We start from the raw sequence: 288358 nt of genomic DNA, 5'->3' as shown, positions 1-288358 counted from the left end.
ATAGCTTATGACTTCAAGGCATCTTTGATTTTTAGTTGAGATGCTGCAACCAGGAAAAGAATTTGTCCCTTTTCTTAAAAAAATGCTGTGATGATAGTAACAAAGACAAATGTTTTATTATTTACTTTATAATTTCCACAGAAGTAATTACATTAAAATAACACAATGCCTAATCACTCGGCTAAATCTGTTTATCTGTACAGCTACATGCAGTATGCACAGAGCTCTTGCATCAGTGCGAGGATTCAGTGGCATATCCATCATATAATAATCTGCATTTAAATTCATATTCACAGTCTACTACTGATCAGCATGAATGTCAAGTAGCACTGTATAATACATGTCTGTATAAAATTCAAAGCCATAGCTGTACCTCGTGTTCAAGAAAAAATATCTGATCAGAACCTCTTGTAAGCATGAGAATTAGAAGTCACAGGTCAGCTGTCAGTAATGGAAAACTTGATCAACCAGTAGCCAAACATTTCAAATCCCTCTTTAAATCTTCCCCCAAATCCCTTCTCAAGACTCATTTCTGCTACAGAGTCTGTAGGAAATTAGCTGGTTGATGAGCAGGTTAAAGGATAAATCAGGATGTCTGATCTTTGCTTTAACAGTGTATAACACAAATACATGTATAAACTGCACTCCATGTTTCTGTCCCTCCTCTATCATGCTTTCAGCAGTTGCTTTCTTAGCACACATATCCTAGAAGTCCAAAAGTCTTTCTGCAAGTACTTTATAATGCCTAATGAAATAGGGCTGCGATTCTCATTTTGCAAATCATTCTGATACACCAAACAAATACCAAGTAATACCTCTGACATAGAGTGTTGTGACCTGAAGGTCTTTTTTATATTTATATGAGTTTGTTTTATCTTCTGAATGCTCCTGGGTGCATTTACAGCCTCTTTAATGACTTAAATTTGAGGATTACATGTCTCAGTGTTACTCACCATTGCAGTAATTGGAATTCTGTAGCTGTCCCATGGAACACACACTGAACTGCTTAGCTGCGAGTTTTGGGAAAGTTTCAGCTCCAGCAGAGCAGTAGCCAAAAAGCCACATCCTTTAGTGCCTGAAGAAGACAGAACGGAAACACACTGGAGGTTTATACTAGGTTTGCAACTTATGTTTTACCAGGCACTATATCTTCAGAACACATAAACTAACATTAATGTGTCATAAAGACTTACATAGCAAGTCATCAAAAGTAAAGATGTTAGAGAAGTTAAGGGATAAAATCCTGACCCCATGTCAATCGGTTGCAAAACTCCAACTGACTTTATGAGGGCTAAGATCTCACTCACAAGTTTCCCCTTAATACAACTTTGGTTTTGCTCTGTATCTTACCCGGAGTACTGCGTTCAGCTCTGGGGCCCCCAACATAAGAAGGACATGGACATGTCGGAGCAGGTCCAGAGGAGGGCCATGAAGATGATCAGAGGGCTGGAGCACCTCTCCTGTGAAGACAGTCTGAGAGAATTGGGGTTGTTCAGCCTGGAGAAGAGAAGGATCCAGGGAGACCTTATAGCAGCCTTCCAGTACCCAAACGGGGCCTACAAGAAAGCCAGAGAGGGACTTTTTACAAGGGCATGTAGTGATAGGACACGGGGTAATGGCTTTAAACTGAAAGAGTGTAGATTTAGATTAGATGTAAGGAAGAAGTTCTTCACTACGAGGGTGGTGAGGCACTGGAAGAGGTTGCCCAGAGAGGCTGTGGATGCCCCATCCCTGGCAGTGTTCCAGGCCAGGTTGGATGGGGCTTTGAGCAACCTGGGCTGGTGGAAGGTGTCCCTGCCCATGGCAGGGAGTTGGAACTAGATGATCTTTAAGGTCCCTTCCAACCCAAACCGTTCTATGATTCTATGATATTTCCCAGCGCTCACCAACGAAGCACAATCAAGCCTTTCTAAAGATCACAGCTAACCAGAAGGACAAAAACAAATTTGGGATGCAGTGCTTAGCTGGGGTAAGAGAGTTAACTCTCAAAGAAATTAATCTTAGTCTTCCAGCTGGAGATGAGGCCCAAAATAGGAAAACTTCACATGGAAATTTAATTTTGAACAGCTATTTCAGGGCCATATTTTCCAGGTGGGGCATATGTTATGGATTTAACTATCAGCTGAGTATCTTAAGGCTTGTTGTAACCACCTGAGCACTATTTTAAGAATATAAATGATATCCAATGACTTAATGATATAGTTAGGCATCTAACAAATGTACTTGAAAATATGGTCTGTTTTTATTTATTAAAGCTTTGGTGCAATAAGCTCTTTGCAAGATGCAGAAGACATATTCCCTAGCATAAAGGGTTTTAAGATTTTTTTCTGTTTTTTTTAAATTCCATTATCCTTAAGGGAAGTATCCGACTCATTTGAAACAATCCATCCATATTAGAATAATATGCATCTATAAGGAGTATATCGGAAATATAGTGAAAGCATGTACTTATCAATTTCGGGTGTGATTTCAGAAGCTTTCTCTATCAGAGTAATTTTCTTTCTACTGACGTAAGTCATAAAACTCCCATTGACTTTGAAGAGCTCACAGTTAGGTCAACACTAAGTGCCTTTGAAAATTCCAAGCTTAAGTTAACTTTTAACTCTAAATTTATGTTGACTCAGTCACAATTTTCATTGTTCTCACTGGAATCATTACAGGAATATGTAAGTCTGTTAATAAATATCTCATTCCTTTAAGAATAGCATACCCCAGACTAGCTTTAAATAACTCATCCCTCTAAGAATGACATATCCCATCCATCTCTATATATTTCCCTAGACTCAACAGTTTCGACAACTGCTTGGAAAGAATTTATTTCCTTAGAAATCTGTAGTCCCATTGTGTGTTGTATTAGCCGGAAATGGGACACGGAGCTGGACCTGCTGCAGGAAAGCATCTCCTAACGGATATGATTTTGCTGAATGTCATATAAAGCCCCAAAAGATTCTTGGTCTAAGGGTTCTTTTCTGACAGGTAATATTCCAGCAAAGCACGATCTTCTCTCCAAAGGCCATAAATGATCTCCAAGTGAACACTGCTGGGTTTTTTGTGTCCAAGATTAATCCAAGTTTTTCAGAAAAGTAATTGCCATTTATCAAGGTAGCATCCACACCCTCAGGTCAGAACTGGGGCCCCAGTCTGATAGGTATGTCCATACACATAATGAAAACACATTTCCTGTTTCAAAGATTTCATCGTTTGCACACAGTCAAGTGTTACGAAAAATAGGAATTAGAGCATTTTTCATGGATTCAGGACACTTCTGTCATACCAGGGATTCCACTTAGCAGCAGTTCCCATCCCCACCCCCGCCTGGAAACTCCAGCAGTCTCCTTTGTACAGTCTTTACTGGCCACACTTTGTTTCACCCGAGCATTAACTCTCCATATAAAGAGAAGAAAACTTTATGAAGGGGAAAAGAAGCAGACCTTTACTTTCCAAGCAAGTTACTGCCCTTCACCACAGCAATTAATGCAATAAACCTTTGCTTCAGTTTCCTGAAGTAGTGCAATATCCTACAAACAAGCGCTTCTTTGAGATCTCTTTCATCGCTTGTTGTTTAGCATCAGGGGTTAGTGAAGCATCAAGGTGTGAAAGCACCTTCAAGTGTGAAGCACTCTTCAGCTGCCAAGAGCTTCTGAGAGGAGATACTTCACCACAGTTAACTATGATACCCCCTTATCTAATCATGTCATATCACCCCATCTGCTGTCTCTACATCCCCAGACCTATACCCATGCCAGCAGTCAGGGACGCAGTTCTCACCAGTCTGGGGCTTCTTGCCTTTATGCCAATGTGGGGTGTCCAGCCTCCCCCCCAAGAAAGGCTTTACTGCCCCAATGGTACCAATTTTAGACACATCACAGCCACACACCCTGTTGGCCATCCTGCTCCCTCCACTGGTTAGTCTCCAGATGTTGAGAAGCAGCACTGTCGCTGGGCTGCAGAAGTGATGCAGTAACGTGGAGGACCACTGAGATGAGCCCCTGCCATCATTAATATCTCACCCATAGGAAAGGGATCCCTTTTCCCTTCGCTTTCAGCAGTAGGTGCCAGCTGCACCGCCTCTCTGTTCAAGGCTGGCATTTTGAATAGTGTGTGCCTTCACTAACCAAGTTGCACTTGGCAAACTGCAGTTCTTCAGGCACACAGCAAAGAAAACAATGTTTTATTGTATTCCCACCCTCAGCTAATGACATCAACGGGTCAGGCAAACAAAATCTGCTCCTTGCCCTCATGTTCCTCTCCTTCCAGTTCCAGTAAATGGCAGCAGAGGTGTCTTTTTTTTTTTTCCCCCTCCCTGTGTGATGCTCAGCCTATGTGGCTTCATACAGAGAAGGTGTTCCAGAGGCCTCTAATCAATCCACAACTCTACCAGAAGCATCCCTGCAAAGTTATTTAGTCCTGTGTGTCCATTCCTCTTCCACAAAAAATGGGAATACTCTGCAACTTCCTTCCTCTCACTCCTCACCCCCCGCCTAGTCAGTATCTGTAAAATCTTTGGTCATACATTGACCAGCAAACAAGAGCATGATGTGATCGGAGCCTCATTTATCATTTATATCACTGTAAGTATCCATAGGTGGATAAAACAGATGGGAAAGAACTGTGAGAAGACTGTGATTAGCATAATTGCTAGTGATCACATCAGACAATCTGCGTAACCACAGTCAAGCATTTTTATAAGTATTGCTAGGGAGATTAATAAGAAAATCAGTGTTGGGAGAGCCACTAAAGTAGAAGCTATATTTTTCTGGGGGTTATTTTAGGGCTCCATAAAGGACTGAAATGTACAAAAATTCTCAAGGGTATTTGTATGACAGATCTTTGCATAAGAAGAGAAGCAAGTAAAAAGCCCCTTCATTGCTCTTCCCTTCAATGCCCTCACATTTTACTGTGGTCTGTGACCTGTTTACAGGTGGTGCTCCCAGCACTTTACTGTATAAGTATCTGATCCAGACCTGAAGATATCTAGGGAGGAAAATCGGAGGAAACAGAGATGGAGAAGGAGAAATTCTACAAAGGCCAGCACAATATTCATTAGGAACTTTCCTTTGAGAAAAAGAAAAAAAAAAAATCCTGAAGAAAATAGAGATAAACTATATCAGTCTTAAGGCCTAAGAAAGGATTTTGTGCAAGTCAGCCGGAATGGGTCAAAGCAGTCTGCGAAAGGCTGTGGGGAAGGAGGAAGCTGTGTGTGACAGACTGTGTGGTGGCCCATGCCAAGTGGAGGAAGGCTGAGCTTGTCATGGCTTGCCTCTCTCTCACTGTACGTAGAGGTACACAACAGGGCACGTGTGGCAGAGTGGGGGAAATATGCACGTTAAGGTCCACACACGAGCTTAAACACAAAAACCCAAGAGATACAAATTGAAAATACCTAGTTATCAGGTGTGCTTTAAGTCCTTGGCACTCCCACTGGCTTGCTCTTTGAACTAGACCACCTCAGCAGCACTCTTGCTTATCCCATGCTGTCTGCAATGCATCAGGAGAAGATTTTATTTCTCACCCTGCATGACAAGTGCTGAGAACAACAGGGTCCCAATATGAGTTGGGCCGCTGGGTGTTAGTGCAGTACAAGTAGTTATCATGTCGGCTTCAACAGTGGAGTTCAGTGAGATTTCCAGTATACAAGACTGAGTCTTTTTTTTTTTTGTGAGAAGCTGTCACGTTTGCACTTAATACACAACCTCTGAAATTCAGCTGGAACAAAGCCCCAGCCTTGCACATATGTCTTTTCACTTGGTCCATGAAATTCCTTCATGGTTTAGATAAGATATAATTTGTGGGATTTGTGCTATCCAGCTCTACCCCAAACTTTTCCAGCTTACACTCCCAAGGAATATTTGGCAGAAAAATGACATGCTAAAATAATAAAATACACAAATAATAGTTAGGTATGAGTTTTCTGTGGCAAAGTCTGTGCAAAGCAGAAGCAGACACTACAGTGAATGCAGCTGGATTGGGTCAGGTTCCCCCTCTGACATTTTGCTCCTTGAAGCTCACTTCTCAGGCCCTATAACCAGGGCAGAAGCTCCCTAGGCAGGACACACGCATGGCTGCTCCCTAAATCTGCAGACAGCACTCCTGAATTGCCCCCCGTGGATGGGGGAGAAGGAGTTTTTCCTTCCAAGAACCAGCCTGCTCCATTCTGCACCCACACGGCTACAGTAGCCACTAGTCAAGCGCTTGAAGCCAAGAAGCATTTATGCTGCATGCAAGCGCTGAGGGCTTCGGGTTCAGGTGTTGCCAGTTATCCACAACACGAGAATTATGACAGTAATTCCCAGCAGCATCTGTATGATCCTTTTCATTTCCTCTATACCTTGTTATTTCTTAATCTCAGGCAGAAACACAAATCACTGCCCTCTGTATACAGATTACTTAATATCCACCTCAGCCCATGGCAACATCTCAATTTCTGCTTTGATTCACCAACATCCACCAAGAATTTTGTTATAGTCTTTTCTTAGTCACTTGCTGGACTGTGTCAGCTTTCTCTTTGCCTTTCCCCACGAGCTCCCTTTTCTTTGGAGAGTACCAAGCATGCAACGTCTCAACACTCCCCTTTGCTTTTTTAACCTTTTCACACCAGAACTGCTCTCTCGCAATCACTGCACTACAGTTGGCCCATGATGGCTGACCTGAGCACCCTCCTGCTGTTAGATTTACAAACGTGTACCCTCATGACCTCCCTATGCTGCCTATCATCTTGCCTTTAAAATTCTTAACATTTAGATAATACCCACAAAAAATAAAACAACAAAACCAATACAAATCTAACTAACTACCAGTGAAGCTGGTATGTATATTTACCCCACACATCTGCCTTTAGCCATACATCTGAAGTACTTGAGGGAAGAGATTTTCTTTCCCTGTCTTTGTACAGGACCTAGTTCTTTGCCACTGTGGAGCAAAGCTGAAGAAAGAAGTCAGAAAATGAAATATTTACAGCTCTGCGGCTAGAACTGACCCTACTTGTGCACCTACCTTTTGATGGCCTTAATTACATGTTCACATACTTTTTTTTTCCCCCTCCCTTCAGAGAGATGTTTCTTTATGGAGTGCACAGCACAAAGAGAAAGACACGGCAGCTTAGAAAATTTCACTTGTACAAGTGCCCTGACTTCTCAGTTTGGCAAAGTTATTAGCAGCTCAAAGTGTGCCTTTTCTAGTGGGAACATCAGGCAGCTAATCCAACAGCGTCTATGTACCTTCTAATTAGTAAAATCACATCCTACAAGACCTTCTTTAAGCTTTCCTTCCGTTATCCTTCGGATGCCCCTGAGGGACAACACACAGACCTCTGAAGTCCCACGGAGGTGGGAATTCCGCCGCTGACTTTCCCACGGTGCTCTCCCACACCGGGGCCTGACCCTCTCGCCCCTCTGCCGCGCCGGCGCTGGTCCGACAGCCGCCTGCCTCTGAGGGGTGGGAATCGCAGAGCAGAAGAGAGGCAGCTCCGATGAGATTCCCAAACTCAAAAAAGCCCTGCTAAGCGGCACACTCCCACTCTCCCTATGTGCATCTTAGCACTGCAACCTCTTCACATCTCACGAGCTAGCGTGGAACAGATGCGTCCCCCCGTCAGGAGGCAGCGACACCCCTCCCTCCTCACATGACTCGGATGATGTCAGAGTTGTCCTTGTCACCGACCCCAATTCGGGCTCACACGTCAAGGACACGCTTGCTCGGTGGATCCTCTCGGCGCAACGGATCATCTCATTTGGGAGATGGGAACCTCTCATTTGGGTTCCCCACATCCTAGCTCAGCACAGAAAAGGGAGGACTTTTCGCTAGTTGAGGAAACTCAGCTCCTCCGGTGGTTCCAGCGGCACAGCCCCACCGAGAAACACTGGCAGAGGCTGCGAGGTTTTGAACCTTTGACAGCTAGGTCAGCATCTCCCTGTACAAAACCAATGCCCCCCTCCCCCCAATATCCAATACAGAGATGCAAATGATTTTTATAGAACAGTCATGTACTTTCATGTGATCTAATATTAGCTGTGCTGTATATAATTATTTTATGTAGTACTCTGCGTTCTGGTTGCACTCCCATCGATATGTCTAGTAGATATTTGTAGTTCCCTAGTAATTTAATAGCTAGTTTGTGCCCTAAAGCATAAAAACATTTCTACCCTATCTAAAGTAACCGTGGGTGGTGTTATCCATATAAAATCTTTGAGTCCTAATGAGCTTTTGTTCTCAAGTTATAACCCAAAAATACATCACCCGGCTGTTCCGTTCTCTGCTAAAGATCCTCACTACGATGTGAAAGGAAAAGAAATTAAAACCTTAGATAAATGTGTTTGATCTGCCACAAAGAGGGAAAAGACACTCCCCTCTATTGTATCTTGTTGCGGTTTTTTCACAGACCCATTTTCTGTTCATCGCTAAGTGTTTAAAGGCTGAAGATGAGCTGCATATTTGCAGACCCTGAGCTGGAGACAGCTGTGGCCCGAGCTGCCCGGGCAGGAGCAGCACGTTGGCCCCGCTGCCCTGGAGCGAGGCTGCAATAGCTGCTAGAGCCTGGACACGATGCTGCAAAGCAGTACAGCATTTGGGGTTCCTAAGGGGGGAAAAAAGGCAGCAGGCTCCCATCTCCTCGCAGAGATGTGTTAGGAGACCTCCCACCTTTCCACCTGGGGAAGAGGAGGCTCCAGGACCTGCAGGGAGACGCTGGGGAGAGCAGGTCTCCCAGGCTTTCCACGCCGTGGCAAGAAAAGCCCGTCCCTTGCCCGCAGCGAGGCTTTGTTTCACCCTCACAACAATCTCGTTACTGTGAGTAACGGGGAGTACGGCGATGCCAGCATATTCCCTTTGCCTCTTCCTTAACTCGTCTTTATTCGCGGCCGTGGAGGCAGGCCAGAGCCAGGCACTCACCGGGAGCCAGGCTCAAGCCTTCCTTGGCGTGCCCACCTCTGCTCTTTAGGAGAGGGTACAGGCTGTACAATACATCATCTGTTATGCAATGATACCCGGCGCCCGGTTCCGCTTTGCTTCCCGGTGGCAGGAATATATCCCCCCCCCTCCCTTTCCCCTCCCATCCCCTCGCCCCATTCATCCCTGCCACTCGCTGTTTACTACCAAAGCCCTCTACGGTCAGGAGCACCCCGGTACGCAGCAAACCAGCCGTACGAATTACAATATTTTGGCCAGGAGAGGAGGCGTGCCGGGGAGCCAACTCGTACGAGAGATTTTTTTGGGCCCGTTTCAGTTCTGCCACCGCTCTCCTGGAAAAAATTGTGCTCGACCACTTACATCAGGTCTGAATGTGCCTAGCCCTTCTCTCTATTGCATTTGGTTATTTCCTATTTAAAATAAAATAAAAAGTCTGAGAAATACCACAGAGAGAGTTTATAACCCCAAAAGAAAAAAAAAAAAAAGCTGTACCAGCTAGGTAACAAAAAAGTCCAAGATAAAATCCCTGGATGAATATCTCCTGAAACACCAAAGAAACTAGTACCCAGTTTTGACATTAGAGGTAACACCCATCTCCAAACACAGAAGGGAAAGTGCCTCAGAGGGTAAAACCTGGCTGCTTTATTAGGAGTGAACAGCAAGTCAAGGATATTCAGCTAGGAAGCAAATAATTCCCTATCCCATCAAAGCAACAGGTAGAAATGCCAGCAAATCCTGTCTGCTCCGTTCAGAAGAGATTTCCTAGTATCTATGCTTGGAAACAATGAAACCTAGGTAGACTATTAGCTGTCATTAGAAAATAAATGAAGGCAGTGGGAATTAATTCTTCCACGCACAGTTCAGAAAGATTTTGGCATTCAGCATTATCAGTAAATCCCAGAAGTAGCAATCAGCAGGTAATCTGTTCAGTGTAACTAGATAGTCCCATCACATATAAGGATTTAACAAGTGCATCACCCCAGAGAGATACCAATTACAAGATAATCAACTTCCTCCTTCCTTGACTCTGGGGAAAAACTTTAATAAAATTGCAATCCAATCCTTGCCATACCACACCTTACAGAGCGCCTTTCCTTGTTACTTGAACTAAACAGAAAGCCGTGAATTAGGCGTTGGTGAGAAAACAACTGTTTTGCAAAATAAACACACCAAAAAAGCACAAATATTTGGCTACGGAAAATCTGGTCATTTAACTATTTTTGTAGGAAGAAAACCCTAGATACTGTGATATACCAAGATAACAGCCAAGTGATTATCACACTCCTTTGATTAGCTCAAGGAATAAGGCTTAAGATTCTGTGAGTTTACAGGAATAGTGACTTAAACCAGCATCTCCAGCATCTCAGGTGAAAGATGTTGGCAACCCAAGAAGAAATACCTTCATTGTCTCAGAAGAAACCATCCTGAACCACAGAAACCTCCGGGAAAAAAAATCATCAAAATTGTCAAGATTATAGAAAGAAATTTCTGTCTCAAACAAACCATGTTTTTCTATGATAAGAATATTTTTTGTACACACTCCCTACAAGCGTAAGTTCTTCCAGCACATACTTCACTGTACGTGCAGGAGGACAGAGTCTGATGAGCTGTTTGGGCAAGTACTTTGAGGAAATGGCTCAGCTGCAGACATCTGCACCAGGGCAGAGGCCCTGCCCTCTTATGCTGCCCTTCAGGATGTTTAACAATAATCTGTGCTATCAGAAAAAAAAAATCTGAGACACCCAGGAGCCAGAAGAAAAGTTTAATAATCATCCTGAATGTAAAAAAAAAAACCAAACCAAACTAAAACCAAAAAAAACCAAACACCAACACCCCCCCCCCCCCCCCCCCCGCAAAAAACTAGGAGTGACTCTACTACAGCTGCATATGACTGACTGTAGCACATCCGTGCCTGCAGCACCCATCTCTAAGGGTGCTGGGACTCAGGGTGAAAAGCTCCTGTGGCCCCTCTCTTCCCTCCCAGCCACTCACCTCCTTCCGATGAGCTGCCAGGTACTTGCCGGGGCCCCTGTGAGCCCCAGGATCTGTACCTCCAGCATCCCCTCCAGCACCCAGGTATGCACACCCAGGTCCATTAACAAGGAGAAGGACCAAAAAATATGTTTCCCTCATCTCCCACCTCTTCTCCCCTTCTCAGTTCTCTCCCTTGCTATATTTTAACAAGGAAGTTAAAGAAGGCATAGCAGCTGAGACTCTGAATGACAGCTATACAGGCACGGTCCTAGAACAGTAAAGGGGGTGAATAAACTAGTTGTATTCATCCCTTGCATCCTGCAACTTCCCTGTCTGCTGCTCTTGGTCCTTTATAATTTCTTGCTGTCTCACTCACTACCCCTTCTTCTCTTCCTCCTTCTTTCTGTCTTCCTTTGACTTTGCAGCTTTAGTCTCCTTCCTATTTGGGGGAGTGTATTCTTTCTTCTTCCCCAAATGCACTCCTTTCTCAAATCTCTTCCAAACACCCATCCTCTAGAGATACTAGCATCACCTCTCCTCATTCTTGTTACACTGAGCCGCTCTGCTTTGCTGTGCCTCACTCGTGCTGCATCTCTCTATTTTATAGAGCATTTATGACACCGCGTACATAATACATAACCGAGCATTTAAGCATGGAAGCAATTGCCTCTTACACTGAAGTAAATCTGGAATTGACAGTTCTAAAATGCTTATAACTGCAGGACTGTCTTTCATAGACTCACAGATTTTAAGGCCAGATGGGACCATTAGATCATCTAGTCTGAGCTCATCTGAAAACCTGCTCTGGTTCTTCCCTAATAATGGGTGTCCATGCGATGCCATCAGGACCTACCAGCACAGCATCCCAGGATCCGTATTTCAGTTGTCACTATGCACAGTGCAGCCAGCGTATCAGCTGCATGAAGCATCCTTCCAACCTCCGAACCGCCAAGGCGCACAGCAACTATTACCTTCCCCTGACAAGCCTACTTGCACAAAGGAGGCAGGTAGGTAAGAAGGGAGATAAAAGGGAAATTGGCCTTTTTGGGAAAAAACCTCCAAAGCAGTGCTCAGAAAAATCACACACACCATTTTTGTCACTCCGACTGCAACACAGCCTAAATTTAAGGTACAAACGTAAATCAAAACCACAAACTGTTCCTGCACAAAGAAGCTAATTGAAATACAACAAAATAAAAGTGTACGTGCATTACGACCTATGTTCACGCTCCATAATCCCCACTGATTTCTTGCCATATTTTATATTTCCTTAAAATCCATATCCTATTTTTATTTTTCAGCTTTTAATACTTATTAGTGTTATGTTTTTGCATTATCATATAACTTTGAAAACATAAATAATTTATTTACACGAAGCTCTCCAGTTATATTTAAAAAGCTGGCAGAAACTCTTGCATTTGGATAACTCGGGGAAAAAATAATAGGGTTTTGTCTTCAATAAATCCTTGCACTTTGCGCATACAAAATAAAACACACAGAAAAAGTCAAAGATCAGCCAAAGCCCCAGAATTTACACTGAATTAGAGAATGTAGTAAATTATCTAATTCAGGCTGCACAAAAAGGGAACTTACTAGTAATTTATCTATACGTCCCCATAATTTCAATATCTCCCAAGAAGATACAGCAATTTTCTTGTTTGCTTCCAATCCACAGGTTTTTGTGTGTAGGTGTGTTTTAATGCCTTTTCCCCATTTCTGGTGTGCATATCTGCATGAGAATATGCACAATTATCATCTTTAAAAGGCTAACTTAAGCACCCAAGTTTTAAATGCAGTTCTCAAAGGGATAGCTAATTTATACTTCATTCCTTGACTATTAACTGGATTGGGAAAGTAGAAGTAAAACCAAATTATTTTTGCCAACCGATTGCTTTCAGAAAATTTTACACTAGCCAATATGCAAATTTCTTAATGAAAACTATCCTGGGAATTTATTAAACTGTTCATACTGAAGAAAATTACTTTCATTTACATTGAAAAGTGAAATACTCTATCCTGACCTATATATGTGCTTGCCAAGATTCTATCTCCACTATACTCAGGGTCTTTACCATGCTATCACCATGAAGAAGAGCAATTTCTTCTCTCTCTCTTTTTTTTTTTTTTTTAATAAAAAGGCAAATAATAGGCACTGCCAATAGCCATTGTTGACCCAAGTCAAAAGTGTTGGAAATTAATTTATCCGCTTTGGATGGTGTATAAATTTCTCATTACGAGTGTCAGTGATGGACAAGAAACCATTCCAAAAAATGTATTGGGTATCATGCCAAACTCTGTAATCAAGGTCTCTTGCAGAGACTCTGGAGTATACAAAGGGTTTCACACAGTCAGGAGCGTTAGCTATGCATGCTTTCCCGTTGCCCGGGCTCAGCCAAATACTCTGTGAGAACAACACGTATATACACTTTGTTTTATTATGCCTCGCAGATGCTTTTTTGTTTTATATTTCAAGCTTTGTCAGGTCTAATGTTTGTTCCTTCTTCATCCTTCAGCCCTCACTCTTCCCCCTGCATCCCCCCCCCGATTTCGGAACAGCTTCCTAGACAGACCTGGTATCGATTACATAAACTGACTTTCTTGGAAAGTAAAGGGGGGACGTGGGGGGATGGAATTGGGATTTCTTCTACTTGCAACCGAAAATGGCAGCCGTTGAACAGATCTGGTCAATGACAGTAAGAGAATAAGCCCAGCAGAAAGTGGTAATATATTGTGTTACACTTATGCCAACTTGCCAAGTCAAGTTCTTTTTCTCAAGCGCATGTACAGTTTGTTCTTGCTATCCTCAGTTAACTCTGCCTTCTGAATAGAGGAGATGGGAACCGCTCAAAGGCCACAATAGCATGTTCTACTTAAGGTTTCCTCTCCACACTAACCATTGTGGATAGCACTCTTTACAGTCAAGCGCTCTTGAATAAGAATGCTCTCATTAAGGATATGAAGCTACGTTTTCTTTACCTTGCGAGAATTCTGTAAAATGAGATTTTCCTCATTACAGGCGAAGTACCTGCTGCTAAAAAGCAGCACACAGTTGGCTCGATTTCCTCAAATGAGTTTGACGCTGCCTTCAAAACTAGCAGCAAAAGAGCATCAAAATGACAATATTGTACAAGAAATGCATCAGGAATGACTGATTAATCTAAGTTTCTATGGGAACGTGAGAAATGACATATTGGATCAGATGAGTGGCCTGTTTAGTCCAAGATATTCTGTCAGCTAATACCGTATACTGCGGCAAGCAAAGGCTTAGTGCCACATAACAAACAACTATCACCAAAAACCTAGAAAACACTGGTAGGGCAGCTTCGCTTGAGAGCAAAGATCAGCTGATGCTCTGAAGCAGGTGGGCTGAGATGCGTTTTGTATCTGGAGTATGAGGAAAAAAAATTACAGGCAACGTTGCTAAAGCAAATACCATTTTATTATTATTTTTTCCATCACTCAACCTTGGTAGCACTCCCTTTCTCAAGCTGAGTTTTTCAGGCAGGGGAGTCTGCCAAAGGGTGGGTGGCTTAATCTCAAAATCTGATCCAAATTTTTATAGGGTTTTGGGGTTGGTATTTTTTTTTTTTTAATAAGGAATATAAAAACCACACACATTCTTCAATATTATGCATTAGAACCATCATGATGAAGCCTGATGTAGGCAGGCATGATTTTTTTTCTTTACAAAATACTGCTTAAAAAACAGACATATGTAAAAATTATTACCAGCCCAAGGAAGGACAAGGATGGGATCTTTGATTCAACCAGCTATTCAAAAAGGACAGCAGCAAATTCTGTCAGTGCAGTGTATTTATTGCATGGCAATTTTCAAATCTAAAACCAGCAACAAAATACAGGTAACAAAATATTATGGGACGCAGTAAAGTAAAATAATAGTAAGGTAAAGTAATAGTATTAACAATGTTGTCCATGGATAAAAGGTGGCTAAGTCACTTCTAATGTCATCCATTGTAATTGCATAAGAAAAAACAATGATAATTTGCACATTTTCCTACCAAATTTTAGTTTTTTCTTCAATTGATTCTTCTCCCCAAAGGAATTTATTCCCCAAATTGCCCACTGCAAGAGTCCATTCCCATGTGTTTCTGTGCCAGGAAGTAGGGAAATTATTTGTTGTCATTTTAATCACCAGGTTTGAGTGTTTACCCTTGAGTTCAGTCTTTCAAGGAAATTTTTTTTGTTTCTAAAATTACAGAAATTAAAAATAGTATCTCAAAATGCATGAAAAACACTGAACAAGGAAAATCTCTTCTTTTAGAAAAATACAGAATATTTTTACTACAGAATGTCTGTGGTCAATCCTTACTGCTACATACGTCTCCGTCAGTCCTTATGCTTTTGTTCTTTTTCATCTACAGAAGTGAAAAACAAGCTAGGAAATTCTATTAAAAATGCTTTTAAAGGATGTATTGAAACCTCATAGATAAAGACATGTAAAACTGAGACTGGAAGTTATTTTCAGCAGCAACCTTAACCTCTGCAGAGACAATCTTTTAATTACACTGCCATATACCATAAGAACATATTAAACAGCACTAAGCATTAGGAATAACATAGAATAATGATAATGAAGTGGCTGGCACAGTTTGCCCATCCACATTTGCAATTAAATTAACTTTCTAGTTAAGCTAATTGTTTCTGGCATGACAATATGGAGCAGTCAGTTAAGACACAATTTCTTTAATCACGCTCTGTTTTCCTGTGTCAAACAAGAAATTGATAGAATTAAAGGCTGTATTCTGCGCAATGTGGCATTTTGTGTTGGCATGAGCACGGCAGTGCTTGCTACGGTTCTCCACTGAGTCCAAAAACTCTGACTACCCTGGTTTGAGCCCCTCTGCTCTCCATCCAGAAACACAGGAAAACAGGATGATTTCCTGGGGTGCCCTAGGAGAGTAAGGTTCGCTTTTGGCAAGCAGGAAAGCTGGGGAAGGCAGCGGGGAGATGGACAAGACGCAGGAAGCCAAGAATTTATAACCCAACTCTTCTACCTGTCAGACTTGCACTCTCAGGCCTCTGGCTGCTGGCAGCTGGTCATGGCCACTTCCATTCTCTGCTGCATTCCTGGAGTTTGTGAAAAAGCTCAAAACAGCATCTTTGCCTCATTCCACATGCCTGGTCATCCCGGCGTACTTAGCATCCGTGCCAGTTACATATCTCACTTTTACTATTATTATTATAGCATGAACGCAGTAACTCTGTGGATGAGTCATTTCTAATCGCAGGACTCTGGGTCCACAAGGTGAGTTTGATCAGGTATTAAAACACAGGTTAAAGACTAGATTTACTCAGCTAAATATTATGATGAGAACACTAAACCTTTCCCTTTAATCAAGAAGGAACTGGCATCTGTGCAAAACTGTAGCGATCGCCCACCACGCGGCACCTCCAAATCTATACTGGAGATTGTGAGACCCTGTTACCTGCGTCAGGGGCTGGTGCAGTTACACAATGGCCACATCCCACAGGGAAACAGCAGCACAGAACTATGCCGTGCCTCATGTCTCATTCAACTTTTTCGGTAAGCATCTCTGAGAGTTCAGATTTTAGCAATTTTGCTAGGAGTAAGATACTTACGCGTATTTGCTGAGAAGGAATTTGGAGTTTGACTTTAGAGTTTCCTAAGACATGGAAACAATGGTCTGAGGCAACGTCTTCAATTAGAAGTTAACATTTTCTCCAAAAATCTTTTTGTGTAAATTATTAAGTCCACTTTATTCCTCTTTTCCACACCTATTCAGTGTCAAAGAAAAGGGAAGAAGGAATCTTGAAGTTTTCCTAAACCAAAGCCTTTTAATAAAAACATCAAAAACCTAAAAGTCTTTTCTTTCCTGCAGTCCATGAATGATTTGCAGGGAAAAAAGAACCTCTAAATTTTTCACTTAAGAAACATAATGTTCTCCAAGCAAATCTCATTATTAGTCCTTTTGGACACAGATGGAGGGACAACCAGCAACTAGAAGGCCACTTCAGGAGTTCAGACATGCTGACCCAAGAACTCATCCTAAACGCTGCACGGCCACCCACCTCTCCCTGCAGTGTGTGTAAGCACCTCAGTAGCCTTCATCCATAGAGCAGTAAGGAAGCATCACAGCGGGATTGACCAAAACTTGCTGAAACCATTGAGTGGAAGAACTGTTTTTCATTTGTACTAAATACAAATAAACATTAAGCTCATCTATGGAGCAGAATAACCAAAACAATGGGGGAACCACCAAAGCATAAACATATGGGAAGTCTGGAATGAAAATAAGCCCTGGAGCCTAGATGGTTAGGACCTTGATTGGTAGCAGAATGCTTGCTTTGGATGTTTGTGGGAGAATCTCCAATCAAAAGCCAAAAGGAAGCATCAAAAAGAGCCACAAAAGCATCAACAACATGACTTTGAGATAAACCTTAAGACAGCTATTGAGGCAAGTGCTGACTGAAAGAGATAGGGAATTGCAAGCAAGGGAATTATCTCTTGTTTGATTCTACCTGCAGATACAGAAATCAGGACTTTGTAAATAAACAGGATTGCATCAAAGATAAGTGACTCAATCATCAATTGCTCTTCTTAACATTCAAACTCTGAGCTTCCTATAACAGGGTTAAAGAGAGAAGAACCCCATGTTCTGGTTTCCAAGCACAAAACCCATGAGCTGGTATCTCTCCTGTATCAGGGCAGAACAGAATGCAGTACACAGTTCAAACATGTAAAGCACAGGAGGAGTTAAAACAGCACCTGAAAACTTACTGGTAAAGATGAACCCTTATTAGAAAGCCAATGGCAAAGTGCCCAAAGAGACTAGGAGGTGCAGCTGCAACAGTTGTGGTTTGAAATAACATTGGAAAGGGCTACAAAAGCTTTGACCAACCTGGAAGTTGCTATCTGATAAACTGCAGAAAGGGCTCAGGGAGTTGAAAAGTGTCCTAGAGAATGAAAATGAACCAGTGTCAACAACTGTGACACTCTGAAAGGAAGGGAGAGAAAATAAACCTCCATTTGAATTAGGTGGGAACAAACCCTTTCCCTGATATACTCAAATATCAGTGAGGACCTCAAGGGCAAATTGGCTATGAACCAGTTTGCAGACACTCAGGTAAGAGTTGGAAATAAAGATCAGCAAAAGACAAAAAGATATTGTACTGACTGGAGAATTTACTACAGATCCTGAACTTTTTTCACAGCTGCATACCACGAAAGGAAACAGCTGCTGCAAACAGAAGAAGATGCCAGCAATTTGCCCAGATCTCTAAAGTGCAGTCCTCTATCTCAAATTCAGCTCAGCAATTCTAATATGGTTCATGCCATCATTATGCTTTGTGGAAGGAGGGCAGACCAATCTAAGTTTATAAAGCAAGGGAAATTGGCAACAATGGCAAAAATGAAGGAATGCAGTTGAGGTCATTATTGATCCTGGAGGAAAAAATGCTTTTAAAGGAGAATGGTTATAAATACAGGGCTAGTGAGAAAAGAGCGTTGTGTGTTCCAAACCGGACCCCCGACACCAAGATGCAGCGCAGACAGGAGGGGAGCACCAAGCTGACCAAACCAGGAGGCCCACACGCCAGTTTGTAGTTTCTGTAGAGAGTTTAACAGTTAATTTAAAAAAAAAAAAAAAAAAAAAAAAAAAAAAAAAAAAAAAAAACAACAAGAAAAAAAGAGAAGGCTATTCAGTGCTTAATAAGAAATTATGTGAAATGTACAAGAATCATGAACTCTGAGTCAGACTTTAGTTACAACACCAGAAATAGAAGAAAGGCAGGGGAATAGGTGATTGAACATACAGATCTCTTTTGCAGTGCCCAAGTCCCACCTTTAGGGGCAGAAACACCACTAGAAATTACAGGCAGTGGCAGCTTTCCAGCAAATGAAAGATGAGGAGTGTTCGAAACTTGCTTTGAGACCTCCATCTCTGGGGACCTTTAGCTGCTGAAGTTGTTCTGGATCTGAAACAAGAGTAAAACTCTATCCATTTGCTGAATGCTTCTGACAATAGTCAGAAGGAGATGGGGAAAGGGGGACTGTGGTGGCAAAATGTGGATCTGGTAAATTAATATAAACTATAGGAAGACTGGGAGGGAGCCTGTGAACGCTCAGAAAATGTATTGGCTTTTAATCTGGCACCCTACCAAACATTCAAAGAGAAGCAAGAAAATGGTTTGAAACTGTTTGGCTAGAAATTATTCTCTCTGACAAACACGTAAGTTGTACTTTACTGCTTCAACACAAGAGTGATTCTGGGGAAACTGGCTACCTAAACAGCATCCTTCTTTTCAGCAGGGAAGCAGTAAAGAAGCCATATAAGCCATGGAAGAAACCTGTCAGGAAGATAGAACAGACCCTTCAGCCAGACCTTAGACTGAGTCCAGTTAAGGTAAAAAGGTGACAACATGGAATTACAAAAAACAAAGTCATTTAGCATGTGCTTCTCTATTACCGTAAATAGTATCCTAGATGCTGCTGAAAGCTCGGTCTGGTTTACTACCCTGAATCTTAAAAGTGGCTATTGGCAAGTGGAAGTGGATCCAGAGGGACAGGGAAAAAAACGCTTTCACAGTAGGACAAGGACTGTGGCAATTTAAAATGATGGCTTTTGGCTAGTGCAATACATCAGCTACATTTAAAAGTCTAACGAAGAGGGTATTACATGGCATGCTTCTCTCAGCCTGTTTGTTATACCTAGATGATATCCTGGTGCATGCTAAAATGTTGGAACAAGAACTAATACATTTACAAATGGCCTGTAATTAGCGTAAGGCTGCTAGTCTGAAACTGTCTCAAAAGAAATACTAGGAGTTCGTTTCAAAAAGAGGTAATTTACCTTGGGCAAAACCAGCGAGGAAGGGAGCAAGATTTCTTTGGACAATGAGAAGCTGCCCAGAGCTTGCCAGCTGCTCCCACACAGGGATATACACCAGCTGTGGGAGGACCCTGCTTCTTTTTTTCAGGTCTATCAGCATATTTTTCACCATTACAAAACCACTGAGTGGATTAAGGAAACCATCCCAGCAGTCAATCAGTATAAAGTTAACATTTCCCGCCCTGAAGTGGGCTTTTGCAATTGCTCCTGTCTTAGCTACCTGCCCCCTGAGGCTTCTTCGTACTGTCCACTCATTATTAGTGCTTGGGGGCAGGTACAACTGCACACAAAACTTGGAAAGAAAGTGGTTTACTGAAAAAAAGCCCAAATTTCCTGAAGGCGCTTATTGCCTCCACAAGATCTCCCAACAAAACATTTTCCCCACTCTGGCTCTGCAAGGAAGTTTACGGTCAGTGCAGAAGCTTTCACAAAATGGCTCATGTTGTAGGAATCCTAAGATGACTGGAAAACCAGCAATGTATGGTTTCATAACCACACTGGTTATGAAAACTGGTCTTCTGGTGCCTAGTCCAGTGCATCACTAAGGTTAATAATCACTGGGGAAACATTGTCATCTCCTTTTTTCCCATGATTTGCAGAAGCATAAATGCTCCTGCTTCATCCACTGAAAGAGGATTTGTCAGCTTCTGAAGAAGAGGATCTCAGTACTTATGGCGTAACAAATGACATAAAACTAATTTGGTAAAAGTAGCCCTTGGGAGAGAAATCCCTCGAAATACCCATCTGAGTGAGAAGATGTACTACAGTGAAGGCAATGGAAAAACAAGTAGATGAGAACGGCCAGGACAGTCTGCAGTGGTGACCATAATAAGATGCTGGTGATGAGAAAGAACAGAAAAATCCTATTCATGCTATTTCCCACTCATACCCTCTCAGCTTCCAACTATTTTCAGCTCTGAGTCTTCCTGACCCATATATAGTTTACATGCGGTTAGTAACTCTCAAAGATTTTGTTTTTCATGAACTTAAACGTGTAAACATGTCACATCCACAATGTCATTTGGCAGTGAGCTCCGCTGGCCTACCACCCACTTTGTGAAGCCATTCAACGCTTTGGAACATCCTTGTCCTCCTTTGAAGGTTTTTTTTCCTGTCCTACAAAAGCACTCAGAAGTGAAAGGTCCAAAATGTGTGTGCATTCAAAGTGAACCCTGATATTCTTTGTATTGTCCTCAATGCTTGGGGGGGGGTTGTTTTGTGGGGGGGTTATGCAAGATTTTTACATAACCTGCATTGGTGTCAAAGGTGATGAATACCATGCAGATGTATGACAATGTGCTAACAGAGAGCACTGATCTCGTATCCTTCAGCAAAGACAGTGCTGCTAACCAACATTTGCAGCTGATTATCAGCCTCAGTTTTCTTCTTAAATTTTTTTTTTTCCTTCATCAAATCGATCTCAGTGTACCCACCTCTCTCCCAGCTATTTCTTCATTTTGGAGTTCTCCCTATATCAATTGTTTCTTATCGGCTGCCTTCCAGCTGCCCAGTTCAATCTCCAGTCCAAGTTTTTCCGTAATCATACTCCATTTCTAGTGTCCTCATGCCCTTTCACTCTGATTTTCTCCAAGCTTCTGTCTGCCATGCATATGCATTGGGTGGTTTCTCTTTCAGCAGCACACTGAAGGAAAAGCCAAAACTCCCTCTCTGCTCTAGCATTTGGTACCAACCTGCCTCAGACCAGCCGTGATCAGTGTGGGTCGGTATGACTTTGCTTTCGCGACTTTGCCCTTGAGAGTCTCACACTGAGACCATGGGAGACAACTACTCAAGAGCTTACAAGGAAGGACAGATGTTCATCGGGACAAAAATAAGGCCTGAAACAAGGGAGCTCCTTTCTACCGCTCTTTGGGGAAAAAACAATTACTGGCCTAAACTCAACCCCAAGCTAAACATGCATAGGTAACACAGACCTATTCAGGGAAAGTTGTGTTTTTCTATGCAAAAATATGTTTGCTTTTCTCAAGCTTAAAACAACCTCTCTTTCTGTGTTGCACTACTTGGGGCATATTTGGCAACTTCAGTGCTCTTTAGATTGGCAGTTATTTATGGAGGAAAAAAGCCCAACAACTATATATTACAGATCGCAAAACTGAGCCAGAGCTTGCAAGAGAGTCTTGACCAGAGCCACAGCAGATGTTGACAACAGAGATGAGAACAGAATATGTATTTTCCAAGCTTCAATCAAAAGGCACCGTATATCCCAGAAGAGTGTCATTGCCTACACACATGCAACACTGAACAATGAGTGATGCTGAATACTCAGTGCACCTGCCAGTGTATGCAAGTCTTGAAACACAGAATGAGAAAATCGATATACTGAGACTTTAAAATGTAATGAGAGAATCGTATGGATCGAGGGAAGTGAATTCTAGTTAACCCACCTGATAAACTGGAATGCAGTAATGTAGTATGCATGTGAGAACTCTTTCGCAAGGTCTGCTGAAAAAGCATATAGAGTAATAAATTCATGCTTGGCTTTCTCACAACAGGAAAAAATGTTGGGGAAAAAAAAGCATTCTCCTGAAATCCAGCTACTTAGGGTTTCTCCCTCAAGTATGATCACACTCCTTTTGATAAACTCTGACCATAAGTAGCACTACACGCAGCAAACAAGAAAGCTTTTCAAAATCCAGACCCTGCCTGAATGTTGTGCTTCAGTCAGAGGTGTAAAAACACCCAAGGACATAATTTAACTAATGTAAGCACTTCAGGACTCCTAGTGAAACTGCTTGGAGTGGTGTATTCAGTTGTTTAAGGCTTTTTTTTTTTTTTTTTTTTTGTCACAGGCAAGATATATGTTTACATGGCAGACTTAATTGCTGTTTTCAGAGGACTAATGCTGTGTAAAATCATAGTCATCAATACAGCCATTTATTTTGACTATAATTAACAAATCAAGTCACAGCACGTTTTACTTATTTGCCAATCTGTTGAATATTCACACTGGCCCCAAGTCGCCTATTCATTTAGCAGTAAACATGTAGCCTAGCAACTGACTGTCAATATCAACAGTAGTTGATGAAGTTGTTAATCTCTGGAAGACTGACAGGTTAAGCCAAATTCTCCTATGCAAAACTCTTATTGTCCAAGCCTTACATTAGCCCACAAGGATATCTATGTTCAAAAGATACCACATCTCCTTCTACTATTAAAATTAAATGAAGTGTGCTAGAGGCAGGAAAAGGCTATGAGCTCTGCCTGCCATGCATGTTTTGCATGCACCACAGCATCCAGCATTGTGTTTGCAGGATGTATTGACCATTGCTAATTTCCAGAGACAATTGAAGACACTTTTGCATCTGTTCATCATCCCGGAATAAACTATCATATAAGTGCACGCTGTGCACCAGAATATTGATGAGGTCAGGAGAAACACAAATACCTCCTTTGCTATGCAAATCTGCACTGGAACTGCAAAAGAGAAAGCACGTAGGTATGGATAAAGAGCTTTAATCTGGGGTATTGAGAATCAAAATCAGAGTGAAGGAATTTAAAAGAAGTACGAGCGGTTTGATTGGGATAACAAGAAAAGAATATGATTTAGCCTGCAGTAAAACTCAATACACCAGGATTGAACTAAACAATTTTCTAATCATTTAGTTGTACAGCTCCGAAGTTCCACCAACACAGTACATGAAAGACACAGACAGGCAGACTAATTATCTGCAAATATACAGCGAGGAATTTCAGAACAGCAGGAAAAACCTATTGCTTTGTGCTGTCTGTTACAGGCCTGAGCTGGATCAAACTGCCTGCCGAAACTACTTTCTATCTCACTTTGATATTGACAGCCATACCAGTTGTAGTAGAAATTCTTGAGTGTAAAGTTGTAGAATAACAGCAATGCCACAATGATTTCATCACTTCCCAATGATTAACAGAATAGGGATGGTTTTCATTAGCAAAGAAACTGAGGAACTGTAGAAAGTAGGACTGGGGAGACTGCCTGCAGGACTCCTTGCTCCAAGACAGAATGAGCTATATGTTGTGTCATTCCTGTTCTTAAAGGCCTCCAGCCACAGAGGTGACAGTCTGTTCCAGGACTTCACTGCAAGAATTATCAGAAAAATGCTTTTTTTTTTTTTTTTTCCTCTTAATGTCCAATTCTTCCTAACAACCATTTCCTCTAGTACAAAATAAAACTTATTTCTTCCTCCCTGCACCATCCTTTTGCATATTTGAAGACTACTGGTAGAACCCCAAAACAACCTTCCCTGAGCTAGACTAAACACCATCCACGTAATCTCTCTGACAGCCATAACATCTTGACTGGACATGGTGACTGTGTCCATCAGTCTTGTCTGGATCGTCTCCAAGTGGCCAACATCTTTCTAGAAGGACAAGGGTACCCGTAAAGTGGACATTGTTCTGGGAAGACGTTGCCCGTGCTAGGCATAGCAGAGGAGTCACTTCACATGCCTTTCAGATTATATTGCCATTTATGCATACCAAGATGATGTTTGCCCTTTTTGCAACACCATGACATTGCCTCATGCTCAGTTTGTAATCCACTATAATCCCCAGAGATTTTTCTGAAGAACTGCTGCCTAAACAGTTGTTCCCCATCTTGTATTCCTGCAGTTTATTATTTCTGCTGATCTACCATCCCTCTGTATTTATTTTACAGAGTTTCAGCCTATTCTTCCAGACCCTTTTCCCCATTTCTCAAGGCTATTCTGAACTCAGAAAGCTTTGCACTCTCTTCCACTTTTAGTCTTCTGTAAATTTAACGTGTATAATGTGTATTGCATCACTCAGGTCATGGTCTGATGAGAGCTGGGTGCAACTCTGCAGAACACTACTCAATACATCCTTCTGTTTTGATACTCCTTCATCCTCCTGAAAATTATCCTCCAAACCTGTTTCTTCCAGCTAGTTTTGTCTCTACATAACAGCATTTTCATCTATCCCAGGTTTCCCTTGATTCAAAGAATGTCATGTAAGTCAACTTTAAAGACCTCAATATATTCAAGAGACATGATGTCAACTGTTTCTTCCCTTTCCATGAAGTCTGTTACCCTGCTGCACAAGGAAATTCAAGCGGTTTGACAATTCGTTCTTGACAAATCCATGCTGGCAGCTATTCATTTTCTTGTTATCCTTCAGCTGCTTTCAAATGTTTGGTTTGATTTTTTTTTTGTTCCAGAATTTTTCTGTGGACTGAAGTTAACACTGATTGGTCTGTAATTCACTGGGTCCTCTTCCCCCTCACCCCCCTTTTTTTCAAAATGAAAGACACTATGTTTGCTCTTTTTCCAGCCTCTGGTACCTCATCTATCTCACATGAGCTCTCAAAGATAACACTAATGGCTCTGAGACTGCTTTAGGCAAACCCTTAAATATCCTATAATGAAGTCCATCACAACCAGTCAATTTGAAAACATCCAATTCATCTGTAACTCCCTAACTCGGTCTTTTCTATTTTGGGCTAAGATTTTCTCCCTTTTCTGTTGGTTTTAGTAGTACTACTAATATGAAAGCAGTCAACTTCTTTAATGAAGGCTCAATTAAAAAGAAAAATAGGAAAGGAAAAAAAAAAGGACTCTTCAGAGTCTTCCATTAGCAGCTTGCTTTCTCCTGTAAGCAAGGCAGCAATCCCTGTCTAGATTGTCCTCTTATTTATGTACATTGAGGATGATTTTTCCTCACGTTGGCATCTCTAACTAGCTGCATCTCATCTAGTGCCTGGACCTTCCTGTTTTCATCCCTACATGCTTGTGCCATTTTTGGGTACTCATTCTTCTGATGTGTTTCCACTTTGATGCGTTTCCTTCTTGCTACCTGTGCAGAGCCTGCTCTTTAGCCAAGTTAATCTTTATATTGGGTTTGTCTGTGCTTGTACCATAATACCATGTCTTTGAGGACCTGGCAGCTAATTCACCTTTACTTTCAACTATTAAATTTGCCTCTGGAGAGATCTTAGCTATCATTCTCTCAAGTCCATTTTCGTTACATTGTTGTTTCTCCTCCATCTCTTTGAAAGAATTGTGAAATCTCATTTCATGCTCAATTTCACCTAACTTGCCTATTGCCTTTGTGCTCTCAGCTACCTCCCCTTCATTGTCTAGAATCTAAACTGTAAAAAAGCCTTTCCTCTGCATGCATTTCTCCATTCTGTAAAACAAACAAATCAAAACTAAAACCCAATACCTTCCTAGAACTTGTTGAATCATCCTTTTCCCACTATGGTTTTTCCACCCAAGAAATGTCTGCAAGCAGTTAAAATTTCAGATGAACATGAAATTCTCATTAATTTCAGAAAAATCCTAACCCATCTGATCTTCCTGGCTTGGTGGTTTGCAATAGATCATAGCTCCTTTAATCCCTGTACATTTTCATCAGATCTCTTTCTCACCCCCCACAGTCTGGGCCTCAGGACATGTCCTCACCTTTCCTTTATATTTTCTATTCAATGATCTTTGTCGATCCCCCTTTCTCCTTCATACCCCCTTGTTAGGCTACAGTAGCAAATTCAAGACACTTAGTCAAAAGTTTGAGCGCTTTAAACTTTCATTCATTCTTGCACAGCAGGCGCTTCCCCACCTGCCCTACCTGGCCCCAGTGACTGCAAGGGTTACAAAGCAGGTCACACTACATACTACTGCCCGCAAAACTGCCCCAGTTGGGAATCCAGCGAGTCTCCAGCTTGCACACAGGGGACAAGCTGTGGTTCTTGTCAGGGCAGACTCAAGCACTCCTCGTCACCTTGGCCTGACCCTAAAACACAATTCATTTAGCTGGGTCGAGCTCCTCCAGCATTTTCAGATTTATGCTCCAAACATCCTCTGAGACATAACTGGAGCGTCTGAACTAGGTGGTGGAGGAAATGTAAAGGTTGGTTTCATTTTTGCACCTAGCGCAGCCCACGCTGTGTTCCTCAGTAATCCACTGCCAACGTAATGTGTGTCAGTGGAGCAGCCTGAAGCCTCGCAGTACCCCACACAAGTGAACCTCTGGGAAGGAAAGCAGTTGCCTAACATGACCCTGGATATTTCCTCAAAGAGATCTAGACTGAAACCACTGAAGTACATTCCGTTCCCGCTGCCAGACAAGAGGCAGTCCACCCCATGGCTCCTCCCCGGCACTGCTACCTGCTCCACCTGGGGTTCAATATACATCTGTTTACATCTTGCTTTTATTGCATCCCATCTCAGGTGAACTGGTTAGCTGCAAAAAAGTCTGAGCTTCGTAAACATGCGCAAGTTTTTACTTTCCTTTTTATTTCAAATTAAATTTCTGCATATTCTCCTTGTTTTAAAAGTTTTCCAGCCAGTAGCCAACGAAACACAGTTCTATCAGATTTTTATTCATACAAGGAGTTAGCACTTTTATTAGGTATTCATTTACTCATTTAAAAGCTGTTCCATTTAAAAATTATATCCTACCAATATCGTCGCTGCCTGCGTTTATTCCCTTTATATAGGTTATTCTTCTATGAAATATTCATTCAAGTGGGCGCTGCTATATTTAGAATGCAGAGAAGTGTTTTATGCACGTAGTTGCTTTTGTATTCTAGCTATGCAGGCAATATAAAAAAATTCCAGCAAACTGCACTCCCATTGTGCTTCAATTCTAAGCCACATATTTTGTAAGGTTCAGGCAAGATTGGATGTTTTGCTTCTGGCTAAATGCCTTCTACAGAAGTCGCTTTTAAAGTTTAGATGCCCAACTATCAATAGGTTCTGGATTGCATGAACATGTGTTTTTCAATTCCTTTTCTGATTTTAAATTTGGTGTTTAAATTGTTTTAACTACTAAGGCGAGAAAAAAGGGCCTACAATTTTTTCCCTATAAATGTCTTCAGCTGAGTCTTTGGTAACCTTACACAATTTTACTCTTCCCATAGTTCTTTTTATGGTGCACAAATCACACCAGTTTCAACTACCTGGTATCTTTCTAAAAGAGTAACTTTAAGCTGCTAATAAATTCTTAACATAACTTTTTAGCCATGTGAAGCTTTAACAGCTGAATTACTACTTGATTCACTTGGTAGGTGATTAAAAAAAACTTCATAGGAGAAGTATGGACAGTAAAAAGCTTAAGTAAATGTGTGATGAATATTTTACTTAATAAACAAATTATTTGAGGATGACTGAATGTCCCAAGATTTGTAAAGTTTTTCTCTACCTGTGTACACTTTGGACAATGTCAAATATAAACTTTCTCAGGTATTATTACTTTGTATTGTATTACTCTTTTGAGCAATAGCTAAGAAAAAGCTACCTTTAAAAAAAAGCAGCATACCACGTTCCCACACATGAAACCAGAGGGAGAATAAAATTTAGGAGCAACAGCCATTTTCATAAAATGGTAATATTTTTCTTCACAAACTACCAAGTCCGCCCCCCCCCAAGACCATGAAGCTGAAGATGGGAATTATGAAGCAGCAACTGAGAACTGGAAACCACAATAGCTACCTGAAGACAACACAAGAACTAGAGATGAAAGACACCTTGTTCACCACCTCCATCTTAAGGTAGCTCAGGATTTATCTTCCAAACTCTTATTCTGCATTTTCATCAAAAAGCTCAGTGCCTCGGAACAGCCCTTGGAGTTTTCCATTTCCAAAAGATGCAACTATTTGGAAAATAGACTAATTGTATTTGACTTTAGTATTTCACTGAGGAAATCCACTTAAGGCATAAATTTGTGTCATAACAAAGCATACAATAGCCTAATTTTTATCCTCAAATTACAAAAATTCCAAAATTGGGATTGCTAGAAAGAAAAGGAACAACAAGAAAAAGAAACATTTATGAACTTCTATACTCACGATACTTCCTATCCTTCCAGGGCTCAGACAGTGAAGCTGAAAGCGCAAGACAATGAAAAGTCCCTTGCATTCTTGATGGCCTTTCCTTCTAGATTTGATTGTAAATATATGTGCAATAAAAATCTCTCAAGAGCTGAAAATAAGAATGCCGTTTGACGCAGCCAATGCGTTCCCCTGCTTTACTGAGAAAGACACGAGATGCCCCCAGCACAGAAAGCTTTAAAGGTGCTGAACTTTGTGCTAACTGTCTAAACACTTCCATTTATAAAGCCAATTTTATCAGAGTATTATGCACGTCTTACAACAGAGCAAGAATTAAACTGATGTCGGTAATATCGGGGCTTCTCCATTGACTTATGAAAACAAATACAAGTCTTGCATGGAAAGCCAGTTAAAAAAGGAGAAATTGGATTATATGGTATGAACTGTAAACACGGGCATGGATCTGTCTGTAATATCTGCTATTCAGCACTCACAGGCTGAGTGCCCAAGTCCAGCTCATGAAAGCTAATACCTGCTCTCCCAGTCTCCCACCATGTGTCTTGGGGAGAATCATTCAAAGTTTTTAGATCCCCACTCCTCCACCACTACAGGACTGTCATTTTCACTTAACAACTTCCTAGTTCATCTGGGGATTGACTTGATAATCCCCAGACTTTGAAAAAGCAGCTGCATTGGATTAGAAAACCTGATATGGAGTCCAATGAAGTCAGATGAGCCTTCCTGCAGATGATGAGAAATCATAGTTATGGTAAACAACAGTAACCTTACCATGTATGTGGTAGCCTTGTAATCTAATGTGCATACGAGTATCACAGATTACCTAGGATTTTTTTTTTTAAATATGTAGACATACGTAGTATGCATTTGGTTAATGTTACCCATAACTGCTGAAAATAAGGGCCAGATATTGTGTCATCTCTACAATTTTGTGCTATGTGATAATAGCAAGTTTTACAAGGGATCTTAAAAGAGGTTAATAAAAAGTCAGCTCGAAATGGAATCGTGTCTCATTCAGCAAAACCAAAGCAATTCAAGATTAATTGCATTAGAACACAAACTCAGACAAAGCTTTCCAAGGAGATTAAACCACACCAACTAATGCAACAGGATTTAACAAACAGGCGAAGAGCATCAAAGAGCTTGGAGAGAAGAAATCTCCTGTGCTGGAAAGGAAATTAAATACTTCTAGTACATTTTCAAGTGTATATCCCATCTGTTTTAACATTAGAAGTGACAGGACTCTACAACATCTGTTATAAGACAAATTGCAGCCTAATGGCCTCGCTGCCATAACAGTTTGGTCTTCTGGAATTCATATTCAAGTTCACCTTTTTTTAAAAAGGAAAAGCTATTATCATAAAGAGCATCTCTTTCCAAAGGCAAGAGAACCTCTGTTGATTTAAAATTTTTGAACAATGAATAAATGTCGAGCCAAGACAATCTTGTGCATTTGTTTCATGGGCTGTCTCTCTTTGCAAAACATTGAATCAGACCATGAATATGTGAGATTTCCCCCAAAGTTTGGACAGTGTTTGGATATAAGCCCTCTAAGAAAAAAAAAAAAAAAAGCATCAGATTGTTGTAGAGGTAATTCAGTCAGAGTGAATTTTTCTTCCTGAGTGAACATTGAGCCATTACCCAGGAAGGTGTCAGGATGAACATTATCTCATTATGCGCTGTCTTTCAGGCAATGGTCATTTAAGGTAAGCAATATCACAAGAAAAATCTATAACGGTAATATAAACTGCATAAGGTGCTCCCAGTGTGAACCAAGAGGCTTGGCCAAATTCTGCTTCCGGCAATTACTCTGTGTCAGCCTAAACTCCTCTGCTCCTCCTGCCCAGCCCCCGCAGCTTCAAAGAAACACAATTTTCCTCTTTGTGTCAGCTGGCATCGAACTGATCCTTACTACAGGTTTGCTACCTGAAACTGCAAAGGGATCCTGCAGCAAAAAGGGCAGTAGCAAGCCTCAGCTGCCGCCCTGGTGCGGGGGCACCTGCAGGGCTATGGCCCCTCCAAGTGACACGCAGAGCTCCGCTCACCACACCAGCCTGCTAACAAGGGACGAAACACCCCCCTTTAGCACCCAAATGAACCCATACCTGGATACTGAGTGAGTAGGGAGTTGCGACATAAATCAGAGTATCCAATAGAGTCTGTGTTCTGCAATACTTTCCAAGAAATAATTTGCATTACCAGCTTGCACGAATGATTTTTTTTTTTTCTTTAATGGTGCAAATACAGCTGTAGTCATCAGACAAGGTAAGGCACATGCTTCATGTCTAAAGTGCAAAAGAGGTCAAAGCGTTGCTCACCACCCCATGAATAAGAACACAAAAGGGCATTGTAAATTCCAAGGCAGAGAACAAAACAAGGAAGGGAGTCAGGTGAAACCGTAGAAATATTACATGTATTAAGTTTAATACCCAGATGAGATTTAGGTTACTACGCTGTCTTTCACAAACTGCTACTTTTTTACGTTGCAAATACTTCTCCATGATAGATGCAAATAAATTAATGCTGTCATTAATCTTTCCATTTATATCTTTCTCACTCCTTATGTCTGCTTTCATCGTTGCACTTACCATACTTAAGTATATGTTAAAGAGACTGTCATTTTCCCTTCTGTATCTACTATTTCTTCAAACAAGCACTACTGGATTCTAAAGCAGAAAACGTTGATTTCTGAAGATTATCTTTTGTTCCTCATATAAGTTGGAGAATATTCTGGGTGAAGGTACCCCATTGAAATCCTTAGATAAGTTAGGAATATTGAATACATACGTAATTGTGTCCTCTTTAAAAATGCTTTTTCTTTTAGATTATTAAGCAAGAGGATACAAGTAGTCTATGTAAAAAAACCATCCTGATAGAAATTTTTTTCATTAAAACTTTACCATTGAAATCTTACAACTCCAATTAGTCACACTGGCAAATTTTAGAGTATTTACGTGACAAAGGACAACTCAGATGTTGTCTGCAAAGGTTACAGGGCTGGGGTCTTACTCTATTGAGGAAGGCTGCACTGAAGAGATAAACAGTCTTATTTCAAGGAATAACTCACTCACCCAAAATCTTAAAGACACAAAAGCACAAGGTAGGAGATATCCCAGATGCCCTGCAGCCCTCAGCACAGTAAGGACTGCCCAAGAAAAGGAATTCCCACTCCACCTTCCACGCTTTCCTGTGCGCAATCCCGGTGCACGCACACCACAGCTCTGTACTGCCAGCAAGTCAGTAGCACACAAACAGGCTACAGCTGAGCATGGCATCAAAAAACCCACCCCAAAACCACAAGAAAAGAAAAAAAATAATATTAAAAAACAGGGTTGCATCCCAAATGCAGAGCTTTTCTTCAAGTTTGGAATGGTTCAGTTTCCTATACCACATTTCTGATATAAGTAACGTATGTTGCACAAACAGTCTAAGCAGCTCAATGAGCGGAATTAGGATTGTTTCTAGATTTGTCATTTAGACACTGTTCAACCTTAGTCTAACCACTTTAGCTAAAGCTTTCCAAAAGCGACTCTGCTACTGGAGGGGAAGGCGTGCTTCCAACACAAGCCTGTGACATTACTGATTGTCATCATCCAAAACTCCCACAGTCTTGTCAGATGCCAAAAGGAAGTTAAATACCCCCCGACTCTCACAGTATCAGCACCTCCTTTCGTTTCCTTTCAAAGTCCCCAGCCTCTAGCAAAATGACGAGTGCCCAACATTTCTCACAGCAGGAGAGAAATATAACCACGATGGTGGGTGGTGCAGGGGTCTTCACTTCTTTGGGCCCTTCACACTCCCAGTGCCTACAGCTCCTGTGCAGAGCTTTAGCACTGAAAATGAAAAGCAGCACAAACATCATCGCTTATCTAGAACGATTTGTGATTTATGACCGCATTTCCCAGGGTAAAATCTATGCTGTTACCTGAACCTCACCCCCAAACAAATAGCCTATGCCACATGAAAAGTTAGAGAATCAATTTACATAAAATAATATCTCTCAGAAGAACCTCATATGCAAAGCGCTTGGGATCCTCTTGCTACACTCTATGCTCTTCCCAGGATTATGCTCCCTTTTGGGTTACCCATTTAAAGAGCATATTTCAGAAACCCTTGAGTGAGTTTCAGTATCCACAAATTAATGTACTGTACAGTACATTTGTACCCAACAGATTACAATGGTTCTTGACTTTTAACAAGTTTATAACTACTTAAAGTTTAGAAATGACTGCAAGCTTCTTCAATAAACTTTTTACCAGAGCCTGCCTTAACTGGGTTCTCATGTAATCCCCTTTCAGACATTAAGGAAAGACGCATAATAGTGAATGGGAGATACAGAAGGCAAGTGCCCACCACAATCCTCTGCATATAGCATCACAAAGAGGTTCCTATAAGACCCTTCCGATTAAGAGCAGTGAGGAACTTACAGCACCGCTGCCACTTCATGCTCCTGGTAGTGCACTAAGTAGAATTACTCATGCTGCATACATCAGATATCTAAATTGTTCTGCAAGACTGATTTACTGTTTCCTTCTCTGAATGGTATTTATTTACACTCAAATTTGGCCCTGCTTACAGAGGCAGAAAGGTATTTTTCTTTCCAGCCTCCAGTGCACTGATTTCTTGCCATGCCACCCCCCCAGAACAAAATACATTTCAGCTCTTCTCAAAACAAGCTTTCGGTAGACAAAGTAAACCGAGGTGGCACAAACATAGGAAGGAAGGATTAGTTGCATAAAAAGCAAGACAAAAAGTTAGTTGCCCTTTCATGTCAATACCCATATTGGCAAAACAAAGTCTCATTTTTTATTTGAATGCCATGTGCAAGCAAGTCTTCAGAAACGTACACTAGCGAGCTCCCTAAAGCAAAGGATAAAGATAAGGCTTATGCAGGCAAGTTTGCCAGCTCCGGGGAAAGGAACTAAAACTTTCAGTGTACGGTCATTAAAATTTTTGAAATCTAGGTCCATATTTTCAGCTGCAGCCTGTGGTTGTATGCTGACAGAGGGAAAAAACAACACATTCATATGCACAAATGCAAATTCGGCACGAACACAGCTGGGCCCATGAATAAAATTTGCATGCACAAATTTAGAAGCAAGTTTGAGTCCAGATGAATGATTTGATCGTAAGAGCTTTAAATAAGCGTTTATGTAAGCAAAGATTGGAGCCGGCAACTATTAGAGAAGTGTATTAGCTGAAATAAATTACCAGAGAAAACAGAGCTCTCTTGGATAGCGCAGGCAGCCCTTCTCCCCTTCTCCTTTCCCTGCCAGTTTTTGCGAACACGTTTGAAGTGTTGATGGGGGGTTGCAAGGATCTCTCGCACAAAGCCGGAGCCCAAGCGCTGCAGTGGTCCTGGGGGAGGGAGGGAGGGAGCGAGCAGCGTCTCGGAGCACCAGCATCGCTCGGGGTTCGGAAACTTTCCGACATCTCAGTCCGGACAGAGCGACGGGTGCTCGCTCCTGCTCTACGCTTTGCCAAAGCAAACAGATCAACTCTGTGCGCTGACATTTTTTCACAACAACAAATTTGCATCACAGCAGCGTGCGGTGGGGTGAGAAGCGGGCTTGCTCTGCACCCATAGGTACGTGCCTCGCGACATGAAGTCGCGGCAAAGTGCCTCACTGGCATCGCACAGGCACCATAAGGGCGCGCAGCATTTGCATTCAAGCGTATTTCAGCCATCAACCTGGAAGGATGGGGCCAACTGAAACCTGTAGGAGCAATGAATACAAGGCTGACTCCCTCGCCTGCTGCTTAGAAGGCATATTAGGCATTTGTAGGGATAAGTTAAATGCCCAGTTTTTTTAAAAGCGCATCACGAGGAAAGCACGGAGTTTGTGAACTTTGTGGAGGGACGCTGACTTTGTTCAGCTGCATCTCAAGTGACAGGATAAAATGAGATTTTCTGCAACTGTGTTTTCTTTTTTGAGTAATAAAGAGATACATCACTAAATTCCCCTGCACACCACAAAACCAATCTAGGAGATAGCCGGCTACAACAGCAGTATCGAGCGTTGCAGCGGGGTCGCTACCGCCGAGCAAGGAGGCTGCCAAATCCCTAGAAACCCTGGAGAAAGGTCCTGCTAGAAGGAGCGATCTGGAGCATCCTAGATAAGAGAGGCTTTCCTGCACCAACCCTGCTCAGCCCCGCAGCCCGGGGCAGGTCAGACCTACTACCCGCGGCAGGTTGCTGTGCTTTAAGGCAGCTTCCTACAGCGCCTTTCCCCATGTGCAGCCTGGCCAGGGCAAGAGTAACCGAGAATCCCAGCGGGCACGCTCTGCTCAAGCAGTAATAGTGGTGGCTGCGGCCACTGTAACTGCAAAGGTTGGCCATACGGTCTTTGCCAGAGCTGTACATCAGCTATAAAAGTATTAATAGCCCCGACAAGAAACGCACCGTGCCACCTGGTAGCCACAGCGAGACTGCGCATCCCACTCGGTGGGTTGGATGCCCGCGCGCTCCTCGCCAGTCGCTGCCTCTCCTCCCCGCGCCTCCGCTCGGAGTTACACCCAGACACACGTCCCGCTCCAGCGCGAATATTTCTCTTCTCCCCTAGGAGCAAAGCTCCTTCAACATGTGCCGTCTGCTGTGCCAGCGAGACCTGGCATAGCAGCAGGGTACAAAAGAACATCCCTGACACTCTATGAATATTCATGATTTATGAATATTCATTAAATTAGCATCTTTATGACTGGGCCACCAGATTCACAACTGGCGTCTCTGGAAAGGGGTTATTGTATTTTAATTAAATACCAGACAATTACTAAACAGTTATATTCGCTGGGATTTAACTGTTATGAAAGGGATAGGTATAGAGCTACAAACATTAAGAGTGACTCTCTCTCCACACACATTTAATGCTAATGAAAGTCATGTGTAAGCATTGAAAAGGGAAAAAAAAAAAATCCTCTATATGAGAAACCAAAATAGCTTCAGATTATCTTTTTAATAGATTCATACTGTGTGGGAACCTTCAGCATTTCCCTGGTGCCTAAGCAGACCAGAATAGCAAAGTAGTTATTATATCTGTCTTCAGTGAAGAGACCCCATGTTCACAGATATTTGTACAGCACCTAGCGCAACAGGGCTCTGATCCGTGCATCTGGCATTGCTGTAGTATTTAAATAGCAATAATAACAGTATAAAGCAATCTTTGAGATATCATGAGAGAACAATCTAATCTAGTTATCAGATTATAGCTCATTAAATGCCACACAGAAAAGGCTATCAACACTTCTACACATTTACTGGCCTAAAAAGAATTTTAAGCCATTAATTGCTTCCATAACGTGGGGTGAATTTTCAGCATGGTGCCTGGAAAATTAGGCACGCAGGCTGTGTAATTGTTAATGGGAATTGTGACCCAATTTTCACGCCTGGCACTGAAAGTTTGCCCCTTGCAAAATATTTACATAATTTGCTAGTAGATTTGCCATATCTTTTGCATGTTAATTTTACTTCAGTGACAATTCCTTGAAAAAGTACCGCCACCAGTGTATTAAGAGTAACTTTGACATTTATATAGTACTTCCTCTGAGTTATCTCAGGCTACAACTTGCAAATCATTACATACTGAATCTTCAAGGATATGCCATTAACTAGTATATTCATTACAGGGCACAGCCCTTGCCTGTCAGGGAAGGGAATTGATGACCGCTCGGTCGGGCTCTTTTCCATTTGGGCTCTAATTCTGCAGCGCAGTAGGATGCTTTGTAGCACTCACACCTGACCCCAGTGCTTTTAACATTAACAGATTCACTCGCAATTGCCACGTTTGATGTTTCAGTGCAGAACCTGCTGGCTTTTCTTCCCTATAGCGCACACAAGAATCTGGATTTTTACATCTCCAGACCCTCAGCGCTCCTCCAAGCTGCCACGAACTGTCTGCGGCGGGGAGGTGGGATCACGTTAAAGGTTCACAATTTCACACAGCTGCGTCTTTGCCTAGGAGCGCGGTGATACTTTGCAGGCAGCTTAAGCTTTTAAGTACCAGCATCTGTCCTCTTAGAAGCTCTTGCCGGTTGTTTGGGTGGCCAGGAGACTACCCATGCTGCGAGGAAAGATAGGGACATTTTGTCTCGTCCTGCCCTTCCAGACAGACATCCTTTCTTTTGCTCCAGAGGAAAAGTAGCAGCATGCAGAAGCACATCAAGCCATTTTCAGCTGCTCTGTAGCACTGACACCAGCACGGCTATGAAACAGCAATGAGCTGGAAAAGCATTCTGGGTATAGAGATGCAAATGAGCACGCTAAGCCCTTTCCCAAAGGACACTACACAGGGACCTTTCATAACGTAAGGTTTCACTGAAACTCTTAGGGCCCAATTTTAAAAGGCTTGCTCAGGTGAAGCTCCCGAATGTCCGAATGCAAGAGACGCAAGCGAGTCCCAAATCACACCTGCAGAGCACATGGCTCCTGCTCTGGACACAGGCAGCGACACGCCACGTCTTCTCCTGTGTGAGTACACCCGATCCACGCTTCAGATCGGCAGGTTTACGAGGGAAGTTGCAACCAGCTGGTATTTCTGATTCGGCAAAGCAAAGGCAGGCGTGAATGCAGAGCCGGGGACAAGCCTGGGCTTTCCCTAACCTTTGGCCAAAACGAACGACGGTGCTCATGCAAACACGTGCCGAGAGGTCTTCCTCCTGCTGACCCCCTCCTGCTGCAGCTCCTCCACCTCCTGCAACGCTGCACTTTGTCCCAGTGAAGAGCAAACCCTGCAGCTGCACGCAGGAACTTGGAGCGGCGTGTAGCCACCCCGAGTGTGAATCATTTAGACAATCTTTCTACACAAAAAGGTTGACATTTTCTCCAAACAACTTCTCCTGCATACTGCTCCTATAAGTATTTATCCATACAGTCGTTTTAAGAGAATTTGTTTACATGTTGGATGTATGCTGAACAGCAGGTGATTCAGAGCATTATTCTTCAAAATAGCTAGCAGCAGATATTTATTTGATACTACCAGGACTCCACCTGAATGAAATGGGAGTGTGCATCATGCAACAGAAATGCAGTTCATGCAAAGGCTTGGGTGTGCACATGACTAAGCTGGAAAGTGATACATATCCTTGGGAAAGGATTCTGTTTCCCTAAACAGAGCATCTACAGTTAATCATTTTTCCCTAGCATTACCCACACAAGAGGAAGATGCTGCCAGCTAGAATCTAGTTTTCAAACTGATGGGTAGGGGAGAAAAAAGGAACTGCTACTGTCTGTTAAGATAAGCCTGGATAATGTGGCTCCTAAGACAAAACAGTAAAGCAGGACACTTGCTAGAACCAATTGCCAAGCTGGGAATGGATTGGGATTTTTTATAGCCAGTTGTACCAGACCAGGTGTGCTTGACTTCGGTGGAGCACAATCCAGCCCAGCTCTATATATATATATATGTGTATATATATATATGAATGATAGAAAACCATCTATAATTTCATATCAGATATTCTTTTTAGATATCAGATAGTCTTTTCAAATGTCTTAGGAGTCTAAAGGTCCTTCTTAAACTTGATCTAGACTTTTAGAAGTTTGCATAGCATTGCCTTCCAATGACACTTAAACTCCTAGGGGTGCCTAAATGACTCAAAAAATGAGATTATAGCACCTCTGAAAATACTACCCTTGGTTCAGAGATGAATTAGTGGTTCAGGCCAGGCCTGGGAAAGAGATTTTTTTTTTTTTTTTTTTTAATTATGATGTTCCTTCTGTGGCCTTGGGAAAATCATTAGTCTCCCTGCCTCGATTTCTTCATCAGTGAAACAATTATGTATGAATTCCACAAGCTGTTCTCAGGATTTGACAGTATTCATTAGACTGAATAAAAATGAATGCCCTGAAGTGTCAACCAGTTTTATTCAGTCAACAGATAAAATCAAGAGACCATACTAGGGCCTTTGCTATACTGCATCCCAGCTCCTAAGAGACCCCCCAGTCCTTCAGCCATTGCCTTGTCCTCCCATCGGAGATCCCCCTGCCACCCTCAGGCTCTCCCTCTTGCTGCCCCTGACCTGCAATATGAAAAACCCATCTTTTTTTTTTTTTCTTCCCTCTTCAAAATTCCCTTCAAGAAAGGCTTTTTCCCCCGACCTTTTCCCTGTTCAAGACTCCTATTTGTGCACGGTTGTCCTGGGTCTTGTCTTATTTCACTCGCAAGCTGCTCAGGGCAGGAAATGGGCCTTACCTACAGTCCGTATCACACATGATATTCCCTTTGGAGTCAGCGTAAAGTTAAACATACGCACTATAAGCCTTTGTTGGATCAGGGCCTACGCTTATAAAGTGCTGCGTAAGCCTGTGTTGCCACAGCATAGAACTGTTGAGCAAATAAAATATTATAAAATATTTTTTTTTTTTAAAAATGGACCTGCCGCTCCATTCACACTGCTCCTCCGAGTTTCATGCAAGAGCAATATTAGATACAAAGCTTCCAGATAGAAGGACTGCAATGGGAAAAACGCTAGCAATTATTCAAAGCAAATGTAATTTTCACACTGCCGCTATTTAAAACACTTAGAGGAGAAAACAGTTCATCACACTTGGAAAAAAAAAGAAAAAAGCGCAATATCTTTTTTCCGCCTCCTCCCCCGCACCTCACACCCCCCCTTTTAACTTTTACTTGAAGTGTTTGAGGATCAAGAGATCTTCCCTGTTCATCGTGAAATAAATCTGACATCACACTCAAAGCTTTTCAGCACTTATCCTGATTAGCCAGATAGTAAGATGTTCTGCAATGGGATCTGGCTGGGATTAGCCCTTTTCCCGTTCTCCCTGTGTGCTACGTGCTGCCCCGTGGCGCCTTTTGTTGCTCAGGGATGCCAAGAGCAGTGCTCCCCCATCCCCAACAGTGAAGTTTGGCCACATGAAGTTATGGAGGCTGCTTTCCATGGCAGAGAATATTGGGACCCATTCATTAGCTATTAAAGCTTTAATTTCCATAACAAAACTGAACACTCAGCAGACTAAAGTTGGATGCACAATATGTTTTAGTAGTAACAAGTGATTTCCTAGGGGCATTAGTGAACTGCTACGTGATAAACCTGTCTAGCTGGTGGGGACATACAAGGTGTGAAAAAAATCTGGATTGTTTAATCCGATTCAGCCAGGTTCCTTGGTGGGAGCCAGCTCTGCCATGTGGAGTTGACTCTAATTAAGAATATGGCCCACAGACCTACTATACACCTTGACTTTAAACATCCCTGTAGTCCAGTGACACATCCACACATGGCTGCAAGTCAAAGAGGTCTGGGGAAAAAAGATGGGGGAAAAAACGGAAAAAAACTCTACTTACACAATTACTTCCACTCATCCCTGGGGCATAAGCTCACCTACATTCAGCCTTATTTGAAAGTGTTCAGGGCCTTACGTATTTGTTCAAGCCAGACCCCAAAGGAAGCGCAAACAGAAGAAACGCACTATTGCAAGGCTCTGTCTATATGTAATGCTTCTTTCAAATCCATCCCAAAACCTGGGATTTACCTTCCCTGCCACACACACCTGCACCTGGCACTTCCCAACTCAGGAAAACTATTTCAAATCACACTACTTTTTATGTCAAGCACAAGTCATTCTCATTTCATCTTCCTTTAAATAACAAATAAAGCACAGTACCCATAAACAGATTAAATGTACCTTTTAGGAAGTTGCATTGTTTTCCTTCTAGAGAAAGAAAAGAAGGAAAATTGCACAAAATGTAATAGCCACGCTTCCCAGTGGGTGTCTGGAAGCATTCTGGATGCTGTACTGACAAAGAGAAATGAGGATTGAACCTAAAGACAAAGAGGAACAAAGGGACTGAAACATCTGAAACAACTTTCAAACATACATTTGTTAACAAATGCCAAGAGGTTGGGAGGAGTTTGCACATACAGGAAAATTTGCATTCTCTTGTTGGCGCATTGTCTCCCCACACCAGCTCTGCCAGGAGCAAAGGACCTTCCCCCAGGTCAGCCCGTGCAGTTAGCAGCGATGCCAAGCTTGCCCTTTCCTTGTGCAAGACTTCAAACAGCACAGAGATTGTCTCAAAGCATCAGTGTAAAACACTAGCTAACTAGCAATGCAGCTTCTCACTCTCAATACCAAGACCAAGATTAAGCATTTTCCCAAATTAGATGTTCTACTTCATCTAATTATTAAAGTAGATGCAGTCCTGCAGTCTTCACACGCAAGAAACCAGAACACACCGCGACAGTGACCTTCTACAGTATTAAAATCTCTGAACTTTAAAAACCCAGGCTGTCACCTGCTACAGATTCACAATCACCTGTGAGCCACAGACAGTGGGAAAAGAATTTGAGGAGGAGGATAGTAGGAAGATAGGGAAAATAGTTGTGCTTCTCTTCAAAAAAAAAAAAAAAAAAAAAAATTTGGTCTTTATCTCTTTTTGAACATATCACTTGAAGAAGTGGTTCAGATACCTCAGCTGGGACAGTTACAGTAACTAGCTCCCTCTGAAGCATCCCAGCTTGTACATATTTAATTCAGCAATTTCTAGATAGAAGTAATTGCAGTTACTGTGCTTATACACATTAAGGTTTTCTACATACATTTAAAAATAGACACCTAGTATCATATTTGTGTGATTAAATGATCAGTTAATTGATTGATTTATTCATGCTCGGTTGCTATTCCTACAGGCTTTAGAAATGGGTCTGAATGGATTTTTTCTTGATAAAAGAGGTGCATGGGATTCTGAGATGGAGTAGATAAGACAATGGGATACAAAGTCAAAGGATGAAAACTCAGATTTTTGGAAGATATCGAAGCACTAACAAGTTGAGGACTGCATATAATTCTTTATGAGGGCACAAAATGATTGAAATAAACCACATAAATTGCTAAAAAAATCTACAAGGTTAAAATATATCAGAAGTAGAAGAAAATCTAAGGCATGGTATAGTTGTGCCACTGTTGCAGCTGTTTAGAGACAGCAATTTTAAAAGAAGTTTATTTAATCTCTCTACTGACTTGTCTCCAGGGTTTAGGAGTTTGCTTAGTGCTAGGTCGATGCTTGGTCAGGCTATAACGCTTCATGGTTCTTGGCACAGCTCTGAAATAGAAGCTTTTACTCTGGAGACAGCAAACAGCATGGAAGAGAGAAGTGGCAGGAATTTGTATTTCTGTACCGTAAGCATTCATTTCTCTATAGTGCCCCGTTTTGCAAATAGTTCAAGATTTTGGAGCTTCAAGAACCGAACACCTGGAGGTAAGGAAAGATGCACATATCCAGATTTTAATTCTGAGGCTAATGTGATCTCTAATATTTTAAGCTACTGATATTTGCACCAATCTGAAGTTCTGTTTGCAGAATGTGCATTAAAATACAAGTTTAACCTGAAAACAAAATACATCACTTCCCCAAAATGTTCCTCTGCTTGCTTACACCCTACAGCTGAATATCCCAGCAAAGTTTCAGAAAAATATTGTTAGGCATTTTTGAGTCATACAAGATGACAAAGCATTCTTTTTAGTGCTTTTGCTCTTCTGGTATTTTTTTAATTCTGCCTTGTTTGTAGAATTTGGTGGTGCAACCAAAACAGCCCTCATTGCAGGAAGAGGGGACGGAGCCTCCCATGCCTTGCGTGGGCACCATCGCTAGCAGTGAAAGGGACACAGAGAGACGGCTGGCATCCATGAAAGCAGCAGAAAGGGAAGAAAATGTAGGCTGTAGTTTAGAAATTCTTCCAATTCTTTGAGCTAGAGACATCAGAAAATAACACTGAACCATTAGCCGTGCCAGGAGATCAAGGAAAGGTTTGGGAAATGCGAGAGCGAGATGGGCCTGATTGCCAAATGCTACAGAAGGTTCCTGCAGCCTCCATCTCCATCACCTGAGCGACAGACTAGCAGGGATAGCCAGGACTATTTTTAGCTAACAAGAAAGGAGGAAGCTGATAATGTGTTAATCACAGCACAAATCACGGATGCATACACCGGTTCCAAGGTGTCACGTATATGACGAATGCAAGCACAGGGGGAAGTGGAAGGAATCCGTACACTGCTGTGAGGAGCCTCAATAATAAATGAGAGGAATTGGAAGTGCCTGTGAATGCCAGTTTTGAAATATCAGTGTAAAAATGCTATGTAACTACCTTGCTTAATTACAGTAGTACTTGTCGCTTGTGCTTCTGGGGTGCTAACTGGGGCCCTTCTCTTCCACTTATGCTGCAGCTCATCGCACACTGGTGAATGACTTACTCTTAGGGCAACTAGAAATATTTTATACACACCTGCTTTTTCATGTAACTATTGGTGCCCTCTCAGGCTACTGTTAGGCATTCCATGAATGGCAGCAAGTGAGCCACTAATTTAATTGGTATCAGGTGTATATATCACAGACTAAATAAATGACATCTTCTATTCTAATGTGTTTTTAACAGTCTTACCCGGAGATGGAGGGGGGGAAGCCAGATGTGTTATTCTGTGCAACAGATAAAAGATTGAGCCTTCAGAGACAGGGTTATTAAAAACTGCACCCTTCACCTAGGAATCCAGTAGGATTGATTGTACAATCACAATGACTGTCCAGTTACAGTGGGACTATCCATATATAATATCTGAGGGAAAAACATATCTTTCACACTTCCTGTCTCCAGTGTCCCAACTTTAATATACCATTAAAATTTGTCAAGATTCCCCTTCAGCATATTGCATCCCCTGTGAGGGAGTGCTTGCTCTGGATTTTCTTAAGGTCTTTGTTCTCCAGAAGGCAAGATACATTTAAGATCATCATTTTATTAAATAAGTATTAAATAAATATTTCCTTTTTTTTAAAAAATAAAAAAAGGTCATCAGTTTGGAAAGACAACTCCATCCAAGACTGATCTTTTTCCTAACTTGTAGGAGAACACTCACCTTATCCGCACTGGGATGGAGTAGCTGAAAGAGAATTTCCTCTCTGGACACAGAAATGTTGCCTCTTTCCAAGTTCCATTTTCTCAGTTGTTGAGTGATTATCAATTATGTAACAGTGACATTTTGTAAAGTGTCATCTGTGGGTGGTAGTGAATTGGAAGTAAGAGAATGTCTTCCACAGAAATGAACTTGTCAAGGCTGGTCATTAGCTGGGTTTTGGGGCCATGGGAAATGCAGCAGTAGTGATAACAATTCTTTTTACTTCTTTTTTTTTTTTTTGCCCCCCCCCTCTAGAAAATGAACCAGAGAAGATTATGTAAAACCTCTGAATCCATTAGTAACATATTCTAGAGCACTGTATAAAATAAATTTGTCATTGCTAATATACCATCAAGTCACTCAGCAATCGCTTTTATATGTTTTTCTGAAATACACAGTGAATGGCTCAATTCTGTACCAGAGCGCCCCGAGTAGCCAGTAGCCAGAAGCTCAGGGTGTCAGCGGAAAGATCAAGTTTTAAATTCCTGTCCTAACTCTTACGCAGCAGGGAATTGCACTAGAGTATCTTAAGTCCTGGGTCTGTGCCCTAGTCACTGGGGTCTTTAGTCTTCACAGACATGGGAGGAAACAGAAAGATGTGATCTCTACTCTTGTTTCATTCCTTCCCCAACCCCTTCCTCCATAAATTCCTGAAAACTAATATTTTCAACTTTTCATTGGCATGAAAAGCCATTTCAAAACCCCCCACATCTCACGAACGTTTGCCACGCAGCTCTGTAAGTGTCAGACAACTTCAGTCTAGGAAAGCAGTGCCAGTTTTAAACCACGGGAACAACTTACGACTGCAATGGTTGATATTTCTCTGAAAGACACGCTCCAACATAACCACAACTCCTCGACTGGTACCAGTAGCATACCAGACTAGTGATGAGTATAATTATTACAGTGACACCCAATGGCTTGTGTCATGCAGAAATTCAGATTAGCTGATCACCCTTTCCTGAGAAGGACTTTGCAGATGTGATATTCATGACTGAACCGTTTCTTATTGTATGAAGCAATTACATGGATTTAGCTGGATGTTCAACGATATGATCCTGGTATACACAAAACATCTACTGCATGAACCTGTTGCTGGAATGAATCAGGCTTTCAGGAGGTAAAGCACCTTCAGATAATACTCTCATAGCACAGCACACAAAGTATGTCTTACAATAAGCTCTTACGTTTCAATTCTGCCTCTATTCAAATGACTTGACCATAAGCTCTAAAATTTTTGTGGGGCCAAAACTTAATTCTTCTTCAGTTAAAAATCCCTTCATCTTTGCAAGACATGGAGCATTCAATAAGAAAAAAAAAAAGTCACACTGTGACGTCAAATTGAGCCTTGGATTCACCAAAAAAACCCCAAAACAAAAAAAAATTCCGGTCTGTTTTGTCATTAAGTAACAAGCTGCTGTTTCTCCATCATAGCCAAGGTTGACACTTTACCATTTCCCACAACAGTCTCTCTATTCCCATTATTATATCTGTTGTAATTGCTCACCCATTTCTGTTTGGTATCATCCTGGCTCTATGCAATATTCCATCTACCTACAATTCATTACACTCAAGAAATCTTTCCCTATGAAGACTTTGCATAAGAAATCCTTATGCACCTTGATAAGGTCTATTCACATTTCTGACACCAGAGATTGCTCTTCGGTTAAAATCTAATATTGTCACTTTACAAGCCTCTCCCATTCGAGAGCTCAGAACACTCTAAAATGAATTCCCCTGCTACATAAGGAAGTATTATGGTTTTTCCTCCATCTGTGCAAAGAGGGTATCTTCACCATCGCCCTGCTCATCCAATGAGCTCCATTTGAATAGGAGCCTCTGTTAGAGTCAGAAAGGCACAGAAGCAGTGTTTGTTCAGAGGATTACCCATAAAGCACCTATTCCAGGATCAAGGCCAGTGTCTTTTTCAAAAACTTTCCCATGGTGATATATCAAATCAGAGGCAGGATAAGAAACAGAACTAGCATCTCCTGACCCCTGCTGCTGGGCTCTAAATGCAGGAGACTACCTTTCCTCTTTTGCAGCAATTCATCACTTCTGCAATGCAATGCCTGTGTGAGGCTGGCGTTACATAACAAACTCGCATAATAAAGTTAAATTGTCATTGTGTAAGACTTGTAGAAGATTTTCATTTGGGGTTCATGTTTAAAAATAATATAAATTATCTTGCCCCAAGCTCTCTCCATTTTCTAATAAATAAGTTTGGCAACCATGGTAGAATTGCCGAAGAGAAATAAAGAATGCATTCCTTAAGCTGATTACATTTCTGGGAAAGTATGTGTGCCAGGCAATTAAAGAACTTGAGTGTTCAGTTTATACAACATTGGCTCATCTCTATCATCTTTGTCAAAGACATCTACAATTTATAGCTTACCACAGGTTACCCAGCTGGTTCAATTTGTTTTGTCTTTTATTTAAAAAAAAACAAAACAAAACAAAAAACCAAAAAAAGCCACCTCTGAACTTTTACACTCCTGTGTGTTTTAGCTGTGAGTCCTAAATGGAGTCTCCCATGAATAATTCAAGTTCCTCAGTTTCTTATTTTAGCATCAAAAGTGTAGTGATACGTGACTAAAGGAAGTCTAGCCAAGATCCTATGGAGCTCTAAGTCAATCTGAAAATGAGATTAAAGATAGATATTTCTATGACAGCAATTAATGAAAATATTGTTCTATAGGTTGTTGAAACAATCTTCTAAACTCTAGTGCTTTATCTAAAACCAGGAGAGGAGGGGAAAAAAAAAAAAAAAGAAAAAAGAAGCTAGTGTTAACCTATAATTAAGTAGGTAAAACTATGAAGAGAGCTATAGCCAATTTTGGAATGCTACTTATTTGGAAGGGTTCCAATATCAGCAATGGTGAAAGGATATAAAAGGTGATGACTATATTTGTATTACGTAGCAATGATTTTTTTCAAGAACGGTATCAAGAGACAAACAACAGGTTTTTTCCTTATTACATCATTCTCCAGATTGTACCAGTTTAGCAAGTTTAGTCTGAGGAGGAAATGATTCAGATTTCATCACTGCAGCCTAATTCAGCTTTTGTTACTTGTTTAAAAGAAGAAGAAAAAGCATTCATGCAATTTCTAACCACATCAATAGAGTTAAAAGGTGACTAATGAAAGGTCTTGAACCTGTTGCTGTTTATGATTGAAGGAAATTTTGCGTCAACTTTACTGGTGGAAGAATAAGTCCCTGAACAATTTGGATTTTATATAAATTTTTAACTTACTTGGGACCTCCTGCTCCAGTAGAATACAAAAATATTTTAAGCAATGCTTTCTAGCTTAAGAAAATTAACAGGATTCTAGGAAATAAATATAACCTATCGAGCACCAAAACAAATAGATATAAGCCTTCCCCAAGTAAGCATTGTGTTTCACCATGGCAGGAGAAAACTCAGTCTTGTTCTGCAGAAAATCCTGTGTAATATTTAGGTGCAAAGCAGAAAAATTGCAGAGAAATCCATGTGTAAACATTGCTGCCCACCTTCCCCACCTCACCACTTGATTTAAAGAAAATACTCACCACATTTGCGTCAGCTAGGAAATGCTGCTACCTCCCTCTTTCTCAACACACGTTGCAGACCACTAGCATGTTGAGTAACACAGGAGCTAAATCAAACTTGAGGCACCTTTCTTCCACTGCTTAGCCATGATGAAATGAGACCTCAAATCCAATTCTTTGCTTTCTCTCTCCTAATGACCTTGGAGCCAAGAAAATAATACACGTCTTTTGAAACATGTTTTAAAACATATTTCACAGTACCTAAAAGGATTTTATTCTCTTTACTTTTAAGGTAGAGTTTTGGCTTAACTATTCCATTTAACTGGTAAGGTTTTTCTCCATTTTTCCATCACTATGTCACTCTCCCTATTTTGCCTTCATACACTGAAGATAATTCAAAAGAGTTCTGTTACTTCTTGTTCAGCTATTGTCACTTTATGACTGAATTTCTGCATTTCCCCTAAGACTGAGTGAACCACCACTTAGGTTCATTAAAATGTGCTGTTTTAAAAAAAACCACATATATAATGTGAAGAAACTGCTTCCATAAACTAGATCATCTTGCAGCTTTAAGTACTCTGTATGGCTGCAGATAAAATATCCTATCATTTAACTGTGTTGGATTTTGTAGCCTTCCCTTACCTAGTAGGTGCCCAGTAAATAAGAAAGCAAGTTTATATGTAAAGGTCCAGGTCATGATTTTGTCCACATACAATCCGCAGGTTTCGTGCCCCTTCAAAACCTTGCAGCTTATTAAACTTTGTAGAACACCATCAACCACAGCTTTGCTTCCCAACCTCTCTGGCCATGCCTGGGTTTCACTTTAACCTAACCTCACATGTCATTGACTTTATGTACTGTATTGCCACATCTTTTTCCCCCCTTAATTCAATTATAATTTGTATCCCACCCGCTATTGTAATTCTTTGCTTTACCAGCACCGTTAGCAGATGTCTGCGATTTGCGAGTTCCTCATTTCCCATCCATTTCTCTAGATTAATTACTCCGAAATACTTTTTTCTGTATGCCCTGAAGTATGATTCCATTTTTATTGATGCACCCCCCATCTTTCCTGCACTATCTTCCCTTCCTTAAGATGTCTGCAAATGCCTGAACAAGCTTAACCCTCTCTGCTCTAACAGACTTATTTAGCTACACTTTGGAGAACCTGAGATTACCGTGACCTCCCTGTACCACATAACACTGGAGAGCAACCAGAGAAAACTATCAGAGGCCTTCTGTTGAAACACCCAGAAGTTAACTCCCCAAAACTCTCTCTTACACCAGTGCCAACATACACCATGACCAAAGGTTTCTTCTCAGCTCTTATCAACTACTTTTTACCCAACTACGAATCACCAAGCAGTTTTGAGGTCATCCCATACCCAGCTGTAACTACTCAGTTGATGATCAAATCTCCCACTCCTTTGTAATCACAATCTCTGTGATGACCTTCATACCACATAATAATTCTTCTAACCAGACGAGTCCCTTCACTCCACCTTACAGCCACCTGGGATCAAGGAGATAAGCCATGAAGTGGGCCTGGGCAACTGTGTTTCCTTTTACCGTGTCTCAGCCTCAGGTTACTGGAAAAGCTTTAAAGAGCAATTGCACGGATGGCCATGGAGGACACTGAAACAGTATGGTGTGGCAAGCCTACCAAAACAATGGCTAGAAAGGCTACGGTTGCTTTTTATAGATGGATCACAGGGATAAGCATCACGGAGGACGAAGTGTTATTTAGTCAAATGAAAAAGATAGCACATGACAAGTGGGTGTGAGCTTGTCACGAATTAATGTAAGCTGGGAGTTGAAGCAAGGTCTTCATCCGCCAGGTGTGATAGTCCATCAGTACAAGGTATGAGGAAAGGAAACAACTAACTTTTTTTTTTTTTAACATGATAAATAGAGATGTGGTTATCTCTAAAATAGGAAACTGAATTCAGAGTTGCAATAGATGTCCCTTCCAGTCCTTCAGAGCCATATTCCTTTAAAAACAAATGAAGGGACCTTCAGTATATTACAAAATGTCCCTTACTGAATGCATACCCAATATCTTATTGATCACCTAGCCTATATACCGAACACATTTTCTCCCCATTAGTCTTTCTAGAATACTTACACCCTCTGGCATAGCTACTGCTCCTTTCTTTGCACTTGAGTGCATTAAATGGCTGAGAGTTTAATTCAGCCACATCCAGGTTTATTACATTTGACCCCCTCTAGCAAGCATAGTTCAGATGGCTTCATTCAAGTAACTGATCCTCCGAAGTCAATCAGGGAACTCCAAAGCAAGGAGCAAGTTTGAGGTCAGTGTTTTCCAACGGGCAAGAAAGAAGTATCTAGATTGGGAAGTCAATGAGACAATTGAAGCACTTAAGTAAAGCACGTATTTAAATGCTTTCTTTTTTGAAGCTGCAACTACTGGATCCCACATAGAGATATCTGTGTTTTGTTTGGTTGTGTTTTTTAAAAAGAAACAAAGCTTTTCTTCCTTCAAAAGGTCAGGCTAAGATCAAGCTTAATAGACCACAGACCATATATCAAAGATTTCAGTATACTTTTGAAGTGGAATTAAATCATATTTCTTAGGTTAAGTGTAGCTCATCACAAGAGTTGAAGTCATTTCAGACATCAGAGATCTGCAGGCTATTGAGCTCTTGTTATTAAATATTTTTTCCATTTTGGCTGACTAGTGCCTAAAGGCTGATTGCACAGAATAGTTATAACTTGTTGGGGAAGAAGGGGCAAACCTGGTCTTCTATCAAGCTGGATTGAACTCATTATATATTACATATTTATGGACATCATCTAAGGACAGACAACATGAATCTAAAAAATGGCCAGTATTAAACTCTAGAAAATTTGAAGGAAACATACATGAAGCAAAAAAGAAAAATTTGAATATTTTTTCAGATTTTGAGTATTTATATTACCTATATTTGTACAGAAAGTATTGTCGGCTTTTCCTTTATACAAATCTGTTCTTAATAGGTACTGCCCCCCAAAACCATAGTAAGAGAGGATAGCACATGAAAAAAAATCAGAGCCTTCCTCCAATAAAAAATAATTACAGTTTCAATATTTGGCTTTCTTATGTAATTAAAAGCCAATTTAAAGCTGGATACTTCGGTTTCCTTTGTCGTCTTTTTACATTGCAATCTGAATCTCACATAGTTAATTCAAAAGGGACAATTAGAGTCCCTTTTTTCTTTTATAGACTGCAAGTGCAAATCTAACAGTTAAACTGATAATTGGGGATAGCAACTGATCGCTTGCCCTAGGCAGTATTCAGCAAGTTTAATTTTATGCATCTAGGTGAAGAGTTGCCCAACAGACAAACACAAAAAAAGGTAGAAAACAGGAAATCATATACAAAAGGACCATGTAGTTAATGCTCTATTAGATTGGTAAGGAACATGGTAAAACAAAGTGAATGTGTTTTCATTCAAACAGTCTTTAAATGATGCCCCACTAGAAGCATTACATAACCAGTCATAAAGTTTTTGCCTTTAGATCACACTTAAAGTGTCTCATCAAAATTGCATCTTGAAGGAAAGAAAATCACGACTTATTAAATATACATATATGATGTTAAAAACTGCTTTTAGTGTGGTTATGTAATATTTATTGTTCTGTGGCTAAGGTCATATAAAGATCACATGTGACAGGTGATGTATTTTTATTACTCTCTTTATGTTAAATGCCTTTCTACTAAGCTAGTTTAAATGTTCTTGTCTCCTTGTTCTGGAAAGTATTTAAATCATGAAGTTCATAGGAACTGTTACACTCCAAATAATTCAGAAGCAAAACCAGAAGTATTTCAAGTTACCTTTTGGAGATACCAGAGTTTGGGTTCAGGTGGCAGAATTACGTTCTTGTTTCATGTGCCAGACCATTGCAAAACTACTACGTTTACCTAGTTCTAACAGGTCCTGGCATGATTTCCACACTTAGGCTGGGACCACCAAATCTACTATTTCCAAGGCTATATTTACCCACATGGGAAAGCCACTGCCCAGTCTGGTACGCTTGCCAAAATATTGCTCAAGAGAGAGCAGGGCAGTGCAGGAGGTCAGTACGGGGTACAACCACTCCTTGCCTGCTCCTGGCTCTACCTGGCCACGGATGACCCTCTCTTTCAAAGCTGTGACATTCGTCAGCAGGTTTAATTACCCTAGTTGACACCCAAGAAGAGTGCTGCTCATTCACAGAGCAGGTAGGACAGAAACATGCTGTGAAAGAACAAGAAACTTCCCACCTCTGCACCACTAATGAGCTTCAACCCTGACCTAAAAGCAGCAGCAAATCTTGAACTCCAGGTCCACACAGCCATGGCCTCTCTTGGGCTGCAAAGGAGAACAATCATTTGTGACAGTGACTTCTAATTACCCTTTCTGACTATTTTAGCAAGGACTCTCTAGGATAATAAAAAATACTTGCTTCGTTCTTTGCCAGGAATATTTTTTTGCATCACTAGAGAACGAGTACCAGCTTTTACAAAAGAGAGGATACCTTTGTTCGTACCTGACCAAGGGATTTCTGTCTTCAGGGAAGACAAGCCACTCCTTTGATAGTGGCTTCGCGTGGCCAGTACAAATGACTGTGCACCTATATTTGCAAAGTGCTGCCTCTGTTTTGATAAATTAAACACGGTCCAGAGTACTTTCGTGGACTCTAAATGAAGAGAGGAACAGATCTTCCTTCCTTTGAAGTTGTGGCTAACTTCCAAGTTACTTCAAAAGGGAAGAAGTTTGGGTACTTGCTCAGAGTTAACAAAGGTGCAACAGTGGAATTTGGCTTAAGGTATAGGAAAACATTCCCATTAATTAGTGAGATAAGAATAAGCCACGTTCAACCCCAAACCACTCCACTACTTCTGAAAGAAGACAAAGTTAGACTAACCCCATTGATGTATTTGCTAGCAGAGAGGAGTTTCGCGGCCCTACATCAAAGTTTGGGGCTGTAATTCAATGAGGTCAAAGCTTTTTTTACCGAGATAGTACAAAAAGCCACATTAGTCTCTTTCATAAGTGTTCAAGGTACCAGTTATTTATACGCATCAATAATTGTTGTATTGTACAGTATCACACACTGAAAATGCAGTCAAAAAATGTAAATGGGCTGTAAGTGTCAATGCAAATTCTCCCATTCTGAGAATGTGCAATATGCAAGCATGGGTTATTTATTAATTTTTGTCATCACTGATTGATATCTTGATTAATTGCCAGAAGGCATTGGACCAGGTGTTAACTATGTGCAGATTGGATGCAGTGTTCTGTGAACTTCACGCTGTATTAAAGGCACAGACATGCCCAGTTGGAGCAATAAGCCTTTGTTTGCTTTGGCAGGGCTTGCAGCTCCCCGGGGCCAATGCCATAAAGAGGTTTCTGTTAGAAGCCGCAGTGCTCATTGTAGAAAAATTGCCCCTCAAAAAATTAGCATGGTACAATGAAGGATGCATAATGTTACGCAAATGACAGCTGCTTAGCTGAAACAATAGCTAGGAGATGGCATTTGCCAGGGTGCACATCTCATGTAAATTAACTTACTAACTGTTTCAGGAGAAATAAAAGAAGTGAAGCCTGAACCTGTACGACCACTTCACGGATCCATCCTGGGGGGCACAGAAGACCTGCAAACTCCCACTAATATCAAACAAAGCTGGGCCGGGCCATCGAGCCTCTGGCCCTCGGATGCTGCCAGGAGCCAAGCGGGCATGGGCTGCCAGCAGCAAAATTTGCCTTGTCGGGGCAGAACAAAGCCCTGGAATCTGCTTTACAGGTGGAAATCCAGAGTCATTTCCTCCAGAACAGCAAATCCGCAGCTGCTGAGCCAGCACCAAAGGGAGACCACCAGAGCCCCCATGCACAGCAAAAAGCAGAGCCCACGGTGGAGGCGTGCGTGGGCTTTGTCCTGCACCACGCTCCGCTTCGCCCACCTTGGGGAACCCGAGCTCCCCTATGGTCACAGCTCTAATCTCTAACCACATTCACCCAGGGGATGGGTGGAATTTCCCCTGATTTACAGCCACCGGGGGGAAAGGGCCCAGCAGAGCCAAAATGCTGTGAGGGGGATCAGAATCAGTGCCTGGGTCTTTGTGTCCTCTGCGCAGCAGAAGGGACATTGTCCTTGTTCAACCGATTAGAAATACTAATCATTGACATCAAAATCTAGCCTTGGAGTGCAGGCTAAACCAGAAAAGGCTATGCAGCACAAAAAAAGAAACAGCATTTTGGGGGAGGGTTGGGGGGGAGGTGGTGGTGGTGGTGGTGGTGGTAGTGTGTGGAGAGGAGTTGCAATCTGCTCTGGGGTTGAGTTGCATTAGTTTTTGCATCTTCAAATCTAGAAATGCCTTGATGTATTCTGAGCATCTTGGTGGAAAATAAATTCACAGGAATGTACGGCATAATATGAGGGAATAGAAACAAAGTCACGTGCTTAATTTAACACTAAGGCATAATTTTATTTATTTTTAACAGATTGGGGAGGGGGGGTGTCAACCAGATGTGTCAACAGAAAGAAGCAAGATTCAACCCCAGAATCCGGGGCCATGAAAGAAAATATGCTGAAAGCCAGGAATAAAGCAACCAATCATTTGTCATTTCTAAGGGAGGAGAACAATCACTTAATATACAGGAGCTAGAGGGGGGAAGGAGGAGAGCATAGAGCACCGGTTTGATTTACATAGGAGTTTCCCTTCATAGTGCAAGGATTAACACAGCCCCTACTGAAAAGGCGGAGAGCACTAAAAGCAAACAAGGTGGTGGTTGGTTTTTTTTTTTTTTTCTTTTTTTTTTCTTCTCCTTCAGAGAGGGCCCCGTGATATTGCAACTGTTGCACATCGCATCAGCAGTGTGGGAACAGGAAAAAAACCCAACCATGAAGGGGGGGAGAGGGGAGGAGGGCTCGGGGCATGGGGGAGGGGGCCATCAGTTGACAGCAAAGCAAAGCAATTAAAACCTAAAATAAGAGGTGGTTGTGAAACGGTCTTTGCATTAGGACTCGGCCAACAAAAATGTTTACTTTGTAACAGAACTACTATGGTCTGAATAATAAATCAAGACCAAGTAATTACTCATCACCTATTTGGGGATGGAAAAAAAGCGATGATGCCAGGGAGGCAGAGCTCAGCCCAGCAGAGCCCCAACAGCCACGTTGGGAATTAATGCGGCTGCTACTGCTGGAATTGGGGAATTGCATTTGCATAATGTGGATCCTCAGGTCTTGCCCTGAGCCTCCAAACCGTGTCCACTTGGGAGTAACAGGAAGCCAGTGTGGCTGGACCAGTCTAATAAAACCTATTTCAGAGGCCACATCTGGCATTATGGGCTCCAAATTTTAAGGTGAGTCTTCTAAACGATACTGGTGTTGGAGGGCAGCGTATTTTCTGTGGAGCTGCTCCTAAACAGCCCGCAGACCACACTTGGTGCAATATAAAAACGTGAAATTCAACTTGCTAAGCCAACACAGAAGCTACAATTAAGCACAAAGCAGATGTTTTAAGTTCTTTACTTGTAAAAATGTTACACTTTGGAGACCAAAAGATTTTGAAACAAACAAAAAAACCAGCCACAAACCCCTCAAATCTGTTGATGCAGTGAAAATTAGCAGCAAGCATTGATAGATATGGAGACAAAGAGCCATGTGCTAAGAAAACTCCTTTTGGACAATTTCAGCCATAGGTTGCCATACCAACAAGCTTAAAACAAGGGAACTGATGTAACTCCATTATGGATTTCAGTCTGCTAATACATACCAGCCTACAACCCGGTCTTGTGTTTTCAAAAAAGGTTTTCCAAGTCTTAATTTAAATTTACCTAAATCTTAACCTGTCTTCACAGATCAGTGCCTCATTTTATGCATTTTCAAACACAGACAATTTTGGGGTTTGTGTTGTAGACAGCTAGTTTTATGCAACTTAGACTATTAATTTAGTCAATGAACATTCAGCTGTACTTTATAGTAATAAAACATTGGTAAAGGATATGTTTCTACAGTCGTAACTGCAGCCAGCAATTCCTTTAGAGTGTGCTGGGACTACACGTAAGAGCAGGCTGCAGACAGGTTTCATGGTGGGACTGTAACGCAAGCTTTGGACATAGGAATACCAGGAACATCCCATACAACCCTTCACAACTGGACCGCTATGACATAATCTCACTCATAGACTTGTTTTACTGCATCTTAAAAGTTGGCTTTGTTGTCCTTTTCTAAAAGTTTTCCAGAATTTCACAGTTTTATTGATGATTAGAAATCTTTGACTTCCATCTTAACCGTATTTGTGACCAACTTAATGTTTTGCTTTGCTACCAACACTGTTCTTCGGATTAATGTTTTTCTGCACCTTTATTATTTACCCAGGTGATTTGTTTATAGGCAGCAATTATGCCCCTTCTCTGCCTTCATTTTATTGAAAGAGCCAAACTTTTTTCAGCTCCACTCATAAAATAGACTCTCCATTTTCCCAGTCCTCTATGCTAACCTTTCTTTGAAGCTTCTCCAATAAACCACTCTCTGTTGAATATGGGTGACTAAAAGTTACATCTTATTTTGTGTATACAAAGCCTTATTTACAAGCATTAAGAGCTCATGCACCTACTATAAATAGTTGCCTGCACTCTATTTGCCTTTTTCGTGGTCAGATCACAAGGTAGCTCACAACGATTCTCTGTTCAACTGCTATGCCCTGCAGTAGCTGTTGTACACCCTCACAGTTCAACTGTTACTACTTCTCTGACTTCGTTTCTGGTTGATAAGCTTACAGTTTACAACAAGAACTGATGCTGGTGTTCCCAAAGTTGCCGAGCGACCTCACCCTTTGTACCACACAATAGGAAATTCCTGGTCATTCAAAACTTAGGCTGTCCCAGGTATTACAATGCTTCATACATCTATGCCTCCAACACTGTTGACAGCAACATATCTCATTGGCACACCTTTTTTTTTATTCCCCCTCCCCCCCGCAATCCTTGAAATTGTCTACCATTCATCTCCCTGGAACCAACAATGACATTTTCTTTCCTTCGCTAGTTTTACAATATGTGATTTAGAATACCAAACCTTACCTTCTCCTCAACTAATACTTTCCTATGTAGCACTGCACTAAATGCTTCACTGAAAAACAAATATGTTAGATCTAGCACAGTTGGCTTGCCTATAAGATCAGTTATCACAACAAAGAACACTGTAAGATTAGTCTGGCATGATTATCTTTTGTTAGAACTACACTACATTTTTATCACATTCTCCACTTAGTATCTTGTCTAATAATACTTTCCCTCATAATTTGTTCCAAAGAGTTGCATACTTCTCAGGCCAGACTAACAAGTTTGTAGTTGCCCGGATAATTTTTCCACATTTCCTTATGTCTATGGATAATACATTTGCTATTCCACAGTCACAACATCAGCTTGACAAATGCATTAAAAATCCTCACTGGTGGAATTCCACTGCACACTGCCAGATTTTTCAAATTTTTTTGGAATGCAGACTATCTGCTACCTTCGTCTTGAGTGCATTAAGTTCTTCAGTCGTACTTCCACATAAGATGTGCCAATTTTCACTCTACGCACTCATTCTCATTAGAAGTCTTGGTTTCACCTTCACACTTCAAACTATGATATTTATTTAAAACCTAGAGGCAAAGTATCAACTTACTTATTGGGAGACTACAAACTTTTTGATTGCATCACTGCTGAGCAACCTCGCTTCCTCGTTCCTTGTTCTCTTTTATTTGTGTGGCTGAAGAAAGTTTTACTGTTTAACTTCCTTTGTGAGGACACGGTCAGCTTGACCTCTGGCAATTCTGAAAGCAGTACAGAGGCTCAAGAAAGTTTTCAGCAATCTGTTTTATTCATCTATATCTTGACTGAGCTGCAGGACTTTCAGGTTTGGCAGGAAATGTGGAAGAAAAAGGGATTTATAATACACTGCAAAATCAGAAAATACTGCCAGGTCTCTAAAATTGTGCATCTACCCTGTAGAATAAAGATGACAATTTAAGTATCTAAAAGGGCATTTAAAAAATCTAATGAAAATCAGATATAAAAAGGATTCACTACTGAAATAATCTGAGCGCAGCCAAGACAGAAATTATCATTAGAACCTTATTTTCTCTCTTGAAATCATGCTTTGACAGCGTGCACATATGCTCACAAGCACTGTGAGCTTGCAGGAAGCAACGTAATCTGTGAGGGAGGTAGCTTAAGGTCAGCTCCCTTAATGTACGACACTCATTATTATAGCATTGCTCAGGGAAATGTGAGGTAAAATTTATATCCATGACTGCACATCATTTTTGCTTCTGAGACTTCTGAAGGTAAAGGTGATAGGGGTTACCCTGCCTCATGCACCTCTTCCCTCACCTCCAGTGACTGTCATTAGGAACAACCAAACCTCAGTTTTTTCATGTTGCTGGACAAATTCCCTGAATGATCAGGGAAATGGTTTTAGAGAATTTGCAGTAGTACTAGTTGACTATTAAAACTAATTGTACCAATTTCTTGTCTTATTTTACAACCCACTGTCAAGTTTTTAATATACTGCAGCATCTGATGTCTTCTGGGAAAGTGCTGGATGGATAACTTGTCCTGTCTTAACCTAACCAAAGTGAAGTCTTGGAGCAAAGACACTTCATAAGGGTTGGAGCTTGGATTTGGCCTGAGATTGCTGCAAGCAGTTTTATCTGCGGTGCTGTTTATTAACATCTTTGTTCCATGCTACTTGAACAGGGTACAAGCAAATGGAAGGCTATAAAACAATGCTACACTCTGGTAGGAGTTTCAACGCAAGGTCCAATTGATATGACTTCGACATATCTATTGTGAGATGACATAAGCAGTAAGTTTTCCTGGTTTAGGGAAATAGGAATGTCTGATCCCAGTGTTAACAACGGCAAGCACGTGGGTTGTGTGTCTTTCTGAAAGCACCCAGAATTGTTGAGAGCGCGTAGCCTTTGGGACAGGAGCAGGGAAGAGGAAAGCAGCTGCTCCCCGTACCTTCCCACTCCCAAAGCGGAAAAGTGAATTGCTGTACTCCAGCCTCAAGGATCGTAATTATGAATCAAGGACTTTGATGGTGATATCCCAAAATAAGAACCAGCCATTTTCAGACTCAACAATTATCAGCAGCTTGGACACAGTCCAATTCTCTAATTGAAGAAGGCAACATCTGTGGTCACCACATCCAGGTCATTGCTTGCAGGGTCATTGGCACAGATGCATTAACACAAGTACAGGACTGCCCCTCACATCTTTTACTCCCAGCTTCCCTCTCACCCTAGATGAAGTACTCGGGTTGAGAGCCCTGACTGAGACAGCCAGGCCTCCTGCAGGCTTGGGACTGTGCCACAGCACCGTGGAAGCTATTAAATGATAAGTAAGGAGAGCATTGTGAGGACTCCATTTTAAATGAATGACACCATGGTCATTTCAGTGAACATCCAACTCCTGGAAGCTTTCCTCTCCCTCCAGCATCCTGGCTGCGCACCTCAGCCTGGCATGCCAAATCTGAGCATGTTCGTCCGAACACGTTAAGTAATATGTGACAGCCTCAATCGGATCACAACATTACTGGAGAATGAGGTACATCAACACGAAAATACTATGAGGGTGAGATCACCTTCTCCTCAGTCAGTTCAGCATGGGTCCTGCCAAATTGTGTGCCAGGCAGCTACAATAACCCCAGGAGCTTTATGTAAGAAGTGGCTACTGAACAGGTCCACATGCTGCCAGTGTTTTAGGTGTTACCTACCCTCTAATTACAACAGCACCACCAGATCATGCTAGTTACAGGAGGGTTATGCCCAGGCATCCAGCTACAGCATCAACGTCCTGCTTCATCTGTGTTGAGTTGCTTGTTAGACACACCCCAAGTTCGATATAACCACCATTAGTAATTGAATAGAAGTTGTGAGAACAAAACACAACAGTAATTGCTTTGCCTTGATGTGATCGCAGACACAGTTAGATTCCCACTCTACTGGAAAAATTAACCCAAGATACCAGGTAAGCATGCAAGCGGCTCGCTGCAACGAAGTGCCTCTACACAGCTGCAGTCACGCTTTAGACAACACCTTACTCTGACTCAAGGCATCAGACTGGACAGATTGTATTATAAGTAAAACTATTCTATTCTATTTCCAAGAAAATCCTTCAGAATGGCCAGCAACGCTTTTGTATCAGTACACCAGGATTTCTAGCTCAGGTGATGGCTGCATAGTATGATCAGATTTCCCTTTTTTGAGTCCTACTTTTTCACTTAATGCTGACATGTTGAAACTTCGCTTGCTTGGTTTCGTCCCCAAGGTAAATTGGTCTGGAAGGTCTGTGGAAGGTCTGTTCAGCTCTTTTGAGTTACAGGAGAGCAAGAAAACTGTTTTTCAGTTACAAAAGAAAAGAAGTTAAAGCTGATTTGGTCACCAATAACATAAAAAAGAGCAAACAGAGGGGGAGAAGCCTCCAAGCTCACCACGTCTCAACTGCCAAAGAAAAATCACGAGGTCAGGGAGGAAAGGAAAAAGAAAGCATATAAGCAGTTATGGAGGAAAAGTCACATGAATAACCTGAGGAAATCATATTCTGAGTGCCACAGGTATTGAGAGAGCTGCCTGCCCTTCCTTTCCAGCCCTGGTGAAGCTGCTGAGAGAATATGCATGAAAGAGATTGCAGTATCATTGAAATATACGTAGTCCTAACCTGCAAATTCCTGAATTGGAAGCAGTTTTTCCTAACATCAGCAACGCAGAAGTACTGCTGAAGTTCTTAAGAAAAGGTGGATTCCATCATTGGAAGTTCTGTGCATTTGTTATGTCTCTGTACACCGCAATTGTCCAACAGCTTACAACATAACGACAGTGCAAGTACAGTCATTGCTACCGTATGGATAAGAGTTGCAAGATCAGGAGTTAAGAGAAGAAAATACATTTATGGTATTAGGGAAAGAAAAAAATTACACATGCTATACTAAAAGGGCTGTTAACTAAGCATTAGACAGACACTTCATTCACTGTCAAAGAATTTGAAATACAAATAATTGTTGTATATTAAACGGAAAATACTGTGTGGGGAGGGGACTTATCAGCTCATCTCTAAATAAGAGTAGTATCTTAGCCTCAAATTTCTGAGCTCAGTGTTGAGGAACAGGGGTCATTAGAGGGCTTTAGGTTAGGCCCATTGCTCCCTTCAAAGTGTGAAAATTAGAGCTTTACTGCAAATAACCAGCACTTTTCAATAATTACTGCCACACCAGTGCATCTGGAGATATCTGAATGACATATCTCTTCATTACCAAAAGGTAACTGCTTCTTCATTTTGACTAATATAATTTTAAAAACCATCATACCAGGTGCCTTATATTTGGAAAATCTTGAAAGCTTTTAGATGTACAAACACCCTTACCACCGCTCTTGGCTTATCTTTTATTTACCCTACTGGGTATACAACAGTTGATGCTTCTTCAAAGCAAGGACTTCCCAGTTGATTAGCCGTGCTGAGCTGGCTAAGCTTATTAAAGGTGATTAATGCATTCAAGTATTTTTCCCCCCCGCTCGTTAGTTCAATTTCTTGCTCATTATGCTACTGGTCTTTTTATATTAAAACAGACCACCTGGATAGCAGAGAACTTCATAATCTCAGTCCAACAAGATCAACACCTGTTGTACATGTAATTAATCATAAGGCACTGCATGGCTGTATTCAGTTAAAAAGCTAAGATTATCTAACAACAGAAGCAATACACCACGTTAGCAATCAGCTTTTGAATCCTTAAAATGCAGTTAAAAAAAAAATCAGAGAAGTGAGTCAGTACAAAGGGGCTCATAATTATTCTCTCTCCATATTTAGGAGTCCATATGGCATTTGTGACGTATAAAAGTCAGCATACAATTTTCTGATGAAAAATTCAGTTCTAAAAAAATTCACATTCTCCTCGAGGCTGAGAAAAAAATCAAATGGTCTTTCTGTCAATGACATTTTCACTCTACACGAAGAAATCAAAGAGAGTTTTTGGATATTACATTACATTACAAAAAGAACCCAGAGGTTCAATATACTTTACTAGTCTGAACACGGACTGGGAACCACAAAGTCCAATCATATCTCCGTCTTTAACTCACTGTGTGGTTTGGCAAGTAGCTTAACTACTTTGACTATGTTTCTTCATCTGTACAATGTGGGAAAAAGTACTTACTAACTTGATTGGAATTTTGCAGGATCTAATGTATATAACATGATTCCAAATACTAAAGCCTCATATGAGTATTATCAGCTTAGCTATGGTGCATTAAAGTGGAAAGGACACGTTCTTTTTAACAGTGGAAAGAAAAGATGTATCTCTGATCCACAAGGAGGAGATTCACCGTAAAAGATAAGACCAGAAAAATGGTAATTGTTTCTTTGTTTTAAAGAATTACAACAGCACAATACATACAGGAAAAATAGAAGCCCTATAAATACCAGCAAATGAATAAAACACCTTGTGCAATTACACACACACAAAAAAGCATCACTAATCCTAAAGCTCAGGCCATCAGCCTAATAGATTTTAAATGCATCTGCCTGAATTTTCATACTGGGAGCTTCAATACAGTCTTAAGGCAGACTGAATGAAGAACAACAAAAGGCAAATTAGAAACCTAGATCTTATTAGCACTGTAAAAGTGGTTAAGACTGACCAAAACCATATGCACTATGTACAATCTACAGTTAGGGGTGAGAGCTCGATGGTCAATTAAGCTGAATGTAAAGATAGTGCGTGCATTAAATAGTAGTAGTTGTTATGCATTTTTCCTAGAGACCTTCAGGGATCAAGAGTATTGTGGGTTTTATCACATCATGACCTTCAACTGCACGGGTGCAGAAGGATTCGTACCAAGGTTGCTGGCTCCCTCATAGCTAACAGCACACAGGTCTGACCGCCCGCATGAGTTAAGTTCATAAATCTGTCCCGTTGAACATGCAGCCCATGCTGCCAAGTTTAACAACCCTAACTGAAAATTCATTCAACTTACTCAGACCATATAATATTTAGTGCAGATCAGAAAAGTCCCAAGACAAAAATACTCTGCATCTCTTTTTTTCCTAGTTGCCATCCATCCCCCATCCTGCCCGCTTTCTGATCTCCGGATTCTTCCCTCTTTCTAATTACTTTTCCTCCAATAGCTTTTCCTCAAGATTTTGTTTTGCCACCAGTAGGTGAGAAGAAATGGACACAAATTGTCTTTAAAAAAATACGTGACATATGTATGGATCCACTGTGAACTTCTTTGCCTCCATTTTTAATTTTGTGTCTGTATTTCCTGTTGAAGAAAGCTCAAGCTCCACAAATACATGCTTGTCTAAAAGCAAGCAGCTGTCTACGTAGCTGATTTCAAATGGCTCGATTCCTCTCCTCCAGACTGAGAGAAAGCCTTTAGGTCATATAATAGTATAGGACATATATCATACAAGCTGAGGCAGGCAGAAGGTCCCACCCATTCTTCCTGAACAATCCTCATTGTTATCACCTGCTCGGCACTGAGCTGCAACCAGTTCATTACCAGCCCTGCCAAAAGCTAGGGAAGCAAAGGAACCACTGAACACAGGTCCAATGAGAAGACGATTAGAGATACAAGTATCAACCAAGCTTCAGCAATACTGCAACCCACATCATTTTCATAACCTTCCATCTTGGATGCAGGGAAGGGACTGAGGAACTCGCAGTCAGTCTTCAGGATCTACACACGGCAAGACTAAACTCCATCCTTTCCATATCTTCCTGTTAAAACTGAAAAAATCCTCCTAATTAATGACATCAGCAAAGACCCTAGTGCAGATGGAGTGGAGATGGCTTCTGAGGATCACATTGTGCCAGACACTCGTAGCAAAGATCACATGTGCAGACAGACACACTCCCAAACTTCGACTGATGCAAAAAGTGTCTGGGAATCTAGACAATTCACATCAGTTTCTGCAGATGTCTCACTTGTTATCTTAAACAAAACCATATCAAAAACCTTGGTGTGTTTAATTTGCAGTTGCCAATTTCAGCTTTGTCGCTCTCAGCAAGTTATGGCTACGCTGCCAGTGCTGTCTGCTTAATTCAATCTACTACCAATTCAGTACAAACTCACCCTTCTGCGTTTGTGAGAAATATGTAATGCACATAACATGAAAGTGCCTGTATTTCCATACTCCCCTGGCCCGCCTAGGGCTTTTACAGCTCTGAAGGATCAAAAATAATATTAACATCCAACTCCCCCATTCCAAGATTTTTATTATTTTTTAAAAATTTACATTGCCGCTCAGTGGCTACTTTTCTGTCCTTCCTGGATATTGTCTCTCTCACCTACACAGTATTTCCATCTCAAAGGGACTTTGGCTCTCCAGTACCTTTGACTGTAAGCATGGCCAAGCATGCCAGGAAGCGTGGGTGGACTACGTACAGATAATACTCAGTTCTGGAAACGGACACATTAGCAATTAATACACAGCAATGAATCAATTGCTTACCAAACTCCTTCTGGTGAAACCAAACAATACATTTGTGATACACTACATTATTTGACTATATTTTCAAAATACTATTGTAACATCACATATAATAAGTGTGATGATATAGGAGAGGGATATGCCATTTGAAGTGTTTCAGAGAGATACTGTTTCCTTTTAGAGATGGACCAAAAATCATTTAGTATTTCTCTGCATCTTTTCCCAAGCAGATTTTCTTTTTTTACTGATAAACGAGGGGACAGACAAGAGGAAAAGGTGAAAGATTTGCAAGCTTCTTTTACATTTTCTGTAGAAGTTTAATTTGGAAAACTTCCAAAGACAGTTTATAGCATTATACTAGATTGATCTTAAAAAAAAAAAAAAAAAAAAGCCAAAACCAAAAAGAACCCACCCAAACAAAAAAACCCACTAAACAAAAAACCACACCAACTTTGCTTTAAAAGAGGACTGTTGGGAAGAATAACTGCTTAATCATACTGTCCAAGCCAGACTTTATTGTATTTACTCTCTACCACTGGATAGCTCATTCCCACCCTTTGCTTTCAAATTTGATACGGTATTTGCCTTCATTTCCTAAACTGCTCTAAAACAGAAAAGAAAATCCACAGAAGTTTTCCTGCCTCTGTTAACTAGCCTAAAGACTGTCTCCCAATTACCATCTCATCTAACCTTCCCACTGAACAACTCCCACCTGCCACTCACAAAACATGCCAGCTTCTACTTTCACACACCTGAAGCTATGAGAATCTTCTCCCAAACTGCAGATTGAATGCCAGACAAAATGATGTGGTTGTAATGATGCAATTGCCTGTACCAATGGATGTCAGGGGGAACGGTGAAGAGGTAGATCACCTTACACCCGGGGAGCACTGCTCCAAAATGGACTAGCCTCGCAGTGCCTATAATTTCGTTATCCATGGGATGATCGCTCAGGGTGGGTCGGAGGCAAGTATGGTGCTGCCAGCCCAGCTGACTCGGTCATCACCGCGCGAGCCGCCACAGTTGCCACTATGGCCTGGAGATTGAGCAGAGACATCAAGGATTGAGCTACTCCTTCATTTTACAGATGGTTCATTAACTGGGTGGAAGCACATGAGAGCACTTGGAGAGCAATAGGAAGAGGCAAGGGGCAGGAGAATTAGACTAAAGTTGTTTGGCAGCAGCTTCCAGATGAACTAAAAATCACACACAGCAAAAATAGCAAGGGTGTATTTGCCAGCTGAGAGTGGCCACGTGCCAAGTTTGAGGTCTTAAAAATTAACTGCTTTTGAACTATACAAGAACAACAACAACAAAGATCTCTTATTCAAGCTCAAAAGATTTTTTTCATGCCTATCTAAGCTACTAATGAGAAAAAAGGAGGAAAGAAAGAGACAATGTCTTCAGGCTGAGGCTGAGAATCAGAAGAGTCAACCCCTAAGCAATATGTTTGATTATATATTAATATTAGGGACTTAATTACACTAAACAAAAATGAAGCATCCATTTCAACTTCCCTGATAAATAATTCACACACATATACACATACATACATACAGAAACCTAAGGAGTTCTCACATATCCCTACTCAAACAGCTGCTCAAAAGCAGTTTTTAGGCAGATCCTCTCAGGTTCACAAAATACCAAGTATCAATGAGAACATTCCCCCAACAACTTGAAATCTGAAAACCGCCTTGGAAATCAGCCCTCACAAAACTTCACATTTGCCAATTTGTGTGTACTGTTTATTACACATTTCTATTTAAAGCCAAAAAAGTACCCATACAATATTCAGTGCCTTGCTTCCGAAGACTAAGGGGCTCAAAAGCTGAGACCTCTTTTCAGTGTAAGAACTTGCACAGAGTCACACAGGAATTCCAAAAACAGTGTAGGAACCAGGAGCTGGGCTTTCTGCCCCATCCCCCCCCCCTTTTTTTTTTTTTTTAAAGCTACACATTACTTCTGTATTTTTTATATTTATATCATAGAACCACCACATTATGTATACATATGTGCTGTTCAGAAGCCTAAACTTCAGATAATGGATATTATAAATGCTCAATTTGAGGCAGCAGTATGGCTTGAAATATGGAAAACTACTGAAAATTTTGATCACGAGATTTTTTTTCCCTATAATCACACACACATACATATGCATGCATCTTTTATATATAAATAAAAAATTTTAACATCTTGAATTGCTGACCCAATATGAGAATTACTAGCAGCTTCTCTTATAAAGGACATTGCAGAGCCCTTTCCGTTTCTACTTTCAGTAAATTTTTCGAGCATTCAAGACAACATTTTGGATGCTCAGCTGTGATTACTTTGCTAAAATGTAATGCTACATACATTAACGAGTTTAATTCTTGGAATGCAAAAATGGTTTCTCTTTCTTTTTAGCCATAATTTGACAGTGAGAATTGCGAATTTACCTCCCTGCCAAAATAAGTTTACCTCCTAACCAAACAGGGCGTTTCTTCCACAGAAAACCATGAATGACTAAACTATGAAAAATGAAAGTTGGCAGGTAGCCTTTCTGAACTTATGTGCTTCCTGACCCTGCCAGAGAGAGTTAAGCTGGGTCAATATGCAATTGGGAGAGGAAGGAAGGGATGAGGTGCTTCCAGAAGCGCAGTCTCCTTTCCCCACAGCCAGCAGCAAAGCAGTGCTCCTGCAACACGTTTTTGAAGATCACTGTGTTGGAGCTGTTTGCGATAGTCAAATATTTCATTTTTCACTTTCATGAGCCCAGAGATGCAAGCGCGGATACCCAAGCCAGCTTCCACTCTGCCTGGATTTCTCCAGCATGTAGTCAATATTCTGCTCAAAAATGATGTGCATGTCGCAACTGCACGACCTACCCCAGCACTGGCTGCATTTCAAAACTAAGCAACAGGAGCCATCTCAAAAACCCAGTAATGCAAAGCTTCAGCAGCCTTTGACAGCATCTGCTTTTGGACACCTTTCAAATGCAAGGCTCCTGGTCATGCACTGGAGAAGAGAGCAGATGAACTCTGGAAGTAAATCTCTTCCTTTCCTCCCCTTGTTACAGCATGCTCAGGGTGGCTTCTCTTCTCTCTTCCTATTTAAATTGAAATTTCTATCCCTTGAGTATCTACTTCACAAACATGCATGGCTTTTCAGCACATCCCTGCCTCCCCCAGCTCTGACACCCACTTTGTTGCAAGCATGACACAAAAGTTTAAGGCAAGAGTACATGGGTGCGGTGGGGACAAGAGGCACACCCTCAGTCTGGCAAGCAGGATGGAGACCTGCTCCTGTGATCCTTTTTCCGTAACTGTGAAGGACTTCATCCCAGAAAGCTTTCAGAGCCTTTCAGAAACAGGACAGGGCTGCCCAGCGCTCAGAAGTCAAAGGAACATTTTGATTTCCCACATAATTGATTTGACCCACGCTGCTCACAGTCACAGACTTTGTCAGCTGATTTGGTTCTCTTTTTTAATTACGCCATTTGCTGTGGAAAAGGAAAACAAAACTTTGTTCTCACACATCTCTGGTCCTATCACATCGGAGCACTTATCTCTTATCCTGTGCTTACCTAAGCTGCAAGCTATCCATTCAGAAGGGTCTTTTGTTCGGGGTTGTACCTCCTTGAGACCTCAGTATCTCCTGACAGCATAAACATCTACTGAAATTAATGAGATGGTTTGGAAGTTGCCTGTGAGAAAGCTAAAGCCTCACCAATTAAAACTTGCTGAACTGGGGCTGTGGTGAGTTATGACCAATGCGGAAGCTGCCGCTACTTGCAATGCAACCTTCTTTCATTAATGTAAATGCATGCATTTGAACCATAGGTTTTATTACCAGGAGCAATTGCATAAGCAGAATATTTCACTCTTATTCACTGCCTCAACTGAAACTACCTAAAGAAGTGAGAAATCTTTTCCAGCAGGTCAGCATCTAGAGAAGCACTATACCCTCGTCATACAATAAAATACGTGTTAGGGGAGAAGAATTAAGTAAGACAAGGAGATAATTTATGAAGAGGATTATAAACCTCTCCCTAATATTCTCTCAAAGAGTGTCTCCATGTATCTACAAGTCACGAATGTCAAAATACCGTAGTATCTCAAAGGTCAACATCTCCAAGGTTTGGCCACCTCAGACAGAAGTTTAACCTTCTAAAAAGCACCAACACACTTGTTTTGTCTTAACCAAGTCCTGGAAAGCCATTCTTGTTATAACCACTACCTGGAACAACCCTGGCTAAACACTGTTGTGAGCTGAACTTGGGACAAGTTTCCCAGTATTTTCCTCCCAACTCCATTCCTGAGTAGCATGAAAGAGATATATGTATATCAACTTAAGCATGGTTGTGCAAATATGGTGCATCTTGGCTCCTCAAGTAATTTTGTGAGATAAGAAATTTGGGGGGGTTTTCCCATTCCCCACAGCCACTTCCCACACAAATATTTTAAGGAGGTCTACCACTGGGACGGAGGATTAACCACCCAAAAGTGACAACAAGAGGGGCTTCAGCACAACACTTCCATACAACTTCATGAACACCCTGGATGGCAGCAGGGGAATCCCACAGGTTGCCGTTATTTTAAGCGGTAGCAATCTCTGAAAATGTCCCAGCAACCACCTGATGAAGAAATGTTCACATCTCGAGTATGTGGCTGACCTCTGCTACCACCTAAATGCACTTGTCCAAGCATTAACCCAATGACCACTTCGCCTTCTGCTGTAAGGAAAGGAAACCTAATGAACGTGATTCCCAGGTATGGTAGGATTTTTCTGTTATATCCTCAAGTTTTTCGATCCTCTTTTGCCAGACTTCTTTCTCTTATCTTAACCACATAAGATCCATTAGTTGGAGACTGTTTTCTTGTTAGAGTGAAACACCTAACTTACTGAGCAAGTTTCAGTCCATTGTGAGTTGTCCACAGTCACGTTTGTGGTTTTCTTCAAAGTCACTCGGCAAATTCTTTACGTGAAAAATAATCATGCCTGTAGGCAGCTTGTGTGCAGATTGTTCAGCAACTCATACTTAAGTCTTGTTGGTCAGTTTGAGCAGACCCATTTTTGCCTTTTCTTTTTTTTTGAAAGGAAATGTTTCTCAAAAAACAGATTAAAGGGGAATCATGCATATTCACAAGTTCACAGTTTGTTCATAATGAATATTTTATACAAAAAAAGTCCGCTCCAACCATTCATCTAAACTTTATGATAAAATGAGCCCTTCTTTGAAGGAACAGACAAGGGCATTTTCCAAGAGCAGGTGAGAATTGAAGCAGCAGGTCAATTATATGGCAAAGGTAAATTTATTCTGAAAACCACAAGAAGCCAAACTTCCAGAGGAACTTCAGTTTCCTCTGAATGACCTCATTTTATTTGCTATCAGCTTGCAGCTACAAGGTTAGACCAAAAAGATGCAGTCAGATTTTGACATCACTTTAAAACCTTGTTTTATTGTCCTGACTCCACTTTTCATCTCAATTCCCACCTCAAATATGTAAGTGTTCTCATATACGTTCCCCTTATGCTCTGCATTCCACTTCTACAAAAAAGGTATTTCAGTTGTGGATGAAATGATAATACTACATGATCATTCATGTAGAGTATGTACATATAAAAAAATATGATGTTGTTCATTTATCAGCAGTTAGTTAAGTCTGTAAAATATGAGGCAATCCCTTAAGGCTCCAGGAAAGTTCTGCTGCACTCTGATATGGTAACATAATGTTTTTGTTGCATCCTGGTAGACAGGGAAGATGTTTCATTGACAGCAAAAGATTCGTAGTGGTTACACCTTTCAGCCGAAGGCTGATCAGAATGGAGTATCTGCTCTTATCTGGAATCATCAGTTGTAAAGATTTCAAGTATACATGTAATTTTTATGCAAGTTGAGCCTTAGCTTGTAGCTATTTTAGCATTGAAAAAAACATCCTCTTAAGTGGATTATTTGCAAGGTGGCAGCTGATCAGAAAGCTAGATGCATCCTACCAAAAAAAAAAAACAACCCCACACAACCAAAAAAAAAACCCCAAACCCCACCAAACAAAAAAAAAAAACCCACCAAACAACAAAAAACAGGGGCAAATAGTTCCCACCAAAGGTCAGCTTTCTGACCACATGAATGAGATACCCCACTGCAGTGCAATTCCTATTGCATAAGTCAGTTTTAAGAAGATTGCCTCGCTGTTGTCAGGGGATGTGCGACAGATTCACAATTTTCTGTGCTTGACAGCCAGAGTACTTGTCACTTAGTTCCATCTGGTAGAGAGATAACATTTCATTAATGTTCATGCTTAACCTTATAGCTCAGAGCTTTGACTCTGCAAAGTCCTGAGCATCTCTGAAAAGGTGCTGAACACTCAGCACCCAGCTAATTTGGCACGTTTCAGCTGCCTGCAGGATCAAACCCTGACTTTCCTTGGGAAAGATATGGTATTTCCTCCCCCTGGCTCACTGCTGGATTCTTTCCATTTTAAAACTCTCTCACAGAATAAACTTAAAATCCATTGTAATTGGCCAGGTCGCCATTTTCAATACAGATGGCGCAAAATAACTTTACAAAAACATGACTTGCTGAGCTGACTGGACAGGAGATGTCAGTGGATATGAAACAAATGCTTACAGGTCTCCTGGGCACCAGGTTATATATTTCTGTGGCTTCAGCAAATCAAACCCTTCAGTCCTGTCACCGCATTTAGTATGGATTATCCTAGGCCTGGACATTTGGAAATGAATTAAGAAAACAGAGCCAGGATTCCCCGGTTCCCTCCCTGCTCTGCCACAGGCTTTGGCTCTGCCTCCGTGCACAGACCCCAGGTTGTCACAGAGACCCAACGCGGGACCAGCTGATCCACCCACGTACCAGCTTCCCTCACAGGAATAAGGTCTGATCCTGACCTTGGTCAAGTCACTTAACCTCTGCTAATCCACCTGTGAAATGGAACTAATGAAATACAGGGGTATTGTCAGGCTTAATTATTTAATACTCTTTCAGGTACCTAGAGATCCTTGTGGGAGAGACAGTGTACAGCTGCACAGCATTATTATTTTATTAAATGAAGTACCTATCAGTATTTCACCCTCAGTAGAATGACTGCTGAGACTGAATTGCCTCTTCACATTAGTTGTACACATTGATGAACAAAAATGCATTAAGAAGTGGTGCCAAGGGAAATGAACTTATGCTTCACCCAGCACTTCTGCAAAATGATGTCACCGAATCTTTGAAATTAAGAGTATTTGAATTTCTGGGGAAGGGGCTGCAGTTAACCACCAATTTGGGGGACAGCCTGGGTAGGAGAGGCTCACTGTTCACTGTAAGAAAACAGCAGATGAGCCGGGAAGAGTTTCTAGTAGCGCCTTGGCTGTGCTCAGGTTTTCCAGTCTGATAGTGGTCCAAATATGCTCCTGGTCCATTAAAAGGAAGGATACACACGGTCTAAAACTCAAACGTCATTAATGCACAGCATCTGAGATAACAAAGACTTCTTGGACAATAAGTTACCCAAATTACAGCCACACATGCTGCAGGGGGAAGGACAGATGGTACAAGAACTGGAGATACAAGAAACAGATTTGTGACCACAAGGAAAAAGAATCAGGAGACATTTCTACCCAGCTAGAAATATCCAGTATTTAGCAAAGCAAATACCAAGGAATCCTTCTTAAGGTGAACAGAAAAGAAAGATTGAGGGGTCAGAGAAAAAAAGGTATCTTTATGATAGGAATTAAGCAGCTATGAAAGGCCTTTCAGCTTTCCTAAAAGGGCAAGTAATCCTCAAGGACTCCACAGTAGGAAACATGGAAAGAAAATTCAGCGAGGTGCACAAGGACAACAGGCTGGTATGCTCCCTCCCCGAAACACAACCGTGAGACAGAGGCAAAACTGAGTGGGAGGATGAAGTCACCTGGCAAGTCTCCACTGGTGATGATACCTTTGGAATAAGTGACACAGCATCCCGTTGTATTACACAGCTTATATAAGACTTCAGGGAAATGTAAAAGCCCAGGTGGGGGAATATTAATCCATGTTTGGTTTAGACCACCAAATCACATCAGGGAGCAGGATGATTTAATCCTTGAACACTTGCTTAATGTGCAGAAATAAAAACTGCATTACACATGACTCCAGTTTGCTGGAAACCCCCCAGTTTGTAATGAGATGTTCCTGAAAATTACAGATAATTTCACATAACACTTATGCATGAGAACCTGTGCATAAGGAATCTCTATTTTGTGTTTACTATGTTTTTGAGGGTTCAAAATGAACTAGTTGGCAAACTGCATGTCAGCAGTCACCAAAAGGACTATTTTGACCCAAACTCATCCAGCATCCGTGCAGGCAGCTCCACAGCCAGTAGTACCAATAAAAGTTTTGCTTCAAAAGACAAGGATAATGCTGAGTGGGAAGAAAGAGCTAGATGCAAAAGGCATGAAGGAAAGTTTGAGGTTATGAGGATCTGATTAGGAGGTCGTAAAGCCAATGCTTCTTCCTAAAAACAAGCCAAAACCATTTCTGCTGTGTTACTGACAATTTTACTATCTCCCTGTAACAACCAGCCTATAATGTTCCTACAGTTCGTTCTTACGTACGTGAACCACACAGATGAAGTACTTTCCATTAGTAATGAAGATTTCCAGGGTTTTTTCTATTAGCAGTGAAGAATATTTATCATTAAAAACCATTAAATGACGCTTGTTAGTAAATGGGTCCAGATAACTTGTACTAAAAATACTAAAGATAGCTACCTGAAAAATATATATCTTACTAATGTTCTTTTGTTATTATTTTTTAAAGGTTGGAACATCAGACTGGTTCCAGAAGATCCCCAAAATAAGGATAATTAAGTGCACAAAGAGATAAATATTCAAGCAGGGTAGCCAATAAACCTGTAGATTATTCAGAGTAACATGGGCTGAGTGAAAACAGACAAAAAGCCCACTAAACTTGATAGAGATTCAGCTAATAAAAAATTCAGGTTATGATTTGAATCAACACCTGTCAATATGATTTGATTGAAAACAGTTATATACAAACACACACAAATACAAGATTTTCCACATACATATACACACACATATATATATAAGGTATATAAATTCTTTGCAGAGGTGACAAGATCAATATAGCTACTTGCAGAGAAGCATGGGTTTTGCAGCACTTGGTCCAATGTGACATTTTGACGTTAGAAAGTTGTAACAGTGTAACTATCAGTAGCACACATTTCCCAACTAATGTATAATTAGCTATGGTACAGAAAGCAACCACAGACCGGAGTTCTGAGCAGTTCTCTATATCTGAATGCACACCCAGCATTGAAACTTTCACTAACATAAAATTATGATGTACAAGATAAACCATCATAAAAATGCACGAGACACCACCACCCCCACTGTCCCCCCCGGGACTGACAGATAGTAAACAACAGTAAATGCAGGGCTGCTGTACAAAATAATTCACATCAGTTGATAACCCAGACTTATTCAAACAGTGCATTTCAGTACAGATATGTAAAACTATAGGAACAAGGAACTCCTATAGAATAAAGAAACAGGTGCTTCCACAGCTCTAAAAGAAGTTACGGAGAATTCATCCATGAGCAAATTGTGCTCTTGTTGGGTTTGGGTGGAGGGAGTTGGGGGGGGGGGGGGCAGTTTTGCATCTGTAATATTAAGGTATGTCAAGTTAAAATATGCAGACAGAAAGGGAATTGAGATAGGATCAGATTTTTAGATGGCATCAGCATAACTCTGCTATACCATCTAAAGACACAGCCCTTAAAGTCTGTAAAGGCCTTTGAGCCACTTGGACAGACAATACCATACAAATGCAAAGCGAGGTATCCCTGCATATTGGTGATGAATCACTGCCTTGTTCCTCTTAAGAACAAAGATAAACAAAGTGAGGGATGTAAGTCAATACAAAGGCAAGATAAAATACAAGCAGATACAGTTATCTTCCATTAAAACATACTTAAATGATCATTTTCCTCCTTCCTCTTCTCTCACTTCTGAGCAAAATTTCTCCCTCGCCCCAAAAGTCTGCAATACTGATGTTGATCTCACTTGCAGTGGTAGGGAAGTCTGCTGAAATCATGCTCTTAGACGTATTTTTGCACAACGAGGCAAAAATCAGTCATCAGTTATTTGCTTGGTTGTTCCTTTCAGCAAATCAAGAGTGCCATAAATGCAGAAACATCTTCAAGCTTTATCAAGTATAATCTGACAACCCCCTCTGGTAAAACCACAGATATAAATAAGCATATTCTTCACACACGTTAGTCTGCTACTCATGACAACACAGAGGTGACCTACAGGCCAAGAGATCCTACATATCCTTTCTGCTTGAGCCACTTCAAGGTTTTCACTGCCCCAGAAGTTGCACTTTCCTTCCCTTTTACCCATATCCAACCCCTACTTGAGGAAACACTGTAACATTGGGTATCCTGAAGGCTACGCTTAGTCCATATATAATGTTTTCTGGTTTACTTAATTGCTTTTGCCCATTAAAAAAAAAAAAAAAAAAAAAAAAGAGTCTGTTATTAAACCAGCTCCCAAATAATGATATCCCCCCCGCCCAATACTTCTCCAAGATAGGAAAGAATCAATTCCTTAGCTGTCCATCAAGGATAAGTCACATACGTTATACCTACAGTGTTAAAGGAGTCCCAGGACCAAGCTCAAGCATAGGCATCCCAATTGTCCACTGTACTCCACTGTTAGTTCAGTCTGTTTTAGGCCACCTCCGCTCCTTCCAAGACAAGCTTGCGAAGAGGGGACCAGCCCTACAGCCGTAGGGGATCGGGCACTGCTAGTTTAGCAGTACAGGCAGGAAGGCAGTGACCAGCCCAAATCCATGCAAGAACCCAGCGGAAAGGTCAGCCATCACACTCAGGCACCTCACACCCACTACGAACAAGAACCAGAAGCTCAAATACTTTTTTTTCATCAAGTTCAATAATACAAAGAACTGAGGAAGGGGGAAGGGAAAGTCAATGAAATCTGCCTGCTGCTACCAGTCCAGTCATACTATTCCCTTTTTGGATTGCCTGGATCACTGCCTATGAAAGCAGTCCCAAACCCAAAGGCTTCATGACTTTAATATAAATTATCAAATGACGCAGTTTAAATGTGTATTGCTCCATTATTCCTGTGTGCTCAAAAAGTTTAAGCCGTTCACTCAGAAAGAAAAAGAGTGCAGACTGACTTCAGCAGCCAGTCAAGCACATCATGAACAAATACCAGCTAGTTACAGAGCAGAGGCCTCATGAGCAACTCGTCGGCTGAAAATTGTTCAGAAGCAATTTGGCAAACACTAGCAAGTTGCAAATAGAAGCAAGGGCAGGATTATGAAGGATTTAAAACTGGAAAAAGATGAAGCTAGATTTTGCCATAAATTATTTGATCATCTTTAGCAATATGTGAAAAGATTTATCCATTTTAATGTCTTTATTCTTCTATTGTTCTAGAAAAGACATCTACGTGTTGCTACATGGTATTTAGTAATGGCATTATTCCTGTCTTAATGCATGTTTTTCAGCAAAACTGTACCTTAATTAAGTTATGTTATCTAATCCTAACAGCTGATGAATTATCTGACATATTTTACACCCTCTGGTATTGAATCTGACAGGAGAGGATCTATTACCCTACAAACTCCTGAACTCACATTTAAATTTTCCATTGTCCTGAAAACAAGTTCCCTGCACTTATTGCTTGGAACTCCATGGAAAGTGGTAACTTGAAGCAGTGCTTATTTTGGGACAGGAACCACCAGGAAAGTATAACGTACAGCCCAACACGCACTAACCCATACACATCCCAGCAGCAGTAAAGCAGTCAATACAAAAACCATCTTTCTGTGCGGATGCAAGAGTCTGAAATAATTTTTCACTCTCTGGCTACAGGGGCAACAGAACATATATTCCTGTTCAACCAGTGTTTGAGTTTTGCCCTACGTAGGTCCAGGGCTGAAGATGTACGAGCTGCTGTATGTGAGACTCTCTTCCAGGCAGTACTAAACTTGCACTACTTGGGAAACTCTCCTGTGGAGCAAAGAGAGTTATCTGCAATATCTGAAGTGCCCAGGTACTACGATGAGCAGAGGGCTGGGGGAAGGGGGTGCGATCTATGTGGCTGCCACTACGAATGGATCTTGAAGTGTACAGATAGCGTATCGTTCCTTTTCCCAAAGGGCTGTAAGACACTCCGCTGCTTGTGATAACACGTTTTCACAGGCTACTTTAACCCCTCAAGGAGATACTTAATGAAGTAGAATAATACAATAACTGGTCTTCTGCTGGGATTTCAGCCTCTGGATGCTGATAGAAAGCCTGGTTTCTCATAGCCCCTTGACTTCGACAGGATTTCTAAAAGCATCGGAAAGAAAGAACAGCACAAACCCAAATGCATACCCAGATCCAGGCTTAGCTGTGTTTACTCTGGACATCGCTGTTATCAACTGTGAGTTACCACAGGAGCCAAGTATATTGCATTACCAGCCCTGCTTTACAGCAGTAAAGCTTAAGCACAGAGCAGTTAATGGATTTGCCCACGGTCCCGCATGTGACCCGACCCACCCCCCAGCAAGTCCTGCAGCACTGACCTTGCATTCCCCTTCATTCCCTCATCAGAGAGGCATTTCTGCACCATCTCCCACACCTTCTCTCATGCTTGGAACAGCTTTCCAAGCTCTAGTCAGCACACATCAGCCCCTCACCTCATTCAAACTGCTCCTGAGAAATCCCTTTGCCTACAAACATCAAAGAGCAGGCCCTGCGCTGAGCTCGTCGTTCACACGGCATGAGAATCTGGCCTCCCCTGTTGGTATAAACAGGGGACCCAATAAAATATAGGTGCATCTAAACTCAGAAACCACAAATCCACAAGCTGTAATATCCCACTCCGCCCTTTTCTGATGTCTGTTATATCTTCATTTATCACATCTGTCATTTAGACCAGTAAGCGATTCATGAAAGGGACCCCAGCCTCTGACTGTTTCCTGAGATATACCTAGAGCAAACATGGGGATTATACAGTAAGATAGAGAGTCCTGAGCCTCCTGCTGTAACAGCACAGTTACAGTTTCAGACAGCCTGACTAAAATGTTGTGAATGCATGAAAGCAAATGGAAACATTCTGTTTTGAAAATGTGATGTCTGGGCACTTTCCCGTAGTTGAACTTATTTTTCTAAGGAGTGTTTGTCTCAAGAGAAGCTAAGCCTGCTGAACCTTTTCCAAGACTAAAGAAAGCATATCAGTCCAGACGCCAGTTGTCCCAGTGAACATTTTTCCTCCCTCTGTCCCCAGGCTGTCTGGCCTCTCCCCTCGACCAGCGGAGCCATCCTGGGCTGAATCTGTTCCAGCGCCCTGGTCTGAAGAGGTCAGAGGTACTGCACGATCAAAGCTGCTATCGCAAACACCTCCGTGGGATTACAGCGTACCGAGAAACCGGGGCAGGGTTCCTGGTACTTTCAGAGTTGCTACATAGGCAAGGAATAACACAAAGTCTTTCTCTTCCATTGCCCTTGGAATATGCCACATAGCGCAGCAATTCTTCATTCCCAGCTCCTGGGGACGGCCTCAGTGCTCCTGCTTGCCTTGCACAAAGATAAGTGAAGCCAACAGCACAGGTTAGTCCCAGGTGTAATTCACTGAAATAACTAACAGCTTGGGGGAATTTTTTTGTTTATCAAGGGGAGGGGAGAGAAAGGAAGCAGCTTCCCCCTATTTGCAAATGTGACTCCGAGTCCTCCCAAACCCAGCTGTGCCTCCAGCTGCGTCCCACCTTCTCACCAGCTGAGCTGCTTGCACCAGCACCCCTGGTCCACCCACTGACACCGCTCAAGCAAATGCTTTTGGTTAGCACAGCTCGCCTGGACTGAAATCGGTCTGGGAGCAACCACGCCAGCAGGTTGCCCCTCTGAGCGGTCACCCCCAGGCCACAGAAGCAACGTGGGGCAGAGCTGGGAGGCAGAGGCTGACCTCCTGGGTCCCAGCCCTGCTTTAATCACCGGGTGGCTCTTCCTTGCCCGAGGGAGAGCGGGGCAGGTTGCCAGGGCTCCTGTCGTCGTCGTCGGAGCTGCGTTCAGCTCACCAGCAGAGCTGACGGTATCTGTGCTGCTCCTGGTACCACTTCAGTGCAAAGGCCGTTAGTTGCAGACACACAAATCACCTAATTTGCATCTCTCTAAAGTGTAGCTGTAAAAATACTTCAGAGAATTATCGCAGGGTGAAAGGAATCATTTTGGCAGAGCTGATGAAAAATGTGATCTTTTTATCTATGGGCACCTTCACTGCCAGGCTATCTCAGCCCAGTCTTGACCTGCAGGGCTGAGTTTCTCACACGAGGTGAGAGCAGAAGTTCAGCATCTGCAGCTCTGAGCTCTGCAGAGTCCCACAGCTCACAGCGGTGAGTCTGGTTTGCAGGGTGGGTGCCACAATGGACGTTCCTACAGAGAGCAGCCACCAGGCACCCGTTGATTTAACTCACTTTCCTACAGCAACTGCTAAACTGGGTTGGATTCACATGTACAAAAAGATATGAAGCTTAATGCCCTCCTACGAGGTATCCAGGCCAAATAACCACTGGATTTTGGAGAGAGATTTGCCTCTGCAAGGACGCACCAACATCAAGCAAGCTCCAACCTTTTGGAGCTCACCTGAGCACTGTTTGCAATGCTGCACTCCCATGCTGCCTCAGCCAGCATCTCCACCTCTCTCCGCTTTCAGAGGTGGATTTAATTAACTATAGCAATTAATCAGGCATCTCAACTCCACCCAACCTCAAATGTCACCTCACAGCACCTGCTTCGCTCCAAAATGATCTCCATAATAGTAATTATTCCAGGACCTCACAGGACTTTTGGCAAACATGCCCCCAAGTGGACCATCCCATGGGAAATGCCAAATCATCATATCCACAGAATAAGCCTCTCCCACTGCAGCTCAGGAGAGGCATGCTGCTCTCCAGGTGTATCAACCAACACTGGTAGACCACAGAAATCCAGTTATTTGAAAACTAATGCACTACTACTGAGTGTCAGGTAACCCTTTGCTAGCTTCTCCCTGGATCTTGGCACACAGGATGGTCTGTCATCCAAGGAGGACAGACAGGTATGACAAAGCTCCATTGCCATCACCTTCAGGGATCACACATAATGGGTCTTCCAAATCTGGAAGCATGGTCCATAGCAAGTTAAACTAAAGGGTTATTCTTACTGGCAAATAGGCAACACCACATTAAACCTTTCCCTGTAGTTCAGTCATCACAGACACTTTGCTTCCTGAAAACAATGTGGAAAAGTGACTGAAAGGTAGGTTTACCACAGCAGACACTTGGGTCCCCAGACCCAGCCCTGGCTGGTACTCCCTTCCCAAATTCTTATTTGCTACGATTATATGCAAAAGGATTAGTCTGAAAAATCTTGACATGTCTTGAAGTGCACAGAAAGGTTATGAACAGTCAGAAAGGGAGCAGAGATTAGATCCCATGGGCTGTTAGGCACTAGTAGAGTGCATTTGCCCAAGGCTATTCTGTGTAGGAAAGGCTGTGTTCTGCATGACATTTTACTAGTTGTGCATGACATTCTACTAGCTGGGCAGGAACACATGACAGACTATCTGACAGGAATATGACAGCAGGGTCTTTATATGGCTCAATAATCTTCACATGGATCAATGAAGCAGCACTGGTCCAACTCAGAAAGAAGTGCCAAAAAATAAATATTTACAAGGGTGAGGATTTTTCTCCCTTTTTTTCTTTTTAAGAGTCTTTAAATCAACAGCTACATACTCTACCTGTTTTCAGACTCTGCCATGGCCTTTGCAGCTGGTATTGCAGACAGGCTAAATCCCATACCTAGGGTTTCACTTGCATCTATCCAGTATAAAGGATAAGCACAACCTGAACCCACAGACAAACAGCTCATGGATTCTTGGAAAAGAACAAGCTGGAGGGTAAAGAAGATTGACAGAGAGAGATGCCCCCAGCTGGCTGCCCCACAGATCAGGCCTGCTACAGACAACCCCCAGCAGCTTTCCTCAGGGGAAGCAGCAGAGAGTGCTGACAGACCTAGCTTGTAGCACTAGCTCCCCTCTGAGCTTTCTGAAGCAAAAGGGACTGTGGTGGCAAAATATTCACAATTCTGTGGGTGACTACAAGCACCAGTGAGGTTTCCAAAGACAATTGCACTTGCTCAGCCGAGGCCAGAGCTCGAGAAATGATTCTTACTACATATTCGGCAAATACAATGCTTTTTTGTTCAAACTAGCCAAGCGCTTTGCCATTGGTATTTACTCTGACACTGTTTAACTTTGCACCTGAAACCATAAGGCACAGCTTGCGTGGTCTGATCAAGAGATAAAACCACTTATACCAAGGTGCAAGCCTTGAAGATAAAGCAACACAGAGATCCAGGAGATTCTGCCACTCTATCAGATATTTCTTCAAATATAGGCAGTAGGACCCAAAGATACCAAAACTGAGAGCACAACTCATGGGTCTTTGTTCCGGCTGCACTTTGCAAAAACACAGAACAGCACTCTTCCCACCCAGTCTCCTTGGGAAGGACTGTGGGTGTGCTGGTGGCACCACCACAAGAGCCCCCGATCTAGGGGATCAGATTATCCACCCACCGTTGGCTCCATACACAAGACAAGGTTCAGCCAGTGAGGTGACCTGCAGTAGCTTAGAAGCAAAATGCTGCCAATTAAATGAAATTCTGCTGGCCCACTTAACCACTCATTTGGGAAAGAAAAGTAGAGCATCCTTGAAAACTTGGTTTGCTTAAGTTAATTAAAAGTAATTGCATCACTTTTATTATTCAAACACAAGAAAATGTACTGTTACACAAGTCAGTGATCTTGCAACTCTTGTCTTTTAGCCTAGGCTTCCAGAGATGATGATGTTGGTCTTCAAGATGTCAGCCCTCATTTTTAAGGCTTAAACCTGTTACAATATGGAGAAAACTTAAAAATAAGAACCAAATGCAGCTGGCACTGAGAAGTCTACATGAGGAAGGCTTGGCAACATTCTTGACAACTATTTTATTTATCAATTTATTTCAGATCAACAGGGTTTGATAATGCATGTTAAACTTGGATCTGTATATTGAAAGAATTGAGAACAACAACCTCTACAAGTCAAACTGCTTCCCTCAGGCTTTTAAATAAATTCTGGGTTTGGGGGAAGAGTTAAACAGCAAAATGGGGTTTACTTTGAAATGTCACTTTTTTTTTTTTAATAAAAATTAATAAAAGCTTAGATAACAAGAAATGAAGCACACTGGTTTGGCCAGAAGCAACTTTTGCTTGTGGTGATTATTTTATTCAGGAGAAGAAGAATTAAGTCCATTTCAATTGACCCAAAGCAATCTTGTACAGGGAGACACTGAATGAAGAAGTCAGACAGTCTGTGACTGCTGCACTTAAATTGTCAGCATTACTACCTACTTAGTTTCCTACGTGAAAAAGGAAAAAACGTAATTAAAACAATGAAGTGACTGAGCAAAGCTGGACAGTCACTGGGGATGCCAGCAGAGACTGGTTGGACACAGCCTGAAGCCTATCCCCGCCGCAGCCAGTGGACAGCCCAGGACCCCGCTGGCAACTAAAGCCTGTCCTAGCGCTCTGCTCCGGCAGCCCCTTGGACACCCGTGGCCACACTGCTGCAAGCCACTGCTGCAGAGTTTGGACCCCACCACCACCAGTTCCTCTCCTTTTCCCCCTCCAGCAGCCCCCAGGCACACCAGTGTCACGAAACTGGCCAGCTCAGAAAGCCTGCAGAGCAAGCACAGCCGCGTCCCACAACCTCTCCTCAGGAAGGCATGAGATCAGGTAGCAGAGCCCTATACTTATTTAAAGACCATACACTTTGCACAACAGAAACCATCTGACTCCATCGCTGCTCTCCAGCACAAAGGCTGACTTCTGGCATCTACAGTTACACCCCTCATCTTGCCCAAGAGCAGCTGCTCCATTTCTCTGCTACAGAGAGCGGTGGTTTATTTTGGCATGTTATTCTTATTTTGTAAGAAGTATTTTGTATTTGTATAACCATATAATTTTGTAGCTGGAACTTTTCCTTCCTTACTTAGCAGGTGATGCTGTACGAGGGCAAATGGTAGTTGCTGGTTTGACATGTCGGGGCTCATCAGCTCTTTGCTGGGGAACAATCTTTGTTTCCAAGGTCTAGACCAGAGAAAGACCCTTGCGGCAATGTTAACTCAAGCCTCACTAAACAAGGCAGAAAAAAAAAAAAAAAAAACAAACCCAGCATCTTCTGTGAGTTGCAACCATATCTCAGGTACCTGCTTAGCCTCTGGGCTCTTTCAGTGTCAGAGGCACAGAGCTAACTCTTTCTGGTTCCCCCAATCTAAATAAAGAAGCCATATTCACAGGCAGCCTGCAGCACACTGTAATGTTGAGGCTACTTCAGCTGATAAAAAGTCTTTAAGTGCTGCACACGGGGTGGGCAAGAAGGTAGCAGATATCTGTGGAGAAGGTATGAAGGCAAGGAAACAGATCGTGCTCAGTTATGAGAGCTAAAGCCGTATCAAAACTCAACCCACGAACAAACCTAAAGCGTCCTGTAGTCCCAATGGGGACAACCACCAGCAAGAGATGTCTGTTCAGCTAAATCAGGAGAAAAACATTCTGTTCTTCACAGGTCTCTGCTCTACTCACCCAGGACATGGTTCAGTCTCTTCTTCGGAGAGGCCATAGTCACAGATCTCAGATGTTGCAAGCAACAGAAAGGCACACGAACTTGGCACTGTGACTCAGCCCACACCAGCAAGAGCCCTGAGTCATGCCACTCTCACCCACATCTAACCTTCCCCAGGAGTCAGCAGCACCAGAGCCACTTATAGCACCGCAAAATCGCTCTGCTTCCAGTTTCTTCAAGTAAGAGGACAGTTTTGATAAAATCAAATAAGCCTGTGCCTGATGCTAGTTTCTTTCATCATAGCTTTCAAACAATGCTCAGTTCAAATCAGTCTCATTTGTACTTGTTGCATAAAGCCATGCGTTTTACCTACGTGTCATTGTGCTATGGTGAAGATACAGTGCACCCCAGACACATCTAGGAATCTCAGTTTCTGTCCAGCACACAGATGTTGGAGACTAAGCAGGCATTATAACTGCAAAAACACATTAGATCGGTTGACAAAGGAATGACTTAAATCACTCAAAGACCAAGGGGGAGAGTGACAGTCTTTTCTAAATTTACATTTTTTACTCTTTAGCAAGAAACGAAACAAAATCTACATTAAGGACGCGATTGAGATTTACAAAGTGTAAGCACTTGGAGTTACAAACTGCCAGAATTTCAGATGTCAGTGTAATCTCAGTTCAACACTCTTGTGAATGTGCACTAAGAGACAGGTTTTACTTATTCGTATCACCCACCAATGAATGCAGGCACCTCATGAGTGGAAAGCAGAGCTGCATTACCATAACACATTGACAGAAGTTTAGGAAGGGGAGAGGGAGAAAAAAGAAAAAAAAAAAGAAAAAAACCAAAAAACAGAAAAACACACCACTGAAAATAAACCGGGTAACATAATACTGGAAAGAAACAAACTGAAAAAGCATGAGGAGTTACTAGCACAATAGCCCACACCAGACAGATACAGTTAAAAGCCACACCTCTGTCCCCTACAAAGAGTCATCTTTAGCAGTCAAAAGTAGAGTGGGCCTTAGATACTTTTGTTGGGGTTTCTTGGGGGGGTGGGGGGGCGGGGGGGGGGAAGGGGGGTTAAAAAAAAACAAAACAAAAACACACCAAGAAAAAAACCACACAAGATTTTCAGCATCATTTCCCCCTTAATCTCAAGGAGCGTTTCTTTCTCAGTATGTACTTCAAAGTAAATTACTGTACAGATAAAGAACAGTATTCAAACCAGAGCAAAAATGTAAGTAGCCCACAAGTATGTCCTATGCAACCACTTATCTTCATTTTGATCTTCAACATAGATGCAGATTTGTTGGGAAGTAAAAAAAGGTCATGCTATGTATTTCTGAAGCATCAGACAAGACAAAACAACATTCAATTATTTAAAATATCATTCAGCTAGTATGGCACTGCTTTTTACCTCTAGGATTGAGAAACAGAAGTTTTTTCCCTAATTAAAAATACAGCTTGGTTTAAATTTTAATTCCATTGCTGGTCATCCTTCTAAAACATAGTCAAGAAAATGGATGGTCTCAGACTTGATCAGCTATAGCCATGGCTAAAGGAAAAGTCCTGAACCAACCAAAAAAAGAAAGTACAGTTCTAGGGAATAAGTGTGTATTCTTGGAACAGACAAATTACACACAAATGTGAAAATATAATTTTAAGCTTTTTTTTTTATTACGTATTTTCTATGTAACTGGAAAGAAAAACCCTACAAGATGTAGAGGTAAAATAGATTCTGTGGAGTTGCCCAGAAATGCACTCTCATTAAATGTCATTTTAAGTAATGCTAGCATTGCCAGCTCAAAGCATTTAAGCACCATCATGACTTTTCAAGCCCCGAGAATCTTGTTATTTGCCTTATGGCTTTTTCACACATTAAATGCTCTCAGATCACAGTTTAAGCTTGACTCCATAACCATCTCAGTAATATTGAGATTCCATATTATTTCAGTAGAAACTCAAGAGTCAAAAATACAGAGAAGCAAAGGATTTTAATGTAACTATGATTTGATGGCACTAGAGGGTGTGGGCACAAAATATTGCAAGAATAATAATTAAAATCACAGGAGTTGGAAGTGCTTAGGCAACTTCAAGAAATTTATTACATTTTCTAGCGTGTATTCAATCAAGCTCACATGCCTCCAAGGGCAGGGGTATCACAACTTTCATCAAGGGGTGTTGCTGCTGTCACCTTAACTTTATCATCAAGATTTTATTTTAGGTCTATTTCTTTCCCACAATTCTAGCTCACACATGTCTTTTTGTTTACTTCCCTCCTCCTGCATTGCAGCCATTCAGATATTAAAAGAGGGGCTTCCTAACTCGCACTCCCTCTGCTGACTCTCCAGTGGTGCAGTGGATTTTTTTTTTTTTTTTTTAATTTTATTTTTAATGGGCTATACACAATGCTCTTCATTCTAAAAGCATCCTGGCACACTCTCGTGCATCTTTTTCAAGCTGAAAAAGAGAATCCAGTCCACTGATCTTTAAAGGGTTCAAGTCAGGTAGGTTTGTGGATTATTTCTTTTTGGTGGCTTGATGCAACTGGACAGTGTCACTGATTTGTCTCTGTTTAATTATGTGTTCTGAGCAAACCAGAGACCGTTCACAGTTCCTGTAGTATCAGCATAATGTATAAAAGCAGACAGCTGCTTGTTCTTCCCAGAGACCTTGATATCATCAGTAGCCCTGGATTGCACACACCACAGCCTTGTTATATATACATAGCATTGCATAGTGCTTGACCTAATATTATACTGATGAGCTCACTCTGTACCTAAAAGATGCTGCAGAGAAGGAGAGGACAAGGGAAGAGTTTAGTTTTTGTGCCTGAAACACTTGCAGAGTTGTGGCGTTTGTGGACCTCAAATGCAGGTATGGAAGAGGACCATGAGGTCATCTGCTCCCATATTCCTTCACATGGTATGTGTGTACATATATATATACACATATATATATACATGCATATATATACATATGTGTGTGTTTGTCTATATATTGCCTTCAGCAAGATCCTTTGTTTCCTCCAGATTTCCATCAGAAATCCCACCTTTATAGGTGGCTATACCAAGGTCTTAAATAGATTGCCGCATCCAGAGATTTTTCTTTTTTGATATTTACCCCAAACCTCCACCACTTTATGGTATGACACCTCTCCTGGCTACACATCTCCTATGCCCCACTGATCACAGCCTTTCCACCTGGTAACCAGCTTTGTATACTTGTGGCCACAGTTTAACCTCTCCTGATAACTTCCATCCATTCTCAATTTAACCTTTCCAAATTACTATATTCTTCTGTTTCCAACCTCCCCCGCCACCTTAGTCCATTTACAATGAAAGTCATAATTTGACACTGCATCATAAATTCAGCAATTGGGTGAACAAAGAAATCACCCAGTACTTTAGAAAACGTGCACAGGCCCATTCCTTAGTACAACACAATTCTGATTCAGTAAGTGCTGTCAAGAGGATTTTACAAGAAGCTGAGCCAATATCAGGGAAAGAAAGAGGTTTTTTTTTTTCTTAGTAACATACCATGAACATTTGTTAGAATTGAAAGGCAAATTTCTGATTAACCAGATTTATGACCTCTTTAACGTTCAAGCATTTGCAAAAAGTGAGTGCAAAGTTCTGCGCTCATGAATATTCTCCTACCTCACATGAGCAAACTGTCGCCCAAGGTAAATTCCAAATTGTTTGTGTTTGTAAAATCGGGAATGCTAATTAGTTATATAAGTCACAATGTATTGTTTCTGTTCCTTAACTTGATGACAAAACTACTTAACACATCTTAAATTGCTAAGTGTGAAAATTACCGATATACAATTTATCACTCATTTTGGATTGGTTAATTACACAAGTTCCCACACAGATTGCCTATGGCATATTTGTCTAATGATCTAATTATTCCCTGAAGAAATTAGTGAATAACTTTACATGACAAACCTGACAATTTCACAATCTGCTCCTGGACAATTTGTAAATAGATAAGTTTGATGATATTTTGATTTTTATCTATTGGTGAACTAGTCAATCAGAATTGCGGGTCTTCATCACCTCCAGAAAAATCAGACTGTTTTTATTTAAAATAACTATTTCTCCCACAGGCGAACTGGGTCTGCCCCAAGCATTACACGTTTGTCTGTTTGTTAAATGGGTTGAGAATATGATTAAAGTAAATGGAAAAATAACCTAAATCAAGTGTGCTTTAGACAGACGGTGCCTATGGTTTCTCTTTGGAGAAAGCTGAGCAGCGTGTGCAAAAATAATCTATCTAGAGGCTCACGAGGACTGTACGGAGGGCACCTAGAGTCCCTCTGCCTAGAAACTCAGTCCACTACAACTTCACCTGATTTTTAGGTCCCAGACCTGCAAAGAATTGAGCAACAGTGTAATCTGCAAACTGCAAAATGCCAAAATCCTTGCGCCGTCAGAGCCAGCCGTACCAAGGTTGTTGCTTGGTATCGAGGACTGCATTCAGCACCTGTGCTCACAAGGCAATGCCAGCGGAGCAGTACGATGCTCACTGTGGCTCTGCAACGCAAGACTCCGAACAAAGGGGTCCTGTAAAACCTTCCAAAAACTGATCCCTTCACCCTTGGATAAAGTTGTGACAGCCAATATCACTGCCACCGGGTCTACTTGGAGCTACCAGCTCAGGACAGCCTTGCTCCTACATTCAGTTTACCAAGAGCTCCTTGATAGTAGATAGGGTTTTAAAGACACTGAGACTGCATTTCTTACAGTGCTACAGATAAATATCTTGAGGGACTTATGAAAGTCAGCGACAGTTCAGAAGTCTTCAGGGAAGAGCAAGAGCTGTTTTACACTGGCCACACAAAAAAACCCAAACCAAACCAAAAAAAACCCCAAAAAAACCAACCCACTAAACACTCAGTGAGAGAACCGCTGAGGTTTCTTTGCAGGACAAAAACCATAGATGACATCAACTGCAAAAGGACATGAAAAACTGGCCTTTTGGAGCAAAGCGAGCCTGGTTTGGTTGTTATGGCTAGCAAGAAAGTGGTTTTCCCTGAGTTAGCTAGCCTCATTTAAAGATACCGAGGCATTGACTTTGCATATAAAACCTATTTTTACCCAATATCCTACACTTCACACAGTCTGACAACAGGCCATTTCAGTGGCTAGGGGCATAAACAGCTTGCAATCGAGTACGCACCCAGACGCGTAACCGCTAGTCTTCACTCTGCCAGGCATAAAAAATGGTGTCAAAATACTAAAGGTCACCCTGAAATAAATCAGGGAGGGCATTTTCTGACCTATACATAGGACTACTCAGTCACAGAACAGGTCCCGGCAACCAGGGCCACCGCGTGGAAGTTGTACATCTTGAGAGTGGAAAGCGAGGACCACACCTGTGTCCCAAGAGGCTGCGATCCCTGACCTATTGCTTCTCGGGACCTTGTGAGAAGGTGGTCTTTAAATTACAAGGAAAAGAAATAGCTAATGATCTTACTAGAGAAAGATCTCAGAAAAGCCACGGTGACAACAGGGTGACCTCACGGAGCTCTTGGACACAAAGAGAACAGGAGTGAAGAAGCTATGCCGCTTTCTGATCACCGTAGTGCTGCTAATCACGAAATAGTAGAAAGCAACTCAGAGGCTAATTCCAGCCAGGCAGTAAGGGTAAATATTTTGCTGGGTGTAAGTGCTTGTCAATTTTTTAACTAAATTTTGGCTTGGAAAGAAAAACATGCTATCAGAACCTGCATCTTTAAGGACTGAAACCCCGGGGGAGGAGAAGGCTGGAAAGCCTTGTTGTTATGCACTGCCAGTTGGAACCAGACCCAGATTAAAGCAGATTTCTCACAAGAATGTGAAGCATTGAGTGATGGCTGAATACCACATGTATCGCACCTTCACCACCAGATCCCTGCTTCTGTCAGTACCTCCACGGGCTACCACGCTGCAGTCCCCACTGCAACCAGCGCCATTAGAAACCGAAAAATCACTCGAACGCACCAGACAAGCAACTCAGCTGCGCTTACCACTTGCTTATGCAAAGTCCCTCTCTCCCTTCAAATTTCAACCACACTTCATATTTCAGACTGAAAACAGAGTCCAAGCCCGAACGTTTCTGTACGTACAACACCTACTACTTTTTCCGCGCTATCAAACCCGCCTGACAGATCAATCACAAAAGACATGTTCTATTCTTCAGCTCAGCACTCCCCTCGGATCACACGAACAGGTAGCACTCAGGCAGCAGCAGATTTCTCAAAGTGCATCCAGCTGTGCATCATGTAGCTCTGTTTTTATAAAGACGATCAGATAAAACAAGAGAAGAAAAGATGACATTGTAAGACACAAGCAAGCTAACAAAGGGGTGTGCTCACTTATATCAACAGAAGCTGAGGATAAGGTGCTAACAGAGCCTGAAAAGAAACACTTTGAGTGGCATGAAGTCCGTTTCCTATGTACCAAAGGACAACACGGCCTCTGCTACCAGTCCTTCATCTGACACGGTCATCCACAGCGATGAACAGGGGGTTCATCGTCACAGAAGTGACGATTCTTTTGAAGACCAGATTTTTAATATTTGCATCTGCAGCCTTGCTGTAATGCAAACCTTCAGGGCTATGGCAGGCAGAGCATGCTCCTTGCACAGTGCACAGGTGTACTGTGAAAGATGGAGTCACCTTCACCTGAAAAGGATGGTACCCCAGGAGATCAGGCAGACAGCTGCTTCCAGTATTTATAGGTCTGGGAGAAAACAGAAAATTATATGAGACTAGGAAACATACCCATCCTAAGGGAGTTTGTTGACTTTGATTGACTGAAGTAAAATAAATAGGACGGTATTTGGGAATTATGGATTAATTACCTATATTAAAAACTGCAGGTAATACATAATAGCCATAATGTTCCCAGACTAAAAAACAAACAAACAACAAAAAAAACCCCACACCAAACAACAACAACAACAAAAACCCAAACCTACAGCTTTACCTTCTCATATAATAGCACAGGAAGCGCATCTGCAGACCAGAAAACATGAAAATAGTTAAAAGAAAGCATTAACGCAGCACACAGTTAACCAGTGGAACTCTCTGCCACAAGGCATTATCTTCCAATTGCTTGGCTATGATTGAATGAAAGGTTTTAAAATGGAAGCTAATTGCTGGGGCTACAAAGACCCATCTGATTTGTGTCTGTTATCAGTTTTGTTGCACTTTCCTCAGAGGCATTTTTTAACTGGGCGTTGCTGCAAACGGGATGTTGCAACAAGTGGACCTCTGGTTTCAGCCATCACAGAAGTTGCATTTATGAATTTGTGCTACTCTAGATTGAAACAGTATCTTTAGGAAAAAACCAAAGTGCATTAAAAAAGAAAAATCTCAGAATAAGATCTCCAGGCAAACGTCTTGGTCTCTTTCTACCTAATTCAAGAGTTACCTATAGCATATACAAGTAGTTCTAACCACATGGTTATTTTCATAATTGCAAAGGTTGGAAGTTTAATTAGACAATCAGAAGGAAGCCCTCAAGCCAGCCTATTTTCTTAAACAGTTTTACCTAGGCAATGGGAGCAGCATTGTGTAACGCGGCGATTTACTCTGAATAGCATAATGTTCCCTTATCTTTTTTCCTGATTAATTTCCTGACTGAAGTAGCACATAAAACCAAGCTGGTTAGACAACATGTGTCAGGAGCCACGTGTCCTATTCAAATTTGAAACCGAGAGAGGCAGAACCGAGAGAGATCGGGTCTTTCCCCCTCATCTCGCATGTCTGTTCCAGGTGCGCCACGCTTCCACCGTGACACCACCAAGACCACCTTCAGACCACAGCTCCTGCAACCACTGACTATGTAGGATGGATTTTCTTTTTTTTTTTTTTTTCTTTTTCTTTTTTTAAAGGGCTTATGGTCCTCAGGGATACAGAGGAAGACTTGAAAACAGAAATGCAGTGGAAATGGGGTTTGCAGTGCAATTCCACAAAGCCTCGATGGCCTCACAGGAACCGCTGGTGCAAACGGAAGACCACCACTCCAGGCCCTGGGCTGCCTCCCTTCACCACCGCTTCTCAGTTTCAGTTGCCTCTCTCCCCAAACACACCTGCATGCACGTACACGCTCACCCCCTTTTCAGGAATTTTACTATTGTTTTCGAGACAGAAAAGAGGAAAAAAAAGTGAATCTGAACTCTGCCAGGGCCTCCAGAGCACAGCAAAGAGGGATGAGGGTTGAACTCCCGAGGACGAGCAGCGAGTCCCGAGTGAAGCGAACCCCACGGCCAAGCGCCGGGGTCTGACCGCGGAGAGCCCGCAGGCTCAGCGGGAAGGCTCCAGGCTGCCCCCGGTCTCCGCCAGTCTCCCCGTGGACACCAGCCCCCGGCTGACTTTCAGCGAGCCACAGTCGCTCTCTACGTCTGCTTCCCTCCCGCGGAGCATAAACAGAAGCAGCTGGGCCCAGCTCCGCTCCGTCCCACATCTCGCCTTGCCATTTGCACCCACGCGCAGCGAGCGGTACCCAGCTACAACAGCGGCAATGTTTTCCACGCACGTGACCGAGGTGCAAACGACAACCCGAGGCGCTGGCACATCCACCGCCTGCCAGGATGGGCCCTGCTCACCCCACCTCCCCCTCCTCCTCCTCCTCCTCCTCCAGACCCTCTCCTCCGCAGGCTTCTGCTCCTCTCCCCGCTCGGTCCCTGCGGAGGAAAGAAAACAACCTGCGTTGCGGGGGGCTTCTGTTCTCCTAAGCAGCAAAAGCAATCGTCCCCCCCCTCCCCTCTCACACCAGCTCGGGAGGCTTTCCACCCTTGTTACCCGCTTTGCTCCCTCTGGAGTCGCCCGTTTCCCACAGAGCGTCCAGCGACAACGTTTAACCTCAACGTTTAAAATACCTGGTGGCAAAGCGTGACATTCAATGCGCAGCCAGAAGTTCGCTCAGCCCCGTGCATCAGGCTGCCCAGCTGCACGGCATCCCTAATTAATTGTACCCATTAGGGTCCCTGGCCCGGACAGTTCCCGCGGGAGCAGCTTCAGGGCTTAATTCAGTGAGGTTTCGCATCTTTTTCTTTTGCGGAGGTGATACTACGTTGCCAGCTACACTTTTTTACCATATGCAACACCAACACACTGGCAGTTAACGAGCTACAACACAGAACCACTTGGCAACACAGAGAAAATGGGCAGAAAATCCCCAAGCAAGAGAAAAAAAAAAAATAAAAATGCAATGAATTGACAGTATTAAGCATGCAAGAGAGAAATGTAAAGGAGAGGCTGCCAGAGAGCAAAGGTGCTCTCCCAGGCCTGAGCACAGCACCGAGGGGGACCTCACCAAGGGAAGTGGCCACTGCTTAACCAGACAGATGAGGCACCTGAGTAGTCTCGGAAGAGCAATGGAAGTGAGAAACCAGACCAATGTTAATGTCATTTCCCTCTCTTGAAATCAACCGATGGGAATGCCTGCCATAGCTAGAGATTCAGGAGCCCACAAGGTGCCACCCAGTCCTGTGGGACCTCTGAATTTGCCTGTCCCGGATGTTAATTATGGCACGTGGTGTAACTGTGCCAAAAACATCTGCTGCAGGCAGCGATGCCCGGGAAGGCAGGGGCTCGGGCAGCCCGGCTCTGCCCCAGGGTGCTGGTATGAGCGGTCGACGGAGATTAGCTCAGGCAGTGGTGGGTTGGAGGTGGGGGAACCAAGTTTTGTTCCTGCTGCAGGAATGAAGTTTGGAGCTGTCTTCACTTGTAACACCACAAAATTCTAAGTGGCTGCAGATTTATTACTGTATTTTCCCAAATTTGGAAGGCTTCCACTTTTGGCCACATAAAAGAAAGAAATGTTTTCCTTTTCACAGTATGACCTCCATTTTTTATTCCAAGACAAAATCCATTATAGCAATGCCTGGAAAAACAAAACATCTAATCATTTTCCTGAGAATTCCTTTGAATGCTGCAGTGGATTTAGCTTGGCCAGAGCCTCCCCGCCGCCACCCCCCCACCCCAGCAAGAGAAACTGCTTGCAAGAGTCTCAATTTTTGAAAGATAATGATGGCTCAGTGTTCACTGTAGAGATTTCTCACGTTATCAGTTTGATTTGCAATCACAGCTGAAGGACTATTCCATGAATTACTTGCCAATTAAGCAGTACTTGCATGGAGGCTGTGTATTTTACACCTTGACAGCTATTACAGTCAGAAGCTTATTGGAGCTTTGACTTAAATGGGAATTATCAAATACCAAACAGTCTGAAGCAGAGACCCAAGCTGACTTGGATGGAAGACATAACAGAGATAAATTTGCTGCTAACATTTTATCTTGGGGTGGAGTAACAGCAGGAAAGACAAAATTAAAATATCCATATCTTCCTTGCTCTTTAACAGTAGACTTTTTAATCCTCCCTGAAGACACCCAGAAAAATTATTTATGTCGTCGAACAAGTATTGGGGAAGATAGCTGCCCTCTGCTACAACTAATATGATTAATATCCTTGCATCATCCTTTTTTTTTTCCTTAGGGAGAGGAGGGAGTGATCTCACTACTCCAACCACATAGCATTATTAAGTTACCTTTGAAACAGAAAAATAAGTATGGAAAAAAAAGCAAAAGTGTGATTTTATTACTTATTCCAGATTTGTGGCTCAAACACTTTTCAGTTCAGGAGCTCGAGAGTATCCCATGGGTAGTGTCCACAACCACCTTTAGGACCCAGGAAGTTCTTCTCTACCCCAGCAGAGACAGAGCAGTTGGACTATTTGTTTTGCTGCAGTTAAACCCTTTAACAAGCATGATGTCATTGCACTCAGCCAAGCACTGGGAAATGTTTCATTTTTCTCTAGTTTCCAAAAGTATAGTAAAGATCTTTAAAACATTTACTAGAGATTCCCTTTGTTTGTTCCATTTATTTCAGATATAATATATGCAAATTTAGTTACTTTATCAGCTACATAAAGCCTATTATCTATTGAATTTCAAGTCTGGGGTAACTCCCAGCAACCAAATACATGATTTAATAATAATTCTGTCATCAAGTGAAATCTTTCCCTGAGATAGATACTGAAAGCAGCCTGCCCACATAGCAAGAAATAGCAAGATACTTATTCTTTCTTGGAGGCTTTTCAACAGGGTCAGACCTGTGAAAGTGGCTATCGTAGTCCTTTTATTTCACCTAAAGTTTTGAGCAAGATTGGTTATAGCAGAGGCTTCCTATGTGTCTGGCTTCCTATTTTGTTCACGCTCTTGCTCTACACTGTTCCACGATGCTGCAGTCTCTCTGTAATCCCCATCTACAGAACAATATGAAAATATCAGCTTTTTCCAAAATGAACACCAGGAGTTGTTGACCAGATGATAAAGATTTTAATATTCATAAAACCAGAATGTCAAAGAACATCTTGTATGAGAATTAATGTTTCCAAGTCATAATTGTCATTCCCAAAATGCATGCAGTACTACTAGGAAAAGTCTTGCTCTCTCCTCCCTCCAACGTGTGGAGGTTTAATTAAGCACCCACCAAAGACTGAGAATTACCTGCTGGAATTGTTCAGCTGTTCTTTTTTTATTCTTGTCTATGCTGGCCAGCAAGCCAAACCAGTTTTGATTTCCATATCTTTTATTTGTACATTGTTCAATCAGGCACGGGCCGATTCCACATTAAAAATAAATATACTATGTCACCATCGTAAACTGCACTGGCCAAAACCATAACGTGCTGCTGATTAAGGCTGTGCAAATAGAGCATCCCCTAAAGCAAGAAGAATGGGCACCTGCGCTCATGGGAACCGAGGGAGCAGCCAAAGTCTGGCACCTCAGCAGCTCCGATGACCCTGCAGAGGATTATCAGCTCTCGACTTTGCAGTGGAAAGATCTGAGCCTCCCACAGCCCACAGGGGAGGAAAAAAAGCAATTCAGAGATGCAGGTGATGTTTCTAGTCATGGTTTTCCACACCATGAGGAGAGAAAAGGAAAGAATGACAAGGAAACTCATCCATTTATAGACCAACAATCTGCAAGGTATTGAAAGCTCAGTTCCCCAAAGTACTACAATATAAATACTTCACCACTAACCAAAGGTTAGAGAGAGTCATCTCTTGGCTCTCCCCATCTGCAGGTCTTACAGTAGGATATTACATGACAGAGATCAAAAAATTAACACCATCCTATGCCACGGTGCTCTGCATCTGCCACCGTTGCACCAATTTTCATACTGTAAGTGGTGGGCTTGTGGTATATGTGCTCTATTGGAAGTCCAGAAACCCGAGTTCAGTTTCCACTCTAGCATACATCTTTCGTTTATAGCTAAAAGCTGCACTAATTTAACTTAAAATTAATTTTTAAACTCTGGCAAGAGGCTTTGTACAGATGCATATTTCTATTTAGGCTAAGCTTTTTCAGGTGCAGTTCAAACTTGGGAACTTGAAATAAACCTGATTTATACTGCAATAGATTGCATTTGCAGATTTCACATCTGAATCCGTTTGATTCATATTGAATCTATTTAAACTGCATTTTTAGTCTCCATTCCCTGCTTTCTGTGCCTATTCAAGTGTTAAGCTCCATCCTATTTATATGAAGAAATTCACATATTTATGCTAAAATGAGAAATGCAGGTTGAGGTTTTACAACTCTTCCCCAAATTCTGCCATGAAACAAATAGTTAAAATCATCAGCAAATACATTGAACTGTTTCCTTACCTATTGAAATTACTACTGTTTCCAACAATGTTTCAAAAGCCTTGTGTAAAATCTGGGAGAGAGAAAAAAAAAAGCAAAATACCAAATATTTATTTTAATTTAGTCACAAGCTTTCCTGTGTTTCCTGCTTTGATTCAATCTCTTTGCCCTGTCACACCTCCATTGCACTCTTTTCCTTAGGTGTTTGTCACCTCCACCACATGTTCTCCAACGGCCTCCTGTCCACACTCTTGTGACTGGGATTTTAATTTTTGTCTCCATACTTGCTCTCTTGCTTTGCCATTTCTTCTAGGGCCAGCTTCGCTTCTCTAAGGCAAATGAGCCTTACTTCCCACAATTTCAGATCTTTTCTGTGATTTTTTGACACTCCTTCAACCTTGCCTCCACACATGTCTTTCCTTGCCACTGCACCATTTTTTTCTGAAAAAAAAAAAGGCAAAAAATGCAGTGTGGTTTCATCCTCTTGCAACCCCCTCCTTCACTCCACCAGTCCAGAAGGTAGAGATTTGAGTCTTGGAGCACCGTTTTTTAGGGAAACACGAACTTCAGTCTTCCCATCCTCAGCCTTGAGCAGCCACATCAACACTTGCACAACAGCAGATCCACATTTCTCTTCTGGAAGCCTTGTCCTCCCGCAGCCCCCATGACACTGGTCCTCCTTTATCACTTCCACTTCATCCTCTTCTTCCTACCCTGCCTCTCTCCCCAGTTCCAGTTTCTAGAAGGGAGGATTGCCTGGGAGTTCACTGCTTCTCCTCCCTGGAGGGTGATGGCACGACACGTACACCCAGCTCTAGCAGGGTAACTTACTTCCCCAGCAGCCTCTCTGCTGCACCACGTAAAGTCTCAGCCTCTGGCTGGCTTGTCTTTATGGGTAAGAAAGCTCAGCATGGGTAGAAATACCCTTTTAGCTTTCCCTGAAGTGACCCTTGCTATCTCTCTTACCAGTCATTTTAGGCCATCCTTTCCATGTGATCCATTGGCCTTTAGCTAGACCTTAACTTCATCATTCTAGGCCCTCTTATGCACACTAAGTAGTACTTGCAGACTCTTCCCAAATAATCTGAAGTACAGCCTTCCCCAAACCTCTGCACAGGTGTAACATGGACCCTCATGTCAGTAGGAAGTGTCATTATTTTGTGTCATCATTTTATGCATGCAGCTTTGATCCACTGGTCTCCTACAGGATTCTGCTGCAAAGATCAATTGATCATTAACTACATTTTGTTCATAAGCTCTTTGGGAAGGCACCATATTTTGTTGTCTGCCTGTGTAGTGCCTAGAGCAATAAAGGTCCCTTCACACCATAGCAGTGTCGATCAGATATATTCCCAACCGTGCTAGGTGCTATACATACATACAGTGACACGTAGTAGATTGGCACTACCATTTTTTTTTTTTTCTTTGTTGTCTGCTAGTCTAGGTAACAGATAATCACAAGACAGAAGAATAAATGACCCTGCATTACATAATGTCATGTCCCAAACACAGGTAAGACCAACACATATTTTTAAGCCATTTGACTGGAGAAAGCATGAGACACTACTAATAGAGGTAATCTGAACAACAGTAAAAGTACAGGCGCAATATCATCAAAGAAATATCTAGAGTAATTTGTAATGTTTTTCCAGTAAAACTGAGATTTTGTTAAACTGTAGACTGTAGGCACCAAGCTGTGGTAGGATACCCGAGATACAGAGGAAAAAGAAACACTTTTCACTAGGGTGTATAGCAGCAACAGTAGCAGTCATGCAATACAATAAATTTGACCTCCAGTTTACCACCACTGGGAGATAAATCCTCAGGGTTGGGGTATCTACTCCTACGTAATCTCTCTCTATGGGCCTCTCCACAATGAACGGTGGAAATAACGCAAATAACCCTCTTTCCTTTATTAGAGGACAATTGTTAGGCTGCTTTGGTTTAGCTGCAGAATAACCATTAATAAACTCTGTAACCAGAAGTGCCATCCCAGCAGCGCACATGGGTACCCACAAATTACTGCTACCTTCTCGGCAATAGCATCCCATCTGGGGGTCAGAGACAACCAAACCTCAGCCCTCTCACAGGTTCCTCTAAGGCAGTCCGTACAGACCACCGGTCAGAGCTGTGCTCACTACAGCACCCGCAGCCTGCGAGACGCCAGGAGCGCTCCCACCACGCTCAGCATAGCCTACTGGAACAACTGGGCAGCGCTGCCTGCAGTACTCATTCTTCCCAAACTCCTCCCACACATGAGATCAACTGTTCCTTCTTACCCAATGCAGAGATGTTTGCCGGAGATTAAAATAAACATTGCTGTGGTTTCTGTTAGCATCAGATCGGGAGGATTGTCAGGCGCTAATGCTTGACATGGAAGCCCCGTCTGCGAGACTACCTCTCCTCCCAGCTAATCTTTGTTGCAGGGTATTCTTCTTAGGGTTTTTCATATTTTTGTGCTGCTGCTGTTCTTCCATGGTGCGTTTCACCCAAAAGCATTACGCTGCAGCCAAAACAGCAGACACCAAGAAAACCCTTAATTCAATAGTTCCTGTGCTGCAGGGCAGAGGTTAAAAGCAAACCCTCCTGGTACCCAACCCTTCTTAGCTGGCTGCACGAGACCTCCTGAGCTGTGCAGCAAAAACAGATCTGGGATTAACTCTGCCACCGGATTTACCACAGTTTTATTACTTTTTTTTTCCCCATTCTTGGAAGCAGGAGCATGAAAGGTGTCACTCACCAGCAAGTCTAACTCCCCATCTCCAGCGGCCTGCGGCAGAGGGTGTGACAGCACACCTCTGCCATCCTCAGTTCTTGAGGAACATCCCAAGGGGAAAGGCACCTGAGGAAATGCAACTCTCTATTTGGTGCCCTGATCGCAGAAACAAAACTTTCACTCTTCTTCACATCACATTGGCTTTTCATTGTATGGGGGGGGGGGGGGAATTCTTATGCGAACTGAAGCAAATGCCAATTCCAGGATGCTGCTTTCCTCAAGATACCCTCATACACACCTCTTTCAGGCACGCAAAGATGTTTCACAAACACACATAGGCCTGCTTCTGAGCCCATTACACCAGCATTGAAGAGGAATTACTGCAGCAGAGGCAAAACCAGCGTAAAACAAGCACAAGCGGGATAAGAATCACACCCTTCATTTTAGTCTCCGCGTAGCCCTTTCTCCCCCCTCCCCTCACATAAGCCTCGACACTCCAATTTCAAGGCAAACGCTTGCAGTATTTCTATGTTATCCTCAGTAATGTGACAAGAGTAATTACAGAGTCCAGGGAAGCTAAGTAACAGTGCTAAAACAGTGGGTGGTCTAATGGCTTGAAAAGCTCCTGTGCACTAATGTTGTAGTGCGAGTCCCCCAGACCTCCACTTTGTACCCAAGGTAATTCAACCACGCTCTGCAACACTGGCCTTTTTGTCCAGGACATCCTGGCACCAGCATTGCTTAGCTGACTTGAGACATACCCAAGTTCTTTCAGGTGGTCTGCAAAGTTAACTCGCCCTTAAATAAGTTTGTCCTTGGTGCCCACCAGATCTCCTTCATTCTCCATTTCAGTCAAAAGCTCTAGGTGGAAACATACTGAACATTTTGCAAGGAAAATACGCTCAGAGACAGCTATTCCAGGTGCACAGGCTTTTGCTGAGTACAGCATTATTTGGGTATTCTCTGGAAAAAAAAAAAGCTACTTTTACAGTAAAAGAGCCATTTGCCATGTGCAATGCACTGAAATACTTTGCCACAGCAAAGTCTGGTCTAAACATGTTGTTGGCCAATAAGAGGGGGGAAACACGCTGCCAGTAAACATTTGCGTGGTATGTCTTTGAAGGCTTCAAGGCAGACTAAATGGAATAATTGTGAAGACGTATTATTTATAATACAACAAATCTTCCCCACAAGATATAGGTCTCCATTAATCTAGTACCCAACTGCTTTTAAGTGCATTTTTTAATGTGTTTACCCTGCTAAGGGAGTTATGTTTTATTATCTCGATTTTGCATTTGGGGAATTGAGGTACTGGGAGATTAATAGATTTGCTCGAGGTTACACAGCAAATCTCCAGCAAAGCACAAATGCAGACCAAGTGTCCCAGATGGTTGTTCTCCACTGGATGTATCCATCGATATGCCAGGACATATTAAAACAAAGGTCTCTTCTGATGTGACTTTTTCCTGTATAAAAAATAAAGACCGCTGAGATGCAAGCAAGCAACATTGTATCAGAGTCAACAGAAGTTCATCTATTTACACAAAAGCCGAAGCAAGGCCTGGAGCTGTTGTTGGAGTATCCTCATTTTTCTAGCTATCCAGTGCATTCAACCCAAATTCATAAATACCTTTTCACTGACGAAACCTGCTGCATCTGGCAAACAACCTATTCACTGATAAAGATTCAATGATACAGTCTTACATTTCACATACTACCATTTGAAGTCAGATACTGCTTCATGTCTCCCTCAAGTTTAGTGGAACTACGGAGGGATTCAGCCTTAGAAACCCTGCCCCCATACTGAATCTGCTGAATGTGGATTTGGGACCCTTGCTAGGGGAAAATGGTTTTCTGGATTGGTTGGCTTGGTTTGCATCTTGACTTATGTGAAGAAGTGGTGGGATATAATATTGGAATCTTTCACGGTACCGTACACACCAAGCCTTTTGGGTGAATGGCTTTAGGGGATTCAGTAGAAAACCTCTCACCCTATGTCCTCTTCACCAGCTCTCCACTAAGCCAGCCTCCCTGGAGATGAGACCTGTACTGCTTTCCAGCCCATGGTGGAGTTTGGGGAACTGGGGATACTGCAAGCCCCTCTCTCCTGTTCCCCAAAAACCAGCTTAGTTCCCCCACCCAATCACCCCTGGGAGGAAAAGACCCCAACCAGTGTGACTAGAATGTTGTAGCTTTCAAGAGGATGTTTCCACTAATTTTCAAGCTTCAGTTTAAACCTAAGTGGAATTTGAATGAGTAATAGGGCTGATAGCAACGGGAGCAGGATACTCTGTGCTACACATGCCCTTGTCAGCACATAAACCAAGGTGCCATAAAACCTCCCTGCCCCACCACAAAAATAAATAAAAAAAAAAAAGAACCAAGGGCTTTGCCTAAAGCCTCTTGCCTGAGGAAGGCAATTGTGGGAGCTTAGATTATTCACTTCCAAGACTAAAAACTCCCTTTGGTGCAGCAACGCGAGTTGCACCAAAGGAGTTCTATGGAGAACATGTGAGACTGGTGACTGGTTTCTCATCAGCATGGACTGCGGGCCCACCTTAGCTCACAAAAAAAATCAGTGGCAGAGCTCAGTAAGTTTGCTCCAGGAGTCATCACATCTAAGTCAGCCTCATGACTAGAGCAAGCAAGGTTTAGTCCTCACCGCAAAGCTGCCACCAAGGAGCCCGCGAGGAAGTTTCGTTTAGCAAGCGGGCAGTACTTTCTCACAGCAGGGGCGGATTTTATTTTCCATTTAAGATCAGGGACACACACAGGTAAACAGCAGCAATGCACCCTCAGGCTGCTCCATGCCTCGGCTCACTTTGAATAAGGCTACGCCAGGGAAGGGAGGTGGTTTCGAGGCAAAACACAAAACTGAGGAACTCCGATATCCTTATCCTTCTTCACCAAGGTAAGCCCAGTGTTCAGAACATGATACTCTGCCTCCAGCACAGAGTCTGGGCTACTCGAGACATGTTCAACATCCCCCCCACTTAAAGATTATTTGGTATCAAATGTTCGCCAGTGTTTCGAACAGCTAAACAATGAATTTTCCCACTGCCTCTCCTGCTAATGACGAGCGAATAAAGAATCCCCTAGGGAATTTCCCTTCATCTGCTCACGAGTGCCACTTTGCTAGTCACATTTATCTGACAAATCTTACAGATGGCTTGGCACAAGCTTGCAACAAGCACACCATCTTTGGAGCTGGGATTGGCCGCCCGAGCCACGCGACGCTTTCTGTGGCAAATTGGGCAAGCCCACAGCAGAGTCCCGTACCGACAATCTTGACTGGAGAAATACCCCTAGCAAATTTACACTTTCATCCAGCGCTGTTTCAGCAGAAGACACCGATGAAGGTGATGGCATTTCTGACACTGCAGCTGCCCAGCGAGGAACAGAGTCTCTCGGCACAGAAGAAGTTGTGCTCTGACCCAGACAGAAAGATATCCTGGAAAATGACTCCCATTGAGTCATTTTCCTGCTGTTATTGTGCTGAATGCCTTCCTGTTAAAGATGAATTTTCCCTGTTAAAATAATGGGGAAGAGAATATAAAGACCCATCTGCAGACCACATTTTCAGAGGGGTTTTTGTTTGTTTTCCAACATTGTCTGTGAAATGTTGGTTGAGTCTTTCGAGCTCTTTCCAGATGTGTACTCTCCTCATGCTATGTACCCAACTCTAATTCCAGTTTGAAAGCTGTTTGACTCAGGCAAATGAATAGCAGGATTTTAAAACAGATACAAACAGTAAAACTAGGGCTTTGTACAATCCCATAGGTACTATAGATGGGACTGTCCGAACACAGACCCTTCTAATCCACCAAGAAAATGCCCTTAAGACCTGTTCAGAGTCAGACTTAAACCCATAAAATCCAGGAAATTCAGAGATAAGCCTGGCTATCTGGACTGATATTCTGTCCTCAGTTCACCTTACTGGGTAAATGTTAATGAATGCGTTTGTTTATTCCCTACAGTTCTATGCAGGGAATATCAACAATCTGATATTATGGGAGGAGGTGAAATTTTTTCTCCCGTATGTGTGTGTGTAGGAGTTGCTCAATATAATTTATTCTCTTTCACAATAAGACTTTACAGTTCCTCGATCCTTTCAGAGCTATGCATGGGCTGTCTTGTAAAGCTTCGGAGAATAGGCCTCAAAGGAAAATCAGTTATTACAGGAAACAGGGCTGATTTTCAGTACTCCACAGTCTCTCCTTTCCATTCATACTAAGCTGGTATTCCAGCACAAAACATCCAGATGCATTTCACAGAGGATCTGAACCCAGACCTTCACAGGCAGCATGGGACCAAGTTCCCCAGTCGAGACCGGAGGAGAACTGGAGCACACAAGACCTCTAGAGCAACAACCCGCATGCGCCTGCAGCAACAACCTGCATAGCAGAGTTGCCACATCAAGTACAAGCAGAAGAATGGCCATACCGGTCCATCTAGCCCAGCATCAAGTCTCCTGTAGCGGTCAGACAGCCAGAAAAACAGCAGAAGCGAGGCAACCACTTATGCTATTTCCCTCACATTTCTGCTAGCCTCCAGCTATTTTCAGATCAAGGTATTTCCTAAGCCAGATGTGGTTTCTAGCTACTTAGTAATCCTCCATGCATTTCTTTACACAAACTTGTCCAGTTATCCTTTGAACCCTAATAAGCTTTTAGCTTCCACAGCCACCGCCACCTTTGGCAGCGAATTCCTTGTGTCCACTACCAGTTGCATGGAGAACATCTCCTTTTGTTTGTTTTGAGCCTGGCTTCTTCTCGTTCATTTAATGACCTTAATTGATGTACTGCCACAGAACAAACAACCCCTGCCCACCTTCTGACTGCCGCTGCTACCTTCCAGAATTCACTCCTACCCCACCGAGGCGTACCTTCTCTTCTTCACGCTGAGGAGTTTCAGCCCGATTGATTGTTCCTCACATGGAAGCCGTTCAGCTCAGCATTTTTATCTTTCTCTCAACTATTCCAAGTTCTGCTGTGTTTGAGATGAGCAGTCCAGAACTGCTTGTGCTATTCAAGGTAGTGGTGAACATGGCTGAAGTATAAACCATCTCTTTTTCCCTTTCCTTCTCGGGTCCCAGTACAACCCTTTCACTTCACACTCAGGAAACACTATCTTTCCCATGTTAGAGGCAGCACAAAGTAGCTAAGACGTTTGTCTTTGGTTTTATAGGAAATCTGTGAAGCAGCAGAGAAGTAGACCAAAATCTCCAGGGCCTATTCCGACACCGGGGAGTCTAGCAGTACTTTCCAGTGTTGAGTTTTAGCCCTGGTGACTTGGCCAAATTCCAGTTTGGACAAAGTTCGCTTACAATTTTTTAAACTGTACAAAGCAGCCCTACATTCGGTTATTAAATTACACGCAGCACTACTCTTTCACCCCATCAATGATGGATACCATGACCAATACATAATCCAGGTCCTGCTGCATTCGGGAACACGTGTCTGAGCTGCCAGGTGTGCTCTGAGCCGCACAAGTCCCAAAGTCCTGGCACTCTCAATCCAGAAACTACAACTGCAAAATCAGCTTCCAGCAGAAACGTTAAACAAAACCCATGACCACAGCCATCTTTACCCACCTAAAGAGCATCACACATCTTTGCTACCATCAGCTGTTCTCTCCCTGTCCCCAAAACACACAGTACAAATAAGTTTAGCCTGAGCAAAGATTTCTGCAGCGGAAGGCAGATGTGGCAGAGACTCCATGAAGTCTGCTAAAGGTTTTGCTATTGCCAGCTAATTTGATGTAAAAGATATGCAGAAACTATTGTGATGGGCAGCCCTACAAGCCCGTAGGATAGATAAAACTTCCATTTATGACAAAATTAATCCCTGGTAAAAATGGCACTATTCCATTGAAATCAATAAGGTTGCACCTGTGAACGCCAGCTGTGAATTGAGTCCATGGTTCTCAAATGATGTAAAGTGCTTCAGGAGGAAAGATGCTATATTTAGGTGCCATATTATTGCTATGTAGACATTTTCATAACCCCTAATTATGGGGCTTTTTTTGCAAGCTCTGTAGTATTAACTGGATTGGATAAATATATAATTAGAGAGTGTTTCAACATGCACACTCTTGATGCTAGAAGCTTTATCAGCTCTTTCTTTCCTTCATGATCTGTTTTGCTTTTCTTTTAAAGCTGTTTCTATCAATTATGGCAAGATTTACTCAGAGCCCCAATAAAGGGTCACTACAGACATCCCAGCAGAAGAGAATTACATTTGTGTTCCAGAACTCTTCTGTTTTCCAGAAAGATACCTCTGGGTTGTCATTTTATAACAACATTGCCAGAAGCTAAGCTGATCAGACAGGAAAAAAAAAAAAACACAAAACAAAACAAAAAAAAAAAAACCAATTAAAAAAAACACACCAAAAACCCCAAACCAACAACACAACAACAGCAACAAAGAACTTTTCAGATGTTCCCTGACCCCAAATTGTTTATAGGCTAAGGGTTCCTACTCCAACAGCTTTGACAGAAGATCTGCTCCCCAAATATTTGCTGGATCCTGCTCCTCTTTTCTGCCAGTGGACAGAAAGGAAGACCCAAGCAGGTTCTTCATTTTCTGCACAGTGCCAGGGATGCACAAATAGCTTCAAAAGATCTCTAGATAGGAGGTAGATACACCTAAAAGAACAGCCACCCTAACAAATTACTAAGCTGGTTGACAGGAAAAAGGCAAGTTACCTTTTTTTCAGCATCCTGCTTTGTCAAATTAAAAGATACCATTAACGTTTGAATCCAACTAGTCCTACAAGAGTGAAAAAAATAGTAGAACCAGCATTTTCCTCTCTAGGCATTGATGCAGCCTGTGTTACTGTTTATTGCTAACCAAAAAAAGCCTTAAACAAATACACTACTTCTTGCTTTTCTGATCAATCGTGGCCAATAAATTATTTGTCAGATTCTTTCAGATGTGTTTACGAACCTTTTCCTTTTACACTAGCTTATATCCAGTGAGAATTTGAAAAGCTAAATTACAAGTATAAACACTTCAAAACAGAAGTTAATAATAGAAAGAATTAAGAGCATTGCTAGAGTGACACGATACGGATGCTGTATTATTAAACAAACGGCTCACAATGGTATTATGACATGAGTCATAATGCCTGATGCCGTGAACATATTGCAGAAAAGAACAATAGCTGCTATCACCAACTACGGAGATACACAGAGCACAATACCGGGAGCCCGACTGCTGACTGATCTGAAGCAAGGGTTTTGTCTGCAAGCCAACAGAATAAATTCACACCTGGTGCAAATGGGTGCAACTGAATGGAAGTTGCATTGTAGCTGCAGCATCTTCAGCTAGGCTCTGATATTGCACCAAAAGTACTACAGGCTTTGCTCTGTGCAGTCTTCCAGCCTGTTTATGACTGTAATTGACTGGGGAACTCCAATTTGGTAGGATTTTGAATCTGCTTTCCACAGGTGTTAATAACTGAATCTGGCCCTACATTAACACCAACAGATTTTTAAGCCCAGCAAGTCACAGAGCACATCTGAATTGTTGTAACATTCAACATTATCACAAGAAAGTCTGCTGGAGACAGAAAACTGGTGGCCATCAGCACATGGACTGGTTTGCCATTCCTTTTGTTGTTATATCTGGTAACTGTGGACTGCAACTGGTGATGCTGAAGAAAAAGATTACCGTAAGAGCTGGCACATTCACAAGCTCTACAGACAAACATGGAATCAAATCCTGGGGTGCACTTACAGCATTGCTTCCCATAATTAAAAGTCTATTTGTGGCACGCAGAGTAGAAAAAGCTTTCATTTGGGGTAAATCTTAAACATGGCTTTACTTTCCCTGCTTCATGCAGTAAGCCAGTTCAAGGAGATATGGTCTGGAAGCAACGTTCTCCAAGATTCGCATGTCTACAGTTGTCAAGGGAGGTGAGAAAATGAGAACAAAGTAAGGGGAACCCACACGTAAAATGAAATATAGGGCTCAATTAGTTGTCATGCCCTGTTAACGTAGTGATTTGACCACTGTGGTGTGCAGTTAGTATAAGCAGAGCTGGGTTGAATTCTAAATTTTTGTGCTTATTACGTAGTTAATAAGTAACAGTCAGCACAGGGACTTAGGTGGGCTCCACTCTGCCCAAGTGCCACCCAGCAGCTCCCAGTATAGGAAGCATGGCCCAATGCAGGACACATGACCAGGGCACTGTGATATTCTGGCTCTTTCTCAGTTTTTACAGTAGCACTGGGGACCCCTGGCAGCTATCCTGTAAAGGCAACCTCAAGGTTGCTCCGAACTGTGCTAAAGACCAAACCAGCTTCTGAACAATTTCAAAACACAGGTTGAGCAAAAGCGGTTTGCTGCACTTTCTTGGATGTGGAGCTGGCTGGAGCACAGCCACATCTGAGAACAGGCTGTGTTCTCGTCAGCCATCACAAGGGCACCTACATACCACATGCTTAATGCAGGACAACATACTTAGGATGAGGTACCCAAAAGTCAAGAAATCTACTCAAAACAGCAGGTAGCTACACTGCATTACCTCCAATCTATCATCAGGGTCCCCCAAAATACATTTTATTACAGAGGCATTAACATGGTAGAAGTTCACTTGCTCAGAGAAAGCTTTGTATTTCTTGTCTGTGCGTGTTTACATATTAAATGCACACTCACCCATGCAAACATGCCACCCTGATCAAGCCAAACATACACAATGCATATAAGACATAAATAAATACTTATGAGTCACCGATAACCACCTCATAAATTACATGGTCTTACAAAGTATCACTGCTAAAGATAATTCCTACAATTGGATACAAAATACACATATACGACTCTCATTAAGACAGATAAGAGTTGTTTGTTTCCTTTCACAAGAGCCCAGGGCCTTAATCTACAAGGTCCTGAATTTTTTTTTTATTTTTTTTTTTTTAAGCTTAGAGTCCCACAGCTGTGGGTCAGTTCCAAAACCTGACCCAAAAACAAGCCATAAGAGACCAAACCTGGTTACAGAGAACATAGTGAATAGGAGATGGGACAGGAGGGTCCAAAAGTCCAAGAGCCCAATCTGCTCCAGCTCACAGGAGCCAGGTCTGATAGCATTTATAACTCTTTATCCTCAAATGGATCCCGCTTCAACATCCACCTCTCCTACCTCACTCCTGCTGCGCTGCCCGGGACCAGATCCCCCATCACCCAAGCGAGGAGCTAAGCTCCGGCCGCGGGAAAGCGCGGCCGCTACAGCTCTTCCACAGCTTGTGACAAACTATTCCGTGGGAACGGGCACGAGCTGCTCCGTCCAACAAAGCAAAGAGGGACGAGATCAGCCCTGCAGCCTCCGCTTGGGCAAAACCTAAATGCCACTTTGGTACCACTTGACTGACACAGCCCAAACACGGCGTGTTTGTTTTGCTGACACATAGGTTTAAGTTTGCTCCCCAGCCACATCTTCTTTCCCCTTGGATACAATAGTCATCTTCATAGCACTTATTATAACATATTGCAGCAATAATGTGCAATTATCCTCAAAAACAAAGCAAAAGCTCAAGATAAAAATAACAGGCTCTGAGCACACTTACCAGCTGGAGGAAGGCAGCGAGGCAGCACTAGCTGCAGCCCTAAAATGGCTGTGCTGTAGTAGGCTGCAGCTGCCTCTCCCGGCCTGATTTCAAAGGCCGGCACGCAGGAGAAGACGCGGGGAGGTGGACCCTCTCCAAAAGCAGGTCCAAAGTGAGAAGGAGCAGGCAGCAGGCGGGCTTTGCAGAGCTGTCATTAAGTAGAGGTGTCCCTCACCTGGGGTCCGTGCCCTCTGCAGCTGGATTCAGTGATTGCTTTGGGGCCAGGCAAGAGCTTGAAACGCTCAGCACCTGGGAGGGCTGATCCTGTCATTAGGAGAGGTCCATCAGGTGGCCAGCAATCACAGCTTTCATCCTGGGTCCTCCTTGATGGTGATGTCTGACCTAGGGAAATCAATACACTTCTCGGGTTTTCTTCTTGCCCTTTTTTTCTGTTTTGCTGGATATGCTTACTTTGACTCGGCCCACAATAGACTCCCACGTTGACCTCTCTGTTTCCAAGCTTTCACAACAACGTACCCTGAAAGCAAATTTGGGGGGGGCGGGGGAACGGGGCAAAGTTTCAAGGACCAAAAAGAAGGAGCCTATGAATTTAATAAAAATATCAGCCTAAAATTCTCAGCGGCAGATCACAAAGATGGTAAACCTAATCAAGTATAAGGAAGCTGTATGCATATTTCAGGTCTCTGCTGGCTTCAGAGATCTCTCAGGTTATATGGCATGTGTGTAAAAACTTGACATCTCTGCTTTGTACAAGGAAGACTGGTTAGAGCTGCACACATTCAAGGAGGGCCTCTCTTGAATAGAATTGGCCAAATCAGATTAAAAACCCAATATCTATGATGAAGGCTGCGAGCTGCCTGCTCGGAGAGGTTCCACTGATGTGAACCAGACGTTTCTTGCATGTGGTCAGGCCCTAAATTTGATACTGGAATTTAAAAACAAATTAAGATTCCCATGTAATATTGACTTTTTTTTTTTTTTTCAGAGTAAAAGATTTTACAGCATGGAATGCTATATGCAGTGGTTACATGAGTCCAAGTAATTGTACCAATTATATAATTTGATATAATTGCACTAATTACATAAACACATAATAATGAAATATAAGTTATTCCAAGAGCTAAACTGGAAGAACATTAAAGAACCTAAATCTGCTCCCACTTATTCTAGTACAAATCAGAAACAATTCCCCTGAAATCAATGAAGTTACCCAAATAAAATTGGCCCCTACCATTACAAGCAGCCAGGTAAATCCAGCTTTTGGTTTAAGGGTACTGACTGGGTGAGCAAATGAAAGCTACTGGGGTATTTTGTACCAATGGATATCTCTAATTTCTGGCCAAATTCCAGCATATACAGGGAGATTCTCCCTATGTTCATGACCAGCTTAGGTGTCTTCTCCTCTTGTTCTGATCTGTCATGCAGCATCTGTAGGTTTTGCTAAATGTTTTAGCTGCTGATTCTAAAGCAAAAAAAAAAAAAAAAAAAATTTGTTAGAACTACTGAGAATGAGCTAGGCCCAATCAGGATTTCAAGAAAACCAGATTTCAGGTGTGTCTTTAATTATATTGGTGCCAGCCTGAATTACATCTGCAGACTTCAGGGGAGCTACTGCAGACCGACACTGCTATTAACAGAAACAGATTCTCCTCTTAGACAAAAATTTGTATTTCTGATCCATTTTGCAAAATGTTCTTCAACCCTTCACACTAGACACCACTCCAAACAAAAAATATTCTTAAGAAGGATTCATTCAGTGGGGGGGTTCCCTCCCCTCCCATGGCAGGGGGAGCGCAGCAATTAATTTCAGCTGCTGACTTCAGCTCTCACAAGTAACAAAGCAAAGAAGGTGAGAGCTGGCAATTTTGGAGCAGGTGTCTATTATGTGTGGAAATAAGCGGATGTGTGCAGAGTGAACCCACCAAGTGCTCTGTTGCACCACATCGTGACAGTCACCCTATTCACACCGTCCTCATTAACGCCAGTGGGATGCCCAGGCACTGGGACGGGGGTTTTGCCTGTGTTAGAACATTTTAAAGGATGAAGACTTTCCAGCTGCAGAGATTGATTCTGCCACATGAGAGAAGGCAATGATTTAGCATTTACAGGACCGAATTCAAAGCCTATCAGAGACAAGAGATGCCTAGTTGTCTTGGGGTGGGGGGGTATGGACCTGACCCAGCTGGTTTTTTAGGTACAGTACCTGACCTGCCATAAGGCAATGAAACTGGATGCTCAGTTTTGTAAGGATCGGAATGACAGATGGGAAAATAAATCCAAAAATTTTCAAAAGGCAGCCATCAAGCTTGGGCATCTCATTTTTCATTTTGTCTGATTTAAAAAATGCAGGAGGTGGACACTGAAAAAAGTGGGATTCCTGCAGTCCCCTGCAAAAAGCTGGCAAGAGCAGTAGCCTTGTCACGTCTCTGAAAAAATCAAGCCCAAACTGTCTCAGATTGGTCCCACAAAATTAAAGACCTTTTAAATTTTATTTCATTTTAGCCTTGGAAATCCCTGTGGCAGGTTGCTGTCGGCACCAGGGCTCGGGAATACCTCACTATCTGCAGCATGCCCAGAGCAGTGAGCGACTCCACGCTGCAGAAAACTCAAAGCATGTTCTGTTCAGTTCGATTTCCAGCGACCGTTTCACACAAAGTAAAAGGACCTGGGAACCTGGACTATGATCCAGCTCTCCCCACTCCTGGATGATGCCCCTCACACCATACTGATTGATGCTCTCCTACTTCTGCCCCACGAACGTCAGGGCTGTAGCTGCAAACGAGGGAGCAGGGAAGGCAGTGAAAGCTTTTTACCAAGAAAAGGGGTGTTCTTTGCCGGCCTCTGTGAAGGAGTTCAGGACCCCGGGCTTGCCTGCGGGTTTGCGGTGAGATGCAGAGCACAGCCCGTTCCTGCCCCTTGCTCCTGGCCAGCCCAAGCTCATGGCATCCCGGCTGCCAGCAGCTCCCTGCTCCCCGGGGCTGCAGGTCCAAATCCCGCGCCAAGACACCCTGCTCTCCTCCTGGGAGAGCACAGGAGTCCCAGTGTCCCATGCAGGGCTTGGCTTCGACCCCAGAAACCGAACACTTTCAATTAAGAACGAAACCTAACCGGACCCAGCCTCCAGGGCCTTGCATTTCAATGGGCAAGATTTCTTAATATATGCCATTTTTAAAAGCGCAGCCTAGTCTTATTCGTAATGACGGTGTCATATTAGGTCAAATGTGCCTTCAGGCTGCAGGGACGTGTATTTGCCACCGATTTCGAGGGGAATTTATAGGACTCGTCAGTAGCACGGTCGACCCAGGAAACAAAGACAGGGGAGAAGAAGGCTGCTAAGAGATGGAGCAGGAAGAGCGAACGGTGGCTTTGACAATAAACGTGCAGTTCGAGGTGGTGAGAAAGCTATGAAATATTCAAAAAATTTGGTCTGGGGGACAAAGTTCTGTGCAGCAGGTTGTTGACACAGCCACAGCAAATTGCTCCGAGAGGTCTCCCGAAACAAAGCCGTTTAACCCAAGCGTCTGGCTTTGGGGAGGGGTGGGCAGAGCTACGCTTGAATGCGAATTGTAACTAGAACCCATCATTAGTTGCATGAACTTGCTTCTTCAACACTTTCCAGGTCTCAGGGTCAGATCTAACGTTTGCTAAATCAACAGATGTCTTTCTGTCAGCTTCAGCTGGCATTTGCTCAGGTCTCCAGGAGGAAGAATTTATCCGTGAAGATCAATGAAATCAGCATCTGGATATATGCACAGCTGACGAGAATTTCTATGAGTATTTGTCAACATTTGGGTGTTTTGTTAGTAGGGGGGATGCATTTTACTCAAAAAAAACCCCTCTCCTCAGTGCCAGCTAATTTAAAAAAAAAAAAAAAAAAAAAAAGTTCATCAAACTTAGCATTGACCTCTTTTTCCTGGAAGTGCTTGCCACATTATTTTTTTTACTCCTTGTAACCAATCAGGGAGTGACCTAGACAAGAAGTTACATTCTTACATAGCAGGTGAACCAGGAACTTGCTGTAAATGACCTGCAAGCATGCGGAACAGCACCGTTCCCGCACCCAGAGACCCTGCACTGATACAGATAGAAAGAAGCAGATGCTTACATGTATAGACAGCAATAAAACTAGAGTGTAACATTTTTAGGATCGCAGCTGAGCTCTCAGACAAGGCTTTCTGCAATGACTAATACAACTACGGTCTAATGCGACAGTTCACTGTCTGCAGCCGCATTCAGTCCTGAAAGTAAGCAAGTTTCTCCAGATGTTACTCACTGAAAAAAAAAGCACATCCAGTTTTTAATCTTTTTTATTTATTTAAACTGTACACAAATGTAAAATACTTCAACAGCAAATCTAAGTGAAAATTGTTTGGTTTAAATTATTATGGAACAGAACCTAAAAGGAACTTTATTAAATAAACATAAAAATTGGATTTAAAGGATGCACATCTTGTAATGTATTCTACAATAGTCTTTTTTTTTTTCACTCTACGTTCCATGTGCGTATGGTATAGAAAAGACACTGAATAGAACAAACAGAATCCATTTTGTACCCTGAAACAATTGGTAGGCCTCGTGAGGGATTGCTCAGTATGACTACATGATATATGATGGCTTTGCCATCTCATAAAAATTATAACTAATATGTTGGCCTCTTTGGTTCCAAAATTTATGTATAATACATTTAACTGTATTCATTTTTTGCTGCTATAAAAATAACATTTTTTTCAAATGGCAGTTTTTTGACTAATCATGCAACTAAATCAGTGCAAACATTAAAAGCAATCATTCGCTTTAAAAAAGAAGCAAAAGATTTAATTTCAAGTATAAAAAAATATAAAAAAGTCATATCATAAGTCCAGTTTTGTCTAGTATGGGTCAACACTTTAAATTGCATAGCTCATGCGGCACCTGTTTACCTAGATAGTGAGCAAAGATAAGTGCACTATCAAGTACCACTTTTCAAGGCATTGAAATTTGCAAGTGCTATTATACGTGCATTCAAGCAGTTTGCAAGTGCTATGCTGTATCGTTATTTTCTGATCTTTATGGCCATCCTCGACACCTCCTGGTAAGGAAATTGAAAGCACTCTCCTCCTTTTCCAAGACTTGTTAAAATGTTCCTCGCCTGTTATTAAACGCACTGCATTTTTCAGAACGTCTCCACTCTGTTTCTGTCACTCCTCTTTCGGGTTCATTGGTTTAGCCGTGGTGGCAGTTGCTCGTTCGCTCATCCCCCACGTGACGTGTAGTTGCCGAGTCCCCCGTTGAAGAACACCGACTGCGACTCTGACTTTTCGTTCTCCAAACAGTGAGAGATGCCAACGGTCACCATAGTCCAGGTACAGTATCGGATCCCCTTTTCCAAGACGTGGCGGGTGTAGCCATCCACGGGTTGCTAGTGGGCAGTTAAAGCATCGGATCACGCCAGCCCAGCTTGTGACTTCGCAACGGTCAGATGTTAGAAATACAGTAGTTGCTTACGCGTCCGTCCCCTTTTCTCTCTCTCTGGTGGCATCACACGATTCCTTACTGGAAGTGCTGTAGGAAGATGTTTACATTTAGGTAAATTTAAATTAAGAGGAAGTGATCACCTCGCAAGGCAGGTGTCCTGCAGCTTCCCGTTAGACCTAAGAGGTGACGGTCGACTTTTTTTTCTTTTTTTTTCTTTTTTTTTTTTTTTTTTTTAAATTTTCTAAGTTTGGTCATTTTGACACCTGCGTGCAAGAATACGTCGTGTTCTCGCAGTCTGTGCTTTTGCCTGAGCAAAGGGAGCTCATTTCGGTCTGGCTTCACCGGCAGGCGGGGAAACAGCTGCTCAGCCGTTCACTCGTACTGGCAGGCATTTAGGTCCATCGTCACTGGTCACTGACTTTCTGTGCTCATGTCTCTTTTCCGAGCTGCCTCGTGTGTGTGTGTCTGTGTCTGTGCGTGTGTGTGTGTAGGAGCGCGTGTTTGCGTGTGTGCCCACGTTCCGTGTGTGTGTTCGTGTGTGTGTGTGTGTGTGTCTTTAAGATATTTCAGAGCATTAACTTATAAGTGGTAGAATATATAAGTGTCCAAGATCCACAAACTGCCACTGTCCTGACACCAAAGTGAAATGATTTTTTTTTCTTCTTTTTTTTTTTTTTTTTTTTTTTGTCAAACTTTTCCACAGTGACTTTCCAACACTGATGCCTGGATACACAGTGAAACTTCCTCCAACACCATCTCGTACGGGAATGTTTCTCTCTCTCTCTCTCCCTCTCCCTCTCTCTCTCCCCCCCCCAAAACACACCTTAAATCAAGCACAACCACATTCTTCCACAATCATATTGGGAACGTCCCTTTTCACAATGTTGTATTCATCATCAAAGTACAGCATTGACATTGTGCTAAGTTTGGTTGGAATGCAACAGGAGTTCACGGTGCCCGGGTTCAGCCCCCGCATTCGGTACTGATTCACGACGGCGGTGTGAAAGGAGGAAGCCGACCCCGGGACGCCGGCCAAGTAGGCCGGGCAGCTCCCTTCACAGTAATTCCCATAGTAACCTGATGGTGCTATGATCCAGTCATTCCACCCAATGAGTCTAAAGTCAATGTAAAACTGTTGCCTGCAACATAGATTGGTCCTGCCATCGCACTCCAGGCCTCTTTTCCGGATCCTGTGTTTGTTATCGGCGAGGCGGGCTTGCACCACTAAAAAAGGCCGGTGGGATTCCTCCCCGGGGTCCACATAAATTGGCAGCACTGAATACTCTTCACAGCCCTCACATTGAACATCCAAGTTCAGTCTCCTTTCTCCTCTCTCAAACAGAGCCTGGATCGCCTCTGTCATGGGAAAAGTGTGCCAACCACTTCTTTTGAGATCAACTTTCTTTTCAACCACATTCCACTTGTTGCTAGTGTCCGGGTCTTGGAAATAGACTTTGACTCTTACTTTTCGCCTGCTGCCTTTCTCTAAGACATATGGAAGCAGCTTCAAGTAAAGCCACAGGCTGGCTTGAACGACAAACAAGTTCTGGTTCCCTTCATTCGAGATGAAGAAATAGAGGCGGACTCTAGATGAGGCCAGATCGTCTGCAAGATAAGGAGAGATCAGCAAGATTAAGTTAAAAAGGAAACGTTAGCTTGTGTGCCATTCGGGATTCAGGGACAACGCTAGAGCACCGCAGATCGAGGGAGCGGTGACGGGGCTGTGCCGGCTGGGAGGCACGCACTGAATCAGATATCCCCAATTTGCAATCAAAATGAATTGAAAAAAGGGACTTCCCACAGCAACGTTCATCATCATCATCGGGCTGTAGTCGGATGTGTCAGATCCAGAGACACCAGTAGGAGCTCTCCAGAATATGGGGTTTTCCCAGCCAGCCAGCTTTAAAGATGCTACAGCAGCACCTTGAAAAGACCAGCGCTCGGACTCCACTATCTCGTCGGTTTAAGAATAGTTTTAACTTTCAGCTACCTGCCAATTCTCACGGGGAGAGCCCTTTCAATAACCACTGAAACGCCAATGCCAAACCAGGGATTTTGTTTCGATTTTCACATGTTCTCACCGTGGTTTAACAGAGAGGATTCACGAGACGGAGGGGAAAATATTTCAGTAATGCGCCTGCTTGTCCAACAGATCAAGCTAACCCCCCACTTAGTCTGGTAGAATATCTGCTATTATTAATTGTTTCGATCTCTGCCTTTTCCCCCCGAAACAACAGACTGCCATTCAAGGCGAGGCAATGAAGCGCTTGCTCTCGCTGTAACGCCGTTCCTGACTGTTCTCAATACGCTCTTCAATAACGCCAGAATTGAAGGAGCAAAATTGTCACGGAAAACCGAATGTCACCAAATGTCTGACATAACCCCTTATTTGTAAACAAAAGAGCCTGCTGCATGCAATGTTTCAGAAATACCATTGGCCCTCCTGCAATTTTGTACTGTAAGTCCTAACTAAATTTGGCGTAGGTGATAAATGTGCAAGCTGGCCTTTATGGCGGAGACTGTAATTCTGGTCCTTGAATCAAAGCCTCCCGATCGCTGTTTAAGATTATTGCTGGAAAGGCATTTTCTCATCTGCCCTTATCTGTTTCGCTTCTTTCTGTACAGAGCCAAATGTAGATTTTTTTTTTCCCTTCCTTTTCTTTTCCTCAGCATCTTTATTATTTTTGTCAATCCCTGAATGGGATTTTTTGCGTAGTCAGTGTCTTAATTTGTCACCCTAGATGCCTTTCCAAATGTGCCTCCGGGGCCCGTTCGGTACCTTGTAATATTTCAGTGACAAAAATTTTTCACTGTGTTTGTCTGTGCTTTACATAAAGTCAATTTTGGAAGTGTTACAAAAGCCAGCGATCGATCGAATACCAAATGGAAGTACGAGCCCACCCCGGATCTCCCAACAACAGCCTGTTAAAAAAATAACAACCCCCCAAATGTACGCTAAGAAAGCCTTTCGCATGTTAGTAAATACGCAACTTCTTTATAAACTGTGGTGACAGTGACAGGAAAAGAACAGTACGGTGTTGCTGCACCGATCCACATCGCTTGTGTTGTGTGAGATTGTGTGCGCCCATAAATTTTGTATGTGAATATAACAAGCATATGTATAATGCAACAGATCCCATAGATACTGTAAATGTATATGCCTTTGGTAAGTGGGAGGGTAGATAAAGGAGATGAGTGGGCAGTATACAGGATAGAAAGAGATTTATTTTGTGGACAAATGATATGTAGATGCCACAGGAAGATAGAGAGAGAGAGGAAAATGAACTGAGCGATAGCGCGATGAAGGAAAGGAGAGATGGGCAGATAGACAGGAGAGAGCTAATTTGCAGCGTGATGGTGTTAGAGCCAGATGTGCAAAGTTCACAGGCACAGTGGTTGCCTGGATAAACTGCTGGAAAGCTGCGCTGAAGGGATTCGGTGACACATAACGGCAATGGCCGGACAGGAGGGAGATGGCCGGTACCGTGGGGATGGATGGATGGCACAGTTAGTAACCGGACTGGCAGGCAGAGAGGAGAGACACACTTGGTAGGAGGCTGCACGCAGTGGACAAACAGACAAGGCCAACGCCACGAATGAAAGCTAAATAAACGGGAAACGAGCGGAAAGGGAGGACGGGCGAAGGCAAGCCTCGCAAGACAGATGCACGCAGTGAACCAGATGAACGTGCAGGGCAGCCAGGCGAGGCGAGGGATGCGAGAGATGGAGCGGGACAGGCGGAGGAGGGACAGTGGGACGCACGGGGACGGAGGCGAGCCGCGGTGCAGCTGGAAGGACCACCGGAGGGAAGCCGGGGGCACGGAGGCTGCGGAGGGAGGACGGAGGGACGCAGCGAGGGCAGTTGCAGCCCGCGGAGAGCCCCGGGCACGGGGGGCACAGGCAGGGAGGACGGGGAGGAGCGGGCAGGGCCAGGGCCAAGACGGTGCGGGGCGAGGCGGGGGGGGGACAGGGGGACGACGCGGGTGAGCCAGGTAGCCTGCGGCGGGCAGGGGGACGGGCAGGGCGCACCGGGGGCCCGGCGGCAGGTCGGGGGAACCGCCAGGGGTCAGCCGGGGGGGGGGGGGGACGGGGACACAGAGGAGGTGGGCAGGAGGGCAGGCAGGGCGAGCGGGAGGACTGACAGGGCTCGGGCAGGGGGGGCCGACGGGGGGTGAGGCAGGACAGGCGGGGAGAGCGGCCGGGCAGGGGCCCGAGGCGAGGCCGGGCAGGGGAGAGCGGGCGGCGGGGGCGGCGGGGGGGGGGGGGGGGGGTCGCGGGGCCGGGCGGCGCCCACCTGTCTCGGCGAAGCTGATGATCTCGGAGACGGGGTCGTGGGCCGGGGGCCCGGCGCTCGCCTGCCCGTCCAGGCTGGGGATCTCCACGCGGCCGTCCTCCCGCACCTTGCCGGCGTGCAGCTTGCGCAGCGCCGTGACCATGGCCGCCTTGGGCACGGCGTGCGTGATGTTGGGCCGGTCCCGCATCTGCAGCCGGCTCAGGATGTGCCTCTTCACCGCCTCCAGGAAATCCCCGTCCACCTTGCCCGGCTCCTCGGGCCGCCGGAAGCCGCAGGAGGTGCATGTGTCCTGCGGGGAGCCGCCGGCGGGGGCCGGCGGGGTCGGGGTGGCCGCGGCGCCCAGCAGGAGCAGCCCGCAGGCCAGCAGCGCGGCCAGCACCCCCCGGCGAGCCGCCCCGTCCATGGCGGAGGAGCGGGGGGCCGAGCTGGGGGCCGCCCCGAAGCGCCGCAGGGAGCCCGTCTGCAGGCAGCGCCGCTCCGTGCGCTCCGCGGCGCGGAGGGGGCGGTGGCAGCCAAGCTGGGGGGCCGCAACCGCTCCGCGCAGGGGGGGAGCCGCGGCGGAGGGAGGGGGCGCCCGGGGAAGCGGCGTGTGCCGCCGGGGAGGCGGAAAGGGGGGGGGGGGGGAAGGCTGCACACGCAGGCACCGAGGGCGAAGTTGGGGGGGGGGGGGGGCAGCAGGCTTGGCGTGCACGGAGAGCCCGGCTCCACGGGGGAGGGGGACGGCAGCAGGTGAGGGGGTGGCTGCGGAGCCCGGGGAGGAGGGAGGGGGAGCGGGGAGCGAGCCGGAGGTGCGAGGGGAGCCGGGGAGCAAAGGGGGGGGGGGGGGAGGCGGCGCCGCGCTGCCCCGGTGCCCCGCGCCGCTTCAGAGGGGCATCCCCGGGCGCAGCCGCTCCTGGTCCATCGCTCGCTTCGGCAGGTCCGGGCGGGCCGCGGAGAGGAGCTCTTTAGTCCGGCGTCATTGAGGGGTGTCAGGGAGATAAACGGAGCAGATTTATATACAATCCAATTTATAGCCTGGAAGGAGGGGGGGGGGGAGAAATGCCACTTGTACCCCCCCGCCCACTCCGCCCCCGCAAGACAACAATCCACAGGCCGTGGGTGCAGGTCTCTTGAGCAGGTCGGCTCCGCGCCGCGCCGCTCGGTTGTCCCCCTTCAGCGCCCGCTGCTTCTCAACGTGCCATCAAAGTTGACCCGGAGCATAGCTGGGGAGGGGCCGGGGGCGGCGGGGAGGGGGTGCGCGGCTGGCAGCTCCACAGTTGCGAGTCTTCTCCCCCCACCGCCCCGCTTATTATGAGCGAGATGCTTTTATTTTCAAGGCAGCGCGGAGGGTCCGGAGTCCGGCGAGGATGCTGCGGCGGCGCCCGGCGCGGCCCCCGCCGCGGGCAGCGGTAGCGCACAGGCTGCGCGGCCGCGGAGCGGGGAATCGGCTCGATCCCGGCGATCCCAGGAGAAGCGGCACGGATCCACTCGGTCAGACCAGCTCTTCAGCTCGCTCCCTCGCTCGCTCTTTTTAAACAATATCTCCCTTGTTGGTGGTTTGGGTTTTATTATTATGATTGTTATTATTATTTTAAGTGTGATTTTTGTTGTTGTTGTTGTTGTTGCTGCTGCTGCTGCTGCTGCTCCAGTTAATCTGTCTCCCTCCCTCTCTCTCTCTCCGCGTCTTTTTGATCTTTCGCTCGCCTTGTGCTGGCTTGAATGCTGTGTTTTGTTTTTTTGGTTGGGGTTTTTTTTTTGGTTGGTTTTTGTTTTGTTTTGTTTTGTTTTGTTTTTTAACGCGTCTGATGTTCCCTCTCGGATCCGCAGTGGAAGGTCTCGGGGAAGCGGCTCGCTCCTCGCTTATCTTCCTCTGATCTCCTCCTGCTAATATTCCCCCCCTGCAAAATCACGACATTGTGGCACTTTCTACTGAAACTTTTATACAGGAGTTAAAACCACGTGGGAACTCCAACCTATAACAGAGACGCCATGGGTTCCTCACTATTTAGGAGATTAAGTTAAGTCTTTTGCCCCCTGGGCTATTACAGTAACTTCCTGATGTGGAAATATTAACTATGCTGTTTCTTTAACTCCCCCCGTCCCCTCCCTCCCTCCCTCCCGGTTCCTGCAAACACACCCACCGCACACCGACCCGCGTCCCCGTCCCGTCCCCCGGCAGGACGGACGGACGGACGGACCCCGAGCGGCAGGAGCTCCGGCCCCCCCTCCCGCCCCGGCCGGGAGATGGATGCCCTCCCCGCCCCCCCCCCTTCGGTGTTCCTTGCCTTTTAAGCACTTGAAAGAAGAAGTCATTAGAAAGTTTACCGTCGGGTTGGCTTTGCGACGGGGCGGGTTTTTGTTTGTTTGTTTGTTTGAATGGGCCGGGTAATCGGGGCGGGTGCCGGGGATTGTGTGTGTGTTTTCCGTGGGGCAGGAGGGGACGCGGGCGCGGAGCCTGGCGGAGGCAGCGCGGGGGGGGGGGGTGGTGGTGGTGATGGCTCGGGGCGGCGGCCGAGGGGAGCCGGGAGGGGAGATAACGGGAACGCCGCGCTCCCGGCAGGAGCGCCGGCCCTGCCCATGCCCTCGGAACGGGTTTTCCTCCGCGGGGCAGCCCCCGGCTTTGGGGGGGGGGCGGGTCGGGGCTGCGACCCCCCCCCCCTCCAGGGGTCAGGAGAGGTTTCCACCCGGCTCCCCCCAACAGCCGAGCCCGGGGGCGAGCGGCCGGGGCAACCTCCGCGGCAGCGGGGCGTTATATCACGCCCCCCCCCCTTTCCCCCCCCTCCCGCCGGGCGGGCACCCACGGCGGGGCAGCCACAGCGGCTCGGCTCGGCTCACCTGCGCCGTCCCCCCGGCCCCGGGGCGGCCGGCAGACCGCGGCCGCTCCGCGCTGCCCCGCGGCCCTGCGCGCCGCCACCGCCGCCGCCGCCGCCGCCGCCGCCGCGGGGGGAAGGCTGGGCAGAGGGCGCCCCCTCTGGGCCGCGCGGGGAAGCGGGCGGCGGGGCCGGGCGGGGTCACCGGGGCAGCGGCGGGGGCAGAGCCGGCCCGGCGGGGGCAGAGCCGCCGAAGCCCCGCGCTGAGTTTAGGGCCGGGGGCCGCGCCGAGGCGAAGCCCGGGGCCGGGGTGGGCGCCCCGGTTCGGGCGCACGGAGGGGGGAGCGGAGGTCGCAGGCGGCGGACGGGGGGCTGGGGCTGGGAAGCGGGAGATGCGCTCTGAGGGGGCAAAGGAGGCTCCCGCAGCCGGGCCAGGCAACGGGGCTGCCGGCTGTTCTAATTGTATTTTCTTTTTTTCTTTTTTAACGGAGGGGGAAAAAAAATAATCTAACTTCAAGAACGAAAGCAACTCTCGAGCCCTTCATCTTTTTCATTGAGCCAAACGGTGGTTTCCAAGGGGCAGGACACGCAAATCTCAAGCACGACGGCAAAGAAGCCCCTTCTGCTCACGTCAGTTTTCAGAAGAAGAATAAAACTTCTCCTACATGCCTGGACTGCACGCACATGAGCTCTGCTAGTTGTCACTAATACAAGCAACGCAGGAGCGTAAAGCGGGTCAACGGGAGGATCAGCCCGTTACTCTGATTTAAGAGTGGAAGGGACAAATGCTACCCTCATCATAAATATTTTCTTTCTTGTTCTGTACTGCCAAAGGAAAGACACTTAATGCTGTGCTTCAGAATCACATTGCAATCCCGATCTGGTTGTTCATGTTGGTTTTAATATAAACACAGTCTGATTGCGTGTACAGCATTGTAAACCAAATCCTCAGTATCACTGGAGCTACCCTGATGGGAGATCAGAATTAGATACAGTATTTCCTCCCTGCCAGTAACAGGTTTTGAATGGAAAGCCTGGAATGTAAAAAAAGAAATAATGCTAAAAATCCAATCACTCTGACATCCTGTGAGCTAATGAGAGCACGTGAATGCAACAAGCTTAGTACTTCACAGTAATTAATTTGACAGCAAAGAGCTAACAAGAAAACAACAGGCAGAGCAGTGATGACTGGTTCATAGAGGTCACTGTCAAACAAGAAATAGGTGCAAACACAGTTCCTCTCCATTTGAAAACAACTATTTCATTGCCCCAGTGAGAATGAAATGCCAAAGAGGGAAAATACCATGCCTTTGGTGGGGATAACAAATCTGGGAAGTCTTTCTAGTAGAAGGTTTTCTTTTTCACATACAGTGATTTTTAATCATCCCTGTTACTCACTGCAGTGGCATGTTTTGGCTTCCCCCCCCCCCCCCTTCTTTTTTTCGGTTAGCCAAAGCTATTTTGCATATTCAAATATTGGGAAGACTTATCTTCTCTAGCAATTACTAACAAACTAATAACCTCTATTGTTATTTAAAGTGTGTCCAACACAGCATTCTGGAGGCAGCTCTCACACAATGGATTTTCTCTGGCTTCCTCCTAGAGAAGAACTTAATCAAACCTTAGATGCTTTCAGGCAGAAGAGCCTACAGGGAGAGCAAACGGGGTTAACAGAAAGAAATGTGCCATTTGATTTCTAATCTTGCTCAGGGAGCACGGCCTATTGATTGAGTCATAAAGCTCTGTTAATTTTAAGATCTCCTCAGCTTTCAGTTCTTTCCCTTGGGCATAAACTTGTTGCTTACACATAGTGGCTGAACTATCAGGGGAAGGGTAGCTTCACGCTCCCCCCGCTCCTCCCCTCTTCCCCTCTATTCTATTTGTTCTGAGCTCATCTGCGTGAGGATACATTTTCACACACACCTTCTCAAACCGGCTGCTATTCATCTGATTCAGGGTCATGCTTTTCCATACATTAAATGCAGGGGTAAACTGGGAAGGAAATGGCTGGGATTTGTGCTTAATGGGCAAGCACACAGTTAGCCAGGGAGCCCCACTGTGAGAAGGTACAGTATCGAAGGGTATTTTCTGTAGAAACATCAAGTCTCATGACTGGAATCTGATGCTTATTAAAGCTACTAGTATAATGAAATCAGTATAAACTGAGATCCTCAGCCAGCGTAAATCGGCATGTTTCCGAGGCATCGAACCACTACAACTCTTCCTCTAGAATCTAGATATTTGCTTATGCACACTTTTCTCAGGAGGCGGCAGATGCAGAAGTCACGCTTTCGGGGAGGCCAGTCAGTGCAGCTCTGCACCTTCCTGAGTCAGTGGGGAGCTCTAGAAACGGAGCAGGCAGCGATGGCACCAGGCAGCTCCCTCACTGCTCCCTGTTTCCATGATGCCCTCGGTGGGACCATAAACAATTTACACTAGCAAAGGATCTAGCCCCTCACGTATTGCTAAAGCACCTTTTATGCTCTTAAACCATTAATAATATCTATTAGGTAACCTTACTAATCCCTTTGAGGAAGGATTTCTTTACTGTACTGATGGCTGAACTGAATAAAGCTTCATATATGAAGAGGCCCAGTTTGCACTAGAAATGCTTCTCCTTTGATAACCAGCAAATACAAGTTTTACTAGCACAAGCATCTTTTTCTGCAAGCATTTCCCAAATAAAATAGGCTATACTGGCAAAAGCACTTTTTTTGCTCATATAGCTGCATCTATATGGGGGATTTTTGCACGTAGTGAAACACAATCTGTTTTAAATGGCACTTCAGATGAGCATTGCTATCCCACAGAAGTTTCAAGGCTAGACCTGGAAGTATATGCTTCTGCCTCGTGTCTGAAAGAGCTTTTTTGCAAGGTGGCCATTGTCATCTTGCTGGAAATACAGAGAAACTGAAATGCACAGTTACAGGGGCCAGCTGCGAGCACTGTGCTCAATCTGGAATTTGTATTCATACTATTCTTTTGCCTCAGATGAAATTACGTATCTGTAATCAGATTGATACCTCACTACGCGCAATTACTTTTTAAACAACGGCAACAAAAACAGTGGATGTTTCAAAAGCACCATAATTCTGTAGAAGTGAAAGTCTTACTGAAAATCAAGTAGGTAAATGCTGCTCTGAACAGCCTGGACATTTTCTGAACTGGCAAAGGTAGACCTAACTCATTAAAAAAACCACTAAGAGGTTAATCTGGCTCCTTCACTCCTGCCCATGCTTCTTTAACTGAAAACTGTCTGTTAACAGAGATTTGCTCTCTAAAAGAAGGGTCCTACTCTGAACACCACTTAGAAAAAGGGGGTATAGCAGGCAGAAACAAAGGAACTGACCAACCCGGGAACTCTTCATCTAGAGCAGGTACAACGAGAATCTGCAAGATGAGTCAGAGAGAAATAAAGCAGAGCCCTCAACGCGTTTTGAAGAGCACCTATTGAATGCCAGCTCCTCGCCCAAGTGTCAGGCAGGATGGGGACACGGGGAGGCAGCGGTAGAGGGTTGCAGGGGTATACTCACGGCCTCAGCCTCCCACTCCCACTGCACCTGCTTTAACGTGGCTCTAGTCCCGCTCCCTTCAGCTCAGCTACCTTGCGGTGCCTCACGGGCAACATGTTGGCCTATCGGTCCTCTTCAACGACCCCTTCGCGCTCCGGGAAGGTTTGCATCCGAGCTCCCAGGTTCGCTGTGGCGAACGAAGCGCAGGCGGATCTCGTGCGCCGTGAAGCGATGCAGTCAGGTACCTCGCCTCAGGCAGGTCTCCGTACAAAGCGGCGCGTCCTTTGGCAAAGGAACCGAGCTCAGGGATCTGCTTTAATTTCCAAAGTAAAGGGACCGAACACCATCCGGTGGGTACCCTGTGTGATATTCAAAAGCTACCGGCTGCTTGTTGACGGTCCAGAAGTGCTCTTGTTTTCCTCGCACAGTCTGTCCTTTGCAGTCCAAAGCTGTAGACTTATAACCAGGCAGTGACTTCCTCTGAAGTTGCTTGTATTGACCTAAATAGGTTGGGGCGGGTGAGGACACACAGACAACATGAAAAAGCTGTGCTGGTTGCCCAACAAAGAAACGTCTGCTTTGTGGTGAGCACTTTTAACATATAAGCACTTTTAACATACTGTTAAAGAACATGATTTTCATGTTTGTTTAAGTTCACACCAAAAGCCTCACAAAGTGAGTTAAAATAAAATCTGCATTTAAGTGGTAAACAAAATAGTTAAAACTTGACTTCTTGTAATTTGAATGCTACTTACTGAGGCAATGCATTTAGAGGTCGACGGGTGCATTTCTTCTATACATCCAGCTGTGACTGATACATCTAATAGATCAAGAAAAGGAACAGCAGGATGGAGCAACGTTAAAATCACCTGTCCTGAGAAAGTCAGTGATTATCAGGGAGTGGAGACAAGATACAGTGGTTTCCCTCCAATTTTAAATGGAGCTCAGAAGCAAAAAAAATGGCTGGTACCTTTGCAATGCCATGAGAGAAATGGGGTACGGAAGCTTGAGTCGTCTCACAATGGACAATCAGTAGCCCTTGAGGAGTGCCTGAACGTACGCTACCTTCTCTTTTCTACAGGCGAGCAGCAAAATGGCGAGGAAGTGTCTACACCTACTGCCTGTGGGACAGGCTGCAGCAAGACCACCTGTGCTTAGGCCTGAATTTCTTCCTCTTTACCCCATTTTCACTAGCTGTAAGTTGAGGATGACAGCATTCAACCCTCTGTAAGTTGAAATCAAGTGGAGAAAAGCAGCATACAGATATTCATCCTCTTCAGGGAACTTGACACTAACAGCATGGCCTTGGTGCTGTATGTCAAAAGTAATTTTCAATCTGTTCATACTTAAACTGCCTAGTTTTTTTTTCCATGAGCCTTTTGTTGTATCAAACCAAAACTGTCATGCAGTTTGGTGGGTTTTGTGCAAGAACATCAGAGTGGGTTTTTAAAGATGATTGTGATATGGTTGACTGATGCACTCACTGCTAGGGTCAGGAGCAAGGGGCTCCTGTAACAGCACCAAAGTCCTCCAGTTCAAGCAAGGATGATCTTCCACTGGGGCAGAGCAGTAACACTGTCACAGTTAGTGGAGCTCTATTGATTTATCCCAGCTGAGAGCTGGCCCACATGACTTACAGTCATTTGCTCAGTGCTATTTAGCCATTGCAGGTCTCTAGCAAGTATGTTGAGGCTGTCTCACCCTCCACCTTTGCTATGTTAACATTAGCTACAAGCCAGGTCCTCTGCTATCACCCGTCACTGATGTTCCAGTACTACTCAATCATGTGAAAAGGTTATTAACAAATATTTCTGAATCACCTTCTGCCCTGCTCAGTATTTTTCATTTCTAAGTCAGCACTGCATGTCCCTTCATGAGGGAAGAGCTTGAATATGCCATGGGATTAAAACAAAACGGATTGCAAACTCTATACGGCTTGGGTGCTAACCTCTGCCATTTCTTGCAAAACAACTGAAAAAGCATATACATTGTGACAGTTCAGGCTGTCCCCTTGACCGAGATGTTGACTGAGATGTCCCCTCAAAGGGGTTTGAAGACTGTGGGAGTTTTTCACTCCCCATGTTACAAGCAGGTCTTCTTGTTCTGTTATTTCCCTGCCGTGATCTCCTCAGAAGTGGGGCAGCTTATTAACAAAGAATAACCCTAAGACTTCTCCACAGCCCTTTGCCATTTCTGCGTAATAGTCTCGCCCCTCTGACATTTATTGCTGTGGTTTATATCCTCACCGAGAGCATTATGAAGAATAAATCATAGTGTGTGGTAATATTACTGTGAAATACACTGGTACTATTATACAAGGATAAGAAAACAAACCACTGCTCCAGAGACAGCAAGAACAGGAGCACATGGATCATATTAAGCAGACATTGGGTCTACCAAACCTACACAGGTACTGAAGTGTTAGGAGGGTGCAGAGCTACAACAGGAAAGTGCGTTGCTCCAGGTTTTTTGCTTAAAAGATGAGAGAGAGGGCCTAAGGGAGGGGAACGCATGAAAAAGAAAAGGATGAAACTTTTTTTTTGGCTACTCCAGATGGGGTTTTCCTCTGTTTAAATGCTGAAGGACAGAAAGATTTTAAATTAAAATCTTAATAAATATAGCCCTGAGGCTAGTAACATTATTACATCCAAGATGATTACAGCAACCAAGCCACAAAAGAAATATATATATGTATTTATTTGAAGCATATAATAAGCCTCAGTATTTAGTTAGAAGAAGGCTGGGCAGCTAACTGACTTCCAAACTAGTGAATTTTCCATTCCGCTCTGCCGAAAGGATAAACCAACATGGCACATAGTTTGCAGGGCTTGATTTCATTTCTGTACAAGGTAGCACTATTACTGCTTATACTTTATACATATAAAAATTACACTTACTCAGATTATGTGCACGAGGATTGGCAGGAAAGAACCCCAAGTTTGCAATATACAATAGGAGATATGGATAATTAGCAACCTTCATTGTGAAAGAGCAATCTAGGTTCTCTAGCTTGCTTGAGCGAGGCCTGTTCTCCTTGAGATATTTGCCTTTTTCAGTTGATCCGAGTCTCAAGACAAGGTACTGCACTTTACTTGTTTGCGTAGAATTGTGTTTTTTTTTTTAATTATGGGAATATTTTAATAAAGGATACAGGGGAAATGCAGGGATACAAAGAAAAGGATACAAGCTGATAAAGATGATTAAATCATAGAGCAACTGCGGAGTGGGTCATGAAGTGTTATAATCCCCAACTCCCCTCTGCTTTCTGCCTCAATGTGTTAATGCATCACACTTTAGTACAGTGACACTTTCAGCCCTAGGTGGAAATTCACACATGATGAAGAGGTGGAGGAGGATTTCCAGATGGTCAGACCTCAGGGAGTGCGAAAAGGTGGGGGGAGGAAGGGAGAAACTGCTGAAGGGAATCGGACTTTGGTCACATCAGTAATTTCCAGCTGAAAATGGAATATTAAAAAAAACCACCAAAATAATCACCAATGATCCCATACCGGAGCCAGGTGCATTCAGGTTTGGACATTATGCATGATAAATCCTCACCAATGCTGATTGTGAAAGATCCCTTGGAAATATTGGTTTATTTGTGTGCAACAGTGAAAGGTGTGAGCTTCATTTCCTTGGCCAAATTTCAGCATGGGTACTAAAGCATCCCAATACAGACCCAATTAGTTGCTTTATTCTCTGCAGCTCCTCTTTACTAGAAGTTGTTGTAAAGTGGTACTTGCTCTGAATTGTGCATAAATTTTCCCTCCAGCAGAGGCTGTATCTGGCTGCTACACATCCTTCGGGACCCTCTTCTGCAGGGCCACCTCTCCAAGAGCAGTGAAGGGCACTGACACAGAGAAAATGCAAGGCTTGCGGCCAGTTGGTCCCATCACACCCCAAAACAGGCCCCACTTTCCCTTTAGGGGAGCACAAGGCAGCAGCTGCTATCACACAGCTGGACTTCTCTAAGAAGACCTCATTTACTGTGGCCTTTTGGGGGGGAAGGGGAAGGTAGTCATGGTCCAGAGTTCAAGGGGTCTAGTCCTTCAGGGCGAGAGGTGCTAGGGCTGTATAAAAAATTAGCAATAGGTGGTAGTTTGTACAGCCACAGCTCTTTCCAGATGTCAGGGTTAGGGAAAATTTAAGAGAATCAATTATTTAAAGCACCACAGTACCCCTATATTAGCGGGGAGGAAAGATAGTTTCCTCATCATGACATAAAAAGCAAGCATTAGGTATGATGGCTCACACCGCAATTCTAAGGGCTCTTGCTTCATTTTCTTGGGTGTTCCTTGGGTCAGAGCATTTCCCCTACCACAAAATGGACACTAGAGATGCCAACGGTGTGCAGTCACAATGGAAAGGAATATTTTGTTTAATGCTACCAGTATGATTGCATGCTATTTACCTGTATTTCCTGGACGGCAACAAAGTAAATTGACCACAGTGTGATGAACTACTTGGACAAATCTCATGAGAAATGAGGTTGTCACACACGGTTTCCACTTTGGGGAAACACTTATTGTACATCCACTCCCTGTCACTCCCAGTACAAACCATGTTGTGCACACAGGTCAGGAAAAAGCTCAAGGAGACAGAAGACACTGCTTTGCTTTATTCAACTTCCGTTAGTGCAGCTTCAAATCTGTAAAATCTGTGGTTTTATCTGATGCTATATTCCTTCTCCCATTAATTGGCTTTATATGTTAAAATCACTTCTGTCATATCAAAATGCAAAGAAGCCTCGGGCATCTGATGTGGTAGTGACTTCCACAATGATACAGTCAAGATGCCCAGGTACCTGTCACTGGCTTTAGTGGTAAGCCAAAAGCCTCTGAGCCTTGTAAAACCTGCAGCATCCATCTCGGACTTGAGTCCCTCACAATGACTAGATGAACATCTCTGACTTTCTTCCCTAAGGACTCAGTGCAGCAGGTGTTTTCAGTCTGCCCACCTTCCAGATCAGGTGTCCAAAAATGCAGCAATAAATATAATTTTTTTTCTTCCCTTTTTCTAAAAGAGCTCAAGGTGGGCGGAGAGGATAGGCGTAGGCTATTTTTATTCGTACCTTAATTTAGTCAGTAGTCCAACAGTTCATGGAAGAAGAGCTGGGCTCAGTCCGCTTCCCTGTCTGACAGGAGTCCCGGGGAGCACAAGAGGCAGGTCAGGTCTTCTCAGAAGGAGCAGGCTATGGGGCAATGCTGGGACAGGAACAGTCTCGAAGCTTCTAGTTGAGTCAGTGCATGACCGAAGGGAACGTGATCCCGCAGTTCTCTAGGTAGACAGTTCAGAGAGCCACAAGGCCAGGCCTCCCTGCTTCCCACTCTGCGAGCCAAAACACCTGGAACTACCCAATTCACATGAGACCAGCTTTAAGAGGACAGAGGCAGTCCCCACCCGGGCACAGAGCGTACCCTGGTAAGTGCAGTCTGCTGGGAGAGGAGACATACACGCTCCCTGGGGCAGAAGGGAATTGAGCCACGTGAAATTCCCCGTGTTCGGCACTAGCCTTTTGAGCGCCGAGCGTAGCGTACACAAAACACTGCCGCGCTGCCAACCACCCTGCCTTTCCCTTGCAAGAACGGACCCACTCTCTGTTCCTGGAAGAAAGCCAGGACAGAGCCTAAACTGTGAACCCCAAGGGATCCTCAGCCCCCAGGGCAAGGTAGATGTAAGAGGCTGTGTTCCCCAATCACTTGCTCAGGCAGAAAAGCAGGCTCTTGGTTTTAGTGGCTGCCATTTTGAGGTGGTGCATGGCACGGGAAGCTTCGCTACGAAAGGTAAAGATCTGGAGGTTGCGGTGACTGCCGAGAACAGGCATTGCAACACTCCATGGCGATGCCCCAGACCTTTTGTAAGTCTGCTTCCCCCAAACTGAAACATCGCTGCCAGTGCCAGGCTAGCAGTCCACAAAGCAATAGCAGATGGAGCTCCCCCAGAGTCCAAACCACCGCACCACGAACACTGAACAGATCCAGGTCTGCCCAAGGAGTGAGCCTTACAGGAGAGCAGGGGGATCATGAGCTAAAGTTGCCAAGTGATTCTTCCCCCTCTCTAGGTGACAAGGCACAAACTTGCAGGATTGAGCCTGTAGCAAAACTGGTCCTGCTGTAACTTATCTTCTGTCTAGGTAACAGGGCTGAATTTGTTTAACAGTAGCTGTTAAAGAACAGCAGAAGAACACAGGTGTAAGTAATGGTGGATTTAGACAAGGCAATCACTTAAATGTATGTATTAAGACTTGAAAGTAAACAAGTGATTGATGGAGACTTCGAGCCTTGAAGTCAATGGAAGACTGTTCTGACAGCAGAAGTGGAAGACCTGAATGAATAGAAAAGTAAATAGATAGAAGCAAGAGTATTTGCCCATAACATGACTGCTGCTGTGAACGATTACAGGCGTGCAACAAGGAAGGAGTAAACAGGTCCCCATCCCCATGGCCGGGATGTGTTGTTATTTAGCAGAGACCTCCTGGTGCACAGCAGAGAGGACTTCGTCTTCTCACTATGGACTTCCAAGCTTTAGAGGTTATGTTCTGACTTTGGGCTTCTGACACAAAAATACATGCAAAAGGCCTTCCTAGCAGGAAATGCCTAGCACCTTTAACTGGGAAGCCAAAATTAACAATCTTGCTAAGACACCTTTCCTACCCTCACCCCTTGGGTTAGCTCCCAAAACAAGAGGAACCGCAAAGGAGCCCACGACAACCAAAAGAGAAAATCTGCCAGCAGCAGAGGGAAGCAGGGGTTGCTCCGTGTGTGCGTCACTTGCTGCAGCCTGTCTGGGGTGACGGTGTTGTCAGCAGGAAAGAGTTACCAGCAGAGGTGGGGCTGCTTGGAAATGGGCCTGGATGCTGCAGAGCTTTTCACCTTTCACTTCCTTAGCTTTTCCGCAGCTAGGAACAGGCTGTGAGCCCATTCCAATTTCTACATTCAGGATAGATCTTCATCGACTTGCTTAACTCAAAGTCCTGGGTTGGTGGTTTGTTTTGGTTTGTTTGGGCCGTCCCCCCCCCCCCCCAGAAGAAAGAGAACAGAAAGTAAAGAATGCATCCCTTTGTCATAGACTTGCATTTCAATACTTCAAACCTATTTAATACTTTAGGCTTTACCCAATTTTTGTCTCATGGGGAAGACTGTTCCTCTGGAACCTATATCCCCATTTCTTTCCAAAAAAGAAGAACAAAAGATAAGTTTTAACTTGGTGTTGATGCAATATTCACCCCACCCAGAACCAACTTTGAAAGCTCATGTAAAAAACATGAAGAGTAATTTTTACTTAGGTCTTGTTATGAACAATTCAGAGATAAGAAACAAGGCAAGACACGTCTCAGCTGCAAGTGTGAACATGATCTCAACACTGCAACATTTTCCTTGCCTGGCTAGAGATGGGTTGGCAGCATGAGGTATATGAAGGTAGGTTACAGGTGACAAGAATGTAAAAAGCCTATTATTAAACTAGGTGTAAGCAGTCTTGAAACTTCATTAGGGCCAGGGAATTCAGCCCTGGACATTGCACCTGCTTGATTATTCACTAGAAATTAACATTAAACAAATGCTGTAAACTTGAAGCTAAGTTGGAGAGGATTCAGATGCAGCTCCTTCCTGCCCTCTGACTGGGCAGTGGATGGAAAGCAGTCTGTATCACAGACAAACTCCATGTGCTTTCCTCTTTCAGGAGAGAGGTGAAGTCTCCTTCATCACAAGTTTTCACCAGGTGCAGAGGACAGGTCATTTGCTCTCCTCCAACTGCAACTATAGAAGAGGAGTGAACTGCAGAACTGCAGTATATTAAAGGTGTGTTTGAGCACTGACCTATTTTTGTTCATCTGCCATGGGAGAGACATGTGGAAACATTGTGGTTTGATGGATTTGATTAAAAATATGCTAATGAATAAAGAAAATTAAGTGCATCCCTTGGGCTTCTGGCAAGCTGCCAAGACAGACACTGGGACCACCAACAGGGGGTCCTTATGCTTCAGCTTTTGCAGTCCTTCAGATTCCTACTGCGGAGGATGGTGACCCAGTGGAAACGGGGCTTAAAGTTGAGTGTTCTGCATGTCCTGCCTCCACTCCTCTCCAAATGCCACAATATTTTAAAATTTATGCCCCAGGTGCTGGAATCAGCAAGCATAAGAACATCTTTGTTTTCACTGAAAAAAAATACTTCTACCATCATTGCTGAAGAAAGCAAGCTTGCAAACATGAAGCAAGTGTACTCAAAAGGCTTGGAAACAAAAAGACTGTGAAAGAAAACTCCAAGTTCATTTTCTAAAGCATCTCATTATTTCTAAACCAAATGTAGTTTTGGAGGCCTGACTTATGGTTTTCAAGCTCCTGAGGCAAAGCTGCAAATGTGGCCTTTATTCCCACGCAGGAGAAGCTCTGCCTGCCCTCCTCCCTCCCTACTGTTCAGGGAGGGGAAGGGGAAAAAAAGGCAAATCAAAACAACTCTAACAAGCATGGTGTTACCCTCTGCTCCACAACTGTTTGCTGCACTACCGTCATCACTCAAATGGATTTACTCAGGGTACCACATAAGAAAGCTCTAACCTGGCTGCAAGAATAGGTGAATCACATACTCTGCTGCTGTTCCTCAGGTAGGAAGCAGCTTTTGTTAGCAAAGTCTGAAGTGTCCAGCTCTCCTAGTGCTCATAATCCTTCTGTGCATAGTTGTTGTTCCCATAGTCTGATTCACTCTCCATTGTCCTGTAGTCTTCAGAGCTGGATCCAGCTGACCACAGTTAGGGATGCAAGTGCCTGTCATCCAGTGGCACTGCTCAGCACCTAATTGGAGTACAGTCACTAGGAGTGACAGAAAAGAAGGGCTCTTGTTTAGTTAAACTGTGTGAACCCGAGTAGAACTAGGCATATTTGAAACCCTCGGGGTAAAGATGAACATCCAAGGACAAAGAACCAAGCAGGCCTACAAAGAAATTAAAATGGAGACCCCAGAGTGAAATAGATTCTTCCACACTCATGACCACGGCACTACCTAAAAGAATAGCTGTATTTAAAACCAAACACCTAGTCCACCCTGCAGGCATTTTTTCAGCAGCGTAGTAGGTTTTGGTTTTCATAGCTCCACCTTCCAAGCAGGAAACAAAGTTTTAACTTCCAATTTCTGAATCCTGTCATTCTGGGCAAGGTTACTTCTGTCGGGGAGGTCTGTGTCAGACCGTCTCTCTCAGGTTCTCATCAGCCTTTCTAAAACTGAAGAACCAGACAAACTTTTAGGAGCAAAACCGCAGGCTATCTTGGGCAATGTTGCCATGATGGTTTTCATTTAGAAGAAAGAAAGAATTTGGCTATTTTTTAGATAATTACTCCTTCCCCCAGTCCACAGTTGTTTTCCTTGTTTACACATATAGAAGTGTAACGCCATCATTTTGTGGGGAGGGTAATCATGTTATAGAGCACTCTTACAGACCACAGATTGAGAAACACTCATCCAAACAGCAAGTTCAGTTTGTTGTATGTGTTTTCCTTTTAAACCAAAAACAGAGCACTATTAAGCAGTAGGGAGTAACTTTCCTTGTCTCTCAATGCTACATGTATGCACAAGTTTGTCCTTGAATTCTGGTATTTGGCCTATGAAGCCAACATGCATAAAGCCTCCGATACCCTGAACGCTAGACTTTAAAAACAAACTCTATAAACCTTGATTATATCAAAAACATGATTCTGCCTCAAAGCCAAATAACAAAGCTCGTTGAAGGAAACTTACTGTAAACTCTGGAGATTAATCAACTTTATCAGGGAGGCAAGTGCAGAGCATATGGTCTCAGTCTTACCTCAGCATTTTACCTCCAACCCCCTTTGGAATTACAAGGCTTAAGGGGCCATTTGCTGGTATTTCCCTAGTAGATCCTATTCCCACAACAGACACTAAGTAGTTGGGGGGGGGAGGGGGGGAAGGAGAGACTGAGGGGCAGGGGTAAAAAAAAAATTTAAATAGGATATCCTCCCCCCCTTAAGGCTTTATATTTCAAAGAAACCCCAGCATCTTTAGTCACCCTTAGAAACAAAATGTTTTGTGAAGTACTGCACAGTCCCATGGAACAATAAGTATTCTTTCTGGCATGCAAATCAGTGCTCAGTGAGCAGAACAAACTTACACTTGCAATGCAAACTGGTTTAATGCCATAGAAATCGTAAAGCCACCGTCCTCATGAGAAATTGGGTGTTCTGCTGCACACTAGAATGTTTAGGCAAGAATTAACATTAGCATTTGCATGCAAAAGGAAAATTTGCATTTAGAACAAGGTCTCCTACTGCATGAGAGAATCATACGGCAGAGCAACGAGAACAGAAAAATCTAGTTAGCATGGATTTCTACGTGTAATTCAGGTAGCAGATTAATAGCAGCTACTTGTATGCTCATCTGAGCATGCTGAACAGCCCCTCTCCATGGTAGAGCTTCTAACTCTTAAAGCCACAAGATGGAGCCAACAGTTCTCAGGAAGAGGTGCCTGTACCATCCCAGGAACCCTGAGCATTTAGCACACAGAACCACACTAGTTAAGTGTTCTGGTTGGGGCAGAACACAGGCAAGCACGAAGGCAGAAGCCAAGCTGTGCACGTGCAATCATTCACCGGTTTCATCCTGCTGCGCCTTAAGGAAGGCCTGTCTGTTCCTTGCAAGCATCCACAGAGTATCTGAAGAAAAAGATGCCATTCTGAGCTTTGGGTAGAGCTATGTAATACAGCTGTGCTCAGAACCCTCTCCTGCCCCCTACACAACACTTTTCATGCCACCCTTTCTCTGCTGCAGGATATTTAAAAAATACTTCACTGGGAAGGAGAGCTATGTCAACCACCATGGCAGTCTGAAACACAGGGCAAACACCAGGCAAGCACCATGTAAACAAGATTATGTAAATTGCTGTAATCCTTGGCTAGAAGTCATCAGCTAGGGGGTGTTCCGCTTCCAACTTGTACAGCAGCAGCAGCACCCAAAGTTCACTGTGAATGCCATTTCTATGCCACTCCAAATTAAGTGGCATAACAGGGCAGTGGGTCTGTCCTGAACCGTCTTGCCTCAGAGGCATCTCAGCTTCTCTGCTGCAGTTCGTTCATCACAAACCAACAGAGAACTGAGTCTGGCACACTCAGAAGACTAAGGATCAATATTCCCACACAATGTTGCTTATTCTATACCTTGAGCCACAAGACTAACTGAGGAAGTAGGAAAGCAACTCTGTCATTTACACAATTGACACAAGCTGTCTGATCCAAGTAGGTTGTGGAAAGTTAACTATGAATGAATCGAACTACTGTACCCATTCGGTCCTGAAACATATGCAGACCATTTCCAGAAAACTGATGATGGGGTCTCCAGTCACCTCCTCTTCCCCTCCCTTCCCACAGCCTGTAATATAATCATGTTACAGATTTGATACAAAGGTTAGTTCCAGACACTGAAAGTCAGAGGTTACCTGGTTCAAGAATTTGGGGATTAGACATGCTTTTAGAATGCTGTAAAAATCAGTAACAAACAAATATTATGCCTGTTTTTCTTTTTATTATCAATAGTAATACAAATCAGTTGTATTAGCATGATAATGAAAAGTGACCAGTTTTATAGACATTAAAAATGTTTGTGCAAGTTAGAGACAAAGCTCTAAAGCTATGTAGAGAAAATAAGAATTTACATTGTATAATATAGCATACATAGTTTAGAGGCAGTTTTATTAAATCTTGCAATCACAATCACTTCCTCTACACTAAACCTCTTTCTTGGTGTTAGAGATAACACCTTCCCCTCCCAAGAGGAACACCTGCCATTCCCATGAAGTGTGGAGATTACGGTGAAAATCATAGCTTTTTTGTTCCTTTTCCCGCCTTCTCCCAACTATAAAAGTCAACAGGAGGTGAACATTGCAACATATGCTTATAGCAATTAAAGAAAGCTTCTGTCTACATAAGCTCCGAGTTGAATTGATAAAGAGTATCTTCTTTTCAAGCAAGAATTGACAGACCTGTCAGCCTGAAGTACTGGGTTAACGCTTTGGAAAGCTTTAAAAAAAAATTGTGGTGAGCATTTAGTTAGATGCATTTCCCCCCCCATCTTACTACATTCCAGATTGTAGCTTTGTGCCTTAGACCTGAAATATTCTTAAGCATTATACTAGCCAGATAGGATTCAACTGGAACTTCAGATGGCTATCAACATCTTACTCAAATTTAATGACCAGTAAATGTATGCATATATCTTTCTCTTCATCAAGCTAAGTGTTCACCTAGAAATTACAGTAAAGGCATATTAGTCTGTATAGAACACATATGGCACAAGTCATTGAAGATGCACTTCATGCTGCATCTGTACTTTCATCTCAGGGGATGCTCCTTTTAAAAAAAAGTCAAGTCTGCCTTTGCATTCCTGGAGCTTAACCTGCTTTTTTCCTATAATGACTTAGGCCCCCTCATAATAGGAGCTTGTTTCATAGATGTTTGCTCAAACCAGAAGGAAGACGGGAGCACCTGAATACCCACAGCTAAGCCACATATGGAAGATTGCGTATATCAGTAAACAGTTCCCTGACTTTATATTAAGCCATTATGCAAGAATAATATTTGAATGCTTAAGTGCAATTGCATAGTCCAGTCTTACACGACCTCCAGCTTCAAATATCCAGTTCCTTTGCTATAGCCATGCTCCAGAAAGATTTAAGAGCACATTATACTTTGGAAGATACTTGGTCTTTAATTACCTAACATGCAAAGGCTGCGAGAATATATCAGCTTCAATACAGCCTTCAGTTGCCTCAGCTACACAGCATAGCTAGCAGGCAGCCACACACTCCCCCTCTTGTCAAAGTCCTCCTTGTTTGATGTACCTGATCTGCAAGTACCCATTTAGATCAGAAGCCAAAGCTCCCTTTACTCGGTTCAAAGGAAGCCCTTAAATCTCAAGGAAGGATTTCTCTGTGCCATTTTTTATTCACTCTAGTCAACCCACCTGATATTGATGTCCATTGATGTCCAGTGCAGCACACCTGGAAGTCATTCAAGGACCCTCAAATTATATTGCCCCTATTTAGAACAGCATGCATTCAAGCACTTCCACCATGTGAGGGAGAATCAACAGAATTCCAGTCCAGGGGACCAGTTTTATTGCTTTCCTGGTACAAGTCAGAATGCTTGTTGCCCACTCTTATGAAGTAGCCAAGGTAGCTGCCTTGTTTATCATGTTTTCAGCCATAACTGGGAAGTTAAACTGAAGTTTGTCACAAGTACAGAAGAATACTGAAAAGCTGCTGTATTTAGTCTCCAGGCCTAGTCTTTCTAGAAAAGGTGACAAGCACAGAACACTGAAGAGATGTAGTATGAAGCAGCAAGTACCGTCTTCCAAGTAAAGCTCCACCACTGAGGTGGACTTACCAGCTAAAAAAATAACCTGAGAACAGCACATGGACTGTAAGAACACCAGTGGGAGACTCACTGTTCTGAGCAGAAATTAATCTGTCCTATCAAATACTGTCAGGTACTTTAAAGAGATCAAAGGTCAAGGCATGCAAGTCTCTTGAGCCAATACAGCTGAAGTGCTCATTGCGAGCTTTGAGTTCATTATTCATATAGCAAGGAAAGCTTAGTCAGTTTTGTTAGACACATTTTTACAACCTGCCTCAGAAGCGCTTGACCTAGATAAGCTTGTAATGTGAACTCAACTGCTGTTTACCATTTAGGTTAAGGGCTTAACCTTTAGGTCTCAACTAAAACCAAACCTAAGCAAGTTGCCTTCCTCCAGAAGCAGACATTCATTTGCTATATGCATAATATGGATTCAAAAATGGACTTTACCCATGGAAGTTCAAGAAGAAACTTCATCAGAAATGTAACACCTCCAAGTGTCTCATTAGGTGCTTAGGCTTTAGACATGGGTGATACAGCTCAAGTGACAAGTTCTGCAAGACAGCAGGCTCCCAGCCTCTACTGCAAAACTGTATTGTCAAGTTGGCTTTGTAATACCTGTTAATTACACTGTTCAAAGAGAAATATTTCCAGAATCAGTTAACCATTCTTTCTGCACATACGAGATAACATTAACAAAGAAGGAATTTAACTTGACAAGAATGAAGATTACAGCACCTTTTATTTAGTACAGTTTCCCCAATCCAATATGTTGCCTGACAAGTTGAACTAGTTATGGAAGACAATGAGTTTGCGATAAGTCCCTGTGAAACCTCAGGCCAACAGAGATTCTGTTATCTAACACATCTTACTTTTTTCAAACTTCAGAGGTGGAATGCACAAGAGCAATCTAGTACATGTTAAAAAATGTTTTTCAACCTCAAATTACAATACTAAGTACTGAACAGTATTCACTACTCCTTCACCTCAAGAAGAAACACTATTTGTTAATTTAGTGCTGCAGTGTGCTTCATTGAACAACCACACAGCATATTCCTTTCACCAAGCAACTGTTTTAAGCATCCAGTTAACAAGCAAGGTACAGTCACTACTTTAAGTCTCTCCACTCCTTCAAAACAGAAGACAGCCATAATTCATTGAGAGACTCCACAATCAGAAGAGACAGTTACTTTCCACAACAATGGCAGAAGTGGTTTTTGGCAACTGCACTTAAACTGCACCAGAAAGCTCAGTTCAGTCAGCTGACAAGAGGAACTAAATACTGACTTTTCCATTTCTAGGCTGGTTTTTGTTTATCAACATGTGACCACCATTGCATAACTGACAGCAAAACTCAACATGCATCCCCATGTGCTAGGTTGCTGTGCATCAAAAACAGTACATATAAAATTAACAGTAACAGATGTGGCAACTGCTTAACTTCATTTGCTTTTTGACACCATACAACTCGCTAGCCAGTTAATCATTGAGAGGTAGCATGTATGCCTCACCTATTCCAAGTCATGATTGTGTGATGTGACCCATCCTTACTCAAAGTTTTCATCTTCAGCAAGACAAGAGACAGATGCAGACATTCCCACTTTCCAACATGATCACAAGTGTTCCAATATAAACAAAACCAATGAAATCAACACTTTGAATTTCACTATTCCAGTACCAGGGAGGGGAAGGATGGCAGATGTAGAGTGAGTGTAATTGAGTCTAGCCACAATACATGGAAGAAACCCAGGACATCATTTCAAGGAAATGGTGACAATATTACTCCTTTTGAAGAAAGTCGCTTTCTCATCCCATGCCACTAATTTAAGGATGAGAAGACAGACCAGCGGGGAATGCATCTAGCCAGTATTTAAATACCAATTTTTGCATTGCCTAAATAAGTCTGAATTGAGTCCATAGGCTTGATTCATGAATGCTGTATTGACTAAACAGAACATGGAAGAAAGTTTGTTTTGAGTTGACTCTCAAGTGTCAGTTGCTATTTCTTACATGGAGTGTGGTGAGGAAGCCAGCAGATTTCAGTGTAAGAAATATCAGTGACAACTAACAGAAGATGGAGACTCAAACCCTTTACCAGATGTCATCTAGTTTTTCCGCAGTTTGCAACATCAAGGACAGCAGCAACAGTGGAAAAAAAATGTTTGAACCTGAACAGCTGTGCTTGTTAAGGCCAGTAGATGTTCAAGAGAAACATATTCAGAGAAACGTTAGAGTAAACTAGGAAGTTAATACGAAAGTATTTTGTATAACCAAGCAGAAAGATTGTAGTTCTGAAACTATTTCTAGTTTTGAAAGATACTGGGAAGACAAAGCCCATTTCACTTTAAGTAGGCATAGGTTTTGTTGGATACCAGAAATGGTTTCAAAGTTCTGTTTTCACATTTTGAAGGTGTGATACGCAAAGCAAAAGATAAGGGAGTCAATACAGACTTCCTTTCATGAATCCAGCCCTATATCCTTAGTGGTATCTTATCCATGCCATCTGTAGATAGATATTTACAGTTCCCAAGCATCACAGTAAGCAACATCTTTCTTTAAAGCTTTTCTTGTTCTTGCCACTTTTCTTGCCATTCTTGTCTTTGTTTTCTGACATTTTCTTTGCTCTGATTTCTCTCATTAAATCAAAGAATACCTATGAGGGAAAAATAGAGAAAGATTAAACAAGATCTGCCACCAGAAAGCAGATAAAAACTACTGTATTCAGCAGCAAATAAAGATGTAGCACCACACTGTACCCGATACAGCAGAAGTGAGTCTAGACATAGATCCCAGTGACAAACTCAACATCAGAATTATGTAGCATGTCAAACAGTGACAAGAAGTAGCAGAATCTTACCTGGCTATCAAGTCATTCAACAGCCCTATTTTAAGAGCTTTTTATTGAATATCAGTCTTGCACAAGACCAGCATTCAGAGTTCATGAGAACATTTGTCAGTGCCTAGCAAACATTTCCAGGCAAATCACTCTTGTTAACTATGCAAAGCATTTAGTCCAGTCCTTTCCACGTAGTTACAAGCACACTCTGCTCAGTAGTATTGTGCCTGTTTTATAATTAAAAAGCTACAGCATTCAAGTGACAGTGTCAGGCACAAAAAATTCTCAGATTACATTGGAAGAAAGATTCAGAGAAAGTCATTACACTGGTGTTTTCTCCAAAATTCTAGCTGATTTCACCCCATATGCCTGATGTCTAGGTACATACCACTTAAGATGTAATAGCTGTTTTACTGTAGAGAGTTATTGGGAAAAATTATTTTTAGGATTATAGAACAAGAGCTTAGTGTCACTCTGTAGGAGATAGGCTTTTTTTTTTAAATGGGGAACTACATAAGTGTTTGATTCTTGGAGAAAAGACCATGCTACTGATCAGAAATAGATTAGTTTATCATTCAAAACCCTCTTAAGGGTTTTTTAGTCTGCTACAGTGTCAACGCACAATCATCACAATGGCCAATAACTTAACATACACAAAACAGTGCTTATATAGAGGATAACCAGTATGTCACACAAGCTAGCTAGAGAAGACCTATGAGAGCAAGTCTAGAACACCATGCTACTACACTCCAGACACAGCTACATTGGTGTTAATCCCAACTGATCAGAAAGCTAGTTTAAGTATAAAAGAGGCTAGGCATTTGCTAGTCACATGAGACAGCTCATAGGCAAAACCAAGTCTAGGTATTCATGTTTTACTACATCACCCAGTTTATGCATCTGACAGTGACTTTCTAGTAACATTCCACAAGTCAGAATGGTTCTTCACCAAATTTAAATCATGCCATGTCCTTTATAACCAAAATGTTTCAATTCAAGAGTTTCGAATACACTGTTTTAACCAATAATGAGAGAAATAGAGTTCCTACTAGGTAACTTACACACCAATAGCATTTCCATTAGTAAACTAATATAGACTAGCAGAACAGGAAACTGTATAGAAGAACTTAAGAGTACAGCTAGCTGCAAGTGTTCTTTGTCCAAAGAACAAACTGCTTACAATTTGTAATCTTTAAACAAATGCAGGTTACAAAGCCACACCTTTGGAGTCCTTAGGGGGCCCAACAGTAATTTCAGATCATCTTCTGTGGATTAGTGAAGTAAAAAGATACCCACTTCTTCAGGAAACCCCCACTACACATAGAATGAAGGGCAGACTTGAAACTGATTTTTCCCTACTACCAGGCAAACACTCCATAGTCATAATTCATTTCTCTTCCAGAATAACCCACCGTCACTGTTTGTGCAAGAAGTCAGTAGCAGAAACATGCTGAGAAGGACTGTCCTAGATGAGCATGGACAAGTCAAAACAGGACAGGGACACAGCAAGAAGAGTTCTTCTCACAATTCAAAGTTGTCTTGACAGAAAACAAGAATGAAATCTTTAACATCAGCTACACCATACATAGCTTTGTAGGGAAGGGGGAACAATTTATCAGTGTCTCTACCTTGCTATTTATTGCTGCTATTATTATAGGACACAGCCTATAAACAAAATAACATACTTCAGGGAATCCTTAAACTCATTTACCCAATTTACTATTAGAAAGCTATTGGCTCAGGTACAAACATTTAAGACAATAGCGTTAACTTTTACCAGGTCTCTGGCTCCTCTAAGCTAGGTATTTGCTTAAGTGAACACATTCCAGTACGTTCATTCATTTTTTTTTATAATCTAGGCTTTCAGAAGCCCAACTGTCGATTTGCTTTTGTCCCAGCAAGAGTCAAGAATTAGTCACTCAGCTACTAAACAAGTAGTAACAATTTTATTGAGCAGATGTCATTTGTCTTACCTTATCTACATTCGCTCTAGTTTTGGCAGAGGTTTCTACATACTGCACACCCCACTCTTCTGCCTTACTTCTAGCCTCTTCTACAGGCACTTGTCTGCGCTCTTCCAAGTCAGACTTGTTTCCCACTACCAGTAAAGGGATTTTATCCTCTTCAGCCTTCACACGCAGGATCTGTTCCCTAATGCATCAGGTATTCAAAATAAAAATATCAGTGTTAGTAGGAGCAACTACTTATCAGGAGTGGATCAAGTGGTCTGCACATTACTAGTGTTTACAACAGTACTTAACAGTACATTTCCCAACAGTTGAACACACCCTTTAAAATTATTCCAAGTTTAACATACTAATGCTATGGGCTTTACACTAATAAAAGCCTAACACTTCCAGGAGAGCAGTTTTACCATGTAGCTAGTAAGTTTACTAACCAGGGTCTAACAAAGAAGAACTGTATGGCAGAAAAGCAACTCACAGCAGGAGCTCACACCTGAATGAGGAAAAGAGTGTAAGTGCCACATTTGCCAACTTTCACCTTGGTATTCAGTCACCATCTTCAATTTCTAGTCTACATCCCACCTCAATATAGGTCTGGGGAATATCAAGGCTTTGCCAAGGCAGTAGGTTGGGAACATGTCGTGGTTTAACCCCAGCCAGCAACTAAGCACCACGCAGACACTCACTCACTCCCCCTCCACCCAGTGGGATGGGGGAGAAAATCAGGAAAAGTAGTAAAACTCATGGGTTGAGATAAGAACGGTTTAATAGAACAGAAGAAACTAATGATAATGATAACACTAATAAAATGACAACAGTAACGATAAAAGGATTGGAATGTGCAAATGATGCGCAGTGCAATTGCTCACCACCTGCCGACCAACACCCAGTTAGTCCTTGAGCAGCGATTCCCTGCCCCCACTTCCCAGTTCCTATACTGGACGGGACGTCCCATGGTATGGAATACACCGTTGGCCAGTTTGGGTCAGCTGCCCTGGCTCTGTCCTGTGCCAACTTCTTGTGCCCCTCCAGCTTTCTCGCTGGCTGGGCATAAGAAGCTGAAAAATCCTTGACTATAGTCTAAACACTACTTAGCAACAACTGACAACATCAGTGTTATCAACATTCTTCGCATACTGAACTCAAAATATAGCACTGTACCAGCTACTAGGAAGACAGTTAACTCTATCCCAGCTGAAACCAGGACAGAACAGCATAAGTAGCTGGCAGAGATCACTCTTAATGGCTACCTAAACTTTACACTAAGTAGTGAGTTACTAAATTGTGCTGAACTAAAATGCTATCAACCTTCCTCCTTCAAGGACTCCAAGAAAATATTTGAACCATCAGCATTAACCTAGCTATCCTTTAGTATTCTAAAAGGACCTATCAACATCCAGGAAAGGAGACAGAGTGATGCTGCATGTCAGTCTCGAAGTTTGTGCTATTATTGGAGTAAGACACAGGTTGAAACAAGACTGACACATGCTGCTGTCCATCTAGGACACTGGAAGAACTGTACCAGTCTACAGTTATTTTTAGATTGCTTCATTTTGTTATGAACAAGAGCCAAACTAGGCATAAGCATGGTGCTACACCCCCTCATCCCACTGAGTTACCACACTACTTCAGATGCTTGCACTTTCCATCCACAAAATAACTGAATGTACATAGAGTACATGAGAATCTAAAATAGTGTTAATGCTGAAGCAGACAATCTGCTGTTGCATTCAACTGTACCTTCACACATTTTCAGATTAGAGGCACTGAAAGCAAACACTGAATGCACAGCATCAGCAGGAGAGCTAGGGTTTAAAGACAAGCCCACAGTTCATTCAGTATTCAGCTTTTTCTTAGTTTAGGAATTCTGGAAGTTAGAGGATCAATACCACCAATCTGCAGTTTAGTCTGTGATATCACCCACTCCCATCTCCTTCCTGGGGAGGGGTTTTCCAAGGAGCTGGCTCCTGCATGTCAGCCTAACTAAATATTCCATTTAGCTAATTTCACTATTTATTTAGTTCTGAACCATTGAAAAGTAGAAGATTCTCCATCTCAAACTTTTAGGTCCTTCTTGCTCACCTTTAGGGCTAGCACTGCTTTTTCATTGTTTTGTTGTGCTGGACTCTTGAACCAACACACAGTTAACCTAGTTATAGAAGTCTGACAAAGAAAAACCAGAAGCTGCCAAGATAAACACTCCTACTCCTTTTCATCCAAAGCCTTAAGCCTTGCGTTTAACCTTATATTTCACTTAAAGCACACAAGCCAAAATTCAGGCTGGGTACTTCCAAGTGTCTCATTTTCTTCCTGTTTTGTGACCGGTATCTGACTTTTTCCTCCATCTTGTCCTAGGAACAGTCCAAGGACTCAGCTTTGCAGTCCTACAACAGTTCAACTGTTTAGCTCCTTTCAGTGCTCCAGTTAGAGCAAGCTTAGAACAGCTCTGCTTGTGTGCCCCATGACTGTCAGCCTTCTGAAGTCTAGCAAACTCACAGGTATTATGTGACAAATAAACAATATTTTTTGTACCTCTTGAAAGATTATGCAGTTTCCTACTACTGTTGAACAGTATAATACGTTAAGAACCTGGACTAAAGTCCTGGAATGTGAGGGGAGTTTGCCATAGCTTTAAGAAAACCCTAGGAATAGGTGTCTACCTTAGCACCAGCACTTCCATTACCAATTAGTATGTTAACCTTGTACCACTGAAGCAAAATGAACATAAGCCAGACTGATAGCTTTTATTCTGGCAAACATTAGGAACTCCTAACACTTTCCCTATATTTTGGAAAGTTTTACTTCAAGCTGTACAGCTGTCCTAGGGAACCTCTGGATTACCTTCTACACCAAGGCAACAGCTATTATCAAATAACAGTTAGAACATTTGCCCTGAAGAACCTGGCTGCATGAGTTCCAAGAACAGAACAATGGTTTAAACCCCTTGTTTTTCTTTTACACTACAAAAGCAGTTTCTGTGCTCAGTCTGGTACTGATTTTTAAATTAGAACTGCTAATCCCAAGAAGAAAAATGGAAGCATTTACTATTACTGCGTGTCTTTCTAGGAATACATCTACCTACAATAGTACTGCTTGGCTGCCAACCCTTGTTTGGCACCAATCCATACCTGAGAGTGGAGGCTAATCCTTCCTTTCCTTAGAGCACCTGCTTCTAGCAGTAAGCAATACAGTGTCTGAAACCTGGCCAAAAGGCAGACTTAATTCCAGAAGTACTGCTCTGAGATAATTAAACTTCACATCCACAAAGACTGAAAATTGGCTTGAATATGCATGTTTTAGGAGTCCAAGAATCTGATACTTGCCTGAAGTTGCTGCTAGCATAATGTACTCATAAGTTGCAGGCATGAAGACAACTACAGCCAGAGGCTGGATACTGTGGTTTAAGTTACTAGTTACTGAGAGCAAAAATGACTGGGATGCCACTTTTATTGACCAAATGATAACAGACAAAGGATAAAGAGCTGTAGCTTTTAAGAAGAGTTGTCAGAGCAACAGAGAAACCAGATTATCTCCCCCTGCCTGGGAGAGAAACTACTTACCGAAACTCTGCTGTTGCTGTGAAGGATTCATGCTCTGTTATTGAGAAGACTAGAAGAAACCCTTCCCCACTGCGGAAATAGTTATCTCTGATAGCTGCATAATCCTCCTGTCCTGCTGTGTCCAGAATGTCTATCTGAACTTCTTCACCATCCAGAACTACCTTCTTTCTGTAGCTGTCAGCCTTGGTAGGTTCATAGTCTTCTACAAACTGAAGATAAGGGATGAGTGTTTAGAATTACTGTCAAATGGTCTCAGTATTTGTCCATATCCATTCTCTTTCACTTCAGTGACATTTAAATTCCCCAAACCCTTCTCATAATTCAATCAGCTACTAAGTTCCACCAGTTTTTTTAGTTTTACTATAAAAAGCAGATTATTTAAGCACTTAATACATCAAAGAGCCAGTCTGTCCAGTCAAGAGAAACTGTCTTGCTACATGAAACACTGTTCAGCAATTTCAGCACAATTTAAGGGACAAAGATACAATATAAGCTATCAGCAACTTGGTGGCATTATCTAGATCTCCCACTTCAAGAAAAAGCATTGAGTGTACTTCAGGTACAGGCATCTGAAGCTTCAACAGGTGTAGATGACAGCATACCTGCTGCACAATTACACAGGCACATACTTTAGTCCATTCAATATTGATCAGACCCACAAAGCCACTCCAGTTCAACTTGTAGTTCTGTGCTGACAGCACACATCCAACATAGGCTCCTTACCTTTCAACCGCCTTTCTCTCAGCCTCAAAGTACAACAAAAGGCTGTGCCATGAGCCTGATTAAGCTGGCTGGTCTTCATTAATGACTATCACCTGTTCAGATACTCACATCACTATAGTATGTGTGGACAGCCTATAAATACTAACTTCTGAATGACAGAATCATGTATTCCTTCAAATACTAGTCTGGATTGTCAGAAGATTTACCAGTACAGAATAATTTATGCTATGAACATGCCTACTTCATCCCGCTCAGAATGAGCTAGAATGCTTACTTCTGACTTCAAACTTAACTGGACTAAAAGAAACTGCAAGAAAAGCGAAGTTCAATGCCAACTGGTAACAGAACTGGTAACGGTTCTTTCACTAATAAGCATCAATTTTGTCACCATTAGCCAGAGTTCTTCCCAGAGGGCACCCTTCCCAGATTCCTACGTACTTCTGCCAGTCAGGTCATCAGGTCTTTTGCTACTTACATTTACTTTCCCCATCCCACTAAAAATATTTAGTAAGCTGTATCCATTGGTGCTTTAGAAAAGCTGAACCAAAGCTACTTACCTCATCATACATAAATTGAAGAGTGAGTGCAGATTTCCCCACACCTCCACTGCCAACCATAATTACTTTATGGAGGGCCAAGGAACTCTGGTTCTTGCTTTTGCTGGCAGCCATTGTCCTGCTCACCACAGATGAAATGCCAGGCAACCAATTAGATCTGCAGAGAGAAGAATCACAGTCACCATCCGTCACATCACGGTAGCATGCAAGTAACACATCTCACTAGTGCTGAAAGACCAGATTAAAACCCTGCCCAACAAGCCTGAAGAATGGGCCATTTCAATGCACTGGCAAGCAAACCATGTCACTGATGTCTAAAGTATGAGCAGGAATGAAGTACTAGAACAAATACCTTCTATTTGTGACAACAGTACCATTAATAAAAGTGCCAAAGGTTTCTCAAAGTAGCTACTAGCTGAACAAGCTGTTCTTATTTGTAAGCCCTTCCTACATGACTGCTATCTAGAGCAGTTTCCAAAGAAAAATACCACTGTCTCAAACAACATGAAATTAAGTGGGTTTTATTGTTCTTGTTTTAAGGCTTTACACCTTTCTAAAATATTTCTTTAATGTTGACGCAGCTTAGTTTCAACATGGAAGCAGAGCTATAGCTTAGATCTGCTTATAGGTAGAAAGATGACTTTTGATCTCCTATCTATGTAGGCTATGAAAAAAGCAGTTACACAGTAAATTCTGAGAGGAACAAATTGTAAAAGCTTCCAGCAGGAAGTCTTATGACATGTCATTAACATTTATTTTATTTTCTTCCTGCCTTTTGATGCTGTACATCTAATTTGCTTTTGGAAAAAAAAGATAAAATCCTGCTTTATTGCAAAAAAGTCTCAGTTCCTATTCTTCTGAAGTTGCAAAGCCATGAAGGAGTAAGCTTCAGTAAACAAGTACTAGTTAACAAGCCTTTGTTTGCATGTTACACAAACCAAGTAATTAAGTGCTGAAGACCTCTTAAAAAAGCAGTGGGTTTTTTTTTTTAAAGAGTAGCTGGACACAGTAGTTGTGACAAACAAGCATCAGCCACCACACTCAGATTAACACAGAGCAGCAGCTCTAAGAAGAGCACATTGCAGACAAAAGCAGAAGTGACTGATACAAAAAGATGTGTCACCAGTCCAGATTCCCACACAGAAAAAAACATGTATTCCAGACACATCATGGCTATAAGGGAGATACTAGGATAGCAACATTTGTGTCCCCACAGCACAACTAAGGGCCCCAGCTGTTCATATCCTGGCAGAGGACTGCAAGGAGAACAGCAGACCATTTGGGAAACACTGCTATGGAAAGCAGCTATACCAGCCTTGATTTATAGCAGCACCAATTATTCCAGAAGCACAGAAGCAACAGGCCTAGCAGGAGTCTCAAATCCACCTGGATATGATTATTCCAGAAAGACACTGGAACTGCCACACCACACCAAGTTCTACTGGATGGAAATACAAGGCCTACACTAGAAGTTAGAGTACTATATTGGGAAAAACCTTCAGGATAACTAGCTGTCCAAAACAAAATTAACCAGAGATTAAGGCACCATCAACCTACAAATACGCCATAGGATTATTTAGCCTGGAAAGGACCTTTGGATGTTGTCCAGTCCAACCCTTTCCCTTAAAGCAGTTTGCTCCAAGCAATCCAGTTTGTGCCCTGCATTTTGAGGTTGAAAACTCCAGGACCAGTCTGGGCAACCTGCCCTGGGGTACACTGATGGTGAACTTTTTTTCCCTTTGTCATGACCTGATGTTCTGAAAAGCAACAGACTTAAGTTCTCATTGACTACTGCATACAAGAACAAACACGCCAATAATCAAGAATTGCCCTCAGGACAGCATTTTCAAACATCTGAGCAGTAGTATTTTTCCATGCAGAGTATTTTAGTTACACCTGTTTGCTACACACACATAGTACAGTAATGCAAATTAATCATCTTTAAGTGTTCATTCTGGGATAAACACTGGTAAGCAAAGACAGATATTTTCCTCTGGTAATCTTCTATATCAGCTCCCTCATCCAGAACACTCCTTAGTACAGAAATGGGATGTGACAACTTCTCAGAGATTCTCCCTGTACAGCGCAAACACACATTTGTGTTGGGAACAGTGAATTCAGCTATTAACCCAGAGATTTCAAACCAGAAGAGGATTGCAAGCTTGATTTGTAGTTCTTAGTCCAGAAAGACAAGGGGGGAGAAGAGAACACAGCTCCCTGCCAGAGGAGTGCAGAAAAATTGGGAGAAAACAGAAGTAGCATCTGAACTCCAGAAGTTGTTGCTGAAAGGCTTTCTTTGCTTATGGTCCACATGTTCTACAGATAAACTAGAATTCAGCTTGCTTGGACATAGACATCCAAGGCATAAGAGCTACAGATTGACTATAAAATGTGATAGTTTGGGGACTTCAAGTGTTCCAGTAATAACACAGCTTGGTCTTAAGGTGTAGAGAAGTTTATTTTGTCCTACTTCAACAGTAGTCTGGCTTTGACAGTAGTAGATAAGCTGCTTTCTAGAGAAGCCAAGTGACCTTCAGCAACTTTGCAGTTATAATTGTGGCCAGTTCTAACCTTTGAGTATTCCTTTAACAAGCATCCTAAGGTTGCTGTAGCTACTGTATTATCTAACACAAAGCTTTCAAGTTAAGTTTTCTGACAACACAAACTTAGTGCTGCTGCCTATTAAGTTGCCCTAAGTCCAGTATGCTATGCAACATTATTTTACTAACAGCCAAGAGAGAAGATAGCAACTTCCTCCCTGTCAATACAGATACCACATCTTTACCTGGTCATATTAAGGGAAGAGCTGCCTTGTAGGTAAAATACTGACTAACTTGATTCAGTATAAGCTCATCAGAGGTAAGTGGAAAGAAAATTTAAATCCTTCCTTCTCCACCCTACCTCAACACCAGCCAGTAGAAAGTGCAAGGTCAGCCTTACAGTATTATCTGACTTGTAACCAAAGTATAATATCAAACAAACCCATCCAATAGCGTACAATTTCACAGTTTGATTGCATCTAAAGCTAGCCCAGCTCTTAATGGCCAAGGCACTTGACCTTCCCTGCAAAGCTGTTACAAGTGCCACTTGAATCTTTTAGAGTATCAACACTACATGAACACTGAATGCAGGAGTCTGCTCACAACACAACCCCTATGTTGTATGTCCTCAGTGAAATCCCTGAAGCTTCACACAAGGCATCTCTTCTTTGGTGGCAACAGAGGCAGCATGGTCCCCTCCAGCCCCAGAATAGCCAAGCAGTACAGAACAAAGCAAGGCTGAAGCAGTGTGGCACAGGATTGACACAGGCAGTATCAGTGCAGAAGTACCAGTGTTTATAAAACAGGCTAATAGCACATCACTGGTTCAGAAAGGGGCATGGTGAGATTTTGATAGGAATATTCTAATAAAACAAGAGAAGTCACTGGAGCCAACTGTTTGTTTACTTGCATTTCTACCTCTGCAGCCCAAGAAACAGTTTACGCACCATGGTTCAAAGCTCACATCTAACAGTTCCTTGAGGTTAAAAAAAAAAAAATCAATTAACAAGTGGAAGCTCTCTCCCCAGTCATCTCTGAATAGGCAAGGATGAATTTTCATCCCATTCTGTGATTAAGCATCCCTGAGGCAGTCAAGACACAGACATTAACTCATCTGTTCCTTACAGAAAAGGAAGTCTTGAGAAATACAAGCACCTCTCAAAAAATTAGGAGTGTCTATAAGAACCTGTGATGACTGCAGTTGCTTCTAAAACATTACTCAATTTCCTTCAGTTTAAGGGAATGTAAATTTAAGGCCAAGACTCTTACTACATCTGTGAAAAGCACACTCTGAATAAGTGTCCAGACAAGTCACCTAATTCTGTGATAAGTATTTCCTCCTCTCCCATATTGCTCTTCACTTGCTGGAAAGCAAACTGTACCCAAACAACAATAGTTACCCTCCTCTAATACAAAGAGAAGCAATCCAGTCAATGGCAGTCAGTCACCCTGTTTAATTTCAATCTGTCATTTTACGCCCAGGTTTAATGACACCACATTGAACTTTGTGTGGTAAGTGTCATAAGCCCTTAAAAAAAAAAAGGAAAGAACTTCTGAAAGATTTTTTAGGGAAGGTTCTTCTGGTTACAGAAGTTTCATCCTGCTTCACAATAAAGTGATATGCAGAGCCCAGGTCAGAGCATAAACTTTTTCAGGCAGTCTTTCATCTTTAAGAAATTAGAAGTAATTAATTGCTTCATCTGCTGTAAAAGATAAGATTAAGCCATTGACTTGATAACTCTGGATTTGTTTTATAATAGGTTACACAAAGCCATATGCACAATAGGAGCTTTGTGGTGCTAGTGAAAGATGCTCTTCAGACCAAGAAACGAAGGTTACACCAGCAGACAGGCTGGCCACATGAAGCACAGCAAGATCTACAAATCAAGCCACCATAGTAGTTACTAAAAAGCTGTTTTGATTTAGACTTCTGAAGATCTGTACTTGGCCACAGGACTAATGAAACCATGCCACCCTCAATATAAGAAATCTAACCCTAAGCTCACCAACTATTTCAGCCTTCCGTTGTTTTACATGTTTAGATTCTAACTTCTCCAGGTTAACTAAGGCCTCCTGCTGTAGAAGAAACCTGCACAATGTTGTGTCATTCTTGGCTGGTCCCTTGAAACTGAGCACTTCAAGGCATTTGTTTATAAACAGCTTCATAAACTCCAAATTTAAGCATCAGTTTGCTATTTATCCATCCTCTCATCAGCCTAAACAGTTGAACTGTTCAGAACATTGTTAACAAACAGGACTGGTTTACCTAATGCCAAGATTCAGAGACCATTACCAAATAACTACATGTATTTCAAACCAGATTGCACTTTTACATCCCTTTTTACCTCACCTGCATTAAGACTCCACAGTTGTACAGTCACTTAAAGAAAGGAAAAAGCACTTGTCATCTCACAAGCAACCCATTTTGCTACAGCCCACACAGATACATAGAAGAAAAAAAACATTAGAAACTTCACTAAGTCTACCTGTCTTCCCACAAATATTCTGTTACTATAATAAAAAAATTCTAGACTCCTCCAAAGGCTTTAATTGGAATTGCTTCTAGTTCTTCCAATTCAGTTTGAGATTTAAAACTGAAATAAAGCTCTAAGCTCAAAACTGCTGAGATCAGCCCTTGTTTTCTCACTGTGCAGCTGATATCTTTGGACATTTCTTTTCATTGCTATCCTGCCACTGAAAGCAGCCATTCTTTGGATTTTAAAGCAGGATTCTAGAAACCCTTAGTCCAATAGCTTGACAGAGGGGCTTTGTTAAACCCTTCAGATATCTACTTTTAAAGGAAAATCTGGGTATTCAACCTATTAAAGACTTAAATATGATGTCATCAAAAACAAGCACCAAAAGGACAAGGTTTTGCAACAGTATTTTAGCGATCCTCATTTATCAGAAAATGAATTAGAGGCTTTGAGGTGTTTGGTTCTGTGATATGCCCACAAGAATGCAGTCACAGAAATTCCCTGGATCACAAAACTAATTAACAATCTCACTGAGCTATGAACTGTAAGAGCTCCTCAGCTGTTCTGAGGTTATCCAGAAAATATTTAAGTACTGAAATTCCATTAGCTTTCAATGGGCTGTAAATGCTCCAACTGGTAACTCAACTATAAAAAACCAGTTCATTTGAGATTAAGTGGCATATTTAATGCTACTGAAAATTTTAGGATATGCAGGCTAAAAATAAAAATGCTACTCTATCTTCTTTTGCTGTGCTAATATCTTACCTCTTGGCATGACTCCAGTTACCGGTTTTCAAGCTAAACAGAGATTATGATGTTTGGCAGAAATTCCTGCTTGGGGTGTCTTTGTATCCTTTCCCATGTACTGCTGGGTGTTTCTGCCCTTCTCAGTTGTGGTTATAGATTTTTCTGGGCCATGCTTAATCAGATCAAGGAATTCATTCAGCTTGAGATGTCTTGCAGAGCAGGTTGGAGCAGCAGTTTCACAGCCCCCATTTATACTGCCCAACGCTGCTACCACCATCCTCTCCCTTAGGCCCCTCTCCCTTGCCCCTGGCTGTTCAAGCCCATCTTCTCCTGTAGCAGAGCTGTGCAGTGTGTGTGTCTGACTGGGTCTGCTACTCACATCAGCAATGCCACATGCCTCAGTGCCAGTGCTGATGTGAGGGAAGTACAACAGTTTGTACAACTGCAGCCAAAGAAGGTAGAACTACAGCAGCCAAAAGGTTACCCATATTGCTGCAGAAGCTGGGAAGTTCCCTAATCCTGTTCACACTACGCTCCTTAGACAAGTGTGCTGGTGCAGCCAACACCCTGCTGCAGTGTCTGGACTGAAACCCAAGCCTGATATTTGCTTTTGGTAATCAGGCATTTTCTCTCTGTGTAAGATCTTTTAGTAGACTTGCAGTTGCAAAGATAAGGGCGCTGAACAGGAAACTAGAAATGGATTTGGAAAACTTAATACTTTATAACATCAGGAGGAAAAGTAAGAATTTAGGGCAAGGAACTACCTTACTCTGTATGCATGACAGATATACTCTTTATAGGCTGGATCCTTGTTAGAAGAAGTGACAGCAGACATACCCCTAAATGTTACAGGAAAAACTGCAGAATACATTATTTACTTGATACACTGAAAGTTACAAGCTTACATTACACTAGTTTCAATCAGAATTAATTACTAATCCCACCCAAAAAACCATAATTGTTTGTACATTTAAAGACACTGGCTGTCACAGCTACTGTCTAGCAGCAGCTGTACATACACTGATAGTTAACAGACACAAGAAGCAAGCCCAAGACAAGCAAGTTCACAGCGTTGTAGCAGTTTAAGGTTAAACCAGAACCTAAAGCCAGATCATGATTATTCCCCATCTCCTGCATGTCCAGGGAAAGTATGAGCACAAGTTGAAGAACAGTTTTAATTCAGGAATTGTATTTCAAATTAATCTGAGTGGAGTGTTAGCTTCTAGAAGAAAGACTGCAGCCTGCATCATGAACTTGTATTGCAGAAGAGTCCCTAGGACTTGCTCATCTGGAGCATACCATAAGCAGTATAAAAGCAGTATTTTTAACATACTTATGTTCAGGAATCCTCGCTGCATGCATGCATGACAAAGCAAGCATTCCACACAGGGACCCAGAAATCACACTAAAATATTCTAACACTATCAATAGCATCAGACATCTAGTCACTGGATGCCAGCCAGTTAAGATTAAGAACCCCTACTAGTGATCCTAAGTCTTCATACCATATCTTACTTTGCATGCAAACGTGTGGAATAGTGAAAAGTCATCTTCAGCTCTCCACTTAGATTAAAATTGTTCACTAAGATCAACTGATCTGTAGAAGAGTGGACTTACTATAAAAAGATTTCCAGTATTTTTCTGACATATGCAGTTATGTAGATTAAGACCATGAAGAATAGGAGACTCCCAGATGCCTTGCTACTTTAACTGATCATTACCCTAGCAACCTACAAAGTCTAGCACATTGTTCTTTGCAACAGGTTATAGCTAGCCTTGGACAACTCCGCCTTTTAAGGCTATCTTCAGATCTGGATCACCAGAATAGTGATCTATTTTAACTATGAAATACCTGTTTATATTCAGCACATTCCCTCCTACCACCCTTGCCAAGCAGAGCCCAACTTTGCCTATGAGTTTGCAGAGAGATACATCATTATAGCTCAGAAATCAGGCATTTACTTACTAGAAAAAAATTCTTCAACATATGCCCTCTCACATCATTCAGTAGACGACCATTCTAGATTATTCTTTACAAATAGACAATATTTTACATGTTAGCAGTGTTTTCAAGGTAATAAATCACCTTGCTTAGAATAAGCTTGATGCCCAAGGAAAACTGGAACTAAATCCTATCCAAGTCTGCAGCAAGGCTGCATACTTGAATGCAACTTTCAAAGACTTAGTCACAGTAAGGACTCAGTCTGAGCATCAGCAGATTAGCAGTTTAAAGCAACCCTTTAAACTAAAGTCATATCTTATGCTGAACTGAAATACAGGCAAATACATACATATCCCTGTTCCTAAGGCACTTAAATATCTGGGGGGGGTTTTTGTGGTTTTTTTTTTTTTTCTTTTAGAATTGCCTTAGAGTAGAAGGGAAATAACCAAGTAACTTGTTTCTGGTCAGTAGCTAAGTGAAGAAGAGAAAGAACTGCCCTTAAACAGTACTTTTAAGGTACTGCAGCACCCCCCAAAAAAATCACTTATATCAATGTTTGACTAAATAAGGTTGCAAAGGTCATGACAAAGTTAATACTCTTATCAGCCAGGTAACAACTGTATCAAGAGATTATCATTGCATGTAGGCATCCCAACACTACTGCAGCCACACACAGTCCATAAAGCCTCGCAAGTCATCTTAATTAGAACTTGAATATAGACACTAGAATGAAAGCCTTATTTCTGGTACTTCATTTTGGTCTTGGGGCATCTTTACACAGATCTGTAAAAAAATGCCCATTTCAACTATTCTATTTTTGTCACAGGCACAGAGTGTTTAGGTAGGCATCTCCATTTCCCAGCCCAATAAAGCAGTGCCTGTTTTTTCCCCTTAGTCTTTATGAATACAAAGACCATTCAACAACAGAGGGAGGAATCATGGAAGGCAGCATTAAAGACACTATTATAATAAGAGGAGAGAGTTACACAAAAGCCTTTCCAATTTACTACCAAGCTAAGACTACGCTGTGATATCAAGTTGATTCCTGCTTAAAGAAAACACATAGCTTATCTGAAAATTGAGCCCAGTAAGTGGAAATGCAGCTACCTGGTTGTGCAGTAATGCATTTGTACAACTGCAATCTGCTAGTCACCTATGTAAGTGGTTCTTAGAAACTAATGTCAATGACACTAATCCAGGTATGTCTGTACTAAATTCACACATACTGAATGCATACAAAGCATTGCAAACACCTGCAAGAACAGAAGCTAATGGTCTTCTCCCACTGCTGTTCCACTTTATCTACTGAACGATACTATTCACAAGGTCAACTTCTTCAGGACATGATGCACGAAAATAGTGTACAGAGTGCTCTACCCCTACAGTCACGAGGCAAGTCATCTCTACCCAGACTTCCTCATGGAGGAAGGAGATGAACTGGCAGTTTCCCCTACAGGATTCCTTATAGATCCAAATGGTGATCAGAAGAAACAGAGACAACATAATGGTGGGAAAACTGCCAATACTCCAGCATGCATCAATTTTTCTAGGGAGAGTACCATAAAAATCTGTGTTAACAAGTCAACTATAACATTGCTCAGTTTGTATTCATGCTGCTACAGTGTCAGAAAGTACAACTCATGACTCTACCAAGGCACAGAGAGACCTAACATGATACTGTGCCTCCGTGCCTTCAGGAGATCATCACTATTTGGAAGCCTGAATTTCTGCCTTGGATGCAGCATCAGCTCCAGTGACACTGACGAACACACAAGGAAGAGATAAGAGCAACAAGGCAGAGAGATCTAGAATTATCCCTCCTGATAAGTACCCAAGCAGTGTGGTCCCCACAACACTGCCAGCGAGAACAGTAAGGAATTTGCACAACAGGCATCTTTGAGGATTAAGAGGCTACCACACTTGAGAACCTTTGAAAAACAACTTAAAGCAGTGTCTATAGAATACTCTGCCTTTTAGAGTTGGGTTACTCCATTCACTTTTGCACTCTGAACTAATCAAAGTGAAAGTGTCCTTTTAAGTCCACAACAGCTGTGCAGCAACTGGGGCCATGTTTAGTATGTTTCTTACCTGTTCTGGTCTTCAACTGTAGAAGATGTCAAAAGCCTTTGGTGTGCACCTCTGATATTAACAGTATGGTAGAACTGCAGTTTTAATATTATACCTGTCCTTTTAGATTCTAATAGTAGCCTTGCACACTTCTTGCTTCATTAGGTACAACCCACCAGCTCTATGTTATTGTAGCATCCTGTCACACAGGTATCTGTCCCCATGCCAACAGTGATGAACTAGATAAGCATAAAACATGCTGCTTCCCTTCCCTAACTAGTAGGGTCACTCCTCTTCACCAGAATAGGCGGCAGGTGCATCAGGCTCACAAACATTACTCACCCCCACAATGGGGGCATGCAACACCACCCTAAAGTGAAGTTTCTCCTGAGAGCTGAGGTACCTCAGGGAAGGTCCCAGTCCATCAGTCCCCCCAAACTCTAGCACAAAAGGTTTAGTATTTAGAGGTAGTTACAGGTCAATGCAATACAGTTACTAAAATTGCCTCATTGTTTCACAGATAACACACAGATGCATCATAGTTATATAGTTTTATGGGGAAAAAAAATAAGAAACCACCATCCCATTTTCCATATTATTCACTGCAGAGCAACTAGCAGATTGTACATAGCACCAAGCAGAATATATTCCTTATTTCAACAAGATAGTGTTACCTGAAGTGGCAGTCATAAGACTAGTGCCATTACAGCTAAAAACACTTCTTCTGCAGGGAGATACCTAGCCAGACCTCTCTGAGTATTTTCAGAAAGCCTCCAGGTCTAGTACTAATGCCCAGAAGACACATTGCAGACAGACTACAGAAGAGAAGGATCTACCACACTGCTCTACCCTAGCAAGAACTTGCTAGGAAACCCGGTAGAAGTATTCTACAAGCACAAAGACCGAGTTAATACCATTAATCAGTATTACTATGCTAAGAGTTTGTCACTATGGTGTAACTGTCTAGCTGCCTAATTACTTCAGGTGAATTATGACACCATTTCTCACACTAGTCAATTAGGCTTACACCAGAAAAATGACACTTGGGCAACTGAGTCGTACAATAGCCTCATTCCCATTGACTTGCAAAGCATATTTCAACTATGCTTCCTTTGAAATCTCATGCATGCAGAAACATGCTCATCTGTGACACACAGCATACACCAAGTCAACCAAACCACTGCCAAGAGATAAGAACATGCTTCAGATGGTTAATCTAATACTGGTTTTTTATTTGATCTCTGGGAGTATAACAAATACAACAGACAAGTCAAATACCTCTGCTTAGGCAACGTCTTAAGTGGCACACAAGTTCAAAATAACCCAAGATTCAAATCCTACAGCAGTACAAGATTACAACATGGTTTCAGTTACTTCAGTGGATAACCTGCAGCTGTATAATCAACAAAGAAGTTGCCACTAACATTGATCTAGCAAATTTTAACAAATACCAATTCAGCCATAAGCATGCTACAGAGTTGCAGGATTTAATTCTTCAATCTCCTCCCCTCATCCTTCCCCAATGCTTGAGCTGTAAGAGCTAGCCCGCTGGTCTTGCAAATATGGCACAAAACCCTGCAGACAGGTCACAAGTTGCTACCACTGCTCCCCCAGAAGATGGATCTCACTAGATCATGCTGTCTCCAGTTTCCCCAGTGAACTGGGATAAATTAGAAGACCAAACACTATTTGATTTGGCTTGGATACTACCAGCAGAAGCAACTGTCTTGTATGTCTGCCCATACAATTATATTCCTTGCTCCTAAACAGAAGTTAACATCTCATTCACATCTCCATTGGGGAAATGTAAGCCCCTGTTGTGCTCGCATTTGATGGAGGTAGGCAAGTAATAAACCCCTGCTCTGAGTTATGGAGTCTCACCTCCCCAGAGGCACTGGGGAATCATCTCCCTGTAGCCTCTGAAGGTACTTCCACTATTTTAAGCACTTAACTGAAGGGTTCACAGATGTATACCATGAGTCACTAAGCTCCCTCAATCAGGCACACCACAAAAGTGCCAAGCACTGAACCTTTTCCCCATCTTTCAATCAATGCATTTGCATGTTAGAGGCACACACACAATCAAATCCAACAGGTGTTAAAAACTCACATTTATTCTTCAGTAAAAACTTAGAACTCAGTAACATTTATAAACCACAGGCTCAATGATGTAAGGGGAATTAGTACTACACACCCAACTTAAGAACTCTCAATTTTTAAAATGATGACTCAAAATGCACATATCGCTCACCTAAAAGATAAGGACTCTCAACCTGCAGGAGTTACCTCAGGCAGCATCCCGACCCAAGGGGGAGTCCCCAACTGCAGACCCGCTGCTCCAAGGAGGACTGACTTTCCCAAAATGTCCTCCGGCAGGATGCTGTTTACACCCATGTCAAATCTGACCTGTGGGCATTTTAATCCCTATTGGCCAAAAGGTCACTTCAGTGTACCTGGCACACCTCAATTGGTCAGTTCAATTTTCAACCTGCGGCCTCCAGGGCTTGTTGGTTTTGTTATTTATTTCCCCCCCCCCCCTCCTCCCTGCCTGGAGAAGTTTTATTTCCTGTCAGCGGAGGGGATGTACTGCCACATTGCATCACACAAAACAGCAAGTGACATCTAGTACTTCAGATAACTACTAGTTATCCATAACAGCTGCTGCATTAAGCCACCTTTAAACAGATTTCTTCACTCCAGTTTCCCCAGTCAGGAAAAGCCAATACCATACCAAGGTGTTCTGCACATACAAGAAGCTACCTTTCTACTGGACTAAGAACAGATGTTTTCAATAACAAAAAGGCATGCAGTTTTCTAGTTTACTGTATTAATATACTTTATATTAAAGCCAAAAGCAGTATTTCTTTTTTAAAATCAAAACTAGATTATTACACCAGTACAGGGGTCACATGCAATTTCAGTATCCCTACTGTAAGTATAAAGTTAATAAAACTAAAAAGCTGTGGAGTTTCCCTTATGGGAGAAGTGTTATCCTTGGTCTCAGTCGAACAGAATGCTCTGCCTACCACTATAAAAGCATTTACAGTCAAACACATGCTCTCCAACCACAGAGCCTCCAGAGTGCTGTAAAAGGAAGAGTGGCACAGTATAACACACTTGTTGATAACTCTGGTTTTGGGTGGCAGACTTAACTCAGAACCACTTGACTTCAACACAGAGAAATTAGGACACATTTAGCTCAGGACACTTCCCTTTATGATCTAGCAAGTGACAGGTCACATGAAAATACAGAACCAATGCAGAATATAAACTATACCTTTATCCTTGTGTGCTCTTTGAGACACTTCCTCCCTCCACAGAGCACATTATCAGAATAAAACACTACTATTCTAATACACAGCCAGCTTCTCATAGCTCTCATGCCTTTCCTGGGAAATCAGCACAACAGGGTGCTTCTGTACAGTAATGCATGCAGCACAGGGAACAAACAGGAGATGCTGGGGGTTCGTGTGTAGCTGCAGGGGTCATAACCTCACTGCGATCACAGACATGAGCTAGGATAGCTCTCACAGTTAAGAGTGCTGCAGTAGATGGCTACAGGCTCTTTAGGACAGACAGGCCAGGAAGGCAAAGCAGGAGAGTTGCCCTTCCCATGAGAAAAGCACGTATGCATGAACCTCTACCTAGCAACAGATGACAAGCCAGTTTATGGGTCAGGATTAGCAGAGTCAGCAAGACGGCTGGACTAGACAGTCTCCAGAAGTGTCTTCCAGCCTCAGCAACTCTACAACTCAAGTCTGTGCCCCAGCAACACAGTTGCTACAAATCTTATTTGACCAGGGGAGTCTTTGGAAGTGAAAGGCCTATTTGACAACTTGCACAAGTAGGACAGCAGACCTAAAAAACCTTACAGCAAGTCCTTCATGACTAACACTTAAGTAGAAACCTTAACTAATATTTATTTACAAGAGTATAATAGGAGGCATGCTCATCAGATCATAGCTACCATTAGAAGACAGGGACATTGGACAAGATCACTGCTTGATCCTGGTTTTACAAACTAAATGAAGATAAAGATGTATAGTATCACCACTGATCAGCCTACTTATGTCTAATAATATTTTTTAATTAGTTTCTTTCCATTATAGCTTCAGAACAGATTAAACCCATAAAGCCTACCTTGATTTTAGTTTGCCTTACAAGGCAAAACTTCAACATAAATTCTCAGTGAGCTTGCAGAATTGTTTAAAAAATTAAATTGCTTCCTAAAACATGTTTTGAAAATGAGAAAGTAGAATGAGAAATAGCACCAGTTACAAGCACACATTTCTGCCTTTTGAAAGACCATTTCCTTAAATTGCTTGGCTAGCCTATTTCATGATATGATAGATAAAAGCAGAAGGCTGCCATAAAAGTCAGTCAGTGAGACTTCTTGGTGACTACACTAATGAGAATTCCTTATCTACCCAAAATGGGATCTCACAGTACACCAAGAACACCAAGTAGCAGAAGAGTACCATCATGGGGAGGAGTTTCTTACTGCAGCAGCAGTTTAAATAGAAAGGCTGTATCAGAGATCACTACATACTTGAGAATTAGTTCATTCTAACCAGGGAGCAGCTTCCCCAATTAGCAAAATCACCTCTTTTCTGGAAAGCTGAGGCAACATGCAGCTTGATCTAAAAAACACTTCACTTGTTAAATGTTTGCTTTAGAGTGGTGCCCAAGACAGTGCCCTGCTAAGCAGGGTAGCACTAACCTTACAAACAAACTCCTTTAAAAAAAAGCCACTTTAGTTAGTGTTCTGCAACATGGAGTCCAGAGTTCAGGTAGCTCCTACAATTAAACTTTTAAAGTCATTTGTCGTGTTTTGAGTATTATCCTGTAATACAGTACACTATAATAGTCTTATCTGTAAGGTAGGATTTTTTTGCTAAACCTGTGATTTAAGCCACTAGCTTGCAAAAAACCCCATTATCAATATTAAATCTAAATTAGAAACATTCTTTAACCTGTCCATCTACATGAACAAAACCATGCCCAAAGCTGGGGCTAAGTCTAGGTCTCCAGTACTCTTCTGAAGAATGATCTTTTTCACTATAGGCAAGACACAGAGAGAGAGTTAGAAACCAGAGAAATAACAGCACCTGGATAACTCCGCATGTTCTCAGCTTCCCAGTTCTACACTTGGACTTCAGGTTAGTTCTGCCACATTCCAAATTTAAGAAGAACATATTAAAAACTCCAGTTTTGTTACACTTCTAGTGGCCTGAAATATTTCATACTGATCACATCAACTGACAGCAACACTAATTCACAAAGTAACAGTTGACAGGATTAAGGCTTTAACAACCACTTATAATCCAGGACTGATTTTTTGGTCTTTGACTTGTGATCCTGCAAAGATTCCTAGTCAGGACTGCATTTCCATTGTCTCATTCCCATAATCAACCATTATTTGCTCCTTTCTCAGCCACTTTGGCAAGTATTAGGAAGGCCATGGGCTCAGGGTCTCATATAAAACAGTTGAAAGTGACTGTTCTAAGCAAGCACTTTGTCACCTTAAAGATTCAATTAGCTACTTACACAGCAGCCTAAATAACATTCTCATATTACATGACTTCATGACTCTCATTTTGACAGGTCTTGAAAACCACATTTGCACATCTCAAGCACAAGAGACAAAACAGATCCTCTAATATTACTATTAAAGCAGTATTTGGAAGAACACAAAGAGACAAAGCATGAGTTATATAGACTTATCTTGCTTAAATGACAAGACAACTTGATATTTCTGGGGCAGGCATTGATGAAAGTTGCTTAGTCCCGTTTAATGGGCTAAAAGGAGCTACCAACAAAATGATCGCTCTTTGGCAGCTATTAACAAATACTTTTTAAATATCTGCTCCATAGCCTCTTATCAAGAGGCAGGTATCAACTGTATCATAGAACAAAAGTCACAAAATTGATTATTACCGCTAGGAGAGTGAAACAGCCAAGCCTGTTTCTGACCTTGCCACTCCACACAGTGGCAGGTAACAAGCAATGGAACCTTATCAACACTGCTCAATGGTGGTGCAGAATAGTTACCAGAGACATAGGGGTAGAAGGTGGATGAAGAAAGAAAACCTAAAGAACTTAAGGTTTTTATCAGCAGGTGAGTACTTCCAAGTCAAGACAGAAGAAGAGTTTGAGAATATAGTTGATATCCAACCTGGCTGATAATCAGGATCAGCATCTTTTGTAAGTCAATCATGCAAAAGTTACTTGAAGTCAGGCACACAGGGTGTGAAAAGCAGCAAGCACCCACATTCATCTACTTCTGTGGCCTTCCCAGCCACTGCCTTTCACTCAAACCCCCCGAGACCACTACTCCCATCCTGAGTTTTTGCTCCAGGCACAAGACATCTAGCGACCTTAGGCACTGTTTGTTCTGCTATGCACTTGCATTCCCATGAGTGCTTACTGCCCATCTGTCATGAGAAACAGGCTCCTTCAGTACCTCTGCTGAGAGGCCACTAATTCAGATGAATTCATTGTGTAATAGAAAGCAAGTCACTTAGTCACATGGAGTTTGAATCTAGTTAATAAGAAATTATCAAGTTAAAGTGCCAGTATCCACTGCATGGAAAGTGAACAGAGTTTACAAAGCAACAGGACAAGAACAAACTATGAACCCGAGTCCAGATCATGATGTTACAGCTTGTTCTGCTACATCACTTGGCCACTTCTGCTCTGTTCACAGGACACTTCTGTTGCTTATGAAGCCTGGACCACAATGCTTCCCTGAGAAGCAAGCCATTTTTCCCAGCATTTGGTCAAATAACATTTGGTGCTTAATTAGTTAAGTTGCAGCTGAAAAAACTTAAAGCCTGAAAGCAGCATTAGGTCACAGGACCTATATATCACCCAGGATTTCAGCATACACATCCAAGTTGTCTAGGCAGTGTCCCATCATTACTGCCTAGATTTGATCAAAATGTCTCAACTGCTCTTCTACCCAGATATCCAGTACCACTGCACTGACAATTAGAGACAAGTTTGAGAGTTTTAAAGGGTGACTTAGAAAAGGTATTGTCTGGTCAAATTAAGCTTTCAGTTAAGAGTTTTTGTAAAGCATTCCAGCTAAATCTTTAAACTAGACATTCCTCTGCAGCATATACATAACCCCAGTGAAAATAGGTCAGCTTCACTTTTCTCCAGGCATGCAAAACAAAATCAAGTTGGCCTACTCCAAAAGAGGTGTACAACAATTTGCTACTAAAAATCTAATATAGGAAACTTATTTACAGGAGTAGTCTGAAAGCTTCTCTATTTCTTAAAATATTTAATACAGGAAGTAAATGCAAAAACTTTTACCATGGGAAATTGGTATCATCTGATCATAAGCAAAAAATCTAAGTTCCATATACAGGGGCCAGAAGTGATTAAAGCTGTAGATAAAACTTTTAACAAGTCTGCTATAACTGAATAAGCCGTAAAGATGCTATTACCAAGTAAGATTGAGCTGTTGCTATTAAACTCTCTACAATAAAGTTATTTTCAGCCTTCAAGCAAATCACTTGCAAGAACCACAAGACTGGTTCCCAGTTGTTATTTCCTCTTCTCAGCTTTGATAACTTCAGTTTGGGGCAGGGGGGTGTGGGGACAGTTTAAGGCATCTAAAAAAAAAAAAAAAGACAGCTTTTCCTGAAAATCATGGCTCTGAAGATGCCCTTGAACAGACAGGCACTTCCCTCCCCCTCACAAGAGAAACAAGGATCTTGGAAACCACACAAGTAATGTTTGGACAGTTCAACAAACAAAAAGCTACCCAAACTGCAGACTTAAGCTCTGAAAAAGCTAAGGCTGGTCCTAGTGCAGGTATAGTGTCCCTGCTCCCTTTTCCCCACAAAAACACCCAGGGTAGTCAAGACTAAGTCTCCTGTTCTAGGATCTGAATTGATTCAACAGGACTCCAGCAGAAAGACCGAGTTAGGCCTTCAGCGGCTGTTCAGGAAGCATGACTGGGCTGCTCTGTCTCACCACCTCTCTCCCTGCCCTTCTCCAGGTAAGGTCACACTCGGGCACCACCCTTCTCCTCCTACAAGATATACACCGGTTAGGCTGTAGGGAGAATAAAGAGCAGCACATACAGAGCCCAGCCAGATAAGACAAGATCCCTCAGAAACTCCTGGATCAGCTGAGACCAACAGCACCTCAACCCCTCCGTTTAGCTCGCAGAGATGAAACGTTATCACTTATCCCAGGGCAGCAACGGGGAGGCAGAGAAGCCTGCACGGAAGGAATTCACCAGAGAAACTAAGACTCAAGGCCAGCTTCTGCTCACCCTTCCCCTCCCCCGAGCCCCACTTGTAGATACAAGCCGCAGCAACCACCCAGCTCCGCTAACTCCACCTCAGCCCCAACGCCACCGGGACGCAGCAGAAGTAGCCAGACCCACGAGCGAGGGGCTGCAGCGGAGCCTCATCTCCCATGCCGGCTCCCACGCAGGCCCGAGGGACACAGGCTACACGCGAGGCACCGCTTCCCCCGCACCCCCAAAGCTTCCCCGCGGCCGAGGAACCGCGTCCCGGGGCAGGGGAAGCCGCCGGGCTCTCCTCGCCCCACACACCGGGGAGGAAGGAGGCTGCCTCGCTCCCCCCCGCCCCCCCTCTCCACAGGACGAGGGGGAACGGGAAGGAGGGGGCTCAGCCACATCCCCCGGCCGGCGGGCCCAGGCCCGCTCAGGCCGCGGCCACGACCCGGCGGCTCCCGCCTCCCCTCGCCCTCACGGAGGGAGCGGGGCCGGGACAGCCGAGTTCCCCACAACCCGGGGCGTGGGACGACGGGGGGGGACCCAGGGTGGCTCCGAGGCATGTCCGTCCGTCTCACCTGAGGGCTAAGACCCGGCTCCGCGCTGCGGCTCCAGCCCGGCGCCCGGCGCCGCTTTAACCGCCGCCGCCGCCACCGCCCCCCGCGCTCTCATTGGGGTGCCGCCGCCCGCGCGCACCCGCCGCGCACTTCCGCCCTCGTCGGCGCCGCTCCCGCCGGGCCCGGCTCCCCGCGAGCGAGCGCGCGCCCGCCCGCCCCGCCACCGCCGCCTCCTCCGCCCGCCCACCCGCCTGGCCGTCACGTGGCGCTCTCGGGCCAATCGGCTTGGGAGGCGGGGGCGGGGGTGGGGCCGCGAGTGGTGGCGGCGGTGGCGGCGGTTGGCGCTGAGGCGAGAGGGAGCGGGAGCGGGGGGGTCTGCGGGGGTCCGTGGCCCACGGTGGGGGCACGTCCCGGGCACAGCGGTTGTCGGCGGAGCGCGTGGAGGTGTTTTCGGGCTGCTGAGAGGGATCCGGTCGTGCTACGGGAGCAGCCAAAGAGCGGCGGGAAAGGGCTGCCCACCCCAGTGCTGCTTCTGTGTGTGAGGGGAAGGGGCCTGTGGGGAGCTGCTGGAAGGCTGGTTCCCCCCCAGAGTCCTGTAGGGAGCCCCGCTGGGAGGCTGAGCCCATAAACCCTACAGGCTCTGTTTTGACCCAAAGAATGTCAGGAAGGGCTCCGTCTTAAATACGTCACGTATTTTAGTGCAAATTCTACTGATGGATGCAGAAATCAGTAGTTCTGAGATCAGAAGGTAAAGGAATGGAACTGTCCCTGGTTCTCCTCGTTAAGTGCTGAGGGTGCTGTTTTATTTTATTAAATCTTTGTGCTGCAATGCTGTCGTGTGTGTGCAGCACAGAGCAGTTTTAACTGCTCAGGGGAAAAAAAATGGCTATTGCTATATTTACTGCAATTCTTTCTTCAAATCTTTATCAGTCCCCAGATCCAAATTCTCTCTGGCCAATTCTAATGTTTCAGGCATAGGTGTCTTGCCAGTTAGCAAAGAAAACATACCTTTTCTCTCTGCTTTAATTTGGTTAATTTTTCTGGATTTAAATGTTGACCTATTTAAATTACACACACTGAAGTTAGAGTGAATATCTTGGGTAAAATCCTTCCTTCTAGAAAAACAGTGCTTTGCATAATAACACCCACTTTGGGAAACCATAGAAATCATTATTGCCACTGATCTCTGGAGGTTCAGACCTTCTGGGACAGAAGTAATAGGTTAAGTAGCTGTGTTAACTCCTGCTTTCACATTGGGCCTCTTTGTAGCCTCTCACAGAAGAGAAAGGGAAAGAATTAATTACTTTCTACCTCTATCCATTGACGGCTGGGTGAAATTGTATTTTGAAGTTGGGAGAGCATAAAAAAGGCCTGTCACTTAAAATAAATGGGAAAAAGAAAAAAAAGCAATCCAGCTTCATAAAAGTGACAGGTGAAACAATAGCCTATTGCCAAAACAAAATGAGGAGGAGGACTTCAAAAGAGATTTACTATAATCTGTAATTTCAGGGTTGGCAAAAATGCCAGGAATTGGAAAAAAGAAGTTACAGAGGCAGAAAAAAAGTAGGTGTGTAGCTCTGAGAAACAGCTGAGTACTTCAGGACAGCATAAAAAGGAAATATCTTCTGAATTTCTCACATCTTGAAGGAAACCAAGTTTTCTATATTGTAAGTAAACAGGATTGACATCATCCTTGCCTCATCATCAGTTTCTCCTAGCTCAAGCAACTGCAAAACAGTTAATGCCTTAGGTGGAAAAGTGACTTTCTCTTTTTGGATTTGTTTATTAGGAAAGGTCCTGATTGCAGTAATTCCTCCTCTCTGCATTATAGATTGTATCGGATCAAGAATCACATCAATATTCATCCTGCATTATAACCTGGCAGACTGAGAGCTATTTACTGTTTGATGCCATCCATGCAGAGAAGGAATAATCAGAGAAAGAAATATTGCCAGATGTGAAGGAATGTTGTTTTATAGCTAACACTCAAATTACCCAAATCTTGGTATTTCTAGGACTGTGCATGAATTGGTTTTAAGACAGATCTTGTGCATTTGTATATAGTCCTAAAAAAAACCTCCAAAACCAAACAAGTAAACATTAATTAGAACTGTTTCCTGTTTATTCTGTAACTACATGTCTCCATGGCCATCTTTTATGTTGTGCCGGCAATGTGGTGGGACCAGTTGCTCTGATGTGACTATTCACAGAAGATAAGTATTTTCAGTAAATCACATCTATGAGCTGAAACTACCAAGAACCTGGGAAGCTGGGTCTTTTCAAACAGAACACAATTATCAGTCTGCTGCCCATACCAGAGTGCTGACAATTCCCCTTCCCCCTTGCAAAAAAGAGGGTTGAGAAATTAACCACACCTATCCTGCTTCTGCAAACTGTTTAGGGGAAACCGACTTCTTTGTAGTAATCCAGTCATGACAAAGAACATTTGTCTGATGCCGCATTTTGAATTATTATGCATGTTGCCTGGTATAATCTCCATGGTTACAGATATATTTTTGCTTCAGTTCTTTAGGAAGAAAAATTCTATAGAACAATTTAGGGGAGAAAATTCCTTTTCATTGTCATTTATATTGCATTTATTTTATTCTAAGTGCTTTGCAGGCAATAAACATTCACTTTCTAAACAAGTAAGATTTCAGTAGAGATGGAAAAAATTATCTCCAGCTGTTGCTTTATCATGCCATAATGTTTTAAACTGCAGATTCTTAGAGATAGGGGCAGTATTTTTGATGCGTTTAGTTTCTAGCCCACTAAGAGTGTAACAGGGCACTGTGTGTCACTGCCAGAGTCAGGAACAACAGTAAGTGTGGTAGGATGACTGAGCCGCAAATATTTTTTTCTTTGCAAAGATTAGGACTCATACTTCCCTTCTGAGCAGTTCTATTTTGTAAGTAGAGATGTATTCTAGAAAGATGGTTAGCTGAAATAAGAGTTAGCTGAAATTAGTTCTAGAAACTAGTGAGGGGAAAGATGTAAAACCCAGATATAGAGCTCTATTCAATTTTTTTTTTCCTTTTTTTTATTTATTGTGGAAGTAATTGACAATCAAGGAGATGTATATAAGGAATTAAATGGAAAAGATGGTGGTAGACCTATTCCTAGTAAGACAGGTAGTAGATCATCAAACCTAGCTCAAGTGCTGCAGGGAAGAGGGGAGCTGTGTGAACTTTGTGGGATCTATTGATCCGATCCCTTGGATTACCATATCTATCACTGCTGAGGGGAGAGAGGCTGACACTGTTATCTCCCTCTTCTTTCTGATAAATTCGTGCTAGATGGGACTGGCACTTGCCTTGGCCTCCATGTTTGTCACTTATGCCGATACAGTGTGTAAAACCACCATCTGCGTAGCCAGTTTCCTTTTAGACAGTATTTTATAGCATCTCTGGCCTATTTTTTTTCACACAAGTGACTACAGGGGGGGCAAGGTAAGGAGCCAGTTCAGGAAAAATTTGTTTGAGGAACTATAAGGTTTAGCAGGCTGCAAATGGTGGACAGAAGGAATTCCCCATTCCTGCAGGGAGCATGTAATAGTAGTCTCAGGGGTCAAAAGAAAGGTATATAAACTAATGAGAAACTTAGAGGGAGGATCTTGAACTGCAAGGGAATTGGTGCTACCTAAGAAGTCAGTCTTTGCAGATTTAGTGATGTCATTTGCAATCTCTGGCATTAACAGAAATAAGAGGCAGATTCTCTTTTCTGCTGATACCTGAATGCTGATGAGGGACAGCTACAGGACAGGTACCTGATTCACAACCTTTACCCCAGCCTCAGTTTACAAGAGACTGAGACAGGAACTGTTGCCAGTAATAACTACAAAGAAATCAGGGGTCAGTGGAGGAAAAAGTGGTCCTGCCACATCTCCAGCACTGAGGCTGAGTCAGCAACATAAGAACAGGTTAAAGCAGCAGGGAGGTTTTGTCCCTCTCTGATGGCCAGTCCCTTGTAGCACCTGTGCAGCAATGGTTCAGTGAAGGTAACCAGAGCTGTAAATTTTTATTAATTTATTCAGTCCAAAGCCACTGTATTTTTTATCCTACTTTTTAAACCATTTTTCAATCAAAATGAATGCTAGTGTAAAACTGGGGAGAACAGAAGAAAGCTAGTTGGGAAAAACAGAAAAAAAACTATTGGATTATCTAGAATGCTGTGATGTCCTTTTTGTTCTCAAAATACAACATTTTTGCATGTGCAGAGCTCAGCTGTCAGAGTTAATCTAGGCTCAGACAATTTATCAGAAGAGGTACATGTACACTGTGCACTCAAACAGAGTTTGTTCTAAAATAAAAATAATTTAGTGAAAGATGATTTTCTCTTTGGGTGTGGATAGTCTAACAAGAACTGCGTTATACCGATTATTTGTATACTTAAGAGAATGATGCTGACCTTGCCATGATTTATGAATTTCAGTGTTCAGAAACCACAAAGCAGAAAACTAAAATATATCAGAAACAAACAATAGTAAATGAAATACGACTGTGGTTTTGGCCTTGTAGGACTTCGTGGTATTTTGACTACATCATGCACTTTGTTTTTGTTACAAACAGCAGGAAGTCGCCACACTAAAATAAAGTTCACTATCAAATCACCTTTCCATTTCAGATACAGCTGGGATTTGTTGGGATCATATCACAAGGTCATTTTTAAGGAGATTCTCACTGACATTTTGTGAGGTAAGGATTTCACATTCCAGTTTTACAAGTGTTACACTTCTGATCACCATGATTATCAACAGCATGATGGATTTAGGGCCTGATCTTGGAGCCTTTAAAGAAGGAGCTAAGTTTATTGTAAATATCTTGATAGCCAAGAATCAAAAGAAAATAAAAAATCTAAAGAGAGTCATAACAGGTCAGGTTGTCTTATTCCATGGCCCAAAGGCAAAATCAGTTATACATATATAATTTTTGGCATGTAATTTTTTTTAATGCAGTTAAGATTGCGGTATCATCATAACAGTTTATTTAAAACATTGGATTACTTTATCATAAGAAAAAAATCAACAACATTTACCTTAAATGTCACTTACTGCAGTTTAAGCATATTAATTAGTTGCATACTGGACATAGCAATCAGATTTTTTTTTGCTTTTTGCATCAATCTGCTAAATATTCAAAAATCATTATTTTTTCACTCCTCAGAATTCTTTTCTTCCTTCATATAACACCTGTTTTTTCAGCTGTTTTTTACAGGTCATGTTTCCTAATTGCCAGTCAGTCCCTTTTCTTCTTTGGACTCCCTTCAGCTGGCCCATGGTTCCTGAGGTGCACTGCTGAAACAGATACATTAACTAAGGCTTTACCAGCCATATGTAGGGTAGAAGGTGTACTTCAGGGTCTTACAGATAAAGTTGAATGTGATTATCATTATCACACCAAAGCCAGTTGTGTAAAAACTGGAATTATTCCAGAAATAAATAAGGCAGGGGATTTTTCCAGAATAATAAGGCAGCTAACATTATTGAGAATTTAGCTCACTGAGTTCAACAGTGCTACCTTGTTGAATAGCTGCTGTTGGAGATTTGAGCATGATTGAAAAAAATTCATGCTAACAGATCTTGTGTCCCTTATTTTTTAACCAAATTTTCCAGATTCAATTATTGACAAATATATTAAATTAATAATGAAAATTTCTGGCTTTGATAGCAACCAGCATTCTGGCAGTGTGGGAGCAATACTTCAGAAAGAAGAAGATCTGTCAATTAAAATAACACAATTTTTAAGTACCTACTTCTGTCTACAATCTCTAATTAAGTTGATGTAACTTAGAATGAGGTTAAAATGTCCTTCTACAAATTAAATCAGAGCATTTTTTTATGCAAACATATTCTTACACCACAAAAGCCCTTCTTCATATTTAGCCTGCTATCTTCATTGTTACTAATGCAGTTTTCTCTCTTCTCTTTCTCTCTTAATCACAACATCTACTGCAAACATTTGAGAGCTTTTATGCCCCTTTACCATTTAAGTGGCAATAGAAATATTTTTTTTCTCAAGCACCTCACAATTCATAGGAGGGATCCTGGGACCTGAATTTTGTAATAAAGTTAGTTATTGTTATGGTAGTATTTTACCTATTCATCAATGGCACACCTTCTAGAATTAACTCTGATATGACTCAGTGGCTAAAAAAATCAGACTTTTCTTGCACCTACAACATAACTTTGCATTATCATGCTGGCAAATGTCAAATTAAAGAAGGTCTGAATGTGAACTTGAATGGAAAATCTCTTCTGGAAATCCAAGTTCTATATGAACTGGTTTGGATGGTGAAACAAATGGCTACAAATTTTGTCTACCAAAATTCCTCTTCAGCTGCACTTTGCTACAGATTCTTTACTCCCTAAACTTACACAATATAACACTTCATTGTTCATTAGTTGCTGTATTTCAACCCAGAGGTGAAAGCCTCAAAAAAGTGGGTAAAGTGGGTATTGTAGGAAACCTGTAGGAACTTATTCCACCAGTGAAGTTTATGAGGAAGTTTCTGTGTCTATGCATATGCTAATGTAAGTATCATATTGTTATGACATTACCTTATTCTCAATTATAGAGCTTGTTAAGAATATAATACAGTCATGTGATAATATTGCTGCATTTGAGAAAATTTTCAGTATTGAGCTGAATGTTCACATGTTAGTTTACACAGCATTCTTCTCTAGAAGAGACATATTACTTGTAGTTGATAACCTAATACAGTCTACAAACAGCCTCTCCTTTTTTTTTTCATGTTAAATCAATACGAGTATAATATGCTTTACATTAGGGGATTAAGGAAAGTAATTTCAAAATAAGCATGCATTGTATCCCATAACATTCTGGCTTCTGTATTGTCTTTTATCTTTTCAGTGAACAGTAACACATACTCTAGGATCTGTCAAAAGAGTCAGAGATTAACTTTTTAGAAAAGACTATTTGCTAGAAGCTAATTATGTCAGTAGTAGCAATTTACTGTTCAACATGTTAATAGGTTAATTAATATTCAAACTGTTAATAAAAAAATTGTAAATCAAAAATAAATATCTTTTTATCTTCTGATGCAATTTACATTAAGCCTCCTATTCCTTTGAAAAAGCTTGGGAGGATCTGTACTGGTTTGTGGGTCCTCAGTCTGCAAAAGTGATGTACCTTGGCCAAAGTGTAAGTTTGGGACTCTATCAGACACTGCAAGCCCGCAGCCCAAGCTTCTCCTCAGTTCCCAAATTTTGTTATTTCATTATGAGTTATTTCTGGAAAACCATAAAAATAAAACAGAAGCACCACATTAAAATAAAAATTGAAATAATTACCAAGACCCAGGAAGTTCTGAGTTGAGACTTCTGATACTGTAGGTAATGCGAGCAAGCAAAGGTGCAATATAAGGAGAAAAGAACCTTTGAGTAGATAGGTATATATGCATATATATGTGTGTACATATATATTTTTAATTTAGAAATTGAAGCCATTGTGATTAGGCACAGCTAAAATAATGTTGAAGGGTCAGAAATGCTGCTTTTTCCCAGATTTCATTGGAGCTACACTGATTTACAGCACAAGAGAACTGCATTATGTACTCACAAGCAAATCCACCCACCCTCCTACCTAAACTAATCTTCTCAAAATAAATAACTGAAATCCTAAATTCATCTGATATTTGCAGCCTAAAAGAGATTGTTTGCTGAAAAGCAGTGAACATTTGCTTTAATTTGGTCTTGTCTTCTCCCTTTCATTTCAGGAGCATGTTTTAAGACCTTACAAGCTGTGTTATAGATTTTCTGCCCTAGAGCAGAATGGCCAAAGAATGGCTTTTCTGGACATTTTTTATCAACTACAGCTTATTGAACAGCGTTATATGTTGGCTTTCTCAAGTCTTGTTTCCTTGGTTTGACATTATCACAGATGAGAGCAGAATCTGTGTATATCATATACTGCAAATCTGTGCCTGTACTACTGCTGGATCATGTTTGTTTGCAATGCAAATGCTGAACAAATTAATTTAAGAAGTTCCATCTAATCAGAATGAAAAAATAAAATTTACAGTAGGTAAGAAACAAGCCCAAGCTGTGTCTGTATCTTCTAAGAGTCCTTGGGAACTATGATTGCCCTTAATCATACGAACCACCTTTGTGTAACTTTGAGATCTTTAGTAAGAAGCTTTACACTGCCTTTCAGAGAACAATAAATCAAACTTCGACTTTTCAGAATTGCTCCTCTGCATTCAGGCATGAATTTCATCCTCAAGCTGGATTTCTTGAAGGGCAACCACAGACCTTTAGCTTCATTTTTTTCTGATCAGGCTTTCAGTAGTAGAAAATGAATTGGTTTCATCTGGCTCACATAACTATATTTATTCCCCTTATAACCTTTGTCCTTTTTTAAGGCTTTCCTTTTTCTATGCAATAGTTATCTAACATTTTAAATGGAATTACACCTAGGTCATAAGACATACAAGCCCTGCTTTTCCCCTACCTTTTTTCTTCCATACTGATTCCTGTCTGTGAAAACATCTGCAAAATGCTAAATGGCAATTGATACAGATTTAAATCACTACAGAAATGGTCACATAATGGAGAAGGTGGCCCATAATACTATCTTTCCTTTCTCCAGAAGCAGTGCAGAATGCATCAAAATTAACATGGAATCTTTCAAAACAGATAATGTAGAATTAGCCCAGAAATTAGTGGTCTGATTCTAAGCAGCACCCTCTGAGACATTGCTGTCTCTGAGCGCTGGATTTTATGGCAATTTTTTTCATGCTGCTTTCAGTGTCACTTGATTATTTGGTCTTTGCTCTTAGCTTTGGACAGTAACAATTATATTATTGGAATTAGAGAAGGGATGAAAACTGATTAGTTAGGGAGACTATGCTGAAAACTTTTAGTGCCAGTTGAGAAACCATAAGTTGCCATAAGTGAGCTGTTTGGTGGCGCATGCCAAATTAACTGTTGGTCTCAGGACAGTTTGTATAGTGTAAAAATCAACTTCATATTGAAACATTGTGATCACTATTATTTCAGTTGAACAGAAAAAGGAAGTAAACTCTCTTCAAGAACTGGTTTCTGCAGATAATGAGTGGTATCTGCATATAGACAGTGTAAGGGAAAAAATCATGGTTTTCCCTTCTGCAGATCAATAGAAGACTTCAGTCTGCAAACCTGAAGCTTAAACTCATATGTGGGTCACTGTAAGTTAATTGATAGATTAAAAACTAGCATTGGTCATTTGTACTGTCCTATAAGCATGCCTGGTTCATAGAAATAGATTGACAATGCTAAGCAGATAATGTAAGCCTGCCCATGGAAGCTAGAACTGTAAAGGCACAGATGCCACCAGTTATAGTCAATATAAACTGTGACAACTTTATGAAAGCAGGGACTGTTCAGTGTGTGCTGTAACTGTTAGATAAGATAGGTCACTCTTGCTAGTACTGTCTCTGGTTTTAGAGAATAGTATTCCATGCAAAATGGATCAGCTTCAACAAGGAGTAAATACACCCCTTGCCTAGCATAGGATAGCCTTTGGCTTGCTATTTGGGGCACTTTCCTACTAGATATGGGCTCAGATCACCTCAGAAGAGGAGGAAGTTGATGTCTGGTTTACTACATGCTAGATAGATTCTGTATCCCCTGAGACCTTGCGTACAAAAGATGAATGTTCTTCCTGTGATTTGAAATAAAAGTCTGCTACTCTCTCCTTCCTCCCTCTTTCAAACTATGGAGAAGGGCAGGATTTACAAGATACCCTACGTAATTTCTTATCAGCTTCCTATTGAACTTGTTGGCTTGCATAGATTACATTCAGAGACAGTATCAGAGTGTTACTGAATCTTACTGTAACAGCTTAAGATGCTGCTTTCCCCAAAGGCTGCCCAGTCCTTTTGCCAAAGGTCTTAAGAGAGTGGTAGATGATGTTTGTGATCTTAGCTCTTCCATTTAACAGTTATAATTAATTTAGGATGCAAGCCACTTAGGACAGCTAAGAAACAGGTATATAGCTGGGAACGGGCAAAGTAAATGGAGGATCCAAAATGTTTAACCATTTATCTTGACAAATGTTTTAACCCAACAAGTTATTTCCTTGTAAATTTAGAAAAGATCTTTATATCGAGCAAGCCTGAGGTATTACTATAGTCTCGTGGCAGTTGCCACTTCCTTCAAAGTAAGGGCAGTGCTTCATGCTCTTTGGAAAGCAAAAATGCTATGGATTTGGCCATTGTGGCTGAAGATATCCATTATGTCAAATGCAAAGTGCAATAGTCATGTCACATCCAGCTTCATGTAGTTCTGCCTTTTCAGTTTCTTTTCACAGAACCTAAGTGATGTGACCACCTGCTGAATCTCTCTTTTGGTTAGCATGTAAAGAATGCTTTGTTTGGATCAGCTGGGCTTCTTTGACTTCTCAGCACTGAAGACTCAGTAACAGTTTCCTTGTGGCTTTTCTTAAATCTTTCCAAGGGTTTTCTGGGGATAATTTGGGAACCTTTCAATTCAGGAAAAGATGGTAAAACTCAGTTCCTTTTCCACTTAGCTGATTTGTACTTTCTTACTTTGTTGTATGATACTAACAGAGATAGGTCTAAGCTGCCATTTCTAAATACAGTCTGAATCATGGCAGAAAGAGTTGCAGTGCTACTCTGCCTGTAGAGTTCAAATTTCCTCAAACTTTGGGGCTTGTCTTTAATAATTGGCTAATGATGAGCTCATCTTTACAATTCTTTCTATAATTCCTTGCCCAGAGAGAGCTGTGATTCTTAGAAAAAATTTCAGTACACTAAGTCTTAGCTAGCTTTTCTGTCATAAAGGTTCTATGTCTCTTCATGGAAGTTTTGTTTCTTAGTTCTTGTCGTGCAGTTAAAAAGTAGAAGCAGGGAAAGACTACAGCATGAAAGAAATTCAAAACCTCTGATGGGGCAGTATTTTGCAAATAGAAGTAAAAGGTTCATCTAGGATTCTTACCTGCGTTAGAAGAATTGATTATCTGCATTAAATGATAGGAATCATTGTAATATGATTCCAGATGGCCTTAAGAGACCTCAGATACATGAGTTTATTCTAGTTAAAAGAAAATGAGATCTATTCAACAGCTGTGGGAAACACACTGTCTCATCCCCAGAATTTTCCAGCTTGGTTTAAAGTTGTCCTCACGGAGTGACTCCACACACAAGTTCATTCTGCCTTGTAGTTTAACTGTTGGCTTTTGACATAGGTGTTGCATGACACAGGTGAACTACCTAATAATTATCAGGTCTTGCATCTCAGAAATCGGTATAAATCAAAAGTAATCTTTCCTGTCAGTTCCTAAAAGCCACAAGTATAAAACGTAGGTGTGATTGCCATGCTTTGTCCTTCATTGCTGCACCTACAGCATCAATTTCACCAGCAACTTTTCATCTCCTCCCTTTTAAAAGCTTATAATAAAAGGGCTGCTCCCCTTACCATGTTAGTTGTAATATATCTGCAGCTGTCGTAAAGCAAGATACTGCATGATTTTATAGATCTCAAGGTCACAAATCAGCAATGACAAAGGCTGTGGAATTTATTTCTTAAAAAAGATGGTTTCCGTATCCCTCAAGCTAAATATATGTTCCTTTTGCCTATGGAAAAAATAAGGCTTTTTATACTTTTCTGGCCAGGTAATGGAGTACCATGCTCTCCTATCCCTTTTAGAGACTCCATTCAGTAGAAAACCAGAATTAACAGGAAGACCAGCTTGTAAAGCTGACCAATAAAAGGTCTGTCAGCTTTTTTTGACGCACTTTCCTATTTCATCTAGCAAATTTCCAACAACCAAGCTTTCTCTGTCACAGGTTTGGATTGTGGGGAGGCTCTCGAGTGGCTGCTAGAAGAGGTATGAAAACATGCTAGTCCAGATAGGAAGTGCTGACCAGCTCAGAGAGCTATGATACATTAGATGGCACCACACTTGTGGCTACTCCTGGTGTTATTTTAGATCCACACCACGAAGCTACTTCCTATTTGTATTTTAGTTCATGTGCACTGTTAGCTCCCCAAGAAGCATGCCTTGTGTTCCAGCATGAGAATTTGAGTCAATTTTTAATCTTATTGACCAATATTAATTCTAGCTCCATTTTTGTTAGATTCCAAACTTTAGATTATTCATTTGTCAGTAGACTGTCAATAGCTTGTTGCTCCAAGACATAACTCATTTGTACTCTCAGTTCACCAAAGCAGCCTTTTTCAGCATGCCAGAGACATGGCTCCAGTTAGTTAGGCAGCTAGAGCTTTCAGTCAAATCCTAGTTTTTGAGCTTAAGCTTTTTCTCATAAGCCCCTGATGATTTCCAAATCGAACAAACTAGTTTGCTGGCAACCTTATTTTAGTTATATAAAAAGTGTTTTAGTTCCAGTTCCTACTCTGTTCCATGTACAAACATTTCATTCTAATTCTGCCAAAACTTTGCCACTCTTGTTCTAGTTCCTGTTAAAAAAAATGCATAGCTTCCTGGTCTGCATCCTGTTAGTGCTGACACAGGCTCCTAATATCCAATATAGATTCATCCCCCCAAGGACAGGAAATGTTCTGCTTTGCTGATTCAAATCTGACCAGAAATAATGTGGACTAAGAACGTTTCAAGAGAGCAAGTTTAGCTAAGAACAGGAGAGTTAAGAATGTAACAGTCGCAGTTATAAACACAAAGGGGAGAAATATCAGAACCTGCTTGAAAGTCCTTGATAAATGGTAACAGTAATAGTAATGAAACATAGCCTGAGAATTTAGCCTAACATCAGCATTCTTCTTTGTATGTTTTTCCTCTCTAAGGTTTTGGGGTTTTTTTTGTTTGTTTGTTTGTTGTTTTTTTAATGTATTCTGGTCTGTATGACTTGTTATTTACATTGGTTTGAGCATATACCAATTTCAATTGATATTATTTAACAAAGGTTTTACAAGTTTTTTTGCAATTTAATGTTGCTGATAATAACTTGTGTGTGGAGTCGCTCCATGAGGATGACGGCTTTAAATCTGTCATTTAAGCTGCCATTTGTGTCAATTTGTCTAAATGCTGTAAGACAACCAAATCCTCTAATAAACAGTTAAAACAATAGACTATGCAGTTAACAGTGGTTGGTTCCTGAAAATATTATTAGAAAAACTGCCTGTGGAACCGGCAACTTCTAGACAAGAAGCGAAGGACTACTAGGGCACAAGAGACTGAACTCTGATATCCCTTTCCAGGTCAGAATCAAATTGCCTTGGCTTAGGGGATATAGCAGTTCTGTGTACACAGACAGACCATTGTTTTTCAAACTCTGCTATTTAGTCACACTAAATATATTTGAAATTCACAAATTAACAAAGGGTATGCAGTAGTTGTGCAGCTGAAAGGATGAAAGTTCTCAGCTAAGGATTTTAATGGAACATGGCACAAATATATAAGTCAAGGCATAGCATAAAAAGGTGAAAACTGACCAAGTGTGCTTGTTAAAGGGAGACAAAACAAAAACAGGTAAATCCTCAGGTTCTTAATTTTACAGCTCCCTTGAGCAAATTAGGAAGTCACAGTATAGGAGAGTGAAGTTCAATGGGCGCTTTGCACACTCATGTACAAAATCATGGCTTCTCTCTCCTAACCAAATCTGAATATCCTTGTTCTTAAACAAGGATGGGTAAGGGATTTTCTGTGTTAACAGGGACTCTCTAGCTGATTTAGCATGACTAGACAGGATGCTCTCCTTCCTCTGAGCTTGCTAATAAGTATCAGGAAGTATTGCCTTCCTTCCCGTCTCCCAGCTTGCTGCCTCTACAACATCCCCTGCCTTTATTGGCAGGGCTTCCTTGCCAGATTCCAGCACAGATATATACACACTGCTAAAAAAAAAGGGGGTCCAGCCATTTATGATGGATGTAATAATTTTATTTCTTTCTTCTCAGCTGTTGTATATCACACATAAATAACTGCCATGTTTTACCTAGTGGTGACTGTATTTTGGTTGTGAAGGACTGATCTATAATTAACTTTATTATGATAATTATTATAGCAACATAATATTTTGGACATATAGATTAATTACAATTTTGGAAAGCAATGGTGTTGACACCTTTGGGCTTGAAATATGCTGTATCAACAGATTTGAATATGTTCACAGTTGTAGGGATTTTTTCAATTCTAGATGTCATGTTCACATATTTCACGCCTGTAATAATGGACTTTTCCTACTGGTGACTCAGAGGAAATAGTCTCTCCACCCAGTCTTTCACAGAATAAAACACAGTAGTTCCCCAAACTTTTCACTGAAAGAAATTGCTATTGTAGAGCAAGAATTTAATGCAACTCAAATACTACCATAAATATATGATCAAATTAAATTTCTTGTATCTTGTGACCTTGTTTGAAACTGTTGTGACCTCACTAGTTATAATTCTGGCTGGTTTGGGAACCACTGCTTTTTACACTGTTAAACAGCAGATGCATTTCTGAGTCATATTAGCAGCCTATAGCACAAGGCAGCATAGAGTCAGCATGTCCTGAAGAGAAGACTAGGGTTATTTACTGTTTGCATAGGCATCACTGGCCTCCTCTCTCCTTCAATCTTTGTATCAAGAGCTATGACCATATTCCATTCCAGTGATTTCAGCACCAAATCTGGATTTACAGTGGGATGACAGAGTAGAATTTAACTGCTATTCAGGCAAAGCTAATTTGTATTGTAAAAGTACTTCTTGTTTCCTTCTTGATCTTCACTGATTTGCATAAAGTTACAGACATGTATGATGCCTTAAAGGTGCATAAAAACAAACGCCCTTTCCCTGCAGAGATTACAATCAACAATAAGAAATAAAAACACAATATAAAGAACTACTGCCAGGAGGCAATAGATTTTTTCCATGGACTATGCTTTTCTATGGGACATGCATGCCCTTAGTAATTCTTAATCTACAATCAGTCCAGGTTAAGTACTCTGTTTCTTTTAAAGATGTAAATAGCAACGCCTAGTGGATTAGCATAGAAACACTTTATGGAAGAAATGCATCTGAGGAAGGATTTGAATGAAGATAGCATTGTGATTTCTTCCAAAAGACTTATCAGAAAAGAATTTACAGCAGAGAAGAATAGCTCCTGCCTTTTCATCACAGCTACTTTCTGAAAAACACATACTGAAGAGAGATAAGGAAACTTTCTTGTAGACTATTCCTATTATCAAACAGCAACTTCACTCCACCCTTCCCTTGTATTTGGCTTTATACAGAGTGCCTGGAGCTGCAGTTTTGTTCCAAGACTACCCTCAGAAAAATCCCCTGCCATTATCAGGCATGCTAACAAAAGAAAGAAATGTATACTTCTTCCAAAGAGGAAAAATGTAATTAACTGCCATCTATCAAAATCAGGAGAGATACCCCTTTAGCTTGACTGAAATTTAACGTAGCTTTCCTCTGTACTGTAACTGGCTGCATGTGCTGAAACCATGGACACATCCAGTAGCACTGTTCTTCAAGCAGAACTTTCAGCTGAGATTTACATCCATCTCAATTACTTGGAGTCTCCCTGAAGATAAAGTAATTGTTTCAACTTGTATTTAAGTGAGAGCTCTTGGTTTTGGTAACTTATACTTAGATTATATTAAAATTAAGACGATACTGTAATTCTTTCCATTGGCTTTTAATCTTATTTGCTCAGAATGGTGCCTGTTCCCACTAGTGAAAGAGCTTTGCTATTGACTCCAAGGACAGCAATTTCTTTTCAGTCCCCATCAGCACTATGCATACTGCACTGAAGGAAGATAGGACCCAGAACCTGCTGAATGTACTCACTTGAATAAAAAGCCTGCAAGATTAACCCATAAGTCCTGTATCCTTGTACGCATATAGAATTCACACTTAATGAAATTATTTCCATAATCACAAGAAACTCATAATTCCTGCACTTGTGCGGCAAAATTGAGTAATGTATCACATGCAGATGGCCAAAGAAAAGAGAGACACAAATACAATACAAAGAATAGAAATACAAAGAAAAGTATTGTCATACATTCCTTCTTGGTGAGTGATACCCTACAGCAACATTAAGCGTATTAATAGGATAGTCAAGCCCCAGAGTCTGCATGAGTCAGATCCCAGTTTAAGGACAGGCCATTGAGATGACAATCAATAGCAGCTCAGGACTGTGTTTTAATACCTCCTACCATTCACACATTCATACTTGGACAGTGAAGCATGCTTGGGGGGTAGGCTGAGTGGAGCAATAGGCTGCAGGGGAACCCTACTGTCCCCTACTCCCTACTACTCCCCTCGCCCCTCCAAACAAGCAGCAAATGAGAATGGCAGTGGTGGAGGAGTGCTGCTGTTCTTACCTGCCCAACAAGGAGATAAGGCAGCAGGCTATGTCGGAATGTTTTCTTTCACACATCCAAGCACTCACAAACTCATTCAGACAGAAGCACAGCAACAACTCATCTGTATCAGGGTCTTGCTCACCTCTCAGAAGCATGGGCAAGAATCATCCTCCCTCCTTTCCTTCTCTTTGGGATGAGGCAGCAGCTTGCTCCTTGGAATTTCTATAGTAAAGGTGGTTCAAGCCAGACAGAAGATCCTACAGACCAGATTTGGCCAGTGGGCTGCATGTTGAACCATGCTGGTGAAGAATTTTCCAAAGTAATCTGTGTCAGCCTGACTACATCCACTGACTGTGCTGTGAGTTTGGCCAATTCTAAGAGCTTTTGGAAGTCACTGTCTATATCTGGACATAAAGGCTCTTACTCTATCCTCAGTCTTTGTGCAAACCTTCTCTTTGCAATAGGACACTCTCTGCTCATAGCAGGCCTACACAATCCTATTTCTAGAATTTCAGTCACTGGGCAACTTTATAAAGGAAATTGTCATCACCCAAGAATTTAATACACAGCTCATGGCTTTTGGAGTCATCAGCCCTTACTAGAAACAGAGACCAGTATGAACAAGCTGAAGAATTATATTGAACTCATAATCCTGACAACTGCAGCCAGTTTTATTTTTCCTTGATTACCTCATTTGTTGTCACAGCTTTCCATTCCGGAACAGAAACTCAGTGGAGAAAGCATGGGATTAGGAATTTAGTAACTTAACTGCAGCCTTAACACTAGTTCCTATGTACCGTGGCAACATGGAGATGGTTGCACAGTATTATGAAGGGAGGAGTTCCACATCACAGTGCTGAGGTGGGAAAAGCGTGGTTTATGATTGTGACTGATACTGTGTTGCTACAGTGTAGTTATAGTAAGAAAAATGCTGTAACCTGAATGTTTCTGTCATTTGGGAATACACCTTGTTTGTAAGACTACAAGAGTAGAAGGAACGTCCATCACTCAAGTTTGAAAGGTGCCTTTTGAGTAAAACCAGGGTCTTGGCTGACTGCGACTGAGACAACCAGGACTGAAGGAGGTTGGCATTTAGATCACAGTAGTAGCAAAACTAGATGACAAAGCAGAGCTTTCAAAAGTCTCTCAGATGGAAAAGGTTTGGGCCAGAAAGGAAGCGAGAGGAATGGAGGGTGCTGCTTACTAAGGGGAGGAGATAGGAAACAATGATGCTATTGTGGCAGTGGAGCTGATGAATGTCAGAGAAGATAAGCTCCAATTTGCATGCTTTCAAAACACTCATGCAAAGTTGGTGATTTTTCAGTGAAAGATTAGGGCCAAGGGACATTGTGGCCAGGGAGTTTGCTGTATTTATACAAATTGTAACTACATTGCTTTAGTTTTTCAAGTGAAAACCAGTGCCTTCAGCAACTTTATGCGAAGGATATCTGCTTTGCATTAGACTTGCCATGTGCTTTCTGAAGAATTAGCTATAAACCTTAAGATCTGCACTGTACAGGAAGCTCTGGGAAGGGTCTGTCCAAGCTATGGTGTCTGGAGAACTCACTGATGGACATGAAACAGGCAGCAAGGCTGTCAGGTCTAACTCTAGCCAAGAGATACTAACCAGAATATTTCCACCTTGAATACATGCTTTTGTGACCCCCAGTTGAAGAACTGTGCCCAGTCTTTAACCAGACACAAGACACAAGAGTCCCAAGGGTGTGGGACCATAGCTGGGTCTTGTGAAATTAATGGGGGGGGAGCCCTACAGGAGGAACCATGTTAAATTTCTTTTACAGAAGTTGCTTATACAAATCTATCTCCTAGGAAACAGTATTTGTCTACATTAACATTCTTTACCTAGTACTCGATATATAGAATGTGCCTAGGTTCACTGCTGTTTAGATTTCCCTCCTTTAGCATTCCTACAGCTTGCCAGAATGTCTGCTTCTGCAGAAACAAAGGTTAATTAAACACATCCGCCCATTAGAGCAAGGAGTGAACATTACAATCTGGCCCAGAGCTACCTTCTTCAGCTGTCAGCACTGAAAGACGCTTGGAACCACAAATTAATCCTCAAGCAAAACTAGTTTCAGCAGAAACTGCTTGTTTTATTGAACGGAGAAGTCCTTCCCCATATTTATAGTTTCAGCTTGTACTTGGCTTGCTGTACCTAGTTCCAGCAAGAAACATTCTAGTGGCATTTTGCAAGTTGCATGGTCCGAGATTCTTGGATCTTTGCAATGCCATAGTTAACACATAATAAGGAATGTTGGAAAAAAATGTGCCTTGCCTGCATTGCTAACTCCACCTTTTATAATTAATGTAATTTAAGGTAACTGATACTGGGGGGTTTTGTTACTTGTGGCATTCCTTAGCATTGTACCTTTCACTGTGCTTGCATAATGACACTGAACTGGCCAACTCCCTCATTATACATTTCTTTACACTTTCTTTTCCGTTTAATTTTCTGGCTCTAATGTACAAGCACCATGTTACCACAAATGCTTTCTCAATTCTGTGAATCAAATCTACATAATAATATATATTAATTATATTAATTCTTCAGAGTAGCACTATGGCTGTACCTCTGTTTCGCTCTCACTGTCATATGGGGAATGAAGGCAGACAGCATATACCTTTCACAAACATGTACTGTTACCATGCCTATAATCCCCACTGCTTGAAGAACTGACATTCCTAAAATGTTTTCTTTCTGTGCTGAATCAACAGAACAAGGCTACAATAGACCTATTAAAGAGCAGTGACCAGTAATGCGATTACTAAGGTAGGCAGGACACACTGAGGTTTTTGCTGAAAGTAGGATCTTAAATAAAGTTAATTATGTAAAATAGCATGACATCTACTTAATCGTAAAGGCTGGCTTGTTTTCTATTCTCTTCAGTAATAGATAAAGCAAGTATAACTCTACATCCAAAATTCAAGGCCTGCATTTTGTCAGAGCTCTTCTCAAATGTGATACTGTATTATGCATTCTCCATTCTCATTCAGATTATCCACAAGCAATTTCTGATTTTCTCAGGCTGACTCATTCTTCATACCTATTAGCTGAATTGTTGCCGAAAATGGTTCTCTGCTCATGAACTGCATGTATTTAATTTCTACTGTTTGGGTTAGTTTTGATCAGACACACAGACCACAAAGTCTTCTTTCTATTCCCAATCTGGAAGAGAACACCTAGGCACATCATAATTTCAAACCCTGTTTTTCATAAATATAATCTAATATTTTATTAAAATTTTCAGCTTCTCAAACATTATTACCATTACATTTGATGGGTTAATAATCAGAACTATGGATAAAAGTACACATACGTGAAGAGCAGCAGAAATATTTTCAATTATTTGCATTGCTTTCTTGGGTTTGGTTTCAAAGTCTATGGAAGTCACAGAAGTGTCATCTTTGTCCACTTTGTACTGGACAACTCCTGCCTGGTTTTAAAAAACTCCCTGGAAAGGCAGCATCTCTAGCCCTGATAGATGGGCGCAGACACAGTGCTGTCTTGCAAACTGCTCATCACTTGGCATCAGGCCATTTTCTGAAGTCTGTGAGAAAAACATCTTGGTCTCTAACAGAAACTGGAAGGGAAGTTGCAGAAGTACTCCAACTGATATTGGACAGTTCGTCACTGATGACAGAGCCCTAGTGGCAAAGTGTAAAATATGCTCATAGTTAACATTTTAAGGAGAAGATAAACCCAAAAGGAAAACAACATAGTAAACTAGAGTTATTGACCCCAGAGAGGAAACTGAATGGCCTTCTTGGAACATCTCTCCTTGGCTTGTCACCTGGAACCTTCTGTCTAGCCTCCAATTCAGTAGGCAAGATCTGACTCTTAATGTGGCAATTAGGTTGGAAGGCTGCTTGCACAGCAATGCCCTAATTCATTACATATGGCAAAAGTATAAAAATCTTGGAGCTGACCACAGCTGCTTGTCTCACACACGCCAAAAATACTATATGATACAAAGCATTGTATAAGGCTGTGTACAGACAGCTGTGTCTATATCCAGGTTTAATAGGGAGCAAGCCATGGTAATTTTATTTCTTCATTCCCTCTCCTGAGCCTCTTTCAGTCTTATGCCTACTCTGGGCCATTTATTCTTTCCTATACTGAAGAACACTATCGAACAGGTAAGATTGCGAGTATTGGAGAAATTTGTATATGTCCTATCAGTATAAACAAATATGTGGGCTATACTCAGAAAAGCTATAAAGCTGCTGGAGCATACCATTAGTCTGAACACAGGTGCTATTCATTTCAACATGTTTGCAAGGATTGCACCTCTTTATGTACCAGTTTATTCAGAGATGACACAGCATGTAGTTCAGAACTGCACTTCTAAGCAGGTATTTTTTAAGACGCAATTGCTCTTTTGTGCTTCAGGCTACATTTTCATTCAGTCATAACAGCATAACCAGCAGTCTATCTTTTGCTTTCTGTGGGGCAATAACTTTACTATGCTCCATTAATTAAAACTGTGGGTATTATGAAGTGGAATGGCTGTTGAGAGTATGAAAAAGAGCATTGCTACATTGACAGCAAAGATGTTGCTGTGAGTTTGAAATGCATTCCTTATTTTTTGGGGGGAGATCTGCTTGAGTGTGTTTTTGAAGTTCAGGGTTACTGTAAACAAGACATATTCAGCTGATATCTGAAGCAATATCTGAACAAGAAAGACTAACAAAGTCCTAAGCAAGGAAAACTTTTGCAAGTATTTCAGCTGCTTAGGTGATTAAAACATAATACTCCAACATGAAATTGAGAACAATTATTTTAATCATTTAAGGAGTTCATTCAACTTTAGAGTTAAGTCTGGTGTGATGATTAAAATACAGGGCAAGGAACCAGAAGACATAAACTCTATTTTCAGCATTAGCACTGACTCACAGTGTGATGTTAAGCAAGTCACTTAATTTAACTGTCTCACTCTCTGTCTCACCTATAAAATGAGGGAACCTACCTCACAAGTTCTTTGTGAGATTAATTAATTGGACATTTGCTGCACACCTAACGTTTCTTGGATGTAAGGTGGTGGAAAATTTATTATTAAACACATATATAAACAGGATACAAGAGCAGAGCTGGGTGGTTTCTATAAAGGAAACTTGCATCTCTTTCATCTTTGAATTTTTTAAGCATGACAACAAAATAATTAACTATAGGACCTGTTGGTCACCAACGTAAGTGAGCTAATCCGTGACATCAAGACTGGGGGCAGCCTGGGCTGCAGTGACTATCACTGGGGTAGTGTGCAGTCCTGAGGGATATAGGTCAGGCAAGGAGTAAAGTCAGGACCCTGAATTTTAGGAAAGCAAAATCCAAGGAGTTAGTCAGTAGGACCCCCTGGGAGACTGCCCTCAGGGACAAGGGAGCAGAACAGAGCTGGCAGATCTTTAAGGATGCTTTCCATAGAGCACAAGAGCTTTCGACCCCCAGGTGGAAGAAATCAGGAAAGGAAGGCAAGAGACCAGCATGGATGAGTCAAGACCTGCTGGTCAAACTAAACGGCAAGAAGGAAATGCACAAGCAGTGGAAGCAGGGACAGGTATCCTTGGGAAGAGTATAGGGGTGCTGCCTGGTTGTGTAGAGATGTGGTCAGGAAGGCCAAGGCGCAGCTGCAGCTGAACTTGGCAAGGGATGCAAAGAGTAATAAGAAGGGCTTCTACAGGTATGTCAGCCAGAAAAGGAAGGTCAAAGAAAGCATACCCCCCACCCCCCCACCCCGATGAACAAGACTGGCAAACTGGTAACAACAGAAGAGGAGAAGGCTGAGGTACTCAACAACTTTTTTGCCTCAGTCTTCATTGGCTATCTCTCTTCCCACACCTCTTGAGTGGATGGGCTGCAAGATAGGGACTGGAGGAGCAAGGTTCCACCCATTGTAAGAGAAGATCAGGTTCATGACCACCTGAGGAACCTGAAGACGCATAAGTCTATGGGACCTGACAAGATGCATCCCAGAGTCCTGAGGGAATTGGCTGATGTAGTTGCCAAGCCAGTCTCCATGATATTTGAAGAGTCATGGCAGTCAGGTGAGGTCCCCAGTGACTGGAAAAAGGGAAACATTGCACCTATTTTTAAAAAGAGTAGAAAGGAGGACCCTGGAAACTACTGACCTGTCAGTCTCAGGTCTGCCTGGGAAGATCACGGAACAGATCCTCCTAGAAGCTATGCTAAGGCACACGGAGGACAGGAAGGTGACTCCACACAGCCAACATGGCTTCACCACGGGCAAGTCCTGCCTGACCAACCTAGTGGCCTTCTATGATGGAGGGACTACATCAGCGGACAAGGGAAGAGCTATGGATGTCATCTATCTGGACTTTTGTAAGGCCTTTGACACGGTCCCCCACAACATCCTTCTCTCTAAATTGGAGAGACATGGATTTGATGGGTGGACTGTTCGGTGGATGAGGAATTGGTTGGATGGTTGCATCCAGAGGGTAGTGGTCAATGGCTCAATGTCCAGATGGAGACTGGTGACAAATGGTGTCCCTCAGGGGTCTGTACTGGAACCAGTACTGTTTAATATCTTCATCAACGACATAGACAGTGGGAGCGAGTGCACCCTCAGCAAGTTTGCAGACAACACCGAGTGGTGCGGTTGACATGCCTGAGGGATGGGATGCCATCCAGAGGGACAGAGACAAGCTTGAGAAGTGGGCCCATGTGAATCCTGTGAACACCTCTCCTATGAAAAAAGACTGAGAGAGTTGGAGTTATTCAGCCTAGAGAAGAGAAGGCTCCAGGGTGACCTTATAGCAGCCTTCCAGTACCCAAAGGAGGCTTTGAAAGAAAGATGGGGACAAACTTTTTAGCAGGGCCTGCTGAGATAGGAAAAGGGGCAATGGTTTTCCACTAAAAAAGGGTAGATTTAGACTAGATATAAGTAAAAAAATTTTTACAATGAGGGTGGTGAAACACTGGAACAGATTGTCCAGAGAGGTGGTGGTTGCCCCATCCCTGGAAACACTCGAGGTCAGGTTGGAAGGGGCTCTGAGCAACCTGATCTAGATGAAGATGTCCCTGCTCATTGCAGGGGGGTTGGACCAGATGACTTTTAAAGCTCCCTTCCAACCCAAACTGTTCTATGATTCTAAAACTGTGGGTGAAGCCCTTGAAATAAGTTTATGAATTGAAAAAAAGTGTAGCCACAAACTAGACAGACCAAACTATAACTAAGAATAAAAATACATTGTCATTCTTCAGCAGAGCATACAATTAAACGACTAGGGTGAGTTTTTCTCTCCTATGATGTATAAGCAAATTTACATCTAAGGGAAGTGAAAGGTGGCAGATTTAAATCTGGAGAAAGGAAACAATAATGTTTCTTTAAAAACCCACAGCTTTTACTGAAGTCATTGGTACACGACATTGTTGGAACCAAGATCTCAGTGAATTCAAGAAACAAATATTTACATGGAAATGTGAATATCCACTGTGATATTCTATGAAATTAAACAATTAAAACCCCCTCATGTTGTACAGTACAAGTCAACTAATAGCTGATAGGCATCTAAAAAAATCTCCTGTGAAGCCTTTTTGACAGCTGATCACTCTGGACTTACTTGCAACTGTATCAGAAGCACCTAGTATAGGTTGCTGTTAGAGGCAGAACTCTGGAGTAGGTGGACTAATGGTCACCTCTAGTACAGCAATCTCGATGCTACTGAGGCTAGGCTGAGCAGCACCCAAGCACATCTTTAGCATCCTTCTACTCTTATCATAATTATGTTGTAGAAAATGGCAGGTTTGTTCTGTCATAAAATTAACTACATCAGCAACAGAAGAGGGTCCAGCAACTTTTAACTGAAGAGTTTTTACCTCACAGTGCAGTTGAGCAGATAACAAAAAGCAGTGATTTTTACTAACATTGTGCTGTGAGCCTGTGAATGAGCTGATCGAAACCACAGTAAGCAAAGAAAAAATGGATAAAGTGGGGTGATCAATGACATATATTCAAAGGTTATGTGTTTCCCGTACAGTGGCTTGCCTCACCAAAGAAGGTTTGGGGAAAGGACACAACTTATTTGCACGTTTCTGAAGCCAGTTATTATCTTAAACATTCACAGAAATATCACTACTGCTTTATGTTGGTTCCATTCGAAACAGAGTGAGGCCTTTATGTAAAGCATGGTCATAAGTGTTTTACAACTTTGGAATGAAGTTGGTGTTTGGTACTCTACCGGGGCAACACACAGAGGAAAATTTAGATGTTCTATCCTTTTAAAAGCAACTTTCTAGGTTAGCAAATAACTTCTACAATATCATTTGGTAGATACAAATGCAAGCCGATTATTTACTTTCATTGTGACATTTTTTACACTGAGAATTCTGGCCCATACGAAGTTATTCAGACACTATAAATATAACTATAAATATATTATTGATATGTATAACATGTTTCTACTAAATTAGCATTGCAGAGGCATCTAGGCAGAACCTTAGGCCCTCCACCAAGAATGGCAGAGCCTTTAGCTCTGTGTTTCAGAGCTAAAGACCAAGATGGAGAATTGCTTCTGTAACACCACCACGGGTTATGTAGTTATACTAAAAAGAATCAATGACTCACTGTTAATGTTTACTTGACCTGTATGCTTTAGGGATGAGTAGAGATTAGTGCAGAAAACTAGTTCTTTTATTCTCCTTTTATTTTGCTTATTACTAGGTAGTACTACTGCATTCATTAAGTCAAGCAAGTTTAAGAATAAACAAGAGGTGCTTGTCTTCCAGCATTAATACAATGCCACATGCTCACACAGAGCTGCTTGTGTATACATTTTAGCAGCTGTTTTTTCCAGTTTGTCCACAGCGAATGGGTACGTTGCCTCGCACAGTACCTGTACCTTGGCCCTTTCCTAGACCTAGCCCACACCTTTCATCCAGTCTGTGCACCCCGAGAGCCTCCGTTGCTGCTATCCATTTTCTCACCCCAGCTGGGCCAGGAATCTCCTTTCTCTTCTCACTTCAGTGGTGGATAATGACAGCGAGTTCTCCTTCCACTTGTATTTTTGTCCCTAACTGCACATACATGTAAACAGAGAGAGAAGTGATCTGTCTCCAACGCAACTTTACAAGCTAGATAGATTGTTTGCTTTCTTAGCTGATACTCACTGTGCTTAAAGGGTCGTTCGTCCTAGAGCAGCAATTTCTTAAGGAGTATGAATAAGGCAGGCAGGCGGACGATGGCAGAAGCAGCTCCACTACAGTATTACAGATCAATTCACATGATGACTCTAGCTGGACTCCTCCTAGTGCCTCAGAAAGCTGAAAGAGAAGGGAGGGGCTCAGGATATGATATCATGCACTCATTCTAAAAACAAGGAAACTGTTGTAGATGATTGAAAAAGTAACAGCTTAAAAATTCCTGAATGGCCAATAACAGAAAATTATTTTTCTGCTTTACCTTTCCAATCCTCTCCCATGAAGTTTCAATAATACCAGTGACAAACTTAGAAAACAATATTTACATCATTGCTACAACTAGCCTAAGAGCTGTATTACAGCCGAGCCACCTCAGAGCATTGCTTAGTGTTGCCTGGTGTTGTCTGTTGTCTGTGCTTATGTCAGATCTTAAGCTTTGAGCTTGTTACCAGGTCTGTTCAGGCAAATACACCAGTCCAACAAGGACCCAGGTGTATGCACTCCTTGTCAGTACCCTGACTTTTTTATTGCCTTTTTCAGTGAAAGTAAAATCTTCTAAAGCATCTAAGTGACTTAGGAATCCAATTAATATTTTCTAAAGCAATGTAAGCAAACAGGATTGTAAATCTCATGGAAAGTCAATGTGATTTTTTGCAGATTTGCTTGGGTAAGTTTTACTCCTTAGATCCCTTTCTAATTGCAAGCCTGCTTTAGAAATAATAATCCATCTACAGGACTATATTATTATAAATTTATTTCCCAGGTCATCATTTACAGCCTTTAAAAAAGAAATTAATAAACATTTGAAACAAAGCAGATGTCCTAACTCAGCACAATTGTTCTTAACCTGGATTTAGCTTTGAAGTTTGCTGTTTCTATTTCAGATCCAAAGAAGCACCTGCATGCCTGGAAGCTTGTCTGTTCTTCCAACTTTATCAATTGGTCTAATAAGTCACTCATTTTTCTCTCAAGTTGTCACGATATTTTTGTTTCTGTTATAATCCCATAAAAAAGTCTCAGAGGAAAATTTAGCACAGCCTTCAAGCACACAGCATTTTTATGTTGTGTTTGGAATTGCTAAATTCTCTGTTATGGCAGTCATTGTGCTTGCCTTTCAGATTTCTTTTTTGTGTTAAAAATTTCCTGTGACTTTTTTCATGTAATGCATCCCAGATTCAGCATTAAGGCCACCCCTGAGTGATATATTATAGTTTACCATCATTTTCAAGCTCCTGTATTGGCTTTTGGTTTAATGGCTTGGATTTGGGGGAAGTTTATCATATTAAAGCTGTTTGGTGATTTGGCATTTATGTTTCAGTATTTGTCAGTACCCTTCTACTGAGCTATACAACAGGGTGTTGCTCTTGCAGCTCTATTGTTTAAAAAGAAATATTTTGCTGCCAGATTTCTTGTTCTATTTGTGCCCTTTGTTACTGGACTTTCAATTTCAGGAACTTGTTCTGTTTCAGAGGATAGTGGAAGAACAATACTTTATAATATAATATTTATAAAACAGATGCTGGTATTATCAATGCTTGTGTATCCAGTAGTGATATGTCTCCCAAATAAACCAGTAGTAGTAAAATAAACTGGAACACAGAACCATTTTCTTCATAAAGATTGTAGGGAATTTTAACTACTTGGACTTCTGAATCAAGGATCTTTAGTTGTTCTGTGTAGTAAAGGGTAGCGACATTTCAAATTGGGCAAACATAAATTGTGAGGTTGAGGAGCGTGAATTAAGATCATTAATACATTCCCTTTTGTAGAATTGGGAAGTCCTTCTCAAAAACTGGGATGCTGTTTACATTTACATTTCAGTTTCTCTGCTTTCACCTTGATTTTTAGCAGTACTATAAAATCTATATAGGTGATCACCTGGATTTGAGAAGATTTCCCACAACAGCATAGACTTGTCACAGCTCCGCGTTTGATTTGGACATTTCATGTATTCACACACTGGAACGCAAACCATACTCTTAAACGTTCAGAGGATGAGGGAGCTGGAACTGCTGCTTGCCCTGAAGGGAGCAGGGGTACCTCTGCTCTGTACCTCCTCCTCTCTGGCCCCCCGACAAGGTTACTCTATGGCACGCATCTGGCTGCAGCACCTGGCTCATTGCTCAGCCCAAACTCTGAGGAGGTGGGGTACTGCCTGCATTGTGCTCCTAATCTGAATCTGCAGGAAATAAAACAGATGGTACCTTGGAATATTCCTGCTGAGGATATTCTGAACACAACACACACATTAGTAACCAGGCCTTGAGTCCAGACAGATGAAGCAAGCCTAGGCTAACCACAGACATGTTGTTGTTGAGTCTCTTCTTGGTTCTCTACTGATTTTAACATCCATCTGACTTCATTCTGAATTACTTCAGTGCAAGCAAGCTGAAAAGCAGACTAACTAACTGTGCACAGCTCTAGTTTGTTTTGTTGTATTCCTTTTTCTTCTTGCCAGAAAACCATCTTTCTCTTAGATTCTTGTGTGTTCTTCCTCTTCCTATTTTCCTTCAAGATTTAGTTAGAATTATGGAATCATGAAATAATTTTGATTAGAAGTTATCACTGGAGATCATCTCATCCTTTATCCACTCAAAACAGGGCTATCTTCAAAGTCAGGTCAGGTTGCTTAGCGCCTTGCCTGGCCCAGGTGTGAATATCTCCAAGGGTGGACATTCCAGTCTCACTGGGCATCCTGTTTAACCTGTTTGACCACCCTCACTATGAAGTCCATATGTAATGTAACTCACGTTCCTCTGTGCATATATAAGGCTGGGATGTTTCCCTGCATTAAAATACAGCATCTGGTAGTAAACCTGGATGGGGAAGTAATTTGGAGCTTGGGAAGGAGGTGGGAGGGAACTACAATATGGGGAAATGAGGAAAATCAAGATTTTAGTTTTATAGAAGGCAGTAGGAGAGACAGTGGTGAGCAGGAGTAAAAGTGATCATGGCAGGCAGGGAGAAAAGAAAGGGCTGTTTCACAGGTCAGGCAAGGTTGTGTGTGGGAGGATAATTTGGATGATGAGAAGGCAGCAGGACCATAACTAAAATGGTCACCACCTCCAGATTTGAGTACCTCTTACATCCCTAAATAAATCTTCAACAGTGTGCCATAGCTAAAAATATCTTGCCAGTTCTGGCATGAAGTTGATTACAGGAGCTTGCAGATCATTTTGCTTTCTTATGTTTCCTGTGCAATTTCAGTCAGATAGTACACTTCACATTTAAGACAGTGCAGGTATTTTGATCTGCTACTGTTCTGTTCCAGAAAAAGTTGCCTTTCTGCAGAAAGAGGCACAGGTCCTGCAGCATACAAACATAGAGAACACGTTATATTTATACAGGACTTTTTGTTTATAGATAACTCCAGTTTTGATCACAATTAATTCTCCTAGAGACCTCTGGACTAAAAGATGCTTCATAAATATATGCAAAGATTGTTCTTCATGACAATACCAAGGAGTTGGAGCAGTGATGAGAAATTTCAGTAGTGAGCACTATAAGGTATAAATCATTTTCCAACATTAATAAAAAGGAAAAACAGAAACTGAAGAAGAATTAGTTTCCTTTGCTGATTATTTAATTGCTCAGGAAAATTCAGTGTGACTGTTAAAATTGCTCTCATGTGTCCAAGAGCAACACTAGCAGCAATTCCATTTTGCAGTAGCAGAAAGCAAAGAGGAATATGGATGTGTGAAAAGAGGGAAAAGAACTTTAAGAAGGGTGAGATGATTTTGTGTTGCTAAGAACTAAAGCTTAGGTGATTAACAATAGGAAATCACATTTAATGATGTAAACATGTTAACCGATGAGTCCTCACAATACCGTTGTGAAGTAGGGAAGGATTATGCCTTGTTTTGACAGATGGAAAAACATGGACAGAAAAGGCTAAATTCTTACCAGGATCCTTGCCAGTTTCTTTCAAAGTAATTTCCAAGGAAGAACTTTCCCTGCGGAAAGCTTGAAGCTACAGACATCTCTCCAAGTTTCCCTCTGTTACTATGGGAGAACGGAGAAGGGCATAGGTGTTGAAGCTACCAGCCTGGCCTTTTTTGGAGCTCTGACTGGATTATAATCTGAACAGAGAGCAAGCAGAAACAACCTTTTCTATATGATGAATCACCTTGCCAGAGGGAGATTAGTCAATGGAAATTTGTGTCTGCCTGTACTAGTTAGTAAATATGTACCCATCCCTGCATAAGGCCAGGGGCAAAGCACTAGGGCAGCGGGAGTGGAAGCCTGAGTTGAGTAGTCATAGCTTTTTTGCTGTTGGCACTCCAATATCAACAGAAGTAAGAGCAGAGGAGTCCTAGGCTGATTTCCAGCATTGTAACAGACCTTACGCTTGAAGGATGTCAGGTGCTGAGTCTCAGCTCTCCCATTTACCCTTTCCGCTCATGATCTGTGCAAGGCATACTCCAAACTTCCCCCAAAACGTGCTCTTTTCACCTAATCTTGGGTCAGTACAGGACTGCTAATTTTTCCTAGATCTTTTCACAAGGGAAATTATTCAGTCTAAAGCTCATGTAACTTTAGATTCATTTTGAACTGCCCTATTAATCAGTAAAGTGGTAATGTGGTAACCAGAACCTCACAGTGGCAAAGGTAAGTAGAGATTTAAGAAGTCATTACCTTCTCATTCAATAAATATTCATTAAAATGCCAGCCTGCTTCTTTTTCTTCATTCTGGTAGTTGACCACACTTGTATCAGGGTACTTTTTATGGTCAGGCGTACCTTGGCTTTTTCATTCTTTCCCAGAAGTGTCTGAAATAGAGACACTTGATTATTTGGCAGCTAAAACAAATTCAGTTCATTTTTCCCTAATACTGGTAAATGCAGTTTGAGTGTTGTCAGCAATAGGGTTTTGGTATATCTGTGTTCACATCCTAAATATAGCCTTCATGAGACATCCAAATAAAAAAATACTTTGGAAAATCTCTTCATTGCAACTTCTTTCTAGGATGAACTATTGTTGAAACAATTTATCTGGAGAGAAATGGGACTTCAACAATGTAACTTTGTGCCTGCTGGAGCACCTAAAACTTCAGGATTCACATAAATAAAGGCTGCTAATACCACTCTCTAAAGAAATACTTTCATTAATCTTAATGATACAGGGGCTATCATATACTCAGTGTGTTCACTACTCATTAATCATAGGACATTAATAAAGTTCCTGCTTCCAGTGTCCCTTGATGAAACAACAAACTCTGTAAATTCAACCCCCCCCAACATCAGTCTGAACCACTGGACCCAATCTCTGTGTCCCAAGCTCCTAATGCAATCTGAGCAGTGTTTAAGTAACTGTTCCTATGTCATTCTAATGGCACATACACAGGTTGAGAATCCCTCTCTGAACCCTAGCATAGGATATAGAGCTGGAACTGGTGTGTCAGAATGGGAGAATAGTTTGCTTGCTTATTCATGGTTTTCTTAGTTTCACCAAGGCCTACAAGCTTCTAGTTTAGCCTGTTCAGAGGGAAAAAGGAAGACAAAATCCACTTGTTTAGCAAAGGATTTTCTTTATCATCACTTCTTACCCTTAAAAAAACCTCTCAAGTTACACATCTTTGCAAAATGACAAGTGATTTGTCTTTTCTCAGTCTGATCTCACTCCTGTGGCTTCCAGGTTTTATCAGCATCTCAGGTGAGAAAGAATGCCTCCTGTTGCTCTCCAGATTATTTGTCTTAATATTTGGCAATGATTTGCTCCTATTTGCAGAGAAGCCTCCCTCTTCATATGTAGGCTGCCTTCTTTAGTCATATGCTCCAGCAAAATACTCCAGCTCCATCTGCATAAATTGAATTAGTTGTTTTGTGGGGTTAGGACAGGAATGAGAGACATTCAGAGAGGCCAGACTTTGACTGCCTGATGTTGGTCTCTCAATTTTAGTTATTCTAGGAGAGGTCCCTGGTCTAAGCAGTGTAATTGACTAACATAGTCCATCTGGACCTTCTGTACAGACCAGAAAAAGACAGAATGGCAAACCTAATACAAACACAGGCTCACAATACAAAACCAGCTTATAATTCAATGCAGCTATTTTGCTTCTGCAGTGTGCATCTCATCTTTTGTAATAAAAGCTATTGAGATGCCATGTAGTTATTGATTAGGATAAGAACAAAGGAGAGAGGAAAACATGACTCAGAGTGGATTACTTGTTAAAAAAAAATCATTATTTAAGTATTAAAATAGGAAACACATTACAGAGGAAGGAAAGTTCTCCATGTAACTGCTCTTCACAGTTATTCTTAGTTATTGTATGTTATCAGGTATTACCTAGTCTAATTAATAACATCTTGAATTACCATGCATAAAATAAACGTGTTCATTTGGGGGAAGAAAAAATGTATAGGGCTGTGTTGTGTGATTTGTTCCTGCTTCTTATCCATATATCCTGTACCCCAGCTTCTCATAATGAAAGAGGATATTATGTCCTCCTGAAAATAGGTAGCAAATAAATTTTAACCTGTGTAAGTTTCAAAGTCAGCTCACCTTTTCACAAGATAGAAACACAAAAGTCAAATTAATCACAGATTGTTCCACTCTTAGCTAAAGTAATTTCATATATGCAAATTGCATTTCAACCACTGAGAAAGTCTTTAATTTAGTCTAATTTTCACTGAATCGTCTAGTTTGCACAACAATGTACCTTTTTGAGCAGAACATTTTCGTTTGCTATATTCTATAGAGCCACTAGATGTCCCTCGTTCCTACATAACACTCCAGGTTATGAGACAATCCGTAATTAATCAGCAGGACGAAGTTGGAATTCAAGCAGTGTAGAAGCATGTTTGTGTTCACAGCATGCAGGGTTTTTCTGTAATAAATGCCGGTCCTTTGAATCACACCACTGAGTGCGATTCTGTAAATCACAGCAGTTCCAAATACTGATGTGCCAAACGCACAACAAATGTAACTGTGTTTGGACAAAGTGTATATATAGCAAATATAAAAATCGGGTGAGGCTGAAGAGAGCAGATGAAGATGGCATTGAGAAAAATAGCCTACAAACCTACTGATCACATACTACACTGGATCATTCCATTCCCAACTATTCACTGACAACAGCATTTTCCATATACATGTTATTACTGACCTTTTTTGCTATTCATGAAGTAAAATAGCACAGTCTTTCTTGGCAGTCAGACTAGATCTTATTTATTTAAAGCATACATTTGACCATAGTCTAGTTGGGGTATGGGTAGACCATACCACTACATGAATTTAGATAACCACTGACTAGCTGGGGAATGGTCACTTCAGTATCAGACTGTGACCGTTGGGCAATGTAAACCAGACGCAATACCCATAAAGACATTTGACTTACACTGGCAATGGTGAAAGCAAAGTCAAACACTGCTCTGAAGGAAACAAAATGTTTCAGCAAGTAAATAGTGTCAGGAAGCTGTCTGCAACTGCCTACGAGCTGTACAACTCCCTTTTCCCTTCCTGCACCCTATCTGCCTTTAGCAAGTTTCCTCTATGCACACAGACCTGACCCCCATTAGTTAATTTATACCACCAGCACTCTGCAAGACCCTGCCACAGAAAGTGCTGCATCTCTAATTCTGTTTCGGAAACTCTTCCTCAGATTAGGACTCACTTCCTCAGTATTTTGAATTCATGCACTGGGAAGAGAAAGGTCACATCTAAGAAAAAAGCTGGAGAAACCCTTCCTCCAGATTAGTTTTGCTTTTCAAAGTCATGTGAGTGGCGGCAAATTACATCTGTGTAAGGAATAGGACTCCAATGGCCTTTTGGCCTTTTTTGCGTCACCAAAATGTTCATGGCAGAAGGTCACAGCATTTCTTTTCCCAGTTGTTTTTGAGATTGATCCTGAAAAACAAGGGTACTGCCATTTTTCAGTAAGGATACATATGGAGGGTTCTGCCACCTCACTGTTACTAGTCTCCTAATTTGAATGCCATTGACTGAATGATACAGATTTTCATTGCTAATTAAATATCAGATCATAGTGCATGCTCTCAATGTTATTTATGCTTTTAATGCATGATGATTTCAGGGGGAGCATAAGCATCTAAATGCCTTTATGTGTCTTCATCCTGTTCTTAAAAGATGAAAGGAAAAAATTATGCAGTCCTTAAGAATATATTTGTTTGTCCAAGGCATTGTCAAAGTACGGAGGGCTGGGAATGTAAGAACTAAAACTTACACAATATGCTTATGGTCTTCTCTACTTGAGGCCTTTGAACCCTTCTCCTGGTTCTCCCTCCCAGCTGTCCTCAGATTGACTCCACTGGAGTGAGCGATTGTTGAAGAGACAGTGTATACAATGCATCAACTATTTCTGGCCCTTCAATTACTGCATTGACTAGAGCTGCTCAGATGATCGTTAACAACAATCTTGCACTTAATATAGTGTACTGGTGACCAGCTTCCACTAGGCCATCTACCAGTGATACCAAAGAGGGTCAAATCCAGAGCCCAGTGACCATCAATGTGAGATTTTCATTGTTTTCAGTGGGATTTGTATCAGATAGATTGTTATTTCCACTGATGAAAGATAAACCATTTGGGGGCTAATAAATCTCACAGTTCCATATAAACCCTAGTGTTCTTTCTAATGCTTAATAGCACCGCTCTCACTAGTTATCTAACTTAGTCTGAAGCTAAACTTTTTTATTCACAGGCTAATATGTGCATTACACAGAATCTCCTTTCCTCTCCTGCTTACTCTCATTGTTGGCCATCTTTTTAATAGGAAACTGAGAACTAAGAAATGGGGAGAATAGAATGACCTATTGAACTAATTTTGCTCCACAGCATAGCTGACAGGAAAACGGCTGCCTCAGCTCAGGGTTCGAGGAATGGAAAACCAGATGTTTCTTGGCTATGTTTAACAGATGTTATTCCAGTTTGAAACAACATTTTAAAATGCAGATCCCAAGAGTTTATGTATTCTAAAGTATTCAAAGAATGGGAAAGTGGAAATTTCTTGCAAGTCTTCAAGTAGTGCCAAGCCTTTTTTCTTTCTTTATATTTTCCCCCTTTATTTTTCCAAATGAACTTTTCCAGTTTAGCATTCCTGTGGCTGATACATACACCAGAACATGCATTGGTGCCTACATGCCTTAGATAGTCAGATAGGGTAGATTAACACTGCCACAAACTTAGCATGTGACCTTGGGCAAATCACTTGATTTTCCTGGTTCTCTGTTCTCCACTTGTGCTACCTAGAGCTTGTAAGATCTCCACAACAGTGTCTCTCTCAACTACGAGTATCTACAATAGCTAGTGCAAAGAAACATAAATAAGAACATAGCCCTGGGGTATTACCGTAAAATAGATTTCTAAAATTAAGGTAACTACCAGCTATTCAGTAAATGGCAACAGTACATAAAAGAAAGTGGGGGCACACACAAGTTCTTTATAGGGTAATTGCAGACCATCCTGCCTACTGTGGATGCTGTAAATCCCAGCATAAAGTAGAGGATGGAAGGGCAGAAGTATGAGAAGACAATAGTTTCCATCCTATTCTCTGAATAGATTCAGGTTGCTGTGTTATACAGCCATAACAGCCAATTCTTAATTTAGAACATCTTCCCAGAGTGACCAAGTTATGCTAGGGCCATGATGACCCTCAGAATAAGCCAAAACCAGGGAGGGCAGGAAAGGTGTGCTCAAACATTCTTACCCTGAGCCTGCCAGGTTTGCCTCTGAGTACATTTAGCACATGTACAGGAACTCTTCTGTCAAGCATCACAGAATTAGCGTGATATTATTATCATGCTACAAATAGAGAACTGAAGTGACAGCATACAAGTGATAACCAAAAATATACATTAAAGATCCCAAGTCCATGGAGCTGTGCATTTCCCAAGAATAAGCTTTAGCCCATATTTACACAATTTCCTTCTTCCAGTTATGCCAAGTAAATCACAAGAGCTGGCTGTGATAAAACACTCTAAGCACTTCCTTCCCTGGCTGAAACCAGAGATATGCTACCAGCCCCAAAATAGAAAATGCCTCAGCTTAAATTGATTACTAGCGCTCTCGTTGGTTTTGGTGGAAGTGAAGGTGGAGAAGATGACTTTGCTGAAAGAGTTCTTGAACTTGTCAGACATTCCTAATATTCAGAGTACTGTATGGATTTGGGGTTGGGGGAACTGAAGCTCTTTACAGGGGAAAGAGATGTCACCAGCTATACCAACAGAAAAGGAACAGAAGCACAAATTTCATGTTCAAGTGTTGCAGAAATTTCCTAGTATTCTCCTGTACACTGCATTGATACATAACACATGTACAGTACATTAAACCAAATGCATTATCTTTATTAAAGAGTTATTGTGGATATGATTTTGTTTCACTAGAGCTGAGATAATCACCACTTTTTAAAATGCAAGTTTAGTCCAAAATTGATTTCTCAGAAAATGAAATACTTTCTGAAAAAAAATGTTGACTTTCGCAGAATGATTATTCTATGTGAAAATAATTGAGCCATTTTTCAAATATTTTAAAATAAAAGCATAATATTTGGGATTAGAAATGATTGAAACACTCTCCAAAAATTTTAAATATATAGACTGGAAACTTTAAAATGACGACTTCAAATTTTGACTTCTGGAATGAAGATAGCTTCTTGTTTTACAGCCAGCCATAGAAGAATTTTCTTGTACCTTTATAGAATAGCGTGTAAAATATAGCAGCCTTAAGGGTAAAAACACTGGCATGTAAAAAAGCATTAAGGTTGATTATTAGAATTTAGTGTAGTCTGTAAGAACACAGAAGAACTGAAGCTGGGTGCTTTTGGTCTTTTTTGGCCACAGCCTCTATGCCTGCTCCTTGTATTTAAGTTTCATAAATTGTTCAAATCTTTATCGATAGAATCAATAGCCAAAATATCGCTTCTCAACATCTGGTTCGTATTCTTCTGCCAGTTATGCTGGTGCAACTCTAAATTAAACTGAATGCCTTATGTGAAGCCACTCCAAATTTATGACGGTATAAGGAAGAAGTGAACTTGGTTCCTTGTCTTTAAAAGATGTCTGAATTTGCAGCCAAATAAAATCCCGTGCAGTTCCATGCTCTGTGGCACAAGAGTGCCATCCAGCGGTAACTCCCAAACCTGGATTCGCCAAAGACAGTCCCGCAGAGTTGACTAGTAGCCCGTACCGGTTATACCTGCCAATATCACAGCTGCAAATCCAGACTCCCGAGTAGGCATTGCTAGGCTGAGAGGAACATTTCTGTTAAAGACTAATAACTTTTTTTTTTTTAATCAGTTTTCCATGTTGAAGTAGTTTAGACAACGAACGTAGCCTGTTCCTTGCTCAAGTAGCAACACACTGAAGCGGGCGGCTCCTGGGCTAGCTAGACTCAGAAGCGGTAAGTACCACCATCGTTAACGTGCGCTGCATCTCAGCTAATAGACTCTGCTACTTTTCAGCCCCCTCTGATGGCACGGCGTCACTCAGTTCTGATAGGAACATGTCAATGCTAATTTGAGCATCCTTGCACAGAGCTTCACCGCCCGCGCTAAACGTGTCCTGTGCAGGGGAGAGAGTTGAGAGCGAGTGACCAAGCTTTGAGGCTGGTTTCAGGTAAATACTTATACACCCAGATTTCAGTGTGAGTACTGATACCTCCCATCTGCAAAGAACAGGCCCTGAACTCAGACCTCCCAGTACATCATACAAATGTCTTTTTAGAGGGACCAGGTACAGTTGCAGTTGTGAAGGCTCAGTCCCACTGGCATCCATTAGAGGGGTTTGAAGATTACTTCTTGAACTGAGCTGCTCTGGGGACTTGGATGGACTAACACATAGTTTTTAGCTCCTGATTGAATTGAGATTCAAATGAGTGCCAAGCTGCTTAGCCCTGTTGAACTGGTGCAGATCTGGGCACTTACAGAGAAGCTCTATACAGCAGAGTAGCTTATGTAAAAACACATAAGGTGGCTTGGGAATTTAGGCATGATGCAAGGTCAGACACAGCTCACTGGGGCTTTTAACCATATCTGTTTTAGATTTAGGAGCTCAAATTCTGCCCTAAGCTCTTATTTTTTGGACTTGGCCTGTAGCCAATAAAATAAATTCTGGTTAAAACCCCATGTATTTTGTGCAGATTTTACTGATCTACCTTATTCTCTGTCTCCCCCCCCCCCCATCATCTGTAATGTTTTCCTTTGTAGTTAACTATCTCTTGCAATGCAGATGCATATGAATGATTATGAATGATTCACGGATTTGTTTGGCCTGATTGCCCACAGATTAAATCATTTTGTACAATGTTCCCGTTAGTGTTCTACACTCATCTTACTTCTAAACAGAAATTAAATTATCTGGGGTTGTGGGGTCACCATTGCAGATAATACTTGCAAGGCAGAGAGCTCACACCAGTGAGCAGCTGTTTCTGCAATGGTCTCTTCAGGAGACTTAGAAACAGGAGAAAGGATACTTTTATTTCTAGGAAAATTCCATTTTGATGCATCTCTTGCACTAACATGCAAGGTGAGGTACCAGAGATTCAGCTTGCTCCTATGAGCAATACAACAGTGGAGTTTTCCCCCCTAACCTCTGTAAGAGACCAGTGGGCTGCATATAAAAAACCTGGTAATTTTCCATTATTTCTATGGTCATCTACTACTTCTACTTCACATTTCACCCTGTTCAAGAATGATCAGGTATGCACTAAAGTGGTACAAATGAACTAATTTACCTAGAATTGCCTAGCCTAAGTAGTCATATCCAAAATTATCTGAACTACTAAGGAGTGTGGAAAAGAAATTCTATGCAAACATCTTCCATTGAAGAATAAATACTTGAATGTTGAAAATGAGACTTATTCTTCAGGACTAAAATTAATGTGATTTGACCTATGAATTCAGTGTGGTACAATTGCTTTGAGACTATGAAAGTAAGAGACCAGTAAATCAGTTCTTTGTATGTTTTGTAGCAATGCTCATCTTATAGACCTGCAGTAAAATGAAACAAAGGGTAATTTATATTTCTTAGTTCCATAACAGGTAAGCCAAAATAAAGTGTCCTCAGACATTTTCAGAGAAGCATGATTCCTTTTCTGCTAACGAACCCATGCTGATATCCACAATTCATTCAAAATTTAAGAAAAGAACTTCAAGTCCCCCCTTTGAAAGAAAAGCAGAACCCAAAAGCTTATTACCAGAAACATAGATATTATTTGGTGTCTTCAGGATCGACACTGTTTCCTTGCATTTGTCCCATAAAACGGGACAAATCTTTTGCCAGTCCTTTCACAGATAAGTCACCTTCTCCTACATTAGATTTTATTGCTGGCTCCTGTGCACAGGTAGAGCAACCTTATCTTCTTGGAATGCAAGCGCTCCGTCATTGCAAAAGGCTGCAGTGGGCAGTTGCAGTGACAGGATTAATACTGGCTTGTCCAAGCAAAGCTTTCAAGCAAAGGTGAGATAACAGAGAAAATCACAGTTTACATTTTCTGAAACCTTTTTTTGAAGCTTGCTATTTAGGAAATAAAAAATATTGATTGGGGGGGGTGTCTAAATTTAGTGAAACCTTGACACTTTTCATATTTGATCGGACTAGAAATGAAAGGACAACTGGCACAATTGCATCCGTCCAGGGTGCAGACCTCAAAGGATGAGCCAAAACAAAGTGCTCCCTGCAGATTCATAAGGATCTGCCACCTCCTGTTTCTAGTGTGGACAAAATAATGATGGAAATAATTAGTTAATCTTTTGTTTAAATAAAGCGTTTGGGGAAAAGGCTAAAAATAAACACTGATTCATCCCTTGTCAGGGAAGTTTCTCCTGTCAATTATCACATTGTTACTGCTGTTTTTAATCTAGTCAGATGGTGAGATTGGCAATCCCTTCTGCAGGGGCTTCTGGGTGTTATTTTGTAGAGAATCTTGCTTGAAGGACTGATTACTGCTTTTATGGGAGCCAGTGGGAGTTTGGCCACAGTCCTTCACGCATGTTAATTTGAGGGACTTCCAAATGTTAGCTAATGATCTCAGAGTTCTTTTTATGAAAAATGTGTGGGTTTGTTTTGGGGTTTGGGTTTGGGGTTTTTTTTTTAATTCCTAGCAGGAGGCAATTAAGAGGGTCTGGGGAAAGTTCTGCACTGCGGTTCTGGACCGGCCTCTCGATAGTGCCTGAAATCCTAGCATGAAAAATTCAGAAGCATATATTGCTACCCTACTGGGCTATATTAGACATAATATAATTCGAGGTATTAATATTTTTCATATAGTCCAGGCCACATGCTTTGCATTGCTACGGACTGGGCGTATCAATTGGCCTCCACTTACAGCAACTTGAAAAAACAATTACGCTGTTTCTTTTTTAGGAGCAATACTAAGGAAAAAGTAGTAGCCTCCACCCCAAGGCAGGAAAACATGTCAACACGGAAAATAGAGGCACGTGTGGGCGGGGGAGTTTCATTCCTGACTGTTCTATGAAGCCTTATGTAGCTGTAAAGGAGAAACAGAGAGAAGAGAATAAAAGAAAAAAAGCAAACCCCGTGGAAGCCGAAGCAGATGAGCAGAAAGCCAAGGACACAAGTCCAAGCAAGCACTGGGGCTGCGGCTCAGAACCAAGCGTAGAGAGGGATCTTTGGGCTAAACGCTGACTTAAAAGGGCTTGGAACTGAGCGCAGAAACAACCGCTCTCCGTGCTTCCCCTTCCCACCACCACCAATCAAAAAAAAAAAAAAAAAAAAGTTTGTTTCTGGCTGCGTTCAGGCCAGAAGCGAGATTCCGTACGTCCCTCCTCCCGACTAGCAGGGCTCTGCCACGGCAGTAAAGGGCTTCGGCTCGTTCCTCCCCCCCGGCAGCGCAGCCAGCCCGCGGCACCCCGCACCGCCCGCCGCCCCCGGAGGGGACCCCGCCGGCAGGCCGCTCCCGTCCTGCCCCCGCTCACGGCGGGGCCGCGACGCCCACCAGCTCCTCCCGGAGCCCGTCCCCACCCAAGGGACGAGCGGCGGTGCCCGCGCCCCTCCACCGCCGCGCAGGCTCGGGGCGGGGGCCGCGCCTCCCGCCCGCCCGCTCGCCGCCGGCCCCGCCGCCCTCGGGAGGTGAGGGGGAGAGCCCGGGGAGGGGGAAGGAGGCGGGCGGCTGCTGCCCCGGGGAGGGGGGGTTGGCTCCCGGGTGCTGCCGGCCAAGCGGGACAGCGGCAGCGCCCCTCGCCTCAGGCTGCGCCCGGCGGCGGCCTCCGAAGGCTGAGGGGCTGGCGGCCTTCGCTCCCGCCCCGCTGCGGGCCGCCCGGGGGCTGCGGGAGGAGGGCCCCTCCTTCCCTCCCTTCTCCTCCGGGGCTCCGTGTGTGTCCCCGTTTAGTGCCTGGGGTGAGGGGTGCGCAGGGTACGGCGTCCCCTGTGAGGGCAAACCTGAGGGCAGGCAGTGGGTGCAGCCGGGCTGGGATGCCGCCTCAGGAGACTCTTGTTTTTCCTCCCTTTTGGGTTTTTTTGTTTTGGGTTTGTTGTTTTTTTTTTTTATTCCGTGTCCTGTCAGGAGCAAGGCCCAGCTGAGGCGGTGATCGGCAGCACCTGGAGAGGAGAGGAGAGGAGGTGAGGCGGTGAGGCCTGCCCAGGGCAGGGGCGCAGCGGCTGGGGCGGTGGGCCCCAGCGGCACCTGCTGCAGCCAGAGCGGCCGCGGTGCCCGCCGAGAAGCCAGCACCCGAGAGGTGGGCGCTGCCGCCCGGAGAAGGGGAGCAGAGGGAAGGAAGGTGGTGAGGGCACCGGCCGGCTCTAACGCACGGCACAGCATCACAGGGAACGCTTACGCAGCCTTTCGGTACGCACAGGCGTGCTGTTGTACAGCGCTGCTGTCGTTACAGCTGCGTGCAGTTGTACGGAAAGTGGCTTTCGTCCAAAGGTACAAAAGGAAACAAAGCACATGAAAGGGAGGAAGCAGCGTCAGCTCTCTGCAGACAGGAGACCGCTGGGGAAAGGGGACCTGTGGCTTCCGCGATGCTGCGCAGGAGGTCTGTGGCAGGGCCAGCCAGAGCTCTTCTTTCCTCACTTCCAGTTTAGGAGATTCGCCACCCTCCTTTTGCTTGTTCCCTTTTACACAATCAAAGAGCATAAAGCAACAAAATGCCTTCTACCGAGCAAAAGACAAAGAAATGCAACCATCCAAAACCCAAGCCAAAGTGCATCTGGCTTGGGATGAATACTGGACCACGTTAGCTGGGAGTGAGGATTTTTCAGAAAGCCAGGCTCCAGTCAAAAATGGACCCTGTCATTCGGAGTCTGAATATGAAAACAGCTTGCAAAACATTTTTTCAGGCTTCTAACAAAGGAGTTGGTCCTTCTTTTGCTCTGGTATCTAGGCTACATTGTGCAGGCTCATGCATATCACTGGTTTTATTCACATGAGTAATTCCATTTGAATTTGGAGCGACAACGTGTATGTGTAAAGTTACTCATATGCTTTCTGTCTCCTTTATATATTGAAATTATGTGGGTTTGGTTTTTTTCCATTTGCTGGTGCAGCCCAGTAACTCTTGGCATCGAGGTTATTGTGAACCATCACGATTATTATTGCTGTTTGCCTGCCTGACACCTTTGTTTTCCTTGCCAGACTAAAATCCAGCTATTTCTCTCTGTGCAATCTATTCCAGCTATGAATTGTATCATCTGTTTTTATGCAACCATCTTTCACCTGACTGTGTAAATTCATCTTCCCTATAAAAGATCCTTTTTGTACTGTTTTTCCTCCAGTCATTACTGACAGTCTTTCTAGTTGTGCCATCTGATTCTTTCTCACGCAAGTCTCTCATGACTTCTTCCGTACCGTGTAATCTAAATTCATACTGATTCTAACATGGTATCTGGATGTTTTAATATTTGCCAGCTGGAACATTTTATTATTCTCATTGCCAAATGCCCTCTCTTTCCTCCCTCATATTTCTTCAAGCTACAGCTTCTGCTATTCTCATAACCTTGTATGTCTTCTTTATCCCATTGCTCCACGTTCGTCTAAGGGCAAAATGTCTTGGAGACAAGAAAAACACATTGTCTGTCTTCCATGAAGTGTGGCATTAAGTTGTAAGTGTGGCTGAGTGTTTTATTAGATGTTCCTTTTCCTCAGTCAGGGAAGATAAAGAGCAACCAAGTAAAATTCAGTGCATACTTTTTTTTTTTAATGGAAGATAACAGCTTTTCACTGATATACTCTCAGCTGTCAAGTATATACTATAGTACTCTAATTCATGCCTGAAGAGAGTAGGCAGGCTGGGCAGCCACTGACTCCTTTGTCAACCAGAGTCTTTCTTCCTAACCTAGAAAATTTTGTGAATTAGCACAAGTAGAGTATCCCCTAAGAAATAAAGTATTTTGAAGTTGCTTCAGCAGTAGGTCATGAGCTGTCAAGAAGATGCATTCAGTCACACCTAAGTACAGATTTATTACAGTGAATTTCCAGGGCATCAACCTACTGTATCTTGAAAGAATCAAACTAGTAAGTTTTTGTGAAATCCCCAAATGATGCCTTCTAGGAACACTGAAAACTGCTATTTCTGGGGGGAAGGGGTGATGACCCATGTGTTGAAATGACCTGTTTCCAGTGGTGACAGTACAAATTACTTCCAAGGAAAGGGTAAAAGGCCAAGTACATCTTAGAGTGCCCTGTGAAGATGGTGGGAGTTTCTCATTTCTTTTATCTTGAAGTGTGAGGACCAGGAATTGTATTTCCTCCCTCTGCCATATCTAGAACATGAAAAATTACCTGTTTGTCTCAGCTAACATCTGAAGAGCCATCTTCCTGCAGTGACACTTTACAGTCAGGGCATCTGTCCCAGTTATATGGTAAGACCATGACAGAGACTGAGTTCTTGACACGCCTATGGATGGTGTCACCAACAAGACCCTAAATAAGATTTGAAAAGCAGATTAGATTTCTGAAGTAAATACTCTATTAAGGACCAAAAATAAAAAAAAAACCCATGCACACATTGATTATCCGCATAAAGGCATGGCTGGTGCAGTGGATTTATATGTCCATAACATGCTGTACTTGTGCCACCTACAGATATGTATTTCAGGAAGCTCTTTCTCAGAAACTTCATTCAAAATTGGGTTGCAGTCAAATGATTAATTGCAGTGCTGGAAATCATAATTAACAGATTACCTGGGGAGATCTACTACTCAAAACTATATGTTCTAATTTTTCTTTATAAAAAGGCCTCGTTCTTAAAAAAAGAACAAAAGCAAAAAAAACCCCAAACAAAACCCAATACTTGAAATTTTAATTTACTGAGGAAAATAAGCTATGAAAGTAAGGTAGTATAGATGTATTTATTTTTTGTCTGTACCATAAAACTTATTTCAATACAGTGGCAAAGGCCATTTGCTGATTCATATACTAGAGGTGTATATCAAGATGTAACAATCCCAGAAATATTTTAAGTACTGAATTTCTTTTTTCCAGATACCACCCCCTCTACCACATTTGGGAAATAGATGAAATATTTACTGTATCACTCCAAACCAAGTTGTACTTGTTTACTTAAGAATGAGAAATATACCTAGCACATAGAAAATAAAACTGGATATATTTATACTACTTTAATGGATTCTTATATTTATTACTACTTAAAAACTCACTTGGTAATAGAGATGGAGTAGTGCTACGCAGTAATGAACATAAAGGATTTCTTTTCTGGGTGAAAGCTTCTAGAGAAAAAAGAAAAGAGAATACATTAATAATGTCAATTTGAAAAATTTAATTTTGGAATTATATGCAAACATATAAATTTATTCTGGAATTTTGAAATTAGAGCTTTATTATTAATGTTATCTGAATTAAAGAAATGCAATACCTTACCTGCAGAGCTCCAGAAACAGGCAGACAGCTGTTCATAAGGGGATATTCGTGATGCTTTCATCTGTTCTGCAGTAAAGGTGCCAGTGCCCTCAGTGGTCTAGGGCTGCACACTCCAGAAGTAGTAGTTACACATATAGGTTTACAGTGTATAGAAACTGTAATTATACATGACTGGTTTAGAAGAGTTACCTCCTTTGAAATACCTGTTCACTACAAAAAGTGTTCTGAGGCACTGAAACGTAACAGTGATAGTGTTTAAGAGTACTACCCTAAACTTGTTAAAATTCAAATAAGAGTTACTCAATATAAAAGCCTTTCAGATTTTCCGTATGTTTTCACTATGTCCGCTCTAAGCTTTATAAAGACAGCAGGGGTGTTATTGTTTTACTTGAAAGTACCTGTCATTTTTCTGAACCCTGAAATCGGGATAGAGCTCTGTCCCCTGCTTTGCTTTGTCATTTTACAAATCCTCTTTCTGTCCTTCAGCTTCCCCCTGTAAGAAGAAATACCGTCTTCCATCTCCTTCCTTTTGTCTTGACTACTTCAGTTGCAAGCTCAGTCATGTAGTAAGTGCATGTTTTACACTACATAGCAAAGCAAGGGCCTTATTTCAATTCAATATTCTAATAATACAGAAATATTACAGATACCTTATATTCCTAGAGCCATTCTGGACTTTCAGGTTCAAATTCTAAAGCTGACCATCTCTGAAAAAAAAAAAAAAAAGGGGGCACCCCCCCCCCACCCCAGAACCAGTTCATAATAACTTGAATTTAGGAAATAATAAAATAGCAAACCTGAGGATACTAAAATTTATCACACATAGTAAAGCATTGCAAGTAAATGCGATATACTGAAGAAAAGCCCTGCCCTCTAAACTATTCTGAACAAAGTGGTTTTGTTTTTAAAACTTTGTAACAGCCTTGCAAGTCTTCAGTCAAAGTTTCCTCCTTATCCATGCAGGCAGACCCATTGGGACAAGCATTACAATAAAACCATCACTAAAGCAAAGGTTTCTAAGATAAGTAGAATCGGGAAGATCTGTTATTATTTTTGAAGAGCAGTAAAACATGAAGTTGCCTAATAAGAGAATACAGTGTTCTGCACCAGAAAACTGGGTCATTAACAACAACAACAACAACAACAACAAAAAAATCTTACTTTTTTCCCCCCAATATGAGTGCTTTCATATCTCATTATATTTCAAAAGGCTCGATCCTTTTAAATCTGAAACTTTCCTGAGTATATTGAAAACAGATGGAAATGAATCAGGGGACTGAGGTAGAAAAAAGCTTTGATGAAGATCTATTTAAGTAATACTTTAAATAAATAAATCATTTGTCTGAGAAACCACATCTAATAGAAATATAAATAATTACATAATGAACATATAAACTACATTTCCTGAAGTAATTCCTGTCTTTCTACATTTCCTGAATTATTTGTATTATGAAACAGTAGTGTGGCGCCATTAATTGATAAGCACTCTGTGCTATAGTTACCATGCTAATTGCAGCTCTTCAGGTCCTCGTCTTACAGCTCCTCCAGCCGTTTAACAATTGGGATTGATTGCACAGGAGTTATTTTTAGAATGAAATAGCAGAAGAGTTTGGAGAGCAGCAGCCATTTTTTTGTGTGCTACAGCTGTTTTGGAAAAAAAAAGTTGGATAAAAATGTTCTGAGTTGTCTTTTTGGGTATTTTTTTGGAAATTCTGCTGAAGTTAGAGCTTCCTATTGGATAATTGATCTTGCTTGTACCAAGTTGAAGCTGGGGTCAGTGTTGCATCACACAGAGGATATTGCTTGGTGACATCGTTCTCAGAAGAGTAGCAGTTTTTCTTTAGCAACGGGACTGTTAAGGTAGGTGGTAGATGAACTTTGGTGAGTCTGGTTCTATAGAAAAGCAATCAAGGAGTCAAGTTTGTAATTTAAAATACCAGTGATGAAAGGCAAGATTCAAGATTAACTTTGAACGTGTTTTTTTCCCCAACTCTGAAACGAAGCAATTTGTTAACTGATCAGTTTAAGTGACTGTAGGTCTGCTTCCAAGAATGCTTTACCCTGAGAGACTAAATGGCCGTGATTCACAAGGGTCAGTTGATGCTCAGAAGGTGTGACTGGGAAGAGACACCCATTCAGTTAATCCCAGATTGGCCTTTTGTTATCCCATCCTGCTCACCTGCATTACACAGAGTTCAGCTGGGGTAGATAAGTGGACAGGATTTTGTGGCTAATCTACTGTATGAAATCAGGGCTGTCTTCTCCGAATGTTTGTATAATCGGAGGCAAGGTTTTTAGGAAGAATAACAAACAAGCATGTAGGAAGAGGAATAACCAGTTTTATAGCTGGGGAAAAAAAAGTCAAGGGGACAAGACTATTTTACCTTTGTAAAGTATTAATAGCAGAAACCTATTACCTTTTTCACATTAAATTATTTCACCTGGGCACTCTCACACAGCACTGCATCAGCAAATTTGAAGTGTTTTGTTAAGGAGGTGTCTTGTCCCCATTTAACTGTGGAAGTAAATAAATGAATTGTCTATGGTTACACGAAAGCTTGGCAGAGTTAGGGAGAGAAACCATGTTTCATGACTTCAGCTGCTTTTCCCTTTTCAATGGCATGCCATAAAGTATTATGGACTTACACACCTATAATGCGTCACTACTTCATAGCTGCTAATTTCCCTAGAAAAGAGAAATGCACACCTTTGTAAATGCTGCCAATCTTGTATTCTTTCAGAGAAAACATACAAAGAATATACTTCAGTTTTCTGTAGTAATAGCTTACAATACTGGCTTGCATAAACAAGATTAACACAATTGAATAGCTAGCCTTGCCAGAATATGCTGCAAGAGATTCTCTAGCATGTTTTTGTCACTGAATATATTCCAGTCTTACAAATGATACATTATAGAGATAAATAGGATGATAAATTAAATTAGATATGTGCATTTCATATTAATATGAAATATATATAAAAATATGAAACATGACTGTATCTTCTATAGCTTGTTTTACTGTAACCTTTGTTTTTCCTCAAATAATGTGCAACCTCCCCTGGACTTCAATTACCTGAAGAGAGGGATGCAGTAAGGATTCATCTTGTAAACACTTCCTGGGCTCATTTCCTTTGGGAATAAATAGTGATAAGTACAAATTTCATATATAGTGAAAATATACACCTTTTGCAAATAGAATATTTACTATGTGAAGCATCTCACTGTAGCAGGTTGTCTCATTGTGTCTATTTTGATTTCAGGAATCAAAGTAACAGTTAAGCTGTTCATATTTTATAAAGGCTGTGTCCTAACTTCGTATACATTTAACAGAGAGAGAGGTCAGTACTAGGCTACAGTTCAGTTGGTATTTTTAGGACAGTAGAATTGGCGATACCCCAGAAAATGCAGGGCCCTAGGATAATACGCACGCTACAAAAAGCACTTCATACCATGTGTGGTACTGGCCAGAGGTCAGCTAGGCTTTCTGTCACCAGCTCAGCACAAGCTTCATGGAGCCAATCTGATTTTAAAGAGGGAGTTGAGTAGGTACCAGTCTTCATTTTCTACCAGTATAGGAAACTATTGCTATTCTGGCCTTGAGCTTTTGAAGCAGCACGCAGTGAGTGCTTGAAGACCTCTACACCTGAGCTAGTTCTGCAGACTCAGCTCCAGAGCATCAGCATCTCCAGATCACTCCAGATGGTCTGTCTGCTTAAATGGTAATTTAAGGTGTAAAGGCCTTCTCTCCTCCCAGATTTTACATTGGCACTTTGCTGACAAGTACTTTCTACAGCAGGGGCCACGTGGGAATGGCCACTATATGCAGCGCGGCAGGCTGTGAACTGGACTGACTGAGTTTTGGACACACATCTTACCTCTACACCTGGTGGAGCAGCAAACCAGAGCAGTCACATTTCAGCTGATCTGCCAGGGCTCATCTGCTAGAGCCTTGAGGAAGGAGATGATGTGAAGGGACAATGAGGATCCTTGTGGTTCAGGGGTGGAGGGAGGGATAGCTCGTGAATTTGCCTGGGACAAATCCAGGCTTTCAGAAACAAGGGTATCCTCGAATACAGGAGAAAACATTTGAAGAAGGGGGTATGCTTTTGTGCTGCTTGATATATAACCTCTCCAGACAAGGGATGTTGGCATAGAAGCAGAGTGCTGAAAACTCTCTGTGAAACAAAAATGTTGCTTCCAGTGCAGCAGTGAAATGGAAGACATGCAGGATTCTGAGGGAAAAAATAAAAAGGAAGGCTTATTATAGAAGTACATGGGAAAATAAATAAAGGGTTATGTAGCTGGCCACTATTACTCAGTATGTTTATGGACATATAAACTGGTTTTACAGAAATATTTTACAGTATTTTTTTTCTTTTGTATTTAACTGCTTGTTCATCGTTGCGTGATGAGAGAACATCACTCTTTCCTTTTTATAACACAGCAACTTTTGATGGAGATCTAGATACTTTGTAGTCTTTGTACATACCCCCTTATCCTGTAATCAGATATGCACGGGGTGAACAGTGCTTATGTTGACCTTCACTGGCATATATATCGCTAAATACAGTTTTATACAATGAACCTGAAGGCACAGTTCATATGTCTTAAGTTATACTATGGCGATGCATATAGTAAAAATACCTGCATGTAGATCTGAAGAACAGGGCTTCGTTTAACCTAACCTGGTCATTGCTGTATTTCTAAGTAACTGTTCTGTCCTAAAGAAAGTTTAAATTACCATTTGCAGGAAACAATTTACATTTCAAACTTTACCTGGAAGTGGTTTCTGATCTGACAGCAGCATTGCTGCTTTTTTGCAGGGTCCTTGTGAATTAACCTGGGAAACTGAAACTTTTAATCTAAGGCATCTCTTCAAAGAAGATAGCCTTTGGAGTAGCACAAGGGCTACTCGGCACACACAGGCTCAAGACCCCGATGCACTAAGCTGGAAGTTGGTGAATGGCCCCAGTGCCTGCCTACACTGCTGCTGGTGACATGAAATGACCAGGCTTTGTAAAAGCTTCGTTACTGTCATTCCATTTCTGAAGAGATAAAGGGAAAATTTCCAGCCTTGTCACTGCTTTGCTCAGGAAGGCTGTGGGCAGCAGCTGTAGTGAAAGTCCTCTGTGGATGTAAATGGTTTTATTGCTGTACATCCAGGGCAAATTTGATATGTCTGTTGTTTGTTTGGGGTTTTTTAATTAGAAATAATTGGGCCAAGTAGGCATAGGTTTATCACATTTATCTTTGGAAATTGTCTCAGATCAAAAGAATTGATTTGGTGCATGATCATTATGTGGAGCTAAGAGTTACATGACTTTATCCACTGGGAGGTTAAATACATGCATACTTAAACTAGAGAAATTAAATGGGGAAAACAGTGTAACTGTGGAAGAACAGGCATTACTCTGCAGTACTTAAGAGTTAACAGTGTGTCCGTACTGATGGATTGTTACCTATCAATTTCCATCCTAGGTCCTCAATAGGTCTGAAATCAGGCTTTCACTGAAATAATCTTGGAATTGGGAGACTTTGTCACCTCATTTGGTGACATGTGTCACTTCAGACACGTTACCAACACAAATCCCCGAATTTGGCCTAATGCTGATTTTTTTTTTTCTTTTGTGCTTCGTGAAGCAATCTTACTTCAAAACAGTGGCCATGATATATTTTTAAGATGATTAATAGAGGAATGCTGTGCCTGGTACTTCTGTCTTCACAGAACACAGTGACATCTTGCGGCAAGTGAAGGGATAGTGTCATTTTTTCCAGCTGCATCCTAATTTCAGCCAGTTTACAGATGAAAGTCTAAATAAATTGTGGACAACTGCTAATGCATTACTTTCGTCTGTAAATTCACTCTTTCCGAATTTTATTTTAAGTACAGGTTTGTTTTAAGTACTCTTTAGTAGTGAAAAAGACCGAGCCTTGGCTTCTACCATGTTGCAAATGTAGGGTACTGGAGTTCATCACTTCAGCTCACCGACATTCTTTGGAAAACTTTCAGCTCCAGGAGTGTTCCTGTCCCAGTCTCGCTGATATAAGAGTCTGAGAGTTAGCATTTCAAATGCTTTACTTAAGTTAGCATATTTTCACAGATGGCCAAACCTGACAGATTGCTTTTGGTGGGAATGAAAAGAAAACAGAGTAACTTTTTATTGTAAGGGAGAGACTCTTCTTTTTTATTATCTTTTTTTTTTAACCTGAAACTATTTTTTTTGTCTTTTTACAGACGAAGCAGCGTTTAAGCCCTGTCCCTGATATTTTGTGACCCTCCCCTGACATGGCTGTCCTTTGCAAGTTGATACTTGGATAAGATCCTAGTTGTCATCATGAAAGGAAAAACTGCACGCTGTGATTGGAAATCTGCACCCCAAAAGAAGCCCTCTCCCTGCGATCGATATAAACATGCTTGCATTATTTGCAGAGGATTTGTTTATCTCTATGGGGGGCGGAACACCACCAGTCTTAGGGATTTTTGGAGATACAACATAGGTAAATTTGCCTCTTCACTTGTATGTTAGGATTAAAGAGATTCTGCACCCAGTCATCATGAAATTGGGGATACTCCGTAGTTAACAGATTATTCCCATTTAATGTCTCTCCATCCAAATGATGGATAAACTGCATTTTGTTCATCAGGCAAAGGGTGTGTGTTTGTTCCTTTTGCAGGTGTCCCAGAAAGTTTAGATTTCAGTTCAGTTCCTTTTTTTTTTTTTCTTGACCAGAAATACTGAGAGTCATTCAAAATATCCTATTTCTAGTAAGAGATATCAAAGACATAGATTTCTTGACTCTTTTAACAAGGGATTGTATTAATAATGCAGTATCAAATATGACCCTTTGTATTTTTTGACTTAATGTACGGTGTTCCCTGTTCAATTTTTGTCCCAGGAATAAAACATAGAATTGTGCTGGGGTTCATGCTCATGGAATAGTTGAGTTTTGATGTAGGTAACAGTATAACTTTAAAATAAAAGCAGTAACGAGATAAATTTCTATTACATTTAAGTTGCTAAATAGAAAAATGCACATATTTAATTTTGGGGGGAAGTGCCTCAATTTTCTGAACTAACAGAGAAGAAAGATGACAAAATGCTTCATTTTCCCCCATTGACTGGCAGCGCAGCCAAATTCAAAGTTGATCTTTCCACCTTTTCCCTAATGTTTATGTGTTAAGTGCACTGCTGTCTTAACTTCAACTTTGTTTGGTAGTGAAAAATGAATGGGAAATGCTGGATTGCTCAAGAGATGGTCCAGAAGAACTGGAAGAACATTCAATGGTGGCTTATAAGGTAATAGACCAAGATTTATAGTGCCCGTATCCTGACATTATTTCCTATTATACAATGAAATGCTATAGATTATTATGTACTGAAATACTATACCTAGAAAATACTTTTATGTCAGTGCAAATCTGGATGTAGCTGTACCAATGTTTTGAAACCTTTCTGAATAAAGTCATAGTAGTTTAGCTTTGCAGCAGTGTGCAGCTCCCCGATTTCCTCAGTCAATGCTCAGTACATAATAGTAATACAAAATAAAGACCTTGGCAGCACATTCTTTGACTTAGTTGTATAGTTGTAACAGTTGCTCTGAATTCATTTGCATGATAAGCTACAGCATAAAAACATTCACTTAAGAACTTGCATAGAAGAGGGACGGGGGAGTGAAGGCAAATAAGAATTACAGCTTTGCCTGTGAGGGGAAAACAGAATTTAGGCTATCAGGAGCTGTAATGCAATGAAATGTTTCTATAAACATGCATAACCTAATATTACCTGAACTACGCCTCCGAGAGCGCCAGATCTGCATCCCTCAAGCTGTCCCAGATTGACGAGGAAGTGAGTGGTTCTGGAATGCCATCCATATTAAAATAGCAGAATGTTCATCGGGGTTTCCTCCTGGGAGAGGATAAAGACATGATTAAAAGTTGGTGGCTTTTTGTCATTGCCTCTTGAATTGTTAATAGATCATCATATGCATTATTGTTAATTATATTTTGGTGATGGCAGCCTTTTCATTTAAGAATTGTTTTAAAAATTATTTTTATGCTATATGCCTGGTTGTAAGTGTCAAGTATTTTTGTATTTTGCAGGGCACCCTGTATATTTTTGGTGGGATGGTGGATTCTGCTTTCACGCAAGCAAAATCTCCTCTCTGGATATATGACATTGGTATGATACACAATAGCCAATCTTTTCCATAGGATATTCCAAGTCCATAGGTACTAATAAATAGTAAGAACCAAACTGTTTTCTGCTGTTTGTAACATAGCCTTCCCTAGGCTTTACAAGAAGTAATGTGTATAAAACTGTGTGCATATTTCCACCCTAAAATTAGCTGTTAAGCTATCAAAGAGTCAGCTCTTACTTTAATTAGAAAATATTTTATGGGAAAGTTTTACATATTTAAGGTCTAAGAATTTCCATTCTTTCCCCTCTCCCTCCAAAGTTTACTGTTTGTTCATAAAACTCAGTAATTATTACATATAATATTTCAAGTTTTTTCCTTATGTTACATAAATTTTTTAAACCAAGTTCTTTGTTTTATTATGGGCGAAAGTAGATCGGTAAAGTATATCTCATTTTGTATTTTTACTGAAGTAATAACATAAGCTGGCAACAGCAATGATGGAACAGGAAAAAACAAAATTAAAGAAGGTGGGAAATGAACATCAGCATTTCATAACACGGGGGTTTTTTTTCCCTAAAAATAAACATTGGGGATCTCTTAAGTGTGTATTCTAATAAAAGCAGTGCAACATTTGAATTTAATAGCCGTGTCATACACTATATATTCTCCCTTTGGAAATACTGTGTATAGTAACGGCTTCTTATTTTGATGTCAGATGGAGGGGGGGGAGAGAGAGAGATTGATTTCTTTTTGAGCTAGTAAATCTTGTGGCAAGACCAAGATTTAAGTTTCCTGGATTCTTTTGCTACTTCACTATGTAACCTTAAATCAATGGGGTTTTTTTAATCCTTTCTTTGTTTTCTACCATTTGTCTGAAATACCTGCTGAAAGAACAGATATACTCAGATAGAATATATTTCATAGAGGAAAGCATCTTATTACTCACAGTACTTATCAATGAAAATTGGGAATGAGTTATTCAAAATTTGTTGTGTATCTAGTTTTTTGATGGTCATTATTTAAAATCTTTCCTGGCAAGTAGAGCTTTTGATAATGTAAGCTTGTACTGCTTTCTCATTCTACCTCTGGTGCTGGGTATCTAGTATTTTCTCTCCTTCATGGTGTTCATAGATCAGTGATTTCTGACTGTTATTTGAGGACTACTTTTAAGGGACCTGTGAAAAGGAACAAGAAAAATAAGGTTGTTATAAGGTTTACATAAATAGGAGGAGCCATACCATACATCCATTGGTAAATCCGGGGATTCTGCAAGTTCAGGAAATGCTGAAAATCACACATTATTTCTGCATTGTAAAATTCAGTCTTAGGAAACAGGAAATACAGTATGGTATGTCCGTGATTCAATATCAGATAAAGATAAAGGAAAACTATTTAAACTACAACTCCTGTAAGTCTCTTAGTACTGCTGTCTTAGTGGGAAGCAGGTTTCTTCATCCTTGTCAGTGGAAAACACCAGGATGAGACTTACTTGAAAATTGGATCTGTAATTTGAAAAATTAATGTTGGAGGAGTGTCCTCTTGTGGTCTGGGATATAAACTGCGCTTTATTAAAACAATCCCCTAGATTCTGCAAGATGGACAGAGTGCCGTAACGTACCAGCAGAGACTGAGGTAAGGAGCCAGGAAGTGGTGAATGTGTGAATCAAATGCCTGTTGCTTTGTTGATTAAACAGATTGCTTTGAAATATGTTCCCCCAAACAGTTCCAATCTCATCTCTTCAGAGACATGTGGCTATACTTTATTTCTTTGCACTTTCAATAACTAAGGCTTTTTCCTTCTTTAAAACAGTGTTTAAAAATACTGCTGTTAAATTTTAAGTCCTATATAAGAAGTTAAGTCCTCCCCTCTACTACTGCCTCTGTTTTTCTGAAATCCTTATCAAGAAAACTAATTTTAAATGGAATATTGCAACCATACATGAAGTCTGTGCTTTCAAAAGTAGGGTTGTGAAAACAGATTGGCAGTCACACTAATAAATTTTGAAATGTGAAGTGCTGCAGCATTTTTCATTTCTTCAGTCTGAACACATGGACTCACCAAGTTACTGCCACTTCTAAATGAAACCTCAGTGGAAGCATTTATGTCTTGGTCTTATGAGATTGGTTTTATATCACTACATGTAAAGAATGACTCATTTTTGCTATTGAAACTTCATCCTCACAATGTTACTACATTGTGAAATTGCACAAAAAATTTGTTAAGATGCGACACAGTTACTACTGTGGTTACCCGTGCTTGGTGGAGGAGTCAAGAGAAAGTTTGGAACTGCAGGGTCATTTGTGGGGGAGAAAAAAAAAAAAGGTGTTATATGGTTGATGAAATTTTGTTAATGTACAATAAATATGACGGCATTACATATCAACTCCTTCTTACATACAGGAATAAATGGTTTCTTGTAATTATCCGAAACTGAATACAGAGAACATGGCTCCCCCCCGCCAAAATGGGCTGTTTGAGAAGAAACAACCAAAGAAGAACGAAAGAAGAAAACCAAACACTTGCCTTATGTTTTGTTTCAGCTTTAGCTGGGCCTCCCCAGGTGCGGGTCCATGAGTCTCAGCAGCACTGAAAGCTGCTGCGGACGCAGTGGGAACCCCCCGGTTCCTGCCAAGGCTCTGGGTGCAGCCTAGGACTTGTGGTGGGACAAATCCACACCAAGCAAAGTGACTGAGAGTTACTCCTGGGACCAAGGTTTCCTCAGTGTAGAAAGGCTGTGCCTGATGGTGGAAAGGGCTACATCCCCCCATTATATTCCCCAGAGTTGCCCGATGTATTTACAACATGTCTTGAAACTAAGCCTAGCAGTAGTTGTGAAAGCAGTACTACTGATGTGAGTGCAGAGAGGGGGAGGCTCTAGGCGTGTGATATTGTGGTGGACTTAAAAAGGGAGGGTTGCTTAGATTTAAGAATGGTTTGTATTTGCATCCATACATGTCTTCAGTGGTAGATTTATTCTGTATTTTCAAAGTTTAACACAACCCAAAGCCGTGGTTTTCATTACTTGGGAATATTCCCAAGATAGACATTGCTACTGATACAACTTGATCTGTTAACAGTTTTTTGTCTTATTACTAAACTGATTTAGAGCTCAGCACCAACTAACAGAAAAGGTCACAGTGCAGTAGTGTACCATTCCAGCATGTACATCTACGGGGGATACTTCGGCATCAGAGGCGTTTCACGGGAGTTTTGGACTTTCCATTTTGGTAAATTAAAAAGCATGATAAGGTTTTGATCCAGTGTAAAACGATGACTGCTGCAGGAAAGCATGGCTTGCTCTGTTAAGAAAATTCTTATCAGTAGAAATGTTGTAAGTTAGTTTTGCCTTCTGTTTGGCAGCATTTAATTATGAATTCTGTCAATTAAATTAATATCCAGCTGAAATGAATTAGACCGTATTATACTGGAAGAAGTTTTGCAGTATTTGCCAGTTTTGGAGCTGAAAATCAAGGAGAATGTTTTGTTTGCTATTCACTAAATTCTTCAAGGATTACCAAAAACTTTCAGATGCAGCAGAGACCCTGACTTCAGCCTATTGATGCCACCTTTTGAATCTCAAATCTAGAACTGACCATCGGGAGCCAAACCTGACAGGAGATGGTTTCATTAGCATATTCATCACTAATCTGGTGGTTGCACACCAGATGATTCCCAGAGACTTCCTAAATGGGCAACTTTTGTTATCTGGTGGCAATTCAGTCACTATTTTGAAATGAATGATGGGTTTACCTCATCCTTCATTCCCTCACAGGGAGAGTAAGCAGAGACATTAATGAAGGAATGTTTTTGTTGACTGATTTTTCCCTCTTACAGCCAGGAAATTATCCTTCTGTGTCAGAGTTAATGAATTAACAAAGCTGTAGGAAAAACTGCTCTGAAAATAAAAATTCCACGGCATCTGTCATATAGCATTTGACATTTTCATTAAAAGTTTATTTCAAAACTGATTTTTTAAATGCACTTTTTCAGTGTCAGTATTAAGCTGTTAACTTACTTATGATAAGCTTAGAGCAGAAACCCATATTCTCCAACCGCATAGTTACTTTGTTCTTGAAATAAGTCCCTTCTCAAATACAAGGGTAAATTTAGTACATCTATAAATTAGTATTTTGCTTTCAGATACAAGAAAATGGTTGTGTGTTACCACCCCATCTCACAATACTGGCCCAGGACCCCGGCATGGCCATTCAGCAGTGGTTTATCATACAGGCATGTACCTCTTTGGAGGACTGATGGGGCTGAGTGAACAGAAGGACTTATGGAAGTGGGATTTTGTAAGCAGCAGCTGGTCCAACATCAGAACAAGGTAAACTATGCTATTTGTTACACTAAATTAACAGAGAGAGAGAATTAATCTTACCATTTGATACTGTGTGGAGGCAGAGAGGGAGATGTTGCCCTTTTGGCGATTGTAGGAATTGTTCACATCAAGACATAGTACTGCTGCCATCCCTGGGCTCCGGTTGGCTTTGCTTGGAAGAGCTGTTGGCAACACATTGAAGCAGCTGTCAGCAGTGTAATTTTGATGTCCCAATGCAGCTGTTTAGCAGTCATTCTTTTGAGTCAAAAGAAAAAGGCTAAAATCAGTGTTCGTTTCTTGTTGATCTCCCCTTAACTGCTGGTTTCTCTTACATTTAGCCAAGGACCTCCTCCAGTAGTAGGTCATGCTTCAATAGTCTTCAAAGACTCTATGCTGATTTTTGGTGGAGGGATTTCAAATTCCAGTCCTAATGACGACCTCTGGAAGTATCATTTCCATACGCAGACATGGAAGAAGCTTAGTAGTACTACAAAGGCAAACTTTTCTCCTAAAATGTATCACTGCATCTTAGGAATTGGTGTTGATTTCCAAACTACCTCAGATTTCACTAATACATTCCCCAGCCACTGGAAGAGTAAGCAGAAGGACCATCACCAGCTGGTGACCATCCCAAAGCACACTCATTTTTGTAGCTACTTCCGTCAACAGCCTGCATACCGAGCGTTCAGCAACGAGGAAAGCAGCGCAATTGAAATGAAAACCTTTAGCTTGCCTCTGGAGCCAGGGGGCTTTTGTGCATTTCAGACCACTTCAGAGGCAGAACTAGACTCAAACAGAGCAACGAACGTTTTGTCAAAGGACAAGACTCTCCGTCTGTTTGTCTCTTCAGAAAAAGAGACTTTTGCTGCTGCTCAGATTGAGGGAGAAGAGGAGGGAACCGACTGTCAGCAGGCGACTGCGGTAGGTGAAGTTAGCGGTGATACCAATGTGCTGCTGCTCATTGGGGGTAAACCTTTGTCCAGCTTCTCCGAGATCTCATTCTGGCAAATGGAGTTTGATAGCTTGTGATCACTTCAATTGCAAAGCGAAAGAATAAATTTCCACCAATGTGCCAGTAGGTGGTAAACCAACTGCTTGCAACCGTCTTCAGTTTCCTGTCAGCGCACTGGGAAAAAAAAATTTAAACCTTCTTGTACTTGCTGTGAACAGATTTTTTTACAATGTGACCAAAACCTGACATATATTTAAGTCACAACTTGTAAGTTGCAATTTCTGAGAGGAGCTTGTTGGAATGCTGCTCTTTTTGTTACTTTTTCTTCTGGTCAGTCAATATCCTTTCAAATTGCAGTGGCTGATGCTGCCTTGAAAGTCTGAACTACAGGTAACCCCTACTGGCTCCATAACTGCTGTTTCAGGTGCAAAGCTTGCCCATTTTGTGCTGGGATAAGAAATAAATACGCTCCCATAAAACTGCATTTGAATCAAGTTTGCGCACATTCTGTCACATTTGAGGGATTTGATGAATCTTAATGGCAACATTTTCTATGATTGTTAAGATTTTATTTTCCTGAAAGAGTGTTTGCAACGTGAGATAGCCTATAACAAAGAAGAAACCCAACAGACAAATTAGCAAGTGAAATCTGTAAGATTCAAAGATTGCATCTAACCCTGAGGAAGTGAAACCACAAATCCCCCCTGAAAATCACGTGCAGCATTAGACGAGAGGAAGTGCATTACACCTGGAAGAACAAAATAGTTGCCCAGTAAATGCTAGGTTTAATGGCTGAGCACAGTATCAAAAGGATTTGACTTTCTGTTGGAAAAATAAAGAGGAAGGCTTGACAGGAACGGCACAAAACATAAGCTGACTGGTAACTCAGATTTTAGTCACAAAGGGATTTTTGCTTTTCCAACTCCATCTCTCTCTGTTTTGTCAACACATGTAGTGTATTTTACACACTTCCCCTCTATACTAGTAAATCCTGAGTTCATCCATGGTTTTTCTTTGTTGAAAAGAAAAAGTGCTTTTTTTGAAAGATAGTATTGTCCAGTGTTTCAAGCATTTATTTCCACAGAAGTTACTAAGATAATGGCCTTCTGACTGAAATTCAGCCATCTGTAAGGAGAGATGCCAATGTTTGAAATTACTGGAAAGTGTCATTTAATACTTCTGAATGTTTGAAAAGATCACTTTTCAAGTTTCATAGGAATAATGAATTTTAAGTGAGAGCAGTTACTGATACTTTTGTCATCTCTTCACAAGTAGCTGTAACATGAATTCAACAGGAAAATTACAGATGAGTTTGCAAAAAGCTACTTAGGATTTATTTGGACTTTCCGTGACCTTTGTTTGGAAACAGAGAGGATTGTATGCTGCTGTATGAATAAAGCCTGCTGCATTTCATATCAGTGTGTGCTCATTTTCTGAGCTTTCATGAATTTAAAGTATGTATTTCTGTTTTCAAACTGAACAAAGAACTTACCTTTCTGAACAAGGAACACGCTCCGACAAGCCCCAGTCATCTCACAGCACTTCAGCCAGCCTCGAGGGCTGCCCAGGCTTTGAATTTCTCCTCCGAGAGCGGGGAATTGCCCAGTTTGAGGAGCTATGTTCGTAAAGGACTTCAATACGGCGACTGAGCTGAGCACATACAGAGCACTGCAATCTTAAATCAGCAACATGTTTTTCTTTTGCTGGCTGACATGTCTGTTTCAGCATTATCCAGAGAGCTGCCGTAACATACAGACTTTTATCTAGGATTGACAAGGGAAGGAAATTTAACTGGAAAGGGCAACAATAAACCAGTGATTTTCCAAGTCACGCGAAGGCCTCCTGGCAGGTACAGGTATCCTGGGGATGCGCAAAAGCCCCAGGAAAATGCCATCCAGCCTCTGCCGTTGCTTTCTTCCTCCCCCCCAAACTCCCTTCCCTTTGGCAGCCCCACGAAGGGTTTAACATTTACTCGGAGCCAACGCAGGCAGGACACGAGCCAGCCCAAAGGCGATGGCTTGGCACAGGGAGGAAAAAACAGCTTGCAGAACGTGCCCATCTCCCCCGTTTCCTCCCCTCGCCTCTGCCGGCCTGCCAAGTCAGGTGGCTGCACCAGCGCCTTCGGCACAGCGCCAGCTTCTTCACCCAGGAGATCCGAAACCTCTCAAACCGGCCCGATGCCGTCGGATCCCCGCGGTTCCCCGGCCCCTGTAGAGGACACGAGGTGCGCAGGAGCTCGCCGAGGGGCTGTGGCTGAGCCACAGACAAGCACTGGTAACGCTATGGAAGAGAAGAGACTTCCGATCCCAAAAGCGGGACTCTGTGCTACAGCAGACTCGCTGAAGCCACTGCAGGCTATTCATTTCTCCCCTTGCTGGCCCGTTCCCAGGTCTTTAAAAAACAAGGGGGAGCTCAAGCTGGAAGGGAAGGGGTTTGAGATGGGAAGTGCCTGCATCCCACAGCCACGCATTGGCAGAAGTGCCTGCCACCTCAGTCCCTTCTGGGCACCCATGATCCGTATTTCAGGTTCTCTCCCAAAAACCAGTATCCAGGACCTAGGCACACAATCCTTACTCATACCACAGAATCACATTTCCTGGGTCGTCTTCCTTTTCAAAACTCAACCAGTGCTATCAACTACACTTAACAGGGCTCTCGGAGCACCTCAGGTGGTTCTTCCCAGCACATTTTTATCCAAGGCAGTCACCTTTTCACAGAGGAGAGCCTTTGTGGATGTGCTTATCGTATTTCTCCATAACTGCAGCAGTTAATAAGAATTCATCCCAGGCCCAAGTGAGTGACTAAAAGCTGCTGCCATCTGAAAGCTCTGTGGTGGCCTGCATGAAATAATGAATGGAATTACTCCAGCTAATGGCAACTATTTAGAAACAAAACAAAACACACCATTTTTGGCTGGGCACGGACTGAAGGGGCTGCCACTGAAGCTAGCTGTTTTAAAATGTCTCTGAAAAAAAGGGAAGCTTGCATGTATTTGCTATGCAGGCATTCCAATTCAATTCATAGAATAAAAGCAAAAGGATGCAGCGTTCTTTGGTAATCTCATCTGAGACACGAGATGCACTGTTGTATCATAAATCATATATACAAGAGAACAAATCCATCAGCCTTAACTATCTCAACAAATTCACTGTCTTTCATTACCATTTGGTTTCTGAACATTGAAATGCATGAATGGCAGAGGAATTTTCTTTTAAAATGTAGATATTTAAAGAGGGTTTTTTTAAATAATTAAAAAAAAAATCTAGACTAAACATGTTTCATTGTTTTGAGTGATAAATGGATTTCAAGAACAATTCAGTGACTTATCAGTGGGATCATAGTTTGACCTACACAACAGATTACGCCACAAGGGAAATGACTTCCTATGAGCTTAGTCATTAGGATGGAATTATTTCTCTTCCTTTTGATACTTTCCCAGGTTTATTAGTTGTTGAGAAATGAAGATGATCAAATGGTTTGGTTGCCCTTTGCTGCCTTCTTAAGCATTTCATCAAAGTCAAGGTTAGGAAATAAACAGTTTCCTTTAAACAATCATTAGCAGTACTGTACTTCAAAACATAAAACAATCCCTTACTGGAAACGAAAGCAAGACTGCTCAGTTAACTGGCACGCACTTTTGTCTGCATGTTGTGGAACTACACTCGGAAGTTCAAGCTTCCTTTCTGGGCACGCACCTCGGTACTTTGATTTTCAAAACCACTGAACACCTGACAGTCCTCCTGGACAATCTCAGCTCTTTTAGAAAGAAGGCATTTAATTCTTCGGCATCTATCTGCAAGTTTAGATGCCACCTTGAGTTACGCTTTAACTGACAACAAATTAAGTTTCTAATACGGCCTGCAGTTTTGATATCCCAAACAAGTTTACAAATCTCTCTCCAACCCAGGCACCCCTCTCTTCAATTAGAACCTGCCAAGCGACGTTATTACACAGAAAAAAAAATACGGTCCTGCAGAGTTAATGTACTGCCACTCAATCCGATGATCAGGTGAGCACTCGGCGCGAAGCACAGTTCTGCCGCACACCTCTGGCTTTGGTTTCAGGGGTGCCGCGTCCCACCGGCCCCCACCACACAGCTCACATCCCAAGTCCCGGCCAACCCACCTGTCTTTTACTGCCGTGCCAGCGTAACGCAGCAGTACTTAAAGATGACTCCGTGAGACTTTTGTGCTGATGTGGTATATTTAAGACAAAACTACAGTATAAACATTTCAAGATTGGGTTGAGTGGACTACAAATCACAGTTTCTTGTTCCCATGTACAGTTTCAATACAGATCTCAGTGCAGTGCCTAAAACAGTTCATACATCACTACTGTTGTGGAACAGAAGAGGGTGCACTTTGTTTTATAAAAAACAACAAATAAATTATACATTGAGAGCTATTGCCAAGCTTTACATATAAAAGGTAAAAATACAGTAGTTAGTGTGGCTTTAACAAAACAAAAATATCTAGCTAAAAAAATATCCTGACATACTTTAAAAATACACTTGTCCAGTTACAGGTGTGTGTGGGGAGGTGTTTATGCAGCAGAGTGCTCAAGCCAAACAGTAAAAAGGAGGTGAATTTTGTAGGAGAACCTCGCGGCTCCGGGCTGCGTAGGGTCTGACCTCACCGCAGGGGCAGTACCCCCTCCGCATTTCCAGCGGGTGCGCACAGCCACGCACGATGCTGAGTGATGGATCCTGGCTTTCAACAGACTGTGCTGACCGCTTGGATCTCCCTCCTCAACGCTGTGACAAGACAGTGCAGCACTTAGTGAAATCGCACCACCTCCACCTCCATTTGAGCGTGGCGGGAGGGCCCTGTACTTACGGCGATGGTGCTATCACTCAGACCAAGCACACACGGACTACACACTGAAAGGCCATTACCATGGATTATTTTTATTTTTTGGTATAAAAGTTACGATTGTCCAGCTGCATTTGAAAGCTGTGACGTTACCATGTCTAACAGCTATATATATATATATAGATACTACAACCTTCTAGACTAACAAACACTCCATGTGCCCAGACAGAGCTTTAAATGCTAGCTGGCTGTGAAACAGAGCTGCTAACACTTAATCTGTAGAAGATTTGGGTTGTACCAGAATACGTTCACCATGTGAAAAATATATCCAGTGCTGTTTGTGAAGGACGTGCCGATCTTAACAGCACATCTTTGCTTCAAGAAACGAGAATGAGCAAGGTGCAGACAAAGGGATAACAGGCAAGGGCTGAAAATAGTTTGTGGACAGAGACCGAAATGTAACTGGACTGCCCACCTGAGCTCCTCTTCTGGTGCTGCAAATTTTCTCGCCAAAGTTGAGTCCAAAAAATTGTCCAAAACATAGCCTTTACACAGCTGCCTGTGACAAAGTATACGTGGAATTTAAGTTTAAAATCGAATACATTCAAGGTAATTCATTAACCATGACTGATTACCAGGTAAGTAGTTATTTTCTGTCATGTGACTTACCTAATATTAAACCCCATTACCACTGAACTAAAGAAGAGATCCCCTTAATTCAAGTGCAAGAGAGCCTAACTCCCACATTTTAACACCCATTTCAAAAGCCCATAGTAAGACCGTTGCCGTGTACTCAGCACATGCAGACTCTCTAACTTCTCTTCCTCTTGGACTAAATGGGTGAGACTGAAATGCAGTTCTAAGATCCACCACCAGGTTTTTTTTTTTGTTATTATAAATGTTAAGATTTCTATAAAATCTTTTACTCCAATCACTTATGGAGCATCACTGGAGTAAAATCACTTTTATTCTCAGATCTGATCACTTATGCTTTTAGTTTAAGTTATTATTTTTTAATTTTAGAGTTTAAGAAAAAGCACCCATCGCTGATCAGCATTGCACGCACATGCAGCAAAAGGGTACGAGGCCAGTTAATGAGGACAGGCTGGGAGGTGCATTAGCAAGCCAATAGGGGACAACTTTGTTAGGGAAAAAAAAAAAATTGAACTTTTTTTTTTTTTTTTTTTTTAGATCAGGGAGCTGGCTTTTTCCAAATGACTGCAAGATAACACACATTTATTCATTCCTGTCAACTCTTACAGCTTTTAAGTGGTTGGCAGACCTGCCAACATCCCAACACCAGATTCACACAAAAGTTTTATTTATAAATCTCTTTAAATAAATACCAGAAAATAAACTTTTAGAGGATGGTTGGACCTTAGAGCCAATCGATCAGTAGTATAGCAATTGTAAGAAAATCCCTTTTTCTCAGTAGCACACAGGCATTAATTAACACTTTATAACTCTAAGAACTATTATACCTATTTGTGTTTGATAAAATGCAGGTAATGAGTAATGCTACGTTACCTGTTAGCCAGTCATGATACAACATGATACCTATAGTTTTAAAGCAAAACAGCGGTACCAAACTACAGGATGTTCAGATACCTACCTATGTGTCTGTTCAGATCACGTAACTGTGGCCCCTCAGTCTCACCACGCTCCCTACATAACCAATGATTTGGATCAGCTAAATGAGCTACACTGACTTAAACGGAGCGGATATTTGCTCCCAGTACCAGATATCACTGGGAAGAGTCGGGTTTGCAGCCCCAAATCTACTAGAAATTGCAAGTCCCAATTTAACAGTTGAAAATTTTGAATTTTTAAATAAAGTTTCAAGCTTTAGTCCTCTGAAAATTGAGGAAGACCACGCCTCTCTGAAATTTTCGTGTGTGCGCACGTTGTGTGTAAATACAACATTCCCCTCTGATCACCACTATCCCGACCATGCTGAAATAACAGTTGGCTACTTGGAACCATTTAGATTTTAGGGGGATGCACTCACCACACATGTTATTTACTTGTTATTTGCTGTATGTGACTGCTCGGGAGGAATCCAAGGATGGTATTCAACACGCAATGCTGTAAAATTGTAAGCTTCTGTTATTCTACTTTTGGGAGGGATTCAAGCTAACAGTTCACAGAGCTCCTGAACCCAATGGGAAGAGTCAAATATCAAACATGCCTTAAAGAAAATGCTACTGCATTCTGTCTATTTACAAAACCAACACATGTAGCTGGCGAATGCCAGCTCAGCTGCTGAGCAAACAGATCAATAGCAAGTGCCAAGTTTCCCCACACAGTCCTGGCTTTGTGCAGGAAGCAGACTGTTGCAGCCATAGCTTCCCTTTTCCTGCAGGAACTTTGCTGGCAACTGTATTATTAATCCAGACTAAGACATTCAATATTTGAATCGGGAACCTTCTACTTTAATATGCAATAAGGCCCAGACTTAAAAGTATAAAAAAAGCCAATACTCAACTGGAAGCAGTGACAGAGCTGAACGGCTGGCGAGCAGAAACACCCCGCCTGGTCCAGAAGAGCAGCTCCCCAGTGGCTGGCAGTGCGGGGAGCGGGGAGCCTGCCCCCGCAGTGCTTTAGGAGCGGGCTAGAGGGGGGACCTGGAGCGCCTGCTACCAATTCTGACTCCCAGCTCTTGAGGCAATGGCTGCAAATCACTGTCTGCAGAGAGTCACTCTGGTAGGTCAGTTCTAAGAGCTCCCCATCGTTTCTGTGTTGCTCCATTAAGGCCTCGGGGGTTTTCAGGAGTGGCAGTGGGCCACGTAAATGCCACGTGGCTTCTTCCTTAACGCTCTCATTCAGCATCTTGCAAACAAGAGCACAAGAGCAGCAGTAAGAACGCCCTAGTCCGAAAGCAGCCGCCTAGCTGGGCACCAGCTTACTTGCACAACCCGCAGTGGTTTGGTCCAGATCTGTGTCTACACTGAGAGACGTGCACGCAGCCGGTGTGCAGAAACGAGGCTGTGCATTACAGGTTTCCGAACCAACTTTCACATTTAAAATTGTTTCTAAGAACCACATGTATATAAACATTTATAAACAGCAGCACTATGCAGAAAACATCCTCCAATGCCAGTCATATTTACAAACCTCTTCCTAAGAAAGAAAGATCCCAGTTGTTCCATCTGTGCTTCCCTGTCAGGAGACGCAGAGTTCATCATCGGGCTTCTGTATTTCTCCTCCCTCTGACTCTGCATTGGCCTTTTCACAGGCTGTATCCCCAGAGTCCATGTGCTCACCTCTACATGTCCACGTAAGGATCCTGCTGCCCAGGACTCAAATGATCTCTTCCAACTGTACACACTGCGTCTTGTACTTCACCTGAGCACCAAAAGGCCTTCGCCAGCTCTGTGGAGCATGCTCTTGCAAGTGCTCCTACCTTCCTTCTACAAAGAAGTGAACTGCTCACAAGAACTATTCATCTTTTTTTCCTGTTTTCACCTTATTCCTTCTATTCTTTGTTCCACATAAAACTATTAGATGACACTTGGAACAGGATTCGAAGTGGTGTTAACTGATCTAGTTGTACCCTCATGCTGCTAACATACCTTGTAAGTATTCCCAAAGCACAGCATCTGGAAACAACACCCAGAAACAGTATGAATAGAAACAAGAAAATTCTTCTCCTTCCTAGTCCTATATGACAACAAAACTAATCAATAAGCAATTCCTGAAGTAAACTGTACTCATACCTTCACTGCTTCAGCATTTAAAATATACATATCTCCAGCCTAAAATGCATGTATTTGAGACATATAGGAAATGAAATAATCAGTGTGAAAAACGTGGGAACTCTGCTGTAGTCTGCTAATGCTGTAAGCTGTTCGGCAGGTTAATTTGTCTTTTCCTCGTTGCAACAAGCAGCTCAAATCCAGTCAATGTAGTTGGTCATTGACGGACTAGATTTTAATTCTTTACAGGTACTGTAACAAGAGGTGCGAGGATTATTAAGGGGTTTAAGGCCAAAAAGGAGAGTATGTGTTGGTAAAACAAAGGAAAAACAGAGAGAATAATCACACAGAAGAAAATGTCCTTGGCCATATGAAACTGTGAGCCACCGTACATAGTATGGCCACAAGGTGGCCCTACAAGTTCTAATATTTCCAATATTAATCTACAGAGGTCAGGGATACCGTGCTCTCACGCTACATAGCTAACATCACAGTGAACGCTTTCTATTAACACTTGAGAGGCAGCACAGGGTAAGTAAGACTAAACCTAGCGTGAGTGGAACACAGCTAGATTCTGTTCCTCACATTCAGAACTAGCTCCGGTGTGGTATTTCATTTCTCCTGAGGGAGAAGATCAAACGTGCATGTGGTTTTATATCCCGGTTCGGACTGTAATTCCAGTTAGATTGCAATAAAGGTAGAAGTCTCTTCCTGGATCCTAGCAAACCAGCCGGCTGTTTGACTCCTGTTCAGCAAGAGTTTGATCCCAAGCAAGTCTTTCGGAAGGATCCCTTGGAGATATGTTAGTAGATCTGAGTTTTTACAAGGTGGGAAGTGCAGAAACTCCTTCTTCTAGAGTTCAGTGGTGAGTAAACATTTTGTTCTTATTGTAGCATCCTCAGTGACTGGGCTAAAAGGGAAAAAAATGAGGCCCTGTAAATATACTCCTCCAAAAAGATCTGTCACGATGGATTAAAAAAAAAAAAAAAAAGATTAGTATTGTTCCAAAGAGTATTAATAGCTGTTCCCCTTGTAATTTAATGACCCCAATGCACAAACCTTTCCAAAGAGCAAACTGAATGGATTTCACACATTGCAGAAGTAGCATCATTGCCATCCGCACCTGCATTGTAAGGGGTTCGCTGAAAGGCCGGATCATCACTGCCATCATTCTGCCTCACCAGCACGGCAGAATGGAATAGCAAGGGAAAGGGTTTCTACAGATTCTGTTCTCTGACTTCCTTACAGCTTGGAAATAACTGGGGGACATCCCTCTCCACCCCTGCCACTCCCTGACAGGTATTGAAACACTGTCAAGAGACTTCTCAGAAAATTCATCTGTACCGTAATTTTAGTCCAGTACTAAAACATAGTAGCAGATAAGGAAAGAAACTGAAGTGAAATGATAATTAAAAAGAATTCATCGATTTTATAGCACTTACAATGACAACAGGTTTACCTCCAACTCCACCTAAATTTGTATGCTTTGTTCCTTTACCTACTTGAATTAAAAAAAATGTTTTCTTACCCTTCAAACAATGTTATATAAAAATATACACACATCAGCTCCTCTATTTATTTATAAGATTTCAAATGCTATGAAGTGAGACAGAACTATAGTTTATAAGCACAGCAAAGCAAGGCACTGTGTCTAAATGACCACTGTAACAACTTAAGTGGAAGTAGTAAGAGCACATCATTCCTTTCCACCCCATACAGACTTCTGAAGTGAGTGCTGAGAAGACCTTACCTTGCAAGGACTTCGGATGTCTGCTGGGATGGTGGCAATCCAGCTGATGACATCAAAGTCTCTGTGCTGCCTTTCACTGCCTTCATAGCTAAGGCAACATCATTTCCCAAAGGCCCGTTGGAAATTAGTCCAGTCTGAATTGGGGAGAATGAAACAGGAAACTGAAATAAAAACCTGCCAGGACAAGACAAGCTAATTTTTCCAATATGATTTATTTATTAACAGTAAAAACTAAGATTCATCGAGTTGCAGGGTGGGATTCACTAAATGTAAGTTCTTAAAGAAACTTTATGGCATTTACCCACAATGTAACATAGCAAGAATGAAGTTTAAATATTAACAGGATATGTATGTTGTTCGACTTACTCCAGCTGAATTAGTTTGCTTTAGTTTTGATCTGGTACATTATTTTATGGGCTTTCAAATTATTACAAATTGTTATATTTTATTATTTTACTTGAGCTCCTGTTTCTTAATCATGACAAAAGTTTTCTTTTTTTCTTTTTTCTTTTTTTTTTTTTTTGGTTGTTGTTGTTAAGGAATAGTCAAATAACTCACTGGCACTATCCACCTCGGTATTATTGTGGGCTGGGAAGACACCTACAAAAAGCAAACAAACGCTCATTAGAAAAGGCTGGAAGTAGCTGAGAACATTCTCAAAACAACATTGCCTCCCAAAACAATACTGTCTCCCAAAATGATCTTGGATATTTGTCCATCGCTAGCCTTTGAACCACGCTAGTGATTAGCCACAGATGATGTGACTTCACATGAAAAGATAAATGGCACCCACACAGCATACAGCTAATACCCGCTCACTCACAGAAACTCACTGGTAGCGGTTTCAGCATAGCGCTCCCTTCCAAGAGGCTACTGAACCCATTATTTTTTTCTGTTTTGTGGACAAAGTTAACCAAGAGCACACTTCTGTGAACAGTTTAAAGGTCCTACTCCTTCCCCTTTTTTTTGGTGCATGCAATGTAACTCCTTTTTCGCCGGCACAGATTATAAGAGATTTTTTTATCTATATAAAAGGGGTGATTTGTATTAAAAGTTTATTTTTCAAGTATTTATTTTATATATATACACACACATATGAATGTCTGTGTGCATATATACACATTTACATATAATTTCTGAAGTATTATATATACCCAAAAGCCTAAGAAGCAGGCTGGTACTTGCAGGTGTACTAAAGTAAGACTACAGGCTCTTGTGGCACACCTACAAGTTAACTCTTCAGGTTCCTTCACTTCCATTACAAAAGTGTAGGGTCTACAACCCTACGCCAGCCACCCTTCAAGTAGGGGTGCATATATGCAGTGATCCAGGTCAATCACCACTTCACTCTGCTGCAGCAGATCCAAGCCTGGTGGAGAGATACTAAAGCCAGAGGACAGTTTATGAGTAAAAACCACTGTACGTGTGAAGGAATAAGTTTGGTTTTGAAATACATTTACCCGAGGTGTGGCTTCAGTAAAGTCAATTAGATTCTCTGTCAATGATGTAAAGGAAACGTCCTGGTCATCTGGAGTGCTCTATGGAATAAATCAGTTTTGAATTGAATTCCCAGTAGTAACCAGATAGGTCTGCTGAATACTACTCTAGTGGCTTCCCAAGTCACAGACCAGTGTCCTTAATGAACACCACTGTTTATCAGGTCTGTCTTCTCAAATCTTTCCACATGATCTTTTTTAATAGCCTATTCATTTCACTTACTGTCATCAATGCACCGGAAACAATGTCATTGCCATGTAAGCTGTGAAACTGTCCCATTCTCCTATGCGAAGATGGGGTACTGTGCCATTTGACAAGAAGGTCAGCGAGGTCTATGAGCTGAGTATTTGAACTCAGAAGATGAAACTGATAATTATTCAGTGGGATCAACTACATAAAACTGGTTTACAGGGACAACAACTAAAGGGTATGGTGCTTTAGTGATCCAGAATAACCCCTCAGTCTGCTGAAGTAACAGCAGAGTCCAGTGTTGGACTCCTCTTTTCTTTTGGAGAGGGACAAAGGAAAGTTGACCTCTGAATTACTATGTGCATTTCATGGAGTCCAGTTAATAATTACCTTATCCTTAGGGTAACCAGAATACAACAATTAAACATTTCAATTTAAACTTTTCCCTCTATTTTTACAGGAATTGCCTATGTCAGAATTTCATCCCTGCAGTCTCTCCCCTGGAGCACCAAATCATTGGGATATAAGGGGCTCCCCAGCAACGTGAGGAAAACGATCAGTTTAGAAAAGTAAGTGCCAGGCAAAGAACCTGAAAGGACAGTTAGAAATGGCCTTTGCAGAGATCTGTACAGTGTCCCTGTCTGCTCCTGAAAGCACTCTTTGGCATTCACCAATGACTGGTATTCACTGAGTTATGAGAGGCATGCAGCAAGGTCTGCTGTGCTTGCCTGGAGGCATCAGTAGCTCAGAACATGACAGACAGAGACCTTCCAGGCTGGCAGGTGGTGATACCTTTGATATAGCAGCCTCCTCAGCCGGAGCCAGATTAGCTGGAATCAGCAGGTCCTCATGGTTAGAGGCAGCGTTGTCCTCATTTAACACATTACTGAAAGGAGAAAATATTCTCATCAGCACACTGCCTGGATAGCGTGAAACAGTGTTGCTTCCCTGATAGGCTCAACCCAAAACCTCAACACCAGTTCCACGTGAGGCAGACAAAAGACTGATGTTTGTGGGTATGTTGAAGTAAATGCCCTCCAACTACCTCTGCAGATTACTGCTCTCTTTCACAGTTTCAGCTATGGCTGTGTATAGACCCAAAAGTATCAGTGTCTTCTATCTCAAAGGAGCTTCTTCAGCCCTTGTTTCTGATTTGCCTGAAGCCTTCCCTGCCATCCTCTTATCTTCCCTTTCAGAGCCAGGGGCAGCAGGATGTCAGATATTTCAGTCATTTCAGAAGATGAGAGAGATTCGCTTGCTGCTTGCTAGGATACCACCCCGAGGCCTGGCCTACACTGATTAACTGTTGCAACAGTAATTAAAGATGCATCAGTAAACCTGCTTAGTTAGATGTAGCCTAAATGCTCAGCAACTGTTCCTCATCTTTTCGGACCTGTTCATGATAATCTCCACATGATTCCCTTACCCCAGAAACACACTTCTCCTGAATCACTTACGGAACAAAGGTGTTTGAGGCGGGGATTGCTTTCAGCAGCTCTCTTGGGTCTTGAAATACTGGACTGGTTGCTGGGGGACTACTCTGTGCTTTGCCTGACGGGAGAATGTTCCTGGCACAAAACAACAAAAACCAGGTACAACCTTCCACAGAAAGCTCTTCTTGAATCACTTGTTACAGCATATTTTTGAGATCGCTAGATGTACATTTTATTCAGTAACCCCATGTGCTCTTTGAGGTTTGACCCATGCTCATCTTCACAAAAGGTCAAGAAATTACATGTTGTAACCCTTTAACTTTTTCAATGCCCGAAATCCCACTGGAACTAGCAATCATTTGAGATTCAGTAGTTCTCAGGAAATCAACTGTCAGTGTCAGGTTTTTGTACACAATTTTTTTTCTCCCCTTGAAAACAGCTGCTGTGAACAGACCCATCCCCTCTCCCCACGCTGAAGTTGTTCATGGGTCACAAATAACTCTAGTGATTGAAGATGTTGTTGGAACAATGCTTATCAAATTAAAGCATGGGAGAATAAAGAGTATCTGGATTACCTTGCATATAATAAAACTTAGCAACTATAGCGCTTGCTGGTTTTCATTTTAAAAACACTTCACATTCACCAGGTTAAGCTACACTATGCAAGGTATAATGCCATGATCACTAAGCCACTGAAAGACTGCACTGAACTGCAGGTTCTCAGTGCTGTACTTGGGTAACTAGATCATGTGTTTCTTCCAAATCTGTTCAGTACCTGGCAGCAGCATCCTGAATATTGGAATTCTTGACACCTGTCAGGCTGTCTTCTCTTATGACCTGAGAGGAAAAAAATGAACAAAGATATGAATTTCTGATACCTGTTTCCATCTTGCGTCAGTTCCGAGATTCACAGAAGGGCCGAGCACCTCCCACCCAGCACGCAAGTGTGCTGTTCATCTACTGCTCAGGGACTTAAAACAACAATTCTATGTGAAAACCTCAGTGCAGAAATAAAAATAATTCACCAGCGTAGCCAAATAAAATACCATTATTTGCTACAGAATTTACTAGAACATGCTAGAAGCATTGTCTTAGTCACAGAATCACAGAATAATTTTTTGGTTAGAAGGCGACCTTTGGAGGTTATCTGGCTCAATAACCACTCAAACCAGGGCTTGTTCAGGGCCTTGTCCAGTTATATAGAATCACAGAATCATTTAGGTTGGAAAAGACCTTTAAGATTATCGAGTCCAACCGTCAGCCATGCCCACTAAACCATGTTCTGAAGTGCCTTGTCTACATGCTTTTTGAATACCTCCAGGGATGGTGACTCAACCACTTCCCTGGCCAGCCTGTTCCAATGCCTGACAAATAATATATATATATATATATATGTATATATATATACACGTTGAGTGTCATCAAGGATGGAGATTTCTCTCTGGGCAACCGTTCCAGTACTGGACCGCTATTATTGTGAAGAAAGGCTGAAAGGCCTTCTTACTCTACCTTGGACTTTGCCTGTTGGAGCACCCTTATCTGCAAGGCACCTTCTCCAACACCAGGCAACTGAAGAGAAATAAAACATCTGAGAATACCACAGTCCTTACCAGCTGAGTATTTACCTTGTGCCCTGCTTCCGCCTGGGCCTTCAGGATATTACTTTTGATATCTGCTGGAAGCCACGTTGCTGCTGTGATTGGGCTCTCAATTGCATTGTTAAGACATTTATCTGTCAACTTTACCACTTCACCCTAGACATGAAAAAAAATTTTATTAGAAGCAGTTCCCACGTGGAAAAGTCTGGGCTGAAGTTTATTAACATCTCTGAATAACAACAAGGCTCTGAGTGAGAGGAAACTCAGCAGATTTATACTGAAATGAAAAAGCAATTTTTTCCTTTATTTTGGAACTCCATTGTAAAGTCACAGCAAAACAAAGTAAAAAAAGCACAACGCTTAAAAGCGGATATGCAAAACGCTGTGCTAAAAATACAGTGTGCAAGAACTGAAGTGGACCCTAAATTTGCAGCCTTGTTTACTGATAGGAGATCAATATTGCAGCCATCATATTATGTCATAGTATAGCCTAACTATAAGTTGATAATTTACTCTCAAATGCCAGTTGGGAAGACTTCTACCTTAAAATCCACTTATAAATTAGAACAACAGTTTAATGTGCTATTAGCTACCTCTCCCGTCGCCGATTACATCAGAGCAAGCTGGCAGCCTGATACACAATGAAGACAATTAAAAATGAGATACCTTTCACTACAGTATATTTCATTATGTGAACTGCATTTCTTAATTATAAAATGTTAATTAAGCATTCAATCTACTAATTGCTATTTGATTAGCGACAGAAGTTAATTAACTGAGTGGAAACGAAACCTCGTGACCTTTCTTCTGGGGGTAGGACTCAGCAGGGGGAGACAGAGTCCTGCTTTCCCTGCCATATGCCACCCTTGCTGGCTCCAGCAGGCTCTTCCCTGCAGGCAAGTGCTGCGTTCCTGCAACACGCCCCGGAGCAGGCACGCTCCTGCTGCACCCCTACTTGCAGGAACTGCAGCGTGTCCAGAAGGAACGAAGCCTGTCACATAGAGAGCGGGGAGAAGTTAAAAAGAGGTGAATACCCGTCCCCCACACAGCTCTCCATCCACTTCCAGCTTTTTTTGCTCACTGGAAACGTTAGGGAGAACTTGTAGGTATTTGGTCTTTAGAGAGAGGGGAAAACCATTTCCTTTTTTAAATCTCCCTCTAAATCACTTTCAGGGTATCCAAATAGGAACTTATGAGACTGTCTAAAGGAGAACCTGTTTTAAAATTTTGACCCCAGTCAGCAATGAACTTTGCAAAATATTCAAGGGTCACCGTCAACATAAAAAGGCATGAGGACCAGCAACCAGTGTTGCTAATGACTACTGCTAGCAGATAATAAGAGGTGCACAATTCACGTAAATCATGAAGACTAACAAAACAATTAATTATTAAACATTTAAGTGCTTTTATTTCAGAGAAGCTGCTGGAATTGCCAAAAGTCCAGAATAATTAAAAATGAATTATTATTATTATTTGTACAGTCATAGTATCCAATTGTAATAATCCTTAAATCCTTACACTGGACCTTGCTGAACCAGATGTTGTATATAACAATCCCTGCACAGAATTTCTAATGCATTATTCCAGTACCAGTGATATAGTAAATCTAATTATTTTAACTGAGCACATCAGTACACTGGTGCTTTAAGCACCATTTTGTGGTTTAACTTCCTCTCAGCTTCCTCCACCTGAACAACCAGTTTAATTAGGACACTCTAGTCTGTTAGTGATTACTCTCCCAACTTTTGAAAAGTTTAGTACTATTAAGAAATATTTTAATGTAATCAAGTATAAGTTCTGTATCACCAAGGAAATATCTCCACCGATATTAAAGACACATTTTTCTCAATCCCTTCTATTTTGTGCTTGAAAAAAGCATTGGTGTTTTACTGTTTTTTTAATGGAAAGAGCATGTAGCTAGAGGGGAAAGCATCTGGCACCTGATAATGCCTCAAGATGTCTAATTTACAAGACATTTCAGTAGTGCACATAAAACAGTAAAGGTGCTGGGGTTTGTCAATATTCTAGCTCGTTATGAATTTTTATTGTTTCCATGTACTAGACAAACTATATTCGTACTCTATTCTTCTTTCAAAATATGGTGCTAGGCAGCAATGTAAAAAGGGAAGGAAAGATTAAAGGCAGCAGCAGAGCGTGCAATCCCAATCCTTTGTGCTTTTGAGCAGCGTTCCTGTTGCCACTGAAAATCACTTTGTGCAGGGAGATGGGAGTCTAACACAGGCACATTTTGGAGCAACTTGCACATGTTTACAGATTGCAATGAATTCAGAAAAAGAAAACCCTCATGTGTTGCATTTCTAACCCTGGAGCAGACTTCGAACACAGGCAAACAGGGTGAACTTTTTATTGTTCATTTCACTTCAGAAGCTGATGAAAGTGGAGTGTCGGTGTATTTAAGAGCTATTTGCTCTCTTTTGTCAGATCTGGTCACTGCACTAGTGAAAGCCAGGAAAGGACAAAGTCGCATTCTTCCATCCCAACAGATTTTGGCAGGGAGCAGCGGTGAAGAATGAAGCCATTCATTCTCCGCTTCCCAGTTCTCATTCTAGAAAGATTTCTCTTTTTCTCTGAAAGAAGACAGATAGCTAGAGAAATATTTCCCTATCAAAGAAATCAATAAAGTTTTATTGATTGTAAGTATAGAATTACGTGAAGATGATTGTCAGGCCATCTCTGGCCCTGATGGAAAATAGTTAAAGATTTTTAATTAAAGCTGAAGTGAATAGTTCATTGGCATTTGGCAGTGTCACTTCTGAAGTTCAGGATGCCGCTCTGCCTTCATAAGCGGAACACTAATGCTTTCCCCCAATGCATTTTACCAAACCTTTTATGTGCTGTAACTGTTTCTACACAGGTAGGTATCTTATGCACTGCTAGAACTTGAGGGAGATGAGACATGCTGAAATTGTAATCACACACTTTCAGAGAGAACACTGTAACGCTGCGTTCATCCGAAGTAACAGCAAACTCCAGGATCTAACCTCATTGCAAGGTTTTAGTGAATATTCTGCAGTCCCATTCAGTTCAGTCAGAAGAAGATGCCATGAACACCTCTTTTACAAATAGATTAAGAACAGAACTAAGTGCAGGAGGAGAGCCAATAGGTACATTTTATAACAAACACTGTAAGTGGAATTTGTATTTTTTCTAAAGCAGCCCTCAAAAGCAGGAAACAAAGTGGTTTTAATAGTTGTTCTTAGGTCACCCTTTTCAGGACTCATTTCCAAAACATTAACCTTCATCTCTAATCACAACTGGGCGTGCTCATTTGGTTCTACTGCAACCTACATGTCTTTGCAATTTGAAGCATGCAGACTTTAAAATATACAGAGGCAGTCTCTAATCTTTGTCTGTCTTTTTAAACAAACACTCTCAAATGACCTCTTGGTAAGCTACATCATAGGCTGAAAAGCTTTATTCAATCTTTTCTATCTGAGGAAAACCACTGATGATCTACTCTTATGTTTTCGTAATACAATTTGCACTTCCTTCTTGAAAACTGAAGTCTCTTTTACCCAAAGAAACAATCATACTGGCATACTGTTGATCCATACGCCATGTATTTCTCAATTATGCAAATGTTCTTGCTCTCTAATCAGGTTACTATCACCCCAGTATCTGTAACCTCTGCACCTCATATGACAGCAGCTGGATAACTGTGACTGTACTGCCTTGGCCACTGTTTGTTAGATTAGCTCATTACAGGAATCTTATCTTGCTTACTATATAACCGCCACAATTTAAAAATCACTAAGACGCTTTTGCTTCGTGCTCTCCATTTAATGAATTAAATGTTTTTCCCCTCTCTGTCTGAACTAAAATGGAGCTCAACAGGCAGTAATATTCTGAAATAAACTGTGTTCATTTGCTTTAGTTTATGCAGAGGCAGTGGTTCCACATAACAGGACCTATAGGCTACTGACTAATCTTCTTAGAGACTTGGTAATCTTTGTAATGCACTCACCAAGCAGAGAGGTGCACAAGGCATCCCTGACAACAGTCCTTAAAGGGGACATGAGCCAAACAGCCTGCAGCACCAAGCATATCAAAGCAGCAGCCTGCTCTCACTCGGAGGAGGGGAACAAATGCTCAGGAATAGGCTTAGCCCAAACGCTAGACATCTCTCTTGGCACCTGGTTCATTTTACTATTGAGGGAGCAAGAAAAATCATAGCTGCTTCACCGAAAGTTAGATAAATCCTCGGGCCTCCCTGCAAGGGAGGGTAGTACAAACAGAGATAACACTGCCAGGTGTTTTACTCTCTCTGCTTGTCCAAAATGCAGTAAAGCACCTAAAGCTTAAACACTGGGAGAAGCAGAGTGAGGGAAATCTAAATTCCAAAATTTTTAAAGCTCATTATAAAAAAGAAGAACATCCTGCATGGGTGCAGTTGTCTGATAACTGGTGAATCTATGAAAGTTCACTGTTGTTGTAAGGGAGGAACCTGTCCTCTCCATCCCTTCTAGCAACACTACTTATTTTCACTATGGTTCTTGCATTTCTTTGACCCCTTCCACAAACCTATTTAACTCACCATTTAACAACTTAAAAACCAAAACAAAACAAAAACCAAAAAACCCCAAAACTTTAACAAAAAGTTCAAAACAAAAAAGGCAAAAAAAATTTTGTTTGCCATTTTGTAGGCTACGTTGGTTCACCAAAACATGCAATGATTCCTGGAGGTGACAGAGGAGAGGAGGAAGCTGGGGAAAGGAGAGCAAAGAGGAGCAAGGGAGGAGAGAGCCCTCGCCCTGTTCAGGGCACTGAAGCTCGTACTTTGGCTCAGCTGCCCGAGGAAATGCAGCCTGACTTGCTCAAAAAGATTTATGAGAGCACTAAATCAAACCACATCACTCCTCTCTGTGTAAACACACAGAGAACTAACACCTACTTCAGACAGCAGGTAAAACCTGGTTACTTAACAGGAGGGATGGATCACCAGCAAACTTGGCTCAAAACAAAATGTCAAAACAACATTCTGGGAGGGTTACCAAAAGCAACAGAAAAACACCAGGAGAGCTGTTCACCCCCTCAAAAAAGACGGTGAACTATACAACACCATACAGTTAGTAACCTATACATAAAGACAACTGAGGAACATTTCAAGCATTTATGCCTTTTATTCCCATTGATTTTTAGAAAATTTCACCAGGCCACAGCCTGCATACCTGCACATGCACCTCTGCCCCTGATCTTTATCTCGCTGCCCTGTCACACACAGGTTTATATGTAACAAAGCATTTGTATTTCCTTTACTATTCCCCAATATTACTCACTCATACTCTTAAAAATCTTGCAAAGGGCCCAGGGTAAGTGGAAGACTTTTCAGAATGATCTGAACAAACCTCAGCGACTCTGCCAGGAGGAATGAAGCCCAAGTACCTGTACATTTATGTTTACGTTGGGACGCTCAGTTGGCACGGGGCTGCTGCGCTCTGTCTCCAGCTGCTTCAGTTTTAGGAACGTGTCTTCAAATACTGAGAAAGACAGAAAAGATATAATCTTCCTAATGTCACTGTGGAGTTATTTGACTTGTAACTTGCATTCTTGCTGCACTAATTATATGGTTTTAAAGCTGTGGAAAAAGCACATGGATGGGGGAAGCTACTTGCTCGACCTTCAATGCAACTTTCAAGCCTACAGACTGTATATACCTAATTGCAACACTCCGAACTCCTGCAAGATCATTTACCCACCATCCTCACAGTGAACAAGCAAGCAGCAAGAGTTAATTGCTCAGATGGTTGCACTTCACTGTATTTGTGGCTGAAGTCAGATCCCACAAAGAACTGTGACTTTTTCCTTCTACCTCCGTCCTTGGAAAGAAGCTGTTTCCAGCTGAAAAGGGGAGAGCTGACCAACTTTGCTGTCCCAGTGGTGGGTAAAACTGTCCTTATGCATATAATCTAAGGGAGCTTTCTAAAACACTTTTGGATTTTTGTAAGGAAACAGCCTCATAACAACCTAATCAGTTAACTTTGACTCCACATGTCATGATAATATGGAAAAATCTGTAAGTTTGCTTACGATCAGTGTCTACTTTTTCACCAGCAGTTTCCTTTGTGCCAGGATGAGGGCAACTAACAGCCTCTTCTGAATCTCCTGTTGCCAAGCCAACAACTTGACGGCCTACGGCATCATCAACACAAGTTTCTGGTAACTCCGTGCTGTCTAGCAAATCAACAAGAGGTACGCTGCAAAGGTAGAAAAATGGGCAGAGATACACAGAATCATGTTACCACTCTTCCTGTAACAAGAAAAAACTTTAACATATGCAATCTCTTTTTTCAAGCTGTCTTCTGGTAACCAGACACATTCTGTAAAACCTGTTTCAGGTAACTAATAGACATTGGCTTTCAGTGAATTAAAAAAAAAAAAAAAAAAAAAAAAAAAAAAAAGGAAGGAACATTTCATGTCTGTAGAAGTGACTTCATAACAGACCAGGTCCACATTGCCTGCTGCTTCATCACATAGCAGTGGAAAAAGTGGAGAGGAAGAGGGAAGTTTTTATCCATTAAATACACTTTTTGGAACAAACATACGAAGTTTTTCCAACAAACCCAAGGTACACTCTAGATTTTTACATGAGAAAAAGAAAAGCTAGGGCGAGGGAGGTTGGTACTGTTCACAAAAAACTATTTGTACAGCACTTCACCCAATACTTGTAAGCAGAACAGAAGGCAGAAGGATGCACTGCATAGGTCTGCATTGACACAATGTCATGGTTGGGCATACTATAACTAGTTTCAGTTTTATTAGCTTGGGCAGAGACATGAATGAAGCCTCAGTAGTCACAGTATTTTAAGTGAACCACCCAGTTAGGATCACTTTTTTCACCTCCTTTGCTTTCTAATGGAAATGTATCCTTTTTATTTTGTCTTACCATCTGTATTTACAACGAAAATAGAAGAACGATTACAAAGACAAAAGTTATATTAAGATGCTTATGTTGTGCAAACAGTCGAGAATCTCATCCATCTCTTCAAAGTTCAGGAACAGCTAAAGCTATCCTAACAGCAAACTGTAACAAATACAGAAACAACAACTGCTGCAGAAGATGTTGGTTAATCAGACAACCTGTGCACACAACTGCAGTTTGATTGTCACCCATTTCAATCAAAAATCACACTTACATAGTTTGGTTGCAATATTGGTTTAAGAAGAAAAATCTATCACTTTTGAAAGTCCTGTCCCAAATATGCGAACCATGATACCAAGCAAGTACCCACAATAGAACTTACTCTTATGCACGGACAGAGATGTTTCCTACGTGTCAGTTCAGACCAGCTTCTCCCTCATCGCTACCAGGTTAATGCCCCTTGCCTCCCTCCAGCCCCTGGAATTTGGAAGCAGTCCCGTGTTGTCACTAGAGACTCCAGGAAAAAACTCCTCCCTCCAGCTCAAGTACCCAAAAGAATCCTTCCAATGTTAAATATATACCTCTGAAACAGATTACAGGATATCACCGTTTTAGTGCTAATAATGTACGAATCATCTTAAGACAATTAATTGCTGTGAGGCAAACTGAGGTCACTTGCTTGATTCTCAAAGCAGTAGAATAAGAAGCTACTAGCAAAGCAAATAATAGGAAACTTTTCAATCTACTGTACAGCATCTCTGTGCACCACTAATGGGAAATGGCAAGCAGCAGATAGTCTTGCAAAGGGGGAATGATAGATACAGAGAATTTCAATTATTAGAAGTAATAGGCAGGAATAGATGTTCTTCCAATAAGGCAACAAAGAAAGAGAGACTGAATCCCATACCTTACTAACAGAGGATGCCTATGCATGAGAATGAAAAAGTTTTATGACCTTCACATGAAGCTAACACTTTTTTTTCCTATTTTCTGACAGTTTTCTGTAAATAGCCTCCCAAATGTTTAATATGACAACCAGTAGAGGAAGTTCAGATTTTGCCTGCAGCACAGAGAGGTGCTGATGCCATGACATGTTGAAGGAACTAGGTATAAGCTCCTACAAGCTCCACGTAAGAGAGGTGATGTAGAGCACCAGTAATACTTCTTTGGTGCTATAATCTTCTAATGCTTTTCTTAGCATTGCAGCACAGTGGAGAAAAAATGAGTGAAAAATGGAATTTATCTTCATTGGAAAATTGCTAGGACAATTACACTAGTCCTTTTGTCCCCCCCTGACAACTGCAGTAACATTTACTAGACAGACAAGACAACTGATTCAAAAACCTGCCCACTAGAGATAAGGGCAGTATTGAAATCTGATAGCATATTCAAATGGCACACTCACTGTCTAGTGTTGCATTAAAAGTAGGGTACTACTTACATTAAGGTGATGACAGTTTGTAGAAAACCTTATTGCCATTTGTGCCACGGGATGGAGGACTGGCTGAGGTAGCAAGGACAACTGGGGTGAGTCCCTGCAGCTTCACCCCTGCATCACAGCAGGGCCTCAGGGAAACTAAATGAATTTTAGGGAGACTCAAGAGAAGCCTCCTAAGCCAAGATTCAGGTAGGAATTGGCCCCAATTTTGCCTTCGGACCCACTGAAACACTTACTCAGCCACCCTGAGATAGGCAGTCACAAGAGGAAAGTCATACTAGAGAGACCCTCAGCCACTGGAATGTGCAGGCACAAAAGACGAGTTACCCAAAGAGAGCTAAATTGTTCGAGGCCACCCAGATTCTTCACCCTCTTCAGAGCATCAGCAGGAAGTCTACCATGCGGGCTTCATAAATGGCCAGACTACAGAAGTAAAAAGCACAAAGACACTATTTTCATCACTGCACAGAATTTCTGACTTCTCTTACAAAACACTGAAGAACTGTCATGCCAATCATAAGGGAAATAATAAAAGGCTTGCCAGGAAAAGTAGGACTTCTGCGACAGTCAGTGTGCAGTACTCAAGAATGAAATAGGCATTAGCTTTCCATGTTCCTGTATTTACCCACATACAAAGGGATATTTGAACTTCCCATAGTAGTAAATGCCAGGCTTTATGTCTTCAGAACCAACTTCTATCAGCATATTTTAAGAAATATGCTGAGGGAAAAGCTCATAAATGATACCAGGAACTCAGCCATACAAATAATTATGAATATAGGAATAATCAAAGGGGTTTAGTGCATGCAAAGGTTTGTCAACCCACTAATAAATCACATGTCATTACTTGCTCAAGGAACTCCCACAGTTAAGGGAGTTAGCTACTGCATTATTTCTTCTTTTTTGCCTGACAAATATATTGATATTAGTATGTACCATACAGCACATAATGCATAATGTGACTGAGAAGGCTGTCAGTTACAAAAGGTATGATTTTTTAATTTCCTAGTTGAAAAGCAAAACAATACTTCATTCTAGTCTGTGAAATACAATCTGCAAAATACAGTAACTATCTGAGTCCGCTGCATAGGAGATAATTCTTTTGCAAGTAATCTAATTTGAAACAGCATGGAGTACCACACACAAGCTAATTTATTTTTTCAAACTGGTAGTGACACAGAATAGTTTCTCACACTGACTCTGTAAAGTAGTACAATAGTACGAAATTCTTTGTTAATTTCCTTCATTTTGGAGCATTCAATGCTGTACCTGAAGGTAAGAAGAGTAGTATATTTAAACCTGTCATCCTTCCAGATTTTTTTTTTCCCCTAAACAAAAATGCAAAAGATTCAGAAAAAAAGAACTTCCTTTTCCTTCTCAAGTGAGGAAAGCAAAAGAAAAAATCCTGGGGATGTATGATCCTACAAATGGAGACTGTTTAGGTGCATTCAGTTTCTAATCAAGCAGGCCGAGCCCCACACTCCAAGACTTCTGCTGTCTCCCATTTGTTTGAAGATCATTCCAAATACTGACATAGTGTAATATATGCAAGTCAACAACTACAGGAAAGGAAAGAAAACACCCTCAGGAAAAGGTGCTGGCTGCAGAACCTTTGTGAGTATTAAGCCAAGATCTGTCACCACCATACTGTTTAGAAAGACACCCATGTGTTTCATCAATGCTATTCCTAGAGCACGTGACCTGTCCCTGTAAAAATGCAGCTACGTGTTGTTGGTACTAGTGTGGCACAATTTCTCTGTCTGCTGTTGAGAGCTGTCACTTACCCCAGTGGAAACCAGGATAATAATTCTCCCTAAATCAATGAAGTCACACTAAAATAAGCCCAGCACAGAGCAAAAATCCACCCTCAGGTTATATGCAAGATTCAAAGCCACAGAGTAAAAGCATGTCACACATACCATACTAAAACAAATAAATTCTAAAGGTAGATGGATTTTGGGCAACCAGGGTTGCTTCCCCTATCCTGAATCTGAACTAGTTCTGCTGTCATGCAAAAAAATCTACTATAAAAACTTTAGCCACAGCTTTAATTACCAAACTTGCAGTTAATCCCAGGGCAGTCCGTGACAGTCAGCACACTGCAGGCGGCTGGGACGCCCAGCCCTCTGCTCAGCACTGCTGAGACACCCCTGGAGTGTTGTGCCCAGCTCCGGGCTCCCCAGGACGAGAGCGACGTGGACATACTGGAGGGCCTGCAGCAAAGGGACGTGAAGACGAGAAAGGGTCTGGAGCATCTGACATAGGAGGAGAGGCTGAGAGCTGGGACTGTTCAGCCTAAGGAAGAGACAGCTCAGGAGGATCTTATCAATATCCATAAAAACCTGATGGGGGGAATAAAGACAACAGCCAGACTTCTCAAGGGAGCCCAGAGACAGGACAAGTGGCAACGGGCACAAACTGAAATACAGGAGACTCCACTTAAACATAAAAAAACCCTTTTTTGCTGCGAGGTTGGTCAAACACCAGAACAGGTTGCCGAGAGAGGGTGTGAAGTCTCCATCCTTGGAGATACCCAAAACCTGGCTGGCATGGTCCTGAGCAACCTGCTCTACTCAACCCTGCTTTTAGCATGCAAGCGGACTGCATGATCTTCAGAGGCATATTCCAACCTCAACTATTCTTTAGTTCTACAATAGCTACGCAAAACTTCTCTGATACCCAAGGAGTCAGCCACTACTTGCAGTGGCGTCACCACTACATAAGCACAACTGAACCTAAACCTCTCCAATAAATCAGTGACTTGTTATTGCAACAATGTTCTTGCATTTTAAATACAAAACTATCCCAAATTCCTCCTTAGGAATTAGTGGCTTCTTCTCCCTCATCCACACAGAAATTATATGATATTTTAAAGTTAAAACACCTGTTCCATTTGCATATTCTTATGCAATTTTATAAATAATAAACAAATAGGTTTGCTTTGCTCCAGAAGTTTACAACATCAACCTTGCAAAATCTAAACCCCAAATTAGCGCAACACATCGCTCTAATCACCTCTGTAGATTCCACAGATCTTTAATATGTAGCTTGCATATCCTTTTTTTTTTTTTAGCAGAGTTGTAAAATAGAGACTCAAATTTCATTAGCAATCTCTTTCCCCCTGTCAGATGCAAGGGTGTGGTGGCCAAAATATCTCGGGCAATAATAAGTTATGCCCTGGCTGAGACTTACTTTCTTGGTTCTTCGGGGCTGGATATCTGAAAACAATGTTTTTGTATTTCTGGCCTCTGTGGCAATTTGAAACTTATTCAAACAATCTGAAAATCACTCAAACACCTTCTTTATCATAAAAGCCAAATATAAGTGAATTTTAAAAGAATTCTACCACAACTTTTTGTCTTTTTTTTTTAAACAGGAAAAGAATATTGCAATTAAAAAGCAGCTAACTTCAGAAAACACATGAAAACACAGTGCATTCAAGGGTAAAGGTAGTTCTTCACGTTGTTAAAGGCCCCCAAGAACACCAATGAGCCGTGAAGCTGGAATCTTAACCTCTGACTTAACAATTAACCTTATGAATCATAGGGTAGGACTGGTGTTTGTCAGGAAATATTTCTGTTTCATTTCAACTGAAGCACAGCAGCAAAAAATAAAGAAAATTTTCTAGAAAGCAAAAAAAAATATTACTCTTTGCCTTTTCAGGAGTTCTGATACTTTTATTCTTAAAAAATTAAAATAATTCTATTTCATTTCCAAACAGTATTTTTCAGAAGAGGGCTTGTTAATAATAAAAAAAAAAAATTAGTTTTCAGATCAGCCATCTATCTTGGATATTTTTAAATAATCATGGTTCAAAAGGAGGGGCAGTCACATGCTCTCTCTCTACAATTTTTGAAACCACTTTATAACCCACTAGTTGCACATATAGTTTATTACAAATGTGACTTCCTGCACAGCTCTCAAAGTTAAACCCAGCTAAAAAAAAATAAATCTTTCAATCATTAAGAAAAACCTTAACACAATTAAAAAGATACATATATATACTGTTTTTAATGTAAGAGTGACAGGTGGCTTCTGGTCTATATGTTATTTTTTCTTTAAGGACTAAATACCAACGGCATGATATGCAGAGCCTTTGTCATAAGATTTTTTCCCCTCTATAGTCAGCTTTGGGTCCGTTGTCCTTATCTCAGAGACAGCTCAAAACACAATTTTCCAGCCTCTGCTAGAAAGCGCTGTCAGGCTCCAGAAAGGCCCACGTCTCAGAGACTGGTCATGGTGGCTTGGAAAGCATAGGTACCAGCACCGCTATGCATTCCCGCATTCTTCACATTGCGCTCATGGACAAAAGCGGTGTACTGTCCGTCCGCGGCGCGGGTCCTCGGCGGGGCCCACGCGTCCCACAGGCTTCCACCACGTTGGCAGCGGTCGGCAGCGTCAAAGGGCCTGGATTATTGGGGAGCGGGAGGGGGCACAATTAGTAAACGGGTATGGATGAGAAAGAGGGTGGAAAAGTAAAGCAAAGGTAAAGACAAGACGACTGATGCGAAAAGGCAAGGAAAAAGGGCATTGCCGGAAGGTAAATACTGATGGAAAGAGGCATGCAAGTATACGCGTACATGACAGTGCTGTCAAATAAACCCCTTTTCTGCTCAGTATCATGCACATTTTTGCAGAAGTCTGAAATGACAAGTTAAGCTATCTCATGTATACACTGTCTACACTTAGCAAATGAAAAGCACCTCGTATTTCAAAGCACTTCACAAAACTGAGCAAGAACCATGCGCGTGTTACAGACGGAAGAAAATAATGCGATGGAGGAACAGACCTCCCAAAGATGCAGTGCATTTTATTTGCGGGAAGCTGAAAGGGTTTAAGTGGCAGCTCTAAATGTACATCTGAAACAAGCATATGTAAGTAACACCAGTTTTCAAAGTCACTGGAAGATGCAGATTCCAATGCAAGTTAAAAAAAAGGAGAAGAAAATAGCAGCTCAGAAAAATGAGCATTACTGCGCAGGAGCAAACAGTAGAGCACGCACAAATCATTCACAATTTAGGTGACTAAAGGACCAAATACTACTGAAGAAGCTGACTGTAGCTGTACCTGATTAAGATAAAAAACTAACTTAGTTGGAAAAAGAGCCGTTTGAAAAAAGGTCACAATACAAACTAAGAGACCTTGCTTTCTAATTTTGCATATGAAGGTATAATTGTTCGTAAATTTTAAATTTTGAATTCCTAAAATCAAAACCACAGAAATGCCATGCACAGTTATGGCTAGTCTATACCACAGCTGGAATAAAGTCCTACAAAAGCTAGAAAGAGGAGCAGGGGAGGACACTCATCACTTCAAACAATGTTTTGAAAAGTATTTTTATGCAGGAGACCTTAGCTAGAAAGCTATAAGGCTTTAGGCACAAGCATCTCCAAAGCAGCAGGGATAAGCAATTTACTGAAACAGCTGAATTTTAAAAGACTTTAAAAAATGGACAATGATCCGTTAACTGTTGTCTGTTGTACTAGGATTCTCTACTGGTATGTTTTAGGAGAGGCTGATGCAAGGTACAGTCAAGTATCAAAAAAGCGCTTGGAAAAAAGCACTCTGTAAACTACTTAAGCAAGGAAATTCCTAAACCAAACATATTCTTTCAGTTTAATGTAAAATTCTCTGTTTAATGACCCAAATCTAAACAAAGTGGAAACATTGTTGCTGCTCATCTAGAGGGGTCCTGCACAGCCCCCAGCTCAAATTCTACCTTCTCAGTTCCAGAAAGTCTGGTCTAACACTCCCAGCCCAGTCAGAACAGCTAAGCAGCCAGCACATGAGTTGGAAGATCACACGTGTTAAGGCAGGGAAGCAGAAAAGCATGCAGGATTCACAACAGTGGTAAATGATTAATGCTCAGGGATAGTCCTCCTTTAGAGAGAGAGGATTTATACAAAGGTCACCCATGGGTAAACTTAAAGTTTTGTTTTTTTGTGAAATATGCTGAGGAAGTGACTGGTGAATACTGAAGGCTCCAATCCTCAACAGTTTGTTACATTATCTTCCCATTTCTCTAATTTAAGTGGTTAAGTGAAAGCTACATCCACTAGCAAGCAAAAAAACCCCAACAACCAACCAAACGGGAAAAAAAAACCCCCAAACAAGCCCCCCCTACTTATTCCACAATAAGGAAAAAATTATTAAACCTTTGTCCCCTGTCCTATCTTAGCACAGAAACAGCTTCTTGAGAAAAGACTAAAGTTAGAAAGACACTGATTGTGTATTAGGCTTCCCAGCCTTGCAGCTAATGTTCCAGACCATTTTCAGACCATGCAGACCAGTACAGTTTTCCTGTACTGACAATTTTACTGGAATGGAGCGAAGAAAAAAAACCAACCCACTAAAATCCTTCCTATCTGGCAAAGTACCTTCTACAATCTGGCACAATTGCTGCTGGCAGCTGCAGCATTAACATTTTAAATTAAAGGAAACATTGAAATTAGGAAGGGATCTAAGCTGCAAGGTAGCCAATACAGGCATCTGCCAAGCAGAGTACAGAAACTCATGAGGTCGGGACCTTACTTCTAAACCCCTTCAATCTAACCATCTACAAAAATCTCCAGTCCAAAAGATTTTGGTGTTCTCAACAATCCTTGGCAAACTCTCTCTAAAAGAAGACTATTTTTCTGACAGAAAGCAAGGATAATTCATGCAGAAACAGGCCAATTAAAGACAGTAGCAGTTGAAAAGAGATCTTATTAGCAGCATCGAGACATCAAGACTTGAAGGCGCAACAGCCAAGTCACAGCCCCTGCAATAAATACGTATGTTCTGGCAATTATATTAACCTAACCCCACTTCCCATCTAGGAAACGAGAATGTAGCTCAATTGCTGACTCAGCTCCAAACTGTTGTCTTCTTCCTATGGCTGGATTTGCCCTTCATTACAGGCAGTACTGTTTCCAGTGAACACGTTAAAACCTCTTTGTCAGAAGACAACTGCCTTCGATAATAATGATATGTCTCTAAGAAACATAACACACACACAGTACAAGCATTACACTCTCGATTAAAACACATCAATTGCCAAGAAGCTCGTTTTCTTTATGGCATACTGTTTTGGGTTACATGCAGGTATATTTTATATTCACTCCCAGTATTCTATAGAAAGGCTACATACTGAAGCAGCTGGCGTGTAAGCTTAGATTTCTTGACAATGTTAAGACAGACAGGCTCAAGTTCTTAATCCTAAAACAGGCATACCAAGACCAACACTGAAACAGATTGGCTACACAGTCCTCTCTGCTTCTGAACAAAAGCAGCAGGATTTCAATAAGCAACAGAAGCCTTGCAAATACTAGCAAGAATGCTAGCACGAATCAAGATACCCAAGAAGAGCTGTTTGGAGCAAGAGTCAAACATTTCCACCGAAGGAAATACCAGTTTCTAGCACGCATCTTGCAATTAGACCAAAGAATAAAAATAAAACCATATTGAGAATGCTGAAGAATAAAGAAACCACCACCTTTCACCCACCACCATGGAAGGAATCGAGCGATCAACAGGATCTCATCATAGACAAGCACAGATTTCAGATACTAGACAAATCAAGGGCAAAAGAAAGAAAAACAGCATTGATCATATGTTCTGATTGAAACTTCAATAAAATGCAACATACAAAGTGGAATTACCATCCCCCTTATAATCCAAAATCCATAGTATTAAAAGCCTTTAATCAATAAGATTTACGAAATTGAAGTACATTTGTCATTACACTGTTAGAAACAGGTATCATCTACTTTTAAGAGATATTGAAGCAAAGTAGGTTCATATGACTGACAATGGGAGAAGGACCTTTTCTCTTGAGGGATGAAACTGCTTAGGATAAGAGCTTTTGTGTTGCTCTATTCCATTGCTGCTGCTCCTGGAGAGTCTCGCAGAAACAAGAATTACCTTTCTAAGATAAGCCATACTGCCTCTGAATGCACAAGAAGCTGAATAAGTTAAGATGACGTGTGCACAAGTACTGGGTTGATATATGTCAGTTTTGGTTTTGAATAGCTTTGCATTATAGAATTACTTTAAGAAAAGATAAATGATATGTACATTTATCTTCAAACAAACCATCCTCATTTTGAGATGCATCCAATCCATAAAACAAATACTCTGATTACACAAAATCAAAGCTCTTATCTTCAGCTTGTGTCATTTTCCTCAAGCTCCCATTCTACCCAAGATAATGAAAAACAAAAATCAGCTTGCCCATTTCAAAAGGTTCAAAAGATTCACAGGGATACTGGTTTACAAGGTTCTGCATTTCGTTAAGGATCAGGGTCCTTGGGCCCCATGATACCAAGCAAAGGGTTACAAGGAGTATTATGGCAAATGAGAAGGACCCAGCTCTCTCCAAGACTTGAAAATGCTGTTCCCGATTTAATCACTTCTTCAGTCCCTGAAGAAATTTCCTTTTGGTTGGTAGTGACTAAGCCTGTTGTCCTCGCCTCCCCACACTACATTCACAGCAACAAATCAGCTGCATCATCACTAAATTAACTGTCAACTTAGGCTAAAGATACAAGGATGGCCCCTTATTTAAGAGCAGATAAAGAAACAGCCACTTGAATCATGCATAAAGAAGCAAAACTCATTTCCCAGCAAAGCAGAACGTACCACTTCTTGTCTTGCTGGCTGGCTCCTGGGCTCCTTGGGAGGTTTTCTATTTCGACTAAGACTGGGGCAGAAGGAACGACTGTTAGGACAGGTAGGTTTGGCTTTGCATTCCAGCTCTTTGGAGACAGAATATAAACAAGTAAGTTATTATACACACATTAATGAAGCGATGACACATTACACATAGCAAAACATATCACCACTTCTCCTTAAGCACAAAGCTAAAGTAAGGCTGTTGTCTTCCATTACTTCCACAGCACTGGATACCTATGCCCGGTCTTTCCCAGTGCCGCACACAGTACTGGGCTCATAATGAATCCTAGGCTGCTCAAAGATTTCAGTAAAAAGCTACGGCCTGCTGTGTCCTTTTTAAATTCATGCAGTAATGCTTTCCTTCTGTATATAACTTTGCAATAACAATAGATACCTTTGGGTTGCAGGCCTTTGGACTGCCATTTGAAACATAACTGCTCCTGAAAAAAACAACTCCTTTTCCATAGAAGGCAAAAGGCTGGGCAAAGCAGCGATCTATCAGTGGAGATTGAGCATTTTAATGTTAAAACAAACCATAATCCTGTTTCCACCAGTATGTGACCCTTTCTGTTGCACTCCACATCTGAAAGGCTCCAGAAAGCAAGACAGGGTCTCTCCAAGTCCTGTTTTTTGATACTCAGAAGGAGAGTTACTTTACACTAACATCCCTTTTCAGTGAAACAAGGTATTCTGTGTAAAAGTACTGAGGGAACAGGTGTCACCGACTTCCTTCTCAAACTCAGAAAACACTGGATTTTTGCTAACAGTGTATTCTTTCATTTGACGGTGCATTCCCCTCTTTCAGAGAAAAAATACTGTAACCAGGAATTAACATAGCTGCTGACGAACTGTGTCCCCCTTTTTTTTTTGTTACTTAGCATATAGAATTAATGTGCTTTGGATAATAACAACCCTCAGACCTTTGTGTAGCTATGAAAATCTGTATCTATAAATAGCATAGTTTCTATAGTACTGGGGCATGAGGTATCTTCCTTATGCCAGCTAAATTAACCAATTATCTTGCTTGTAAATTAGTAGTCATTTCTTGGCATGCAATTTAGTAGTTAACCATTTGTAAGTTTCAATTGGTCAATCACTGGATTTTAAGGACGAGTAACAAAATCCTCAAACCTCTTGAAATACATACAAACTGCCTTTAAAAAGAATGAGAGTCCTTACTTGTGATCCATTAGTTTGGTTGCTAACAGCATTGTTTGCAGTACTGAAAGACAAAAAGCATTTAAATGAGAATCAGATCAACAAACTATTTCTGCAGGCTGACAGAACTGCAAGGATTTTCAGAAACACACACAAAGTCTAACAAAGATCTTTCCAAAGTACTTAACTGTTCTCAGAAGAAAACTTAAAAACTTATGTTTTAGGTCAGCTGCCTCATTCTAGGTAACTAAGGGTATCACATTATTTTTATTTGTTCAAGCTGTAGTTTATCTGTAATTCATCTGGTTCTTCCTCTTCCTTTCCTAAACCATTTTGGTTTAGAAAGTCTTCCTGATTAAACAGTAAGGCAGGGCACTTTCAAAGCAAAACCAATATAAGTTTTAGTTAAACACCCAGCAAAATGTGACTATGTTGAAACCTCACCTACATGCTGTAGATACTACATTTGTTCCATAACTAGGACTCTTCTGATTTGAAGTTTCACATCACAAAGTTTATCAGAAAAATTAATTGAGTTTCTTCTGCATACAACCTCTAATGGACTGAATTACTGCTTCAGAGTCTTAAAAGCAGCTACTCAAAATTATGCGCACAGAAGCTTAGCACAGCATTAATAATAATTTTATATTATTAAATATTTAGTATATTTAATAAAGAAGACCCATATCCCTATTTCTGATGATGTCTGAATCTGCAAGAGACATTTCACATTTTCACATTTTTGAGAGACTTAAAAGTATTAACACCCTGCACAATAATTATGCACTACAAATCTCACGCAAAGTGAACTTTTTTCCCAGACTTCTAATCTTTTAAAAAATGGATCCAGTCTCCTACAACCCATTAATCTTCTGATTTACAGTCTGGACAATAGCTATCCAACCTGGCAAGCTGACAATTCAAATAGTTTTCTGTATCTACTTCAGCGATTCTTTAGAATTATTTTACTTAAATACCATAATGTCAATACCAAACAAGCTGTTCCTTGCCTGTTTCCCAGCTTTGCACCTTCTCTATTGAGAGAACTTGGAGGTTACCACAGAATAGTGCACATTTAACAGAAATATTAAGGAATGCCTTCTGGGTAGCACGTTTCCCTGTGCTGAGTTAACATAAAAGAATGGAACAACATACATCTTTCATGATGCATTTCAATTAGCAACGCTCGAGTGTAGAGTTTCAGAAATGGCATAGATTGCTCTGGAGACTAACATAACAGTGCCACACCTAGGTGCAGATCAGAAGATCACTGTCTTATCAGAAGGAGAAACTGCATATGAAGTTTCTCTTCCCACCCTCAGAATGACCTAAGCAGCATGAAACTCGGAGAAGGGCATGACAACACAGCATGACAAGAGTACTAATTAATCAGACAGTCACATTTTGCACGCAGAGGATCCTTAAGCACTTTAATGACACCCAGTTTTGAAGAGTACTTCCCCATTTTATAAAAAGAAAAGACAACACAGCAGGTCACAGAGACCCCCCCACTATAATAACTGCAGCCTCGTCCCCACACTTCCTCAACTTTTCTCCCTCGTGCAAGAATCAACCCCGTTGTTTTGAAATGTTATTTCAACATTCCTTACCCAGCTCCTGACTGTCATGATGCTTAACATCTACGAGTATCTACTTTTAAAAAGTAATTTGGTTGCAATTGATTATTGCAATGTTCACAATTTATTAGGGCAAAGGACAGAAGCCAGAACTGAGTGACTTAGTTCCTTCGCTACCAGGTAATTCTTTTTAGCCTGGTTTCCTCTCTTCCCTTAAGGAAGGGCATGAAACCTGTATGATTCAGATTCATATGAGTGTTTTATATTGCAACAGCAAGTATGAACCTACACATGCAGAAAGAATCTAGGTATAGAAATAAAGAACCAAAAGGCCTCCCCCTCAGTGTTGATCATGAATAATTTAGTATAAATATATACAAATAAATACTTAAGTATATAAAAATAAATGCAAGTATAGTACAGAATACAAAATCATCACCATATTTCAAATATTTATTTTACTGTATTTTCCCTGTCTCTGACCTTCACTTATGTATTTCAGTCACATACCCAGAGTAGGCAGATTTCAGAAAGAAGGCATCCTCACATGCTTTCACCTGATCTCTTTACACAGCAGCACACAGAACTACAGCTCATATCCAGCAAGAATCACAGCTAGTCATAAACAAACCCCTTTGCCTACTAGTAAGCAAGTCTGGCAAAACCTTCCATGTGACAGCAACACAGGAGCTTTGCTTTGAACAGTAGGTTTTATGTAAAGCAAACAAATACAAAACCCTCAGCAAAACCACAGTTAAAGAGGTTAACGCTCTCTACATTTAACTAATCTTATAACCTCCTTCTGCAGACATGTGCTCAAGTACAGGTGGCAAACATCAAAGAGAAATTTAAATATTGGAATGCATCTTACCTTGTTTCTTCAAGTTTAGCAGCATGTGCTGCAAAAATATAAAGTGTTAATTAAAATTTAACTTGTAATTAGGCTATCAGCGAAGTATTAAGTATATTATTAATAAAAATAGTCTAGCACTGCTTAAAAGTAGGCAATTAAAAGAGCTAAAGTTGCATGTTTTCCATGTATAATGTGTGAAAAACAAAATTCTAAATTGGAAAAATAAAATAAAAAAAATCTGAAGACGAAACCAAAGAGTCAGATTTAAGTAAGTATCTGAAAGCATGCATGGAGGTCACGCTTGACCCATGCAAGAGTGGGAATAAAAAACACGGTATCACATCCTGTCAGGTTGTGACAACAGAGTGTAACTCCTAGGAACAATTAAAAAAACCTCAATGACAAAAATTTGAAACTTGATTCATAAATTTCAAGTATTATCATTAATATACCGCTGTTTCCTGGACCCAAGTTTTCCATCTTCATACAAATTTACTGTGCAATATTCACGCATGTTTCACCTGCTAGGCAAGCTAGAATGACATGGTTTGGACACAAGCTTTTTCTGATAAATATGTGTGGTCTCCCAAATAAGTCAAAGAAAACCTAATTTTGAAAATTCAAGAGAAGGGCAAACAGCTACAGAAGAATTCCTACACAGAACCTTTAAAGGATATCATTGTTTGATTCTCACAGTAGATTATACTTCTCAGAACAGAAGGTCTTTTACCTTTCATTTGCAGTGTTCGTCTCGAATACCTCTTGCTGGGCCTTCTTTCAAAGGATGCTGATCTCCTGGCTTTGTTGGTCTTGGTGGTTTGATATTCTGTTTTCCCACTAACAATGCCACGTAAAAATACAAAACAATAAAATAAATCACTTATTTTTAAAGATAGAATACAGACACTGCTCATCAAAATGTCACATTTCTATTTTACATTCATAGCTTAATAATCTGATCTCAATTCTATTAAAAAAATCCCAAACTTAACACCTCAGAAGGCCCTTCATAAAAAAGGGAAGGAGTTTTACAAACATACTAATCTTCACACCATTTTCCCAAGACAAAAGGCTGAAGCAGTGACTCCTTAAATATTAAGTTGCTGAAAAAGCACATTTGCCCTTTGCATATTTCTGTGGTCACAGTCCATGCGGTTTGGGAGAGGTTGAAAATTCTAGGAGCGAGTAAAGCTTAAGGTATGTTGCCAAAGGTCATAGAGAAAGATGACAATAGGACTAAAAACCAGCATCTAGATGCTCTTGTTCCCAGGCAGGTCTTTTTTCCCCCCAGTTTGGCCAGACTCTGCCCCCAAGGCAGTAGTAGCCTCATGCTCTGCTGACTCTTTGGTACCACTGATCCTTTCTGAAGGAGACTAGACGGGATTGCTATAGTTGCTGGAAATGGAAGCCAAGTATATGCATACTGCCTGGGGTCACGCCCCACCCCCTTCCATACGTTCTCACCAACTCTGGTGGGGCAACTGACAGCATCCTGCAGGCTAGTCTGGGACCACAAGCCTTTCGGAAGTCTGTTACGTGCACCAGTAATGCTTAATATGGAATGGGCATTATCTTAGGCTTCTGAAGCACTATCATGACTCAAACGGTCAGGAACTCAGGAGCCAAAAGACTTGCCGTGTCCCCAGCTGCACAAGTCAATCATCCATCCTCTGTGGTTCATTTAGGAAAGGGTGGGCTTTCAAGATGAAGTGATCTGTAAAACACAATGTACTATATATGCTATGTAAGGAACATAAACCTTGAGAAACCTTTGGCTTCCTACTGCACAGACCAGAATCACCTAAAGATAAATCAGAAAATGCAAGGGGAAAATCTGTATGATTTAATAAAACCAATAATGCAACTCACTCAGCTTGCAAGTTTCATTGCTCTATGTGTCCTAGGATATGTCCCACACATGATCCAAGAAAATCAAGAAATGACAGAAGATATGTGCTAAATGACAGGTGACACTGACCTGTATCGGAACCGGGATCCTAACCGAATGAAGCCTGACCGACTTGAGCCTTTTTGGACAGGACCTCGGAGCCGGAAGAAGGCATGATGCTCCACTGCACATTTCCACAAGTGTTTGCAGGCTTTGGGATGATCCAGTCTAAAGACAAAAGTGTGCTCCTGCTCCTTTCCCTTAAAGCACACAAAGCACACTGATGATTTACAAGGGGCTTGAGTAAGGCAAAGCTACAATTCAGTGCAAGCCAAATAAATTTTTTTAATGAATACTGAAATGTATGCTTAAAAAAATATTTTAGGCAGAACAAAAAAACCCAGCCTTTTCAGAAGCTTTAATAAACAACTGCTCCATTGTCTGAAGTTGGAAAGGGCTAGAGCTCATATATTTAATAAGTCAAACCTCTGAATAACTACAAATTAAAGACATCATTATAATAGGAAGGTACTTCTCAATGAGGCTAACATGGTCTCACTTCCAAATCTGATCTCCTCAAATTACCAATGCTCACATTTTATTACCTCAGCTCTGTGTGATTTCTTCCCATGGGAACAATTCTGGCACCTGCTTAAGGAATTTATTCCACTAAATGTGGTATATAGCCTTTTTTTAAACTTTCTTGCACAATGCACGCTGTTTCCAAATTATCTGGTCTACACTAGTTTCACAAGGTATTCCCCTTTTAAAAACAGGGTGAGAAAAAAAAGTAATTGAGCCTATTTATTTTACACTTAAGTCCCATCATTCCCCTCCTCCCCCCAAGTCACAATCAAAAATCCTGCAAAGCATCCACGTTAATTCTCAAAACTTAAATATAAAGAAAGAGATCAGGACTATATAAACTAGTACTGTATAATCAAGACTGAGATGTAACTTAACAGATAGTTATCTACCTGTTCATCATCCTCAACAACAACTAGAGTGAGTTTGTTCTTCTTGAAGTCAAGCCTTGTTATCTTTGGCCTGCAAGATGAATAGAAAAAGCAGGTTATGTCTAACTCTCTTAGTAACTCACCGAGAGGTATGTTCGACATCTTGCCCAAGCCTCTCTACAAAATTTTTTTTTTCTGTTTTTGTAGGTGTCTTAAGTCCATGTAGTAGGGCTGGATTATACTGTGGATATCAATGTATCACTTCCAAATTTAACACTTAATTAGAAACCTTCAAGATAAGAAGTCAGCAACTTCTAAAGAGATAATTTTATCGGAACTTAAAATAATAATTACTTGAACTGAAATCAAACTCCACCCAAGTACTCCTGCTTGCCTACTCTTCCACAAACCCACAAGGCTGAACTCAGAAAGACACAAAGGCAGGCCAAAATAATTCTGCTTTATTAAAGAAATGTAAATCACTGTACAATATATCACAGATCAATTCCTATGATGACTCTGTTTCAGAAAATCCCAGCCAAAGAGAACAACGTGAACATGACATGACACAAAAATGCAACCACTTTCCCCGCTTCCTGCCCACCAAAAATATACCCAGAATTGATGGTGGAGGGACAAGACACACAGATAACATTTCTGCTACAAAGTGAGGGTTTTTTGGAGATGTTTATAAAATTGGACTGGGCCAACCCAAACTAACTATTCATATGATGAAATTTCACCTCATCATCTGCCCACTCACTCTTTGTATACCAGTTTCAAAAGACTGGATAGGAATTACAGAATAAAGCATTTAAAAATCCATAAATGCCTGTGTACCCAGACCCAAATATGCTAGCTAGAAAGCTCTCCATCTTGTGTTTTATGCAGTATAAAGCCCTGCAAAATTTCATCAGAATGCTTCTAAGAAACCACGGGTTGTTATTCAGGTATTTGACAGATAAAGAAGCATGTGTTCATAAAAACTAAAGGAAGCTCTATATCCCCTGACTATACATAGATCTGGTTTTGCAGGGGGAGGGGGAGGGTGTTTAGGGTTGGTTGGTTGTTTTTAAGTAGTCCTTACTGATTGGCAGAAAGGGACATTTCTGCCCTTTACTAGGCACAAAGAGACATTTTCTTAATGAAAAGCCTGCCCAGATGACATTGTATGTAAAAAATGCACTAGTACTATGCCTTCTGCCTCTTTTTGAACAGTAAGGTGTTAACACTTGGCTAGAACACCTGAAGAAGCATCATTTCACTGACTGGGTGCACACTCTACTTCCAAGGCAATCTAGTACAAAATACAACAACAAACACACTACAAAAAAAATAAAAACATCCTAAAGTTATTCCACCTTTTATTTGCCTCTAGCATGGCACACATATACAGCCTATTAACATATCAACCAAGAATGTTAAAAAAAAAAAAAAAGAATATTTTTGGACACCACAAAAACACAGGCAACAATATTTCTGCAGGTACCTAGTATTCACAGTGCTTGCATATCCCAAACAAAAATATTTTTTTTGCTAGTGCAAAAGAAACAAAAGAATAAAAACCTAAATTGTATTTAAACATACAATCAGAGAGCTTACCAGAAAAATAAACCAATCTTTGTGTCTCCTTCAAAGACAAGAACTCCTGTAGGTGTTAGTCCCAGGCTGTAGTCATTGCCGTCTCTTGCCTAATTGCCACAAAATAAAAGGTTATGTTCATTTTGGTGTTTGACCCTTTATCTAAATTACTCCAGTGACTAATGTAGCTTATTCACCCAGCGTTACAATTAAACACATATCTTCTTATTTTATACAACAAAACTCTCATGTTTCAATGACCTTATGCTATGGATTTTTCTAGTTTGCAACCCTTCAGTAAGGCTGACTAAAGTGTAAAATTAAAGTTTCTTGATTTGTCTGTGTAATAAGGACCTCCTTGTGCAGGTCCCCCTGCACTTCCTTCTCCACAGGAGATCTATTTTTACTTGTAGTTCTTTAGCTGGTAGCTGACTGGACCCCAGCCAATTTTACTTTAATTACTATGATTTTCACACGGCTCTTAGTCTAAATACAAACTGTAGTACATATTGCCACACCAATCACATATTTAACACAGAGCAGATATGCTTGGACTAAAGTTATACCTTCTAGAAATGTATACTATAAAGTGGAATGTCAATGCAAAGCAGGATCAGTTGTTACACAGTTTAGATGAGTACAATATTCCCCCCCACCCACCCCAAAGCAAAACCAATGTTGAAATGCTGGACAAACCTAACATTATCATTTCCAAAGGTCACCATGCTGTGGTTAAACATACCTTGACTATGTGCATGTCTACACCATACATTTCCAGCCACTTAGCTTTGTTTAAGTAGTTAGTTTCAGCCTGTGCTGGTGTTTGCCCCCTGAAATAAATTTTTTTGCTGTTAGGAAGATGCCTGAAAAAGCACATAAAGGAAAAACTGGTATATAAGGAAAGACAAAAAGAAATTCCTCAAAGTTTGTGAAAAAACTAAACACTGCTGACACTTGTTTGCTTTCATGAACATCAGGGTCACTTTTCTAAGTTTTAACCTGAAACTGCTGCTGCAAAAGCTATTGCATTTCAAGATTCTGTACATCATCATTTTACCCAGACCTTTGAAAAGCTTCATTTTTCACATTATATCCTCTTACAAAATATGACAGAGCCATATCAGAATTATGTTTCTGAACAAGACCACAGAAGAAGTGTCAGCAGCATTTTTTAATACACTCTCTTCACAGAAGAATCAGTGCAAAAGGTTGGTTAGCATGCACTGGAAGATCTAGTACCTGCATTCCTTCCACTTTTCAAAAATGGCTAGTTCCATCTCTTCAGTCTGAGTGGGAACAAACCTGAACTCAGACACCAGTTCAGGGACATGTTCAGCAGGATCATAGTCTCCAAGTTCAGCTACAAAAGAACAGCATTGTCAAACAATGTTCCCAATAAACACAGTGGATATCAACAGGAACTTTTGCATACTTTTCTAGTTAATCTAAAATACTAAATTTCTTTTTTTTTTTTTGACAGGGAAATTATGGATGCTGAACAAATGGTTGTGTTGTCTGCACAAAAGCTTTGCATTAATTTTTAAAAAGTGCTATTGATATATTCCTTAACAAGCTCCCTATAAATGGAAGTTATCAACATCCTTGAAACTCACCTTTTTTCTTGCAGAAAGTTTTCAACATTTTTATTACTGAAGTCTCTACTGAGATGACAGCCGACTAAAGTTACAATGGAATTTTGCCTTAAATTATTAAAACAAAATCTCTTGAGATTTGTAAAAAGCAAAACCAGTTCTGACACTTTTCATAAGACTATTTGTTCATTCTAAAAATCAGTTTCTGGTTTTATGACTATAAATCCCCCTGTCCTGCTAAATTACTGTGTGTCAGGGCACAACCATGCAGCTGATATTTGTCGCTCACCTTTTCATCTAAGAACATAATAAATGCTGTACTGGGTCAGTCAAATGGCTCATCTAGTCCACTGCTGCATGCTCAACAGGGGCAATAAGAGATGCTATTTAGAGAGCATACTGGAACATACTAGTCAATGGGTGTGCCACATCAAAAGAACAACCTCCTTTTTTCTACAGATGCTAACAAGTCCAGCTTTTAAAGACTGATGTATGCCTAAAATGCTGAAACTCATTTATAAAAATGTCCTGATTTTCAGAGTCACTAAGCATTTGCTCCTCCCACTGATTTCAAGTTACTTCTTAATGTTCAGCTCATATCCAAAAAATAAGGAATAATTATGTAACTTGGACCAGGCCAATAATTGTTCTGTCTGAAAAAAAGAAACTACAGAAGTTTGTGTAGGAAAAAAATAGTGACATCATTGGGAAGACCTGGAAAAGTCAAATAAATACACATAGTATTCCACAGGTACCAAAACTACATACACTCTAAAAACCTGTTTCTTGGATTTCTGAATACTGCAGGAATAATAATAGCCTTTTCACCCCCTCCTTTTTCTTTTTAATGCTGACTGAGGAAGTCTGTAGTTCTACAATAATTTACTCCCACTAAAACGCCTGCCTCTGTTGAAAGGAATGCTGTCAAAGCCAGCTTAGGTTCCAGCTGATTTAAATAAAAGTACACAGCTGTCAGACAGTAAGATTAAAGCCCTGCTACGGGCCTCATTGTAGAGAGAGGAAAGAAAAGACCAGCACAAAAAGCAATGGATATATGGCCTAATTAGATCACTTTGTTTTTCCAAAAACTTATTCACTGAACCCATATCTTAAGGCTCTAACAATGCTAATATTTTTAACTATGGAATGTCTTCTAACTGTTTTCCTTCCACACAAAAGAGCAGGTTAAAAAGGCAGGTATCTTTACAGTTTAACCTCAAGTCTCTATACCTACACATGGTCAGGGCCATTAGCAGTTCCTGCCTGAAGAACAAAAAGTGTTTTGGAAAGTATCTGTAAGAGAAAGAATTTCAGTGACTTAGTCCTGTTACCTAACTCCCGCAAAGTACAACATTGCATTGGTTTATAAGATGAATGTTGCGTAAAGAATCTGTGCAGCACAAATGCATGGCACATCTCCAAACTCCCTCTTCATCAGAGGACTGTACAACAGCTCTACAGCAGAGGTTCTGCAATTTTTTTAGACTCATGAACTGGGTTGAGTAAGGCCATTATAGCTATATCCTCCAATAAGGACCCAAAAGCCTACTCTAGCAGACATTTCTAAAACTTCAAGCCTCCCCTCTTTCTCTTGTGAGTTCCCCTGCTTGAAACCACAGCAAACTTCACATTCGTTAAGATCACACCCTCATCCAAACAACAGAAGACATTGGCCATGAAGATCAGTGATGTACAACCTATACGTGCAGCTGAAGGTCAGACCACAGCTCTCATGAGAGCCATGGACGCTGGAGTCTCAGCTGGAATCAGAAGTTAAAGACAACTCATTAATAAGAGTCTCAAATGACTCGAGCAAAGTGCTGTATCGCTTAGAAAAAATATAGTATGTCACCTCTTTTGGCTGAAGAAGGATCTGAAATACCAAGAAGTGCAGTTCAATCATAAATGCTCAAGTACAAGCATGAGACGTGGGGCACTAACATGTTTCCACAAATAAGCTGAAGTCAAAAGCTGGTGGTTTTTATATACAGGACTTTTCAAGTGAGTACAGGACCAAAATAATTTTGTACCTGATTTGTACCACGAATGGCAGAAACTATATGATGAAAAAAAGTGAACTGTGTTACTACATCAAAGCAATTCAGGAAGACTGCAGACCTCGTATCTTGTGTGAAAGTGGACAGGTTTGCACAAAAGCACCTGAGAAAACAAGTTTAGGGCAAAGCTGTGTTCTATTTCTTGAGGAATCAAGTGATTTTCAATATACACTTTCAGCAAAATTACAATAAAAAAAAAGAGCTGTGTTTCACACTGGATGGCTAACATCCGGGCAGAACCTATTTTCTGGATATAACAAGGACAGACTAAAAGAGGTAATAAGAGTACACACAAGCTGTTCGTACAAATTCATCCTTCCCCGCTCATACCCACTCACCTTGCATGTTATAAGCTGCCAACTGGACGGCTGTGTCAAAAGGGCATTCCAATCTGCCATAAGAGAAATGCATTGTTAAAACCATAGCTGACACTATTTAGCAGACAACTCATACCTGACGGTGAGAAACTCAACTTGTTTGGGATAAGAAAGTGAAAAAGGATTAGTAGATTTTCAGCAAATTATCAAGAGATAAGCACTACATTATTTAAACATTCCTCTGATGCTATTCATGCATAGAAAAGTAGTATTTTAGAAAAAAAACCATATTACATTACTTAGTAAAACTAATTATCCAAACATAAGTTTAATAAATCCTATGCTAAACACACTGTAATTGTTTAAAAGGCTGTTTATCTGGAATACTTACTTTCCACTAAGAATATCCAGTTTCAGCTGCAGAACAAATAAATACCTGTAGGATTAAGTAAGAAATAAAAGTCATTGATTAATAGTTCTAATATGTCACTCAGCCAACAGGAGGAAGTTCAAGCCTGACAAATAAAAATGTTTTCTACTCTTCACATGGGTTTTCAAGACAGAAGAAACTGCGTTGTGATTTTTCAAGGCTTTACCAGTTGGGTTTGTATGCTTTGCACACATTTCAAATGAAGTAAACCCAAAACTAGAAGTTGCCACAAGCTGAACTAGTATTGCATGCTAAAAGAAATAGGACACCTATGTAAGTGTCACTTTTTTCTCTTCTGATCCTACTTGGGCAAAGAACAACTTGCAGGTTCCACATTTTCCTCACTATCCATAGACGTATCGATCTCATAAGAGAATGAATATTTTAAAGTCTCAATACAGTTCCTGGATTGCTTAGTTAAAATCTAACCCAGAAAGCTGACTGCAAAGTGACACCCCCCCCCCCCCCCAAACAGTAGGCTGCAGCCTTTTCAACTTGTTTACTCTTCAGAGCCAGCTTTCCTTCACTGCCTTGCTTATTCAGTACTCTTCTTGCTTAGAAATTAGGCAAATATTGAATACAAAGCTCGTATCCCTTTGGTGTGCAACAGCAATCCTTCCGATCCAATACCCACAAAGAGTAGCCCTCTTGCTCCATTATGGTACACAGAAGTAGTCTCATCAACTAAAACGCTGCCATCCACAATGGTATCCAGTTTGAATTCTACTACAGATGAGCAGAAGCCTTAGGCACATAGCCAAAGACAATGCCTCTGTTTCAACATGTGCCTATGTCTCCTCATACTCACATACATAGACACGAAACAGACGCAGGCATTTTTCCTATAGGTCCCTTGGAAATACAAATACTTTGTCAAACCATTTATTATCCAAAGCCTTTTGAACACTGGCCCCTACATGGGGAATAAATTTGTTTGGTACTGAGCCTAGGTATCAAAAGAATGAGCACAGGCCTCCAGTGTATAGTGGGTATGATCAGTCCGTGCTTATCAGTCACATAACACTTGCAAACAATTCAAGCATACTTCCCATGCCTAGGCAATGTTACATGACCTCTGACTGGTGGCATCTGATGGGAAGCTGGCAGAAAACGTGAGCGAGCCGCACCTGTGGAAGCTGAAAAGTGGCTCCAGCTGGGTGTCCTGCTGCACAAAGAGAAGGTAGAACCCTCAGAAAGCCCCTGCTAGTGACACCTATACCCACAGCAGAGCTCCCCTTGCCGCTGCTTCTTCAAGGCATAAAATTGTCTCAAGACAGAAGAAAGACTTGCTGCTCTCCTCTTCTGGGGGATTAGCTAAGCAGACAGACAGGGTTTAAAAGCCCTCAGGTTTCAGGGCTGCCCTACTAAAACCTGTATAGCAAGGTCTGACTGGCAGAACTCCGTCAGGATGGATGAAAATGTTTTATAGTGGTAGGTACAGATGTAGGTCTGAGTTTTCTCTATAGTTACTATTTTTAAAGACAGTTAAAAGTTTATTCAGGAACATGAATGGGGAGGTAAAACACTCTTCCCAGATCGGCAGGAAAGCATTAAAGAAGAGCAGTTATAACATTATGGTACTACATGTAAGTATGAAGCTGTACAGGGTACATATGGCTGTAAGGGGTAATACTACTATAATCTTCCTGGTAGCACTCCTAGGGATTTGGCTAAAGTGCAGACCGAAGATCCACACAGACATAAACCTGAACAACAAACAAATATACTTCACACTCTTACAAATGGCTGAGGGTACGAAGCATCTACAGCTATCAAGAAAACATAACAACTTTGTTTTCTCTCCAAAACGGATCATCAGCAGTGGTGACAAGGCAAGGAAATGTCGCCTTTTACAACAGACTTACACTACTGACAGATGGCAGGTTGTGTTCTCGTTCAAAGCACCCCAAGTATGCCTCAGTCCAGCATGAAATGCAGCATTATGAACGGATCTGTGAAATGCTTTAATCAAGAGAAACTGCTGCTCACCTGATACTACAATTCTACACACATAGTATTGTTAACTCGCATCTCAACATGGTAGTAAAATACTATTTTCCCTTTCTATAAGCTCTGAAAAGACCACAGAAGTAATGAAACGTTAACTGAACTTATTTTTGCCAAAGAGAAGCTCTAACTTGCCATTCAACACTTTTCTACCTAAAGAGACAGGATGACTACTTACAGTTGAAACTAAATGCAGATTAAGAAGAGTACAGAAAGAGGAATTACGTCTGTTCTCTTCAGTAAAAACCTCTGACCATTGTGTATAAGCTACTCAGATCAGTTGCCAGAATTGCCTAATAAAAAATGGTGCATCAACTAATATAGTAAATATACAGATCTCTTTATATTAGAGTTCATTTATTTAATGAGAGCTACCTTAGAAACATTTACAAAAAGCCAAGTAAGCAAGCAGCTCTAAGGAATTCTCCAAAACATCATACAACTTTTAAAATAAATACCACAAAACCATTTTCCTGGCCTTATTTGGATATCTCTCACACAACTTCCTTCTTACCTTGTTAGCTCTTCACGTAGATTGTTGGGCTCTGATGAGTAAAACTTTACACGAAAATGCAGACAATACGGTGGGCCAACTGCAAAGCAGAATTCATTCAAGACAGCGGTAACAGTTACTGGATGAGACATCTTATTTTTTTGTTACACAGAATCCCATCACAAAACTTGACTGAAACTGGCTCTGTCCTACCACAAGGTCTAAAGGCAGGAATTCCTTTGTGACACAGAAATGCATTAAAAACATCAGGGTGAAAGGATACCTAAATATACACACAAAATAGTTTTACATGTTACAAGTCAATCCAACAGTCATATCACATTAAATTGATTTGTGCTGCCAAGAGCACGCGAATCTAGGTTAATCCCTATATTTAAGGACTCTATCCATCACCAAGAAAGCTGTGCATCTTGGCTTTGCAGTTGACCAAACCCCCGGGCACTCTGTTGGTCTCTGTAACGCCTTCCCAGGGCTCTGGGAAATACCCACTGCTGGCAACTCAGGACCCTTTATCCCACAGAAGTTTAGACATATTTTAGGGGCATTTAACAGACCCTTCTGTGGAAGAATCATCTTTTCTGGAAACCAAAGAGTTAATTCAGCAAAGGATGGATTAACAGTTCTTTAAAAATGTGCAGCACTCTGCTGATTCTTGCATCTGACAGGAGGAATTTTCTCTCTCTCGGTGCTTCCAAACCCTCTGTTCTATTAACACAGCACCACAAATCCCTGAAGACTTCCCACAGCAGAGAGCAAGGAAGCTGCTAAACAAAAATCAGCTGACATCACATCTTACCCAAGCGTGCACCACTGAAACGACCGGGCCACACTAAATGCCTGTGCAGCAGGTAAGGACTTGGTAGTCCGAACACAGATTTGGGCACTCAGAACTGCCCCAAGGGATAGAGGCTCCAAGACAAGTTTTCCTATAGTCAGGATAACGATCTATAACACTAAAGCATCTTCAGCTGCATCCATTTAAAATATAATTAATGAGCCTCTAACATGTTTAATTAAGGACATTAGACTAAAGTAATATGAGCTACAGAGGGAAGAGGCCATTAAACAATCAGCAGCACCATGCCAGGTTTTTGTCACTGGGTCCTGTCACTCCTCACAGGACACTGCCCCCCACCATCCATTTCAACTGCCTGTGCCTCCTGTATGTTCAATATGAGATCCCAAGAGAAAACAAAAAGGACACTTACTTTTAACTTGCTTTTTAATGCTTTTTGTGTTGTCCAACCAATGCTGAAAAATAAATTACTTTCATTGAATTATCAATAAAGAAATCTCACAGAAAGAACAAAAAAGATAAAAAACCCCCCTATTCATTAGTGAACACCATCTTGGAATAACAAGCAGTTCATTAAAACAATCTAATCCAAATCTTTCACAATTCACAGTTCTCAGTGTTCATCAAAGATCCTTTCGCTCTAAGTTTGTAATGCAAAATATCAGTTTCGAACAACAGAAACATCCTGTAGTAACTTATTTAAAGGCAATCTTCAAGAAAGCATTATCTACTTTAAAAAAAATGTACTGACAGAGCACTTCAATTACTAAAATTTTCATCCTGTCCAAACAAACAAACAAACACTTAATTCACACATTAGTAGGTCAGCCAGTGACTATGTGCCAGAGAGGCATAAATCATAGCTGGAGACTCTGGCACTCAGCTGTTTGTGATGCCCACTTGGGGTGGAAGGGGAGAGACAAAATAAATATTGTTGGCTTTCAGGCATTTTCTTTAGATGACTCAAGCGTAATAACAGCAAAGAGGGTCAGCTCTACTTAATTCTCCAAAATTTATTCACATCTGAAATTTTAGCAATTGTCACATGGGAGGACAGAAGTTACTGCCCCACCTACTAATTCTAATTATAAGCATTAGTATAACAATATAAGCTAAATGTACTTGACATGAAGCCAAAATAAAGGCTTCACTTGCACTGCATACAACAGCACGTGAAAATTAAGCTCTAGATGACAGGTTGAGAGAAACATCTACACGTATATGCTATGCTCCCTAAAATAACTGCATATACTCCTACTGCTGAAGAGTTTATACCAGAAACTAAAGATAAAGCTGGAAAGCTAACGTACACCTAGCGGTGGAGACCTACTTCCAAGTGTTGTGCACAGTGAACAGCTCCCTCCTCCGAAGAAGGTGACTCAATTAAACAGTAAACACAGCACCCTGTTCAACATAATTGCATTGACTCAACAGCCAGAGCAAGCTACCTAGCACTCCACGGCCTGCATGGTTCACAACGACCAGGTAACACCACCTCATTTGATCAGTCCCAAATGTCACCTTGCAACTAATACAGATGAATTATATACTTAGCAACACTCCTTTCGTTAAACTACGTGCCATAAAGTTCACAGTGGGCCCCACAGAGGACCAAAAAGCAACAGGGGTATGAGAAAGAACCGGTATTTTCAGGTTGCAATGCCAAGTGCAAACACATTCCTGTCTTCAGAGCAGCGCCTTCTGCAGAGAGTGTGTAAAGTCAGCCTGTAATACATCCACGATATGCAGCGATTGATATATTAGCTGCAGATCCGCACAACTGAACCATCTACTGCTGCTGTGCACACAGCTAAAAATGCTCTCATTATCTATTAAAACAAAGTAGCTACAGAAATCTATTTGAAATGTATATAATATATTTTTTAAATAAAGCAGGAAGCTTAAAGAATGAAGCAAATATTTAGGTCAACTTTGCTTACACTACCAGCAAAATGGAGTTGAGTAATTTTTTTGTTTGTTTCTTTAAGAAAATGCTATAATCTCTCTTCCTATTCCATAAACTCACTTGCTTTAAGAGACAACTTACTCACTCCTTCCTGCACCATATAAATATACAAACTGCCCACTTGGAGGCTTGCAGGTGATTTAGATACAGGAATGGCAGAGAGCCATTTCTAGGCTACAGGACTGGCTGTGCATGCCTGTTTCATCTCCCTCCTGTTTTTTCTCATCTCCTCCACATTCCGTGGCAAGGCAACTGAGAGGCCCACGACAGGCACTGATAGCGTTTTACTCTGCTCGGCTCTTACCACCGCTGCCTACAGGAGCTGCGTCTGAATGGTAAGGGTCTGTGTGGAAGAAGGGAAACAACTGCTTTTAAATGCAGGGGAAAAAAACCCACAAAAAAACCCCAAAAACCCAAACCCAACACATGCATGGATACACACAGATGTCAGGAAACTTAAGATTTATTTCAAGTGATTAAAATGGAATTCTAGTGGACCTGGCAAAAAGTTTACATTCTGATGAGAGTTTGCTCAGCACAGTCTACTGCTGAAATCCAGAGATAAAAGTTTGCTAAACAAAAAGCAGTATCAACAACGGACTGCATAGAGTACTGGAAGTCCTTAGTAAAACAGTTTGCTGCTTCAGAAATTTTAAAACCAAACCAAAACACACACACACACAAAAAAACCCCAACCCAGCAACACTTTAAGAAGGTAGGGTAAATAAGGGTTTTTTTAGTAAGATGGAGAGGCCAAAACTGGTCCCATGCTTTATAGAATTAATGGGTGCATACTTAGTACAATGCTACACAAATAATTTTCAGCATTAAGCACTGCATTAGATAAAACTGCCAGAATAACAAACCAATGTGTTGTACAATTCCATTAGGAAGAGCAAGTATTTGATGCTTGCAACCTGTACATTAGAATTAGGAATTTGCCACCTGTTAAATGTTTGATGCCTTGTTACTAGAAACATCTCTCCAGCATTGCTACAGTAAAAGCCAAATAGCCCAACAATCTTTATCTTTTGTGTCACTGGACATGCTGTACTGTTCATTGTCAGCCTGAATCAAAGTTACTCAAATTAACAATAGCCTGTTCCCTTGGCTGCCAGACCAAGTCTGGTATACAGTGGACGATCTTGCAAATAATTCCTTTTGCCATCTCCTGCCTCTTACTTGGGGTTGGCGGGGGAATCTATTCCTAACCATCAGACTGGCAATGAACACAGAAATCATATGAAAACAACAATTCTTTCACTTCACTAATTGTTTCAAGAACTTCTTCAAAGAAGTTAGTGTTTGAATCCTAAAATCCAAAACGTCAGGAAGAGTTTGTATTACCTGGGTTCCCCCCACGCCCCAGTACATCATAAACTCAAACACCTAACTACTAATCACTTCAGCAGCTCCAAAGAAGAAAAAAAGCTATCCTTCAGTTGTTCAAAATGAATCTATTGAAATTTGTATTTAAAACATTTGTATTTAAAACAAGCAGGGAATTTCTCAATTTTTTATTTAACTATATGTTGCTAGTTTGCCTGTGTTTTTATATCATCAGGTGCAACTAGCTAGTAAGGCAACATACTTAAATTGGGTAGCAGAAAGATTATCTCCTTCAGAGCCAGTGGACAATTCTGTCCACAGTAAGGGACTGGATTCTCATACTGTTTATTTAACAGGTCTCCTGACTTTGACAAGTCACTTGATTAGTCTCTGTCTTTGTTTCCAGCTGCAGATTGGGTTTCTGCTAGAATATGCCAGCTCCGCTTTGCAAGAACAGCTGCCATCACAACAGTTCTTCATTTCTTAAAGCAATTATCTCTGGCTGTTGTGTTCAGCTCTTCTGGCAAAATGCAATCTTTTCTGCTTCGTTATACAGAGTGTATCAATGAAGTCCAGTTTAAACAGATTGTTATCTCTACTCTGCCTCTTTTCAGTCACACATAGTTAAGAAAAGGAAGCAAACCACGTTCGAAATCGCTTGTACCTGGTAGATTGTGCAGTATCAAATACTCAATCAGGGGCTGTCTGGACTGGAAGTAACAATTCGCTGGACAAAAGCAAGCCATGAGCCATTGCTGAGGCAGAAAAGATTAACTCTTATTTCCCCATTTCAAGATGAAATTATGTTATTTGCTAACAGAACAGTAAGAGATACCATACAGATAGTTTCACTAGTTACAACTAACCCACTGTGAACTCTTATGAGATCCTAGAGGCACACAGAAATACTTCAGAAGACACATGGCAGAAATTGAGTTAGGATACCTAAAATGTACAGATTATTTATTCCCTGAAGCAAAAAGATAAACGCAATGGAGCCATTCACTATCAGTACTCAACATCCCAGACTGCACATGCTTAACACAGCTAACATGATCGTTATAAAAACAAAATGGTATGCAACGTGCTGTTTTCTAGTTTCTGTTTGTAGGAGGTATGCACGGTTCTGAATGACATCCCTCCGTTATAGTGTAATGGTCTTTTTCTCCTTAGTCTTAAATGTCTCTGTTCTGCAAGGGGTTTAAGACCACTTTCACTACTGGGAACCGCAGCCCAGCAGCAGCTAATCCCGGTAGCCATGAAGTTTGCTTCAGATGCTGAACACAAATTATTTTCCCTGAAGAGAATATTCTCTACAATTACAAGCTAAGCATAAAACTCGATCACAATAATTTTGAAAAGAATCCATCAGGTTTTAAGTGTGCTTTGGGGTGGGTAACACTGTGTCCAAAGCTGTCATCTTCCTTCAAAGGTTCAGGCTTGGGGAGTTTTTTGCCATTATACAAAGCTGTAACAATTGAGATGTCACCTTCAAAGTATTCTGGACATAGACCCTCACAGAAGTAAAGGAATATATGTCATTGCCTCCATTTCGTATGCTGACCTCGAACAATTCAGGTATTTAGCTCAGCAGCAACTGTCTGTGCTTCCACTCTGCCATCCTAATCATGAAATAATTCTGAAATGGACTTGAAACACAGAAACAATTAGGTCATACATCTAACAAAAAAGATTGACAGAGTATGAAAACTCCGATCTCATTCTACCTGGGGGTGTTGGGATAAATGAATACAGGTTTAAGTTACAGGGATGCAGGACAGAGACAAAAATCCACTCCTTGTCCAAAACCCCACTTAACTTGCAGCTATCCTTTGGGGCAGGATTAAGCACTTGGCCATAAGAAGTAACCATATAAAACTGCACAGCCTGCAAGTGAAAGAACTATGGTTGCTTCTGACAAACAACGCTCTGCTTCTGTTTTCAAAAGCAGTCACATTTTTACAAACACACAACAAACTTCACAAACAAACTCAGGGTTGCAAGAACCCTCTATTCAAACTGTCTGGTATATACAAACATGCCTATATCCTCCCAAAAATTTCTAGTTACAGGTGTGAATCACAACTGATTTGAGCAAACCAAAGGTATACCCCTCTTACCAAGATTATTTCCCAAGCAGACATTACTAAGATGACTTTTGCTCATAGGAAAATTGATGGCATTGGCAAAGGAAAACCTTCTCCCCTCTGTAGAATGAAGGGCCAAGGACACACTCTAGTTGTGCCCCTTCCTCTCTGCATCAGCAGCATCAAGAATTTCTACATGACACATCACGCTCTGGGGTCCTACGGGACCAGACTGCCTAATGACAACAGAAGGTGTGACAAGAACAAGTGAAAGACAAGAAAGGAAGAGACAACAGCATTGTAATATGTTACAGTGCTCGAGGTAGAATTCAACTTGGGGTCACTTAAACTAACACACCACAGAGCTTCTGCACAAAATTTAACTCAAAAAAGGCAGCTTTCTTAAAGCATTTTTGTCAATATTAGGATCTAAATTTTAGACTTTTGCTTTAAAAACAAAACAACAAAACAAAAAAACACTGCTGCTACTCACCGCCACTTGTGCGGAATCCATGAACCTTAATCCAAAGTAGTCGCTTTCTATAAGGTCCAGATGATACATGATCTGTTCAAACAGGAGCTGGCCTTTGGCTTTTTTCTGAAAATATAAACAATTCAGTACTTAGCAAGTAGATTTATTGTAGCATCAACCTTCTTCTAGGCATACTTTATATTGTAATTCCAAAAGTGAGAAAAACCCAAAATTAAGCTTCTGAAAACATAATACGGAAATTCTTGTTTTCTCTCATATTTCTTGATGGCTCTTTTTCTTGAAGGCAGATGTACACCCCACAAGAAGCACACATAATATCCTTAAAGGACTTGCATAATTTCCTTTTTTGGAAAATGTCAACATTGACTTGCACAACACAGAGTGTTAAAGAATCATTTTACCATTGTCTCTTTTAGGCTTTCCTTACTCACCGAAGTTCTATTGAACTGGAAATATAGCTAGTACTATTGCAATAACTAATGCACTGGAAAATTTTCAGAGCAAAGTACAGCAAATTGCTTACGAATTTACTACTGTTTGATATCTAGGCAATTCACCAGTTTTAAAGCAGGTAGCAAAGCATATTGAATTAGGATGTAGCATTCCATTAGGAAGTGCTTTTAACAACTGCCAGGAAGCAGTCTGAGGCAAGCAAATTTAACAAATAGTACTTAGATAACACATTTACAAAAGTCAGTTCATGAAACTCACTTGTAGGTGCAAAAAGCCACCACGTATGCTCATACATAATTTATGAAAAAAAACTTAGCTCTGGCCTCAAGTAAACATCATTTTTACAGTGATGATCTAAAAAATTAAACAGTTGTTTTTAAAGAGAAGGCAGTAAAGAGCACTGAGCAGTTTCTACACCAACATACATTTTTCATGCTATGAACTCCTTTATAGTAATACACTGAAAGAAAAGCTTAACAGTAATACCCGAGATGCCTAAATGTAATAAAAATACATTAATAAATTAGTAGGTCAGATTACAAGTCACGGTGTTGAAAAGAAATATTTTTAAATGCAAAGAAATGCAGAAAGATTTGTGCTTACTCCGCAAGCAGTTTCAGGATTTCTCTATTTCCATAATGCTATCACCTTGCAATCTTTTATCTTAATATTTATACATTCACAACTTGAGAAATGGGCTAACTTTCTAAGCATATATTTTAGTAAGCTACTAATTAGCAGATTTAGTCCACCTCTCAAAACTCTGGGCCAGCCAGAATTCTTATTCTCAGAAATAATTTGGTTTAATTACCAAGTAATAGCGATGTAAGTAAAGCAGCATGCATAATTTTTGCCACCTTCCTCTACCCCGATCTTCAAATATTTTATATTCAACTTTGCAATCATAATTATTGGTTTACTCGATACATTAGTTAAATCCAACATGACATTTCACACCTCAAAGCAGAATCTCAGAAAAGTCTGTAAACTGAACCTGCCTAAGAACGTTCTCTCACAGCTATTTATTTCCAAGTATTAGGGGAGGTAGGGGGAATGGAAGGCAATTAGACCAGCAGGCAACTTCACGTACACACAGCATCTACAAAATTGTTGTATAATGAAAATGCTGAGACGTAGACCTCACCAAACTCGTTCAAGGCAAGTTTTTTCTGTTGACTTCAAGAAAAAGTACTTCTCAGGCAACAGCAGATTTATTGAACACCAGCAAGACTCTCATAACAGAGGCCTTAAAGCAAATCGCCTACAAATAAGCCCACACATTTCTTCCACTATTTGAGTCTGCAGCCTCTTTCTTGAAAGAGCAAGGCGTTGAACTGTTGATATTTTCTCTCTGCACAGAATATCTTCTGCTTAAACAGTTAAGATATACTAATACAAGTGACATCAATTCAGCATTTGCAACAGCAAAACTAGAAAAATGTTTTATTTTGCATGAAGCTTTCTGCAGCTCGTCTAAAACTACAGGAAAATCTCCCATTACTGAGCCGAACATTTTAGATCCTTCTCAATTCCTCAGTAAATCATCTTTTAAAACTGTAATTAACCCGTTAGCCAAATTCCCTCCTAGGGACAGGCAATGGAGCACTTTAACTCAAGCCTGCAATTACTACACATACTATCTCAGACTACCAACAACTAAAACTGTATTATGTATTATTGTTCAAAATTCTGCAGCGCCAGATTAGTTTCAGAGCGTGTTCGCCATTTTGGTAATCCCAGCAAAGGACTCAAAGGTTAAATGGACCCAGAATGACTAATGTGGGAGAAAGTCCCTGAAGAATAGCACTGGAGTGGCTGTGGAAAGATTTGCAGGGCTACTGGTTGTTTTCTGACTTAAATCACCAGGGCTGTCAACGTGGAATTAATTATGCAGTAATTTGCATATGGCTTAAATCACCAGTGGCTGTATTTGGTGCGAGTCAGCAAAAGTTTCACACATGCTTCAATGTTAAATTCAAATTCTTTCTTAAAGCCTTACTACAGTCCTTCCTCCTTACATTTAAACAAACGGCAACCAAAAATACTATTGCTTTGTAACTGGTCAATTTTTATGAATCAAAATTAATTTCTTTGTATTCAATAAAACTGTGATCTCAAGTGTTTTTGAAAGACATAGCAAAGATACACTTTTATTACATTTTCTGGTGAAAAATTACCCTAACTTTCTAACGGCAACATTTGATTTAAATGACATTTTTATCCTGCTGCTACCTCATCCTTTTTTTTTTTTTCCCTCCCCCCTTTCTTTTCCTTGCAGCAGAGCTCAGGTTACTCTCAAAGGACAAATACTTTCAAGTTGCTTAATGGTTACCGATGAACTACTAAAGTCTCCACTCACAAGCAGCCCAGCCAGTGGCTGGTCCTCGCCTCAGGGCACAAATTAAACTCCTCACGGGTTTGTAATTTTGTAAAACCCGACTACTTGATTTACACAGTTTGCAATACTCCGTCGGAAGCAACAGCAAACATCTCACAGCAGGAGAGTCAACAACTGAACTGGGAAACGTAAATAAAATATATCATTTATATAGGGCAGGTCATCTAGTGGTTTTGCCACACTTTGGAACGAGATAAAAACATCTTTCGATCGCTTTGGCACGAATGGTGTGGAGGGATGCTCCCAACTCTGTGCTAATGACATCTCATGCTGCTCTTAATAACTGCAATTGCTGGCTGAGTGGGTGTTAGCAAGGCTGGACTTAACCCCGGTAGCTCAGCACAGCGCGGCTGGGTAAAGGCAGCTCCGTGTTCCCCTGGGCAGGCTGGTCTGTCCCTTCTCTGCCGGGACAAGGGGTTCGGAGACATTCGCCTCGGCTCAGGCATCGCAGCCACTGCCTGAAACTAGAAGTGGCGGCATGTATAACCTCTTGTCATGGCCTCAGAGGTAAAGTATTTTTTTCACGGGCACGCACTCAAGAGCATAAGCCAGCAACTCCACGACTCCATCAGCTCCACAGCCTGCCTGCCTGACATAAAAGCCATTTTCAGGACTCGCAGCGGCCAGTACAGACCAGCACTGATGAGGCAACGCGGTCTTACAACAGCTGGGGACGGGACCCTTGTGCTGGGCAGGCACCAGCTGAGTGGCTCCCTTCTTAAAGTTTTAATCAGGTTTTTAATCACTGCAAAGTACTTCAAACTTCCAAAACTTGAAAAAAATAAAACCAAAAAGCCCACCTAATGAATTACTAACTAAAATGCTCATCAGAAAAGGATTTTTCTCCTCTTTATTTTTTTTTCTTTGTGAAGAAAAGGAGGTCCCTATATAAGATGAACTCTGAAAAAAAGAGATGAATAGGCTCTACGTTTGTGGGACTTACTATCTCTTGTGTCTTTGCAGCTTTACTTTTCTGTCGGAAGATTTCTTCCAATGATTATATTGCTTATTAACAATAACTAACAGTAGCTATTGCCTTCAGTAGTTACTGAAGGGCAAAACCCTTCCTTCCTGTTTTTTTGTCAGCTCATTAGGAGGGTTACCATTCATATTCATACCAGTTTCCTCAGAAAGATCCCATTCCCCCCCTGGAGAAGCTAGGGACCCCTATTCAGAATTTACAGCTACCCAGTTGGTAGGATGTCACCTACGCACCTTTGCAGCCCATGGCAGTGCGGGAGCAGCAGATGAACCTGTCCATTTCTCAGGAAGTTAATCCCCCTTCTCCCAAACGACACATTTCAAAAAAATAAGCCATGAGAGCTCCAACAGTGAGCTTTAAAGGAAAAAGATTTCCTCTCAATATCATGAAAACAGTATCTACAGTTAACCCCATTAAGTTTTGCTGGAGAACTGGAGGGTTAAACCCCCTTATCTTTACAAAGGCAGTGTTAGAAGTACACTTCATTGGTATCACCCTGATCTTCTTACAGCTTTAAGTACTGACCTACAAATGGAGTTGCTCCTGTCTTCAAACTCCCAAGCACCAATCTCTCAAATAACTTTTCCAAACTCCCCACTCAATTTTCTCCTTCATCTAAAGGTGCCAATGGCAGCAAAACACCAGTTCTGTTTCTCTCTCTGGTTTATCGCCAGCCTTTGACAACATGCACCACATGTTCTTGTACTGAGTTAAAAGCCCTGCAAGCCTGGAAGGCTGCGGAGAATAATTACTACCTCCAAAGACAGAGCTTATCAATTCTTCTGTTTACTGCATCTCTCCCAAATACAGGAAGAGAAACATTTGGGGTTAAACATTTTGTTGTGTTAGTCTCTGGAGAAAGAAAAAGTCATGTCCCCAAAATCTTTTATAAAGAATTGATTTCAATACCCATACTGTACATTTATTAGAATACTATATAGAAAGATTTCAATGGACTGTGCTCAGGCTTATTGACCCTACACATAACATGATAGTGATTCAAAACATTCATATGTGTCAGTTTGTTTTGTCAGAAGTCTCTTATTTTTGCTCTCCCAGAAAGTTTGTATCTTCTGGTTACACATCTGATTTAATCCATTTCTGAGTCTATTTCCTAACATTCTTTCTGACACAGAACATACCCAAACTGCTTCTCCAGCATTAAGGTTTAGAGATTAAATACCTCCCCCGAGTATTTTCACAAACATTGCAGTTTTATTTGGTGTTCCACCTGCAGGTTTCTCAGGAGCAGTCTGGTATGAGCGTGTGAGAGTCTCAGTCTTTGATTGAGCTCTTTACAGGGGCAGTTCAGCGGGAAAGCAGGGCTTCAGACAAAATTCGCTGTTATGCTGCGAGTTAGGAATGCTAAACCTTCAGGCAACTAAACCAGCCTGCAGCACCATCCCCAGAAACACTGCGGGCCAAACAAATTACTCTGATAGCAGCCGCAGCTCGCTTCCAGCTGCTCCCTTCCTCCCTTTCCAACCCTGCCAGGGCATCGTGCGTTGCCCCAAGCCCGAAATGCTCACCTGCCCAGAACGACTGGACTCCCAGCATGACTCAGTACGGGCATTCTGCTGCTGCTCAGAACTCCTGAAACGACTCAGCATCTACCATATACGTCTTGCGTTCAATCTCAATAGGCATTTAAACCTGGCACCCCAGGAAGCACTGGATCAACCTGCACTACGGCTTGGGCCCCCTTCCACCATGCAGACAGCACCTCCACCTCCACTTTGTAACGCTCAGCTCAGGATCGATTTTTCCAGTTTCAGTCCCCTAAAGGTCTTTCAGTAGTTTAAGCAAATAATCAAAAGCATTTCAATAGTTTAAGACAAAGACCACATGTGGAACAAGTTTTAATCCAAACCTTCGTAGTCCTAACACACACACACACACACAAGCACGTTTATTTACTCATTCCTTTTGTCACCCTAGATTTATTTTGAACATTTAAAAGCCAACCTCAAACACTAAGACTACTCATTTTATTGGATGACTGATTTTCCAGCATTTTTAGCGTTTCTAGATTTTACTTTTAATCAGCATCTGTGCCACAGACAGCATTCTGTATTTCATATCTACAGCTACAAATATTCAGCAAGTAGCCACAAATGTTCTACAAGCTTTTTAAAAAAAAACAACCACCAGAGTGGATTACCGAGTAAAAACAACTATCACAATACATCTCTGATCTTATAGGCGGATCAACACAGATCATCTCCCTCCACACAGAAAGCCATCAGCACTCGTTAACAGTTTGGCGGCAACGTTTTTGGCATTCCAGATAGGTTTCTTAATTTTATTTAAAATAATCACCACAAATACCGTCCTTTTTATCATATTTTGTAAGCATTACTCAAAAACTGTAAACAGCTTAGCTAATTCCTGCTATTCCACAGAGCTCTTGGACTCATTTATACAAGACCTCGTTTTATGATACTTCATTATAATAAGGACAAAACCATCTCATTTTGCAATCTCCATACTAAATTTCATGCATGCATAAGTAAGGAATATTCTAACATGAAAAACTACTCAGAGAGCATCCATTCTCATAATTTGTGTTTTTCATCTTATACCACTAGGAAGCTTTTGCCTAAAACTTAGGTTGCACGTACAGAAACTGGAATACAATTAACGCTCTATCATCCATGAGAAGATTACGTAAATTGTGGGTTAAGCAGGGTCAGGTTTTTTTACCCAAACACCCCTGGCTTCCACAAAGTACAGTGCTGCTTCTGTAAGACCCCATACTTACTATTTGTTGCTACTGTAAAGCTGACCTTGTTCCCCCACAGAAAGCTATCCACAAATTGTAAAAACGTGCATATTCCAAGTGTATCTCTGTAATTTAATTTACATTATTTATCTTACCATTTTTCCCCTTTATCTAGGTTATCTTTTCCCTCTCCCAATTATTACTATGAATAACTTAGAATTGACTATCTCTACAACAATCTGTTGGTGACTCCAATTAAAAACAGCTTTCAAGGAAAAGCACTGGTATGACGCTCTCCCCCTCCACAACCTGTCTTTCCCCACTAACCGTGACCACCAGAAGAGCCAGTATTCCAGCTTTTGAGGGGTTCCCTTAGAAGCTCATATTGGTATGACTGAGCTGATGGAGTCTTCAGGTACTAAACCAGGGCTGTTCATGGCTTTTGAGCTTTGGGGAATTTCAGAGGTGCAGTGGGGGAAGATGGAGTTTAGTTTCACATGGGAACAAGATTAAAAGTAAGATAAGCAATGTCAGCAAAACAGAGTTCTTGTCCTCTCACCAGTCATACCACTAAGCAAACATTCCACCCACGGATCTTAAACAATTGGAAGAAAAAGCACAACCCAACTTCTGTCCAAGTTGAACTCGAGGTAAGTTAACAGTAAAACAGCGTGTATGATGAACAACATCAACAGCAGCACGGTTAACAGACACCACATATTTTATAAAAACTTTTCATAGATTAAAAAAAAATAAGCTTCTCACTGTTTCACTAAGCACATGATAAGTCTGTCAAAATCACTGAATGCATTTGGACAAACATACAGCTTCAAAAAAGTGGTAATAGACGAGGAAAACTACCAGGTTGAAACACAGCTTTAGAATATGAGATGAAGGTGGGAAAAACCCCCACACACCTTTCGATCTGCCCCAAAAGAACACTGATAACTCGCATGAAATTCATGCCTCCCATTTTGAACATGCCAAAGTGACGGTAAATAGTAAACATAACACTGATGTTCTTCAGTCATTGACACAGCTATGAAATAAGTAGATTCTTAAAAAGAATCCAGTCTATGTACTGCATAGGACTGTAGCTTTGATAAACAGTGCAAGTCAGGCAATTTTGTAATTAAAAACAGAAGAAATAGAAAAGCAGACAGATGAAGTGGCTTGACAGACACTATAGATAAGATCAGTGGACAAAAAGCAGAGTTACTGCTGAAATCCTGGCTCTGTGTTTAATAAATTAAATCTCAACTGCACCACTTATAACATGTCCCTTCTGTTTGATTGTCAATATTTGTAAAAACATCAGTATTCACTGCTTAAAAAGGCCGAAACTTGTTTGGCTTACATGATAATGTTCCCTGTGGTTGGGTTGGGTTGTTTTTTGTTGTTTTTTTTTTTTTTTTAAATTTAAACAGAAATTCAACAATCTCAGATTCAATTATATGAACGACCATAACTCCAGAACACCTTCTTTCAGTAGCTAATTCAGTGTAAGGATATAACTCAACAAGCATTTTAAGCAAACATAAGCCTGATACCGCCTCTAAATGCTTCCTCACCACATTTGGGGATGCACATGGGGAACCAGATTGGAGAATCACTCCAGCTGGAAACTAACATAAAATTATACCGATTATTTTCAGCCGCAGCATTTTCTTGACTTAGCTTACTGCCTGGCTGCCAAAAAACTGTTTCTTCTGCCAAGGGGTGTGTGAAAACAAGGACAAACGCAATAATGAAAGCAACATCTTTTCCTCCTGTGGCAGCAACAACTTATGCCACTGTAAAGTATTTATGTAGCCATGGATTAAAAAAGGCATGGTATTCATTCCTGCCAAGACAACTCTTTCTCTGGCCATGAACTAACCTGTTTGCTAAGTGATTCAGTCTTAAGAACCACTTTCTGGTTTGTTTGGTTTGTGTTTTGTTTTTTTTTTTTAAATAAAACAATTTCACAGAACTTAAGTAGACAACGGGATTGTGCACAACTGAACTGGCAGACCTGAGGGCACCTCTTTGAGACAACAAGAGTTCATTTTAAACCAAATCTACTGTCAAAGTAACAGAACCGGTCTTGGAAAAGGCCTTAGCTCAAAGAGGACGATAATTCTTAAGGAAAGTTGCTGTAAAAGAAAAAAAAAATAAATCTATCTATATACATACACATATATATTTTTAATTTAGCTTTGGATTTTAGAAGGCAACGTTGTTTTGCCAGGATTTTCTACCTCCACTTCATCCCGTCTCCCTCCTCCCCCCCCTTTTTTGTCCTCTTTCCGAGTCAACCCCAAAATATGAATGATGCAAGTGGACACACAAGAACAAACACACTAAGGAATCTGAAATGAAACATTTAATCTACTTTTAATTTATTGTATTTTAATCACCAAAGAAACTAGTACATGTCAGCCACTGACGATGCACTGTAATTACTGCATCTAGCTATGTAGATTTTAGCATATTTGTTTACTGTTACTCATAACTTAGATGTCCACAGACAAAGCTTTATGTTGGCTTACAAAGAAAAAAAAACAAGAGTGAAAAAAGTTTCCTGTAGAAATAAATAGTTACTACTGCACCCTGATCTAAGTTTTATAGTCCAGATGGCAGGTCATGACACCTCTTCACGTTCAATTTATGCTCCTCAAAGCCTTAGAAATGTCGTTAGAGGCGCCAGGAATTTGCCTACAGAGCCAACTCCAGCTCCAAAGATTACTGCTCTGGTTATGTGGAGACACCAATTTAAACTTGAGTACTTTTTAAGTGTAACTCTTGCTATAAAGTGTTTGTTGGCATTCCTGGCCTCAAACCAAACATCCTAGGCACTAAGCAGCACTGAATACGTTCATTACATTGTCTCAGAGATGTACAAATTAGTTTTACTGCCCTCTATAAACGCCTTTCTGTATAGTCATTTTGCAAATAAAGATGCCAAATTGTTTCTTTAACTCTAGATTACTTGGGGTTCTGCATATCGCTGAAGTTATTTCTGCTCACTATGTCAACACCACCACTCAATACTCTGACAAGTTGAGCCTTCCTCAGACTAAGCACAATTCTAGAGTGTTTATAATGTTAGGTAAAATAAGAAAAGGAGGAAAGAAAAGCCATTTCAAGAATGGCTGCTCCACACATTCTTTCAGCCAGCAGCTCCAATGTCAGTGCAACTGTTATGGCAGCCAAAATCCTACGGACCTAGTCCGAAGGTCTCGCCAACCCACAGCTTTCTAACTCAGCTGTATGAGTTCAAAACAAGTCACTGACAACTACAACACATGGTAGTGGAAAAACAGAGCACATCACTTCTGTCGCTACTGTTCATCCTGTCACAGCCAAGCCCAGGTATATAATTAAGCAGAGCAGAACAGACACGTGTATATCAAGGGAGCTTTAGAAATGCAAAACAGTGGCTAACACCTCACTCCCAATAAAGCACTACGCTATGAGACAATCCCTGCTATATAATTTGCCCTGAGGAGGAGAAGGAAGTAGAATTCTTCTCTACCCCTCCCAAGTTAGCGTTAAAAACTGCGTCCATCCCTGACACAAAATCAAAACAAACAGAACACACAGAAATTACTGCTAATACTTCTGCTCATCCCTCCTCCTCAACAGAGTTACACCAAGAGATGCATACATAGCTCACTGCAATTCATCCGAAACGTTACCCTCTCTAAGTTAAGCCTGGGCACGACAATTACATTAACACGCTAGAAAGCATTCAATCCACAAGGCGCAATGCCATCTAACAAAACACTCTCTAGTTTCAGCGAACAACAGAGTTAACTATTCTTTCAGTACCTTTTTATGACCAGTAACTTAGTGGACGTCAAGTCACATAGTCAGTTACTACGACATATAGATATGCCTTTACCTGACTTGTAAACAGCAAAGAGCACAATCAGATTGACAAAAGCCAACGGTATCTAAAAAACAAACTTGCATCACTCGTACCGGTAAGTCCACGCTGACATCCGTTCCATCCAGCAGCGCTACTCGGCAAGTAATGATGGATTTTGCATCCCCAGCTGCAGGGATGTGGGTCGCAGCTCTTTGGGCCTCTCTTAGCCGCTCCTTCTCCGCATGCTTACGCATAGACCGCCGTCCAAGGGTTCGACGGAAAAAGCTCAGCATCTTTGCTATGAAACCCAAGACAAAAAAAGAACATGCTAATGTTAGTTTTTCACAGAAAAAAAGAGAAATAACAGCCTGCGTTTAAAGTTCTTAGAAAGCGCCAGACTTTGATAAAGAACTGTTGGAGATTCAAACAGATGTTTCTCTTCTTTGGATTTAAATACCCACAAGTCTTTGGCTGCTTTGGGAAAAGCCTCAGCGCAAACCTTTGACGGTAGCTGGGGTGATTTTTGGGACCATCTGAAAGCACGCTAGGGGAAAAAACAGCGATCGAGGAGATCCCCCCCAACTGTTTGCGGTGTTTCACTAACAGAAACGCTACGCTACTTCAACGAGACGGCGACGTTCTCTCAAAGCTGGAAGGCGGCGAAGAACTACGCGCCACCAGCTACATTCTTGGCTGACGCCCTCCGTCTCTCTCGAGGGAAAGAAAGTTGTAAGCGGCCCTTCCCGCCCCAGAACTTCGCTTCCCGACCAGCCGCTCTGCTGCGGGGCCTCTCGAGGAAAGGCTCCGCACCGGCCGGCCGGCGCCTTTTCGGGCACGGCGCTTCCCGGCTCTCTGCGGCCGCGGCGGCAGCGCCGAGGCTCCCGGCCGGCGCAGGGAAGGCGGCCTCCCGCCCGCTCACCGCCACCGGCGCGTCGCCTCCCGCCTCCCCGGCAAACTCCCGGGGCTCGGCCGTGAGTCAGCCCCGCGCCCCAACGACCGGCCGGTCTCACCGGATCGCAGCCCAGCCCGCCAGCGCTACGGCGCCGAAACCCGGCGCCGCCCGGCCGCCTCACCGGGGGAGCCCCGCCGACGAGCGGCACCCCCCTCCCCCCCCCCCGCCTCACCGGGCGCCCCCGCCCTTACGCAACGCCCCGGGACCGGCGGCGGCCGCCTCAACCCCGGCCCCGCTCCCGCCCCGCCGGCCTCGCCTCAGGGGTCGCGGCCGCTCGGGCACCGCCGCCGGCAGCCCCGCGCCGCTCACCTGGCGGGCGGCCCCCGCGGCCCGGGCGGCGGGAGCGGCGGAGCCGGGGGCGGCGGGAGCGCGTCCCCGCGGCGGCTCCTCAAGGCCCTGGGGGCGGGCGGGCGGTGAGGGAGCCCCCGGGAGGGGGCGGGCCTCCGAACATGGCGGAGCGATGTGGGAGGCCCTTAAAAGGGCGACGACTCGCCGTGCCTCTCCTCCTGGGCACGCTCACTCACCCGGCGGCTCCCGCTGCCGCTCTCCCCGCTCGCCGTAGACGCGGAGACCGAGGAGGGCGGCGGCAGGGAAGGGAAGCGGCGGGCGGGCGGCGAAGAGAGCGCTCTTTCTGGCGGCGCGGCCATCGCCCCTTTAAAGGAGGCGGATCGTCGGCGGAGAAGGAGCGCCCCCGCCCCGAGCCGGGTGGTTTCGCCCGGCGGAGGGGCCGCCGCGGGGGGCGGCGGGGGCGCGGCGCGGCCCACGTGCTGCCCGGGGGAGGCAGCGCGGCGGGGGCCAAAGGCGGTGCGGGACCGGCCCGGGGGGGCGCCGCGGAACCGCCGGCGAGGCCGCGCTGCGTTTCGAGCCGCGGGGACGGCTTTCGCGTTATTTCGCGGCGTTTCTGGAGTTTTTTTTGCTAACGCGCGGTCCGCGGGTGGCCAGCAGGGACCAGAAGCCTCGGGAAACCTGCCCTCGAACCATTCGGTTTGGAAGAAAAACGCCTCTGGAGGGGTAACGCTGCCTGAAAGGGTCACTGCAGCAATGTGTTAAATAAAGCAGAACCATCCACAAACTAGCACCGTTAGTGTTTATGCACTGAAATAAGATCATGACAACAAAACGCGG

General features: G+C 41.8%; 4 protein-coding genes and 1 long non-coding RNA gene across 22 annotated transcripts; 2 read left to right on the top strand and 3 right to left on the bottom strand.

Annotated features, from left to right (window-relative positions):
* Positions 1 to 111364: 111364 nt before the first annotated feature.
* INHBB (inhibin subunit beta B) lies at positions 111365 to 117184 on the bottom strand. The gene is made up of 2 exons (XM_075028750.1): positions 116782 to 117184; positions 111365 to 114092 (listed from the first exon to the last, which is right to left on the bottom strand). The coding sequence occupies exons 1-2, from the start codon at positions 117182 to 117184 to the stop codon at positions 113317 to 113319; spliced, it is 1179 nt and encodes a 392-aa protein (XP_074884851.1). The 3' UTR covers positions 111365 to 113316.
* Positions 117185 to 134586: 17402 nt separating this feature from the next.
* On the bottom strand, positions 134587 to 190220 carry RALB (RAS like proto-oncogene B). Of its 2 annotated transcripts, none has more exons than XM_075028749.1 (5): positions 190094 to 190220; positions 146078 to 146234; positions 144798 to 145006; positions 141247 to 141424; positions 134587 to 139090 (listed from the first exon to the last, which is right to left on the bottom strand). In XM_075028749.1, the coding sequence occupies exons 2-5, from the start codon at positions 146189 to 146191 to the stop codon at positions 138971 to 138973; spliced, it is 621 nt and encodes a 206-aa protein (XP_074884850.1). In that variant the 5' UTR covers positions 146192 to 146234; positions 190094 to 190220; the 3' UTR covers positions 134587 to 138970. The 2 variants fall into 2 exon arrangements, with proteins under 2 accessions (XP_074884850.1, XP_074884849.1); XM_075028748.1 differs by lacking the exon at positions 190094 to 190220 and adding an exon at positions 164686 to 164858.
* Positions 166093 to 172873, top strand: LOC142031666 (uncharacterized). Its single transcript, XR_012650587.1, has 3 exons — positions 166093 to 166331; positions 169288 to 169358; positions 172399 to 172873. It is a non-coding gene; the product is annotated as an uncharacterized LOC142031666 (long non-coding RNA).
* A 14092-nt stretch (positions 190221 to 204312) lies between the features above and the next one.
* Positions 204313 to 225561, top strand: LOC142031390 (uncharacterized). Of its 8 annotated transcripts, none has more exons than XM_075028743.1 (9): positions 204313 to 205167; positions 205601 to 205656; positions 215152 to 215414; positions 216135 to 216214; positions 217018 to 217096; positions 218641 to 218687; positions 220163 to 220283; positions 221197 to 221383; positions 221716 to 225561. In XM_075028743.1, the coding sequence occupies exons 3-9, from the start codon at positions 215252 to 215254 to the stop codon at positions 222404 to 222406; spliced, it is 1368 nt and encodes a 455-aa protein (XP_074884844.1). In that variant the 5' UTR covers positions 204313 to 205167; positions 205601 to 205656; positions 215152 to 215251; the 3' UTR covers positions 222407 to 225561. The 8 variants fall into 8 exon arrangements, with proteins under 8 accessions (XP_074884844.1, XP_074884841.1, XP_074884845.1 ...); XM_075028740.1 differs by having other exon boundaries at positions 205601 to 205817; XM_075028744.1 differs by lacking the exon at positions 205601 to 205656.
* Positions 225562 to 226513: 952 nt separating this feature from the next.
* Positions 226514 to 287854, bottom strand: EPB41L5 (erythrocyte membrane protein band 4.1 like 5). 10 transcript variants are annotated; one of them, XR_012650504.1, is made up of 27 exons: positions 287543 to 287675; positions 286395 to 286579; positions 275874 to 275978; positions 270411 to 270453; positions 269203 to 269281; positions 266643 to 266687; positions 266273 to 266325; positions 263525 to 263645; positions 263028 to 263115; positions 262307 to 262395; positions 260726 to 260795; positions 259839 to 260008; positions 258591 to 258697; positions 257879 to 257906; positions 255452 to 255494; positions 254240 to 254355; positions 243351 to 243517; positions 242706 to 242800; positions 237330 to 237458; positions 236480 to 236541; positions 235729 to 235839; positions 235064 to 235157; positions 234046 to 234123; positions 233144 to 233185; positions 232586 to 232719; positions 229149 to 231745; positions 226514 to 227699 (listed from the first exon to the last, which is right to left on the bottom strand). XR_012650504.1 is itself a non-coding variant. In XM_075028757.1 (26 exons), the coding sequence occupies exons 2-26, from the start codon at positions 286572 to 286574 to the stop codon at positions 231688 to 231690; spliced, it is 2307 nt and encodes a 768-aa protein (XP_074884858.1). In that variant the 5' UTR covers positions 286575 to 286579; positions 287758 to 287854; the 3' UTR covers positions 226514 to 231687. The 10 variants fall into 10 exon arrangements, 6 of the variants coding, with proteins under 6 accessions (XP_074884858.1, XP_074884857.1, XP_074884859.1 ...); XM_075028757.1 differs by lacking the exon at positions 287543 to 287675 and adding an exon at positions 287758 to 287854 and having other exon boundaries at positions 226514 to 231745; XM_075028756.1 differs by having other exon boundaries at positions 226514 to 231745.
* Between the last annotated feature and the right edge of the window lie 504 nt (positions 287855 to 288358).

This window comes from Buteo buteo, chromosome 5 (genome assembly GCF_964188355.1).
Source record: "Buteo buteo chromosome 5, bButBut1.hap1.1, whole genome shotgun sequence".
Taxonomy (NCBI): Eukaryota; Metazoa; Chordata; class Aves; order Accipitriformes; family Accipitridae; genus Buteo; species Buteo buteo.
This window is presented reverse-complemented; position numbering and strand designations above follow the sequence as displayed.

Coding starts and splice junctions, on each gene's coding strand:
- INHBB (XM_075028750.1), bottom strand. CDS start 117,184: ATGGACGGGGCGGCTCGCCGGGGGGTGCTGGCCGCGCTGCTGGCCTGC. Junction 114,093..116,781: donor CATCAGCTTCGCCGAGACAG/GTGGGCGCCGCC, acceptor CTTATCTTGCAG/ACGATCTGGCCTCATCTAGA.
- RALB (XM_075028749.1), bottom strand. CDS start 146,191: ATGGCTGCCAGCAAAAGCAAGAACCAGAGTTCCTTGGCCCTCCATAAA. Junction 141,425..144,797: donor ACAGCAACAGCAGAGTTTCG/GTAAGTAGTTTC, acceptor CTGATGCATTAG/GGAACAGATCCTGCGTGTGA. Junction 139,091..141,246: donor CTAGAGCGAATGTAGATAAG/GTAAGACAAATG, acceptor TTTCCCTCATAG/GTATTCTTTGATTTAATGAG.
- LOC142031390 (XM_075028744.1), top strand. CDS start 215,252: ATGAAAGGAAAAACTGCACGCTGTGATTGGAAATCTGCACCCCAAAAG. Junction 216,215..217,017: donor ATTCAATGGTGGCTTATAAG/GTAATAGACCAA, acceptor TGTATTTTGCAG/GGCACCCTGTATATTTTTGG. Junction 217,097..218,640: donor TCTCTGGATATATGACATTG/GTATGATACACA, acceptor ACAATCCCCTAG/ATTCTGCAAGATGGACAGAG.
- EPB41L5 (XM_075028757.1), bottom strand. CDS start 286,574: ATGCTGAGCTTTTTCCGTCGAACCCTTGGACGGCGGTCTATGCGTAAG. Junction 263,646..266,272: donor GGCAGCTTATAACATGCAAG/GTGAGTGGGTAT, acceptor GTTCTTTTGTAG/CTGAACTTGGAGACTATGAT. Junction 260,796..262,306: donor AAGATTGGTTTATTTTTCTG/GTAAGCTCTCTG, acceptor TTCATCTTGCAG/GCCAAAGATAACAAGGCTTG.